Consider the following 285079-nt stretch of genomic DNA (forward strand, 5'->3'; position numbering starts at 1 on the left):
TCAACTTGCCCCAGAGAGGTGTTAATCATCATGAAGATCTCTCCCACCATGGAATGTAAATTGCAAGGATCCAATTTACAGATGAATATTGGAACTGTACTTCAAACTTTTAGCCTATCTGATATAAACCATACCAGGCAAAATTTAAGTTTATGTTTTGCTGAGAATTGTATCCCTGTCACTGACCACTTCCAGATGGGAAAAATGTTACTGATCTTTTGCAAGTGGTATAAACTCAGACTCTGTGACATATACTGTAGGAAGGTGAAGTGCTGCAACAATCGGGATGAAAAAGGGAGCAGAGCAAATATCTGGGGAGGAAGGGAAAAGGGGTGGAATAACCAGCCACAGAAACACCCTGTGTGGTTAAGCTAAAATTGAACTATCCTCAAAGATCTTTACTTGGTTCTGAAATGAGGATAACTCAACCCGAATCTGTTCTATTACAACAATGTAAATAATTACTTTGGAGACTTGTAGTGATATAAGGTGGAAGTAATTAAAAGGAGAATTGAACCTGCTTGATGGGTAATGAAGAGCCCCAAAGTTTCAAAGGAACAGGTAACAATACTTTGTATTTCCATGTCACTCTTCAATTGAAATTCTTGTGTGCTTACAAATAGTAATGAAACTTCAGAATAGCTCCTTTGCAGATTACCAGAATAAAGTGTAAGGAGATTAAACAATTTTTCTAGATTGACAGAGTGAGTGAAAGCAGAAGGAAAAGCAGGAAAATATCCTGCAGGAATGCAGTGACCAAAGTGCTGCCCAACACTGAAAATCCATTACTTTTTGAAGCAGCATCCCATGGGATTGACAGACTGTACTATTTCTGCATATATCTTATGCATTAAATTAGGTATAGATTTCATCTTCAAGGACTTTATTAAGATTGGCAAATAGGCCATCAGAGACTTGAAATGCTTGTACTGATAGACTCAGCTACTGCACATCCCAGCAGCTCTCAACAGAGCTCAGTGCTATCAGCTGGGTGACCTCAATTCATGTTTTATGGAGAGTAGGAAAAGAGTATTCTGAGAAGGGGGCCAAGCTACCACAGTTTTAGCTGCATAGCCCAGATGCTGCATAAATACCACTCACAGCTCATGCTTCATTAACTTCTTTTGTAGATGAATCCATGTTTGCATGGAATGCTTTAAACCTGTCCACACTGATCCCATGGATTCCCCACACACTGTGCAGCTGAGGACTGCATCATCCCACCCCATCAGCACTTCTGGGACCCCAGGATGGGAGCTGGCCAGCAGGTACATGCACATGGATGTGGAAAAGGCACAGACATGACTTCCCTGTTGCCTTATTCATGAGAGATCAGTTTCTGCAAAGTCATTGTAAATCACCATCATTCTGCTCTGGTTTGATATCCCACTTCATTCCTGCTGCCCTGAACACACTGACCTGGAGTGCTGCCACACCTAATTAAAGCTAGGTGGGTAAAAAAGGATTGGGCTTCAAGTGTAGCTAAACATCTTAAATGCATGCTGGGGCCAGATCTTGAGCTGCTGTATTTCAGCAAGGATGTTATTCTATATCTGCTGAAGACATAGCTTCTGGTTTCTGATTAGCCAGAAAATAGCTTCTAAAAAAGCCTGGGAATATAATATGCTGGGAATTTTTCACAGACTGTTTTTCCATTAGAACTGGCTGCCAGCCTGCTTAGGAGGCTGTCTGACATCAGGTATATCTTTCCTAGGAAGTCTCTATTATCTGATACTAGTATTATTTTTGTGCCAATTAAACTATTCTGTTCTTATTTCAAAATGAAACCATTCTAATATAAAAGCCCTGGATGGATAATATCCTTTAATTCAGCTGGCCCAAGACACTTCTTTTGTTTTAAGCACATTAACCTAAAATGGAAACAAAAGTTTTGACAGTCAAGAAAGCGTAGTCCAGAATAGCTCACAATTTACAGAGAGCTAATCGGGCAGATGTCTGAGACAGTGGAAGTAAATACTGATCTCACTCACACTGCTCTGAACTGAGAGCTACATGATGAAAGCCCTAGGAACCCCTTCGATCAGCTCCAGGCTGAGCTCGTGATCACCAGCTATGGAACAGCAGCATTTGGCTGCAAACTAAATCTCACATCTTCTCTGCAAGCAAGCACCCTGTCCAACTGCAGCAGGGACTTCAGCAGCAAGGAGTATGTGGGGATTGTTTTTTGTCACTGCCCAAAGCTGAGGGGAGACTGATGAGGTGTTAAGCTGAGACACCTCAAAGGAACTGATTTTTGGAAATCCTCAAATTATCAGGCTGTTCTCAGGGCTGGCTCATGTCAGGCACCCCAGAACAGGCATGCAAAATCACTAGCCCCTTTTAAAAACCAGCAGTCTTCATCTGCCTAGCAGGCAGGTTGGAAAATCAGGCCAATGTAGAAATATTAACTGTGAAAAGCCTTGAAAGTTCTACAAATCTGAAAAAAGAACTTATTAGTGCTTGTAAAATTTGTGTGTATAGTGCAGGATTTCTTCTTCCACCGAGCAGTAGAACATGCTGTCCTTAGCTCCCATGCCCATGAAACTGTTAATATGCTGTATTTATGAATAGCCATTAGAAAAAGCGAACTGTCTTTGCAGTTTTGGTGCTCAGCCAGCCTGCCCACTTGTCCTTATTCTCCTAGAACTGCTGCTGACTGTGCTGCATTGCTCTTGAGGATGAATTAAGGCAGAGAAGGAGATATTTCTGATAATGATGCAAACTGAAAAGGGCTTGGTTTGCTTTAGAACTCTAGTCTAGGTTGTTTGGGAACCAGCCCAAATGGGCTTGAGCCACTCACACGGATCAGTTTACACACTTTGCTCTCAGTGGCACCTCCTAACAGGCCTAATTAACATCAGAGAGATAATTTATTAGACATTTGACTTCACTTTGCAGTTAAAGACCATGTAAATAAGAGTTACCCTGGAAACATGTTAAGAATGACTGTGGCACGTTAATACAACCCCACTGTACTGTCAGATGGATTCTAGGAACGTGTAAAAAGGTGTTGGAAACTCCACTGCTGGAACTGAATACACTGTGATACATTTATTCAGAACTTGGATTTTGTTCATTTCAGGCTCTTTTACCTCCTCCCACTCGTTCTACCTGTGACTCTCATCCTGGCATTCTGGTGAGCACTGTAAAAATTCATATGTTGGCTTTGAAAAGCAAAATGATTCTACCCATCTGTGATGATATTAAACATCTCCTAAAAGCTAATGAAATGGGTGGCATTATGATGTCAGGAGGAGCAGAGCCAAAGGTGGTTTTCTGAACGGAGACTCTGCATGAATCTCCCCAGACTGCCCAGCAGTCAAGGAGATTATATTCTCAACTGTTAAAGCTGTTTACACATACCAACCAGCACTGACTGCCTCTTTGTGGCAAGTTGTTTACATGAATTTATTTTGGGAAAATTCCATTAGACGGGACCAAGATTTCTTCATAAATCATTGAATTTAGCTTGTGTACTGATAAAATCTGGTTAGTCATTTATTCTTCTGAGCAGCGTTTAGTTAGGAGTGTTCATTATTTGTAAGGAGCAGCTTACATGGGTAATATAAAAATAATGGATTGCCTATGGCTGTTTTCACTGGTGGATATTTTACTCTGCTAGGAAAGATGTATTAGAAAATCACCCTCCTTACCAATTCAGCTAATAAAACAAAGGACTCATTAACTGGAGTCACAGACCTAATGTATGCTCTGAATTTTGCAAATTTAGCCAGCAAAAATCTCCCAGTGAGACACTGAAACTGCTTTGAAAGTGGTCCTGCAGACCTGTTTGCTGTAGTTTGTGGCTGTGTCCTCTGGAGCAGTGGGGATCTGGCTGGGATAGAGCTGCTGCTGCTGCTGCAGTGCTTTGGGTCAGAGGAGTCAATGCTGTTGCACGGGGCTGCAGCACCCCAGTTTCATGCACCAGCACAGTTTTCACAAAGTACCATTTACCACATTGCAGGCATATACAGTGTTTGGGACGACACAAAATTCATTCCTTAGTTTTGAACAGAAACTTACTCTTGCTCTGAAATTTCAGGTGAATCCACAAAATGTCTGGAAAAACAACTCCCTCAAAATTCTGTAATTTATAAAGCATCTTTTCTGCTGATTTAAAACTTCTTTACTGGCATTTGCTGCTTATATAGCCATAGATCATTGCTATGCATTTTTAAAAGGCCCAAAAAGCAAAGCCAGGATCTAGACATCACTTTTCATAAAAACTTCTGGCAGGACCTGCCAGGATTCTGATTTCTTCATTTCAAGCAAAGGGACCAAGGTCAGATTCTTTGTCAGTACAACTGGAATAACTTCTTTATAACTGTCTGCATCAGTTTACACTAACGTGGAATTTGACAAATTGCCATCAAGTGGAAGGTGACTTTTCATCCTCTAAATTCACACAGACATATTAATCCAACACTGAGGTTTGGCATAATCTTTAATTTTATATAGCACATTTCTTCTCCAAGTGCCTGACAAATATCACCCAAACACAGCCATGTCTGGTAGGGAAGTTAGAAACATTCCTCACTGCTCACCAAAGAAGGCAACTTAACGCCTCCTTTTATTAAAAATAACATTAATTCAGAGAACCACAGTTTCAATTGTGTTGGAAATATTCAGTCACTCAGACTGAACGGCATGAAGCTCAGTTAATGAGGTGTTTAGCTGCTCCTTCCAGAGCAGCTCCTTCTTTACCTTCACTTCAGGCAGTCTCTGTGTCTCTTGGATAATTCTAGATTTTACCTTGAGTTAATAATTTGCAGGTCATCTCCAGAAGTTTGCCTGTTGTACTGTCCAGTTTCCATAAAGACAAATGGATTACACCTCCAGCAAACAAGGCTGTTGCCACTAAATGATAGTAAACTGTTGGCAGTAATGCTCAAGGGCAAGCAATATTTTGTTATGGAAGAAATATTTCTGGTGAATATTAGATATTGTCTATCTCATCCAGTGAATGTCTTCTTCCACAAGTTTGTATCTTCACCTTCACCAGGAAACCTAATAGGCAAGTTATTGTGTCTGCTTGAATGTCTGAGTCCTAAAGCAGGACCTCTGAGATCTTTTTGTGTGCAAATAACTCTGATGGAGATTAAAGTCATCCTCCTGAGACAAAGGAATAAACACAAAATCTTGCTTTCTAGACAAAAGGAAAAGGTTAGGGCAACACAGGTTGTTGCCCTATAAACCTATAAACACTGGTTTATAAGTTAGTCTTCGGATTACTGCAGTCAAATAAGGGGATTTAAGACAGACTAGCAGAACTGGAGTCTCACTGTGTAGGTGAGGGGAAAATGCATGAACAACCCTTGAGTTCCCATAAGCTCCTTCCTCACATGTTAGGCTGTGGATGCTGATTTCAGGGCTGCACTTTACCTCTGCAGAGGCAGTGGCATCAGTGGATATTAGGAAATGGAACATGAGTTCCCCAGGTGCAGGTCCAAGTGGAGACATTCCCCTTGCTGGACTGCAAGCTGCTGATGTCCAGAAGGACTTCCCTTTGCAAACAACAGCTTTATTTACCAGCTTGGGGGCTTGAAGGACTCTCTTAGCAACCTTTCCCTGAGAAATACACAGGACCAGCATATCTCCCAGCCAGCTCAGCCCTAAACTCTGCTTGTTTGGCCCAACCAACTTTTGGAGCTTACCAGCCACACATTGGAGCATCCCTGGAAAAACATATGTGGCTGAGGCTGAGCTTGGGTGTGAATTGGACTCCAAAAGAGAAACTTCTCACTTAGCACAGTGTGGGAAGTCCTTGAGCAGCAACAAGTTTCAGGCCAAGCAGTTATTTAATTTTTCTTAATTCCCCTTATTGATTCTTTGCTTTTAAAAAAAGATTCTCAGACCCAGTCCTCCTGAAAGCACTGGAGGGATCCAGGGCAGTGTGGGCAGGATTTACAGGAGAGGAGTGCCTCCTCAGAGCTTTGCCAATGCACTTTTGTCCTGGCCAATGCCTTCTCTTCCAAGCCTTGGCCTCTCCAAGGCAGACACTACCAAGTCAGAAGGAACTGAGACCTATTATTAGGTGGTTTGGAGCTGTGGATCCTTCCCTGCAAAAATGCTGTGCTTGCCTTCTCCCTGACCTGAGGCAGCACTTCCTGCTGGGCTTCCAAGGCAGAGAGTGGAGCGAGGCTGAGTGTGACTAACAGGGAAAGGAAATGGTGAAGAAGGGCCCTGTTCACACCCTCCCCAAAATCCACCCTGTGGCAAGGATCCTGCCTGCACTTCCAAGGGATGTTCTGCTTTCTGCAGTGTAAGGAAATTATGTGGCTTCAGCCTGTCCTGGGGATAAGGATTCCCCTTGCTCTCTGAATGTGGGGACATGTGTCTTTATTTCAGTGGCTGTGCTGTCCTCCACAGTGCCCAAACCCGTCCCAAAGAGCAAGGAGGAGCACTGTGACCTTCCCTAGGGCTGGGAGGTCCTGGCTGTTCTCCCCCTGATGGGAATGTGTGCAGGGGCCTGCTCTCTCCAGGTGCTGGGCAGGGACTCAGAGGCAGCATGTCCAGTGACCCCAAGTACAGAGAACTCTGGGTTCTGCCTGATTTTCTGTATGACTTTGGGAAAACTCCTTGCCATGTTCACTTCTCTTCACCTTTTTTGTCTTTTACACAACCCTTAGGGATATAATTGCTTCTTCTAGAGAGGGGCTACAGTGTTAGGAATGCTGAGGCATTAAGGGTCATGTTCTTCAAGCTGGAAAATCTCACACAGAAATGAGTAAATGCAGAAACTGGCACAGTTTGATGTTTCACCCACTAGATCACTTTTAACTGACTAAAATTACAAGATTAGGGAAAACAGATTAGGGAAAACTTCAGCTTCCTGTAAAACAACCAGAGTAAAGATAAGTAACTAGAGAAAGGCCATCTTAAAAAAAAAAAAAAACAAACAAAAAACCAAACAAACCAGAACTCACAGAAAACAGTTTCCCCTATGGCTGAAGGTACAAGCTATAAAATAGAATTTTTTTTTCCCCTTCACAAATCATTTAAACATAAGTAAGAAATCAGTAGCTCCCTCTTCAGAGGCACCCTAAGGAATAAAAGTGCAGTGAATCATGGGTATTTTATTACTAGTCTGTGTGTCTATCTGATGGCAAGCATCAATGGCTTCCCTTACACAGGGTGCCCAGGGGGATAGAAGAATGCAGGGAATAGCTTACTAGTTTCTGTGTCTGTCTGGTGGCAGAAATCCATGTTTTCTTATAGAAGACACTGTGGTAATGCACGGGCAGCCTTTCAGTGTGTGGGTGTGTGTGTGCCTGACTTGCTGGTGGCCAGGCACAAAGTGGGATTGAAATGTTGCCACTCAGTCATAGCTGCTGTGCCAGCAAGGCACGATTTTGGGTTCAGCCCCTCACAGCAGAGGCAGAAATATTTGCCAGGCAGATCAGTAAGGGGAGCCAAGGACAAGCATTAGGAGAAAGCTGGGGTGAATATCCAGAGTTCAATAATAGAAACAGATAATGGTACAGGAGTTTGTTCTGAGGTGTGGGATGGGAATACAGGTAGAAAGAATCTTCTCAGGCACTGGTGGATGCTCTGGGTTTGAGTGGCAGTGCAATAAAGCACCAAACACCAGTGTTAGTGCAGCTCACTGGTTTTTAAGCTGCTTCTGAGTGAATGTTGTCAGCATTGCAAACCAGCAGGTCCCAATATTTGACTCCCCATGTAGCCTGAACCTCACAGAGAAGAACAGGGGGTCAGAGAGGGTCAGAGCCAGCCAGTCTCAGAGGAAGAAATTTTTATCCATAATGCTGAGTGATCTGTTAAAGGTTTCATCTCAGAAAATGGGTTTATTTTACCTGAACACGCTTTCAAGAGGGGCTGTCTGGCAGGACATGAGCATCATCCAGGGATCTCTCCATAAATTCTATATGAGCTTTAATACTTTGTACAGAAAGTTAACCATGTTATAGCTACACTGAGGTGTAGATACACACTCCTGAGTATCTACACAGGGAAGAGTAAAGATACACAGGGTAATTTTAAATAGCTGGGGGGGGGTAGAGATCAGTCCAGCTTCACTCAGCATGAGATCATCTGCCCAACCAACACTACTCTGCCTTTTTCCTGCTGGACTCCTGTTGCTCTGTGAGCTCAGTGATTTCCAAAGGGGGCTCCTGTCTCTGCTTTACATCTCAGTGCAACACCCAGACATGCACCAAGTCTTGATTTAAAGACTGTAGCAACAGGAATCTTGTTCAATCCTAGATAAGATACCAGAGTGATGAACTGCCCTCCTTGTTAAATTTGTGCCTGTTATTTCTTGGTAAGGACACTGTCCCTAATGTTGACATTCTGATCTTAAAGGGAAGGGGTTTCTAAAGACCATGGCTGGTGCTCTTAAACCTCTTGCCTGCTCTGCCAAAGACTGATGATTTTTTCTGATAATAGCAGCACTCCAAGGCAAGAATAGCTTTTCTTCTCCTTCCTTTGGTGCATGCTTTATTCATCATTTCCTTATAATTAAAAAAACAAGCCATATACAATTTTGTTCCTCTAGTGATTTATTTTATTTTCATGGTGTCTGGAGACATGATGCACTCCCATCCTCTCAGAGGGGTTATTAGCATCTGGCCTGGCTATTTCTTATGGAAAATTCTAAAAATTGTTTGGTAAGCAAAAGAGAGATGCTAAGTGCTTTGGTGGTCTGATCAGGGAGGGCAATTAGGGAAACTGCATATTTGGTTTTGAATGAAATTACTGAGCTGTAGCCTTTTCTGGTGGCAGAGACACACAAACTGCAGCAGAGTTTTGTATTTTTCTTTTCAATCATTCTTTTCACTTATAACGTCTGAATGTTTTGCATGAAACTCCTCACTGGAATGTTTTCAGTTTTAAACAGCTTGTGGTGTTTTGGTGAAGGGTAAATAAGCATCCTGACAAGGCAACCATTGGAGCATCCTAGGGCAGCTGAAATTTCATAAGAGTTGGAGGGTGAATAATTTCCAGTATCACAGAAGATCAGGAGACATGGATAGTGGGTCTGAGTCAAAGGACTGGAAATCCACCTCAGCAGGCTCTGGATCAGGCAATTAACAGAAGAACTGGCCAGCTGGGAGAGGACAGCTTTCCAGAGGACGTTGTAGTGCTTCACACGTAATTTCTTGGGCAAAAAACAGCTGTAATCAAACCTATTAGTCCTTTTTTCCCAGTGTAATAATAAACATTGAGCTTATAGGGAATTAGAGGTACCACTTCAGTGAAAACATTCTTCATTAATTCAGTTTTAACAAGAAAACCACATTTTTCTCATTTTTTCAGTGTTTTTTTGTCTATGCAATTTTTGAAAGAAAGCTCAGAATTTTCATGAATGCATTAGAATTAGTAAATGGGAAAAAACAAACCCAAGAAGTTACCACTGAAATTATACTAATGTAAGACAAGTGAAGCCTAAAGTATTCAGTTGCTCAGTATCAAACCAACATCTACAAATTTAAACCCAGAAATTATGACAGGTTATTAGAAAAGCTAAATCATTGCATTGAACCTGAAGATGAACTATACAAATTCTAATAAAACATTTAAGAAAATGGCAAAAAATAATGCTCACTGTAAACTCTCTGGGACATGATTACTTTCATGGTTGTGTATGGAGAGGAGTTTTATAAATAGCCATAAATCACTTGTGGAGCAGACACGGAATTACTATCACCAGCACTGGAACTGGTGTTGTTATTGCAGTGACCTAAAATAACATAATGCTGCTCTTAGACACCCTGCAAGAGACCTTGGATCTCAACATACCCTGATTTATTCTGCTTCTATAATTTCTGGAACCATATTGGCTGAAGAGTTCAATTCTTCCCTTGGGCCTTGAACTGCAGGCTTTCAGCTGCTTCAGGGTAGCACTGGCCCACAATTTTGCAACTCTTTCCATAGGTCTGTGCAGGGAATTGCTAAGGGAAGATGAAATTCCATGGTGGAGGCTCAGACCTTCCTGTATCTGCCAGCTGTAGCCCAGAGAGAAGATAGCTTAGGCAGAGTACAAATCTTGCAACACACAGTCAATATTTTGTGCATCTTCTGTGTCAGACAATATTTTGTCCATATTCTGTATTTGTCCATATTCTGTATCAGTCAATGTTCCACATCAACCATTTCCTTCTGCAGTCCCCATTTTCTATCTATAACTAATGTATATGCATACACATGCATGTTTTGATTTGCCACTTCATTTAACTCCTCTGTGCTAAGAGAAACACTAATATTTATTTCAGAGCACTGCAAAGCTTTTTTTTCCTACAGTGTCTGCTCTCTGATTCCAGGAGAACACTGTCATGTGAAAGAACCTATTCAAAATCCATTGCATTCCCGTCCTTTTAATTTATGCAGTCAGATTTATACTCTGACTTCACATATCAGTTCTTGTCTGCTCTTGAGTTCATTTGCTTTCACAGCAGACAGAGCTGCTAAAGTAGCTGCACACATACCAGCCTTCTTACACTGGAATGATATTGTCCCTAGGTGGGTTTCCCTATAATTGCCAGAGATCGTCCCAGAAATTCTGGCAGAGCACATCACAAGTTCAGCAAATGTGAAAGGATTGGATGATAAAAGCCTGCTTGTGCTGCTCTTAACTCAGTAGAAGTAAAAGCTGATTCTTCGTGTGCCCAAAATGAAATTAAGGGGGCTACTCAAAGAGGTCGTGGTTGCACGGTCACTTTAATCTGGCATAAATCTGGCTGCTGCTGAAAGGGGCTGTTCCAGCCCTCTCCCCCTTCCTCTGCACCCAGTCACTTCTTTCACCCACTCCTGTCTGGCACCAGTGTCTGCCTGGCTGGGCAATGTGTTGGACCACTGGATCCAGCTGAGTTCAATTCAATTACTTGAATACTTTTTAAAAAAGTTTCCTGGGGTAGTAGAGGCACATGAATGCTTGTATGAGTGTGCAGAGATGGGTGTGGGGGGGAACAGGGAATGGAAGAACAGCTTCTCCAGTTGATGCCTCAGGTTTAGCTCTTATGTTTTTCAGATTCTGTGCTGCTTTAGTGTGTGGGTCTGGGCTTTCTATTAGGGGATGGTGAGGTCTCTTCACAGAGACAATTCCTTCTCTAGCTGGGGACCAAGGACAAATGATCCAGATCTCAGGCCCAAGAGCATAAACAACATGGACTGCTGAGAGAAAAACAAGAAGGATAGGACTTCATGGGCTAAAGCTGTAATTGGACATTTAACTCCAATATGCAAATGGAGCAGAACTTACCAAAGTGTGAGACCTCATGACAGGTTGTCCATTTCGTGGCCATTTTGGGTTGTGCTGCCCAAGGTGGATCCATTGAGGCCTCCTAATAAATCCCAACTTTATTCTTTAGCTCCATCTAGCCTCTGCTCTAGGTCAGCCTTCACAAGGCATCACAGTAGCAGCCCAAAAGGCCATTGAATGATGGCCTGATTAGACCAGCAGCATCCAACCCACAAAAATGAAACTATCCAGGCAAGGCTGTGAACTCACATTTCTTGGCAACTCCTCTTCTCTTTTCTCATAAGCACCTTCCCATTTCTCAGTAGCCACTGGGCACTGAGGTTTGAAAGCAATTTTTGTCCTAGGAATCTCTTTAGCAGTAAACACAGTTATCTGTGTTGCCTTCTTTTTTCCATTTGTAATGTCTACTATCCCCCACCAGCACTACTCCCAGCATGTCAAATTAATTCAAATTTCTTGTTGTTCTCTTTTTTATTTTCGTTTTACCACAATGTGCATGCCATCCTAAACTTTTCCAGAGACCAGTCAACCAAAGAAAAACAAGGTATTTTTCCAAATTATCCAAACAATGAGCATTTCATTTCTGAGACACATCCCAAAGTCCATTTCCCAGTTCAGTGAAATACTGTCCTAGTTCTGTTGGGCTCAGGAGCAGCACACAGTTGAGTTGTCCCAAGAGCAAAGCAGTGCTTTGGTTGTGGCTCCTGGGTTTCCTCCTTTCCAAGAGCAGCAATCCATGTTGGCATTGTGCTTGTTCCCCTCCTGGCTGCCTCCCGTGCGAGGGGAGCCAAACCAAAATTCCTCAGCTCCCCTTCCCAGCCCACCCCGCCCCACCCGGCTGTGGGGGAACAGGGAGGCCACTGCTGGGACCTGCCACACCAGCAGCCAAGGTAGGAGAAGAAAGGGGAAATTCCCACTGCCAAACTCAGCCACAAGAGAGAAATTCCTGTATGCACTGCTGGGGCTGGGCAGGTTCAACCCCACAGCAATGGGAACCTTTGTAGCATCTGTGGCTTTTTCTTTACTGATGGAAAAGGGCCCTGTGTGCAGCACTTCTGCACAAGACTTGACACCAGAATGTGCTGGAAAATGGAAGCATAAAACCTAGTAACAGAACAAGAAAAAATCTAGGATCATTCTGGAAAGAGAGCAATCTTCCAGGTCAGTATTTGCATTTCTCCATCCTCGTTTCAGTTTTATTGCAAAGCTGGTGGTAATTAGTGCTGGTTGCACCTTCTGAATCAAGTTGTCTGGTGCAAAAACACCCTAAACTCCACAAGCTTCACCCTGTGCCTGTTTCAATTGTACTGGGGAGAGTCTGGGCTTGTATCCCACAAACTCTGCCCATTCCAAAGAGTAGCAGGATTTGGGGGTTAATTGTTACACGGGTGTGTCACAGTTTTTCCCCTGCCACAGTGCAGGGGTGCCATGTGGTGATGTCCATGGAGTCAGTGATCTGTCCAGCTTACAACAAATGAGGGTCTGCCCGTTAAAATCCCTTGTTGGAGGAAAAAACTATGCTGAAACAAGGTTTTATTTTTAAGTGGATCCTCCAAAGTCAGCTTGCCATGAGGAGTTCTGCCATTCTGCTACTAGTTTGAAATACTTGCACTCTGAGGATAAAACTGAAAATGACAATAAAGCTTAAAGCTTCATGTAATTATCCTCTGAGATGAATTATACACAATTTAACAAGAGGTTCTATGAAACAAACTGGAGTTTTCTGCAGAGAATTGTCTTTGTGGTTTCAGTCAAAACACAGGGGAAATGTTCTTAGCTTCTTTTTTATTTTACAAATTTTTCGAAGAAATGTTCTCTTTCTTGCCCTTTTTTTCTTTGTTTTTTCCTTTTTTTTTTTTTTTTTGGTAGCTTGCTTGAAATTATTTCTTATTTTTTGAATTGCTCTGCTCTGCTGCTTTTCCTCCCTGCTCTTGGAGCTAATTTCTCTTTCTTTGTCTTAAAAACTGATTGCATTTGTATCATCTCCAGACAGGTCACAGGAGGTACACTGAATGCACACTGGATATGTTGCACATCTGGTTTATATCCTCCTCCCCTGAGCCACTTCCCATCCCACAATGCAGTAATTCTGTATCATTGCCATATATCAAAGCACAAAGGACACACAGACAGTGGAGCTAAGTGGACACAGTACATGAAACACAACTAAAATCTCTATTAGTTTAAAATAGCCACTTTTCTTTAAAGTACAGTTCCCAGTTTGTGCAGTAGACCAGTACCAAATTAAGACCTTCCAATACAATGTAGATTTCCACAAGGCAAAACTGGCCAACAAACTCAATGTTCTAGGTTTCCTTTGCAACAGCCTTCTGGCATTTGTATGTAATCCTGAGAGACTCATTTTAGGGACAGAAAAAAGAAGTTTCTATTTAGACAGAACTTGCATTGGTCTCTTAATTTTCATGATATGGACTAAAGCAGGGGTTGCTACATTACCTGATATTTGTAGGTCATTTCCCAGGGACCCTTGAACCTGGCACTTCAGCACAGAGGCAACTTGTCCTGTAGGTGACAGAGGCCATGGAGGTGCCTTCAGATCAACATCCACTGCCCCTTCTCTGTCAGCTCATCTGCTCTCCTCTTGGGAGTTGGGAGAATCTTTCTTGGTCAGCACAGGACAATAGCTCTGGATCAGAGTGAAAGGACTGAGCCAACAATCATCCCTGAGACACCACCACTACAGGCCAGGAGATGCTCAGAGCAAGGGAGAAAGAAGCATTTTAGGTTGCCTTGGGCTCCTCTGGCTCTGGCAGAGTCTCACTGCAGAAAGTGTTTGCCCCATGGGCAGGTTTGGTTTGGCTGACAGCAGCAGCAGCTTTCTAGGGGTTCATCTGCAAGTTTGAACAGATCTGCTCAGCCCTGCTTGGTGTTTCAGACTCCTGCAGCAGCACAAGCCAGGCACGGCTGCAGCCACGGCCAGGTGAGATGAGCTGACACATTTCTGGGGCAGGCAGGCAATGCTGGGGGACTGACAGACTGACTGACAGCCTGAGGGATGGGCTGCCTGGCTGACAGCCCAGCAGACAGGGGTGCTGGGCAGCTCCACAGCAAGCAGCTTCCTGAGGGACTGGAGTGTGCAGCCCCTTGTGAGTCTGCAACCTCACAAGGCAATCTGGCAGCCCAAAGATCAGCTCTCATAACTGAAATCTCTGCTTCTATAAACTCTTGGGCTTAGGGGAAGGAAAAAAAAAAATAAAATAAAAGGCCCTCTGAGTGTCAGACCTGGGCCCTGGAAAGGGGTGATAGGAATGGGAGCTCATCTAAGTACTGCAGGGATGGTACATGCTGGGAAGGGCAGCACCAACTGCCCTTTGTCTCCATCCTTCCATCCCTCCATCCCCCAAAGCTACGTGCACACCTGCACCTCCAAACACCCAGGGGCTCTGATCTGCCCCTGGATTGAATTAAGCTGAAGGATCAAAGAGCAAAGCTGGGACAGTTTCCACACAGGGCATAGACTGGGGCTCCCTGCTCTGGGAGACCAGTCCTATGTTTGTCCCTGCTGGCCTCACCTGATTCAATCAAAACACAGCCCAAGGTCTGCTGTCCCAGCCCCAGAGCCCTCCCATCATACCCCCCATTAGCTTTACTCCCACTCAGACTTCTTCCAGCTTTGCCCAATAAGCTCTAAAATGCCAGGAAGTTCAATTTTTTTTTTTTTCCCCCCTCTGGAATTGGCATTAAACATGGAAGGAAAGACATTTCTGTCTGGTCAGAGAGAGGGAATATCTGTTCCAAATGCTTTTAAAATAGGCACATCAAACTTTATGATACTGCCTTTAAAACAGTGGATTCTATTTTCCTTAAATAAAATTTGGAGCAATTTTCCATGCCCACATCCATGCAGCCTGTCTTATTCCTGGGTTTGGGGAGGCTGGGTCTCCATTAACCAAGCAATGCACAGTTTCTTAAGGTAAACTTGTATTTTTGCAGCCATTAAATCTTCAATTTTAGAGTGAGCTTCTATTGAAAGTGTGGCTCTTAGGAGATAATAATACACAGTTACAGAGTTAAATGCAAACTCTTAAGCAGAACTAAACTACTTTAAAGATTTCCTGAGAGCATACAGTCCATTATTCCACCCTAAAAATTGTAGGACAGTCAAGGTGATGAATTTATTGTTCTTAAGTGTCCCACCCTAATACCAATCAATTTGGGCAATGGCTGCATTGTCCATGGGAGCAGGACCAGGAGGTGAAGTTTGCAGGCAGTAAACTCTGCTCATGAGGCAAATGAAGTGAACAATGTCTGAGTGATAACATTATGCTAAATGCTGATCTCCCTGATTTTCTGTAACCACTACAGCTCCTTTCAACATCAATCAGTTTGGCACCACAGGGTGGACACAGCCATTGCAGCCCAACCTTAGTGAGTTTGTCTACATAATCCCCACAACAATGTATGGGGAGGTGTTTGCACTCTGTGTGCCATGGGAGTTGAGTTTTGACAAGGAACACTAGGGACTTCTGTAACTGGTTTCCAAAAATAAAAGGAAGCTACCAAAAAGTGCATAGGCTAATAAAAACTTGACATCTTTTGTAGTTCTTCTTCACTGACAATGCCTGAATCCATCTCCTGCAGGATGGAGATACCAGATGAGCACAGCTGAATACAAATGAGACTCATGTATGGGAATAGACAGGGGCAACAGTTAAGGAAAAAGTGACCTTGCTGTCATTTCATATATTTTCTTGTCTTGTTTAATTTAAGGAATTATGTTCTAAAAAAGCACATTTTGGTGTTTCTGTTGTCCCTGAGCTTCTCTCTGTGTGCTAGTGATTTACTGTGTGCAGCCCAGAGCTGGAATCCACTTTTCCCTCTGCTCAGGCAAATCCTTCTGGGAACACATGTGTCTGTCAGACCTGCTTGTGTGGGAGTGTGGCTCGTGATTCAGCAGCAAAGATGTTGATGCACATGGAGCAGAATTTAAAGTTTGGGAATAACTCAGCTAGGTGGCTTGAACATTTGTCATCCCTGGTAATCAGGAAATAGATGGGCAAGTGAATTGATGGAAGTAGCATCCTCCTAGCCCTTGGCAGCCATGAATTTCAGACTGTGCAGGATGATTCCTTTCCTAAGCAGAGCTGAAGATGTTTCAGCAGTCTCAGGGTGTAAATAATGCTGCAGACCTCAGTTAGCCCAGTCAGTTCATCCATGCTCCTGGGGATGGATCCCAGCCAGAGTTACAGCAATGCCCTCTGTTCTGGGTACTCTGGTGCCTCTGGTTTGAGGGAAATTCTTTGTTTCCTGGGTGGATGAGCTGCCATGAGCTCCTCTGGGGTGAGTCAGCCCTAGGTACTGCTGGAATGATGAATTTAGAGGCTGGTCAGGGGCAGAGCTAAATGAGACAGCCAAATACTCACCCTCAGACACAGCAGTAGCAGTGGTTAAGAAAGCTTTAACCTCCCTGGGCTGTTTGGGAACAGCTGCTGAGGAGGCTGTTCAGATGATAAAAGCAACCTAAACTGCACAGAATTATCCTCAGTTCACCAAAGCTGGTGAGGAGAAGACCAGAGCAGGTCCAATTCCCACTGAAAGCCTGGGGTGAGAAAAGGAAGACTTGTGACTCCAGAGGTCATGGTCTCTCACATCCATGAGCAATTATTTCCTGAGTCAGGGCTGGAAAGCTGTAGCTGGTGCAATCACACAGATGAGTTCTGTAAGCACACACCAATAAATAAATAAACTGGATTCTTATCAGCTGGAGGGATTTTGGTCTTTGACTCTATTTTTGTGATTGTTCACTTGGCTGAAACTCATTGCATGCAAGTGTCTCTTAAGAGAAGCTTTTAGCCCCAAAGTCATATTAATATTTAAACTGTTGTTCTCGAGCAGTGCAACAGCTGTGTGATGTGAAATAAAGACATTTTTCTGTCTTTCCCTGAGCAGCTCCAAAGTATCAAATGGTAAATGAAGAAGAAGGGGTTGTTTTTTTTCTGCAATGACTATTATATAAAATAGCAAATACTAACAACTCACTCCCAACCCTCCTCTGGTGCTATAGATTTGATCTTAGCAAAACTCTGGGTATCATTGAAATGCACTCAGATATTAAGGACTTAAAAATAAATTACTCTGGGCAGAAAATATTCCTGAAAACCTTAATTTCTGCAGTTGGAATGCTGAAATGCAGTTCAGATCCATCCACTGTTGAAACCTAAGCTACATTTCTGTAATTTAGAGCACATTAAAATATTCATAAATATATATGCACGTAAAAATAAATATAGACACAGATCCACTTCATTTATTTGTTTTGCTTTTGGGTATAAATGAGCCTAAAATCATGGCTTTCACAACTGGGAAATGAATAAATTTATTTGCAGAGTTGGCAGGGCTGAATGAAGGCACAGCTGTGGCTCTACCATGAGGGTCCTGCTCAGACTTTGAACCTGGCCCACCTGAGAATGGCCAGTAAATGTCAGAATTAGAAAGAACAAGATGTCACATGCCTTGAAACTGCTCCCTCCCTAAAGACATAGAATCTGCTGTACACAATTTGTATTCCAAGTTTTTCTTCACACCCAGTGGAGTAGAACCACATTTTCTAAGTGAAATATGAAATTTTGGTTCCTTCAGGGGTCTCTAGGAGGTGACCAGTAGCAGTTCAGCCTTGATCCATCCCTGCTTCCAGGAAGAATTTGTTCTGTGAACATAACATTTGAAAAATATGTCTTTTATCTCTTTTAAGTCATTGTAGTTGCATTTTTAGCTAGGTGAGGAATCAACACACCCTGCTCTGAGTAGGACTCTGACAGGTTGGGATGGTCCATGAATGGTGACTACATCTGCAGCCTCAGAGTAGATGTCCAGCAGCAGGCAGCTAAGAAATGAAGGAGTAAATTTTACACAGGTTGGCCTCAGATGCATTGTCATTTCCCAGTAAATTAAAGAGTCTTCCACTGGACCTTTAAATTTATTGTCCCAGTATTATTCTATGATTGCAGAAACAGCCTGACCCTGTTTTGCTGGAGTGTTCCATTCCCCACAGGAAGAGCCCAGTGCTGCTGCTGTGTAGAACATGGCACCAATAAATTGAGCACAAACCCCTTTCTGTGGCTTTTCCTGGGGCTGCCACTTAGTGTTTCTCTTTCTTTTTCACTGTTTTGTTTTTTTTTTTTTTTCCCAGAACCTTAATCAAAGTATTTGCCAGGGAGAAAAAAAAAAAAAAAAAAAAGTGCTCTGCTAATTACTTGTGTGCTTATAAACCATATTTTGGTAATAGAAGCACAGGAGTTTATCACTGATGCTGGAACTAATCCTATACAGGGCATGGGAAGTAAACAGAAGTATATCCTGCACTGATGGAATATTGAGCTCTGTTGATATCTGGACAGGAGAAGTGCTGTGAATCAGATATTCCAGTCCATTTTGAGGACTGGTCTCAGTTTTATGGACACTACAGGCACATATTCAGAGTGACAACCAAAGGTTCTTAGCTAATCTCCAAGCCAGGTACATTCTGAACATGTGAAGCATTTTGCTGAATTCATTTCTTGAAATCATTCAGTAGTTGCTGTTTATTCTGACAAATACAAAATACAAAATGAAGAAATGTTCTGCCTCACTTTGGTCTAAGATCTCCTGTGTTTAACGTTGGCTTACTCAATTTAATAAATTTATGTGCATGATGCTTGTGTTATATAAAGAGATGCCCAAATGGATCTTTAGATCCAAGTCTCCCCAAATGTGGAAAAAAAGAAATGCACTTCAACTGATCATCTCTTACTGAAAAAAAAAATGAAGATGAGCTTGAGATTTGGAATAACATTAGTGCTCCAAACTTTTGGTTGCAGGTAGAGCTGACACTGGGCCTGCTGCTTTGATAGAATAAGGAGAATTTTATTAACTCAGAGTTCATTAAACATTTTCTGCTTTTTACTGTTTTTCATTTTAGTGCACATCTCTACCCCCAGACCTGAAAAAGGATTAAAATGCCAGATAGGAGACAGATCACTCAGCATTTCTAATCACACATCAGAAATCTCAAGATACATAGTTCTCACAAGATTTTCTACTCTTTGTAGACCATAAAAGGCTCAGATAACCTTCTAAAATCCACTTTGATCTCTTTAGTCTTTAAAAAATAAGTTCTCACTGAGAATCTAAAGTAGGCTCCTACTCCAGTGATCACATTCAATCAATCCAATTTCACTCCACTGCTTCAGAAATTATTTATGCATTCATTCACTGGGAGCTACAGAAGTCTTCATTCAAAACAATATTCTGACAATTGAAACAGGGCTGGAATTATTGAACAAGGGAAGGGGAAAAAAAAAAAGCCCTGGAGTACTGCAAGGAAACATTTCCATACACATTATATCATAATTTCAGATGGTTATAGGCATTTTCTTTGTAACTCTTTTTCATATTCATGTTTCAGTAATGTTCCAGAGCAGCTGTCCTGTCATTGTGAGTGGAAGAATGTGCTCACCTGCTCAGCCTCCCTGAGAAGCAGACAAAGACTGAATAATCTAAACTGCAAACTGGTAGTTTAGTTTTGCATTTTCCATTACCTTCATCACTGTGAAAGTGAATTTCAAATAAAGCAAGTGACTGACTTGCTTTCAGAGAGCTTTCTGGAAATTCCAGTCTTGGTAAATAAGAACTTCTGGTGCATGTTTTCCTGCAAGGTAAGTCTGGTAGAAAGAGCCAAGTAGTTGAACTGCCAAAATGCTTAGTGGCATTAGTGTAACTACTTCATGTCCTATTTATCTGTCTGTGATAAAATCTTTTGGCCTTGCTGAAAAAGCTGATGCTTTCAGAAATCCCAGCCTTTGCCTTTTTTCAACGAATTTTTGTGTATTTAAAATTACAGCAGATGTTATGTATCTGCTCTTTATAGAGACACTGCCTTTCTGGCCCTGGGCACTGTCTGCCTTTTCAGTACACTTTGTACAGCACCTAACACACAGTTCCCTGTGCTGCTAAAGATAATAAATGTAGGAAGATAATGGCATGCCTTGAAGAGTGATGCTTTTACCAATTGATCAGTCTGCAGCTTAATTTGGGGAAAGTGAACATGGATGAAATTATCTACTCTGAGAGGGAACAGCTTCTGCAAACACACAGAATCTTCTGCTAGCATCTGTGTGGATGGCAGGCAGTAAAAAGCCACAAACCACTACAATGTGCTTGTAGGAACTTTCAACCATTTCTTTTTGTGGCATCATGAAGCAGAACCACACCTACACCCACACTCAGAGCAGTCTGCAGGCCATAGGGGGAAAATCAACCATGTGCTGAAGGTCTTTATTTTATGGGATAGAGGTGACTTTTGATTTTGATCAATTGAGCTGAACATTTTAAGAAAAGCAGTGAAAAAACAAGCAGCAGGATGAGGGATGTGGTGCTTTCAGTCCTTGTGGGTTGGGTCCTGGTTGAATGCAGAAACAGTGGCATCTAGTGGGCAGCTGCTCAGCTCGGGAAAGGCACTGGATGTAAAACAGGTCAATGACTGGAGCTTATGATCATGTTTATCATGGATGGAAAGTTTTCCCAGGTCTGTTTTAATCCTTCTCTTTAAAAGCATTTGGAAAACAACTATTTTTCCAGCTTTCCCACCTTCAGTATTCAACTTTCAGAATGCTTGTTCTTCTGGTTTGCAGGCATGTAGGAAAGTCCAGCAATTTTCCCCAAGATTTTAGACATGGAAAAAAACAAACCTGCAACTAATCCTTGAACACACTCGGTCTAGTTCAACTATAGAGGAATTCAAGCACAGGAGAGCTTTGAAGGAAAGATCTGTGCAAAGGAAGAGAATAGAAAATACCTGAAGGACTCTGAAAAAGAGTTTAATAACATAATTCTGTAGCGAAGTAAAAATTTATGCAGTGTTTACTTTTTATGCTAATTATCTACAAGTTTTTTCACTGCTGAGTCACAATAAATGCTTGAGCTAATTTATTTATACTTGATCCTAAGATCCTGTTCTCTTGTTAGTTCACTGGTTTCTGTGTAAAACACTGTGTGTATTTTCTGGACATACAGAAATACACAATGAGCAGAATGAGGGGTTACTGCATCCATGGCAATAGTCTAAAGAAGTCACATGCCTTCACTCTCTCTTCAACTTTCAGTGTTTGCCAGAGATGAGCAAACTTAGGAAAGTCTGCTGTGCTGGCCTCCTCTTCTCTGGCTGCCTCTCCCATAGGCTGGAGGGTGTTTCTGTGTTTACTTGCAAAGTTAATTTGGATGAAGGGATGACTTGGCTTCTTAAATCTGGCAGAAGAGCTGAATGTCTTAAAAAGCAATAACTTGGCTATGTTCTTCATGATCACAGGATTCCTGAGGCACTCATAGGCTTTAGTCTAGGTTTCTTTTATTTTTTTTAACTTCAACATTTTTAGTTAATTCTCCTTTCCTTCATTTTTTTTCCCTCCCTTTATTCCCTGTGTTTCAAACTTTCCTATACGGTGTCTGCTGCTTTTCTTGCCTTGAGGGACCAGGAAGTCCTTCAGGGGTCAGTTCTAGCCCAGAACAGAGGTGTAGATACTTGTAAGAGAGCTGGGTTTGGTTTGAACATGAGTGCAAATATGAGTTGGCTCCTTTGCCCATCAGCCTGACACCAATGTGGGCTGAAGGCTCTTAGCACTACACCATAATTCCTTCCCTTGTGAAGTGGGAGAGAATGTGGATCAATGATCAGAAAGTACTTCACTTTTCTATGTTTCTAGTTTTCTCCTTGTTAATTAGACTTCATAATACTTAACTTTTGGTTGGAGATACCACATGAGATCCTTTGGCCCTCATGTGGAAAAGCAAACTGCAAAGCAGTGAACAATATTCCATGTTTGCCTTAGGATCAGCTCAGTGTTACTGAGAAGAACTGAGCAGAACCTTCTGCTTAACCTTCCTGGTTACCTTCAAAATGACTGAGTATAACTAGGTGGGAGTTCTTTAATTTCCAAGAAGTACTTGAAAAATGACTTTCACAGGGTGACAGTTGACATAATTGTCATTAAATGAATTTTTCACTGTGCAAATAAAAACAGAGCCAGGATTTCAGCTAGTGACTTTAACTCAAAGAGATATGCAAATTTAGATCTCTGTTTTGAGAGAGTTATGAATAAAGCACACAATAGCAGCCTGATTAAACTTTTTCACACTCCCAGATTTAATCTGTGATTTATCTTGGCAGTAGGGGAAAGCAAGCCTTTGATGCTTTGAGATTTAAATTATTTCCTTGGAGTCATCTAGGAGAGCTGTTTTACTGGAAGAAAAGTATACCAGAAAAACTGTTGATCTAGTCCAGCCTGTCAAGATCTATATAGCACTAATTACCTCATAGATATTCATAAAATTGTGGGTTTATTTTGCTCCCAGTCCTCAGGCTTCAAGTGTGACTGCAGTGAGGAGCTCTGAAAGTTACTCTGCTCCATTCATAACCAATTGTTTTGCCATTACAGATCACAGCAGTCATTTAAGAGCCATCAAGCAATTTCTAATGTTGTTTTGCAGGTATCATATGTTTCCCATCTGACTGTACAAGATATTATTTTCCAAGGTATAAGTTAAAAAGGCACACAGGTAGGAAAGGGCTGGCTGGATTCATTTGCCCCTCCTGGAAGAATTACAAGGGAAAGGGATAATTGTGCAGAGAAACTACACAATTATTAGTCAGCACCATAGGGCTTTCCAACTGCTGGTCCTAGAAAGTCCTCTGATGTTGCCTTAGTACTTCACAAAACAGACCCTCACTTCCAGTGAGTTTTGTCAGAATATAGTATGGGAGACTAAGAGAACAAAATCATCTGCAAATGAAATTGAGTCAAGCTTTTATTATGAAACAATACATGAAATACTCATCAGGCAGTAAGACACGGTATTACATAAATGTTGTATCTTCGTGAAATATTGTTATTTAACCTAGAAAACTGTAATTTAGGATTCCTCCAAAGCCCAGAAAGCTGCCCTTCTCTTCATGTTGCTATTCTGCAATTTTCTATTGACTTCTTCCTCCAAGTTCCTTTTGCTTGAGACAGTCTAAACCTGTGCCCTTGAAAGGATACTCTAGGACTAATAAGTTGCCCATACCTCAGAAACTGTGGAAACCCTCAATTCAGTTATTCATGCATGCAATCATTACTGGTAGAAAATACATGGTGGTCTAGAACTCATCAAGCCACTTGGAGCTGGAAGTTCTGCTGTACCATGAAGATGGCAGAGAGGTTCTGCTCTACAGTGAGCACGTAGCCAATGCAGGAATAATCTTGTTCTCCTTAACACAATCATGTATAAATCCATGTGGAGATCTGCAGAAAAAAGAACCCAGAATATCAAAATCCATGCTGACATTGGCCATACTAATGACATCTTAAGGGCTTCAAATCATTTAAACACTTTTCTAACATTAATTCTTCACAGTGGCCTGGGAGCAGCTGTTGGGAAGAATTCCTGTAGCTAAGGGAGCCAGCTTTCAACTGTGTCTCAGCTGGAAGATTTTTTTGAAAATTGCCAACTTACCTCCTAAGGCTGAAGTTTGGGAATGTTTTTGTTTTTTAAATGAGTTTCAGACCTTTTTTTTACTGAGGATTAACAGAGCCCCACTGAAGTCTATCACAATGTACCAATTTTTAAAGGTATTCAGAGATGTACAAATAGATAAAAGAATGTTGAGCAGATGAAGTTTCTGTCTTTTAAAACAGATCAGCTGTGACAGATACCATCTCTGTATTCTGCTGCTTAAAACTTTTGAAGATATGAAGCTAAATCTGCAACTTTTATATTAAAAAGTTAACTGGGAGTGATATAGCTTCATTTTTATGGTGATTATTCAAACTTATCTCAGTTAACAAATTTCATGTCTGTTTAAAAAACTTCCTTGCAGGTCAGACTGCATCCTGAATATCTCCAGGATGACAACTGAGTTTAATCCTGCCCCAGTCCCACTGAGAGTTAAGTGAACAAGTACAAGGCTTAAACAGAACAGTTGCAAAAAGAACAGGAAGGAAGCAGGAACAATCTGAAGCCACATTAATAAGAATGTTCTGCAGTCACCAGCTCACACCCACACAGCAGAGAAATGCATAACCAGAGTTTTATTAACGTGAACAGAGCAGAGTGACAGAGTTGATGCCTGGGACACTTCCATTCCCTGCCCCTGCTCAGCTGCCCAACACCTTTCAGCACAAGGTGCTTCCCCCAGCCTTTGGTTATTCTCTTATTCCCTTCTCTCCCAGGGCGTGGCTCTGCCTTTCATTATGGAGACAAAAAAGATGCACGGTAGAAGATATACACACTCATTTATATGTATATATACCAGCTGCAGGCTAGGCAAACCCTTTTAGATTGGATGCACCAGGTCCCTGTTGCAGTGTGGGAGGCAATGAGGATTCAGCCAATGTTCAAGGAATTGCTCTTCTGATCTCTGCTCCAAGAGCTGGAGGTGAAGCATATATTCCTATTTAAAGAAAAGCAAAAGTACTTTAATTGTGTAATCACTCAATTCTAATGTCAGACCAGGATAATTTCACAGTTGATGGAAGAGCCAGTAATTTATCCCTTAAAATAATCAGATATAGTGAAAGGGCATTGCTGGTCAGCTTGCCCCAGCCTAGCAATATTTAGTGAATGACTTCATCTCCAGACCAGCAAAGGTGTTGAGCAAGAATTATACAACAATATTCATAAATTAGGAATTCTGTATACACATTTCTTATTTGCATATCAACACAGAAGCCTTTGTTGGGTCTGAGGGTACAAAGGATTCTCACAAACAGATTTGTTATAGCTCCTTTTGAAAACTGGTTCCTGCTGCTTAAAGAACATTAACCCTTTGCAGGATCATGTGGCAGGACTGAAGGATTCTAGTAGGTAACACACACTATCTACACATTTCCCCAGCCACAGGCTATTCTAGTGCTGCAGCCACTTTATTTCCATTACTCTAAAAATTTATAAATCTAAAAATACTTGCAGCAATCAAATTTAAGCTCTTATCTATGCCAAATCTATATCTTATAAAATGACAATGGCTTTATCAAGCCCCATTTGTAATTCTTCAACAAAATCATTCTGGTTTTATTTTAAGCATAGGTTTTTTGAATTTTCAATACCTTTTATGCTAATAATATCAAAATAAGTTAAAACATTTATATTTATTTTATTTATCACCAATGCTGACTGGTGATAAAATAATGTGAATTTCCTACACCAATTTATAGAGAGAGGCTTTAGTCTCAGCAAAAAATTATTGAAATAAAGCAGGCTATGTACCAAAAACTTGACCTCCATCAGGGACAAAATTTACTTTTAAAAAGTCCCAGTCCTAGTGGGCTCATAAGCTTTGTGAACACCAGATACATTCATTCAAAATAATCCCCCCTTGCTTTGCAGAGTGGGCACTGCTGGAATGGAAGCTGTAGCCTAAACCCTTTGCACTGGCCAAGTATTCCAGCATCAGGATCCTGCCTTTCAATGGGCTTCCTCTGCTCACAGCACCAGGAGACTTGGCACAGATCTCTGGGGAGAGACTGCCTGAGGAACTGGCAGGGAACAGAACTGTGTGACTGAGAGGATGCCACATCATCAAAAGCAGGATCTCAGTCAAATTAAGTTTAAAACGTGCTGATAACATAAATTACATTTGCTTTTAATAATCAAATGGGGCTGGTCTTTCTGTCTGTAACTGAACAGGTTTCTGACTCAAGCAGCACTGTGGAAGTCAAAGAGTGTCACAAAGAATTGCAAATTACATTCCCCAGCTCAGTATGATCTGGCCCAGTAAAAACAGCTTTTGCTTAAACCAGATGAACAGAGGTGGGTTCATCCCAGCATTCATTTCATTCTGCTACAAAGCATCCATACAAAATCAGTTTTTCTCCTTGAGTCCATGTGCACAAGCTGTGCACAGGGATGCAGCAGCCATGCACCTTCATTCACATGGAAAATCTCCAAGTTCCACAGGGCAATGAGGGTTGTTTCTTTTATCAGAAGATGTTTCCTTTTCTACCAAAAACCTTGACATTTAGAAAGCAAAACAAATACTCATGTTTGGATTTTCTTACAGAGGGCCAGCTTTGCTTTCTAGATAAAAAACAAAAGAAAATAAATCAAAGAAGGTTGGAATTTCTCAAACAGTGGTAGGGCAGAAAGTGTCAGGGATGGAGAAGCAGAGTCAGAAATCCATTTCTTGAATGGTCATGAAAAACATTTCTTTAGCTCTGAATCCCTCCTCTCCCCACACAGAGTCATAGAATTCATAAGGATCACCATGTCCAACTCCCTGCTCCCCACAAGACCAGCTAAAACTAAACTATAGATTAAATGTGGCATGCATGCATGTAGCTTCTTGCCATACAGGAATTACCTCAATCCAACTGTTCTGCTACTTCATTTATTCTGTATTCAATATTTGTTATATTTACCAAATAACCTTAATTGTGGTTATCCAGCAGATGGGAACTGTATTCCTGCTCATTTGCAAAAGCTACAAGGCTTATTTAACAACTTAGAAACCAACCCAGTCCTGAGTGTTGTGGGCAGCAGTGCAGCCTTCTGGTTTTTGGCTGTGTTGTGCAACTTTCAGTGTACAAGGCTGTCAACAAGCATGGAGCAATATCTGGGACAGCTTTGGTTTGTTGTGTGTTTACCCAGTGTTGGGCAGGTGGATTCTTTTTGGCTGGTGTACATTACCCACTGGAAAGGGAAAATCAGAAGCTGTTTCTGCAGTCCTGCAAGGCACGTAGTGCTCTTCATGCCCTATGGAGTCCAGAAGTGTTCAGCACCTTGCTAAACTGAGCCCCCTGTGCTCCTCATGTGCACAATCCCTTGTGTGCTCCTGGCTTCTGTGGCTTTGCCTCTTCAGGACCATGTGATTTTAGCTCAGTTTATTTACTTTGGAAAGAAATAGGCAGCAGTTTTAAAATACCTTAAGTACCCTTGATGAGTGCAGGATTATGTGTTAGGTCTTGTCAAAGCAAGGAAAACAGAAGGCTCTTTAATTCTTTTACTTTTTCTTTTGTTGTAATAGGGTTTGGAAATAAATAAATGTAGATATTGCATGCAAACCCAAAACAGCTGCATTAAGCCAGCAACTAAAACTCTTACAATATCATAAAAAACCATCCTATCTGTAGCATCCATAAATAAGTCAATGAAAGAAAGTGATTTTTAATGCTGGTTGAGAACTACCACAGCCTCCACACTGACCACTGACACCTCCATCTCATCTCTGCCTGCAGTGCAGAATGTACTTTCTTCTCAATAATTTGATTGGTATTTTTGAACCATGAGAAATAATCTTCTCATTCTGCAAGTGGACATTTCCTGAGCAATACTCAGCACTTAAAAAATGTTTTTAACAGTAATTGAAAGAATTTTAAGGCTTTTTTTAATATTTCATGGAACAACTCAGCTGCTTTAAATGGGGATGTTCATAACGTATTGCCTGGAAGCAACAGAAATTTAATACTAAGCACAAACGTTTTGGAGGATTTGGTGTTGGGTTTTTTCAGTTAATGTAATTTAATAGTAAATGTGATAAATCACCCTCATTGGTTCATCAGGGAAACCAGCTTTTCTTGGTCTGTCTTCACGACGAGTCCTCAGCATCTGTTTGGCATCTTTTTCAGACAAAATTGGTGAAGTGTCTAAAGACAGAACAGCAAAATTTAATTCTGAAATTATCAAAAAGTTAGTATTTTATCTATCAGTTGTGAAATGAAATGTCTCCAAACCTGATTTTTTCTCTATAAACAAAGTGTTCTTTCATTACAGTCCCTTCCCAGGGGATATTGCATTCCAAGAGATAGGAGTGAAATTTTAAACCATTTTTATACTTGTGTTTTCTCTTGTCCTACTAGTATGAAGCAAAGGCCACATATTCATGGTACTATAAAATGAGCAAATACCACAGCACCCTCAAACCACTGGCATTAGTTGCTCTTCCAACTCTTTGTTCTTTTCCATGCTGCTTTATAGGATTCTTTTCAAAGTAATGAGTTAGATACATTGCAAAGAAGAGACTGCTTTGAGCATTCCACTTGCAGGACCTTGGTAAAATAGTATTAAAATAGTAAGCAAGTAACACTAAAATTTTGGGGTTTACAACAAATTATTACAGTGTGGTAATGCAGAGAGTTAAATATCAAATCCAACATCATGATTGTTAAAAATCAAGTCATGGAAAGCCTGCAATATAAAAATAGTTGAGTCTTAAAAGTTAAATATTTTAAAATATATGAAAAATTAATACTAAAATAGAAGGTTGACAAGCTAATACTACTTATATGCTTTGCAGCTCTACACATATTCAGGTTTGTTGATATAAATTCTTACCTGTAACAGTGGTCAGCAGGACCAAAAAGGAGACAAACACAAGAAACTTCTTCATTTTGATTCTGCTTTCTCTCAGGCTGTTCCAAAATGAGCAACCCTGACCAAGGCATGGGCCTATTTGAAGGAGCTACGTCAGTCCCAAATGTTTGTTTATGCTTTAATTTGGGTGATAGTATGATTCTGAAGACATCTGGTCTGAAGGTTTGAATTAGTCTATTATCTGCTCACACATTCTCTGCATAACTCTTTTCCTGAGGGAAAGAAAATAGAAGGCTTTTTTTCCACCTCAGGCTTCAGAGCTACACTGGGCATTTAAAACTTGTTAAAATAAAGCCTATCCCCTTATATTTAGCATGGCAAGCAAAGGTTTTTGGTGCCCAAGGTAAACTATTGTTTTTTAAAAGAAACAACTGCCCGATACTGTTAATCTCAGAGGCAGCTGCAAAGGGGCCCCTTTTTCAAAAATTGTCTCTAACTTTGCTCCAGCAAAGAAGTACTTACTAATGGGGTTTAACTCTAGCAAAGCCAAATTATGACTGCTGAGAAACACAACAAATTCTATCACATTAATAGAACCAATAGAAATGAAAACCCACATAATTCTCCTCCTTTCAGGACTAATTAGTAGAAAACAGGATTATAAAGCATATTAAGCATAGTGTTAAGTAAGGATGTAGGTTAGCAAATGTCACTGCAAACAGGTAATTTTGAGAAATGTCTAGAGTTCTTCTGGGCAGTGCCATGCTGAACACATGGTACCAGAATCACCAATTTGTAGGGCATGAAATGCATCCCTTCATCTGTGAGATATAAAATAGGTAGTTGGAGTTCTGGCTCATACATGAGGGAAGTGAGGAATTTCCTTGGAAATCTGAGTGTTGCCCAGCTGTGGAGTATGTGCATTTTTCAGTGTTTTTTTAAAGATACCAAGACCCTAGAATCCAATCAATTTTGTATATGCTGTTTGAATTTACATCATTGCTCACGATACTGTTTTGAAAGTGCAAAAATGGCAGCCACTATTTTTAGAACTGCCCCAGGAGAACAATTGAAGATGCAATGACAGAACGAAATTATGAGAGGAAAGCATTTATGGTTGGGCAATAAAGCACTACCATGGGGAGGACAAATAGAGCACAAAGGCAGACTTTGGGGGATCTCACTGCTGAACCTGAAATGTTGTACTGAGGTGGGGATCGGGCTTTTCTGCTGGGCCGGCAGAGGACCTGGGGAAATGGCCTCAGGCTGAAACGGGGGAGATTCAGATTGAAGATTGTCATCGTTTGGTGTGGCCAGGCTTTGGGAAGGGCTGCCCAGGGAGGCGGTGGAGTCCCGATCGCTGGAGCTGCTCAAGAGGATCTGGACCTGGCGTGGGTGCTGTGGTTTAGTGTTAAAGAGACAGTGCCGGTCGGACCGAGTGATCGTAAAAGCCTCTTCCAACTCTGATGACTCCATCATTCTAGGGCAGAACGAAATTACGGGAGAAAACATTTATGGTTGGGCAATAAAGGCACAAACACGGAGGTCACTCGGCCCCAAGCCAGCGCGGCCTTCGCCTCGGGTCTGGGCCCGGCGGAGCTGGAGCTGGAGCTGGAGCTGGAGCTGGAGCCGGAGCGGAGCCACTCCGCCAGGCACTGTCGCGACCGCTGGCGACATCGCCGTTGTCGCGACAGACGGGGGGCGGGCGGCGCCCGTGTCCTGGCAACGGCCCCGGGCCGCTTCCGCTTCCGCCGCCCCGCGCACCCGCGGCGCCGCTCCGAGCCCGCCGAGCGCCCCGGCCCCGGCTCCGCCGGCAGCTCCCGGGCGGGCCGAGGGCCGGAGCTCGCTGTCCGCTCCGCCCCGTGTGCCCCGCGGAGGGGCCCGGGCCAGCGGCGAGGGGCAGCCGGGGCCGTGCGGCCGCGCCCTCCCGGCGCCGGGGACAGCGGCAGGAGGAGCCCGGGGACGGCCGGCGCTGCGCAAGGCCCGGGCGGGCGGCGGAGAAGCCCCAGCCGGAGCCCTGCCTCGGCCCGATGCGGCGCAGGTCGGTGCCGAGCCCTGAGGAGGGATTAGAAGATGGTGCGTGAAGCTGCGCCTTGGCTCCCTGAGCGAAGGGGCCGCTCCGGGGCTCGGCCCGCCGCCTGCCCGAGAGGTGCGAGGGGTTAGGCCGGGGAGGCGAAGGGATGGAGGGCTCGGGCGATGCCTCCCGCGCCGGGGCCGACTGGCGCCTGGTCCTGTGGACCCTGTGCTCCGTGCTGCTGCCCGTGCTCATCACGGCGTGGTGCAGCTTCCAGCGGTCGCGGCGGCAGCTGCTGATCCGGGACATCTTCCGCAAGAGCAAACACGACTGGCACTACACGGACCTCTTCGGGTCGCCCTCGTACTGCTGCGTGTGCGCCCAGCACATCCTCCGCGGCGCCTTCTGCAGCTGCTGCGGGCTGCGCGTCTGCGAGGCCTGCCTGAAGAAGGCGGACCGGCGCTTCCTCTGCAAGGAGATCATGATGAGGGGCACCGCGGGAGCCCCCGGCTCCATGCCACACCACTGGATCAGGGGCAATGTCCCTCTCTGCAGCTGCTGCATGGTCTGCAAACAACAGTGCGGCACGCAGCCCAAGCTCTGCGACTACAGGTACTGCAAGGCAGTCTGGCTGTAGGAGCACTACAGTGCCATGCCAGTGTTGTGTTTTCCGCAGGATTGTTGGGAGACCACACCCCAAAAGAGATCCTGCAGAAGTCAGATAAGATACTGTTAAAAAAAAAACAGCTTCAAAGAACCTAAAATTAAAATGGATGCTTGTGAGTCATAGATTAAGAGTGTGGCATTGCATCTCACGTCCACTCGTTCTCTTAATTGCATCACTCCAGCATGATGTGCAGGCTGCTGTGTAATTACATACTAGGACTCTCAGTGTCCAAGGGAGTTTGTATTTTAGGGGATGATTAGGAAGTTTCTAATAAATTTTTTGGTTGTACAGTGGATAGCCTGAGCAGTTTGACTGGCACAGCTCACAGTTCAGAGAACCAAAGTGTTGCATCCCAAAATTGGCATCTGCTCAGTGTAAATAGTGCAAACAATGTTCTGTAGAGGTTTCAGGTTCATTTTTAAGGATGCTCAAAAAAGCTAAAGGAAAGTATTATAAGCTACTGCACTATAGTGATAAAGATTATGTTAAGAGTGCTTTAAAAATATGATGAACCATTAAATGGACTTGCACTGTCATTAGTAAGGTTGCTTGCAAAGTTGTCAGTGCCAAAATGCAATGACAGGTGCCCCCGTGTGTTACTTCAGTCTACTCAGAGGATCTTTTCAGCCTAGATTCTGCCAGCTTTTGCTTTGCTTCTATGTGATACTGTCAAACTGCTTGGTACGTAAGCAGAATTACAGAGAAAAAGAGCACATTGTCAGAAACAAAACCTCAAGAGTGTGTGTAGGAGAGGGAAGGGAAGGAGTTAGGAGGCAAAGGGAAAGGAAGGAAGAAGAGGAAAAGAGAGTCAGAGTATAGGCTAAGTGTCATTGATACTCTAGTTGTGTGTTGGATTAGTCAGGAGGACTCCAAAAATAGCTTTCCCAGCTGCTTAAATCAAGGCTTTGGATGTAGTAAATGAGGATTAACATTCTGCAGAGGCTGGAGGTGGATATTACAGTATTTTCTCTTGTTCTAGTCTTGTTTTCCAGGACAGCTTTTAGAATAGGTCATAAATCAGTTTTGCATAACTAAATCCCATCAGCCTTGTTCAGTTCTGTGTAACCTTTTAGGTTTCAGGCTTGAAGGGGTATTACCAGTCTTAGGGAATGCATTAATTCATTACTTGTCTCACTGTATTGAATTGAGCTCCAGTATTTTATCTGTGCTCTCTAAGGATGGACAGGGATTCAGGTTCTTTTACAGGCTCTCAGTGTAACTGTTAATAGTCCAAATAGAAGCATATTTATAGCACCTATTTTTTTTTTTAATTAGAAAGAACTTAATTAATTTAAAACTGTTGGATTTTTTTCCCAGCAGAATTCAAATGCTTTCCTAGACCTGCAAGCACATGACCAATTTATGTAATTTTCTATAGCCAATACATAAGCTTCCAGGGAATGAAAATATTACTTAAAATGGTGCATGTGAACATAAATATTTTGACAAAAGTCTAAAGTAAATGAGCAAAATCACCGTGCCTGTTTGAAGATTGTTTTCATGTGTTTTGGTCTTTTTTCAGGTGTGTGTGGTGTCAGTACACTGTGCATGATGAATGCATGGTGGATTGTTTGAGGACTGAGGATTGTACGTTTGGAGAATTCAAAGATTTAATTATTCCACCTTACTATTTGTCTGCAATCAACCAGATGCGTAAAGAGAAAAGAACCAACTATGAAAAGGTAATGGCCTGCTGCTTCTTGGGTTTAGAATACACCAAAAAAACAATCACATAAACCCACAGATAGACCTTGAAATTTGAACTCAATGCATTGTGACGGTAGCAACTGTCAGGTAAATGTTTCAGGATCTATTAAGTACTTGATGTGTTAATTCAGAGGTGTTTGTCATTTTACTAACATGGCTGTTGAAATATAAGCAGATGTAGATTTTTTTTATTCCGAAATACTGAGATTTGTCTACCTTACTTCCTTGAATTTTTGTGAGTTTTTTACTGTTTTGTTTATAGCTTTATAGTATTCATTGTCCTGAGCACTGCAGACTCTTCGGCCTTGATGTGTCAGAGGTATTTGTGTTTTGTCTACTTCAGACTAACTGGTGACTTGCTCATTTCAGCCCTTGCAGGGGATGGGGCTTGGAGCAAGGCTGTAAGCATTCTCAAACATGCAGTATTTGTGTGACTGACTGGTTTTTACCTTTTGCAGGTGGTCCCTTACTGCAGGAAACACTGGATGCCAGTAATGGTGCTGGCCAATACTCGCAGTGGAAACAACATGGGGGAAATTTTTCTAGGAGAATTTAAAATGCTGCTGAACCCTGTTCAGGTATTTGCAGTGCAAGGCCACCATAATAAAACCAAGGTTTAGACCAGAATAGATATCATCTTGCTTACACAATGGCAGTAGGGTCTTGTGAAAGATCAGTAAAGGAAACAAATTCTTGCAGTTTGTTCTTTTAGCAAGGAACAGCTTCACAGAGAGCAACAAAATGTGCAGAGACTTCTCCCAGCCCCAAGTTTGTTAGGATTCTAATACCAGTCCATTTTTCTTTTACTTATGGTAATATATGCAGTAATTTGGTCAGAAGTGTCTGACTTTTGAAACAGTGTACACTTTTTAGAAAATGAACCATTTAAATCTTCTTTATAGGAGACCTCTATTTGAATCCTCACTTTATTTGTGGAAATGTCAGCCTTGACAGTTTTGCTTTGTGTAGTTGCTTTCCCTTTAAAATCCACTGGGATGGCTCAGGATGTTACGTAAGGCAGGCAGTTCTTGGATTTCCTGGCTGCACCTTAGTACTCTTCCTTTGAAGTTCAAAACCCAGCTGTAAAATACAGCCCAAGAGAAATCACTGTGTTTTTGTTTCAAATGCATCCCAATGAGGCTTTAAAGAATAAACCTCTTTGTGTGCTGAGTATTTTAAAATTACTTTTATCTGAAATCTTTCATCTTTACAGAATTCATCATCATGCTTCTAGATACTGACTTTTCCAAGGGTTCTGTCAGCTCAGTTTATCAATGCCATTTAATCCTAGGGAGGCAGCTGGTGCTCTGTTGTGAATTTGGGAAACAAATCCTGCTCATGAAAGTCAAGACAACTCATTTGCTAATGTGATATTGCAAATGGAGAATCTTTGTTTTGCATTAGAGTTAACTTTGTGAAGTTGTTTATCTGTGAGCCAAATCCTGAGTCCTGTTCTGTGAACTTACAGAATTCCTTATTTTCCTTTTTTTAGGTTTTTGATCTCAGCAAAATTGCACCAGCTAAAGCTCTTCAGCTCTGCACTTGGCTGCCTTGCAATGCTGTCAGGGTTCTGGTCTGTGGTGGAGATGGTACAGTTGGCTGGGTCCTGGATGCAATCGATGAAATGAAGATAAAGGTATTGTGTTTTAAATTAAAAGGTGAAATGAGTTTTGATGTTGCCAAAGTTCTGCCTCTCATCTCTTACCTGCATTTATTGCCTTCATCATCCTGAATAGGCTTACAGAGGAATATTTGCATAATTGTTTATTCATATTGGGAAAGGGTGTGGGGAAATGCATCTTATTATTCCTTGTAGTTCAGGGAAAATATGAACACTTCAGATTCTAAATTATATTGATAGTAGTTCTTTTCTGCAAAACAAGGAGAGAACAAGCTGCTGGATATTCTCTGCATTGTTATTTCCTCTTTGTCTGAACAGATTTATATTGTCATAAATGGTATTGCTAATACTGGCTGGTGTGCTCTGACTGTTCCCTTCTCCCAGCACACTCAATCTTTTATAATAACCTCATAATTTTGCCTGCTGTTCTGGTTTTGTTGCCAGTGCATGAGTGAGTGCAGTCATTTGCTCCTGCCCCTGTCATATGTTCTGAAGAGTCTGCCTGTCTGCAGCCTTGCCTATTAGCTGCAAGCAGAGGAATAAAAAAACAAACTGTTTACTGTGGATTTGAAATGGAAGATACTCTCGTTTATGGGATGCTCCTAAGAACTCCTGAGAAAATTAAGAATGGAAAATAATTTTAATAAGCTTTAGTGCTTTACCTAATAAACTTTCTCTAGTGCTGAAAGAAAAAAGTTTTTATATCAAAGTTTTTTACTGCAGCTTTCTTGTTAATACATAAAATGTTGTAGCTGAAGGCCATTGTTACAACTTCATGCATAGTCCAGCAACCTCTTTGAGAATTATTGTGTGCTGATAAAGTAGAAATAAAGTAACTATTAAGGTTAATGAATATGAGTATATGGTTGTTGAATATGAGTATATGGTTGTGTGGTCCTGGGCACTTGATATATTGTCCCTCATTGCTGATATAGTTGATGAAATCTGGGTTTTTCTTTGTCCTGTTCAAATTGAGTAATTGCTATAAGGTAAACTGTAGAGATTTATCAGCAAAACCTTTTTCTTATCAGCAGTAGGTTATTTGCTCCCTTCATTTATCTTGACTCTCAAATGCAGGTTGATACCTAGCTGATAACCTTTCAGGATAAAACAGTAACCAAAGTGCCAGTTTGCCACAAGGGCTTTTCACAGCTGAATTGGAAAGACCATAGTACGGCTGAAATAATTGCTCACCCTTCTGTGGTCAGGAGAGCCAAGGCCTTTGCTAAGGTGGCTGCTCTGAACAGCTCCTGTCACAGTGCTCTGCAGAGCTGATCTTCACCTGCTCCATCTGGGGGTGACAGTCTGAAACTGAGACACTGACTTTGCTCCTGGAGTGTCTGTGTTTCCCTGTGCGGTTGAGCACCGGTACTCTGTGCATCTGTTGTTTAGACCCAACCTCGCTCAGTCTTGTGACCTAGTGAGGTTAGGTCTAAACAACAGATGCACAGAGTACCAGTGCATCACATTTTGGTGTCTTGGTGCAGTTCACAGCCACGTGTTAACATCTCTGAGTGTTCATGTCACTTCCCAGATCCTAAGCATCATTCCTGGAAAGGAATACTCTACTCAGTATTCATAATGTGTTGTTCCCATATTGTGTTTGTATTCTCTTTCCTTCTCACAATGGTTCAACATTTCCTTCCTTTACCTTATGTCTGGGTGAGTAGCTCAATGTGCCACCTGCTCTGCCAGCCCCAGAGCTCTGCTTTGTGTAACAGGCTGCTGGGAAGGTGAATTGATCTAATCTGAGCATTGGGGAGGGAAGGGAGACAATGAGTGCTGAAGCAGGAGCTAATATGCAGTGGTTTTGTATCCTAGGGGCAAGAACGATCTATTCCACAAGTTGCAATTTTACCTCTGGGAACAGGGAATGACCTGTCTAATACACTGGGCTGGGGTGCAGGTTATGCTGGAGAAGTCCCTGTAGAGCAGATCTTACGAAATGTCATGGAGGCAGATGGAATCAAACTAGACAGGTAAGGAACAGTGAAAAGATAAAATGTACAGAACCAAACACTGCTGTAGCTCATTGCAGCAGTTTCTTTACATAAACACAAGTCTTGCCAGAAGGAACTACAACCTAACTGAGGTCTGAATTTAGTCTTTTCGTTGTTCTACAGGGCTTAACTCTGTCATAATTTAACTAAATTTGAGTATTTTGCCTTAATCCCAGTATAGATAAGAGATTCCTAACTACAGCTTTGATACTGAGGATTGTCTGTCTCAAGTCTAAGTACCAACTGTTGTTTTTCAGATGGAAGGTTCAAGTAACAAACAAAGGATACTACAACTTAAGGAAACCAAAGGTATTGTTTGCAAGTATAATACGAATTCTATGGAATACCTGTATGTTTGTCATTTTTTTGTTATTTTGTTTTTTGTTGTTACCAACCTCCCATTAAACACTCTGAATTTTAAACAATAATAATGATTTTTAATAAGGCATAATTGGAAGTTCTGTCTTACAGGTATTCACAATGAACAACTACTTCTCTGTAGGACCTGATGCTCTTATGGCTTTGAATTTCCATGCCCATCGTCAGAAAACTCCCTCTCTGTTTTCCAGCAGAATCATCAATAAGGTGTGTTTGCTAAAGGGACATTTCCTCCTTGGAGTTACTGATTTGACTTCAGACTATTTTTAGGTTCTCATTCCTTTACTGCTACTTCCTTCTTGCCATTTTAAGAGTTTGGAATTAACTTTACCCATGGAATTCCCTTCCCTAAGAAAAACATGTTGGCAAACCCACTCATGAATGTTCTGCCTTGCCTCTGCTTGCTTACAAAATTTGCTGGTTGCTCAGTTTTTGCTCAGAATTTCTCATTTGCTTTGAAACTTCGTGAGTTAAGTGCTTATTTCCTTTTCAAGTGGACATCTGGTTTCTTATGCAAGTTGTAGCTCATCTGATGAGGAAGGTTTAGTTCAAGGATGTGCAAATATATTATGTGTATGTTTTAGATAAGGTTTGCACAGCCATAACTATACATAAATATTTCAAATAGTATTCCTATGTATTATCTTTTTCTAACAATATTTTCTTTTCTCCCTGTTTTGTTTGGTTTGTGGTTTTTTTTGTTTGTTTGTTTTTGGTTTTGTTTTGTTTTTTTTTTGTAGGCTGTTTATTTTTTTTATGGAACCAAAGATTGCTTAGTACAAGAATGTAAAGATCTTAACAAAAAGGTTGAGGTAAGTTTTTTAACTTGCTTATTCTCTGGACAGTCAGTGAAGTGTAAAAACTTACCTTGTGAAAGAAAAGGAGCTTTGCTCTTCACCATATTTGCACTTAATGATAGTTCTGTGAGGGTAGCTATGGCCTTGGAGTATTTTTGTGTTCCTTTTGCTGTCTGCAGCTTACTTCATGGAATTCATGTCTTTGGGCTTACTGCAAATTCCTGATTTTTTTTCTGGCCTTGACTCAGTTCTATGAGTGCGAGCACTAATATTCAGCTGTAATTTGCCATAGCACTAGAGGCTTACATAAGTGAGAGTTCCTTTTTTCTTTTCTCTACTAGAAGAAATTTACTATCTGATTTCTTGTGAAATCAGAAGGATTTTTTTAAAATATGGAAAGAAAACACATTTTCTTGGTGCAGGGCCAATTTTTCTTTAAGTGGAAGCCTATTGAATGCATAAAGTGAATAAGTTCTATTGAAGTACTGAATTTGATCCACAGTAATTAACTTCTGCTTGTCTTTTAAAGCTAGAGTTGGATGGTGAGAGGATTGAGTTGCCCAATTTGGAAGGCATCATTGTGCTGAATATTGGATACTGGGGAGGTGGCTGCAGGCTCTGGGAAGGAATGGGGGATGAGCCTTATCCTTTGGCAAGGTACAGAGGGCATTTTTTGCTTTGTTTTTGTCTTTAACAGTTCTTGCAGTGTAAAGAATTCCCTCAGCAGACTGTGCTTATGTAGCCAGGCTTGTCTGCAGGCTGGAAGGGTTCCTTGGGACTGGCTGTCTCCCATTTTATTTTCCTTGAACTGGAGACTTGGAATAAAGGCATCCTATACATCAAAGGGGTTTTAAGACTATCTCAAAATGTCTGGCATGACAGACAGCAGAAGCATTGGAGAGGCTATTAACAATAAAGTGAGCCTTCAAAAAGTAGAAGATAGAGCCATTTCAGAATCTAAAATACCACATCTCATTAGAAGTTAAAATGGAAAGTAAAAACAAAACATGTAAAAAATTTTGACTCCCATGTTGGGAGCAATACCAAAGAGAAAAAGAATTTCAAACATTAATTATTCCCTGTTGTGACTTCCTTCTTCAGAAGGCATCTATATAAATATATACCCATAGTTTTGTTACAAGGCTTACAATCCTGAATTTCTAAAAAATCCTTGGGCAAGGTCCTTTATCCAGATCTAAAAAATTAAGCCATTTAAAGATTTTTCTTTTGATGAATATCTGAGTAAAAAGACAGAAAATTGTACAAGTTTATGGAAGAGAAATCCACTGTGAGCCTTAAATGTGCACAGTGAGCCTTGGAAAGTCATACATCCATGATTTCCAGAGGCCAGCTCGGGTGTGCTCGCTGGTGAATTGCTCCATAGCTGTTTGATGGCTTTCTTTGCTGCTCAGTGGGATTTGTTCTCCAGCACAAAAACAAAAATGTATTGGTAGCACAGCATTTGTCTTCTCTCTGGGAATAGCAGTAAGAGGACATAATATTTGGGCATATGTGCTGGAGCTCATCAGCTCACTGAAAAAAGTGTTGTTTTTCATTTCATAGGCATGACGATGGACTTCTGGAAGTTGTTGGTGTTCATGGTTCTTTCCACTGTGCCCAGATCCAGGTGAAACTGGCAAATCCTGTTCGCCTAGGGCAGGCACACACAGTGAGGGTAAGTGCTGCTTAGGCACCTGTTCTCCTGAATCTTTTTTAATACATCATACAGAATCTCGAGCACTCAACTGCTTGACTCAGATCTAAAGTTGCAGTTTGCCATTGAGATGGGTATTTCTCTTGCTTAGTAAAAATTTATTATGTCATAATGCCCAGACCTGTGTTGCTGTGGTTGGTGGCCTGCGAGTGCCACTCACAGTTTCTCCCTGGCCAGGCTGTGAATGTGTATTGCAGTTGTAAAAGGTTATTTCAGCCCCTTTGAACTGCTGTGGTTGTGTTGCTGTGTTTGGTAGCAGCTGTTTTGATTGCTGTGGTTGTGTTGTTGTGTTTGGTACCAGCTGATCCTGAAGAGCTCCAAGATGCCGATGCAGGTGGATGGGGAGCCCTGGGCACAGGGGCCCTGCACTGTCACCATCACTCACAAGACCCACGCTCTGATGTTGTACCACTCTGGGGAGCAGACAGATGATGATGATGCCTCCAGCCTGTCAGAGTGACACCAAGGCAGGGAGCAGGTGGATCAAGACCTGGAGATTTTGTGGAATTGGAATTGCATGTGCAGCAGCGAGGAACTTCAGCTCGTTAAAACACCAATGTCTGATCTGGACTGAGGTTTATGAACTAAGGTTCATACTTGTGAATGAACTAGAGCTGAGGAAAAAGCCATGCTTCTGCACTCATGGAAACTTTCACTGCTGAATTACCACAACTGGTTTGCTTTTAGGTTGGTGGGGATGCCCTCCAGCCTTTCTAGCTGGAGTGTGTTCCTCTCACGGCCGAAAAGGGATGGATGCTGCAACCCTTGCTTGCTGTGCAATCAGGTCTTCTGCACATACACAGCACAGTGTTTCAGAGATGTGTTTCATACCCTTGGAAAGGGGAACAGCTGGGGGTTTGACTGCTTCCACCTGCCCCAGAGCAGTTCCTGAGCAGAAAACCAGACCAAGCAGAATATGGGTTGATGTTCTGACAGCAGCCTGCTCCTGGCTGCCATCTCTGCTTGGGAGCAGGAGCAGTACATTTCTAGTGCAGTGCAGTGCATTTCTAGTAAGCTTCACTGGGAGAGTAGAGGATCTGGGAGCTCTGGAGAAGGTACTCAGCAAGAAAATTGCTTTTGGACCAAAGGTTTCTGGAAATGTTATTTAGGAAATTATCTTTTTCAGTGGCTTTGTAAGCCAAAGAGTACCCTGAGGTCTTGAGTCCCCAACATACAATTCAAAATACTTGTACCATGACTTGCACTGAATGATCCCGTGACTTGACTTTGCTTCAGTTCAGTGAGAGACTAATTCTAGTTTTTGTAAATAGCAACATCATAGTTTTTGGGCAGGCTTTTTGGAGGAAAACTTGGACAAAGGAGGATCTTTTTAGCTGTTGAGAGAGGAGGGTTTTAAAGAAATTATGATGATTGGCAAATATGGAGTATTTTTTAAAAGCTTGTTGAAGAACGTGGCTCGTAATTACCTGAGAATGATCAGTAGTAAGTCAGTCTGTTAACTTTCAGTTGTAAGTGTGGAGGTTGAGAGCTGAGTTTGCAGAGGTGACATTCATGTGTATGATTTGATTGTGTAAAAAAAGCATGGAAGCACTTGTTTTCTGACTGGCTCTTAGGTGGTAAGAGGTACCTTGTTGGTTACCCTCATTTCTTTTATGGATATAAAGTGGGGAAAAAGGTGAGTGGTTGATCCTGGTAGTGGAGGTTCAGAACACCTACAACAGTACCCAGGGACTGTCAGCTTGGCATGTCTGAAGCTTCTCAGGTTAAAACCTTCTCAGGTGAAAACATCTTCATGGTTAACAAAAGTAGAAGATCTTATTCCTGTTCTTTTTGTTGTAAGCATTTTAAGCCTGCAGCAGGTGAGAGCTGAGTTGAGGTTTAAAATATCTCACTGAGTAAATTCAGTTTAGTTACTGAAGGTGCTCTTCCAAGTAGGAAGAGAATTTATCCATTGTAAGCCAAGATTATAAGAAGGTGAGAGCTTTGGTCTGAACTTTGAATGTTGCTGCTTTTGTCATGATCCCCCAGTTTTTAATTTTTTTTTTTCTTTACACTGACTGAAAATGAGACCATTGGGTAAAGTAGGCTGTGTTTCTAGGATTTTTAAAATGAAACCATTTTTCAAAAACTTGTAAAATTATGTTTGCATTAACAGTGAACGATCTATTTATATTTTAAAATAATTTATTGAAACTTGGCAAAGTCAGTATTTTTGAAACCTTCAACTGTAATCCTCTTTGGAAAGCATTTTTAACTTGATGGTATTCCTTGTAGAAAGTGTATGTACTAGAACTTCAATACTACTGATTCTCAGTGAATTTATAGCAGTCTGAAAATGTGATTAGAGTGTAATGAACTGTAAAGCAGAAGCCATTTGTAAATTCCATATTCATTAGCCTTATATGCATAACTTTATTGTATGTAAATATAGATGAAAAATAAGGGTAAAATATATGTAAAAAGTGTTTAAAATATCCTAAGTATGCTATGCTAGATGAATCCACTACCTTTTTTTTTAAGTTATGAGCTTCAATTTGTATCAGCTTCAAAAATCTTACCAGTTAAGTTATTATTTTTTTAATGACTTGTAACCATCAGCACCCTAAAAGTATTTAAGTTCTATGCTGTAGTTCTTATGTAACTGTTGTTTACAAACAAATGAGGAATCTCTGAAAAAGCAGGGTATGTGCTCTGAAAAGCAGTATTTGAAATGACACCACTGGCTACTTTAAACTATTCAAAATGCAGTTTAGACTTCCCTAAAGTTGATCAGATGGTTATTCAAATTGGTTTATAGCCCAAGAACCTTTAACTCTTGAAAAACTTCACTATTTTGACTCCTGACATCTAGAAAAGAAATAATTGATGCCAAGGTTGGAAGTCTCCCTGTGTTCCCACAGGTGAATGGGCTTCTCCACCTGTGCCCCAGTGGGGGCTGTTTGTGCTCCCTCCCACTGCAGCTTGCCATGAGACCTGTCCAACATGTGTGAAATCCTCTGGGAAAGGTAAATCCATCATTCCTGCTGGAGAAGCAAATTGAAAGTAGCATCTAACTGGGTGTTTGTTTGGGAAAACCCCTGCTAAATGGTCTTGGTTTTGGAGAAGTTGGTGTGTCACCAATGGACTGTAAGGGATGGCAGCAAATGTGGCTGTGGGGAAGCCTCTTGTGAAATTGTCCTTATGGTTTAGAGAACATTCTGTAAGGCTGAAGTGTCCATTGTGACTCTGTAGCTGTCAAATATTTGTGTGGCAGAAAAAGGTCTTGTAAAACCTAGTTAGCCCTGGAGTCTGTGGGAAGTCTTGCTGTTTCCAGCTGTTCTCTGGTTTCAATGTTTCCTCCTTTCTGGTGTGCTGCAAATTGGGTTAAAGGCTGTTTGGAATGACTTTGATGGAGCTGTTTCCAGTTTTAGCCCCAGCTTGGCGTCAGCAGTGGGCTCCCAGATTGTCTGGCAGCAGGAATGGACTTGGCTGATTTGTACCAGAGCTGGAGCTGCCCAGTGCTGTGGTGTGCATTGGGAATGTAAACTGCTCTGTGCTTTCAAATGTTGTAGGTGCATAGAGCATCATTTCAAACAGCTCCTCCATCCAAGGAGTTACTCCTTGTAGGTTGGAACCCTGGAAATCCCCACAGTATATTCTCTGTCTGGGAGAGGGGACTCTGCAGCTGGAGCTTCTGTCCTGCACTGAGGAGTTTTCCCTTATCCTGTTAATCATAAACATCGGGAAAATTGAGAAAACAATATTTCAAAAAGCCAAATAACAAACTGTTTCCTCTGCCAGTCTATATATTATAGCTTTGAGTAAAATGTACAGGGTAAACAGTAACACTGATTGTCAAGCACTTCAAAGTGAGTTCATGAAGTTTATTTTTAAGTTGTATTGCTGCATCCAGTAGCAAGTTTGGTCAGTTTCTGATCACTTTCTTTAATGTAGGTTCTCAGTCCTGTGGCAGGCAATACAAAAAGCATAAATCTGCATGGAGAGCCTCTCTGTGGGTCAGCTCCTTGCCTGGCTCACATTGCACTTGTTCACTCACGTTGAGAGGATGTGCTGGGTATTTTTATATGCACAGAACCTCCTGTCAAAGGCTTTGTCAGACAAGAAAATTGGTGTGGCTTCACACAGCTGTCCTTGGCCCAGTGACCTACCTGCTTGGCTTTGGTGTCACCATCACCACCAGCACTCCAAAGGCTCCCCAGTATTCCTGGCCTGTATTGAAAGTACAATCTCTGTTCTCATTGCTGCTGGGGAGGAACATCCCATTTCTCCACAGGTTCTGAGAACTGATCCTTGAAGGGTTTGATTTCAGCCTGGCCAATTCCTTTTGGTTCTGTCCTACGTTGCACTGAAGCTTTTACAGTTTGTGCTACTGTATCTCACTGGTTAAATAAAAAGCTCTGCACCTTTGGGTGATCAGCACAATGGCATCAGTGTTAGAGTAGTTACTGGTTTTTACTTGGCAACAAATGCTTTTGGTAGAGCAGCACTGTAACCCAGTTAGTCTCTGGGGAAGAGCAGGACACTTAAAAATCTGCATGTGTTCTAACCACTGATTACTAGCAGTTTTATTCCTTTTGGAAAATAAAAAAATTAAGTCTTCAGTTGGAATTAAATTAGACTGTCTTCAAAGATACTAGGATGTAACTGATTCTTTTGAATGTCAACCACTTAATTAAAAATGCTGGTTTCTTCTGAGAAATGAGAGGTGCTTCTTGAACACAGGGTGAGGTAGCAGAGACCACTTCTTCCTGTAGTAATTAAGTAAATGGAGAGAATTTACACATTCTTTATTTCAACAGTGTTGAGGGCACAGTTGTAAAGCACGACATGATCACAATTTTATCATCTAAGAGTGCTGAATACCCAAATCAGGCTTTGGGCATCTCAGGGAGATACTTCAAGCTGGAACAAAGCCACATGCCTTGACTAAACCTAGCTGTGTTGTGCAGGCTGACCTTAGCTGAGGAACTGGCCCTTAACTGTTCAAAATATGAATGTGCTCAAAATTGTACTTTTTAATGCTGCCCTGTGTCCTGTGCTGTGTCCCCCTACTGCTGTATGTAATTATTTCTTTGCATTGCTTAATTTGCAACTTGTTTGTAGATTTCAGCATAAAAATAGCTTTCTTTTTAAGATTATGTAGGCACTTACATTGTATGTGAGTTTATTGCATTCTGTACCTTCAAGGTTTACATCCCTCAAAAGCCATTTTATTTGCTACAAACTGCTGTAATCTTTTGAATACCTCCAGCCATCTTCTCTTTCTAGGATTTTTGTAGTTAAACAGAATGGATTTTTATTTTTGTAGCTTGTAATTCAGTATGTATAGTAGTTGTTTAGTAAGTAGTGATCAGAATACTGTATAATGTTGCTTTTAAAAGCTGTAACTTTTAATTAGTAATTACTACTTACAAGAAAATGTCAGCATGTTAACAGTTTAAAAAATATATTCTTTAACTTCACATGCTGTGATGCTGCCATGTGGGATTTATATTAAATGTGTTTGTCTATATGTTCTAAAGTGGCACTAAACAAGGAAAATATGAGCCTCAAGTGCAAGAAATAGCTCAAAAAATGGAATTTATAACATTTTAGGCAGTTTTCAATTGAGAAAGGTAACATTTGGGATTCAGTATTTTTTTATTTCCCACAGAGCAGTAAGGAGTGATCAGTGGACTCTTGGCACATCAGTTGTTTCCTTATGGTGTGGTTTGAGATCTGTATTTAGTGCCCAAATGTGGGCAGACACTGTCTGCACCATTCCTGCCCCTCAGAGAGCAAAACCCCAGAGCAACCCCACAGGTCACAGCTGTACAGTATGTGAGGTCTTGCTTGCCATGAAAAAACCACTTAGCATGATCTTGGACCTCCAGAATAAATGTTTAAATCAAAATCTGCAAATTTTTCCTTGCCACCAAGCCATGTTTTCAAACCTCAAACTGGTTTTCCTCTGGTTTTGAAGAGAGGGCAGGCTGAAATGGAGATACAGAGATAATCCTGTAAAAGTCATTGTTAGAAAAGCAGAGATGTCTGGTTTTATTTGCTGCAGAGGCAAATAAATTTGGCTCATACAAATTTGTGATGCTTGGTGCAGTGGTTACATGGGCACAATGTGTGATTTGGGCCAGGTTCTGCCTGAGAAGCTGCAGCTTCAGTGGAGCCACAGAGCTGCCCCCTCTGTGGTTACTGCACATTAACACGGGGAAAGGGGAAACTTCAATTGGTTGTACCATGGCCTCTCTCTGTGACTTACACTCCATAAAATTCTCTATGCAGAAACATCTGCTCCATATTCTAAAAAAAAATTTGTAAATACAGATTTTTCACAGCACTGGCTGTTACTGAATTTCCCAATGCATCTGTTTGTCTTGTTATTTGTGCTGTATTTCTCTGTAGATTTCAGGGCGTGGATTAAAGTATTTAAACTCAGCTTTTCCTTTTCCTTGCTATGCATAAAAACTAATGTGAGTCTGCAACAACCCCAGCTTGAGGATGACTGCCTGGCTTTGGGAGGGCTGCAGCTGGATGAGCTTAGGCATTTTGAGAACAAAGTTGTATTTTGTTGAATTCTGTGGCCGTGCTACTGCCTGAAATTCCTGCTGCAAAATTTGAGCATCTCAAACCTCAATACATGGGAAAAATTCTAGACAGCATAGTAATGTCACCTGGAGGTAAAACTCACACTAGTAACCTGCAAAGATCTCTCAGCAGCTGTTTGCCTGCTCCTGGTTCATTCTTCTCCGTCTCAGGGAGGAGCTGAGGTTGTGTGGATTTTCAGTAGGTCTGGTTGAAATGGTTTGAATTCCCAGGCTTCAACAGTAATGTGAAATGTCCCTATTTTTATTTCTCACCTCTGGTGCCACTGATTTGGGGATCTTGAAACAGCTTCTGATACTGCACATTATTTACTCGAAGAGAGGAAGGAGCCCTGCAAATGCCTTACCTGCAATGAGCAGTTTTAAGTAAGAGGTTTAACAGGAGATGTTTTGGTGTCAGTAGAAACTGCAGATGGGGCAGGAGGTGAGAACAGATCAGCAAAACTCCCACGGGGGTTTCCCCAGCGAGGGGAAACGCTGCTGCCGGGAGACGTTCAGGGATCAAGTGGCTCAGTGCCTTCCCCTGATGGCAGCAGATGGGTTCGTTTGGGTCTTTGGAAGTGAATAAATCCTCCCGTGGGGCCACTTTATCACAGTGTCAGTTCCCTCCCCAAGTCCTCTCCTCTGTTCCCTGGTCTCATTTGCACAAGAGAGAAGGGCTCTGGCCTCTCAGCTCCTGTATTATGCCACAGTCAAACCTTTTAGACTGGGTGTTGTTTTCCATTCAGGATGGGGTCAGAGCATTCAGCAGGTTTTTTCATAGATGAGTAAGACAATAGTTTCACAGAGCTTTCAGGATCACTGGCACTAATGCTGATAACCATCCAGGTTTAATGCATCTTTAAATGTTTTTAGAATTGCTGGAGTGAGCCGTGCAGAGCACCCACTTGAGCCAAACTTTAGCCAAAAGTTGCACAAGGAGTCGCAGTGCAGGTATGTGTGGGGGAGAGCACCGGACATTAGCAAAGTGCAAGTCAAGGCTGAGATTCTCTTTATTTTTTTGATAATAACAGTAAAAATACAAAGTTTTTGTGAATGAACAGTAGTGGGTCAAAATAAAATTCAAGGAGTCTGGTACCAGACACTTGAGGACTAAAGCTCTGGTTTCAGGGTGTCTCCTCTTACAAATTTATTTTCCTCTTGGGGAAAATCCCTCCTTGCAGAAGGGCTGCAGGCAGCCTCTGCCTGTGCATCTGTGGGCAATGTGAGAACCCGCTGGTAACCGCAAGGTAACAGATGGCCGGAGGGTCCCGGTGACCGCGGGCGCTGAGTGCGAGCAATGCCCTGCGGATCCTGGCATGTGCCACCCAACCGTGCCGAGGGCCATTGTCCCCGCCCGGCCGCGAAATCCCGATTCCACGCTTAAGAGCTGCAGAAAAGAGCCTCGCTCTCCCAGACCTGCAAAAGAGCATCTCCCCATGTCGTTCATTGAAAATATGGAAAGGGCAATGCATATAGAAATCTAATTATTGGCAGGCACAGCCCGGCTTTTAGCATGATAATCGTGGGCCCCGGAGCCTTCTTGTGCACGGACCCCTGAAAGACAATCATGAAAGCAGAAGTTAAAACTATTGAATTTCCATCATTCATTCAAAATTCGCTTTGATTATGTTGACACGATTCTTGTTTGTTCCTACACCGCGATGAGAAACTGTTATTAATCACTTCTAAATATTTCAGAGACAAAAGGAGCCTGCCCGGCCCGGGCGATAGGGACAGCGGTGCAAAGAGAGAAAGGGTGACAGCGGGGTGTCCCTGCTGTCCCCAGTGCTGGGAGGCTCTCCCCGCGGGGCGGGAGAAGGGAGAAGGGGGAAGGGGGAAGGGGGAAGGGGTCGGTGCCAGGCGCGGCCACCGCCCCCGGACCCCCAGCCCACCTCTTGCCCTCAAAGCTCGCCCGCGCCCGGCCGAGCCGCCGGCCCATGGCCACGGTGCGGGGCTCGCCCGGGCTGCTGGCCCTGCTGCTGCCGCTGCTAATGCCTGCAGGGGGATCCCGCTCGGGCAGCGCCGACCGCTGCAGCTGGAGGGGCAGGTGGGTGCGCACGGCCGGGCCCGGGGGCTGCGGAACCGGGAACCCCCCCCCCCCCCGGGAACCAGGGATCGCGGGGAGGGACTGAAGTAAACCCGGTGCCCGGTGCTGCCGGGTTTACTTCAGTCACCGGCAGGAAAATAGGCCACAAATGTTCTCGATATTCTCACATATTACATCCTTTCCCACTGTCTTTTGCTGCCTTTTTACTTTTAACTAATTATGCTGGCAGGGATTTGACTTTCATAAGTGACCTCAGCAAAAGTAACTGTTCTGAAAGCAGTGGAGTTACACAGGCTTGAACGAGAGCTCGGGAGCAGGGCCAGCACCACCCTTTTTATCAAAAACATTGTCTTGTTGAGTTTGGAAATATTAAAAGTAATTTTATAAAGTAGATCTTTAAACCAAATTTTTCAGGCATAACATCGCTGTGCAGCTCCTGCTGCAAGTCAGTGGTGCTCACCCCCATCCGTGCACTTGCAGGTGGGATTTTCTGGACAGCTGAGCAGTGGCCAGTTGTACCACAAGGAAGAGTTTTGAGCTGTTTAGCAGTGAGAAATTGCTCTCTGACATTCCTCTGGGTGCTGCAGACATTCAAGCATGGATTTGGTGAAAGGGACTGAGGCTCCTTCCCGCGCACCCAGCTGTGAGCATTCCCTGTCCTCTGTGGCTCCTGCGTGGTGCTGCAGTTCAGATCCGCGGGGCGGGAGGGAAGGAACCCAGTCCTGCCGGAGGAAGCCAATTTAAGGGTCATTAGGAGAGTTAGGAATAAGATCTGTATGTCCAGATGGTGCGGGGTGCAGTGGCCTTCCCTTCCCCTTCCCCTTCCCTTCCCTTCCCTTCCCTCCCCCATTCCTGACATTTCCGTGCTGTTTTCCCGCAGTGGTCCGAGCCGGGAGCCCCGTTCCCGTGCCGTGGAGCAGGTCCGCCTGCGCTGCCCCGAGGGCTCCCTGGAGTGGATGTACCCAGCCCGAGCCCTGCGCGGTGCTGGAGCCCAACGTGGCCAGTGTCCTGCACACCACGCTCTGCATCAAACCCGCCCGCGACTTCCAGGGCGCCAGCATCTACGTGGAACGTGCTGGGCAGCTGCACCTGGTGGTGAGCGAGGCAGAGGGGGCTCGGCCCCGGCACGTGTCCTGCTTCAGTGCCCACACCCCACCGCGAGTGGCCCTGTTCCTGCAGGCCAGCCCGCAGAGGGACATCAGCCGCCGCACCGCCACCTTCCAGTACGAGCTGCTGAGCCAGCAGAGCACGGCCGGCCCCGACTTCAAAGAGATGGCCCTGGTTGAAGGTAAGAACAGGGGTTCCACTTCTGGGCAGATCTAAGGTGGCAGCTGATCCCCACTGAGCTGGTGCATCCCTGGAGACAGAGGCTGGTTTGGCGTTGCAAAGGAGGCCCTTCTGCCTGGCAGTGCCCTCACTGAGAGCATCCTCTGTGCTAATTTCTTTGCTGTGCTGTATTTGCATAACAAGAATTTTGGGTTGCATCTGATCACAGTGCTCTTCCAGCTGGTTGTTCTGTCCAATTTCCCCTCTGAATTCACCAGTCCTTTTGCAATGGGATGTACTAGAGTGTTGTAAGTAACTGCTCTGTTTCTTGTAGCCATGTGCCGTCCTTGTGACAACATGGAACTCCTTATGGCCATCTGCAGCAGTGATTTTGGTAAGCTGACTAAAGGAGTCATTCTGCCTTTAATTTATATTGATTATTTGGATTTATTTGCTGTTTTTCTTAAAATAATAGCATGACTGTGCTTTCTGATCTGGGAAAGAAACTGTGGAAAAGAGTCTGAATGGGGGGGGGGGGGGTGCAGAGTGAAACCCAGAAGGGAGAGAGAAGGGAGAAGCTTTTCTGCCAAGGTCCTAATTTCCTGCAGGCAGAAATGTTATGAACTAAAACTGAGGTGTGAGTAATGCTCACAGGTGTGCTGCTGGCTCGCAGGTGTAGCTGAGTCACGTGTGTAGATGTACACTCAGGTTGAACGTACTTGGTGTGGTCATTTTTATTCCCTTTGTTTGTATGTTTTTTTATCCCAGTTATGAATTTGTCTTCTCTCTCCCCTCAGTTTGACACTCCCCAGTTTTTTATAGTAGAGGCAGTGAGTTGTTTGCAACTTAGCTAAAGATTTCATGTGATTTAGACTTTCCTCCAGTGACATCCTGGTTAGGTTTCATCCCTGATGAGGGATCAGCACAGTTATTAGTCCATAAGAAAAGAAATAATAAGATATAGTCATCCAATAATACATTTTTTCCATTTTTCTTACTAATGCAATATTTTTTTAATTTAAATTGTAATTTGTTAATTTTATTGCTACATTTTTTTCCACATTCACATTTGTACCTCTTTGGTTAGCTCAAATAGCTAAAGCTGTAGAGTTGCCTCTCCACATAGCCACAATTCCATTGCTGTAAATGTACCTACATAAAGAATAAAACTACAAACTCCATATTCAACATTTAAAAACCTCACCAAATCGCTGCTTTCCCTCCAGGGCTTGCCATACTTTAAGGCTTTTAAAATCAGACACCAGCATTATGGTGCAAATACAAAGCCAGTGCGGAGCATGCTTCCTTAAGAGTGCTCCACAGCTGGTAATTTTTATTCTTCTTCTGGACTAACTGGTGCCATCCAGCCCATCCTCTGTCCTGGAGGAAGGACTGGTAATTTTAATTCTTCTGGACTAACTGGTGCCATCCAGCCTGTTGTCTGTCCTGCAGGAAGGTGTGGTTCCCAAGCCGGCGCTGTCCCCACCGAGACTGACAGATGTGGGGGCGCAGGCACACAAAGGGGACACTCACAGCAGCCCCAGCCCAGAAGGAACAGCCCTTTGAACTGACGCTATTTATGGCCTGACTTCCTTGCCCCGCTCTGAAATCGCTCTCATCAGCTGTTTTGATTAGAGAAAATAGCTGCTAATGAAAGTGTAAATGACACTGGCAGTGAATGGGGGCTTTGTGGTTGTCCTGAGCATGGGGGTCTGCAGCCACTGCACCCCACGCAGTGCAGGAGCAACCTGGAGCACCAGGAACAAGGGCATTATAGCTTGTCAATAGACTTGACTGCATGTGATTAAAAATGGTCACACTAAGAGGGAGACAGAGAACAGAGACATCTGTTACACAAAATTCTGGATTCCCTTGGAAATCTAAATAATTGAGGAAGTTCTTGAGAACTTCTGAGATAAAGTTTTTCTGCATCTTGGGTTGTTGAGTTTTCTGTAAAAGAGTGAAAGAGTTTAGTGGCAGGAGGGTGGTTTGTAACCTCTCACTTGCTGAAGAGCTCTTTCTCAAATGGTGAATGTTTCTGAGCCTCCTATGGATGTGGGATTGAAATTAATTAAATTAGTAGAAGAAAAATTGATTGCTGTGGAAAATGGGGCAGTGACAATGATAAAGGTGGCTGCAGGACAACAAACACCTGTCAGATGGGATGCTTCATTCTCCATATGATGGATGCAAAGAATGCTTTCAAAGAGAGACAATGGCTTCTTATGCTTTCCTTCCAGCTAGGATCCTTCTGGGAGAAGAAGGTACATGAATGCAAAGTGATTTATAATAAGGCTTCAATTCAAGTCACTTTAAGAGTTTTAGTGTTGTTTATCATCTCCCAAAATGTCTTTGGTGGATGGATGACATTGTCTTTTGAGAAGGAAAAAAAACCCACTAAATGTTTAAATGAAAAACATTTAGCAAGCTCTCATTTTTTTCTGGCCAAATAATATTCTGATTCTTCTTGCATCAGCCTCTGTTAGTGCTGTGAAAGGAAAAGCTCCAGAGTCCCCTGGAGTCAGGCAGGAGGCATCTGTGGTAGTCGTAATCTTGGAACACAGACTGAAAAAAATGAATCCCTTAGCTGACCTCTTGTCATGTGCTTTTTATCCTCCACTACTTTGCATTAACAAGCTTTTTCCCCTGGTGTAGCTGGTCTGAGAGCTTGCATGGGGATCCCCTGGGCAAAGGATGCAGTGTAAACTCAGGAATGTGTCCATGTGCAGGTGGTAGGTGTCAAAGCTGCACAGCAAAGCTGCTCTCAGTTCTTTCATTCTGTGAGCTCGTAGTACCTGCACTGTCCCCTTCTGCTCCATAACCACCTCCTGTCTCCTTCACATCCAGTGGTGAAAGGATCCATCCAAAGTGTCTCCCACGACTCAGAGAACCACATGTCCCAGGTTGATGTCAGACTCCAGAAGGTCTACAGGCAGAAAAAAACAGATTTTCCAGCAGGAGGAAGGTAGTGGGGAATGGCGAGGCCCCATCCGAACCCTTCTGCAGTGCCAGGTGAAGAAGGGAGGGGGAGATTTCCTCTTCACTGGGAGTGAACACTTTGGGGAAGCCTGGCTGGGCTGTGCCCCTCGCTTTAAGGATTTCATGCTGGTTTACCAGGCTGCCAGAGAAAGGGGAGCCAACCCCTGTGAGTTTGAGCTCAACTGACATGAGAGACACTGCTGCTGAGAGTTGAAAAATTTCAGCCCAGTCTTTGGATACTGAATCTGGAGCAGAGTTAAAAGGACTAAAGTTACAATTCCACCTAAACTGGGACCTGGAGGATTTCCTGGAAGATAATGGCTCTGTGAGCCCTGTGAACTGACTTTTAACTCACATTAATTTCTCTTTCATCACATTTTCTCTGCCTCACAAAATAACTTTGGATTTTGGAAAGAGAGTCTTTTGGGGAAGGTTAGGAAACAGCCTGTGCTCAGTACTAGAAAAGTCTCTCGAACATCTCTTGCTCTGTGTAAATGTTACGTGCTTTTTCTCTAGACATTTTTCTCCCCTCCCCAATCTCTGCCTGATTTCTCTTCCTTTAAAGGTAAATGTGAAAACTCTCTCTAACTTGGGAGGAAAAAACTACCTCTAAAGAAAAAAAAGCCCTTTCTTCACCAAGAATTACTTGATTTTTAAAATGGAATGTAGATGCTGTAAAAAGTACATGCTCTTTTCTGACACTGAAAAAACATTAAGGAGTTTAATACAAGCACAAACAAAATGCAGCTAAGTCGCCTCCTTAAAGTTCTGTTGAACTAATTTAGGATCAAGAATTGCTCATGATGGTATTTTCACCTAAATTATCTGCCTCTTTGCAATTAGCTTTTATTATTTGATTGGTGGCTCCTCCCACCCTCCCTTAGTGCTTTAGCCAGACTCACACAATTGCCTGTATTTTATGTAAATGGAATTGCTACACCGTAAAATGATATACAAATGTGTCTACCACACAGAAGCCAAGAAATGGTGTGAATAAACCCATTATTTCCCATGCAATGGCATCTGATTGCAGCCTGGGCAGCACGGGGCTGACAGATGTGAGCCCATGACGGGCCACGGAGAAAACTGAGTGAGGAAAACTCTGACAGGCCACAATTAATTGACTTCTGGAATGACTCCTCTTTTCCACAGTTCTACTTGGCTGAGCAAGATTCACAAATTGCTGTCTTGAACTTTTTTATGGGACAAAATAGCTGCCAGTGAAAGTCTAAATGACATAAGCTCTGAATAGAAGTCATACAATGACCACACTGTGACATGTTTTTAACTGACATTGATTATTTGAGAAGTAGCAGCCTTTTAATTGGGAGGGAATTAGGAAGGGGGGAAGAAATGGGAGGGAGTCAGAGGCCTGGGTACAGAAATACATTGTTAAACACTAACCAACACAATTTTACTAAAATAGGGAATGTCTTGATAAACATTTTTACATATATTTACAGAGAGTATGAGCTGGAGTCTAAGTTGGTTGTTCTTTTTGCTGTGAAAAAGTGTTCACAAAGCTAAATCAACAGGAAATGCCATTAGCAAGGAAGAAAACAGACCTTGCATGAATATGATCATGCTGACTTCCCTGGGGCCTCAGTACCTGCTCAGGCCTCTGGCTGTAGCACAGTCAAGCTTACACAGGCTTAAGATAACTCTTTGTCTGTCTTTGGAAACTGAGGCAAAGCTCTGGTGGACCTAATTGACCTCCTGATCCCAGGGACAGCATGGGACAAGGAATGAAGATGAGGATTTCCCCCCCGCCTTGGTTTCTGTAGTACCTATCACACTGTTCAAGCAACACTGTGTCAGTCTGCAAACTCTTCAGAGATTTCCTTCCCCAAAACCTTCCTCAGCCCAACTCACTTGGAGAACTTGAGGTGGAAATGTTTAACTGGTTCCATGGATGCTTTGTTTGGGCAGATTTTTAAATCTGTTGAGGCACCAGAGCAGCTCCCTGCTGAATTGCTCTCCACTGGCAGCAGCTTGCAATTTCACTGGGTGAAATCATCAAGAATCATCACCTGTTGCTGCTTCCAGGTGTAACTTGGGCTTGCAGATGCTGGACCTCACCTAAGGCTTTTTAGAGCAATCCCACACTGTGTCTTCTTTAATTGTCCATCTTCCTCCAGCTGATTGGTTGTGCTTACCCAAAAATGTCTCCAGTTTTGTGTCCTGGGAAGGATTATCTCATCCCCAGTAAGGAGGCAGCATCACTGACAATGGCTCAGGGGAAGGAGGCAGTTCAGGACCAGTCCAGAGAACAGCAAAGCTCTGCCTGCCCCTTCCCCAGCTCCCCACAGCCCAGTGAGTGATGCCCTAGAAGAGCTGGCCTTTGCTCTGACTTCACTTCTGCTTCCCTCCCCACTTCCACCCTGAGCAGAGAACAAAACACTCAGAGTTAGGGTTTACTGTGAGTTTTTATTGAATTCAAACCATCACCAGTCACCAGCCAGCCCCTGGCGTGGGCACAGGCCCAGGGACCAGGTGGCACCAAATCCATGGTGGTGGCCCTGCCTGTGCGTGGCTGGCACAGCTACAAACAGTAACACAGACTGAAGTACAGGGCTGATACATCAGCATAACCAACAGGCTGATAACTGCATAAGCATATCTTCTTCTTAATACACTGCTTTACTGATGTCTTTAATTCAAGAAAAGATTAAACATTCATTTACTTTCATTCAGCAACTGTTTTTTTTAATTTACTCTCATTTGTATATTAAAATGCAAATCAATGCATGCTCTCATGGTGTTAACACCAGAATTAGTTCTTTTTCTAGACTAAGTTACTTTCTTTGTAATACTAAAAAGAGAATGACAAAATATATGCTCCAATATATGTCTTGTTTAAAACCAGTGCAGCTCTTACAGGTAGTGCCCAAGTAAAATCACTTTAGTTGTGTTGAAAAGGCTTTAAAATGATCATTTATCATGCAGTAACTAGTATTTCTCCTAAACACACTAATATTTATTATTAGTTATAAAAGTTATATCACACTAATGTTCCAAAATATGCAAGATACCTGAAGCTAACCAAAAGATTTCTCAGATGCCCAGAGATTGTTGCTAGTAATGCCAAGGTCCCCAATCCCATCCCCATATGGATCATTCACTCAAGATCTGGTCTCAGTGATCCTTGTGAGTCCCTTCCAACTCAGAATATTCTGTGATTCTGTGAATTCCAAAGTAACAGAACTTCACTCTATGACTTCTAGTCATTCATAGCACAAAGGAAAACAGAACAGAGGTTCAGGGGCCCAGCAGAAGGCTTGTTTCACTGCCTGGAAATGCAGGACACCTCATGTGTTCCACATGCTTGGTCCTACACCAGTGTCCAATGTCAAGAATCCCACTTTGTCCAATGAGGCAGAATAAAGCTGCTCTTTACTTTGTTTGGGTGTCCTTCCAGATCATGGCCACAGAAAGCCATAGACTCAGAGGCCAGTACTGACACCTCTTTAAAGTCAAGAAGCAAGGAATAGAGGATGGAGACTTTCTCCTCTGCACAGACTGCTGGAGCACATTTTTGCCCACAGCCAAGGGGACAGAGTACTCCTGCAGCACCCTGCTGAGTTCATCTACAGCCCTGTGGCACAGCCAAGGAGAAAAGGATTTCTCAGAGGGAACTGCTCTTATCTTTCACTGCTGAAAAACCCAGTTTGTCACCCATTGCTGGTTCCCAGCAGGACACTGCCTCCTTCTGCACCTTCTGCAGCATTCTGCTCAGGCTGGGAGTTTTAGTGCTGACTGTGCTTTGGAAAGTGGAGACCCTCAGAGAGTAGAACTGCTCCAAAGACAGCCGTGGCACTTTCAGGTCCACCATCCATTCCATATCCTATTCTGACCAAAAAATTGGAAGAAATGAGACTTGTGCTATCCTTGACAAAGTAGTAAGAGTTTACAAACCAAGTAAAAATAGACACCAAGCCTGAATTCCTGAAAGCCTCTCTCCAAAGCACTTTGGCTAATCTGGAGTGTAGTCACAGAGGTTCTTTTAAACATTCTAACAATTCTCTGCCAAACTGCCAGCAGTGGCTTTGTGTTCTATTTCACCAAGTCCTGTAAGGGCAGTTTTAGAAATCCAAGTCCAGGAAGGCTCTCATGTGAGCTTCCCATGGGCTACAGAAATCAAAGCTAGTACAGTAAATCCAGAGGCACCAACAAGGTACAGGCCCTATAACTATGAGATCCAAACACCTTGATTGCCTACAGATTGTTTTAAAGTTGTAAGGAAGAAGGACAGATTTCTCTGTACCTGGTGAGAACTTCTGAAGACATACCACAACCCAAAGAACACCAGGAGAATTAAAAATCCATCCCAAAAAGAATGGATGTATATTCATTCTCCTTTATGCTAATTCTCTGTATGTCAAAAGACTCACCCCATCTGCCCACAGGTTTCATGCAGAGAGGAACCAGCATTTCCCAAGTACTTGCACTCTGTCTTGAGACTCCTCAAACTGTAGTCCCAAAAAGATGCAAGAAATCCAGTTTCTACCACCTGAACAACAACAGGTACACCAGGAGATAATATCCCACCTCATAAAGAGGAAAAACTTTATGACAGGAGACCCTGCTTTAAGCTAAAGATAACCAGCAGAGAATATCCCACCTCCTAAAGAGGAAAACCATTAAAACAGGAGAACCTGTGAGCAGGAATGCACCCCCTGAACTCCTCAGCACACACAAAAACACCTAGCACTGAAGAGCCTTCAGTGTGAAGATGTGAAGCATGTTCTGGGTCAGAAGATGACACAGAATGCTTCATCCCACAATCTTCATCACAGGATGCATACCACTGCTCTGCAGGATGCCTTCCTGACAGCTCTCTGCTGTATCCCCAGTGTCTGGGCTGATATGATTTGTTTCCTGGTGATTCTAATACCATTTATTTCCCATCAATTCTAGAAGTCTCTGCAGTTCCATTCTGATGAGAATTGTCATAGTGGCTTTTATAAATGACAGCCATAAGACCTGAATTTAGGGATTTCAACAGCTTTCTGTAGCATCTGGCGGAGTCCTACACTGAGAACACCTGTAGGGATAACAGTGTGCACAGGCCAAAAGGCAACAGTGAGACCACCCTCAGAGCCGGAATTTGTCAAGGAATTCTTCCCGTTTCTTTCTCAAAGGGGTCATTGTTACCCATGAACACATTAATGCTGTTGCTCCTTTACAGGAAACCACAGAAGCCACAGGCGCCACTGAAGACATTTAACAAGGATTTGCATCATAACTTTGATTTCAGGGCAATCAAGACCTTTGCAAACCCTTGTAGTTTGTACCATCACCAACATTTTGCTAAATCACTGTCTAAAGGCTTTAGCAATTCAGACCAAAGAACTGGCAGATTTCCTAAACTGCTTAAAAGAGATGATAATTTTTGTATCAAATAATCAATCTTTGAGACAGATTTTCTGTGCTGTAATTGAACTACACTGAGTTACAAGACCTTACTCTTTCATGTGACAGAGAGAGAGAACAGCATCACTGGAAAACAGCCAGAAGGCTGGGTACAAGGCTTCAGTGAACTGAGCTTTGAATTTATAGATCAGGTTATTCTTCTCCCCCACCGCCATGAAATTCACAAAGCCCCCCTCGCAGTGGAGCAGCACCCCAATCTTGGTAGCCTTTGTGTTGGGCAGGCACTTTTCCACGTCGTTGTGCCAGCATGATAACTTGGAGTTGAGCCACTCGATGCACCAGGACTTGCTGTTCCTGCCCAGGCGGCTCTCGGGGCCCTGGCGCTCCATGCTGCCGTAGCAGACGCCGAGGCCGCAGAAGCTGCCCTGCTGCAGCTCCACCTCCCAGTAGTGCACCCCTCTCTTGAAGCACTGGAAGCCCAGCACCTGGCGGTAATCGGTGAAGCGCTGGGGGTGGTACCTGTGACCTGGGAAGGTGTCTGAGATGGACATCCTGGTGTAGTTCTCAGCCAGAACCACGGTGTTGTGGGCCGTGTTGTAGTCCAGGGTGATGTTGGCAGCATCTGCAATGACACGAGTCACTCCAAGGGGCTGAAGAACAAAGCACTTTGGTTTATCCTGTCCTGCCTCAGCACTTGCTGCCATGTTTATCTGCCAGCTCTGCTCTCCTCCTCAGTGCAGCCAGCTCTTAGGGCCACAGTACAAGCTGCTGGGTTCAACTGCAGCTCTGTGTTGCACAACAGCCAAACGGAGGGGGAGTTTTCTTCCTTCCTGCAGCCTCACAGGATCCCTTTATAACCCAAATACCCCAAAAGAAGGCAATGGCTGATCTGGCAGCGAAGGTATGCCGTGTTGTATAGCATCTCAACAAGCCATCACAGGCTCAGATAAAAGCTTGCATTTCATTTAAAAATAATCCAGTGCATTACAGCGTGTTTCTAGGCTACTCTAATGCTGTCTTTTTTGGGGAAACCAAAATCCTTACCTAAAAAACTTAATTTATCTTCATAAAGATTCACAGATGCTGAAGATTGATTTGATTCATCCAGCAAAAGAACCACTTAGAAACCTTCTGCCCCCCTTTTCTCCAGAAATTTCCTTCATCTGTAACAACCTATTGAGCTAACAAAACCCCCTCAGATGTATTTTTGCCAGGTCACTACAGAGGACACGCAGCACTAGTACAACAAGAGCAAGGCTCATCTTTAAGGAGTGTAATGTTGGGTGTCTTACACTGCAAGAGCTCCTCTCTGGGTTTCTTCAGGAAGCTGTCCAGCAGCTCTTTAGCAGCAGCAGCAGCTGTGGCAGTTGGTGTGGTGGTTGGTGCTGTGTCAACAGAAGAACAGAGAGTTTGGCCAGCTGGGAAGAGACCTCACATGTTTAACACCCCATCAGACACACCCAGGCTGGAGCTGATCTGGTTTAGCCTCCTGCTGTTAACTTCAACATTAGCTCAGGCTGTTCACTGTCATGACAAGTTTTGAAAATCCCACTCTCTGGACAGCTTCTCTCAGTGTTTGATTGCTCCCACAGTGGCCAGCAAGAGCTGAACTTTTGTTCAATACACCAACACTAAAGACCATCTTATCATTTTAAGAGCAGTCAATGAAAATTAGAATACTCAAAATGAAAGTTTGGACTCACCAACTTTAGCAGCTTTCTTTTTCTCTTCTGAAGGGGGGAAAAGAAAAAAGTAAACTGTGAGTTCTACTGGGAGGCAAAAGCCACTGGTAAGACTGTGTCAGCTGCAGTACCATCACCATGGCTCTTCTGAAACTGCAGCAGTACAGAGCTGACAGTCCAGCAGGCTGAAGCCATGTACAAATACCCTCACAGTGGAAACACATCAAGCAAAACCTTCCATTTGCTTCCTATTTCACAGGGTCATAAGCCTGGAAGGAGCTTGATCTCCCCTCCAGGAGCAGTGTGTTCAGGCACGTAGAATGCTCCTGTTCTCGTGAGGAACACTGACTATTCCTTTCCTCTTTACAACAGAGCTTTTAGTGAGCAACAGGAGCTGCAGCTCCATTCCAGTCCTGCTTCCCCAGCACACCCCCTGACTGCTCCACACCAGCACTTGGACCATGTGTCAAGAGCTCCCTGGAAGTAACAGAAGCTGTTTCCTAACACTAACATTTACTTCAAAAAGAAAACAAGGAAGATCATCCAGACAGGCTACAGTGCCCATTAATTCTGGTATCTGGACAAAATAGAACTGAAAGGCCCCAGTACAACCTGCCACAAAGACCATCACCCCGGCCCTAGACTGGAGGCAGCAAAATGTTTGAGTAAGGCTCCTTTAATCACCACTTACTGGTGGCATCAGTGTTCCCCTGTGAAGTCATCTGAGCCTGGGGAACAGTTTTCTCTTTGTGGGACTGGTCTGTGAGGGAGGAAGAAAATAAACAGGATATGAACAGATCCTAAGCAGAGCTCAATACATACAAATCTATCAAACAAACCAAAAGGTGTTTGGCACAAATTAAAGAAACCTGCACCAACAAGAGGGTGGGGAGGCTCTGCTTTGTTTTACAGCCCACACTGACACCACTACAGGCTGATGCACCCGAGTACCTGTGCAGTTCTCCTGTCCAGCTCACAAGGCACCCTCCCTTCCCTGTGCCAAGGTGCTCACTGCAGGTCATCACTGCATCACCACCACAGCAAACAGCTCTGGGGTAACTGCCTCAACTCTTATTTAACAGTAAAGCCATAGTTAGGATGGGATTGTGTTCTGTGGTACTTACGTGGTCCGTGAGGCTTTTTTCCAACAGAGGGTTTGTTTGGAAGAGCTGCTGGAGGGGCCTTCGTTTTCACAGGTTTGGCTGCAATGGTGATAATTCACATTATGGTTTGTATGGTCAGGAACAATCATGCCTTAGTGAGGACATTTTCCCATCTTATCCATCTTTCCTGCCTTATGGCAGGTGGAGTCCTGCCACTCGAAAGCCTTTCCAATCTCCCCTCAAATCCACATCCTAACCACATGGAACCCTGCTACATAGTTATACCATAAATTACTCCAAGGAAGAAAGACTGAACTGTGCCAGAAGGGTGTAATATCATGATACTCATCAGCTTATCCAAGTATAGATAACAGTGAAGAAACACTGGCACATTTTATCTCCCAGTTTAGCCCAGACTGTAATGTTTTTGTGTGGAAATGGAGCACTGCAGAGATTGGAAGACACAATTTATATTAACCAACTGTATTTGTTGCACTTTAAAAAAAAAAATTGTATTTGGATTGGAGAGGAAAGATCCCTCATTTTAGCTCAAAGCCAAAGTAGAAAATGCCAATTTCCTCAGTGATACAGTACCTTCTTCTTTTTTCTCCCGACTCTGAATTACTGAAAGTTTCACTACGTCTTTGAGGGTAATGGCAGACTGGTAAGTGGAATGCATCACATTTTGGTCCATTTCAACTACGGGAACAAAAGCCTCTTTTGTTGATGTTCGTTGCAGTGCTGTTGCTCTCTGAAACAACAAATGAGAGACCACCTTGTGTAGCACACAGAGAAAAATGCAACCAACTTACTTTAAATGGGATGCAGTTTGTGCATTCATCTCAAATTCAAGGGAACAAAGGCCACAGTCAGACACAGGCTCCTGGCAAAATTCCAGCAGCAGCTCAGACACCTTAATTCCCACTGGTAACCAATGACCAGCCAGGTCACAGCACAGAGCTGCCACACCTCACAGAGGTGACTCCTGTCCAGTGACCCCTCTGCCTGTGGCAGAGGCAGTGGCTGAATTGGGAGAGTTACCAGACACCCCTTCAGCATTCTCTCACTGATATTTGTGGACTTTTCAGGACATCCTTTGATAGCAGGTTCTTGCACACCACTGCATTTCCATTTGACTGGAAGTCTCTGGAGAGCAGGACCACAGAAGGTTTTTGTCATTCTGCATTCTAGAATGAAGAGTTGGATTCACACTTAAATGACACATTACCTTCAAAAATAGAATATCATCACTTTCAGTCAGTGCCATCTCAATCTGATCTTTGAGAGACTGAATTTCGTTCTTCTTATTTCCCAGAACACTGTAAATATAATCAAACTTATTCCAAACTCTCTTTTCTTCCTCTGTAATCGCTTTCATGATCTCATTTTCTCGTTCTTCAATTATAGCTTTAACTTCTGAAAACTCATTTCTGATCAATTCTTTCTTTCTTGAAGCTGTCTCCTGGGGAAGACAAAAGCACTTAGGCACTGATTTCAACGGTAAACAAAATACTCAAGTGCTACTGAATGAAAGCTTCTGAGGAACATGTGGGCTTCTCTTCCTTGAAACAAGCAAGAGAAGAGCTGTCTATTTCGATGTTGTTTGGAAAGAAAATTCCTTCACTCACAAGAAATGGAGCCCATTCTCAGTGTCACCCTCATGTGAGGGTATAAAACCTTGCACAGTGCCAGGTTTACTCCCATCTCCCACAGAGCCTGGCTCTGCCAAGACTCCTCTTTTCTGTTCCTTGCAATTAACACCTCTCCTGCCAATGCAGCCTCAGCACCACTGTGCTTGTCACAGGGGTACAATCACCAACACCATGCATTGGCCAGCGGGTGCCAGGCAACCTGAGAGCACTCTGAGCAGTTCCCCACTTACAGCAGATTGGTTCTGTTTTGTTTTCACCGTGCTCATTGCCCGGGCAGTTCTTTCACTCTGTTTATGCAGCTCCTCAAGTTTTTTCTTCAGCAGCGACTGCAACAGGAGAGACCAGAAAGTACTTCAGAGAGGCAGTTGTCATGTCTGCTCTCAGTTTTAAATACTCTTGTAAGCATTTATTACTCTCAGTTTAAAACCTACCTTCCTTGAACCTTAGGGGCTGTAAAAGTACCGTCCTGCACATGTGTGGTTTGTGGCACCCACACCCTCCCCACCTCTCCCAAGAGCAAGATGCCATTGCTGACACTCTCTTCACAAAGGACCCGGTGCTTTCATCAGCACAGCAGTTCCCATGCTAGGAATAAATGTTACATTAGCTGTCAGGCTGAACTTCCAGCACAAAGTTGATGCTACTGTTCACCCCACTCCTTTTGAGAACTTTCTCCCTCAGATGTGATTTACGTGTTCCTTTAGTTCAAGATTCTGCTAAGCTCAACAGGGCTAAATTCTGCAGCTAAGCTGTGTACACACCCACTGAACAGATGGGAGTTGGACCACCTAAACCTTTTCAGCATACTTTACTCATCCACACTGATTTTAAGCTGTGCTGGAAAATATAGAGGCCAGGTTTCCCTCCCTTCCTTCTACTCCATGAACCTCCTTATGTCTTTCATTCACACACTTGAGATCTAGGATACCTTTATAATTCTTCTTAAGAACATCTGCAGGGGACTGTCAGCCCCTCGGGCAGTGACAAATCCTGGCAGTGAGAAGAGCAGCAGAGGAGGCTCAGGGTTCTGGGTGACGCCACAGAATATGGAAGGCCTCACTGGTGAGCCCAGCCCAGCCCAGGACAGCCCAGCCCTGTCAATCCAGCTCCCTGACAGCGCCTTCCTAGACCCCTGCTCGTGAGCAACATCTTGGAGGGACGAGGAAAACGCGAGGAATGGCTCTGGGGACGTGCCTGAGCACATGATGGAGGGCAGATAACAGTTCATCAATGACAGACACCAGATTTACAGCCGACGGCTCGTTCCGGCCTCCTCCCCGCACTCCAGAGCGGCTCCCCCAAGGGAGCCGAGGGGCGCTCCGGGGTGCCCCTGGGAGGGTGTTCCGGCCCCGGGGCCACCGGCCACCCCCGCCCAGCCCGGCTGCTCACCTGGGCAGAGGCTTTTGCCTGCTCCAAGGGGCTGGTGGGGCACAACTTGTGCCCGAGCAGGCAGAGGGAGCAGATGCAGACGCCGTGCTTGCTGCAGAAGAACTCGAAGAGCCTGTTGTGCTGGGGGCACTTGCGCAGCTGCAGGTCGCGCACGGTCGGGCAGAGCTGGTGGTCGCGGAAGGCTGGGCTGTCGCGGTGCGGCCGCAGGTGCTCGGCGCAGAAGGACGCGGTGCAGGTCAGGCAGGTCTGCACGGCCGGCGCCTCCTGGCAGCTGTCGCAAAACACAGGGGGCTCCGCCGCCCAGCATCCCCCCGACTCCCCCTCGCCATCCCCATCCTCATTCTCCTCCTCTTCCTCGCCCTTGGCCCCGGAGTGGCCCTGGAGCTGCTCCACCACCCGGCACAGCACCGTGTTCTTCTGCAGCTGCGGGCGGCCCGCGAAGGTGGCCCGGCACTGCGGGCAGCTGAAGCCCCCCGAGAGGCCGGCCCAGGTGAGTTCCAGGCAGGAGGCGCAGAAGTTGTGCCCGCAGGGCACCGTCACGGGACTGCTGAAGAGGCAGAGGCAGATGGAGCAGGTGAGCTCCTCTTCCAGCCCCGACAGGCCCGACTCTGACTCCAGCGCCGCCATCGCCCCGTCCACAGCTGCCCCAAGAACCCAAAACAAACCTGGGCTCGGAGAAACGAAACTAGGGCCAGGGCTTTCCGGAAAACTACGTGTCCGATCCCCGCCCCGACGGGAGGGGCGGGAGCCGGGGGACGAACCCTGAGGCGCCCGCCCATGTGGGGGCAGCTCCGGGATGCGGGGGGCTCTGCCCTGCGGAACGGGCCCCGGGGCGAGGACGGGACCCCGGGCCGGGGAGGGGACTCCGCGTCGGGGACGCGACGCCCGCGGGGCTGCGGCCGGGCCGGGCCGGGGGCTCCGAGCCGGGGTCGGGGCAGCATCACCCGGAGGTGCCCGGAGGCCTCGGGGTCGGATCCGAACCGCAGCAGGGCGTTTGGGGTGCGGTGCCCACCCGCGCTGCCCGCCCCGCTCCCGGCCGGCCCCCCGCTCAAGGGAACTCGGGACAGCCCAGCGCTGTCCGGCCGCTGCCGCGACCACCGCGCCCGCCGGCTCCGCCCGGGGCTCAGGGAGGGTGTGAACCCCAAATCCTCCCGAGCACCGCCCCAGCTGCTCCGAACTGTGGGTAACCTGGATGCTGGAGATCCATAGGTTCATAGGACTCATAGGTTTGGGTTGGAAAGGACCTTAAAAATAATCTGTTTGCAACAGCTGATGTCAGTGCAATGTTTTTAAAGCACACGGATTACTGCTTTGTGATTGTGGAAACCATATCAACGGAAGATGCTTTCTCAAATTTCTTTTTCTCGGTCTAACTGTTCAATAATCACTGTTTCTAACAGGAACATTGATGCTGAATAGCAACATGGCAAGTACTCCTGTCTTAACTAACTTGACTGCAAATTGTTCCACTGATCTCTTCCGCTTCTGCCCTGTCTGCTGGTGTCCCAGGGACTTCCTTGGCGCCCTCTGTATTTCTCCACCCATGCTGGCAGCAGGGAAAAAAGGAGCAGCCTGGCACAAAGTCTGTGACCCCCCAATAATTTAAACAGAATTTGATGGGCTGCAGCAGAAGGAGCCGTGTGCTCTCAACTCTTATCCAGTGGGCAAAGAACACTTTGTGTGGAGAACTGCTGAGGTTCCCTTTAATGTCATTTAAAAGTATTAGCAGGCAATCTTGTTGGTGTTAGTCCTTGGGACTTCCAAGAATGTTCAGGAGTTACACAGCATCACAGAATGAACTAGGTTGAAAAAGACCTTTAAGATCATCCAGTCCAACCTATGACCTAAACTAACATCTCCTCATCAACTAAACCATGGCACTGACTGCCACATCCAGTCTGCTTTTTAAACTACAGAGATAGCGATTCCACCACCTCCCTGGGCAGAGGATTCCAGTGCCCAACCACTCTTTCAGTGAAGAATTTCTTTCTAACATCTAACCAAAACTTGCCTTGGCACAGCTAGGGATTGTGTCCTCTCATTCTGTCAGTTGCTGCCTGGGAGACCAACCCCACCTGGCCACAGCCACCTTTCAGGGAGTTGTAGAGAGTGATAAGGTCTCCCCTGAATCTTCTTTTCTCCAGGTTAAACACCCCCAGCTCCCTCAGGGGTTCCTCTCAGGGTTTGTGTTCCCAGCCCCTCTCCAACCCCGTTGCCCCCTCTGGACGCGCTCGAGCGTCTCAAGGTCCTCCCCAAACTGAGAGACCAGAACTGGACACAGCACTCGAGGTGTGCCCTCACCAGTACAGGGGAAAATGACTTCCCTGGTCCTGCTGGCCACTGTTCCTGATCCAGGCCAGGGGCTGTTGGCCTTTTTGGCCATCTGGGCACACTGCTAGCTCATGTTCATGCTCACTGTATAAAGCACTCAAAAGAAGCAATGTTGGGTGGTCTGTTACAAGTGAAATCTGCTCCTAGCCAGTTCTTTTGGACTATTAAATTAAATCTGGAGGATCATTGTAAAGCTGTGTTGCACAGATAACATGAACTTGTACCTACATCAGTTATCCCTCCAGCCTTTTAACACTCCTTCAGGATAAGCTGCAGAGGGGTGTCTGTCACAGGGCTCTGAGTCACTGCTCAGTAACAGGTGCAGGTACAGGTGCAGAAAGGACAACGGAGGCATTTGGGGCTGCAGGGCTTTGACAGGAGCAAAAGTTCAGGGATCAGCTCTGTCATGTGCTCGAGGGTGGAGGAGTTTCTAGGAGATGGGCACGGTGCCCAGGTTTACAGCGTGGTTGGGATGTGCTGACCAGGACTTTGTAACTGCTGTCAGAGGAAATGCAAACACCTGACAGGGGGTGTGACAGTGACTGCAAAGGAACGCTCTTAGAGAGCTGTGCTGTGCATGAGATGGGACAAAAGAGCAGCTCTTAATGTTTGCAATTTTTATTTTTCCATAGGTGAATGAACACCCTGGGCTTATCCACACTAAGCCTCTGCCATCTTTCAAAGGCTCTGCACCTTCACTTTATTTTCTGTGGCACTCAAGTGGTATTAATTGATATAGACAAAGGTATGCAAATAAAAAGGGCAAATATAAACCCCCAGAATTGTAGCTTCTGCTTCTGGAGCACAGCACAGGATGTTTAGAACTCAGATGAGCAATTTAAGTTCTACATTGTCAAAGAGGGCTTGAAATTCTGGTTTGGAGGAAGCCCAACCACTCCTGTTGTCTATGAGACAATAAAGATTTAACATAAAAAAATTACTGCTACCATTTAAATAGCTACCTAAATTATTTCTCGCTTTTGCTTGCAAATACTTGAGAACTTCCTGTGATTCTGCACTAAATCTAACCCTTTGCCTAGACACTGCACATTCAAAGAGCCCAACAGAACCCAAGCAGGGCTTGGAAGCACAGTGGGATAAATTGTACCTCACATTCCTGCCCCCAGCAAAGCGGCTGGTGAGAGATGGGAGAGCCCCAGGGGACAGGAAGGCAGCAGCGAGGGTTTGTTCAGCATTTCACCACCTCCTTGTGGGATTCATGTGCACATTGTCCCAGCCCAGATTCCTCAGAGCAGGACGTGGATGAGACAGGGAGGGCTCTTGGCAGTTCCCTCGGGCTGCCTGCCCTTGGTCTGATTTGAATTGAGCGGTGAAGCAGTAGCTTCATGCAAACTTGGTAACAATGGGTAAATAAAACAAGATTTTACCTTAAAAACACCCTCTCTAAGGGGTGTATTTGTTTTCAAGCATCACCTGTTTGGCACAGGCAGAGTGACTCTGCATCCATTTAATTCATGCCAAAAATGCACAGTAAGCAATGGAAGAGGTACTGTGAAACACTTGCATTTAGCTTTTGCAACTTCCTAAGAATTAACAAGTAACAATTTCCCTTAGGAAAACAATCATTCCATTAATCCCCACTGTCTGAGCATGACTGTGCTCGTGTCTGGCATCTTCTTTTCATCCAGTCTGCAAGAACAGCCACACAAATTTTACTGAACTTTTCTCTAAAAAAACAAATCCTAGCATGAAATAATGGTATCTGAAGTGAACCACAAAACACTCATTCCTTTTCCTTGTATAAAAACTATTCCTTCACAAACAAGACGTTTTACTAGGGCTGATGCAGAAATGCACAGTACTTTAATGGATTCATGCACTAGGCCAGAGTACATGACAGCTAAACCATAATGTACAATTTTTCAGGTGTTTGTATCTAGGGTCTGTTTTCTCCCACGTCTTCGCTGTAGGAGTCAACTACCTAGCACAGGGATTATCTGGAAGTGTAAGACTTGCCAAGGCTCCAGAGGTACAAGGTGCCCCTTCAATCTAATAATTACTAGAGCTGTCAGTGCAGTGCCTTGCCAGCACCTGTTGACCCATTCTGCTGCTGGAAAGGGAAGAAGAAAGGCAGCACAGAAACTTCAGCACTTAAAGGGCAAGAGGGTTTGCTCTGAAATCAACAATAAAGACTTTCAGAGCCTACATGTATTAACACAGTGGGACACAACTGTGCCAGGGGTTCATGTCACATTCCACTGGTTCTAAGCAAAGTTGACAGTTACCAGTGCTATTTATCTGCCTCAAAATTACAGAAGCTTGAAATCCACAGGTCTTCTGGATATGTTTAGGTGAACTCTTTTAAGTAACTGCAAAGTCACAGCATTTGTATCCTGTGGCAGCAGCAGAGGGACAGTTCTGCACATCAACAATATTTGTAACAAATTTTTAAATGAAAGTGACCTCTGGCAGTTATACAGCTCTAGCCAAACCCAGACATTTAAACAGTTACTCACAATACAGGGTTGTGTTTTATCTTTTAATCAAACCATTCCAGTTCTGCAGCTTGCTACAGTAGGATATAAATATTCAAACCCAACAGATCTATATTAGACTTCCTATAATAAAGAAAGTTTTCATGTATTACATAAAAACATACCCTAAGGGAAAAAACTGTTTTTCTTTTGGCCTACTTCTTTTTAAGACAGTAACATCCACCAGTGCACCTGCCACCCTCAGAACCAGAAGGCAGCATTTCACAGAACAGATCTGTACAATTGTTCACATCTTTTCACATCCTAGACGTTCCATTTTCAACACTGGATCCGTTAACTGGAGGCTCCACAATCAGTCTTGGCTCTATCAGCGCATCCCAGCTTTCAGTTATCTGAAAACAAACCACAAGCAGTACTTGGCAGCTGCCAGCAGCACCAGCAGATGCAATTTCTGTGCTATTATGCTTTTGCCTAGACCTGAGCAACAGCACCACTGAACCGAGATTACAGCTCCTCCTGTGAGTCACTGATCCCACTGGTGAACCTCAATCTGCCTGATGTCCTGGGTAAGGAAAGGTGCTGGTAAGAACAACAGTGATGAAAGGAAAAGCTGGTAAGAAAGGATCTCTATGAGACATGATGTTGTTTAGTAGCCAAAACAAGAGCCTTGATGAGTGGCTGTAATGCCAGTTAATTGAGTACCACACAAGAATTGATTATTATGATGTAAACATGCATGTTCTTGCTAGAAAGAAACAACTGGTTTTGCTTCCACTGATTCAAATCAGATGCATGATTACAAAGGGAATGTCCCTGAGGTGAAGAGAGGCAGGAAGCAGGGCAGGTGGCAGCCCTGCAAAGCTGGTGGCAGGACTCAGAGCAGGCCCCACGTACCTTGGTGTCCTGAGGCACCGCGTACTCGATCAGCTCCACTCCGTCCGCAGACTGGTACACCAGGTCGAACTTCCCTGGCTCCTTAGCAACTGCAAAACCAAACCAACAGCTCAACCAGCTACTAACCAAAGAAACTTTAAATGTTTACCACAAAAGCTGACCAAAATCAGTTTGGTTTTGGGGTTTGTTTTGGTTTTTTGTGCTTAGTGTCTGGGTTCGCAATTGTAACCAAAAATCTCGAGGAAAAATTGAGTACTACACACCAAAATTAAGGTAATTATCTGACTACTCACATGGGAAAGTGAACAGTATGTTGCTGAAATTTGACAAAAATGCTCATATGACAATTCATTAATTCTGGCTTACATGGCAACTGCAAGATACAGAGTTTGAGAAACATTCATCATTTCAGGTCTCAGGAACTGCACCTTGTCATTGCAGGGACTCATTCCACACCCACTCTGAAGACACACCATTATGATGTCACATTTTCGCTCTAAAATAATAACATATTTTCTTCCTTTCTGAAATAATTTCTTTCAGAAAATGAAACCATAGTAGAGGTGAGTTACTGACCACTCAAACTGATTGAAAAAAATATTTTGTAAATACCCATGAGCATCTTTCAGCTCAGCTAGCAAGGGATAGAACTTCTCAATGTAAACAGACGTTTTGGGGAAGGAACGAGGAGGGGAGGGGTGTGTTGAGAATGATCCCAAGGAAACTGGGAATACTCCTGAAAGATGAAGTGTTCCATGGACTTCTGATTTTCCAGGTGATAGCACATGACAACAAGCCGTTGGTGTCCCCAGGTACGTACATTGTCCTGCTGATGTTGAAAGGATCTCAAGTTCAATCTGCTTTTTTTCATCATTCCAACTGATTATTTTTGCCTCCTTCACAAAGCAACACGAAAAGAATCAGGTAAGACACACTTCAGCACTGGTTAAGTATTCAATATTTACAACCTGTGCACTACTTGATTGCTGCCAGAGGAAATAAGTATATTTGGCTATCACATTTTCCAGTCTCCATGTATAAAATCTGTAAAGAAATAATGCTCAGCAATCTGTAACTACTGGCATCAATAAACCAAAGTAACTCATTGTCACTAACTTTGCAGTTTAAATCAGTACTTACCCAGAAACCAAGTTATTTGAAGTAGCAACAAAATTTTACTTGCACCAGTTTTAAGAACTTGCCCTAACTTCAAATAGCAGTAGACTCAAATACAGCTACATTTTTCTACTTGAGGGTCTGTATTTTTTGTAATCTCTAAAATATTACTGAGTATTAATAATCCTTGTAGTTGGTGGTTTGTTGGTTTTGGTTTTTTTTAATAACAGCTACACCTTTCAAGTTTTCAATTAGTTTTGGCTTCTAGAGTTTTGATTTTTACTACTGCACCAAAAATAGCCTGTGGAGTCAACTGGATGCAAGGAAAAACACTGCACACCATCAAAATATTTAAGCCATACATCACCTATCATAGTTCTGTGAGTGAATAAAGGGAGGAAAGAAAACCAGTACCTTATAGTCTGAAATTTCAGGACTGTAATTTTCAGTTAGTTCCAGGCGCTGTTGAAAGAAATACAAATAACAAATTGTAACTTTTCACAATCTTTGATGATTCCAACTACATCCAGACACAGTTTCCTCAGCTGCAGAAAAGTGCAAGTGCCAATTCTCCTGGAACCCAATGGCAATCATGGTGCCAGGTATACTTCCAGGACTTGCTGCTCCACAGGATTTACGCTCAGGTCAAGCTGTGTGAGGAGATCAGGGAGACGGATCCCAGTCTCCTCAACTGCAGGGATTTAATTTTCATCTTCTTTTTTATTTTGCAGTGCAGGGTAATTATTAGATGGTAGACTTGCAATAACATTTACATGGAAAAATAACATTGTAATGACAACAGAGATGGCATTTCTTGTGTTCTACTAATACAGAAAGCCTAAAGAAATGCACTTAACTTCTGTATTTGCTCCAAACTTTGTAAAAAATCAAAGCCAGGCTTTACAACAAATGAATTTTTTAGAGAAACTGTTAGGTCAGAAACTTAGGAGTGGCCCAAATGAAGCAATTTTAACCTACTAACATTCAGCAATCCCAGAGTTTACCTTAAAGGCAATTCTTTCTCCCACTTGGGGTGGAGCAGCTAGAAGAGGTAACACACTATAGTCTCTCTTGGGAATCTCCATGGAATTCTGTGAAACAAAGAGTAACCCACTGATTTAATTACTGTATCAGTGAAAACAGAAGACAATGTTCACGGATTGCAAGAATCACTGAGAAGAGCAAGGTACATGCTTTGTTTTTAGATACAGAATACAATTACTTTATTGTTGCTTCACAAACACGTCCTCAGGCTGACAAATGGAATTACAGTAAATAAAAGATGAGCCTTTATCCCACTAATCTATTTCTGCTGTTATGAATTACTCTCATCCTGTAGGTTCTTTGTACAGTTCAAGCTGCCAGGGAAAGGTGACCTCTGCCTGTGTCAGTCACTCACCTGGACAAGGACAGAAGTGTTTGTCGCAGCTTCATTTAACTGCCTCTGTTTCTGGCCTTCACTGCTGTAGTTATAGAAGAAGCCAGGATTTGCTCCTCTCCCATGGCCCCTCATCATCCCACGAAACCCACGGCCCCTAGGGCCTCTCCAGAAGTTATCCTCTCCTGTTCCACGCCCCCTTCCACGGCTCGGGCTGGCAAATGATCCTTGGACACTGGCTGGCAACTGTTTAGTGCAGTTCCTTACTATGGAAATACCCAGTCCAGCACCTGCTGCAGATTTTTTAATGACCAGTGTTTCTGAATCTGAACTATCAGTGTCTGAAGAGGAGCTCTGTGCTTTGGGAGCCGTGGTGCTGGCTTTTACAGCCACCACATGGTTTGGCACTGATTTTTCCTCTGCAGTGCTGTCTTGTGCTGGTGTCACCTTCTCATCCTCTGTACTCGAGTCAGAATCTGAACTAGAAGACTGGGGTTTTTTAGCATTTTTACTAATTGCAGTCTTAGTCTTTTCAGTGTTAGACTTTACAGTCACTTTATTAGTTTTCACATCAGAATCTGAAGCAGCTTGGGATTTGTCTTTGGGAAGTGTCACCACTACAGGTTTATGGGAGGATTTATTTTCTTTCACCTTTAATTCACTGCTGTCACTGTCAGACGATGTGCTGGAGGAATGTGAAGCTCCCACCCTCTTTTTCCTGGACTGTGTTGTGATCTTTTTGGTGCTATTTTTACCAGAATTTAGAGAAAAGCTCTCATCTGCCCGTTCTAAGGCCATCTTTGCTGCAGCAACCTTTGTCTGCTTTTCATCCTTCTTTTTTGTTGCCAACTGCTTCTCCCTCTCTGTTTTTTTCATCTTTTTAGAATGGGAAGTAGAGCTCTCTTCCTTACCTTCTGCGAGTCTATTTCTTCCCCTAACTTCTTCCTTTCTTTTTCTTTTTGTGTACCTTTTCTGAGAGTCCCAAGTATCTACAGAGGTCTCTTCCCTACAAGAGGAATACTCAAGGTTATGCTTCTCCTTTTTCCTTTTATGCTTGCCTTCATTCCTAGACAATTCTTCCTCATCCTCCTTGTGTCTGTGCCTTTTTTTGTCTTCTTTTGTTGTGTAAATAAAGCCATCATCTATTTCTTCATAATCATCTGCAACTATCTCTTCCAATTTTACTCTGTTAAAAAAACACAAACAAAAGCCACCGTTCAGCATAATGGAGAATTTTCCCCACATGTGAGCAGCTTAGGCAAGTTCCCCTAGAGTGAAGATGCTCCAGCTCTTCCCTGGACAGTCCAGAACCCTTCCCTGCAGGCACAGGCTCCCCTTCCATCTTCGGGAACATTTCCTTTCCAACTGCTTGGCTCCCTTTACCCTTTTGGACAAGCTGGGGTGTCTCAGGTGCTGGGAGTCAGTGCCCGTGGGCACCCGGCTCCCACTCCACTGCCCAGGGAAGGAGGAGCTCAGACCCCCGGGGAAGCCCCATCCCTGTCCCACCAAAACCACGTGGAGATTCACAGAATCCCGGAATGGGTCAGGCTGGAAGGGACCACAGTGGGGTCATCTGGTCCCACCTCCCTGCCTAGGCAGGGTCATCCCAGAGCACAGGGTTGTGTACAGAGGGCTCTGCAACATTCCCAGTGAGGGAAACTCCACATCCTCTCTGTCCCAGCGGGCGGGCCCTGCACCTCACGGTCAGGTGGAACTTCCTGGGCATCAGTTCCTGCCCGCTGCCTTTTGTCCCACGGCTCGGCAGCACCGGGCAGAACCGGCCCGGCCCTGGCACCGCCCTTAGACACTGACAGACACTGATGAGGCGCGTGTGTGGGACTGACCCCCGATCCCGCTGTCCCGGTCCGGATCCCGCTTTCTCTGTCCGATCCCGCTGTCTCGGTCCCTATCCCACTGTCCCTATACCGGTCCCTGTCCCGCTGTCCCGCTCCCGCTGTCCCTGTTCCCATCCCGCTGTCCCGGTCTGGTCCCTACCGCAGCGAGTCGTTGTCCCGCACGAGGCGCGCGCTCTCGGCGGGCGGCAGCAGCGCCCCCTCGAGGAAGAGGCTGAGGCGGGCGCGGCGGCTGAAGCCGAAGCGATGGCGGATGAGGCTGAGCAGGTCGGTGACGAGCCGCGCCTGGCCCGGCTCCAGCAGCAGCCAGCACAGCGCGCAGCCCGGGCTGGCCGGCGGAGGGTGGTCGAACACCAGCCGCAGCCGCACCGGACTGGCACCGCTGCCGCCGGCCGCCATCATGGCGGTGGAAGAGGAGGAGGAGGAAGAGGAGGAGGAGGCGGGCGCGGGGGGCGGTGCCTCAGGGCGGGCCGGGCCGGCCGGTCCTGTGACCACGGGAGCTGAGGGAGCGATGGGGCTGCTCCGGGCTGTGACCGCGCTGTCCGTGCTGCTGCTGGCGGCAGGTACTGGCCGGGCCGGGCGGGACGGGAGCGGGACCTCCGGACACGGGCCTCCAGGCAAAGCGCTCCTGTGTCCCTCAGCCGCTGCCGGGCAGGGCCCGGGCTGAGCAGCGCGAAATTCCGCTTGCTGGGGTGGCGGTCGGGCGGGACGGAGACAGTAGCGGCAGTCCCGGCGGGAGCAGCAAAGCCTGGCCACCGTGGCTTAGAAAAGCCTTACTGCTCCTGCTCCAGTGCGCTGTTGCCTTCTGCCCTGATCCCTGAGATTAAAGGATGCAGTGTCAAAGGTCTGTTCCGTGTCCGAGATGGACAGTAGACTGACTGCGATAGGTAACCAGACTTTACTGACTTAAATTATATTTTGGATTCCTTTAGAAGTGACTCTCTGTCTGCATCTGCTCTCCTTGGGGACAGTGCAGCGGAGCGGTCCCTGCAGACGCCCAGCTCACAGTGCTGGGATAAGTTCAGGTCTCGGGTCATGGTGCCGATAACTCTGGCTTTGGGGGTTCGATCCCCGCCCGGTTGGACTCGGTCTTTTTAGGTCCACTTCTGTTCAGAATATTCTGTGATCCTTGTCGAAATTTCAGCTGGTTATGGCAGTTATTTCACTGGGGCTGTGCCTTCAGCCCAGGCCTTGAAAACACTTCAAGAACAAATTATAACAGCGTTTGGGCTGTTATTCCGGCGGCAGTTCTAACGCCAGGCTCTGATAAGGCAGCATTTATAATTACACACTTCTTTCATTGATGGTAACTCAGCTGTGGGTGGGGGTGTAAGTATAGGCAGGTTTCTTATAGGAATTACTTTTCATACTAGTAGCACTTCTAATTATCACTCCCAGGATTGAAATGTAATGTTTTGGAGCAATTCTGGTGGAAAGTTCAAAGCTGAGCCTTTTATCTAGCTGATTGTTATTGTTATTCCCCTCAAGGTGTAGTTCTGAGGCAGCCCCAAGAGCCCAAAGAGGTGTGGGGATATGTGGAGGTTCGGAGCAAGGCCCACATGTTCTGGTGGCTCTACTATGCAAATAACCCAACCAAAGACTTCACAGAGTTACCTCTTGTCTTGTGGCTTCAGGTAAGGTTTGGTGAGAGACACCTAAGCAATAATTCTTTCCATCTGTGCCTGGTTTAGTCTGATATCTGATATTGTGCAGTTCTATAGAAACAGAATTCAAAACTGCCTGGTTCTAAATACCTCACCTTGTGAATGAGGTGTTGGGGCTGGGAAAACATAACAGTGATTTCATTCTGCAGTTTTGGGGTGTCCTCAAGTGCCCACCTTCCATCAAGTTCGATTGCAATAACAGAGGTTGTTCTTTCATATAATAGTAGTGATTTTTGTGCATTGTAATTTCACAGCTCCTTTCCTGAGGAGTTTGAAGTCTAAATAATATTCAGAGAGAGAGTAAGTAAAATAATCAGAGATTGAGGGTGATTTCTAAATGGAAACAATCCCAGTTTGATAAAAGTGATGGCGTGTTCTCCACAGTACATTTCAGAAGTTAACGCTTAATAGAATCACTTGAGGACTTGTTCTTATTCTTTCTGGGTTATTTAATCAGTGTGAAACCCACAAGCTGTACATGCTGATTAAGTTAATGACTTGCAAAGCCCCAGTTAGCAGATAGTTAACTTTTGCACTCCATATTTGGGGAGTAAGGTTTTCAAACTGTGCTCACATTGCAGGCACCTCACCAGAAGCTCTCACAAGTGGATCACTGCTTCTCTGTGGAATTCTTGCTTTCAGAAATGAAATGTGTGTGCATAGCCCAAGACCATGAGAAACAGAACCTGCTCTGCAAATTAACGTGTAGTGCAAAAACCATTTCTAAAAATTTACAATCTGTCATTCTACTTACTGGCTGGCTCGTATTTTTCTTCCATCTGTCATATCTATGCCATGCTGCCTTTTAACATCTGTGTCATTTGATATTTCTCTGCAGGGAGGTCCAGGATCTTCAGGCTGTGGATATGGGAACTTTGAAGAAATTGGTCCATTAGACAAGGAAATGAAACCAAGAAATACAACCTGGGTACAGTAGAGTTCACCTTCTAACTACTAATTACAAATGTTTGTTTGCTTACCTAAGCAGATGATCACTACACAGAAAAACACAGTACAATTTTTCATTAAAAGTTCGGTAGAAATAAAATATTTCGAGTTAAAATATTGTGGTTATTAAATTAGCTTATAGGAATAGCCTTGTTTAGATCTGAGGGGTAGACATTAATTAATTCAAAGAAGTATGTATATTCCATGGAACTGTGAAATGCAGATGTCTGGGAAATAGAGAGGAGGGAAATTGTAGAAAGAGTTCTTTCAATTCACAGCTTCATTGTGTGCAGTCACAGAGCTTTTTCTGGGTGGCTGGCAGTGTAAAACCTATGGCTTATAATTACAGGTCCAGTATGGCCTTCAAGGGAAAACAAATTACAGCTGCTTATGAAGGTGGAAGTTTAATTAGAGCAATATATTTGTGCTTTGTACCAACAGTCTGAAGTACTCCAGAGTTCCCCTAGGTGACCTGCCTCTGGATCACTGGGAGTTTTGGGGTGTATTTCTAGTTACAGATTGGGGAAATTGAAGGTCTTTATCTTGCACCTAATTTTTCTGCAAGTTTTTTCAGGTTCAGGGATTTACTGACTCAGTTAATCATTTGTGCCATGTTTTTTTGCTGGTGCTGAACTGAGGTTTTATACAAACCTTTCTGCCTCTACAGTTACAGGCAGCCAGTATCTTGTTTGTGGATAATCCTGTGGGCACTGGATTCAGTTATGTGGATGATTGTAGCTTGTTTGCCCAAAACCTTACCACAGTAGTTTCTGATATGATGGTTTTTCTTGGAGAATTCTTCAAGTGTAGAACAGAATTCCAGGTAAGTGAATTGAATTATTGTTTATTGTTGTATTTTTCCTCTTCTTTTCAATAGAATTCAAAAAGAATTAGGGAACAGACTTCCAGGTGAGCAGTGTTTTGCTGTTAGCTAGTGTGTGGTGAAGCTATAACCACTGTCTCTTATTTTCCACATTTCAAAAGTTGTATCTTGATTTTGGGGTTAGTTAGATAAGCATTGGGATGGATTGCTGTCTGTTGGGTCATCCAAGCAGCTGCTTAGAGTTCCAAAATACTTCAGAACCAACCCCAGCAAATCACCAGGATGTTATGGAAATCTAATGTACAGCTTAAAACAAGAAAAACATTAAATGTTTGATGATAAGAGGTGAATAGCCAGTGCCTGGGTCCTGTGGGATGTGGGAGATGGTTGGAGGCATCTTCTGCCCTCCACACAACGAGTTCCTTGTGTGCTTTTTCTCTCCCCAGACCATCCCATTCTACATATTTTCTGAATCTTATGGAGGTAAAATGGCTGCTGGGGTTGCTTTAGAGCTGCACAAAGTAAGTACTTGGAGGATACAGTTCACTTTTCACTTCAAAACAGGGGGTTCTCTTTTCTGGAATACACTGTCCCTGTTTTTACAGTACTACTTACTTTTTTCACTTAATGAAAACTGATTCTAGAGTCATGAATAGCTAAAATTTAATTCTTGGTGTTTTGTTTTGGTTTGGTTTTCCTCTTGTTCATGAAGGCTGTTCAAAAAGGGACCATAAAGTGCAATTTTATGGGGACTGCTCTTGGAGACTCGTGGATTTCTCCTTTGGGTATGTTTTAACTCCTCAGACTGTGGATGATTTGTTGTTGTTATTTTGTTTTGTTGGGTGTTCTAATCATTCCATGCCTGATGTCAAAAAGGCCATGCCTGCCTTAAGTGAATTAACTGTCTAGTGAATCTGGTAAATCAAAAATACTGCAGCCTTGCAAGTCTTCTTGTGACTGAAGAATCTCTCCTTAGAATGTATCTAGATTAGGAAAAGTCAGAGAGCAAGGTCAGCAGGGAGCACACTTGCATCTGAAGTGGAGGGATGGTAAAATGCCCCTACACATCTCCACAGCCTCTGAGGTGTTTTGTGTGTCCTGTGCTGAAATGTGACCACCAAGTGATTCACAAGGCTGCAAGTGAGATTTGTGCCTGGTGGAGGATAAAAAGCAAATTAAAGGGCTCGTGGTCCTTCAGTGGTATTGGCAGGGGCAGGCTTTACAGATTCTCTGCAGCACAGAACAATACCAAGCAAACTCTTATCTGTCTGCCATCAGCTGATCCTTGAGAATTTACAAAGTTGTTATAAAACAGATGTGGTTTTTAACTCAGTTTTTCCCTGTGACTTTTCAAACAGATCAGTTTAGATAATTCCCATCCTCTTGTTAGACCTCTGGCAATGTGCTGCAGTGCTGGGGGGAGAATATTTTGGTAGAAATGTGTTGATTGCTTTAAATAAATTTCACTGGTTAACTCATAGGGGATTAATGATGTTGCAGGATTTGTAAAGAACCTGCTCTGTGGTACATAACCTTAGGGTTAAACAAAGCTTACTGATTAATTTTTACTGAATAATTAATCTCCATTTATTTTTCTCATAAAAATTGTTGCCCCAGTAAAGGAGAAGTTAGTTAAATCTTTTATCAATGATTGATTGTCAGTTTGATGCTTGAAATCTGTTCTGTTTGTTTAGACTCTGTGCTGTCCTGGGGGCCCTACCTTTACAGCATTGTAAGTACCTTCTTAAACTCTTGGTCCTCACCTGATCCCTTGTGCTGCCATACAGTACAAATGGATGTTGAGTTTTAAGATTACCTCTTGGCCTGAATAAAACCTCGAAAACATGGAGGCTGTTAGCAATAAATGGATGTGGAATTGTAATTGAAGCTCTCCTTCTTTGTGTTTGTCTTCCAGTCTCTCCTTGATGATAATGGTCTAGCAGAGGTGACTGCTATTGCCAAAGAAATAATGGATGCAATAAATAAAAATCAATATGGGCTGGCTACTGAGCTCTGGGGCAAGGCTGAAGGTGTCATTGAAGAGGTGAGATCTTTGACTAACATTAAGAACTAACTGCTGCCTGGGGAGGCACATGATTTCAAGTTATCCTTTCTATGAGTTCTGAGCTGGTATGAATTCTTCAACCCTCTGCCCAGTCATTTTTGCCAGGATTTGTTGTATCCCAGTGCTGATATAAAGGAGTGTTTGTTATGCCCTGCTGGAAGAGTTAGAGAGAAAGTGGGCAGGACAGCCCTTGAGGTCTTCCAGAATTGCACTGAGGTTTCAGCATACAACTGCTCCTCTTGATTCCACAGTTTCAATTTAAATAAACTATATCTCCTGGAAAACTTTGAATATTGAAAACTGTATCCACCAAGACACAAACTTGAAGTTAAGCACACATCTCTATTTGAAGAACTACAGTAGGTGGACGGGATGGAAAGGATCCTCAGGTTATGGTCTGTTACTGTGGGTCACTGCATCTCTTTACTTAGAAAGTTCCAGCATAAAAGACTGGTAAAGTTTTGCTTTGGTTTCTCCTTAAAAGAGGTTGCTCCAAAATCTGATTCTTTGTTACATCTCAGTCTCTTCTACATGTAAGGCTCTGGCTTCCTTGGACAGGCTAATCTGGAACCACTTCCTTTTTTCTTTTTTTGTTCTTTTTTTTTGGAGCTTTTTGGTTTGTTTTTTTTTTTTTTTCTTTTCTGTGATTCATAACTGACAGTGCCTTGCACATAGTTGGTTTCACTTCTTGCTGTTCAGAAGGAATTTTTGGTTCCTGTTTTACTTTTCAAATCTACTGGGCTTCCCCTCTCAGTTGTGATGGTGCTGGCAGGTGAAGGCACTGCAGTTCTTGTGCAGTTACTGTTGTGAGCTGATTTCTGACCTAAGCATCAGAACATTAAAAACTCAAAAATCAAGTAAAGCAGGGCTTTGAGAATCTGGAGTAACTTCTCTAATTACAACACTGCTCACATTTGTCCTTGGGTGCAGGCAGCCTCTGTCAGCTGCATCAGAGCTGCCAATCTCCAGTGCCTGGGCACATCCAGCTGTTAGCAGCTCTGGAAGATGGGTGGCTCATACCCAGCACCACGTTTTCAAGGAAGCATTTTAGATTTTGGAGGATTGTAGGTTGGAAGGATGTTGAGCAAGAGCAGTACCACACCAGACCTGGCAGAAGGGACTGTCTAAAAGCATCACCTGGCACAGCAGCTCTGTGCCATGAGTAATGCAGGGTAAGACTTCCTGTAGCTTCACATCTGCTTCAGAGGAGTAAATAGCATCTCTGGCACAACCCATGTGTGAACAATACAGGCTTGAGGAATCTCCTTCCTGCTTCTCAAAGCAAATGTAGAACTGAAGTTTTTCCACAAGTATCTTCCTGGCATGCAGGTAAAGTGACAGGTCACAGGGTCCATTATTTAGGATTTACTTTTTTTTTTTCCCTTTTCAGGAACAGCTGTTCTTTGTCTCTGAGAAATGTTTTTATTAGTGTTACTAAAATTATCTTGTGTTTTCAGAACACAGACAATGTGAACTTTTATAACATCTTGACTAAGGAGGTTCCAGAAGTGAAATCAGATGAACAAGAAAATCTCCATCTCAGTAAGTTGTATTTGAACTTGAACTTCTGAAGCCTTGAATTTCCATTCACATGCGTTCCACTCTGACAGTGGAAAGAGTCTCAGTGTAGCACATCCTTAAAATGGATGTTGATATTCTGTCAGAGCAGAACTTGTTTGCTGTTGCATAAGTAGGGACAGATAGGAATGTGGAACAACCCTATAGATGACACCTCCACCTATACATCCTGCACAAATTACAGCGAGGAAGCAGTCAGTATAATTGCAACATGGTTTCATGACCTTTTAAGTTACTTCCTCTTACTGTCTTTCATTTCTGTCTTTAAGACAGGACACCAAAGTGTCTCATCAGTGGAAACAGTCTGATTAAATTCTTGCTCCGTGATTTTTGTGCATCAATGCAAAAAACACACGTGTAGAACTTTTCAAACTCTTTTTCTGTTGGCTTCATAAGGGAAGGTGAAATGAACTCCTGAAAGTAAAACATTGCAGCTCAAAGATAACTGGTCTATTGAGAAGAGCCAAGTGGTTAAAGCAGAAGCTGATGCCCAGAAAAACTGCAGTGTTAGCTAAAAGTCGGAATGGATGGCATCTTCCTGTCCTACATAAGGGTTGGCTTCAGTGGTTTCTGGTAAAAGTAAGCAAATCTCTCTCTGTGGTGCTGCATTTTCATTAGAAAAGGGTTTGTTGGCCATGATTGACACTGAAGATTATCTGTGCAGGATGGTGTCTTAAGTGTGCCAGTGATCAAGGCGGGTTCGCTGTTTTTCAGTGCGGCTTTTCCAGCGCCATGTCAGAAAAATGCATCAGAACAGCCTCGATGAGCTGATGAATGGGCCCATCAGAAAGAAGCTGATGATCATTCCTGACTGTGTGAAGTGGGGAGGTACTTTCCTGTCTGCTAGTGTGCACCTGATGAGTTCATTATCACTGTTTTAGAGTATTGCATCCTGTAGGAAAATACTCTGGCAACTGCTCTCATTCAGTTGTCAGTTGTCCGTGGGGCTAAGGAGGGGATTTGTTCTCAGAAATGAAGATGTTGTGGGGCAGGCCTGTGGGAGCAAGTGTGGTTCTGATTCTGATTCTGCTGCTCGTATCTATATTTAGCCAAGTAACTAAAAATACAGGGGGAGGGAGGAAGATCCTCTGTATTTCAGGAACTGGTTTCTGTCTCTCATGCAGTCTTGCTGAAACTCCTGTCAGTTTTTCTGTGCCAGAAGTCTGGTATCATGTAATGATGCACCTTATGGAGAAGGGGGTAAAACAGGCTTAAAGGGCTGATGTCAGCACTCTGTGTGTGTAAATAGGAGCCAGAAACTACAGCACTGTCCATGAGCTCCAGTGGGAGCACAGCTGCTGTCTGCTCCTCCTGTTCCTCAGACTGACAAATCACTGCCACTTTTGGCTAGAATTGTTTTTTGTGCAGCTGTGAACTCCATTTTAAAGCCTTTAGCCCATGCTTCTGTCCCAACTTGGGGATACATCCTTCATCACTTAAAATTTGTCTTTCTGGTTCCAACCAGGTCAGTCCAGACAGGTCTTTGAGAACATGGCTGAGGACTTCATGAAACCTGTCATCGATATTGTTGATCAGCTTTTGGCAGCCAATATCAGTGTTACAGTCTATAATGGGCAGCTGGACCTCATTGTTGACACCATGGGTGAGGAACTTCTTCACTGGGGGTGGAAACAGAACATGTGATGAGTAGAATGTGGAGCTGTCCGTATATTGGTACCCAGATTTCTCCAATCTCCAAACCTCTTATCTAACTAGCAGTGCTGAAATACTACAGTCATGAATGAGCAGCACTTAGGATGTTTTGCTTATATCCCTTTGAGAGAGGCAAATCCTTTACCTTCATTATACTGTTGAGAAATGGATCTGCAACATCAGTAATTGCTTGATTCAGTGAAGCTAATAATTCACTTAATCCTCCTGGATAAGCACATAGATGTGTATGTGTGTATGCTCATTCATAGGCAAAGAATGCTGGTAATTAATGAGGGAGGGTGCAGTGGAAGAGTGATCACACCTGCTCTCAATGTAGGCTCCTGCACACCTTGGGCTTTGTTTGCTGCTTGCAAGATGCTGGTTTGGTCCAGGGGCAGTTTGGGAGCCAGGCCAAGTGCTGCTGAAATGCCTCACAAGGCTGCTGTGCTCCCTTCTGCTGGTCTTTTCTCACTGAGTTAAAGAATCTGCAGTCACAGAGACTCCACAAACACCTTCCTATGCTGTGAAAGGCTTTATTCCTTGTATGTCTCTGTCCACTTAGGTTTTCAGATGCCCTTCATGAACAACACAGCAATCAATAAATCCAGGAAGCGTGGTATTTAGGCTGTCAAAACAGATTAGCAGTTAGTGATGCTCCAGTTTATCACATTTTCATCTAAAATTGAGCTGTAGTTAACATGTAAATTCTTCCAGCAGTTCACAGGTAGGCTAAAGCTTTGTTCCTCTTGGAGTCCTAGATTGATCTTGTTGCTGTCTTGACCTCCACCTTCTCTAGCAGCACCTGGAAACAGAAAGCCTTTTCAGTCTCCTCTCAATGAGTGTCCAACAAACAGAAAAACAGTGCCTCTTCTGATTTCCAGGAGGGGGACTTGGTATGGCTGATGCCTCTCCATGGCAGGACATTCAAGGTGTTTGAGGTGCAAAGTGAAATATGTTGGAATTTCTAGGACTGCAGAGCCTCCAAGAAGCACATATTCAACTTGTACAAATCCTAAATCCATTTCATACACAGCTTCACTGTTTACTTATTCCCTTCTCCCCTCCATTGGTTTGTTTCAGTTTGTCCTGAATTTTCCAAGGCATAAGAAAATTGGTTTTAGGATCTGAACACACAGGCTGTGCTAACTCTGCTGTACTGGTATCCAGTTCAGGGGGTGTCCAGCTGAACTGGACTCCCAAGCTGCTGTGGAACCAAGTATTGGTAATTTCCAAGTATTGGTAATGAATGCTGTCTCTTATTTCCAACAGGCCAGGAGGCATGGATCAGGAAACTGAAGTGGCCTGATTTGGAGCAGTTCAGCCAGAAAAGGTGGAAGGCGCTGTATGTGTCTCCAGAATCCACCGAGACAGCTGCTTTCCACAAGGCCTATAAGAACTTTGCTTTCTTCTGGATTCTCAAGGCTGGGCACATGGTAAATTATTAATAAAGTCATTGGGGTGGAATCAGCAAGAAGACTGAAGATGTGTGTCTACTTCCTTATAGCAGCTGCTTATCCCGTGCTTTTCTCCATGCTAGGTACCAGCTGACCAAGGAGAGATGGCACTCAAAATGCTCAGGATGGTGACTCAGCAGCAGCACTAGGGAGGGGAGGTCATCTGGTCTGGCTTCCTGTCCCATAGCAGGGCTCTGGAGGATTGTGAATCTGGATCCGAAGCCAAAGGAGGCCCAGTGGCTGTTTGGGCACACAGCCTCCCTCATCTTGCTGATACTGTGCACAAGTGCTTGTGGAAAGGTGTTTTTTTCCTTGAATGAGTTATTGCTTTTGAATTTTTAAGCTGTGATTTGCTGCCTTAACACTGTTCATAAATGACTCTTCCAGAGGGAAGTCGCGTGTCATAAAGAACAAGCCCTGAACCTTTGCCTTGGAAGGATTTTGTGCTCTTGCCCTTCCCTGAATGCTCCCTTGTCTGTTTGCACACCAAGAGTAAAACTGATTTGACTTGATTTGCTTTGTGTTCCTCTGGGAGAGCTGACCTGCTTCATGAGGCTGTGGAATGTTCCTTTGTCCTCAGGCTTGAGTCACCTGGCTGGATTCAAGATGAAGCCATGGAAACGCCAGGACGGAGGACCTGCCCTAGAGGAATCACAGTCTGTCTCATCTTGCTGAGGTGCCTGAATTACGATCCAGGATTCTTCAGATTTTCTGTGCTCTGGAGAGAGAAAAACATCCCGCAGAGGAGTATTTGTCCCTTTTCATCTGACCATTTGTTTCTTGTTTCCATTCTTCGTAATGCCCACTACTCAAACTCTGCCTTTATCCTCAACACCTAAAGCACATCCAGCAGGAATTCCTGCTTTTCTGTATCCTGAAGCAGAAGGCCTGTGAATACCCTCTTGTACCAAAGAGTCCCAACAGATAGAAGCTTCTTAAAACCTTCTGGGTTTAGCCAGAAGGAAAGGAGCATTATTTGAGCAATAACAGCATAGTTCTGAAATATTATAGGAATGTTTAAAAGAAGGATATACAAAGTCTTGATCCATATCTTTTGGAGATTTTTTGAAGTCTTGCAGAGACCTATTATTCTGAAACTTTTTTTTTTTTTTAAATACACAGTCAAGAAGAAACTGGTCATCATTTGACTTTTGCTATGGAGTATGAAGTAGTTGTTTTTTATTGGTGTCTGATAGGAGGCACAACAGCTCCTTCCAGCTGTCAGAAACTCACTCCAGCCACTGAAACTGTCATGAAATACCTGATAGCATTGTCTTAGCAAGAACTGAGGCACTGTCCTGGTTTAGGGCAAATTTGTGAGGAAACTCCAATAGGGGTCCCTCTAGAAAGCAGATTCAAGCCATTCCCACTACTGGTTTGGGAAGAGATTTCCTTAAGAAGAGGGGGGGAAAAAACTGTTTAACAAGCAAAGTATTCACAAGCATAAAAAATGAGTAATATTAAACAATAAACCTCTCTCTGTTCTGAAGAGATAGCAAATTCAGGAAGTCCTTGTGGTGGGGTATAGCTTGGCTTCCTCAGTCTCTTACCAGTGCCTCTGGTGCTGGAAAAGGCTGTGGCTCAGGCAGGCCACAGGTGTGAGCTCCCACACCTGTGCGAGAGGATTTTCTGGGTTTTCAGTCCAGAGCAGGTTTGAACAGTTCCAAGAAAAAAAAATAACATACAGTCCAGGGGACTTCAGAGCCTCAGGTGGCTAAAAAACTAAAAGGCAAAGGAGAGCTGTCTTCTGCTCTCTGTGCTGCAGACAGCACAGTTCAGGAGAGAAAAATGCTGAAGCTCTTTGTCTCTATGTTTTGAAAACAAGCACCTCAGACATTTCACTGCTTCTCCTTCTCCCCCCCAGTTCACTCTCAGATCTAGTTTAAAAGGTGCAAAACATTTCTGGGCTGAGTAGACAAATGGGAATACAATCAGTATCATAAATTAACCCTAGGACAGGCACAAGGCTGTGTGAGCACCTGTGCAGTCACCCAGCAGCTGCACTATTGGTACCTAATCATTGCTTTCCTTTTTCATGTTCCCTTCTTGTGTTCTTGAGAACTTAAGCAATGCAGATCCAGATTTGTTTTTTGAAATACTTTTTTCAATAAATAGGTCTAATTCATTTCAGCATCACATTGATTTCACTGCTTGAAAAGGGTATTATTTCCTGGTTTGGCTTTTAGGTGAACAAGAGGAGGTTGCTACCAGTGTGTAAATTTTCTTTGAATATTTTAAAATAATTTCCCTAGCAAATCAGTATGTTTTTGCCTGGGTAATGTGCTGGTTTGGGCTGGGGTAGAGTTAGTTTTCTTCCTAGTAGATAGTACAGGCTATGTTTTGGATTTGTGCTAGAGATTGTTGATAACATAGTTGTGTTCTAGTTGTGGCTGAGCAGTTCTGACAAGGCTTTTTCTGCCCTCACCAGACCCCACCAGTGAGGGGCCTTTTGCACAAGGAGTTGGAGGGGACACAGCCAGGACAGCTGACCCTAACTGACCCAAGGGATGTCCCAGGCCAGGTGGTGTCAGGCTCAGCTGGTGGAGAAGAAGGAAGGGAGGACACTGGGGGTGATGCTGTTTGTCTTCCCAAGTAACTGCTGCATGTGATAGCACCCTCCTTCCTTGGAGACAGCTGCACACCTGCCTGCCCTTGGGAAGTGGTGAATGAACTCCTTCTTTTGATTTGCTTGTTGCCTATTAAACTGTCCTTATTTCAACACGTGAGTTTTCTCACTTTTACCCTTCAGTCTCTTCCCCCATGTGTCTCAGGGGGAAAGTAAGTGGGCAGCTCTGTGGTGTTTGTTTGCTGGCTGGGGTTAGACCATGACAGCAGTTTGAGTTGGCTGGTCCTCAGTCCTGTTATATACAACATTCTGCATTAATCCTAAATTAATACTATAGGGCCTGAGGGAGGAAAAATAATTGAGAAGGTGATCTCTTCAGAAAGCAGCATTTAGTGTTGTTTTCACCTCTCTTTATCAAATGGGACATTGATTCAATTGCCATGGGCTGGTGCTCAGTCACAGGCTTGAGGCATCTGTTCCTTTTCCTGCTTTGTTTTAGCTTCAGCTGGTTTTTCTGTTGGCAGAGACAGCTTGTGAGGAAAAAAGATGGTGTCGAGAAGGCTGATGGTAATGATTTGTTGGTTTTACAGGCTATGCCAAATCTAAATGGAGACAGGCTTTTAACTAGGGTTCATTTAAATGCAAACAGCAAAGCAGCAATCTATTAGCCTCAAGGAAGGTTCATTTTACTCCAGAAAAGGCTTTGTCACAGCTGTGTCACAGTTCTAGATCACCACAAAGATAGGTCACCTGTCCAGCAGATGCTGTCAGAAATCAGTTGCTTTCAAAGGAGTTCAGGTCCTGCTGTGTATCTGATTGGCAGTGACATCATTTGTCCACTTTGATTTCATGCACTGTGCTTTTTCCAGATAAGGGCAGTCACTTGGAAAATCTATGAGAGTGATTAATTCTAAATATTAATAAGATATTTTACAGATGCTGGATCAGTCAGAAGAAAACAGCCCAGTGTTTGTATTTCATCCTCTGTAGCTGCAGGGTCTGATTGCATAGGTAGCCTGACAGCCACTGACTTACTTTGCTCACCATCAGTTTAAGGTAATTTTCACAGAAACAGATCTCTGTTAAAAATCAGTTATTCAGCATGCTGCTTCAGCATGAACAGTTTTGACTTTCTATAACAATCTACCTTCTCCAAACCAGAGAAAGAAACCTAGAAGTTTCTTTCAAAGCCACAACAAAAGAAGAATGTCTGTGCACTGAAGCAAGATGGAAATCTTGGAGCACTTCTTCATTGTCATGTTGTGTTTATTATCCTATAAATATTCTTATGTATGGCAGCACAATTTTTATATGTCACTTCTGAAATCTGAGACCTATTCATGATTTCCCAGAAGGGATTCAGGAATGGAGTAGCAATTTATCTGGCCATAAACTGATGCAGAAACAGTAAGAACTTCAATACAGCAGAGTTCACCCTCACAAAGTTTCTCTGAACTTGGTTTTAGCATTTTTTTATGATAGGTTTGATAGTTAAGGAGTAGTTACAGGTCTTGTGGAGGAACAAATGAACCATTTGGTCATGGCTTGGAGAGGATTTTTTTCCTTTGTGGTGGGTGAGTGGGGTAGGAGAGAACTGTGTTGGAGGAGAAAGGGGTGTGTTAGCAGCATGAACAGCCTAATGCAGCAGTTTTCAACCAGTCACCTAAAACATTACCAAGGAAAACAAAGCATCCTTACATATTTTATATATTGACCATTACTTTTCACTGTGTTTAGGTAATTCAGTGCCAAGCATTAGCAGAATTGATTATTGAATTAACTGTTGCAATGGTCTAAACCAGTTGGGAATACTGCTAAGCCATGTCCCACCCATAAGGGACTTCAGAACTTCCAGCATTGCTCTGAAATGCTCCTGAAGTGGTAATCTTCAGGATGTGCTTTTTTTTATTCCCTCCTCCTAACCTGTTGGAGGCTGGAAAATAAGGCACTATAAGGGCACAGCCCTGTGTCTCAGAAGACCAAAACCATACAGATTCCAACTAATGTGTCAGCTCTGCTGTTCAGTACTTCCATCTCATTATTTCACAATTCTGGATGCAAAGTACACTTGTGGTAAGGCAAGGTTTAGGATGTAGGACTTGTCCAAATTTCACTTGGATGTCACGTAGGCAAACACAAGTACAGATTCACAGGAGACTTGAAAAAACAAGGCCAGAGAGGCAAACATCACACTTTTACAGAAGCTGGTTCAAATCCAAGAGCTCATTTCTCTTCTCCCCTAGCTCTTATCCTCCAGTTTCAACACCAACATTTATAGAGAGATACTGTTCTGAATAGGGCTGTGCCAGTTTTTAAATGCTGTGAATCCTCTAAGAGACAGCTGGAATCATGCCATCTGCAAGCTATAGTGCCTAGACTTGACAATGCCTACCAGTCATTTCTGCAGGCAGCTATAAAGGTATAAAGTTCATCTATAAAGGTGCTAGAACCAGCCTGGTTAAGCTGCTTTTCTATTTCTTTTCTGGTCCTGAAGTGTCCTTTTTAGGGCTATTTCCCTATAAGGTGGTTGCAGTGTCTTTGAACCAGACTCAGCTCACCAGCATTAGCCCCACATGGCCTGTGGATGGTCACAGCAATAATGATGCTGCACCTACATTCTCCTGTATAAATACTTTTGTGCTGTCCTTTATCTCCCATCATCAGCCAGCTTGGACTCATCTCCCTCCATCTGTTGGGAGACAACACAAGTGATGACTGACATTAGTATCAGTATGGTATACCATGTTCTAATTTTATTATTCTCTCCCATTTCTCCTTGCTGAATACAGCAATATCTGGGAATAAAATTCCTATAGTCAGCTCTACTAAAACTGCAGATGGAATGCATGTATTCAGATGTTGTGTAGTCCATCTTGGATAGGACAAAATAAACAAAATTGTAGAAACTTAATTTGAAGCAGTAAAAGATGACTTTCAACTGATTATATGTTGTGTTATGGGTGAGTTAGGCTAAAAAAAATACACTGGCTGGTGCATCCTCAGTCTGTTACAGCTGCTAGATGATTTTCTAAATTATTTATTTATTTTTTAACAAATTGAGGGAAGGAAAAGAGGGAAAAAAAGTCTTTAGGAATCTGGGGCTTAGGTCTATTAATATGATTTCCTTGTCAGAGCCAGAGAGGAATGTCTGTATGTCACCTAACAGCCCAATTTGGGGTAAAAGTTGAAAAGAGCATGACTGCTGCTACTACACTAGTCTGCTTTTCATATAGTTTTCCTGGAGCTTTAAACGTTTTATTGCTTTTAAGAGGTTGCCAGATGCAATTGTATGTTATAATCTGAGGGAAATGTAAGCCTGCCCAATTACTTGGAGCTGGTCAGAGAAAAGTGGGCAGGTGCTGTCCTTTCCCTGAGGCAGCAGGGAGGTTTCTGGAATGTACCAAGAAGAGAGGCTTGGCCCCAGGGCATCTGGAAGAATGTGGGATGTGGAGGAGGGAGAAATCTTGTCCATTTACCTCGGCTTTAGTATATTATTCTTCCTGGCAGCCTCGGCAGGTGGATGCCTTGGGTTGGTGACAGACATGCAGTGGAGTGACCGGCCACTCGGTGGAGTCAGGAAACCTCGGAATGCCAGGGGACACGCTGGCCTTGGCATCTGCAGCCCTACTGCTGTCCCGGGGAACACCAGGGAATATTCGTTTGATCCTGTGAATTCCCAGTGGAATCGGCTTTATGGGAACCTCGACAGAGGATTGTTTATTGTAGCTGTAACTGCGGGAGAACAGGTCGTTTGGTCTTTGTGTAGTACGTGTGCTGTAAGAAGAAACAAATAAGGCATTAATGTGTGTTAGAAATGATCAATTCTGCAGCCAAGTTTATAAAAAATATTTTATAAATATATTAGATCGACAACCAAAAAAACAGAATATTATAAAACCGCCACAGCCAAGACAGCGTCAACCCCGGACTTTGACGCTGGGTGAACTTGGGTCAGACCGAGGTAGTGTCAGCGTCTCCCCAGAGTGTCACCCCAACTGCTCCAGGTAGCCAGCTTATATTCAGTTTATTCTGCCTGGAGCAGAAATAACCTAAGATTTCTGGAAGTTCCTACGTATGTATAACGGGAACTATACAAATTCAGTCCAGCACAAAAGTCAGTCCATAGGTCTGGATGGCTGTCTGGGCTCCTCGAAATGGTCTTCCTTTCAGCTGTAGCCAGGACATCCCGCGTTTTCGATGTAATCTCTCTCTCACCTCTCTCAAGGTGTTGTTCGGTGAATGTTCTGGACATTCGTGGGAAATGGTCGCTGATTGCCCAGGAAAGGCTCATTCACTCGTTAATGGTCATGATTTTATCTGGGCGAGTCCGGGAAAATGAAAATGAAAAGCCCTGCTTCTGGCCATGGGGGTCAGAGGCATGGTTGGATCTTTATAATTTTTATACAATTTCCAAAGCATGAATTATCTACATCATATACTACAATGTGTTTGAATTTAGTGCAGTTGCTCTCTAGCTAGGCTCATCTGACAGAGTTTTGCTCATGCTTAATTGATAATCTGGTAAGAATGCTGTTGAAATAAGCAAGAGTATTCATACTGTGTAAAATTAAACCAGTAAAACTTTTACAAGGTGAGGTCCTATAGCATTAAGAAAATTTCAAAGGAAGATCCCTGCTTGTAGAAACATTTCTCCAATTTTTTTTAACTTTTATTCTTGCTGTTTAACTTTTTATAATAAAAAATAGATTAGAGGAAAGGCAGTAAAAAAATCAAGTATCTTGCTTCTGTTCCAAACTTAATTAAGCTAGTCTGAGAAAATTTTATTACCTCTTCAAGTAATATTTTTCAGTTCTCAGGGGCAAGGGTGTTAATAAGCTGATTATTTCTGCCTGCTACCTGTTGTTTGTGACATTTAAAGAGAATGTCCAGTTGGTAAAGTACATCTGTTTTCTGTGGTTAACCAGAGTAGTCAGTGGGAAACAGGATTTGATTCAAAATACAGTAAGACTATGAGAAGCCAAATATTCAAGGAGGGCTATATTGTGTATGCTATAAAGAGAAATTGTACTGTGAAGCTGTTCTTAGGGGCTGGGTTTCTGGATGTGGCTGGAACACAACCAGAATTGTAGACAGGGCCATCAGCCCTGGGGAGTGCCCTCCTTGGTGTTTCTGACACCAGATTACAATTTGCAATGTGAGTGGAACTGACATTGATGGAAAAGCAGCTGATTGTAAAGAAATCTTGCAAATGGCAGCCATGGCCTGTGGTATGCAATGAAATATTTCCTCTTGAACTATTTATTCTTAGCATGCAAATATGGTAGCATCACCACTCGTCATATTTCAAGTTCTAGAAGGAAACTAGAGTGGCAGTATGTAAATATTTATTTCATATTGTTCATGAGTCAAACTGAGAAGTTGTCAATTATCTCTGATTAAACAGGTAGTTAGATATACCAGTAAGGGAAAATAGCCCACTGGTACATGTCCTGTCTAGAAGTGGAGAAGCAGGGATGAGCAAGGAACAATGCCAGCTCCACCACTCGAAATAAAAAACAACCTCCTGGATACAGCCCTAAAAACTTCACCTTGGCAGAGCAGCTGCCCAGCAAATGGGTGGCAATTGTTTGGTTCACTGTCCTGATTTTAGTCCCCATGGGACACCCCCAGCTTTAAGATCACAGACCCTTAAAGAAGCATCTCTCATCCCAATTCTCCTGTTTTCAGTGCTATCAAATCATCTCCCAGCTGTCAGATATTTGTTCCACATATTCAGCTGTCTGCAATGACAGCTTCTACAACCTTTCCAGCTCTCTTATCAGCTTCATTTCAGTGCTTGCTGGCACTCAGGCTGTCTGTGGCAGTCCTTGGACTTCAGCACTAATTCCCCAAACCATAGTGTCTAAACCCAAATCTTCTTCCCCTGAATCCACCCATTCCAAGTTAGTGCAAGATTGACACAGATTTTAATGATGACAGTTTTGATCTAAATCCCTGTTGCCCCTTACTTGGATATCTAGACCAAGTTCCTTCATCTTCCAGCAGAAGATAAAGGAGAGTCAGTGGAAATTAACTGGATTTCAAGAAATTGAGCACAACCCCTCTGAGGTGTGGGAACTCTTCCTCGGGTCATGACAAATAGGAATATTCCTTTTTAAAATTTTTTTCTACCACAATATTTATTGTGACTCCACTTCCCAGTATGGGCCTGCACAGCTGCCCACCTGCACAGAGAGAGGGGAGTCAGAAAAGGAGTCACTGAGACAAGCTCAGCAAACGAGGAGGGACAGTGACACAGATGTGCTCTGAGCCTTTGAACAGGTTGAACTGACTTCAGAGCAGTTAGACTAACAGGAGCTGATTCCTGGTGTCTTCCCACAACTCCAAGGGCTACCAGCTCACAGATTTTGAATAGGTGTCCCCAAGGGGTGTGCTGAGCTCAATCCCCATATAACCTGAAGAGTTCAAGGGTCTCAAGATAAAAGCTAAACATCCCCACATCTCAAGAATCCTGCTTTAACTAGACAGCTTCAGAGGAGATTGCTGATCAAATATTCTGCTTCCCTTTTTCCTTTCACATCTCCTCATACCTCTTCAGAAATTCTTTGCTTCCCAAGGTTCATATCTGATCTCTGAACTTTGATTTTTTTTTCCCAGACTGGAAAGACCATTTAGTACATCAGTGAGGGAAAGGAGAGCTCTTCTGTGATTTTTTTTTTTGGTAAAAAATAAAGGAAGATCAAAGTGGCAGAGGCTCTGGAACCAGCTCCTTATCTCTCTGAGGGTGGAAATGTGGGGAATTGTATTGCTATCACTGTGTTGTTGATTGACAACTGATTTGTAGGCTACAGGGCTGTCAAGCCAGCCTCTTTCCAAACCCTGAATTTGCACATAAAAGTGAAGAGAGACTCGTGCTTAAAGAAATAAAACTTCCTGAGAACACACCGGTTTCTACAAAAGAGATAAATTTGAGCAGATTGCTCTAATCATGGAATTTTCAGGGTTGTTAAGGGCCATATGGACCTTTCCTACTGCAAGAAGCAAATGAATGGATACTGTCTCGATTCAAAACCTGCTGCACTTACATGGTCATTTTAGTTGGACAGCTTTATCAATCACCTACAGGACGTCACTCAGTGATTGATGGTCACCTGCACTCAGCATCTACCGCAGGAAAGGAGTGCTGGCAGAGGCAGTGAGTACCTGAGCCTGACTCAGCCAGAGCTCCTTCCTCACCAAGAGCTGGACTCATCATGCCTGGTCTGAGTGCAGAAACCAGAACCATCCCCAGTCTCCCCTCTGGCAGCTCACAGCTGTGGGCTTCAAAGGCAGTCCAAAACACTCTTGAAAGAAAGAAAAGGGGCAGAGCAGAGAGATCAAATTAAAACCCAGCCATGGAGCACAACAGTTGCAGGCGGCTTTAATGAGGAATCCTGCAAAGGCAGAGACCTCCTTTCGTTACCCGCTCTGTCTGATTAAAGCGGGGGTGGGCAGTATCAGTGCCCAGCCGAGCGGGGATCCTTCCCACGGCTCTGCCTGCTCGCTTGAGCGCAACGCAGCTGCGCTTGTCCTTCTTTGCCTTAATTGCCCCTTAACTCTCTACACTCGGGTTTCCCCCTCTATCCTGGAACTATTCAGACCAGGCTTTTTCTAAGAAAAAATATTGCAGTGTGACTGGTGTTTTATTTGGGGCATCGGACTGAGGTATGGAGCAGGGTCCGTGCGCTGCCGCAGAGCCCAGGGATGCCAGGCCAGCTGCGTCCCGAGCTGCTGCTGCCGCTGCCCTGCTGTGCACCCTGCCTCTCTCCCCGCCCGTTCCTCGCTCCTTGGGCGGCTTCCCTGCCATCGCCGCTGTCCCCAGTCCCCCTATCCCCGGTCCCGCTGTTCCCACGCTCTCTGTGTCCCCGGTCCCGCTGTCCCCTCGGTCCCTGTGTCCCCGGTCCCGCTGTCCCCTCGGTCCCTGTGTCCCCGGTCCCGCTGTCCCCAGTCCCCCTATTCCTGGTCCTGCTCTCCCCCCGCTCTCCGTGTCCCCGGCCCCGCTATCCCGCCGGTCCCGCTGTCCCCCCGGTCCTGGTGTCCTCCCGGTCCCCGTGTCCCCGTCCCGCCCGGCCCCGCCGGGGCCTCCCTGCTGCCCGCGGCGCCCCCTGGCGGCCGCTGCGCCTCCCTCAGCGCCATCCTCCAGCTCTGCCCTATTGTTCTCCCGCCGGTTGCTCCCTCCCTCCCTCCGCCGGGGCTCGCGTCCTCCCTCCGCTCTCCTCCATCCCTCCCTCCATCCCTCCCTCCTCCTTCTCGCCGTCGCTCCCGCCCCGCTCCCCGGAGCTGATGTCACGCACCCGCTGAAGGCGCGGGCGATCATGGCTGCTGCGGCCGCGGCCGTGCCGCCGGCCTCCAGCTAATGCCCGCGATGGAGCCGGCCAGCCTGCTGCGGTTCCTGCGGAAGCTCAAGGAGGTTTTCGATGTGTGCGATGAGGATGCGGACGGGTTCATCCGAGTGGAGCACTTCGTCGCCCTGGGGCTGCAGTTCGGCCAGGGGGATGAGGTGAGTGCGGCGACTCCCGGCCCCCGCGCAACTTTCACCTGCTGTGTTTGGCCAGACCCCGCCCGGGCCGCCCGTCACCCACCTGTCCTCACCGCGGTTCCCGTCCCTTCGGGAGCCCCAGGTTCGTACCTCAGAGCAGCCCGGTCCCGCTCCTTTCGGGGTGGCTCGGGCTCACTCCGTTCCTCGGGGGGTGCCAGAGCCCTCCCCTTGGCGGCCTGGAGCCCCCTGCCCTCAGGGCCATCGGCCGCCTTCCCCCTTTCCCGTGCAGCTCTCCCCAAAGACAGCCCGTCTGTCTCTTTCCCCAGGGGGTCGCGGAGCATTCCCCATCCCTCGGGGCAGCCTAGACGCCTCGGGTACAGGGACCGGTCGCGGTTCTTTTCGAGGGCTGTTTTTATTCCGGGTTTTGTTCGCCCTGGCTGAGCTGAGCTCGGTGGGGCACCGGGAGCGGAGCCGGTGCGGTGCCGGCCGTGTCTGGATAGTCAGGGACGCACCTGTGCAGGAACCCCAAAACCGCCCGGGGATGGGCTGGGAACGAGGGCTCCATTCATCCCTGCCTCCCTCAGCCCTTCCGTGACACAGCGTAAATCTGGAGTCGCGCCACCTGTCTCGGCAGAGCCTTGCGTCAGTGGGACCGGTGTAAATCGTGACATCAGTGGAGATGGGAGTGGGATTCGGGCCAGAGGCAATGAGGGCAACGCCGTGCGCTGGTTGGAAACAGTTCTCTTCAGTGATTCAATCAAGGGCTGCAGGTCCAGCGAAATGAACCAGCAAGAAACGCTTTCCTAGGAGAGCTCTTGGGATGTTGCACTTTACTGTTCAATGCTTCACGATGCGCCCCAGCAACTTCGGGTGCCCGGGAGAGGAGTGAAGTTGGGACTATGATGAGGTTCAGAAAACCAGTGTCAAACAACCTTTTAGAGTACAATAAAACAAATTAATGTGAGGAGTTAATAAAACAGTGGTTTATAGAGGCATGCCAAAGAGGAAGCAAAGCCAGAGTGAATTCAAGTAATTGTTGGAGCAAATAGCTTATTTCTAGCTTGCCACTTGTAACAAAACACAGCTTGTGAATTAAATCAGGAAATCAGGAGACAGAAGGCTTATTACATACAGATAGTCACAGGTCTTAAACATTTTCTTAATGAGAAGCTGCAGCTTGTGGTTTTACCAAGCAAAATAAGGAAAAATAAGTAATTGTAACAAGTAATTGTTACAATTGTAATAAGTAATTTTTTTATTGATTTGGGGTTTATTTGTCTCTTGTATAATTTTATATAAACTAGTAGAAGTATTTTAAAATCCTTACTACCAGATAAACTGCATCCAAATTGCTTTTTGCACTACTGTGTTTATTTGGAGGCAGATCAGGGACTTTCTTGTGCAGCACTGAGGAAGACTGACAAAATTGCACTGGCTGTTCTGTAGCAGGATGACACTGATGGTCATAACAATTCTTTTTGGTTTTAGAAATCTTTCAGGTTTCTGAAACCTGAAAGAACCACCAGGAGTGGGTGTTCTGTAAGATGTGACAAAGAGTTCAGCTGATGATCTCATAAGCTTAGAGTGAATTGGAGTATATTAGCAGAAAAATATTTAAATTGTGAGAAAGAGAAAACTGGAAATCCCAGTAAAGACAGGGCTAGAAGTACCAGTTGTCAGTGATTGCTTCAGGACGGGCTGCCTTGCTGGCCAGGCACAGGAGAGAGTGCCAGTGCTGAGAAATGCTTGCTTTGTATTTCTTTCAGTTGTAACTGGCAGTGTTTGATAAGATATTTGTAAAACTGGGACAGAGAAGTCTTATCTATATATCCTATTTCTTCATCTATCAGTGTTACATTATAACTTGTTCTAGTTTACTTCCCCCTGCCTGGTGTAGTTGGTGTTGGAAGTCCCTTGACTTTAAAGGAGCAGAGTAAATGGGATTTGTAAATCACCCAAAGAGGTTTGCTAGTGAAATACAGAGTCAATTTTCCAAGTGCAGATTTACTCCAGAGCAACTACTGTAGGTGAACAACTCTAGTTTAAAGGCTTGTTAAAAGTGGACTTTTTGTGTGATGAATCACAGTTGATGTTTGGGGATGGTGAGAATCTACTCTCCCAAGGAACACAGTGCTTTCTACCTTGCATCTGCAGGAACACGAGAGATGCATTTCCACGTTCTGTGTGGAAATGCATCTCATGAAATTAAACTGAGGAGACACTGTTAGGGAGCAGTTCCCTTTAACACATTAGAACATATTTATTGTCAATGAAAATTAATTATATTTTTGATTATGCTAAACTGCTTGGGCCTCATCCATCTGGGCTCCCTTTCCATTCAAAGATATCTTTCCATGAGCATCAGTGAAAGATTGATTTGCCCTCATGTGCAATGGAATATAAACAGAATATTATTCTGTTTATAGAGTTCATATGGCCACAGGAAGGGTCCTATTTTGTAACACTGTACTGAGTAATTCTCATACTTACCAACAGTAGCCTGGGGTCATGTCTATGAAATGAGAGAGTATCTATGGAGGGCACACAGATTTCCATCTCTTCTCTACTTCCTCAGAGCCACCACCATCCAAAGTTTGGAGTCTACAAATTCTTAATACTAACTTAAGTAGGGTTTGTAGGGAACTTAGCCTTTTGTGAGTTTTTCCTTCTTCTTTCTGTTTTCTTTTTCTTTCTTGTGTATAGTCAACATGCTGGATTTTATTATTCCTGAAAGATAACAACACTCTGAAAAGTGCCCCAAGGCAAAATCGTTGCAGCAAGGCAGCAGCTTTCCCTTCAAGCAAAGCACTCCTTACCTGCACAGTCAAAATAATAAGCTGTAATCTTTCTGGTTAACTTTTTTTCTATTTTATTTTAATGGGCTTTTGAAACCTCTGCTTCTAATAGGTTCTAGCAAGTTTGCTTGCAAGCTTTTGCTTTGCCCTGTGGTTCAACTAGAGGAAAAAAGGATTTGGTTGTATTGATTTGGCAGAGCCAGGAACAGAACCAGGTCTCTAAATTCCTGAATTTAGAGCAGACCTGACTGGCTGTCAAGCACTGCTTGCATTTACACACAGTTGTGGAACTTGTACTTTTAGGCAGTTGGGCATTCTGGCCTCTGCTCATCCCATCTCACTATGGGCATTTAACTGAGTCGTCTCCATCAATCTTTCTCTGTGGACATTGATGAACAGTTGAACACTCAGAGGCTGTAACAGGACCAAAGGATGAAATAAATCCCTCAGAGATGCTTCTTTGTCTCCAGGACAACAGAAACTCCTAGCTGAGACTTTTGGTTCCATGCTTGGGTCTGACTTTTCTCGTGAATGGGGTGTTTACCGTTTGTGTAGAAATCTGAAGAAAGACACCAAGGGCTGTTTCCAAAGCAACTTGACTGGATGGCATGTGCTCACTAGCTAAAGAAACACTTCACATAACACTGAGAAATGCCAAGAGTCGCTCACCATCTGGTTCCCTTTCACTGGGAAAAGAGTTTCAGTACAGCCAAGTGTCTGGGAGCATCGTGAGTGACACGTTCAGCAAGCCCCAGTTCTGGCAGCGGGTTGTGTGAATGTGTATTTCAGGGTAGTGCCAGTTGATGTTTCATTATGCCAGATTCTACTTAAACTCCACACTCAGCTTTCAGCAACAAGAGGAGTAAGCTGAGCGTGTTGACAACTTCTTTCTAAGGCAGGTAAACACCTTTTGGAGGCACTAACCATGAAGGTGCTCACACAGTCATCTTTGTCATGGTGAGATCTGCTCATCGACTTGAAGCAGTGTCACAATTGAAAGGGAGCTTCAGCAGCTGATAAAATGTATAGGCCAATATCAATTATTCACCTGAGTGGACAGTAATTCATTCAAAGCCAATGTTTTACTAGTGGTGTAGAACAGAAATGGATAAAAATTAGTTCACATATTTCTCATGAAGAGATGAAAATTTCTGGCCAAAAAAAAACTGTTATAGGGACATGTTTGTTGCTAATTTCAGTCATCAGTCCCATTCAGGACTGAAGTTAAAGGCATCAACCTCAAGTGCTGCCCCAGCAGTGGATTATGGCTGTGGCTGAGTTTAATGGCACTCATGGTGCTTCCTTTTGACTTGTTATCAGATATCTCCCAGGAGCTGAGGTTGTCGTACTCCAGAGACTGTTGTACAGCATTACTGCTATAACCCCTCCAGAAGTAGCTGCTTCTGTAATTTCAGGACTGTGATTTCATTGCCTGACAATCCAGAGTCTTTCTGAGGAGTCTGGGTGAATTTCAGTAGTGAACTCACTACTCCTGGCTGTAGTGTTGCAGCTCAGAGTTGCACCCAGAAATTAAAGGAACCAAAATTCCTGTCTGTGCACAATGACAGAATAGCTCATACCTTCTTGGTAACATGAGTCTGCAGCCATGAGAAAAAGACACTTTGGCACTGAACATGGAAACAAAAGGGTGTCATCAAGTGATACTGCCATTCTTATAAGGGCATACTTCTTCTTTGCTTTTCCTGGAAATAAGTATTGAAAGAAAAAATAAAATATTTGCCTAGACAGTATCAAGGATACAAAGAGCAGTCCCACGTGACAGTGTTTTCTAGGCAGCAGCAAGGCTGCTATGCATTCAGATTCCTTAAAACTCTATTTGCTAATGACCCAGATGTTTAATGTAATTTACAATGAGTGGAAAAAATAGAGTTCTGAAGTAGAACAGTGGGGTACTCAGTTTATGGATTAGTAAAGGTACAGCCACTGTAGCCTCCCTAATTCAATACGAACTAGCAGTGAATATGTTTAAAATAGCCTTTTGAAAAATGCTGAAACTAAGCATGTATTTCTAAACAGCTGACATAAAGCAAGCTGGGTACTTAGTGTTTATGAAACGTTTGCCAAAGCACTGTGGTGGGGAGAGGAGCTGTAGGTTTGCTGTGCCTCATGAGTTTAATTCGTTATGTAATGTTTGCTTTTCAAAGGTGAGAGCTCTGAGGGGTACAGCTAGGAATTGATTATTGCTGTGTTTTGCAATACAAGTCAGTGATCTGAAACAGTAAATTCTTAATGCCTGAAGGAAAGGTAATCAATTTTGATAGCAATTCTTGATATTTAAATGACTGTATTTTATCACTACCTCAGTGTTTGCATTTAGCACAGGTACAGTGATATTGTGTTGACGTATCATTAAATGCAAAAATTAAAAAATGCATGAATGAAGCATAGAAGACAGTACAGTATAGAAAGTAGCATATGTAAGTGGTGTGTTAAAACATTTAGCTGCCAGGCGGGGCCAGATATTTTCTATGCAAATTTTTCTCCCTCCATCCTGATTCAGTCCATGCTGTTAAGTTGTAAAATTGGTGTTCTTTGTCTGTGATATGCCTGCGTGTTCTCCAGAAATTTGCTCTTGCAAATCCTACAGAGGTTTCGGATTTCTCACATGTATTGATTTTATTCCTCTAATATGATTAAGCTCTGAAAAGCAAATTAAACAAAATTGCTGGAAGGGAGGGTAAGTCTTGGAGGGAGAAGAAGCCACTGCTGTCTAGTATTGGTAGGGGTGATCCCCAACACAGGAATTTTTTTTTGGCTTCTAAATTGCATTTTTACCTGCAATTTAGCACAATTGACTCATACTCAGCAGCAGTGCTTTTGTAGCAATGAAGTAGAAGTAAATAAAAGGCCTTAAAATGTTTAATGTTTTTATTCTCTGTGCAGTTGACAGTATAGTTTTCTATTAATTTTATCTGATTTTAATGCTGATATTCACAAACATTTTAAAATCCTTGATCTGATTTTTGCATCAGACTGTCTGCTCAGGAGTTCTAGCAGTTCTCAAAATATGCAGTATTTGTGAGCACCCGTGATCTCAGACCTAGATCCTGGCACAGGCTGCTGAGTAAACACCCATCCCTGAATGTGGTTAACTCAGTGTAGGGTGTGATTAAGCATATGAATGATAAAAGAGTGTCAGACACAATCACTACTACTCCAACAAATGCTTTTACAGCAGCAGTGTGAGTGTAAACCAAGCACTGTACAATGCCCTTTTACTCAAGATACAGTTGAAAGGCCTCACTTGGAGAGAATGCAGGTGTTTCTGTAGTTATGTGTGCTGGTTTCACCTTTTGTGTGCAGTTAAAAGTCATGAATAGCAGGGCTCCTTCCTAAGCCTTGAATCCGTTTCAGTTCTGAAGGATGTTCAGCCCCAGAATGAGAGACAGGACTGAACTTGGGGTCAAAATACAGCAAGGGAAACGGGGTCAATGCACAGGGCACAAAATGCAGGCACTGGAAGAATTGCAGTCTACTCCTTGGATTTTAAAGCTGCTTTGACAGTTTAGTTTGAGTGAAGCATTATGGTTTTAGGGGGTCAAGAGAAAAGCTTAGAAACAGGTTAACTTTTCTCTGTTAGGATTCCTGAAATTAGGAGGAAGGATACTGGAATGGTGTGCTCTGGAATACGGAGGATATTGGCCTGGTGAAATGAGGATGTTTTAGAATGACCTACATTCAGTACTTACAGATGTGTTTTTTCATGTATTCCATAACATCACATATACATCTGCATTGTCAAACTTGGTTTTTTCTCCTTTGGGGGACATTCTGGTGGTGTTCCATCACCTCCAGATGAGCTGACTCTCCCTGATGGGATCCAGATGGCTTCTGGAACATGGGATATTATTTTCCAGTGGCACTTCTGTTGTTATGGTAAAATATCCAAGCAAACATGCAAACAGCTTTGTCCATGTGTTTGCACGGTATTAACAGATTTGAGAAACTGTCCTAAAATACTGGTGACTGCTAGTTTAGTAGTAAGTGACTATATGGGCAGTTTTAAGCCTAATATATAGGATGTGTATATTGGGATATGTTGCTAAGGCCACTTTTCTCAGTGTTGTAACCTTCTGGGAACAGGAGAAGCCTGTAGGAGAATTTTGCTTCACACTTTATGCAGATCCTTTAACAATTGCTTTATGAGTCTGGCACATTATTTTTGCCTTAAAGAGGTAGGAATGTAATTAACTTCACCTTTTGGGGTTTCTTATAAGTATGATATCTTCATGGATTTCATTTGAAGCCAGCTTTTTATTGACAAAATTTAAATCAGAATATTTGGCAAACAACAAGTGAAAATGCTCCAAAACATAAAATTTTGCTCAACACAAAGCATTTTTCTGTTTTCTCCTGAGAAACATGAAAAATAATAAATGGGTTTGGTTTCCTTTACTTGGTAAGAAAGCTGAAAAATCAATTTTTTTTACCAAGTTATGTATTGAGCAAGTGCAGAGACTTTCTGGATGTTGGAGGAAGGGAAAATATGTTGTTCAGTTCTGTGCCTAACGGAGTTGTGTTCAGGTTGCAGTTATCCAGAGCTGTGGGGAAAATAAAGCAACAGGTAAAGCAAAACCATGAATAATGCCAAACCATGTAAGAGACTAGACAATGTAATCTGCATGAAAAGAAAATCAGTGAGTTTGTGCAGGAAGTAGGAACAACCTTAAAGTGTGGTACAAGAGAATTTAGGATTATGGTCCATGAGTATTTTTTGGCTATGATTCATTTTTTGCAGCCAGATATGGGGGAAACTTGTGAATTTTAGCCTCCAGCCTGAAGAGTGAATTGTGTCTTTCATTCCTCAGTTCTCTCTGGGATTGCTTGAAAATAAAGAATTGAGAAGTGCTTTGGGACACATCTTCAAAGGAGCTTTGATAATGTCAGTTTTGCTTTTCCTACTGAGCAATTACAAGGCCTGGAAGTTTCCACTGAGGAAAACTGCATCTTGCCTCCTCACCTGGGAATTGAGTGCTCTTTGCCAAACACAAACTGCTCTGCACTGGAGGCTGCATTTCACTGGGAAGTGCTGTGATATTTGCTTCCAATCAGACAGTCAAATGTGGCTTGTTTAGAGAGAGAATGAAATTGGTTTGAGCACTCTGCTGTTGACAGCTGTCATTTGGGAAGGTCTAAATTTGAAGGTCAATGCATCTGTAACTGCCAGTGTAACTTTGGGGGTGGCAGGTTATGATCTTTATCAGTAATCTACCACCTCTCTTGTGTCCTGTAGTCACCTTGACTGGTGACTCTGCTGGTACTGGAGAGGATTTCTGGACATCTTTGAGCAGGATTGGAAGCTTTGGCTCTAACCAAGCTCTCAATGTCTTTCCAATGGGTGAAAAGACAATTTGCTATGTACAGGGAATTTGGCAGAGGTCAAGTTACTGTTGAAGTGCAAATGCTGGCAGATGCAGATCATTTGTTTCTTGATTTAGACAGTCACCCAGATAACCTCTGGAAAAGGTCAAATATTCACAAATTACTTGCATTTTGCCAAAGGTTGTGGCACAGATTGCTTTTTTCTGTGTGTGTAAGCCCATGTGATTTCTCTTACTGTATTTTTCTTGTACTCTTGGCCTCACTACTGCCAACTGCATATTTTCCAAGAAATAATTTTTTTTCCCCCTGTGGCATTCTAAATATGTTTTCAGAAGCCTGACAACCCTGGTGTGTGGAAGCATCCTCATGGTCTTGTCCTCATGTCTTGTTCTCCCTGAGTGGGTGGTGGAGGTTGGTGATGCTCTGTGTCAGCTGTTTCTTTGGGGTGGGCACTGAATATTCGGTGCATTGGCACGGGCAGGGCCAAATTGCTGCTCTCAGTCTGCTGCCTGGGGCCACAGAATGGTTTGAGGGGGAGGAGGGCACCAGGCAGCAGGGATATTTAATGCAGGAGGATTGATGGTGCCTCAAGGGAGGCATCATGAACAGACTGCAATCCCCACTGTCACTCTACAGCATCACAGCTCTGCCCGGGCACTGCTTTTGCTGGAGACTCTCTAAAGTAATGTGTGATGTTATTCTCACTGTGTTATTCTCTGGATTTATTCCTTCCATCTTCAGGGACAGCTTCAGTTCTGGACTCACCATGACTTGTGCTTTTTGGTGGGTGCTCCTGTTTAAGTGAGGGTGATTGTTAAGCTCTGGTAGTGTTAAAAGAAAATAGCACCTCTTTGGAAGGGAAGGGAGCTTTGGAGGGATTGGTCTAAGTGGTCATAAACACAAATGATTTACACAACATTTCAGGTGAAAAGCTTGCTTGATTGAGTTGGTAGCATAATGTGGCTATAAATTACCTTTGGGTTTATTGCAGTTGGCTGCTGCAGCAGGTCTTTAGCAATACATTCTGTATGGTGGCACTGCTCCTAATTCAGTGCCTGACACTGCTTGCATTTTGTAGATTTTGCACTATTCTATAGAGCTGCTTCCCTGGATTTGTGGTGCAGGTGAAGAGAGTAGGAGGGTAGACTCCTCCCATAGCAGGAGATTGCTGATGTCTCTATTTTGGGGAAGAAGTGTAAAGAGGCACATTTCAAATACCTTTTTACAGGGGGAAGGGTTGCCCTGGATAGCAGTTGTGAAACATTAGCATCACATCACAGCTGCCACGCCCTGTGCCTTGTTTGACTTTGTTCTGGAAGGACCATGAGCATCAGGTTCGTCTTCCATACTTCTGGAGGGCAGAGGATGGCTGAAGAGACTGGCAGTTACTCTTGCTGGCTTCCAGAGATGTTTCGTGAGCCCACACAGGGACACCAGGCTGAGCACCCTCTGCAGAGCAAAGCTGCAGAGCTGGCCTTTTGGGAGCGCTGATTTTGGATAAAGAGGCGTGTTCTCAGTCCTTTGAAGTGCCAGTGAAGTGGAACCTCACTGAGCTGGTACCTCCCTTCCCTTTTCACACTGTGTAACTGCTTTACAGCTCACAGTGCCTTAGAAGGTTCATTCATTGAATAACACGTGTGCCAGTCACAGAAGGTACTTCTTTAATTAACCAAATACTATTTCGACTGTAATTTCTCTTCTTTTTCCCCTGTGTTCTCTCCCACTCTTGCTGCTGATAGAAACATTCCCATTTTACAGTCAGTCTGTTAGTCGTCACTCCTGCTTAACTGGTGAGCCTGCTGTCAGTGGCACTGCACCACCATCAGCTCCAGCCTGTGGTTTCCCTAAATCAGTTGGGCAGAAGGATCTCGTTGGGAAGGGGGAGGAAGGATGTTCCCTTCTAAAGGATTACAAACATATGGACAGCAGTGAATGAATGCAAAGGAAATAACTGGTGAAGTGCACCCTATGAAACAGGGTGTCATTGTTTGAGGGAGTACCTGTGTGTATCTTAATACCCACAAGCAAGAATTGATTTCTAGGAGTAAACTGCCAGCCTGCAATAGAAATGGATTTTAAGACCCAAAGCTTGTGCTCAGTGCACACTGTAATTAGATTGTGATTGCAATTTCAGCACAGTCCTGAACTTCAACCTCTTAAAAACTCCATCTTTCTTCAGAAGCTCTGGGGTTATTTATGATATCAGTGATGGACTCAAGGACTATCACACCTATCAAATGGGGAGGAAAGGAGAGGCTGTCAAAAGATTAAAATTTGACAGTACTTTAAATGTTACCCCCAACACCACTGTATTTAATGATTCTCTAGTTCTTCGAAAAATCAGTGGCTCCAGTCATTTTTGAAAATGTGATTTCATTTCCCCAAGTGACTTAGTAAAATTTTGCTTTGGCCCTAGGAAAAGACTCAGGAGGTGCTAGACAATAATGCATTGCTCTCCACAGAGCAATTTTCCCCTCTGTCAGAACTGGCTGTTGTGCTTTCTGTTATTAATGAGGGAGTTATAGTTCTCTTTAGGAGAGGTTTCCATGTTATCTGCTGCTTGGCACTTCAGAGACTCTTACTAAAGAGCTGATGTGATTCCCATGAAGATTTTGTGCACTCTCTGTTAAATGGGTCACTCCATGCCAGATAATGCCTGCACCACTTCTTGGGACCAGCAAGGAAAGCAGGCTCAGTACAGGCTGTGTGTCAGCACTGCTTGAAAGGAAAACCCCACACAATTTTAAAATATTCATCTTCGCTCAGCTAGTATGACCAAAATAAAATAATAAAATAAACTGGGGTTTTTTGGTGCCAGATTAATAGATTTAGGTCACAGACTGTAAATGAGTGTGACTCAGCTGTGTGAATAAATCAGTTCACTTGATTGTGGGATGAATTTACACTTTCAAAGCTTTTAATAGGTAATGAATATGCAGGGTCTACCACATGGTAGGAGATCTGAAAAAAAGGCTTAGAGTCCAGCAGGCCTGGCTCTCAGTCAGCAAGTGTTACAAAAAGAGTGTCTTGGAGTGGTAGAGAGCAGTGCTGCTCTCATCCCTGCTTTTTTTCCTCTTTGCTGTTGCCGATAGGAATGCGACAGTGTGACACACCAAACGTGCAACTGGTGGCTTTAGAAGACAGGTTTTACCATGCTGTATTGATGCTCAGAGCTTGTTGTCCTGTTATCACCATTTGTGGACATCAGAGGAGTTAGATGGGGATTTGAGATCTCCCAGTAGCCTGCAGAGCAGTCTGGGAGCAGTTGCTCACCCCAGCCCTGTAGGCAGGTGGGCAGCACCAGGCTCTGTTTTGATTTAGGGTAAAAGGCTCAAATCTGAGCAGTAATAGGAAGTGTTTGATGGAGCACTTACCAATTAAGTTCATGCTGAAGAAGGTGGCTCCCCGTGGTTCTTCTGAACGGACACAAGGTTTGAGGTGGTAAAACCTTGTTTCAGTGAGAGTCATGATGTGGATTTGCACTGCAGAGCCCATGCTCATGCAGGAACAGACAAGAAATGCATGACTTTCCGGGGCCCTCTTGAGAAACTCAGCATCCTGTAATAATTCCTATTTTCTTTGTTTTTCCATACTATTCACAAGAGTGATGGGGAAGGGAAATACAGCTGCTGGTGCAAAGTTACCCAAGTTAAGAATAGCCTACAACATGACTCTGAAGTGTTTTATGTTCGATATTTTTGCTTGAAGTAGAGATTTCTTGCCAGAGCTCTCCATAGAATTAGTTAGAAAATCTGAGTTTGAGGTAGCTGGATAAGAAAAAAGGATTTGGCAGTTCTGTGAAAATCTTTACTCAAAAAGGGTCTACACAGCACCTCAGCAAAGTTCTCCTGGGCACAGCCTTTCACTGCTTTGCATGTGCCAAGACTGAATCACAGTTGATGAAGCGGGAGAGGTGACAGTGCTGATCTGGAACGTGTCTGGTGTAGGTGTGGTGTGTATTAACCTGCACAGGAACTTGGTGTATGGATAGCCCTGGGGGTGGTCAACACTTCCTGGAGGGGGGAAAAACGAGGAACACGTTTTTTACGAAAGCTGAGCTTATGATCCATGTGCAACCAGGACCTTCTGGTGTTCCACTGAAATTACAGCATGCAGTTCCAGAGTTTGTGATGCTGACAAGCTTGATAAACTTCCTTACTTTTGCTGAAAATTGATCAACTCAAAGACAACCAAACATAACAAAATAAAAGGTGTCAGGTTTCTGAAAGGCAGGGGAAGATCTTAAAAACAGCATTGTTGCAAGGAAGTCTGGTATAACCTGCACAGCTTCTCCTCTGCCTGAGTGTAGCCAGGCACTGATGGATAGTCTGAAACATGTGACAGAGTTTATACCATTGGTAAAGACAATGAAGGAGAGGGAAAACCTGGGCTCAGCTATGCCAAGCACTGAGATGGGTGCTCCTAGAGATGTTAGTAGGGTTTGGGTGTCTTATGATAAAAGCATTGGTGGTTTCTGTTGTATAGGAGTGGGGTTGAGTAAAAGGTTCAAATTGAATACATATAGCTGTGATTTGTTAAACTTAAACCATATTTCTTTCTCCTCCAAAAGTCCTGTATGATTTGGGGCATCTGTTTTAACAGGATTGACTGGAAATTAATCTGAAAGCATGAGGGGTGTAAAAATTGAGTTTTCTGGGTTTTAACCATATATAGAATTCTACAGCAAAAGTACATTTCATTGTAAACTTCTACAAGCAGAGTAAAAATCTGCCATTTCCATTCACTACCACAGGTTTTCTTTAATAGGCTGGTTAATTTATTGTTTGGTTCTGTTATCTGTAAGAGCTAAGCAGTGGAAGAAGCTACTGAGACTAGGTGTGAAATGTTTAAGATATTTGAGTGGAATGCCTGGGTATTATTGAATCAGTCCTCCCAAGCTATAACATAATATTCCTGATGACACAAGGGCCACAGCTCTTGAGAGAGACAGCACTAAGGGCATAGCAAACAGAAAATAGAAAACCAGGAAGTTTTTTTGACAGACGGAGGGTTTGAACCTGCAGAATTCTGAACTGGCAGTTCAGCTTTGTGGTTGTGCTGAATTGGGGCTAAAGTGCTCAGCATTCTTGCAAGGTGGGAGTCTGAATAGCAGAGCAGGGCTGGGAAGGAAAAGAGCTTGCTGATCAAGATGTTCTTGCATCTTCAAGACAGGTCTGAGTCAACACTTTGAGATAATGCTGTCAGACTAGGTGATAACACAAAATATTCTGACAACCTACTTGGTCTGGAAGCAAACACTGTCTGTTCCTTTGCAGTGATTTCTTATTAAACTGGGGACTCTGGTTGCCAACAGCCTGTGCTAGCCACTGTGATTCAAACCATTGACTCCTGTTTGGTATAAAATATTCCAATGTTTAAATAAAATAATGTGAATTATAAGAATCATCTTTTTATTTGGAAAATGAAACTGCTCTAACACTTTATTAAGGCTCTCTGAGCTCTACCTGAGGCCCAGACAGCAGTGAGAAAGCTCACATACACATTCCACAAAATAAAATGCTCGAGAGAAGTTTTTTGATGTAGGTGCCTTCTGTCTATATTTTGCAATTGTATCTGACCTTTTAAAATAACCCAGGTGCAGAAAACATACTAGAATATATCACACCTAAGGTGATCTTCAAATACACTTCCTGATTTCCAGAGAGCCCTGCTGTTTGCAGTGAAGAGCAATCATGTTATTCAGAATAACTGAGAAACAGGAAATGATCTGCAGGAAATTCTCCAGGTGTACAGACTGTATGCACTACCTATGTAGTAAAGTCAGCATCTTGGGTAATCTGTGCATTGGGAACAAAAGGATTTGTGCAAGTCCATGAAGCTGATTTACAGTAGGAGGATTAAAAATAAATAAACAGGTTGCTCTTCACTAGGGAAGCTCTGTGTACACATTGTGACAGTTTGGTGCATTAGTCAGCACAGCAGACATCATGTGAAAGTGTCACATCTGTCAGGAAATTGGCCAAATTACTCATAATTCTCAGGACTCTTATTGTCTCTAAATGGCTTTTTCCTTATGTGAATTTTCCTCATCCCATCTTCTTCCTAAATCAAAGGTGGGGTGTTGTCAGAAGCTACCACCTGAAATGTGGAATCTTACTTTCTCCTGGTGTAAAAAGACTGAATGTGCATTGATGAAGTTGACATAAGTTGCTTTTCCATTTTATTCTCTTCCATGAGTGTTCATGACCAAAGCTTGACCAACTGCCTGGAAACCAATCTGTAGAGAAAGATGCTGTGGTCATCTGCCACAGGCTTTGTGGAGCTCCTCTGACTTCAGGAGGGTTCCCTGTGTCCACAGAGGATGGCCAGAGCAGAGATGAATCTATTTGTCACAAATATCTTGAAGAGAATGGGAAGAGGATCAGCTGTGTATTTAGAAGAGCATCCTTTACCAAAGACCATGGTGGTTAGGACAGAGCTAAAAATAGGTGCAAAGAAAATTAAAAAGTGTCAGAATCATTGAGACAGAGTGGAAGAGAATAAGGTACCTCTCCTGGTGCCTGTTCAGTATGTTTAAATTGTGCTTGGATTTTTAAATTACGGGACAGACTCAGTAAACAATTGGTCCTGGCACTTTCAAATCAACTAAAGGGCACTTAGCAGAAATGTTAATGGGTGAGCTGCAGTGAATGCAGAAGGGAGAAGGATGGAAATATTCCTAAAGGGTATCAGCAGATTTCTCTGCTTTGCTAAATGCAAAAAGCTAAAGAGCAGTGGCTGAACACTGTGACCACTGCACTCACTGTACATCCTTCTGCAGTGTTTACTTTTTCTTACAAGTGACAGCTGTGATCTGGAACCTCTACTGACTGCTTAAAGACAGATCTTTTTCTTGCTCAGGAGGAACAAAAACTTACACCTAGCTCAAGTCTGCATCTTTAGAGACAGGGTTGCTGTGTCTGTGGCAGTGAAGGAAGGTACAGTTCTCATTGTTTGCAAGATTCATTATTTTGCCTGAACTAGGCTTAGCCAAACCTGGACCTTTGAATTAAAAGTTTTCAATGCAAGCAGAGCACTTGTTTAAGTGGTTTCCTTGTCTTTGTCCTTGTAGAAAGATTGATCTTTTCAAAGAAAAACAAAGGTGTTTCATCTTAGACTATCTTTGGTCTTTGCTGCTGGAAACCCCAGAAGTCTCATACTCTGTTTTTTAGTGGCATGAAAGTGATATGAAGAGGGAGAACCTATGTGTCCTCTGCCACTCTTAAAAACACTGGAACACGAACAAAAGAAAACTGAGGCTTTAGGGACCTAGTGGAAAACCCCTTGAAAAAAATAGTAATTTCTTCTTTCCTGTTAATAGATGAGTGAATTCTCTTTAGGAATCTTATTCCTTTGATTGAAGGACATTTCAAGGGTCTAACTCTGTTCCCCATTACTTCAGCATTGGTGTAACTGAGCTGATTGATGGAACAGACCTGTAATGGTTCTCCTATAGAAACAGCAGCTCTTCCAGTCTATACTTTAAACTCAGGAGCCCAATTCCCAAAGCAGTTAAGTAGCATTTATACAGAAGAAACAAGGAAGTGATTAATAAATGCAATTTTAAGTATTTACAGGTCTCTTTGTCTTACTTCTTAAAGATGTGGTATGAACAGCTGTTGTGGAAAAACTGCCCAATCTCTCTGCCTGACCAGGATTTTCCCTCTTTTTGTGCACAGGATGCAGTCACAGGGTGACAGCAGTGCTGTGCAGGAGTCCTTAACCATCCAGCCCTAGCTCCACAGCCCTGCACAGGGGAAAGCTGTGTCTGTGTCAGTCATCCTTTGGAAACCTGCAGTGATCCCTATTGTCTTGGTCACATTCTGGCCTGCCTCCTGGGAGGTAAAGCTCCCTGGGAGCTTTACTTCACTCACACTCTCGGTTTTGTGGCTGCACATGAAAACAGCAGCTCCTGGGAATTTCTTCCCAGGTATGTTCAGAGTGGTTCCTGCCATTGTTTGTGATCTCCACCTCTTGCTACTACCAAGGGCTTAGGGCTCCATGCCAGGGGTGGGAGGCTGATGGACTCCCATTCTAGCATCACTTCTGACAGACCTTTTCCATGCACATTGCAGCTCCCTGGATGCTCACAGGCTTCTAGACTTGAATATTATGGTATGCTTCTCAGCGCTGCAGTGGAGAGTGGGGATGCTGGTGGGATCAGCTCTTCTGGAGCATGAGCAGGAGCAGAAATGTCTCAATAAAGGACAGTGGCAGGCAGGTGTTCAGTGCTCTCTCAGTATTCAGACTGCATCAGCAATCCACTGCTTTAGAAATATACAGCACTTTCAAAGCTCTATTTGTAATATTTTTCCACTTCTGAGAGTAAATACTTTAGATTAGTTCCATGATTTCCCTGTTTGTGATTGACTTCAGCAGCTCATCCTTAAAGAGTTTTCCCACATTCCATATCTTTATGGGTGAGTTATTTGCACAGGGTTTGCTGCTGCCTTTTTTCTGCTGTTGGAATTTGAGCTCACTGTCTGTGTGCTGGATGGTGATTTCTTTGGCATATTTCCTTTTTTCTTTTGGCAGGTCCTAAGTTTATTCCATTATCTTTATGAAGTGAAAAACGCCAAGCAGAATTTCCAGTGACTTTCACTTTTATTTAATTAGTGCTTTATCTTGACATTGTCTAGTGTGTAAATCTTGCCCTTTTGAGGACGAGGAGCAGTTGATGTATGGTGGTTTTGGCCCTGGCTGCAGATACCTCTCTGCTCAGCAACTGGTGTGTGACACAAGCTTATTTCTGGGCTGGGCAGGTGGAACCACTGTTGCAGTTTACTGAGAGTATCTGATAAAGTGTTCTGTTCAATAGTAATGGAGAATGTGGTGTTTTATTGCTGCCACAGGACAGCATGTGCATATTCACACACATTCGGCACTCTGAATCCTCCATTCTCCTCGGTTGCTTACACTGCACCCCTCATTACTTGCTCTAAACAGGCCATGAGTTTGCAATATCCTGTCCCTCTGCTTCCCCCTCTTAATTCCAAAAGCTGTAAAGGACAAAATCCACATATATGGGCTCAGTGCTGAGCCCATATTCAGGGCTTGCACTGGGCAGTCCAGACACTGCCTATGGATGTTGGTCTAATGTTTTGGATAAGTATGGAACATTAATCTGCCATGCAGTGTGATACTCTGGAGAGCACTAAGTGACATCTAAGCCCAAGGGGACTTTTTAGGAGCCCATGAAATGACAGCATGGATCTGATCAGCTGCAGCAGCAGAGATTGTGTTTGTTATATCAAATAAGCCAAATTATGCTCACTGTACGCCGTAGTGTTCAGTGCTCACTGTATGCTTGAAAGTGTTTCTTCTTGTGAATGGGGTGCTGCAAATCTGTGAGTCTGACTGGACCATGCACATGTTGGTTATGGGAGAAGCAGTTTACCTGCAAGGCTTGGGCTGAAGTGTGTGCAAATGGCATCCACGGAGCAGGACACAGCTGCAGCACTAACCACAGTCTGAGGCTGTAGGATAACAACTGGTTTTCCATCCAAATCAATGACAGTGCAGTGAAGGACTGAGACTAATACTGAGGTAAAAATGGTTGGAGCCATTCCCAGGCTTGAACAGAGAGCAGAGTTTTGTCATGTGTTTGCTGGGAGAAAAAGGAGCCTCCGAGCCCTCTCACTGATGCAGTGCCCTTGCTAGAGCAGAACAAGTTAATTGTACATCTGACGCAGCAGGAGCTTACTGGGTGTCTTTCAGATGAGTTGACAGCTAGTAATTATATGAGAACTACAGGCTGTTTGTCCTCTCTTACTTTCAGTAGGGGAAAGCAGCACAAGGAATGTGAGAAAACCTTTGATTATAGGGAAGGAAGTAGGATTTGTTCTTGTTGTTTCTTGCTCTTATCATCTCCAGCCAATCTTACAGCTGACATAGTTGCACAGGGTTGGGCGTGTTGCTGTTGTGTTTCAGATTTTACTCTAGTGGGTGGCTGGGGAAGATCTGCACATCTAGGCAGACTTCTGTCTCTGGTTTTAGCTCTCAGGACACACTTCCAGTTTGCAAGAGCAGAATTTGGGATGCAGCACATCTGTGTCATCTTTAGTGGGATCTCATGCCTAATCTCCTGCTCTCACCCTATCTGCCCATCTCTCAGCAGTAACCCAAAGTCAATGTCACTGAAAAAATGAAAGTTGTTGAAAGTGTTAGATGAAATCTGGGTTTTATGTCTCCTTGCAAATTGTTCCCAGGTACTGTATAAGCTTAGCTCTGTGACTGAATGAAATGGGCTGTATGTGCTGGGACATTAACCTGAATAAACAATTACAGCATTTTCACTACTCTTCCCAGCACCAGTTATGCAGCATCAGTTGTGCAAGAATTGGAACATGCTGTGGTCAAATGAGAATGGGATTGGGAAGTGGGGAAGAACATTATTTCTTCCAGCTTGCCATAAACTTGTGACAGGATGCTGTGACTCAAATCTGAGCCCTGGAATAGTCCAGCAGAGGAGGAAATCTTGCATACAAGAACATGATTTTGGATTGGCTTGATGGTCTGTTCTGGGGAACCAGAGGATTTCTGGGGTTTAATTGTTCCAATTTCACAGTTTATAGAAGAGAGCTCAAACCACCCAGGCTGGGGATTAAATCCCTGATACTGAATTAGAGCTCTGTGTGTTTGACTTAGCATTAGGGTGATGTCCTACATCAGTTCACTGACAACTAAATTTTGTCTTATATCAGAGCTCTCTCTTTTGGCTGATTTGAGAATTTGACAATTTCTGTCTTGTCCTCAGACTTAAAAAATCCCTTCTTGCATGTCTTATGTATGTATTTGGGCCATGTTTAGATTCCAGAAATGGTGTGCCACTTGCATATTTTCGAGTGCAGGGGTGCTCACAGAGCAGACTGGAACCAGGTGTTCCTTGGGCACTGGGAGCTGCTGCCCAATCTGTCAGCCAGGCCAAAGAAACATTTTCCTCCTCATGCTTCTGTCCCTCTCCCTGCACTGGTTATTTTTAGAATCTGTCCACCTCTGCATGTCACTTGTGGAGCTATGTTGCAGTAGATGAAAGCAGAGGCCAAGTAGGTTCAAACCAGCCAGGCTTGGTGTTTCTAGTGGTTTTTATATAACACTGCTTATATACATGGTTTTTATATTGATGTTTGCTTCTTTTCATATGTCCATGCTATATGCCAGCTCCCCACTGTAGCTTGTTCTAGTGCCTGAGGTGAAATAACATTTTATATTTCAGTAATGAGATTTCTTCACATAGGACTTATTTCAAGAAGAAATCTATGGCTAGAGAAGCATTCACTTGGCCTCTTAGAGTTCTTGGAGTGTTGTAATTGCCAGAAGTACTTGCTTTAATGTATACAAAGCTATTTATGCACACAGGTTTGGGGTCATTGCTGTGTGTCTGAGTGTCTCAGTATGTACTTAGTGTCACTGTTCTGGGGTTTGGGAGTGGACACAAAAAGAAACTGATGACTTGTCCATGTCCAAAACACTGAATCTGTGGCTGAGTTGGTAATTTAACCCAGGTCTGCTCAAAGCTGAGCAGAGCAGAGCTCTTTCAAGAGCTGAGACTTATTTTGTATGGAAGGTGGTGCTGGGGTGAGTTTTGCATACCATCCAGACCATTTCAGCAGAGAATTAGCCTTACTAATTACTTGCCCTCCTTCCTTAATTGAGTATTTACTTAATATCTGACCTCTCTTAACATACTCAAACAGTCTGAAATGGCTTTCCCAAGGAGTTGTCTTCAGCTCTTTATTCAGGCAGAATTATTTATATACCAGTTATGCTCACTCTGGAGCAGGGCCAGCAGCTCCTGCCCAGGCTAAACATGGCCTTTCAGACAAGGCACAGTTTTTTCCCATACTTGCCATTAGATGCTTTAAAAGCACCTGGAGAGTTTTGCTTTCAGTGAGGACAAGAGCAGAATCCAGGAAAAAGATACAAAATCTGTTTCTGTAAAAGATGGAGGTTTGTTGTAAGTTCAGCAGGGACTAGAGAAAACCAGGTAAAAACTGTGTAGAAAACACTTGTTGTCTGGAGATATTTTTCCAGTGTCACAGACTGAATAATCTTGGAGCACTCTGCTGCATGGACACTTGCTTGGTGCAGAGTACAGATGAGATCTGACTGCATTTTGTGTCACTGTGTCTTTTAGAACAGGAAATCCCTCTCCTCTTCCCACTTTTATTTGCCATCCCTTTGCTCTTAAAGCTTAAGAGTCTCACCTTCTCTCCAGAGGCAGCTTTGTGGCATTATGGGCTTGAGTCATGCTTCTTGTCTCTGATGTGAGAAGGTGATGGTGTTGGAATGATAAAGGAAGACCCTGGGGCAGTAAATGCTTCAGCTGTGTTTGCAAACTTCCACAGGTGAGCAGTCAGTGGATGCAGCTTAAAGTACCATGGAAGTACGACAGAAAAAGAGTGATTTTTTTGAGAATAGCATTGTATTACATTCTTCTTTGAGCAGATAATTTATTCAAGTGGTGACAGATTGTCTTGTCTGTCTGAGGCACTAGCCTGCAACCCAGATTTAGCTGTGGTTTCCACAGATTCCCTTTGCTGTCAATATGCAGGGTATCCAAGCATAAAATGAGCCATCAGACCACAGCTCAGGTTCTGTCTTAAGTTTGAATGTCCAGGGTGGAAAATCTTGAAAAGCTGTTGCTGCACCTGATTCACAGGTCCTCTTAAAGGCTTTGGTCTGCAAGGCTTTAATTCAGCTCTCTGTATTAGCACTGAATTTATATCTTTATTAAGTGTTCAGCAGGATATTAATAGCCTGCATAGCAAGTGTTTTCTGGAGCAAGTGGAGGGCTTCCTGTTTGAATCAGCCAAGAAATTGATCCTGGAGTACAAGCACAGGAAAATGCTTCAGAATCAGGTGAGAAAGGCTAGAGATAATTCTGAAAGGTCAAGAATGAAAAACTTACTTGGAGATGTAGTGCAGAAAGAAAATGTCCTAGAAAAAGAGTATCCCGTGTTATATGGAAAGTTTTTTCCACTGCCAAGAGAAGCAACAGAAAATGGTGAACAGAGAAAAGATTTTCCAGGAGTCTGACACTTGCAATTTGTAGCTTTTCCCTGCATACACTTCTGGCAGAGCTCCAAAAAGCTGCTGATCTCTGTCAAATCCCATGCTAAGTCTCACTTCTCCTGCAGAGTGCTGCTGCTTGGGAGAAGTTTGACCAGGGGTGAGAAGGACTTGCAGTAGTTGTCTTCTCCTCGCTGCCAGTCCTCCACTCTGACCAGGAAGTGTTTGGGTCAGTGGAAAGGATCCTGTGCACTTCTCTGAGCTTTGGCCCCACACCACAGTTGGCTCAGGGTAACACTTGTGTTACAGTGACTCTCCCGGCTGTTGGCCTCTCATAATGTCTCAGGGTTTTCCCTGAAACAAGCCCTGTCTACTGTAGAACCCCTCAGCAAGATGGTCAAGGCTCGGTGGGGATCTCAGCCCACAGGAGGTTTGGCCACCTGACACCAAAACACTGGTGAGGTGGGCAGCACCTGCCTTCTTTCATCCAATGCCAACCTCCCCAGTGAGCTCTTGTGCAGCTTTGGGCTGAGGTCTGTTGCTGGAAGGCTGTCAGAGTAAAACTCTGCAGCTTCCCCTGAGCTCAGCACTTGCCGTTCATCTTCCTGAGTCCTTTGTACACCCACATTCCATAAAACTGACAGCAACAAGGACAGAAACATCACCCCTGATATTTCATCCCTTTGTTTGAGTGTTGCCTTCTGTTTCCTTGGCAGACTGACCTCTGCCTGGAGCTGATGCTGCCATTCCCTCGTGCACCATTCAATGGGCACTATGCTCTTAGATTCTTTTGTTTAATTATTATTATTTATTCATTTTCATCCCAGACAAAGCATGTGCAGCCTTTATAAGGCCTTGCCATTGTTATCTGCAAGTGCAGCAGTAATTAATTTATTGTACCTTTCCCTAATTCTCACCAGTGCAGCAGCTTAAATACACAGCAAGCAGAGAGACACATGGTGAGAGCCAGAAGCAATTTAGCCACAAGAGTTTATCATCAAGAGGCAGAGCACCCTGGAGCAGGGAAATTGCCTCCTTTGCCAGCTCATGGCCTGACTGTTGGCCAAATACATGATGCCCTTTTTTTTTTCACTGACAAAATATTCCTTTTTGTGGAGCCTTGGTGCTTTCCCTGATCTCACTGTTGGATGCAAACTACATGAAAGAGCTGTTTTGTGCTGTTCAAAGAGACATGGAGCCTCCCCGTAGGCTTCATTCAATAAGAGGCCAAGGATGTCTTCACAGAGCTCTCTTGGGCAAGCTCTGGTTTGGTTGCAGTGTCTTGAGAGGCATTTGCAAGGCTGGTGATCTTGAAAGGGACCACCTCTTCCTATTTCCTATTACAGTGAAGAGAAAACCCTTTTGTAAACTCTGGGCAAGAAGTAATGTATTCTGTTCTGTGGCTCTTCACCACATCAAAGTCTGCAAAGCAATGGAAGTGATGAATTCCTGTGATGAATTCTCCACGTGAGACGTGTGGAAAGTTATCCTTTGTATGCAGGTTTGGAACAAGAGTCTGTACCAGCATTTCTGAACTATATCATGAGAGCCCAAACCCAAGAGTGTGCTGGCAAAAAACCCACAGCTGCTGAGACCAGCAGGTATGTAGGTTCAAAACTCTTCTTGTTTGTAATCCTCAACACTTCACATTTGCACTGATCTGGCCTAATGAGGCTTTTACAGACCTGGCTATGAAGAGATTTGTTCTGGACCAGTGAAGGTGGAGGATGTGCTGGAGTCCTGACTGCTGGACCATTTCTGAGTTATGGTGGCTGCTGGAAAGTGACATCCACCTGGATAAAGTCAAAGTCTTGGTCTGAGACAAATCTGATATAAGTCCACATCATAATGATGCCTTCCAGCATCTCTCAAATAAGGGGGCAAGTGTTGTTTGCCAAGGTTTAGAAATTTATTGCAAAAGTACCTTTTAGAGTTAAAAATCTCCCAGTGGTTTTGGTGATTTACACCAAAAACCACTGGGATTTTATGGCCATTAAGTTCTTTTAGCATGACTTTTATTGTATATTACAGTACAAGTAGTTCCTGCATCAGGTTCTTGCTTCTGACTTTGCTCAAGGTCAGGTTTAGAATGGTGCTAAGGGACTTGTTTCCCCCTCCTGTCTATTCCCCTCCTTTCTGAGTCCTGTCCTGTGAGCTTTTGATGATGTGATGGTTCTTTGGCCGCCTTGATACTCACCTCACTGCTTCTCTGTCTGGCAGGGCTTGGTCATTTAATAAAAGTGCATCAGCCTTTATTTATGAGAAATGTGAATGCACGCCTGGAAGGAGCAGCAAGGACGAGCTGCCATCAAGTGTAACATTTCACTGTAACTCAGCTTAGGTGTGTGTATTGGAATGGCAAGTGCCCTGTTCCAGGTCACATTCATCCAGGTGGCTCCCAGAGCGTGACAAAGCATCTTCAGGACCTCTTCCACCTTCTCCATTCTTGGCAGGCTGTGCAGCTCCAGCCCACTGCAGTCACACAGGGACCTGCAGAGAGCTGTCCAGCTGAGGGGGACATGGTGCCATCCAGCTAGGACATTGTATTTGTCTCTGGTCCATCCCAGAGCCGCTGTTGGCAGGGTGCCCATCTCCATAATAGCTGTAACCTTGCCCACGAGGTTGTTATTCCTAATTGTACAGGAAGTGCATGGATCCTGTCCAAATCAGGACGATTGAGAGATATGGGAGCTGCTGGCTCTTGAGGATGAGCAGGGTGTGGTTTGCAGTGGGGAAGGAGCATCTCTCCTGCTGCTGAGGCACCTGCATTTTGTTTGGCACCAGCTCATTTTTCCTCAGCATTTCCCCCTATGCACTTACCGAGCTGCAGCCCTGAGGTTCACCTCCTCCTGCAGGCAGACTCTTCATAGAGAGATTTGTAAAACACATGGACAAATAGGCACCTGGTCCATGAACACATTAGGCAGGCTCAGTCCATCAGCCCTCTCTGTGGGGAGCCCTCCAGGCTGAGACCGCAGTCAGCAGTGGCAGAGAGACAGATGTAAAAATGTCTGTTCAACTGAAGATGGTTACAAACCATGAAACTGCTTTAGTCCATGGTGAGGAAACCTCACCATGCCCAGTGGGAATTCCTTTGTCGAACTGGTCCAGTGAAAGGTGCTCTCAGAAGGCTCCTTCTGTTGTATCAGGCTCTCAGCATTCCACCTCATGTTTCATACATGTGCCTTTGCTACAGAGCTTTGCTGAGCCTTGTCACTGAAGGGTAAATTACATCCTTGTTACTGTACCAGGCATGTTCTGAGCAGGTAACACACAGACTGGAGCAGCACAAAAACCTGTGGGTTTTGGGGGGCTGGTACATGTTCAGCTATTAGCAGTGAGCTGGCTACCCCAGTCTGGCACTGCAGTGAAATGCGGCTGGGTGAGGGCCTTGCAGCATAAATCTACTGTGATTTCTGCATGCTCTCACCTCTTGATTGTAACTCCTACAAGGCACCTTTATGTTGGAGCAAAATAGATGCAAGCACAGTTTTGGCAGGCAGGGAGAAGGCAGCAGCAGCAGCAGAAGCTCTGAGTATTTGAGAGAAGTTGCACTGTGGAAGGTCTGGCAAACTCACAGTAATCAGTTTTTACCTATTTAGGGATTTCACAGACAATCAATAAATTGTCAAGGGTGTTTAAACTGGTAAGTGAAGTGAAGAAGAGCCTGTGAACTGAAAGAACAAGACTGGGGTCAAAGTTCCTTCTCTGACTTTTAAAGGGACTCAGCTAGTATAGAAATAGTATTTTACTCTATATGTTGTACCTGGAATTGGGGTGAGGTACAATGGGAAGGATAAAACAGTGCACTCACCTCTTGTCTAGATGCTCCAAGAGCAGAGCTGCACATAATCTGATTGGCATTTGTAGGGGATGTTCTTCACCAGAGATAATAATTTGAGGTCCAGCGACCATTTCTTACCTTATTTCTAGGGTCCATCTAGGAGAAGCTCTCCTGATTCCCTTAAACAGCCTGTTTGTTTTTACACTGAAAGATTGGTTGGTTTTGCTTTCCAGGCAATTCATTTTTACTCTCTGTGACCCCCTGGTGACGTGTCATAATAACTACGGGGAACTTATATTCACTGGAAAAATCAAAATGACAATTTTTTTGGTCAGGCTGTTTGGTTTGATTTTAATGTGGGAAAAAATGAATTCACATACTGATACACAAAGCATCAACAGATATCAAAAATAAATTAGCATATACCACTGGGAGATGATAAATATACACATGTTGACAGAGAAGGCAACCTACATCCCTACTAAAAGGCAGTTGGAAAAGGCCGCTGTGGAAATGAGCAAGATCAAAACCGTAACTTCTTAAAAGGCTTTAGAAGGAAACAATTTCACGGAACAGGAACAGTCCTGTGGTCCTCTGTGCTGTACATACAGGCATGAACAGTCCGGTCCCACACATCTGGACAGAAATGCCTCTCAAGTGACTATTATCCTGAGTGACAGCTGGACTGGGAACAGTGACCTGCTTACCTGAGCCTGAGAGATATGATTTTCCAGCTGATGGAAGTCACCACATCATTACCTAAATCTCTTTTTCAAAATCTGCGTTTTCCTACTTAGTCCCCAGGCCCAGCACACTTTGCAGTCCATCTGTTCCTGGATAAGAAGAGAAGGTGAAATCACATGTCAGTTGAGAAAATTACCTTTGTGTCAGACACTATCTTTCCAGTAGTGTGTGCAGTGTTCCAAGAATGCTGGGTCCAGTCCCTCACGAAGCTTCTTAAAACACCAGGACTAATTGATAGCAGATTCATTGGGCACACTGCTGAAACACAAAAGTACAATCCCATTGTAGCTGTTCACCTTCATCTCTTTTGGGGATTTTTCTATTGCATTTTGGATCTTTCTTCCATTCAGCCTTGTAACCATTTAGAAGTACTAATGTTGACCAGGCTGTGATGGCTAATGAGGATGCACAGTGCAGGCAGTCCCGTAACATGAAGCACCCTTGTACAGCTTCTGGGGCTGTAAAGAGCATTCCTTTTCTGTGCATTCAGGCTTTGTATTTCTGACCCTTTCCACACAAAAATGCTGGCTGATTATCATTCTGTCTAATGGCTTTCCCCCGGTGTAGATCAAAGAGCAGTGTGGATTTCTATGTGTGATTTTATACAAAGTTTCCTCCACTGCAGTTTGAATGACACATTTCTCTACAGGGGGATTGCTCATGGCATGGGAACGTGCGGTCTGCACTGGCTTCTGGGCTGTTGCATTGCCTGGAGCTGGCAGCTGCAGCAAGGCACAGGAGGGAATTAGAAAAGATTACCACGGTGTGAGCGCTCTGGTCAGGAACCTGGCTGCTTGTGCGATCTGGGCAGGAAGGGCTCCCTGCTTCCCTCAGCCTCGGGTAGTTTTGTTGTTGGTTGGGGGGCGCTTACCCTCTCTCAGCACTGACAGCCCGGACTCATGATCATCCCCGGCTGTCACAGCCTGCTTATCCTGCTTCGCTAGTGTTAACGTCAGAGGAGTCAGCTGCTGCTCAAACCTGTCACCCTCATTCCAGACTTGGTAATTATCCCACTGTAATGAGCGGCACTTACTGCTCATTTCCTTCTCTGGTCCTCGGGGAAGGACAGAAAGGACGTTATCTCCCAGCCACACTTTTCTAAAGGTTAAGATCTTTCCCTTCAGCTAAGTGGAATCTTGTTCCTTTAATCATACCTTTCTGCCTGATGTTTGTCATCTTAACTAATGTGTGTCTCCCTGAGCAGGATTCATCCCATCCTCATTCCTCCCATACTCATTTTTGTGTCAAAGCATTAATTTGCCATGAAATTTCTTTCAGTTTAATTCAGTTTAATTTCAGGACTGCTGCTCAGGCTTTTTCATTTGAGATCAGATCTCAAGGCCTACATTTCATGCTCTATATCTGTGAGCATGCCAAACACCAGCCAGATTGCCTTTAAACATTAAAAACTGATTTCAGGAGACCAGGCTGAGAGACTTGAGGATGCCCAAATTATGCTGCTCTGGGTGGGCCTCTGGCTGGCTCTCAGACCGAAACCTAAATTCTTTCTGAAAGTAGATATGTGTTAAGCATAGCACTGTGTCCTGGTTGCATACTGTTGGGTTAGCTTTGTGTGTTAAGGAGAGAATATAACTATAAAGCACACAGTCAGGAGAAGTGGCTGTCTGAAGTGTAACACTTGCTTTGTAACTTTGAGGCTAGAAATCCAGCCTTGTGAGGATTTGCTGACAAAACTGGGTGATACAATATCTTGTGAGTGTTGTTGCACTTAGCTGCGTTCTTGACCTGGGAATCAGAGATGAGCAAGTGAAGTGCCATGGCAGGGCTGGCACAAAAGTGCCTTGTTTTGATTTTGTGTCAGCCGTGCAGTCTGGAGCCACTGCCTGGATTTCAGCACTGGCGTTTGGCTCTGGTTTGATGAATTTCTGAAGCTCCTGTTCGGCTCTGAGTGCCGTGTATCCCTGGAGACCCCCCGATGTCTGAACTGCTCCCTGTAACCAACCTACCTGACTTGCTCTGCTCTCCCCACCCTCTCCAGCTCCTTCCTGCTGGCCTTTGCTATTTCGTTTGTTCTTTGGAAACCGTAACACCTCAATTAAAATGCAGATGTGTCAGCAAGGAAGGCACTAAGAAAGTGTTTTCTGGCACTATGGGCCCCATCTGTCTCCCCAGTTTTACTACAAAACACGATAATTATTCTGAGAGTAGATCCTGCTTGGCTGATGTCTCGCAGCTGAAAGCCATGAAAACCATTATTCTGTGTAAGTTCCCTTTATGTACTGATGAGAGCGATCACACGCACTACAAGCTGCAGAGAGGAAGAATATTTTCACTGAAAATCAATCCATGCTGCAGTACTTGTAGATAAGCCCTGATGTTATGCAAACATTTTCCTGCTCCTTGTTTAAAGGAAAATATGCTGCACCCACATGACCAATTGCCTCATGTGTCTCTTGTGATCTGACTATTTTCTGCTGTATTTGACTTATGCTAATGGGTACGATAATGTCTGTGCCTCGTTTCAGCTTGTCACAGCTTTTGCTAGCAGCCTTGTTTTCCCAGGCAGCCTTGGCTGCAATTCTGATAGCTGTGGAGGAGAAGGTGTTAATGTAGCTCTGCTTGTTTTAGCAAGTGAGTGAATCAGTGGTTTTAGGAAAACAGTTCATCACATTAACCCTTTGTATCCAGAACAACACAAAAAAAAATCACTGTAGAGTGAACAGATGGCTCGGCATATTTTTAGCCTTGCTCTCTGTTCCCATGGTATTCCAGACTGTGTGGGATTCCCCATAGACTGTTGTAAGATTGGTGGGCCCAGCCAAATGTCTTGTTTTGCAACACAGCATCAGAAGGAAGGAGGGAAATGGAATCCTGTTTAAATCAGCTGTTTAAATAACTAAATGAAAGATTCTCAGTTCTCACATATCCATAGATTGTGGGGGAGACTGGAGAGAGAGGTTGGTCTTATGATTCTGGCACTTGTTCATTGTCAGCTGCTGCATTGCATTAAGAGGGACAAAATAAATGTAAATTACTTTTCTAAGGCTGTTGTGTGTATAAACAATTGATATATCCAAAGGTGTAGATTGGCAGAGGAAAAGCTCAACAAGATTTTGCTGGTTTCCGGCTTGAAGATAAAATGGGGGAAGGTAGTTTTTGTAGCTGTGAACTGTCTCTTTGGGATGTGTACTCTGAGGAAGTTCTGAAACTTCTTAATTCCAGGCAATGATCCTTTCTCGAGTGAGGTCAGATTCAGAGCTATTCACATGCTCTCCCTTTCAAACCTCATTGGTGATTCTTTGTTATAAAACGCTTTGTTGTATAAATGGAGAGGTTAACCAGGATGGTGTATGGTGTGAGAGAAGGGGTTCCTTAAGAGTAATGACTTTTGGATCTCAACTATGGTTAGACATTCTAACTGTAAGGATGATACCTAGAAAACTGGGCTATGTATGGCAAGAATTGTATTTGTTGTTATCCCAAATTAGGTTTGTGTCATCATGTGCTAAAGACTGCTGGTGATTTCTCAATGTGGAACAGAAATCATAGCATCAATTTTCCTAACACTACCTGTATTTCTGTTATACAACAAACACTTATTGAGGTTCATGGAGTATTATGTTCTCTTAATAGCTCATTTGCATATTAAAATGTTTTGAACAAGTCCATCCCTGATGTGTTCTCTCAGCAGTACTGCGTGGCTCAGTATTTTCCCATCAGAAGATAATAAAATGCTATTAACATAATAAAATGCTGAAGATAAGATGATGAAAAGGTCTGCCCAGTGGGGCAGTTTTCATTGCAGCAGAGCACAGTTTAGAAATACCTGTGTATTGTGCCAGATCACCAGCATGCCTGGTGTTCCATTGTCCAGTCCAGCAGATGTACTCAGAGATGACAGACACCAGCCCGTGAGCAAGTGAGACAGGGTAAGAATCCCCACAAGCTACAGCATGGCCCAGCTCCAGGCAGCTTCCATTGCTGTCTGCAGCATCACTGCCTTTATGGTGCACTCTGAGTGTGGGGTCAGTATTGCCATCGCCATTTTAAAGAAGGGGAAGCCAAGGCAGATGAAATACTTTGCTGGTAACATCATGCTGCTGGAAGACTTGCTGCTCTGCCCCGGTGCCACAGCCCCATGACCACTGGATGCCATGTCCTTCCCCTGCAGCAGGGATCTCCCAGTCAAGATGAACCCTCCTGCCCTGGGGGCTGTGCTGTGGATCCTACAGCTCCTGCCCTCCTCCCTCCAGAAGGTGAGAGGAGGCAGTTCCTGCCCTGCTCTGCTCCTTGTCCCCGTGTGCAGTGCTCCCCCGCCCAGCTGAGCCGGTTGGAGCTGTGTGTCCCTGCCTGGGGAAGGGCAGCAGCTGCCCTGCCGTGTGTGCTGCAGCTCTGCAGCCACTCCTGCCTCAGCAGCTCTGCTGCACTCACTGTCTGTCACCCACCTGAGCCCAGGTGGTGCTGGCACAGAGCATTCGTAACACATCAGCACTGGAAGCTTCCTTTTGCCTCTGAATGCGCTCAGCCACCTGCAGTGCTTCTGGAGCCACCTCTTTCCTTCTGTGCCTTTGTGATTCACTGATACGTTTCACGTCCTCCACATGGTGCATGTTTTCTCCAGCTGGATAACTGGGGGATATTTTTCTCCCCTTGGACCGAGGCCCCATGGACTCAGGTCATATTTGAAAGAAGATGGAATTCTATGTGCTATGCTAAACCCAGGGAAGACAAGTGAATGGACTCCTTTGGATTTGATTAGACTTTTCGCATTGCAGCCATTAGTAAATGATGGATTTGACAGATTAAGGAATTTGCTCCAAGTTGAGGCCAAGATTACTCAACAGGTTTGCTTCTGTTGTTTAGGACACAGTCCCAAGATCTGCCTTCTAGCTGGTAAATTGGGTGTGCACAGTTAAAGCAGAAACTGAAACAATCCTTTCTGTTTACAGACAGCTCACAGAGAAGCCAACTTTCAGGCTTGAAGCCCACAGATAAAGGGGCAATGAGTGATGCTTGAAATCAAAATTCAAAGCAAATTCAAAGCCATTGTTTCCAGCAATGATGTATGTCCCTGCATGCTTTGGGATCAGACAGCAGCTGATGGAAATTCATGATGCTATTTGCAGTGGTATGAATTATTTACGATGCACAGTCTGCCAGGACTGAGTGGGCTGGCAGTTTGTTGGACTCATGACTCTGAAATGCTGGCCCTCCACTCCTCACATGTGTGACTGGGAACATGGTCCTGTGTAGGGTCAGGTTCAGGGAGAGCATCAGGACATCTCATGTGACATCCTGAAATGGTGACAGCTCAGATTGTAACCCACTTATTCTAGCCTAGGTAAATTTTCTAGGTGTGTCTCACCTTCTCAAAAGGCCTCATATGAGGCCTTTAGAGTTCCAGACCCTTCCTAATTTATGGTTCTGGTGGGTAAACAATGGTGCTGACAAAACAATTGTGCTTTGCTTTTAATTGGAGTCTGTTCAGTTTTATTTTGCAGATAATGCTTCTTTATGTCTTGCCTCTGCTACAATCTTTTTGAACCTGTAATTCCCTGCTTGCAGAAGTCTTTATACCTAGTAATCAACATTTGATCTCCCTTTTGCCAAATTAAACAGAAGAAAACTCTCTGTTTTTGGTTGCATAAGATGTTTTAATTGTATGTCAGTTCTCTGCAACACATGTGTGTTTTCAGCATCTCTTATGACAGTGGGTACCACAATTGTGTGAGTGCTAGTTTCTCCAATGCAATGTAAAATTCTTCCCCTCTTCTTGTGTTGCTTCCCTGAAATGCCACAATATCAGAGAGAAATCTCATTTCTTTTCCCTCCATCTATAAATCCCAGCTCAACTATGATTCTGACTTTTGACTGAAGAGCTCCAACATCTGGGACTACATCAGTACCAAGATCACCTGAACCCAAGGGCTGGTGAAAATGACAGGGGTGGCTCTCACACACATGGTGGTCTCATTGCCCAGCCCTGCAGCCAGAGCAGCATTTCCAGCTGTCCAGGTGTAAACTTACACCCTTTCCAAATGTGGGAAAAAACCAGTCTGTTGAAACCAGGGCAAGAGGCAAGTGGAGTCTGCTGCTCCTTTTATAAATCGTGTGGGAAGCTCTCTAATTCCACCCTGCGGCATTTACATGTTTAATCTCCTTTTGCTGGGTTTTTTTTTTGAGGTTTCTCACAAATGCTTCTGCCTCAGGAGATGCTGCCCAAATGTCACTGCCACAGCACAGCCTGACCTTTTCCCACAAGTGCTTGTGTTGCCTTTGTCACAGCTCCCAGGTGCTCCCTGCTCGCACTTCAGGGTGAGACGTGCTCACAGACTCCTGCAGTATGAAGGCATATTACTGAGACAAGTTGTTTATTTCAAATGGCATCTTCTGGCTGCGATTTGGATCCTGCTGCAAGATTTCAGTGGACAGAGCTGGTGTAGGGTCCCTCTGAACTCAATTACTATTAAATCTTACAAATGTTTTTTGTGTTAACAAAAACTCTTCCTTTTTGAAGAAAATTAAGTGAGGTCAATAGAGGTCTGAGTTTCTTCTTGCCTGGAAATGGAAGCAGGATTCAGTTCCAGACAGAAAATCTTTGCTGAAAAAAGTACTGATGCTGTCTTGGCAGCTTCAGTACAAGAGCTGGCCAGGGGTCTGGAGAGGGTTCCTTGACTATTCAGCACAGGTGCCCCTGTATTGAACTCACTTGCAAGAAAAGATCAGTTTCAATAAATATCTTCTGATGTCTGTCTGTAATTTGTTCTCTTTTCTCCCCTTCCTCCACTCTTTCTGCTACAAACCTCCTTTCCATTCTGCTTTTTCATGTGTTCCCAGCCGCTTCTTGTGTGTCAGAAAGCAGCAAGGGGCAAACACCCCTTGGCAGGGCAGTCAGGATGGCTGGGAAACCCAAGGGACAGGAGGCAACACCTTGTTTGAAGTGAGCAGTTATTACAGTGGAGATACATGTTTGCATTGAAAGGTAATCACCCATTCATCCAGGCGAGTTAATAGGGACAGAGGTTTGGTTTTCTCCAGTTGTTTCCCAAAGAAAAATGATTTATTTCTTCTATCTCAGATTTATGTCTTCTCTCTGACTACTGCATGTCTACTGAAGAGTTCATTAGAGATACCCTTGCAACTGCCAAAAGAATCAGCTGGATTATTGAGCCCAAAGCTCATTTTTTCTGCCTTTGTTCACTTCCTACAGTGAAGAACTAGTTTGCAATCCTTGTTTGTGCTGTCTATCCCACATGGTAGGGGACTGCTCTGTGCAGAGAGTCTGTTTCCATCCCAAAACACTGCCCCTACTCATTGTGATGACTTGTGATGTTAAACTCTGGAGCACACCATGCTCCCTGTGCTGCCTGTAGGTCCCACAAAAATCACATACTCGTTTCACACTGAATTTTGGCAGCAGTTGGTTTTGTGGTCCTGTGTCCCTTGCCAGGGGATCAGCAGAGCCCAGCAGAGCCCAGAGATGTGGGGCCCAGGAGTCTGAGTATGCCCAGGACTGGCCCATCCTGCGTGTCCCACACGTGCAGACCTGGGCTGTGCCACCTGTTCCGTTATCAAGGACAGAGCTGCTGTCCCTCATTCCCTGCCAGGGGCTGTGGACTCCCCCAGTCCCAGGGAGTTGTTGATTGCAAAAAAGGTTTCAATGTCACCCAGCCTGCCAGGTAGGCTGACATATCCATTCAGTTCCCAAGGCAATGAATAAAACAACATTAATAAAACAACTTTTGATTCACTGTGGAGAGCCAGCCCTTTCTGAGAAGGAGGGGGAGAGGACTTTATTTCTTTACAAAGTGAAGCAGAAGGGTGGTTTATAGAGTGTGGACCCCAGAGAAGATTTAGGGGTAGCTGTAGTTTATTTGGCCACAGATTGAAATTTAACTTAAAGCAATGCCTTCAGTCTGGAATTACAAGGAAGAGCTTCTTGCCTTATTCCAGAAAGCTATTGTTAAAATGCATGATCAAGTGCACTGCAGGCTCTTGAAAACTGTGTGCAAATCTGCAGGGATTAATGTACCAAATACGTGTGCATGTTAATGCTCAAACCCTATGCAAGCATCCACCCAAATGCAGTCCCTAGTGATCAAAATCCTCTTATCCCCTGACCTGCCATGGGAGCTGTGTTTATTCCTAGCTGAAGATGTGAGCACTGCTGGCATCAATTCCATCAGACTGTTCTGTAAATTCTTCATCATCTCCTGCACTGATGTCAGTTATTTGCATCGTAATATCCAACTGAGAACCTGCAAATTAGATTTAGGGAAAACTGGACACTGAAGCACTTTGCTCAGGTGATGTCTTTGTTTAAGACATTGCTTAGATCTAAATGTGAACATATCCTCTGTACTTCCATAATACACACTCCCAGGCACATAACATCTAATTTAATTTAATTTTAAAAGTGTAATTTTAAATGTCTGAGCAGCTGCTGGACAAAAATTATTGGATCAACTTTGAGAAATAAACTTAAAGTGCCAGATTCACTGTGACACCACTGTGTTATAGCACAATATTAAATAGACTAGAGGCTTCCCAACTGGCTGCAGGAATCTGTGCATTAAAATTTAAAACACTGTTGTTGTTTGTGAAGGTGACAGGGATAGCACCAACCTGGATTTTCCGTATCAAGCATGTCTCTACTTAATTGGTTTCAGTCAGGATTTTCAGCTAGTCTGGTGTGCATTAACCACACACTGTGGTTTCTGGTGAAGCAGCTTTTTTTTTTTTTTTTTGGAAACACAGATGTGTGTTCTGATGCTGTATATTAGTAGGGTTACAGTAATTCCTTGTGATGCCAGGGTGGAAATTTGATCATGAGTCACACCATAGTTGACATCTGGGCTCTGTAATCTGGGCTCTGTAGCCCCTACTGGAGTTGTGGAAGCCTTCTGCAATATGAAAGTTTTAAGAAAATGTCTAACTTGTCATGGGCTCTGAACTCATCATATAGCTCCTTACTTGCCCTGCCTATACAAGCTGATTTTTTATTTTCCATAAGAAAATGAGAGGGGAAAGGATTCAATTTAAGGATCAAATAGTGCCTTTCTAATTCAAAATAGAATTTTGCAAATGAGTACAGTTTTTCTCATTTTTTTAATCCAGATTTGCATGTCCTAAACAAGCCCTTTGGCTTATGATGGCAGTTGTTGGTACAGAGGGAATTTATAGGCACTGAGAAGTGCCTGTAAAAAGAAATGTCATGCACACACACGAGTGCATTATCTGCAGGGCTTTGGGAAACTGCTGGGCTTTTGCTAGCACGTGGGAAAAAGCCACACCAGAAAATTGAGAAACTAGGTCATCTGGATTCATTTGCTGCGTCTTTGCAGCTGGGCTTTTGTTGCTGCTCGGAGTGACATATCTGAGCTCACACAGATTATGCTGCAGCAGGATTCTCCATGCCTGCTGTCCCTGCATTCAGCTTGTTCAAACTCCTGTGTGTCTGGAGGGCCCAGCCAAGGGCAGGGTTGTGTGGAGCTGGCTGTGAGCTCTTAGGAGCAGTAAGAGGCTGCCTCTGCCTCAGTGAGGGTCCCTGCAGGGTGCTGCAGGGAAGGCACTGGCACACAAGGGGATGTACACAAGCTCCAGCAGAGTGGTTGTCAGAAAGAACAGCCAGCTGTGGGTCCAGGTGTGCACTCACCTCCCTGGACTGGTCTGCTTCTCACTTTATTCTTCTTTGGCTACTTGTTCCTCCATTCCTTTTTTTTTTCTAGACAGCACAAGAGCTTCTCCAGGCTAGACTGCTTTTCTTCCTCTATCCCGAAACCTTCCTGAAAAATGTGCCAGACCGTTTCTGGGGCAAGTACTAATTTGGTGACTGTGTTTAAATTCAGTATATTCTCATTCTATTGGTGAATAATGATCAGAAAGACTAAACTGTGAAGCTGAGATTATAAGGAGTAAGTACATTGTTTGTTTGTACAGTGTACTAGACACAACCATTCTCTCACCACATGAATATATATTTGTACTGTTAATTTTCCTGTACAAAAATTTTATTCTCTGCTGTGTCAAGGAAGTTTGGTTTCATTCCAAGTGCCCAGTGGGTACTGGAATTTCCTAAATCATCCAGATTATTTAGGAAATGAGACTGCTATGGGCTGCGCAGATCTTGGTCTGTCCTTTCTCCTTCCCTGAGAACTTGTGATAAGAGGGGTGGAGAACCACTAAGGTTTTAAGTTCCTCTGAGCTGAATGCATGGCAAGAGCTCCCAGAGACGAGATTCTGTTAGCACCCTGCTCTATGGTGAGAGGATAAGTCACAAATTCTGCCCTTATTAAGCTCTTGAGATCCCCATAGCACAGGATTAACGTCCCAGCTGAAGAAGTTTTGGTCAGAGCACATGCCTTGGTCAGCACCAAGGTCATACAAGACATGATTTCTCCTTGCAGAACAATTTATTGGCTGGTTCAAGTGAACGGTGTGAGTATTCTTCAACTTGTAGTCTTCTGTAGAAGATACAGACTGTATCAGAGCAACAGACGATACACCAAGCTCAACACATATGATATCATCTTCTATTTTAGGTGGAAAAACTGGCAAAGTACTTGGACCCGAATGATTTGGGAAGAATCAATTTTAAGGACTTCTGTCACGGAGTTTTTGCTATCAAAGGTATGTGCATATTTCTTAAAAGTAATCCTGTTCAGTTCCACTAATGTTTCTCTGGTTGCAGAAAATGTAACAATCAAAGACATCCTCTCTTTTAACTCTGATTATTTGTAGTGACAGCAGAGCAGCTCTGGGAACAGAGCCAGGATATTTTTCCTTTTTGTGCATCTCATGTATTAATGGTGAGCAATGTTAGAGTTCCTGCATCCATAGGTGCTTGGACATTGGTTTACTGCTAATTTTTATCAGAATAAATGTGTTGTGGTTTTAAGACAAATGCAGCTGAAGAAAGAGTAGCTTTGTGATTAACAAACAGGGCCCAGGTTTGATACTTCCAGATTCTGATCTGGTTCTGCTGCTGATTTACCTCAGGGAGTTAGGGAGCCCTTGGGCTTTCAGTTCTCTACTAGGAAATTTAGGACTATTAAATTCCTCTTGAGGTTTCTGCAAGGTATAATTAATTCATGTTGATAGGGTACTTGGGGTCATGTATTGGAAGGAAATAAGTTAATTACAGGTTGGCAGTGCAAACCCTGAAGACTGAGATCAGGTGGATCCAACCACCTCCTTTTCAAGGAAACAGTCCTTGACATTGTTATGCTTTAGAGCTTAGCCTAAAGGCAACAAAAAAACAGTGAGGAGGGACTTCAGCTGATTTGCTGCTGATTGCTTTTCTAACTTCCCATAGTGAAATAATCCATCTTTTCTGGACACGTGGTGTGTCCTTTCTAAAATGTTGGAGTGATGTCATAGCCCAGAGGCTTCACTTCAGGGACAGGGTGCATGTCCCAGTGATGGTGGTGTGGTTCCAGAAGAAGCCTCTGGAGAGTCTGCTATGATGAGATTATTATGAAGCTATAATGATGCAAAAACATAAAACCACAGCACTTTTAATAAAGTGTATTGCAGCCAAAGACAGTGTATAATTAGGTTAAATTCCAATGAGAAGCTGCTCTCATCAATGTTTTTGGAGACACCATCCAAGGTGACACTGATTTGTTTGAAGAGAAGGCAAGAGAAAGCCCAGGAGGAAAGTTATTACATTTGTGCACAGACCCTAAAGTCTTTGCTTGGGGTTTTCCTTGAGCAGAAAATGCTGTAGCAAACTGAGTTCTAGTTCAAGTAAGACACAAGCTCTGTAAATCATCTGGTGTCTTCTGTAATTCACAGTCTAAAGATTGCACAAATGCACAAAATATGATCAGGAAGGGAAAGAAATTACCCAGAATATCTCTTCTGTGGTAACTGTGCCCTTGTCCAGGTACCCTCAGTGGTGGAGTGGGCAGCTGCATCTCCTTTACTGTGGGGACAGTGTGAGGATACTGAGTTATCAGGCATGAGGCCTTGGGGGTTTTCATCCTTGCTCACCTTGTGGGAACTAATTCTTGTGTTCATATCCTAAGGTTTAATCCTGCAAAGATGTGACCAAGACCAACTGGTGTACCTTGCACTCCAAGTTTATGAGTAGCTTAAAGCCCAGGTGTGGAGCATAGGGTCCAGATTTTTTTTGTGTGATGGTTGTTAGGATATAGCTGTGAACAGATGCAGAGAAGTCACCCAGTTCTGCAGCATCGCCTAGAGCTCCCTTAGCACATCATTAGCATTTCAACACTTTCACAGACTCAGTGCTAAGTGTTTATCATCCAAGCAGCAGCAGTTGTATCTATTTCTGATAAGACACTGTGCTGCATGTTTTCACAGCATCTCTTTAGAAAAACTGCTTGTATTGCTTACCTCACAGCATGGAAATTTTATTCAGGTTTGGGTACTTGCCATATTTTCCTTAAAAATGAAATTGGTTATGTTAAAGTTCAGAAAGGGCATGTCTGCCTTTCAGAATGGAAAGCCTCCACCATGTTGTTTTAGTGCAGGCACATCCCAAGGGGAGTAGCAGCCTTATTATCAAACAAAAGCAATTTGTCTTGGCAGCAACAGATTATAAATATGATTCTTTGACATCTCAGCCTATTACAATTGCTTGGGGCAGTCAGATTAATGGAGCAAAATGAGATGCTACTATAAATCCACTGGGGTTTTCAGTAATAGAGTATGAAGTTATGCTATTCTTAGAAATGGAAGCCAAATGTTTAAATTCAAGCTTTACAATCCCAATGCCTTACTGTATTATTTATGAGATTTCAAATTAATTTGTCTTAAAGATGCTTGCCTTTATAGTATGGTGATGAAATTGTTTGCTGCACAGAGGTGATATAGTGTCGAGGTTTTTTGGTGGTTCAGTGCCTTGAATTTATTTAAATCATAAGGTTTCAGACATCTAAGAGCGATAGATTCAAATCAGAGTTGACCTCTGATGATGTTGGTTTGAGCATTTCATATCCAGGATTTGATTTCTGTGAAAAGCTAAATACTGGAACTTGAAAAAATCCCAAACATCAAAGTGTTTAATGCTCTGTAACTGATTGATAGAGAAACCTCTAGCCCTGGATCTAAAATGTGCAGCTTGGCCTCTCTCCTTCATAAACCAGGGCATTATTTACTCTTGCATTACACATGAGAAGTGTTGTGTTCCTTTACAAATGGACATCAAGCCTTGTTTCCTCCTGGAGCTGCATAAACCTCCTGACATATGGGTCATGTACCTCTGCAGCAGCTGCTGGGCCTGGAGAACAGTTCATTTCCTTCAGCTGCTGAGTAGCAGGAGCTGTGGGTGAGGATGAGCAATCTCACTGACAGTAGGACCTTGGGAAGTGGTGGAGAAGATTTGTTCAAGTGGAGGTGAGTATGCTAGAGGGCAGAAGGTTTGAAGGATCTCCTTCCCACTTTGTCTCTGGGGTGGAATCCTGGACAAGTATGGTGCCTGCTATTTATGGAAAGCTTTGCTTCTTTTGCTGGTCTTTTGTGGATTAAAGGACTTTGCCTCAGCATCTGTGCTGAGTCCTTGCTGTCCAGGCTGCTTTCCCCATGCAATTAGGCTCTGCCAGAGCCAGGGATAGGCTTGCCATCAAATCTAAAGCTTTGCAGCTATTTCATTGGAATGCCAGAATATGAAGGTTTTACTTGTGCTCAAGCTGCCCTCTCTATCTGCTGCCTGCAGGGCTTTAATAGTTGTCTGCCTGTAGGGCAATTGCCATGAAATAACACCTGTAGCCTCTTACCTAAGTGCTTTGTGGCACTGCTCAGAGACACTGAGAGCAGCCAGAATATCACTCAAAGGCTGAATTCCCATTAATTTCAGCAGGGTCAGCATGGGAACCATTACTGTTTGCTCAGCAGAGCCAATGACTGTTTTTGCTGTTCTGAATTTATATTGCACTGATCCAGTAAATATTTTCTGCCACTTGTAATACTCAAAGGCTTGAGTGCAGCTGTTAATTCCTTGTGCTCTGCAGGCTGGTGGGTTCTACAGTCAGGTATGTTTGCAGGACCAGGCTCTAATTGAGTCTGACCTGTGCCTTGTATTCTAAGATTTCTATTGTCTTTCCAATAGTCTCTTTATTTTGATATTCTGCTTAAAAGTACCCAAACCCTGACAAATAAAGGGGGAGCTCCCCCTACTGCCCTCGGTGTTACAGCTCACAGTGATAAGAAGGTACTGTATGAACACAGATTAATACAGAATTAAAATACAAAGGCAGATGTATTCTGACTTTTTAGCTTATTTTAGCCATGAAGACTGTGCTGACTGCTGTGCAGTGTTTGGAGGGCCATGGCTTTTATAACAGGAGAGACTGAGCCACGTCAGCACAGAGCATTTCTGCATTTATGAATCTGTGTGGTTTAGCAGAATCACTGTTTTTTCAGATTAAATCATGCAGCTTGTTGTTCTCCTGGAGCAAAGGAGTCTTTCCCTCCTGTTGTAGAAGTTTTAAGGACATTTTAGTTATGGAGAGTTGTAGGAGCTCCTTCTATTCATTCTATTAATTATTCTATTCTTCTGTGGAAGAAGCACAGCTGGGAATTTATACACTTCCCCACCTGCAGCAATAGCAACCTTTGAATCTTCAAAATAGTAACACAGACCATTATGTTCCTTCAGAAATCCATCTCTGTGCCTCTGTAGATCTTGAGGCATCTAATTACTGCAGTTGCTTGGAAAGCTTCTAGAAGCAAGCTAACATATAAGCACCTAAAAGTTAAAAAGTAGATACGTTTCTCTGTGAGTTCCTAGCACTTTTTAATGAAAATTCCAAGAATACAAATTTACCCAATGTTTCAAAGAAATGTTCTAAAAGGGATGTTGGCTGTTCTGCTAGCTCAGACTATGACAGGTTATTTGGACTGTGAAATAATACAAAAATAATAGAGTATGAAAATTGATGGGGTTTTTTTTGGAAAACAAAGTTTTCTAAAGCAGAGTATTTGTGGCCTTCTGTTTCACTGGAGATTATTTTTTTCTTAATAGCTTTTATAGTTTCATTCAGATGCTGCAAGCAAACATACTTCTCACAAAACCAGTGCCAAGTCCTGGCCATCTCCTTCAACTAATTATAAAATCTAATTTGCAGCTCCATAGCTGAGAAAAGTGTTGTGCCAGCTGTGCCCTGAAGATCCAGCATGGACTAAGAGATGGGTATGCAGTCATGTAAAAGGGAGTTTATTTGCCTATAATATCTAGGAGCAGGACAGCTGTACCAGCATGGGGATTCCAGTAAAGCATATCAGAAAACCCCAAAGTCTACATAAACCATTTAGGTTTGTAGCTGTAGACCTCAGACTTCAATGAGGCTGTAACTGGAGATGATCTGATGGATCTATCTGTTCTGGTAAGAATATCTTACTGACAGGGGTGGTGCTTGGGATGGCTCCAGGGACAAGGACTGAATGTGAAGAGCTGAGCTCTCCTGGAATTAATTACTTACAGCTGCTCAACGAACTGAAATTGGCTACTCCTGAAAGTACTTGAGAGTTTTCTAAGACTTCACTAAATTTCCCTAAATACACTCTGAAACCATAAATGAGTCTAATACACCACTAAAGATCCAAGGGCAGATAAAGTAAAAAGCTCTTGCTGTTAGGAAAAATGCCAGAAACCAACTACATTCAATTAGGTAGCCAGATTTGATTTCCTATAGTATTAAAATGGCTTAATTGCCTGTGAAAATTGTCTGATGTGTTATGGGTTAAATCTCCTTCTTGGAGCATTTGCAGAAAATAGCTTTGCTAAAATTGAGTTTATTTGTGGCCAGAATGTCTGTTTGCAAATTGGATTTTTGTTAGGGTGGGAAAAGCATTTTTAAATAAAACTGATTGTTAATTCTTAAATCTATCTCAAGTGATATCATGTCTAGCACCCGAGTGAACTGAGAAAGTTAAAGGTTGGTGTCTTCCCCTTCAGTGACTTGTAAATTACTTTCATCCTCTTTGCTTAGGACTGAAGATGATCCTGTTCAGGCCAAATGAATTATGTTTGCTTTTGCATTTGTAATATTAGGATAAATATTTTTAACTCAGATAATTTTGACAGACCAGGCTAGAGAGTGACTCAGTGTTTCCTTAAACTAGAACTCGTACACATCCACGTTTCAAAGACTCTCTTGAGTGGACAGAGAAGCTGCTTCTGTGCTGGCTCATCATGTGTTTTTAGCCAGGAAAGAAATTTCAGCAGCTTCTGGCCACTCTCATTTTGTGATCTGATTGTTTAGTCCTTTCTCCAGATACAAGCTTGCTGCCAGTCTGTGTCACAGGGATTTACTCTAAGCACAGCCTTTCACACTGTTTCTCCATAAAGGGCAGCCTGCAGAGGAGCTGCAGCCATGGCTGCACAAGGACTTGGAGCTATTCCTGGCTTACTCTTTCCTCTCTCTGCTTCCTCACTGTTATTGCAGTGCTGCCCAGAAATGTAGATGAAATTTTCCCAACTGCAGCAAAGGAGAGAGAACATTGAGCACATTAATATCTTATGATACAGGTAGACATCCAAATGAAATATCTCTAATCAGCCATGTAAGTGGCTTTCAGTTCTACCTTTTCCAGGAAAATGAATTTATAGCAATAATAGGACATCTCTAGTGCAAGAGGCCCTTAAAGTAGCCAGGAATTATTCCTTTATTTCATTGCAATGGGCTATTTTTGGACAGATTCTAGCCTTGGGTGCACACTGCTGCACAGCTTGAAATATCCACCACGACAGTTCTGCAGACCTCAGTGCACAGGGCTCTGCTCAGGAGTGGTTCTGCTAGCAAAGAACAAATCTTTGTCCAGTACCTTCCTATTTCCATATTGAGATTTGCCAGAGTAAACCTTGATTTGTTGTTGTTTTCTGTGTGGACTGTGACACACTAATTTAACTCACTGCACTTCCCAGGCTGCAAGCCAGGATGTGTTCTAATGAGAACATGTCCTAGGTAATAAGAGCACACATGGCACAGCACTGGAGACACTCCAGTGTTGTCTCTTTATGTTACACCATTGTGTAACCCTCCTGGAGTACCTGAAAATTTTAAATTGTATTTAGATGAGGGGAGCAAAAGGGGAGATTGTATTGGCACTGTTGCAGAAAAACACTGACTAAGAAAGCTGATTCATCACCTGACTGTGCATCACTTTCCTGGTGATAAGGGATGAAAGAAGGACCAAGGAAAAAACCAGCATCAGTCCTCCAGAGTGAAGAGATTCCAATTTGTGTCCCCAAAGAGAAGAAGAGAATGGAGAACTTATTCTTAAAATTCAGTTTTTAACAGGGATAAAAAAAGGGCAAAATTTTGAGATTCTTGAAGCCAATGGCCTTTTTTTCATTGATTTGCTGGATGTTGGAACAGGTTCAGATGTCTGCAAGGTAGTGGTGATGTGGATTAGTAATCTCAGAGGAAAATGGTCTCTCAGCATTTCCTTCCCTTTTTAATGGAGTATAATCACTAGCAGATTTTCCCAGGAGGATGAAGAGAGCCAGGCTGTCATGCCAGCTTGCATGACTGCCTGCTGCACACCCAGACATCTCCCCACTAAAAACTCACCTTGGCAGAAGGAGACTGGCTCAGATGAACTTATGCCCTGAATCTGCCAGCACCAATGGAAACTTGGCCTGTGACTACAGTAAAAGCAAGATTTGGCTTTGTTTGCCATTTTAAGCTATGCAGTTAGGTAATCAAATGGGATCAAATGGCTGCTGATGTTCTGGAAATGGATTTGGTGCTTGGCCAGGTTCTGGATCAGGCTGTAAAACCCTGGGTCAGGTGGCTCTGGTGAAGAAATGGTGAGGGCTGCACTGAGTCAGATGGATGCAAAGGAGGCATTGCTTTTCTCCCTGGTGTTTTTACTGAATAAAAGACAGGCCAAGAGCTATCATGAAGTGCTTCTCCCTAATGGACAAGGGAAATGAAAGAATGTGATCAGGAGTAATCTTAGATAAGAAATGAACAGCAAAGGGGGGACACAGAAGACTCTACATTTCAAACCCTGGAGATCCGGGAGCTATTTGTGACTCTAGCTCTAACAGAACAGTCTGGCTGTCCCTTTGAAAGGAGGCAAGCTAAAACATTTCTCACACCCTTGTTTTGGGCAGTTGAATCCTTATTTGAAGACCCACAACTTTTATGACTTTTCTCCAGTAAAAAAAAGAAAATTGGGAGAGCACTGTTGTTAGCACAACTGTATTAGGAAAGTAAAGCTTGGAATTATGGTGTAAACCATTGTTGTTGAGAAATTTTAGAACACTGTAAACATGCCTCCCAACCTGCATCCATTACTGTGTAGCACTTGGTATTTATTTCCCTTTTCTGCTGGAGGTAATTCACTTTAAGGAGTAGTTGCTCCATCTCATGCAGAGACCTTTTAGCAAAGCAGTTCATACATGTGATGAGTCTCACAGTGGGTGCTGGCACAAGGCAGTCTGATGAACAATAAGCTTTAGTTGTTAATGTTGAAAGGTAGAAACAATAAATTGCATATTCCTCTGTGAGAGGACTAGCAAATAACCTTAGGCAAGCACAGAGCATTTAAGCTAAAACCAAGAGGAGGAAAAGGATTATGGCTGCGTGGGAACTGTGACAGTTACAGGTAGGGCAAGTTATGTAGAAAGATGCTTTCTCCAGGCAAACAAGTTGAACATCTTTCCTCTGTCAGTCAGTTGATTGTTAATCCCAGATAAACTCCTCTTTGGGAAGTGACCCCACCACGCATTCTTGGCCATTACCTTCTCCAGCAGAGTGGGCATTTAACAGCTTCTTTTATCCTCATTTATCTGCTCAGCACAACCTGAGGCTCTCACTTTAATGCAGGTGAAAAAGGAAAAAAAGTCTTGCTGTCTTTGTCCATGGGACATTTCTGGAGTCTTAATGATGTCTCCATCCAGCAGGTGGTGCCTCAACATGTGTGTGACAGTCAGGGACAGCACAGTGATCCCCCCTATTAGGCTTTTCCATCTGGTCATTTTTTCTGGTTTCTAAAGTACTCCTTTCCTTTGCAAGGGACTCCTCTCCATAACCACAAACCACAACGTGTCTTCATCCCTACAGATGTTATTCCTACATGTAAAACCAGGAGAGAAGGTCAGCTAATGGTGTAAACCTGTTCAGTTCATACTTCCTTCCATGCCTGTGTTTCCTCTGGTTCACCTGCTTTGGGAGTGGTATCCATGTGTAATGTCACAGCCAAATATATTGCATTAGTGCTGGGATGGAAGGGAGGAATAACTGCTGGGCAATTGCAGCTTCCAAGCAGGATAGGGCACAACACATGCTGAGAAGGTTTCACACAGTCTGGGCCCAAGGCTGTGAGCTGGGTGCTCTAAAATAACCTGGTCTGACATTACTGCCTTCTGCAGCTCACCCTGCCAAGTGGAGTCACTGGTAATTAATGAGGAACGAGGTGTCTGGTGATTTCAGTGTTTCTATATTTGTCTCAGGTTTTCAGATGAGGGAAGAACCGAGGGAAACACAGACATTGATTTTTCCAGCTCTTAATGTGGTTGTTAACAAAGGCAAACACACAAGCTTCAAATCTCTGGTTGCAGTGCATAGATATTTGCTTGTGAAACACTCTGTGACAGCTTTTTTTTTAAGGGGGATTTGTGACACTTAGGCATTGCCCTTTTGTCATTTTGACCAGAGAAAATTAGAAGCAGCTCCACCTGACACTGATGTGCAGTAGTTGGTAGCTCATGCCAAGCCTGTGTTCAGTGTTTGATTCCAGAGCCTGGGTTTGGTTAGAGGTGGGTTGGTAGCCCACAGGGTAGTTTACCAAGCCAAGCAATGCTCAGCTTTCAGTTTCATTGCAGGCTAGTGTATCCATGCTGAGATAATTGCACTTTTCAAGTTCCACATGTTGAATGTGTGCTGGGCAGAACTCTGAAGGCAGAGTTGTGTTACGTCTATTTAAATAAATCCCAAAGCTGCCTTCCAAAGTTTTGTGCATACAGATTGGCTAGAAACCAGTGTTTCTTCCTCCATTGTCCATGTAATGGAAGATCAGCTCTTGGCCTGACCATCTGCTCTTGTTTCTCTTTGCAAGGCTGTGAAGAGTTACTAAAAGATGTCCTGTCTCCTGAAAACTCTGAGCCCCAGCACTACCAGCCACAATATGTGGATTACTATTACCAGGTAAGAGAAGCACTGTTTCTGTCTCATGTCAGTGGGCTGAGGAAGGCTCTGGAGTGATGTGTAGTTGGATCATTGAAAATGTTGTTGTTTTACTTGGCCTATTGACTCTTCCTTCCTAGGTTCACGGCTCTTAGCAAGCCATCCATACTGTTTGAGCTGCATTTAATACGGGTTAACTGATGGGAAAGTATTGAGCATTTAGGTAATGTTCCTCTTAGAAGCCTGGGTGTTCACCTGGCTGTGAAGGGAGATCCCTGTACAAGCTCGCTGGCATCTCACAAGTGGAAAAAACTGGTTTGTATCTAATTAAATCAGTCAAACTTTGTAGGTGAACAAGTCCTTAGGGACTTTCTGCAGATAATAAACAGGGCCTCAACAGAAACAATACAAACTATACAAAAGTTGGAAACCTTTGCTAGTATTTTGGCTGGTGGGTGTAGCATATTTTTAAACCATTAAAGGTCCTCCTTTGTATCCTTAATTTGTCAGTGTCTGTGCAGTCTAAGAAGTAGAGCACTGCTAAGTTTTCTGTTTAGCATCTCTTTGTCCCTTCTTTACTTTACTTTGGTTTTAATCACCTCCACCCATGTAAAGATTAAAGGTGCAGTTAGCATAGTGCATTCAGAAAAGTGTGTCAGTGGTGCTACAGACTGCAAATGATACAGAAATCAACAGGGAAAGCATTTTATCTTCACAGCTAGTGAAGTGTGAGGACAATTCTCATGTGTTGAGGAAATATGTGATAAGTGTGCTAGTGAGCTGCAGTTACACAGAAGGTTTCACTGTCCATACGAAAAGTACAGAGACATTTCCTGCACCGCAGTGTCCATCACCACTCTGCTTGTTTCTAAACCCGTTTTTTTGTAACTGATGACACAGATACCCACCATGCTGTTGCTTGGCTACCTTAATAGATGCCATAAACCAAACTCCTTGGTTTGCAGTAGCTGATAGAGGCTATAAAGTGCAAACAGGCTCTGCACACAGTCGATGTTCCCCTGTTGCTATGCAGAAGTGTCAGGCTGGTTCTGACACTCTTAGAATGCAGGTGACAGTTGGGTTTGTATTCCTTGGAGATTTCACATCTGCTGTCATGCAAAGATGTGCTGGGAAGGGCTCTAGAAGACAAACTGCAAAACTCTGCAGACTGCACCTCTTATGTTATCCGTCCTCCAGGAGAGTCTGAGGGTTGGAATTGCAGTTGCTAATCCTGGTAACAGCTGCTGAGTTTCCCATTTGACTGCTGGTTTTTTGCCTCTGGGAGAGGGAGGGGGCAGAGGGTGATCCTCCCTGTTCAGAAAGAGCTGATCTGACCTTACTGGGCTGGAAGCCTTGCTGGTCACTCCTGATGTCCACCAGCCCCCTGGATGGTCCCTGCAGGGGCTGGCACCACTGCAGTGGGGTCCTGCAGCAGTGTTTGTCACTTTAATAGAGCCAGTGGGGGATTTGTGCAGCCTGGGAGCAGAACCAGGTCCCTCCACACCTGCCCAGACCAGGTGAGCTGTCGTGGTGGCGAGAGAACAGGGAATGGTGTGCACTGTTGTACATCCCAAGCTTATCCCACAGCTCTTCTGCACCCTTGCTCTCCGGAGGGGCTGGTTCCATCTCCCATCTCCAGGTCCTCCAGGTGCAGTTTGGAAACTGCTCGCTAGATGTCAGCTAAAGACTGACAAAAGGCGTGAGCAGCCTCTGCTCCGTCTCCAGGATCCTCTGCTGTGGCAGGAAGATGAAATTTTCTAGCTGATGAAGCAGAGAACTGAGGGTCAGTGGATTTGAGGCTGTCGCCGTTCATGGCGTTTTTTTCCCCGTTCCCAAAGAAGAGCATATGGCAAACATATACGCTGTCCTTGCATCCCCCAGACCTTAACGAGTGTGAATTCCTGATGCTGTAATCAAGTTTCTGGGCAGCTCCCATTGGCACAAGTGGTAGTTGCCTGTCTAATCTGATTTTCAGCCCAGTATGCCCTTTGCATGTCTCTCTAATTCTCAGGGGCCCTCAAATTCCCAGGCAGAAGGACACAACTGCTATGATGGTACAAATAGATACTTCAAAAGGGAATGCATCTTTTTTATTCCACCCAAGGGGCTGGAATAAAAAGGCAGGTAGTTACAAAAAAGCAGGTACTGAGCTGGTTCATTGTTATGCTGTCTCTGCATTGATGACTTGAAAGGATGTTTCTGTCCTCTGCTTTCACTTTTGCTTCCCCTCCCAAGAGCCCCCTCCCTGTATTGCAGCTTTCTGAAGCCCAGAGGCAGCAAACTGAAAAGGTAAAGGTAATTCGAAGAGGTGGGATGAAGTGGCAGGAGCCACTGTGAAGTGCTGAACTGCTCCAGCTGTTTGCATATGTTGAGTCAAAGGGGGAAGAAGAAACTGCCAAAGCTCCAGCCCTTAATTAAAATCAACTGAGTGCAATTAATTTAAAGGGGTATATAAAACCCCCTGATTCCATGAGCTTGGGGCATTTCATTTGACATTTTTTAAATGGTCTGGTTTTACTTTTTGATTTTCTTCAGTGTAAACAAAGAGCAAAAGCCAACGAGCTTTTAATGTCTGAAAACTTTGTTAAAAAAAAAAAAAGTCAGGAAAAAAATCCTACTGTATATTCAATTCAAAATGTAAGGGCCATTCCATGGTTCCTAATGGCCTGTATTGAGAGGCTGTGTGAGTGATACCACAGGCAAACAGAGAGCTCTGCCTTTGAGCTCAAGGCTGTTAAGGTGTGATATGCAGAACACAAAGTGTGTAACCTTTATGTTACTACAGGACATCCCACTGACTTCCATCAGCATTGATTCAGGCTGCAGAGTGTGTTTTCTCTTTGGACCAGAGACACCTGGTCCAAAGAAACTTAGGAGGATGGGATTGCAGTTAGGAGATAGCAGTTCTAGAGCTCTTCAGCTTTGGGTCATAGAAATAAACCTTTTCTCTCTGTCTGTGAGTTGAGTCTGTTGATTTGGTTAAAGTCTGAATTGTGCTCCATTTGAGGCACTGCTTCAGTCAAGTGCTGTTCATTAGTATAATTTCTGTCTCTCACAGCCTTTAGAGAGGTAATAGAAATACTCAGAATTGCCAGAAGCCAATTTGTCAATCCCAAATTCCTTTCCCAGTGTTTGCTGCTATGGCCTCAACTCTTGTTTTGGCTTCTGTTTGAAGGGAGACAAAAGTCTCCCTAGTCCAGTTTGCTTTGTGGCAGGCATCTAGTAGCACTTCAGAGCCCTTGGATAGCCTTTGGAGATGGTAACCAACACAAAGTCCACAGCTGAAGTTTGTGTGTGAAAAGCCAGGCCCAGATTGAGCTAGCTCAAACAAAGCAGAGTGCCTGTGTCTCGAATTTCCAAATGGCTGGCTCTGAGCCTTCCCAGGCACCCAGCCAGCTGGGAGCACTGGCCACAGGACTCACAGGGAATTAGGCTGGCTGCATCTGCAGCTCTCTGGCCAAGATTTGCATTGCAGGCCCTGAGAAGCAGTGGTGTGGGCTAGGTGCTCTTCTGTCTGAGCACCTAAGTTTAGGGAAATGGGAATCAGAACAGGAGCTCCTTTGTCAGCTCTTCACCTGGTGTATTTTGGCTGTTCAAATTTGAAGGGAGCCTGAATCTAAACCACCCCCACAGGTGACAGAAGAGGGGGTTGAGTGACAGATCTCAGAGCCTCTCACCATCAGCTAGCAGGGCACTTCTGAGTGTTCCTTGTGAAGGGACAGGCTGTTTTCCCATGTGAGTTGTTGCCTTTTCATCTGGAATTGATGGCCAAAAGCTATATGTGCAAACCCAGTGGAAGAGCATTATTATAAGGAACAATAATGGCAGGGTCCTTGTTTCAATCAAAGCTGTTTCTTAATAATTGTTCCTGTCTTGAGTTGCCACATACTTTTTTTTTTTCCTGTTCCCATCTGTAAATAAGAGTGAATCTGTCTCTTCCCAAAGTACAGGACGATCACTGCATATCAAAGAATGAGTTGTCTTTTCAGTCCTCTGTGTGTTCCCTTGCCTGCCAAGTGATTAATTACACTGTATGAACAGCAGAAAAATTGTTGAAACATGACAAATAAATTGTGTTTGCCTCTGGGATGGAGCTGGGACTGCTGGCTGATTTGCTGCTTTGAAAATATTTTCAGTAGCAATTAGGAGCCCCTCACCACCTTCTGAAAAAAGTTTTTTTCCCCACTAGCTTCTTGAGGATATCTCCAGACACCTGTGTCAGAGCAGAGGGGACCTTCTGCACTATGAAGACACTGTGATACAAATGGGTTTTTCACTAGGCTGTGGAAGAAGGTAGCAGAATAGCGTGTAACCAGAATATTTTAAATTTTAATCTCATATATTCTGGACTCCACCATTGGAGAGAATAACTGACCCCATTTGTTAGAGGTTTTTCTTGATAGTGTTTTTCCTAACATCAAATACAGATGTTTCCAATTGTAATGTGAAATCCATCTTTCCTTCCACCTTCTGTGGCAGCAATAGTGGAGACACTCCTATCTTAACAAAAAAGCACACAAGTGGTTAAGGTGGAAATACCTTTTCAACCAATGGCCAAGAGAAGAAGCCAGTCAGTGTGGTAAGGACAAGCAATATTAAATGCATCAAACTGAAGCTTTTTTTCCCCTGTTTCTTATCATCCTCCAGTTTTCTGTACCACCCACAAGCTCCCAATCACTGTTGGCTCCCAACAGAAAACACTGTTGTGTTTTAGCCCTGCAGAGGCTCAGTGTGAAGATTCCCCTCCCTGTGCTTGGGACCTGGGGTGTTTCTGCCCCCCTGGGATCACACAGTGCATGTTTGCAAGTTGCTCCCCTTGCCAAGCTGCTGGGGGGCTCCTGTGTCCTGCTGCCACCATGGGACCTTTTACATCCAGAGGTCTGTGTTAGATCTAGTGCTCCTAAATCTGCCAGGTTCTCCTTCCCCTCAGCTTCTGCTGCATCCCCTGAGAAATATATATGTTCAGCATCTCCAGAGATGGCCTTTTGGGAGGCCCAGCCTCAGGATTGATCCCAGCCCCTGCTGAAATTGGTAGAAACACTTCTTAGCCCCTGGCAGGTGTTAGATCAACATCTGGGGTTGTTCCCAAGGTCATTGTCTGAATCCTTGCTGGAGGGGTAAGGTGGTAGAAAAGCTTGGTAAAGTACAGCCATGCAGTTACAGAGAGGAAAAAGTGCCTGTTCCTAGGCAGGATTTTGCACAGGCAGTGTGCACTGTCTGCACCAGTGAGAAGTTTATTGTAACCTTTACAGGCAGTACTCTCAGCAATTCATTTTTCCTATTTTTTTCCGAGCATCAAAAAGCAACATTAACTACAACTGCTGAGAAACCTCCAGTGAGCAATTACCAAGAGCAGTGAAGAGCATGGTGTGCCACCATTTGGAATTCATTTACATGGAAATTGCCTGCTCTCACCTGGTGATATTCTGAATTTTATTTTTTAGGTTTGTGCATACATGCAAAAATAACTGTCCTTGGTCAAAACACCTGCATTAAAATTACCTGCCTCTCTGGCTGCTCAAGCTGACTCTGAAATGTTGCCCTGAAGAACTGCTGGACTGACAATGAGCAGTTCTGCACTTGGGGCAAGGCAGGCTACCTTTCAACCAAATAAATGCCAACTCCTCCAAACACAACCATAAAAGAGATCGAAGATTATTTTCTTTTTTAAAACCAGCTTGCATTTTTGATTTGGTAGAACACCACACACTGACATTTTTAAAGGGGAAATTACTTTGCCCCGACTCATTTTTGCTCAGTTGTGATATAAAACACACATAAAATAACTCCAAAGAAATAACACACTCTGGCCTGGTCAAAAATGATTCTTCTCTTTCTCAAAATGTGTTTTGGGTTTTCTTTAGAGAGAAATCTGAGTTTTTGGCTTTCTCATCCTGGGCTGGATCAACAAAATACTCAGATCTTAGAGCTTGTAGGCTGGAGAAATCTTTTCCTGCGCAGTTCTTGGCCCAACACCCCAAATGCAACCCCAGTGTCTGAGGCCAGCAGGGCTGGGGGGTGACCTGGCAGAGAAGGCACAGCCCTCAGAATGGAATGTCTCAGTGCAAAGTGTTGATTCAGGTAGGGCCCTGTGAGAATCCAGCTTCTGGGCTGAATTTGTGACAGTGTTTCTGTACAAATCCTGCCAGTTAGCTGGTTTAAATTTGTATAGAATAGTGCAATACTTAGGTAAATTGTCTTGCCCATTGTAGAAATTTATTTAAGTACCTGCTCTTGCAGGTGAACCACTGGTCTCCTGTAATAGAAGCATAAATCAGTGAGGGGCCAGAGATTGTTTTCTTCCCCTCAGGGTTGCGTCTGAATTAAAATTTACTCTTTCTTAGGGCTAAATTTGGCTGGGTGGTTTGAGACATGGGGAAGTGTGACTGCCTGGTTCAGACGTCACAGCTGTGACTCGGCAGCACAGATGAAGCTCCAACTGGAGCATCCTTCCAGGCACCCATAGCAAAGTCATTTTGTACACTTATTGTTACCTATATATCTCTTTTTTTCTGAGTATTTATTTTCTGTGGCCCAGAATTTTTGTATAGCATTCAGAGCTTTACCATTTTGAAGCCTGTCATCCCTCTCTTTGGCAGAACCACTTAATAGACATTTTCCGTCTCAACCTGAATTTTCTTTCTGAGTCATTATCTTCAACCTTTTAATCTGCTGATTTTCTGACAGAGCACAGTTTTGGGGGTGTTTTTTTCTGAAATTGTCAGTTGCCATGGCAAAATATTCTTCCCATCCTTGGATAAACCAATTTAGGCTGTGGCATCGTCTTTAGGTAGAAGCTGTGAAATGACTGAAAGCTAAAAGTTGTCTCTTTTATTGAGGAGGTCTCATCCCTATTGATTTAGTCCTTCAGGTAAGTATGGCTTTGTGGTTTAGTGCCTTTTGCCTTTTGTTTAATGTACTGAAAATCTGTCCACTTAAATTTGTGGTTTGTACTGAGTACAGCATTCTTAGCAACAAAAGCAAAGAAATATTATGGCAGCACTCACCTTGCTTTGTGTTCCTGTGAAAGAAATGCAACTGCTCAGTGAGGAGGTGGTGAGCAAGTCCTGAGTGATACACAAATACCAAAATATCTGTAATAAAAGTAGCTCTATGAGGGCAGGGCACACAGCATTCACTGGCTTTCTTGACAAGGAAACCTTTGTCTTCTGGTTCATAAATTGACACTGCTTCTTTCTTTCTGGTTCATAAATTGACACTGCTTCTTTCTTACTTGTTTGTTGTTTTGTTGTTTTTTTTTTTTTTTTAATTCTTATTCTACTTTGTATCATTTCTCCTTGCTGCTTGGGGAAATTTTTGCTTCATTTATGGAAGACTGTGGGACAATGCACAATTGTCTTTCTTCTTGGAATATCTACAGTGACAAGACTGTGAAATAGAAGTATAGGGGGTTTTTTTTGTTACATTGGTTTAAATTGGTTGGTGTATTTTTTTGTTGTTGTTTGTGGGTTTCGTTGCTGGTTTTTTTCAGAAGAAGAAATTTCTATGTAAATGTGTAAATGCTGGTTGATAAAACCAAGATTCCAGGTTACTATGAAACTGTAAAGAGAAAGTCAACTACAGAGGGATGTTCTAGCTCATAAAACCAGGAAAATCCCTCATTGCACAAGGAAACAAAAAGGATCTGACTGCTTCTTTTCTGCCTTTTAACTTCTCTGATGAACCTGAGAGCTGTGTCATTTTTCAAAACAACAGCTGCACATACTGCTAGAAACTTTCCCACTAAAATAAAAACATTCTTCTGTAGGTGAAATCTTACAGGAGTCATTTCTGTCACACAGCTGTTGCTGTGCTGACACAGTATTGCAGGATTCAAATACATTATTTCAGTAGTCTCAAGAATTGCTACCAAAGTGACCCAGACAGTTCATGAAATTGCCCAATTCTTTTCCCACTTAGGAAAGCTCCAAGACACCTTTCCCATGTCCTTTGTCTCTCACATCAGTCCCAGCTCTTGCCACATCCAAAGTCCCCACAAAAGCATGTGGTGTCTGTCCTGCTCTCTCAGGTGTCCCCCCAGGTTCTCCTGGCATGGCTGTGACCTGGTCCTGCTGTGGGACTCTGCCCCAGCAAAGTGTCACACAAGTGCCACAGGGGGACCATGGCAATGTCCTACATCAGAGGCAACAGAACTGTTTAAAATTAAACCAGTACTCAGCTGGGCTGAGAGAGCTAAAATGAGATCTTGATTATCCTGCCTGTTTTTAGAAACTGGAGAAGAATCAAAAGGTGATTTTTTAATTTTTTCTTTTTTTTTTTTTACATGCTGCAGTGTAGAATGCCTTTGTCTGGGTGGAGGCAGGCTTTGCCAGCACTGTCACACATCTGGGCTCAGAGAAGCAATTTGTAACTGAACAGGAAGAAAAAGTAGGCCAGCCTACAAGAGAGTATCTAGGAATTACTCCTGAGAGATTTGTGCTACACTGCCTCCAGCAGCTGAAATAACAGCATGAAATTGCGATTAAAAATTAAGAAGAGATATGGGCTATTTGACCTTCTTTCAGTCAGGGACACAGAGGCCCTGCTAGGATGGGGATGCACAGAAATGCAGCTTCTGTTGAGCAATTACGTGCCAGCAAGAGGCTGCTGAGGTTCACCCTAAGCTCCATGGAACAGGGAGATAATTTCTTTCCTTGCAGAACCTAAACCAGTTTCAGCACTGGTTAAAGTGGAGAGAAACTGTCCTTGCTCCAACAGCTACAGATGAGAAATAGGAAAGAAACTGTCAATTGTTACATTTTCTAAGTTTATGGAAATCTAGGCAGGATTAATTAGGACCCTGAGAGGCCGTGTTAATTAGGGTTTAATTTGCCAAACTTGCTATTTGGCTCACCTTTTTACCCAGGCTGTTAGTGTAAATGCCCAGCTGACTCCAGCATCAGCTGGGGAACAGGCCATGAGACAGGGCAGCCTGTTTGGGTGGATGTGTGCCCTGATCCCTGGCTTGTTTTGGAACTCGGTTATGATAAGCTGCTGGGAAGTGTAAGTTGGAATAATAACAATAATATAACCATGGCAGTGTTGACACAGCTGACGCAAATGCTGACGAGCATTTTGGGCTGACAGTGTGAATCTGGTGGCTCAGTCTGACCAGGGCTAGGAAAGGTTTGGAAAGGGAATGCACAAAGTAGAAATGGCATATCAAAAAGGGTGATTTCTTGGAGTTTGTGCCAGCCTGTCTAAATAAGCCTGTGATAGCAAAGTGTTTGACTTTGCAAGAGCTTTTGATTTGTCCTGAGCCGTGGAACCTGAGAGTCAGTGAGGAGACAACCCTGGTGTGAATCCTGCCTGCTTGTTACCTTTGGGCATCAGCCTCTGGTCACTCCACATATTGTTTGGGGAAGAGCCTTTCTCAGTGTGTGTTTGTGCAACGCCACTAGAGCCAAGCAGGGTAATGACTGGAGGAGAGAAAGTTTGCAGGCTCTGCACCCTTTGATAGGTACAGCCAATACATAAATGTGGTATAAATAAATCGAGTTTTAGCTACCCATTTGTATAGAATAGTGTAATACTTAGGTACATTGGCTCGCCCACGGTAGAAATTTATTTGTAGCACTCTTAACAAAGCCTGACCTCATTTAAAATGGGGTTAACTTCTCAAATGACTTGACTGTGCTGCCACCTTCTTCAACTGACAGAGAGGATGTTTGTCTTGTTTTGGTGACAGAGCAACAGACAGAACCTTGTGTATTTTTGTATTTTTCCACAAGAAGTTTCCTATATCTGTGACTGTTCTGCATTTATTGTTGCCATATGCATGTTGAAAAAATTATTGGTGTTTATTGCTTCAGTGAGTTCTTACTTATTGTGTCCTTGAAGGCTAATGCCATTGGGGAAGATTTCTGTGGGTAGCTGGGGCATGTGTCTTTCACGAGAAGATGGACCATATGGTTACAATGCCCTAAGGCACAATCATGGAAGGGTCTAGTGCATGCAAGGTGGGTGTCACAGTTTGAGCCTGGTGCAATGCCAGTGCCCCCATGAGAATACCTCTTTCCCTGGTATCTACTGTGAGATGTGATCAGAGACAGAGCAGAGCAGGCTCCAACTTAAGATTGAAGGAAAAAAACTTTATTAACCTAAAACTACAGGGAAAAACACACAGAACACAGGATGAAAACCTTCCAAATTTCCTCCTCCTCCCCCCACCAAATTTCTATTTCCGTTACCACCCTTTAGATCACTCGCTCTCAGTCCATCACCACCCTTTAGATAATCAATTCTCAATTCCTCAAGAAAAGAGGAGTCCCTCTTGCACCACAGACTTCACCCAGGAAACAGTTGAAACTTCTCGTGTTTCCATGTCACGTGTGGCACCGCCCGGAGAACATTTTGCCATCGTGACCTCTTCCTTCCATGCCCAGTGCTCTCACCACTGCACATGGACCAGAGCTGCTTCTAGGGTTTTTTCCCTTTAAGGATGCTTTGTCCAGTTCCAAAAAAGAGCACAGTCCCTCTCCTTTTGGGACACCTGTCCCCCCCATGTTTCACCCCCTGGAGCTGAGGGGTCTCTTGAACAGAGATCATCTGCCTCTTCTTCTTCTTCGAAGACGGAGGGCACCACCACCACCCTCCTCACCTGTCATCTCTGTTCACACACCTTCACATCACTGCACTCTCCTGGCTCTGAGCCATTGCCTCCCCCTAGAATGCAGTCTCTGTGTCACAGGAACTCAAGGGTTCTGTCATGGCTATTCAAGAAAAAAGTCCAGCCAAAAGCCACTCCATCATCTCCTCCCACCTAGAATTCTTCTCAACTTCTCTCAATGTCTTTCACTTGCCCATTTTCTTGCTATCTCGCTCTATCTCCTCAGCTTCAGGAGGAATCAGCATTTGCAAGGTTTCCATCATCCCAAGAAGGGTTAAAAGTCCCAGGCTCTGCCGGTTCGGTTCATGAACTCCCACGGCTGGCTGCCCTGCTGGGCACCCCCCCCTTCTCCTTCACACCAGCCGCCCTATCGCAGGCACAGGCTGCTCTCCTCTCTCTCCCTCCGGGGTGGGAGGAAATGGGGGATGGCTGCCCGAAGCCCTCACAGTGCTCTTCTCCACCCTTCGGCCCAGACCTGGCCTACCTCCCTCCGGCCACATGGCTCCCCTCCCCTCCCCCCTGCCCAGCTCGGAGCAGAGCAGGGGAAGGTCTGCTCTCTTCCAAGACCAGAACCCAAAGAGAGTCTCCCCTGGGCGTTCACAGCTTTCAATCCCTCAGAGGCGTATCCATGCCCTCAGTGGACAAATCAGGTGCTAATATTAAAATCTGAACAGCGATTGGCGTGACCACACCATCCCAAAAAAAATTATTTTCCTCTCAAACCACGACAGTGGGGAACCTGTCCAGAATGCAGAGGGGTATTGAAGAACCACGAAGAACTGTTTGCCAGATTCTTAGATTCTAAAGATCAATTTAAAAACATAAGAGAAACAAACTTGTGTTCCTGCTGAGCTGGTTGGGAGTTTTTTTCCCACCTTGTAATCTTTTGAGACTGTTACAGTAGGAGCTTTACCCATATTTATCCCTCCTTCCAACTCTTACAGCTTCACCTTTGACAGGGTTCTCTTTGGGTTTTCAGAGTTTCAGAATTTAAAATGGCTTGTCACTCGTCAGAATATTTCACAGACTAGTTATTATTGTGAAAAAGTGAGGACACCTGAATAATGAATGAAGTCAGCATTTCACTGCACCTCTGAGATCTGATTTTTATGGAAATCAGTAATGCAGAGTATTTTATGAGACTAATAGATAAATATTGCCTTTCCCAGATATTTGTTTTCCTCTGAACTGTTCAGCACGAGGATCAACAACCATCCCACTATGAATCACACTTTGCAAGGTTATCTGCCTGTGGGAGCTGCCACAGGTTTGTCACCTGGGAAGCTGTTAGTCAAGTGGCAGAGTAAATCATCAGCTTTCTCGTTCAATGGTGTTTTGAAACTGCACTTAAACGTTTCTGTTTGTCTCACTGCCAAGCAATGGTGAGATATTATGGGGAATTATAAAAGGGAGTTTTGTGCAGTAAATTCAGAGTTCAACTGTTCTCTAGTACAATTCCTTGCCTATAAAGAAACTCTGAGGAAGCCTTCTCAGATTACTGCACCCTGACAAAACACTGCCATCAGGAGACATCCTGTGTCATGTCATGGTTCTCATATCAAAGGGGAAGGAGTTTGTGCTCAGATATTGCAGAAGGTGCCCTGCCAAGAGTGACTGATACCCTGCTGGTTTACAAAGAAAAGTTTTAGCAGTGAAGTGTACTGAATTACACTGCCCAATGTGCTTGTGAGGCAAGGTCCTAGGGCTGGGAAATGTCCTGGAGCACTTTCTCTGTAGTTTTTGAAGGTCACTAATTTTCCCCCATAAACAAAATCATCAGATGCTTCCTGACTTAGAGCTTGCTGTCTTTTGAGGGACAAGCTTTTCTTCTAGCTTGTGTCTAGTCTTACTAGATTAAAAACCTTCACAGGAAGAGACAGACTCTCTTGATTATATTTTTATAGTGCCTGTCTTGTGTTCCTTTTCCTCTCTCCTGGGAGGACAGGATCACTTCATTTTAGAAGAAAGACATTGGAAAGGGAAGAAAGCAGCACTAGGAGTATTTCGAGATTTACTGAGTGAAGTGGTCATATTTAGTTTGACTTAGATACTTGCATTGTGCATGGACTCACCTTCCTATGCAATGTCTTCTTTCCTGTGGGGGAACTGATCCCCAAGAGAGGAAGGATTCTCCTGAATAAGGTCCCAGGAGTTCAGACTGGGTTAGGACATCCTCTCTCACCTCTGTTAGCATGGCTCCCTGGGGCTGGCATGTGCAGGTCTGCCTGGGGAGGCACCACATCCCACTGCCCAGGAGGCTGGGGCTGCCCTGGCGCTCCTGGTGCTTCCATGAGAGCCCCTGGGTAACAAGAACCACGTGGACCACACACCTTCCTGCTTCCTGAGGCATTTCACATCTGTAACTGCTTCTTGGATGACTCAGGGCCTCTCAAAGTTTCCCCTGTGCTGACAGCTCACAGTTTCTATTCTCATGGCATCTGAACACTTCCATACTGAACATGATTAATTAGAAGGGAGAGGTGAGTGTCAAGGGCAGGGATCGGTGTTTAAGAGTAGCTCAGTGTTTTAATTTGAGCAGATTATGGAAATAGAATGTGAAAGATAACTAGAGGTATTTTACTCCCTGCTGAGATGGTAAAGAAAGGTCATATTTAGCACAGGGAGGGCCCTTTCCATGACCTGTTCTTTACAGAACTTGAGGCACTGCAGGCCCTTGGCTGGACTCAGCCCACAGTCATGGGGTGTCTTGGTTTTCAGTGGATGTTTCCAGTCTGCACTGTACGTCTTGGTGCAGATGCTGGGTGGGAATCTTCTTCATTAGCTTCATTTCCCTCTCATATTGTATATTCAGAAGTATCTGTGCAGCATTAGGCCATTGACAATGCTGCTGATTACTTCACATCACTATTTAATTAGGATGAAAGACACGGAATGAGCAAGTGGAGATTTTACACTTGGGAAAGAAATTGATTTTTGGAACAATCAGACTGTTAGCTCCAGCAGGCTTTTCTTTAAAAAGTCACTTTGGAGTTGATTTAAATCAGGGAGTTTGTACAAAATTATTCTTCTCAGCCTGTGATTGCAGAGAGCTAACAATGGGGCAGAAGTGGATCTTCTGCTGCATTCTGTACTGTACCTCAGGAGTGAGGAGCTCAAGCCTGGACTTAGCAATGCCTCAGTGGGACCCCATTGAAAGGCCTTGCCTGGGCCATACCTGTTCAGTCACAGAGCTCTGCTCTTGCTATAGCAAAGAATTTCTGTCCTTTGGTCAGTGTAGAATCACCTGGGAATTAAAACTGATCTAATCTAAAGGCAGCTGGGGGATGCACCTAGGTGCTGCCCTTCCTCATGCCTTGTATAAATGCAAATATCACCCAAAAGGTACAAGTCAGTCTGAAAGGTCTGGATGGTGCTAATATTGTCACAGCCTTGCCCACACTCATGAGCTTTGTTGGGCAGCTGTATATTTCTGCTGAAGCTGGGAGTTTTCCCTGAGGAATCCTGAAATAAACATTGTATGAATTGAAGGTGTCTTGCCTCCTACAGCAAATCTGCACCTGCTGTTCCCTGCTCCAGGCTCAGCCCAGCAGCATCCAGTCTGGCATCATCACACCCTGCTCTTGCCAGGCTGCCAAGAGCCCATGTGAAGGCCTTGCTGTCTGACACCAAGTGTCTCCCAGTTCCTGTTCAGAGTGAGGCTGAACCAGAGGTTTTGTTTTTCCTGGTACATCTGTGTTTGTCAGGGAGACTTTGCTCTGCTGGTATTTATAGTCTTAGTGCCTGTGAGGGGACCATAATAGGAACAAAAGGTTGCTTTCTGTCCTTCTCTCAGGCTGCTGCAGAACTTGTTGCCCCAGAGTTCCTGTGGGGAACTGTAGGTTTGGCTGTGCTATAGCTGAGTTGCTTTTTCTTCCAATTTCTGTAGCTAGAAAGGGGAGTATTTCTGTGACCAGGATAGAGAAGCTGATACAGATACTTGGCTAATGAACATTTGTCAGCCAAGAAAAATGAATTCTACCTTCACTGTTAATGAAAGGTGTATTTGGAGAGACTCTAATGCTAAACTCAGGACCAGGAGAGAAAACAGCTGAATTCATTTTCCTATTGCTACAAACCTCCCGTGATTTTTAGGAAGGGCAGCTGAACCATGCCCTCCATATACCATGCTGTCCTCCCTGTCAGTAAAATAAGGATACAACTATAAGTTCTGACTGTCTGGATGGCACGCTGGCTGGCAGGGCACATGCACCTGACTGTAGTTGCCAGCTCTACTGAGCAGAGTAGCCCCTCCTCTTATCTCTTGTCCAGCTCCAGAAAACTGTCATGGAATTAACATGTGCTGCCCCAAATCTGAGAACAGCAGCCACATCCCTCAGCAAACAACTCCAAAGGGGCTTGACAGTTAAATAATTGCCCCTGCTGCCTGGCTTTTAAGAAAATAAATGAAACTTAAATGGGAATTCTGCAAAGTTTGATAGTCCTTCCACTCAGGTGCCATCATTCATGGTGGGTGTTCAAGCTTCCAGCCTAATGGGGATTTGTGAGGAGGCATCAACTCAGAAAAAGTGTCAACAGCACCACAGGTCAGACAAGGACATATTATTATGCACCTTTGAAAACACAGCCAGACTTCACATCTCAGCCCAGCATGCAGCAATCATTAGTCACCCTGCATAATCCCCTTGACCTATTTTTTTTTTCTTTCACAGTGGTCACATTTGAAAATGTTGTCTAGAGTTGGTTGGGCCCACACAAGGCTGTTAATTGGGAGCTGTCTAGCTGAGGGGTGACACAGAGGCCAAGTTCAGCACAGTGTGCTCAGCACCCTGGTGGTGATGCTGAGGGCTCCCAGGGAGGTGGTGGCTGGGAGGCCTTGTGTCACCAGTGTGCACAGGGACTTTATTCCTGATGCTGCTGAAGGGGCTGGTTCTGAAGCACCTTGGTGCTTTGGTTTATCTGGAATTAAGAATTTGCCAGGAGCTGCCCCAGTAGGAGAGTTGGAATGTGAGAAGTGCTAATGACATTTACTCACAGGAGTGGGAAGACCTCAGCTGGAACAATGGACCAGCCAGGAAAAGCTGCCCACACACCTCCATCCCAGAGAGCTGGGTGGGCATGGCCTTAGTCATTAGGGGATTTTAAAGGAGTTGCAGTCCTTCTTGTTTTCCCTGAAGGCTGGTGCCAAAGCTGAGGGAAGCAGCACAATTCCCAGTGCACTTGGGCTATCACTCATTATCATCTCACAGCAGCTGCTTTCCCTTATCCTGCAGAGACAACTGTGGGGTGGAGAGATGTGGAAATGATCTGCAAGCTTGGTACAGAGGCTTGTAACTTCAGAGAGATTTATTCCACATCCCATATATCAGTTAAATTCCTGGAGGCTGAGGCCAGAGTTATGTAGATGAAGGAATTAGCATAAAAACTATTTACAATACTTATTCCATTATTATACTATCAAAGTGCTTCACAGGCTCTAATGAATTCCTGTTGCAGCTTCTCTGGGAGCTAGAAAATTGTTATTCATCCAAGTCTGAAGATAAATTGAGCTGTTCAGGCATAAGGCCCAGGTTGGTGGCAGAGTCAGATTGGTTTCCAGATAAGCCAGGTGCCTGCACACCACTGAGGTCACAGAAGATGTCCAGCATTGAGTGAGAACAGGTACCTGGGTCTCAGCTGGTGTCCTGTCTGCTGGGCCGGCTTTTCTATCTGAGCATCTCTAACAGCAGTACTTCTGTGCATGTAGGTAGAATTTGATACTGAATTTCAAAGGCTAATAATTTTATAGAGTGCTTTTCCTTGTTCCTCTGTCTGCAGAGCCTGCCCAAATGAAAGGCAGAGCAAAGCAGGGCTCCTTTGCCTCAGCCAGGGAAAGGATCAAAGCTCTGGATGGTTCTGAAGGCACATGCCTGTCTTGCTTACCTGCACTAATTTATGAAGCTGCTGCTCCAGGGAGATTGGTAGGTGTCAAATCTACTCTACAAAACTGCACAAGGGTGGCATTATAACTTTGCTGCACCCTTGTACAAAAGGCATGTTCAATTGATTAGGTTAGGCTGTGTTTTGCTAGAAGCAGCCAGTTTTGGGAATCTTGCTTCTCCCTATCACATCAGCCTTCCTGCCTTTCCCTGGTGTCTCAGGAGCCACAGGTGAATGTGCTGTTTATCCTCCAGTCCCTAAAGGCATGTTTAAAATTTACAAGGCTGAAAAAAATTTGCAATGCTAAAATTTGGAGCTGATGGTCTTGAAGCGTGGTGCCCACGCTGCCAAACAGAGGTGGTCAGAAATGGCTTCTCTCCTGCTGGAAGGCTGCACACTCAGTGCCAGGAGTGGTGCACTGAGTGCATTTGAGGTTTGGTGCAGGTGTCTTTGTGAAGCTGTTTCCTTGTCTGTTTTGACCTACCATGAGAAGACAGAGCTGTCTGTGTCAGTCTGTCCTGCATATTCCTGCCTTCATGAAAGCCCTGGGTACTGATTGCTACTGCCTGTGCTCTTGTGCTGTTCATTCTGGGATTTAGGGCAGAGGTGCTTTATGTTGCCATCATCATCTTGTAAGGAGCAAAGAAGAAATGCACTGCATTCCCTAGATCCAGGATAATCATATCTGACAGCATACTAATTAATCATCTCACAATCAGGTAATTCTTTCCCATGTAGCTGTCTAATTACTGTTTAGTAGCCCAGACTTCATTGTGCAAATAGCTCATATTTTCAAGCAGGGGTTTCAAGAAGAAGAGCACAGTGGGCCATGACTCCTGCTGTAACTCCTCCACCTCCTTTGAATTACTCCTGGGATAAATTTGGTCTGTCAAATCTTTTAGTCTGCTGAACCACAGAGCAGCCCTAATTATTACCATATTGGCCACAAGGAAAGAGGGTTCCCAGCTCCACTGCTCAGTGCAATGGGCTGAGCTGCTGATAATGTGCTCACAGTACATCCATATGTTGGCTCCCCAGGAACTCTTCCTAAGCTAGCAGATTATAAGATAATGAGCTTGAGCCATACTTTGGGGATCAATATACAGGATGCTCTTAAAAGATGGGGTTGTATATTACAGTGTGCTGAATGTCACCAAGGTAGAAATTTACTTGTAAACCAGGGAAGACAGCAAAGATAAAAATTACAATTGCTTAACATGTATAGCTTGAAATTGCTTTTTGTCTTTGCTTCCAGCTCATTCCCTTCTGGTTTAGTTGGGTTCCCAGTGTTTGTGATGTGTCCTGACTCTGTGTGAGCATGCATGAATCCAAATTCTATCCAGCCAAAAATTTAGACTCATTCAAAAATTTTAACCACACTTGGAAGAGCAGCAGAAACTTTATATTATTAATCTTTTGTGTGTCATAAAAAGAGGCTTTTTATGGGTTTCATTAAAGCAAGACAAACCTTCATCCGTGGGACTTTACCAGTGCAAAAATGATTTCATACTTCAGCACTATTCCCATATGTGAAAGAAATCAGTGAAAGCTGATACAAGGCAGTTTTCCACTTGCAGAGCTGCCTCTTGGGCTGGAAACATTACGTAGGTGCGTGTGATTTGGGATGTTGGTAGCTGTATCCCATAATATCTGTATCAACACTATAAAACTAATCCCTAAGACATCAGTGTCCAGCTCAAACAGCAAATGTACACCCACCTTGATGCTGGTTGTGGACCCACTGATAATTTAATATCTCCCATTTTTTCAAAGCTCTGTGACCCTAACAAAGAGGTGACTTCATGTCCTGGTGTCAGGTTTACCCCAGACATATTGCAGCAATTTTATCATGTTTTTTATTGCTCAGTTGTACACAACTGCCTCTGTATTTGCTGCACGATTACACCTTCAGTGTCCAGATCATCAGACCTTTGCCCAAACCAGCCTGAGAATGGCCTTGCAAACATTCTGAGGAGCTGGAGTGTGTTTGACTTTCCTTGGCTTATTTGCTTTCCATTATCGGTCTTCATGGTGATAAAAACTGCTGCTGCCAACCTCAGGAGTGCTCCAGCTCTCCTGTGTGGAACATACAAAAGGAGGAATGATGTGCGGGCTGTGCTCCCAAAAACTGCTTCGTGGAGCTTCTCCCCAGAGGAGCCAAGAGGAGGGAAATGTCGACCACATAAATAGCAGGGGCTCTCCAAGAACGTGTGCTGAAATAAAAGCAGCTAAAAATAGTCTCTAGGACTAAATGTGAATCATCTGGAGAGCAACTCACAACATTTTCTGCAGGAAAATCCTGAAAGGACGAAGCCATGCTTTCAGAAGCAATCATGCGAGCTGGAAACAAAAAAAGTCTTCGTATGAAAAACTGCAACTTCCAACATGTGCTCTTGGAGAGAGCTCACACCCTGCTCTGGGCCTGCCTTCTCCAGTTGTGCTCGGGCTCAGTCTCATTCTTACTGGTGCAGTTTTGGCTAAGATTCCCATGGGCTGGGAATTTTTTTTTCCCCAGATTTTGATCCTAAAGAACTGGAACTCCAGTGAGTGGAATCAAGCTTTGTTACAACAGCCAGTCCACAGAATGTCTCTCTCCTCCAGGCAGTTTGCAGGTGCCAGAAGCATGGGAAGGTGGTAAAACTTTTTAAAAAATAGTGGGTTTGGTTGCACCCCTTCTTCCAGAGCAAATGCTTATCCCCACTGACTTCCCTCAGCCATTCATTTGTCCCTCTTTGCCAGTTGCAATCTGCTGCTGGGGCTTACCAGAGCTATTTCCAATGCAACCCGTTTAATCTGAAATTGAAAAGTCTTTGTGCGCTGGGGCCTCGGTGTCATGTGGTGAATATCTTAGATGCAGAGAGGGATCGAGGTGGCTTCTTAGTTACCAGTGGTTAACACAACCCATTGTGGTTGATTTACTTGCCATTTATCCGTGTCTTTGTGTGCCCTGCTCGGAAGGAGAGCGAGCTGGAAATAAGGCAGCGGATGAATGGCCGCGGTTCGCTGCGGCACCGGGCGAAAGCTCCGCTCTAGAGCAGCGCTGGTGTGCTCTGAGGAGCACTGAAGCCTTTCTGCCAGACAGTGCTGGGCCACAAAAGCAGCATTAGGGCCAGCAGCCCCGGCCAGGCGGGAGCAGCTCATTGCAGAGGGATCCCCAGCAGAGCACCTGGGACAGGGCAGCGGTGCCACGGCCGCGCTGCTGTGCCAGGAGCGGGCACTGGGCTGGCACGGGGCAGTGGAGGAGCCCTGGATACACAGACACTGCACCCGTTAAAAACGAGAGCAGGCTCCCGGTACTAAAGTCATTTTAGCATTTATTATAACAATAGAAAGGCCTAAAGCAGGGGCCCCAGGCCGAGCAGGAGCGTTTCCCGTCGAGGATGGAGCAGCGCCGGCGCTCGGGCTGCTCTGCAGCGATGGCCCCGGTGGAGCGGCAGGGATTCAGGGGGTCAGGAGCCCCTTTTATCCTGTGTTTTGTCCCTCTGGATTGGTATCTGTTTGGATCCTTCATTTGCATGCAGGTTTAAGGCACTTGATTCGCCCATGACAGTTCTGTCCAGGCTGGCTCGTTTCGCTTGGGGGGTGATGCACTTTACTGAGGTGTATTATGGTACCGTATTTCTCACAACTACCCTTTTAACCCCTTTTACAATATAATAACCAAACTAACAGTACATGCTTAACGATCTGTCAACTGCTTTATTACAGTTTCTAACCTGTTGTTAACACACCCGCACCCCTGCTCCTCCAGCTGCGTGTGTTTCTTTGTGTGCCTTGCAACTTCTCTTTTTGCATTGGCATTTCTGGCTGAGATGCTGGATGTGCCAAATTCAATGGTAAAGCTGTGTCCTCTCAGAGTTGAAATGTCCATAAAATGCTGATTTTGACAACATTTTGGCTTGGGAAAAGGGAAATTATTTGTGAATTTCAGAGTTTCTCATTTTGATGTCTTTCAAGAGTAGAAGCTTCAGTTTTTCATTTTGACTTGATTTTGATTTGTTTAATCCTTAAGAACACTTCAGGAAACTGGTTGGCACTAGTCTTTACAAAATTCTTCTAGTGAGAACTTTCACATTTTCCTTTAATTCTTTTCAAGAGTATCAAAATTTCTCTTTCAGAATCCATATTTTCATCCTGAGGCTTGTGAAAGACAGAACAGCTACCCAGCAAAGCAATCTAGGAATATAATGGGAACGATATTTCATGAGAAATTGTTCTTTTCCATTCAGGAGAAGAATGACTAATGTGTAGTGCTTTTCTACTAGCTGTTAACAATGCATTTCGTTTTTCCTGACGTGTTTAGAAGAATGGGACAAGAGCCCCGAGGCATCTTCTAACAAAGAAACATATCACTTGGCGTTTTTACAGCGAGCTGAGGCTTTTCTGGGTTACACACGTCAGAGTGAAGTGGTGGGTGCACCTTCCATTACCCATCAGAAAGGAAACAGCGGGAAACAGTCTGATAAAGCCATAGTTTTATTAAGCAAATATTCCTATGTAAGGTCAAGACATTGCTGCCTGCTGAATTTATTCCAGGCTTCAGGCCTGCTTTTTAAAAAGTTTTAAGTGTGAACAGATAAGGAGTTAATTTACCTTTTGTGAATTAGACCTTCTTAGACCTTCTGAAAAATTCATGGAAATTGTGAACGGGAGAGATACATTTTTAAACATGCTTGGTTTATTTAAGTGTAATATTTGCCAGTCTTTGCTGTGATGTGTGGAGCCCTTCTCTCTCAGTTCATATCCCAGGATATCCTAACTCTGCTGGAAAACTGTCCTGACCACAGTCTGCCCTGAACCCTTGGCTCTACATTCCTAAATTTTACGGACATCAGGCCCAACTATGCAGTGGTTTGACCTAGAAAAGAGCCTTGCCTGCTTGAGAGTGATGTGCCTTCAGCATCTGTGTGCAAAGAGCATGAGCTGTCTCAGGTGCCTCGCTCCCTGGGGTGTCAAGAAGCAGCTCCATTAACAGATGATCATCCTTTTGGCAGAACTATTCACGCTTAATCTCTTTCGGGCTGAGTGATGAAGCTGGTTGGAGGCAGAACACTCCAGGGCTCAGTGTAAATGCAGTGCCAGGAGCTGGTAGAAGAGCAGTTTATTCTTCTTCCAGAATGTGTCTGGGAGTACAGAGAAGTGTAAAAACTCAGATGCAAAACCAGTTACCTTCCCGTGGTGCTTTCTTGACCTCATTGTCTCCTTTTGCTTCCCACTCTCCTTTACAACCCTGTTATTTGAAGTCAGGAACTGAGGCCCTTCTGGGGGGAGGGGACATTTAACCGGTTTACTCCAGCCATACTACACGTGGTCTTGTACAAGGAGTTCATTTTAAGTTACTTAGACACCCATAGTGGTAACTGTAGGAGGAAAGAGGATTAAAGTATATCCCCCCTGAAAATTTAAATATTGGGAATGTTTGATCCTTTCCACGTTGAGCAACCCCTATCAGCAAAATTCAGCATTCAAAAATTTCCATTGGTGCAGAAATCTGAATTTTAGAAGTTGGTCTAGTTTATTATTAAATTATAGAAAAGGGCAAGAAGTGTGTTTTCTACTATTAAAATTTGAAAGATACTGAAAAATGTTCCCTAACTCAAGAAGTAATTTTCAGACCTGTTTGTGAGCAATAGGGAAAAAAGGAAAAAAAACCCATATCAGATCAGTCATACTGATAATTTTAAATGCTTTGATCTGACTTCCATAATGTAAACATTATTATTGTAGTCGACTTACCTGTAGAAACACATATCAATGTTGAACAAGGATGCTGGAGTGCATTAGGATCAGCTGTAACACTGGAAAATGAGATTTTTAAATGTCTGTTCACCTCTTCTGGTTTTGCACAGGCTTCCATGAGCTCTGTGAACCTTTTCCATCTCAGCCACCACTAAGATACGGAATAGCCATTAACACAAGTAACACGTTATGAAGGGACTACAAAATCAAAAGGGTGAGAGCCCAAAACACTCCTGTAATATTCTGGGTATTACAGACCACCTGTAGAACTGATTTGAGAGGTAGCAGAGAGGTCATATATTTTTCAGATAGATGAGTTTGGCTTCTGCTGCACTTGAGACTTCCGTCTTCCTCTTATCTGACTATTTCTTGCTCTCTGAAACTTCACACATCTTGTATTTTGGACTGTGATATCTTTGAGAAAAACCTTGACACCACGAGAGCTGAGTGTCCAGGACCTGTGGCCATAATGCAAAAGTTTAATTACTGCAGTAGTTGATTTTATGAATTCCGTGTTTCCATCAAGAATCATTTACCTGCAGATCATGACATTTTGGCATAGCAGATTTTTACAGTTGTTCAGAAATAGCTGATTCAACTGCAGATTTTAGCATCAAACCTGGGGGCAGACTTCAGTCCTGCCATTGTTTCTGAGATCTCGGAGCAGCTCAAAGCAGGGGGGTGAGGCAGAAAGTTTATTTATTTAAAAGAAAAATTAACATAGTTTTAACATCGGTTACAATTCCAGATAGAAAATGTTTCGCTAATAAGCAATATTTCAAACTGATGAGAGCACTTAATGGAAGTTTATCATTACCTGAATCAAAGAAAACGCTGCTGTTCCCAGCCCTGTGTGATGCCCGTGGCCGTGCTGAAAGGAGCATTTGATTAGGAATGCCTCGGCCAGGGCGAATCTGGGAGCTTTGGAGTCTGCCCTGGGAGCCTTGGCAACCATACACAGGAGAGCCCGCAGCAGCAGAGCACAGAGCGTCCCGGCTCTGGCTTCACATCCCGCTTGTGCAAGGCAAGAGACAAAACTTTGCTGCTGCCGAGACGGGCTTCAGAGACTGCAGTTCCCGTAGAGACTTTCACAGTCACTCTCAGTAAGTACAATTTTAAATTAAGGAATATTTTCTTCCCTCTGAAGTCCTTTTTGCTAAGCGTGCTGTAGTTCAGGGATAAAACTCACAGTTAAAATATACAGCAGCCTGCTTTTAGTTAGTGTGAAGCTGCTTTAACGAGCCATTCACTGCGTGGTGTGGGACTGAAGGAGTCGAAAACCTTAGAAAACCTTAGAGACTGGGAAAGCCTGGAGAGCCTGACCCTTTCCCCTTTGTCAGCCTGTTGTTTTCAGGGTGAGCCCGTGGCATTGTGTGTGCAGTGGTACCTACAGCAGAGCAGGGACAGCCCCCGGACTCCACTCATCTCCCCCTGCGGCTGATGCAACAGGAGCCCTGCAGTGCACAGGGAGCCGTTCCCACTCCTTGGGCACTGGAGGCAGACACTGATGAAGCAGGCTTGAAGAGAAAAACTGAGCTGAGCTGTTCCCTGTTTTCTAAGGTGGCTATTTTCTTAGGCAGAACTGGAATGTACTGTGAGATTTTGTTCTCACCAAGCTTTTCTGCTTTTTGAAATGTTTGTGTTTGCTTTTAGTGGAGTAGGAAGTGATTGTGGAAAACCTGGAGATTGATCCCAAATCAGAGGAGAGGATATGATTGTGGTTGTATGGCTGGTTTAGGATAGGGGTGTCTGCATCCATCTCTAGCTTCTGTCACAGCCTCAGTGTGGCCTCAGGGAAGGAGCTGATCTCCCTGAGCACTGAGAGCGAGCCCACACAGAGCCTTTCTCCCTGGCATGTGATGTCCCTGCGTGGGCTGCACTGGCGTGGGTGGGCATGACTGGCTGCTGGTGCTCATGGCAACCTCTCCCTGTGCCTGTGATGCAAACAGCAGTGGCTGCAGGGATGTCTGCACTCCTGGTTGAAGCGTTTTGGGGCACAGCTGTGGCACACCTGTGGAGCTGCACGTTCCTGTGAGGAACATGTCAGGTAGAGCTGTGGGACTCACAGCACAGGGCTGGGTTGGGCTGGCCCAGCTCCCTGCAGTGGTACCTGTACTGCTCATGGGAAAAGCCAGGGCAGTGGCACAGCTCCTCATGTGCAGTTCTCTCACAGCTCAGCTGCCTAAAGCTGGATCCTGAGGAACACAGCTCCCATCAGTGCTGGGTGGTAACTCAGGCTGCTGCCAGGAGCTGAGTGTGTCTGCTTGTCCTTCAGCCAGGGACAGGGACCCTCTGTGCCACCCAGCCCGAAGGAGCAGCACTTTGCAGCAGCTCCTGGTGTGGGGAGGAAGCAGATTATTCACAGAATACAGTGAGTGAAGGACTCAGACCTGATCCTTTGGGAATAGTGAAATCTGCAGTGAGAGGAAGGGGAGTCACGACTCGATTTATCGATGCTTTTTGATCAGGCAGTTGTACAAATGCTTTCTGTGGGGCGACTGTGAGTTTAAAGGAGCTTAGTTCAAAGACTTCACACATCTGATGCTCAGGCCAAATCCCTGCAGCTTTGATTCCCTGTTGGAATGAGTGTGTAGTTCAAGTGCAGGCTGTCATACTTGACTGGCAGCCAGACGAGGCTGCTGCACCTCATCAGCTCTCCTTGGCCCAGAACTGCTCACAGCAGTGTCTGTGGGAAGCCAGCTGTGACAGAGCCAGGGACCTCTTGGGCTGAGAGGTGACAAGGATTTGGCTGGCCCTGCTCTCCTCCACTTGCAGTATCACATGGGAGATACCAGAACCTTGCCATTTAAACCAGCAGAGCTCACTGAAGTCAGCACTGGGACTGTGCACCCTAATTAAGAGTCTGGCCTGTCATTTTCTCAGAAAGAGTCTGACAGCCCTGCTGAATGAGAGCTGTATTCTGTGCTCCTTTGGGCAGGTGGTGGTTGGGGTGGTATGTGGTGAACTCCTTGGGTGTAGTCTGCTGTTGATTAGATGGTTTGGGATTTCCTCTTGCCTGGGAAAAGGCCATGCACTCCACAGCAGTATCCATATGGATATGCATATATCCAGTATCCATCTATCTCATTACTCCCCTGCAGCCTCGTGTGATGGCCTCAAGGGTTTAGTGTAGCTTTGGCATTGCTGAGCCTGTTCCTGCAGAGAACTCCTTTGTGTCACCCAAGTAACCTGTGCTCATGAACTGTGCTCTGTCTGGCTCAGAGATGCCAGTTTGCCTCTGAACTGTGCTTCTGCCATGGCTAAGGGGAATTATTGTGGGAAGGATGCAGAATAGATCACATCCTTACCATGTTGTGGCCCAGTTCACTGTAATACTTGTTCCCTACAAGGCTGCTTAGGGATTCCTAACCCATTTTTTCCCCTTGGAGAAAAATGTACTATTTTCATAGCAGAAACCAGCATGGATATTAGTTAATTCCAGATCCCAACACATTGTGGTGTTTCCTGTCTGTTTCCCTCATTCATCTCAATGTATAAAATGTGCTGCATGAGGAGACCTTCCATGGGAGCAAGTCTCTTTCATCTGTGCCTCCCTCCTCCCTCATGGAGTGTTTGTGTGTGTTAAATAAAGCGTCAGGCTTGGTCAACTCCAGCTTGGACTCATCTCCTGAGTATTAAGGACTCTCTGTCTCTCTCACTTTAATCTTCCCCCTGCTTTCTTTCTGTTCCTTCCTCTATTTTTCAGCAACAGTGCCACCTAATTAGGTCATGGATTGTTTCCTACTCAGAACCTTTCAGGAGGTTTTCCAGTGGCTGTGAGTTTTGTTATTCAAGGCACTGGTTCTGCTTGCCCAGCTTTCCTGCTTTGTGCCTCTATTAGCTGCTCCTAACACTGAAATATTTCTCATTCACATGGCTGCAGCAGTAAAAGCCTTGTTAGTTCCATAACAAGCTGCTACTGACTCCTCAGGGAACTCCCAAAGAAACATTTTACTCTGAGATCAGTCTGCTTTTCCGCATTCCCTACTGTTTTATTAATAAGGATATTTTCCTGAGAAGGAGATTCTCACATGAAGTCGCCTGCAGCTTCAGTGGCTGCTCCTCCCTGGAGCCCAGATATAATGCTTCCTGCTTGCTCAAGATGTCAGGATCCCCATCTGGGTAACAACACACACGTGGCTGCTTTCAGGGCGAGCAGGGGTCAGCAGCAGGTTGAGACATACCTGGGAGTGTGGCCTTTAGCTCCTGTGGAACAGACCTAATCCAAGGTGTGCTTGGCCCCAAATTTTGTTGCATCCAGATTCAAGGACTCATTTACCATGAGATGTTATTTTTTCCCACAAAGTTCAGTTAAGCCTTAAGGAGTAATTCCAAAGGATGTGCTGGTCAGTATAATCAAGAGTGGCAGAAATGGATTTTTTATATCTGGAACCAAAATCTAGGAAACACTCAATACATCCAAATCAATCTGCAGCCAGAAGTCTGTGGCAGAATGAGCTGGGACTACATACAGCCCCTATAAATGGTATTTGTAGCAGATTGCTACCTCCTTCCTCAAAACAAAATACCATTTTTCTCCTGTTCTCTAATCCTAGCTTTTAAAGCTTTTTTTATGGTACTAAATTATGGTTGTGAATTATGATATCCCCAAATATTCTTAATAGCTGCATTAATACACACAAAACAAACAAACAAACAAACAAACAACCCAACCCAAACAGATTAAAGAAGGGCTGATAATTCAGAAGGATTGAAAATATTTCTACTTTTCTTCTGAGTTAATTGAGAGCAAAGGCTGTTGCCCCTTTACTGCACAAATTTCAATTAGGCTGACAGCTGAGCTGGTCACAGAAGGCTGAATCTGGCCTGTAACAATTTGTCAAGGAAAATCTTTCCTGTTTCAATCATTGAACCTTATTAAATCAATTTCATACAATGTTTTAGTCATTGTATTTCATTCATGCCCGACTAAAGGTTTTTTATAGCAAGCAGTGACAGCAAAGTTTGCATGCTAGCAATACCAAGACTGACTTTGCCTGGTCACCTGTGGCATAAGAGACTGTCCAGAAATTTTCATCCTCTTGTCAGCTGGGTAAAAAGAGGGGTAGGAGGTGCTTCCAGCTCCTTCCCCAAGCAAGGTACCAGTGCATCCAGGTGAGATGGGGGTGTCCAAGTTTTTAGCCTGAGTAAGTATTTCACTCAGGATGTTTTGTAACACTTTTCAAAGTGAAGATCACATATGGCTGTGGAGGGACCACCTTAGCTGGCTTTTTTCCTGTGACATTTTTTGACATTGCTTGCTAAATGTAGCTTAGCAAAAGAGTGGAGAGTGATGAAAGATGGGAGTTGGACAAGAAAACTACATATAAAGTAAAGGAAGTAAGAATTGGAGGGCAGCTTTTGGGTCAGTTAAGATCTGAGCACCACCCCTGTCTCCAGAAATCTCATAAGGCAGGTTATTCAGTAAACTTTCTGGACTAGTAGATAACATCTCCTTTGCAGTGCATTTCTGGTCAAATTTGTATACACTGCTTGTTGTGTCAGCTCTGTTTTCTTTTGAGATTCACTTCTCATTCCTTAATCACATCAAGCACTTAAACCCAGTGGGAATTTGGAGTAAGTCAAGAGTTTTGAGCTGAGCCTCTCCTGCTGTCTGAAGCTGAAAAGAGCCAGCCTCAAGAGCTCCTTGAGATATTCTTTTTGAGCAGGATGTCCTGTCAGGTTTACATCGAAATTACAACTGCCTTGATTTTTTTTTTTTTAATTCTTCATCTCCATGTCGCAACACGTGAGAAATCAGGGATGCAGGCTGACCTCCTGGAAGAAAAGGCATGCTGCCAGGGAAGTAGATCTCAGGTCTTTATAGAAGGAAGTGTCACATTACCAGCTGATTAAAGCCGTCTGGCAGAGCCTAAAGCACAAAGCATTGAGCCAGGAGCAGTAATCCAATAACTGTCTTGAGAGGAGCCTGTGCAGCCTTTGGGGTGTTCCCAGGTGAGTCCCTGTAGTGTCTGCAGCCTCAAAGGACAATCCCCTGGGTCTTGTGCATTCCTCTGAGTTTGGGGTGGAGAAAGGCATTTGCACTTTGCAGAAGGGGCTGAGGGGAGGATGGCTCACACAGCTCAGGGCTGCTCAGGTGATAGAAAGGCTGATGGCTCTGGCTGGAGTATCTTTAGCTCCAGCCACACAGGCAGCCTAAGAAGCCCAGCAAACTGCAGCTGGGTAGTGAATTGGTGTTCACATCTCAACACATGAGATGAGGAGCCAGGCCCCCATGGAGGCTGTGGCCCTTCTCACCCTCTCTCCTGGGTGCCTGTGCCTACCTTTGTGGTGTGGGCTCCTGGAGGGGCTGTGTCACATCCATGTGAATGCCTTGAATACCTTGAGGTTTTGGAGTGGCATTAAATGTCTGTATTCAGGGAGCTGAAGGCAATCTTCAGTCACGCTGGACACCAGGTAGGAGTGACTGATGGTGCTGATCCATCCCTGGGCTGTCAGTGCTAACTCTGCCTGCCTGGGGCTGAGCCAGCAGGAAGGAAACAGGGAGTAGACACTCCCCATCAGGGATAACTGACAGCATGGGGCCTGTGCAGACACTGCAATTATTTCCTTCATTTGCCTTTTTCCTAGTTTTAAGATGTGTGATTGCCATAGGGGGGACCACCTACTGTTATACTGTGATTTGAGAAAGCATTTGAACTTGTTTCTCTTGGGCTTTGGTCAGCCAGATGTAAAACAGAAGCAGTTAAAACATGGGAGAAGTGAAGAGACCTGGAAGATGGATATGGAAGTCTGGTCAGAGCCAGCTCTGCAAAGGGGGTGGAAGAGAAGGAAGGCAGGTTTATCTCTGGGCTGAAGGGCAGTTTTCCCCCAAGACTTGCAAGAAGCCTTAAACCACACCTGCAGCATCCATGCTGTTTCCAGGCAGAGTTGTGTCTGCAGGACAGGTACAAATGCAGACTCTCCTGGCAGAGCTGCTCAGCCAGGTATCTGAAGCATTTACTTCATATCAGTTGCTACTTACAAGGGCATGAAAGTGCCAAAATACAGAATTTATTGTCTGCAAGCCTGGGAGATAGAACTTATTCCTGGCAAGGAGGGGCCAGCAGCATTTGGGAAGGTGTAGGAGCAGAGCAGTCTGGTAGGACACACTTCCTGTCCTGTCCCCCTTTAAACTTGGTGGATGAAGGGCACCAGAAGTTTCCAACTTGTCTCGTGGCCCTGGGAAGCCTTGGCCTGCCTGGAGGCACTCATAGGATCAACACTGTCCCTAGGCAGGGCACAACAGCACCTAACAGGGAGATTAAAGCAACAGAGATGTTCATGAAATGTAGCTGGGACCCAACACGAGTGAGTGTAACTGAATGGGGGCTTTGAGGGCTAATGCCAAATGTATCTCTGTTGAAATAAAGGTTTGCTACTGATGTCAGTAGCTTTCAGACCAGTCTTGGGCAAAAGTGCTGGTGCTCACTGAGTCATTGTGGGCTGCCTTTATCTGGTGGTCATCTTCTTTTAGCATAGTTGGATGTCAAAAAAACCATATTTTCCCAGGAGCACCAGCTGGAATATTGGTTTCAGCTGGGGAGCTCTGTGATGGACTGTATTCAGGGCTTGGGGAGACTTCCAGTCTTGATATTAATAGTGATTTAATGATAAAATGGCATCATGACTTGGGAAGGAGAGACAATTGATCCAGTGAGTCAGCCTCACAAATAGCTGTGTCCATTCTGCTGGGGAGCCAGAGCACTGCTGTTGCTCCAGGCTGCTGCCCAGGGCTCAGCCATTTTTCTGGGCACCACTTAACAAAAGCACAGATGAAGAAGGAAATGCATCCTCTCTTCAACGGCAGAAAATTAATTGTGAAATACTCTCACCCCACCCTTGCCCATTACTCAGGGAGGAGGGAAGGAGTGGAGCCAAATATTTGAGGAAAATGTTTCCAGGATGAGGGTAATTCCAGACCTGTGCAGCATCCATCCTAGCAGGGTACTGCCCTGAGTCTTGGGGGTGGCATTGCAAGAATGGGAAAAGAAGCATCCAACTCCTGACTTTATCACTTTTCTTGTCTGAGTTTGGAGAAGTCACTTGAAAGTCGTTTTAGGGCTAGAGACCACCTAGGCTGTATTCTGCTGTTCAGCAAAGCCTGTATTTCTTTGAGCTTTTATCACATAAATCTGGAAGAGAAGCAATTAAAGGGTGGGAAGTAGGTGTCTGACCAATCTTAAAGCCACAGCCTCTCTCTGTCAGATTTCTTTGCAGTGAAATAGCAGTAGCCACTCTTTCTTTTCATGCAGGTGTTAGGAAATTACACTGATGGTATCCCAGCTGTGTTGCCTGGAACTTTCTTCCTTGTTCCATGTCTGCCCTGCAGCACACGACAGCACCTCCAAAAGGCCAGTGAGTGAGAAAAGCTTCACCTGGGCCATTTGGGAAATGAGTGCAGCTGTTTGTTCAGAAAACAGCAGCATTGCTGGTGAGCAGCATTGAGCCACCTCTGCAGGCTCCCTCTGCAATAACCCCAGGTCTCCTCATGTTCTTTCTGGTGCTATTTAAAAATGACCTTCTTTTGGAATTAACTTGTGACATGTAGAAACTATTGCAGTGATCCCAGAAGAAACCACAAACTCGAGATGTGAGTTTCTGACTGCTTCCAGTTAAACACACACAATGGGTCCATTCTGCGTCAGCTGGCATTTGTCAAACTTATCACAGTTTATGGTTACCACAGTGTTCTTTTGGGAACCATTAAGACTGTGTGTGTCACCCAGGGAAAAGGCCACAGGAATGCAGTTCAAAATATTTGCATTGCTTGCATCCAGGCTTCACAGCATGGCAGGGGTGGTTCACGGTGCTGGATTTTGGAGCTGTTGGTGTAGCTGTGCCCCAGGTATTGAGCTGGGAATTAAAGACACAGCAAGGGCAGAAGGTGACTGGGACCCTGTACATGTGCTGCTGAGGATAGATGGCTCACAGCCACCCCTTCCCTCCTCACTGCTGCCCAGTTCATATTCTGACAAATAACAACAAAAGAATTGACTTTATGAAAGACATTTGCATTTGTGATGTTTATAGTACAGAGCCTGTTCCTCCTACTTAACTGTATCATGAGTCAATCCATTCATTTTAGCTGCAAAGCCTGATGCTGAGTTGATTTACACTGGATAATTCCAGGTTAACCAAGCTACAGTCACTGAGCAATCCCAGTTAGAAGAACATTCTTGAGGGCTGGGAGAGAAATAAGACAAGATGGAAGCACAGGCACACCTGACAAGCAGTCAGAGCAGTGTGAGTGTTTACAGACCTTGCTGTGAAACAGGGAGGTGAGGCTGGAAAGAGCTTGTGATTGTGTGCCTGTGTATTCAGCCTTACAGGTGAGGTGTGTGTGAAAGAGGAAAGTTTGACGAAAAGTGCTGATGAAGACAAGGCCACTGTCCCAGTACAGACTAAAAATACATTGCATTTGTCATTGTGAACATTTGCACTTATTAATAGCCAATATTAAAAAAGCTTTCTGAGTCCATCTATTAAAATGTCTGGCTCAGGCAATGTATGTTCAGGGTAAGTCTTTGAAAATTCCTGCCTTGGGAAAGATTTTTTGCTGACTTTAAAATGTTAGCAGCATTTTTCTGAAACTTGATAAAAACGTTTTACTTACTCAGGTTTATAAATCATGATCAAATTCTCACTGTAGCACCACTGTATTGAGCAGTGGCTGAGGAGTATTGAGGTCAGAACTGGATATGAGTGATCCAGCCTTACATTGGCATGGTCAGGACTGTAGCCACCCCTTATCAGTACATCAAGGACTTGGATAAAATAGAGAGATCATGCACCAGGTGAATGATTAATGATGGTGGTTTTGGATAGCCACTTAAGGCAGGATAGCACATGGAGAAAAAAGGCCCTTACCTTTTCCAGCCTGATCACAGGACATCACCATTGTGGGATATAAATCTAGAAGATATAAACAATTATCTCATGTGAGTGCTGGCTCAGTGTGGAAATGAAGGGGCTGAACAATTCCACTCTGAGCCAATCCCATGGTGTGACAGAGCCGAAGGGAATCTCTTCATGTGACCCCTCCAGTCCCTTGCAGTGGAGGGACAGGACACCTCCTGCTGCTTTGGCCTGGAGGAGCCTCTTGTGGTGCTAAAGCTGCCATCCCTTGTGTTGTTCCAGGCAGCAAGAGCATTTCAGGGTGAGCATCCCTTATCAGTGGTTCCCATGCTAGTGACTGGTTTGTCCTGGTGACTGACAGCTGTGATAATGAGGTTATTGTGAGGAGGCAATCAGTGCACAGAAATGTTTTTATGTCTTATGGTCTGGGATCTTGGGGGTTTTGTGCCCTGAGAGGCTCCAGCTGCCTGGGCCAGAGCAAAAGGCAGAACACGGAATGACTGTACAAGAAAAATCCCTGTTGCTTTCTCACCTGCATTAGGGGTTAGTTTGTCAAAGTCATTGTAGGACTGTTTGCTGTAGTATCAAGACAGTTTTCTAAGCATTGTTATGTACCTTTGAAGTAAAACTGCCTGGGGAGCAAGGCAAGTCCATTAGTCCCTATAAACAACTGGTGATTCACAGATGCTCCATTTCTAGGTAAATCCCCTCTGTTGCTCCTCTCTCAATGCTCATTGAACTCTGTTGACTTAACTCCAGGTTTTTACACAGCTGGCTTATCTCTGTACAGTGCTGTGCCCCTGGGAGCCTCAGAACTGGATCTTGGCTTAGACCAGAACAAAATACTGAGGGATCTGACTGGATCTGTCTGGGCAAGGGTGGCATGGGGGAAGAGGGTGTTATTCTAGTTGCAAGGTTTGATAAAAATTTACCTTTTCTCTTTTATTCTGTGTTTTTGTCTCACTGGAGTTGTGGAAGCTTTTGCCAAAGCACCACTTTCACCATGCAAAAATCTTGTTTCCTTTCTCTCTCCCCACTAAACTTCTGCCTATTATATATCTGTGAGGTATAAAAAAGAGCCTCAAACCAGCAGTGGCCACAGCAGCTCCTGTCTCTCAGAGACAAGATTAGAATCCACCAAAATGAGATGTCATGGAAAGCATTGAGTTGCCATTCTCTGATGCCACAGAAAATTGACTTCCTGTCTCTTGCTGCTGCAGTACAGAGCCCACAGAAGTACCTGGCTTGCTGGATGTCAGTATGAATGGAGGTCGGTGAGGAATAGGAGCCACAAATCACAGAGGTAAAGGAATGTGCTAGGGATGGCCCAGGTTGGAAATTGGATGATTTTGATGTCTGTACTGAGTCATTAAGGCTAGAATTCATGTTCCAGATGATAAGACTGTCCCTGTGTAACTTTTAAATTAGAATCTGTAAGTTTCTTACTGAGATTGGACTTCCCTTGGTAATATCCAACCATGCCTCTGCAATGCTTTGTAGGCAATACTTATAGGAAGTAGTGGGGGGTTTTCCATCTGTACCTTAATATTTGAGTGGTTGCTATTTTTTAGCCATATCCAAGAATGAGAATTCTGTTTGTGGATAGAACTGGTGATTGAGCCCATTCCTGACATTCTGCATGATCCAAGATCCTAAACCCAAAAGTAATCCTGAACCAGGCATGTACAAATTTGCTGCAGCTGCAACTTGGACTGAAATGATTTTATGAACATTACTTACTGAAACAGGTTTAGCCTGACAGTCCAGCTCCCTGCTCACAACTGTGGCAGTGTCTCTCCTTCACAGGGAACTGGAAACATCTGGTTCCTCATTTGGTGAAGCAAAGAGCCAAAAGTGAAAGAAAAGGGGTGCGGCAGCCGTGTGCCACAATGTCACTGAAGTGCAGAGCCCCAGGAACCAGAGCAGTTCATGTCTCTCTTGTATCCATGGAGACCCCGGGCCTGCAGGGGCTGGGGGCTGTCACACTGCTGGCACCGGTGGCCACAGGTGACAGGAAGATGAAGCTCAGCTGGCAGGGAGGGCCCTGCAGGGGTCAGTGCTGGCACTGCCAGACGTCACAGGTCACTGTGAGACAGCAGAGCCCAGGCAGAGCTGCACCATGACCTGGTGGAAATGGCAAACACAGCAAAGAGTTCAGCTCCTGCACTTTGCAACCTTCTCATCCCTCTGACAAACAACTCTCCACTCAGCCTGGATGGAGAGGCCACAGCTGTCAGTGCCAGGGGCTGAGCCAAGGCCACCTCGTGCCCATGAGTGGTTTTTTTCCCTGGTGACACTGGTGTACTGGTAGCACTGGGATAGATGACCAGCTGCTTCAGGAGTCCCATTACTAGGTACGTGCTACATGAAGATGGGACTGGATTGATAAGACAGAAAAGATTATTTGTCTCAGATGCAATTTTCCAAACAAATAAAATTTTGATCTGCAATGTAATTTAGATTATCTAAATCTGACACAGTCTAGGGTCTGAGATGTAGCAGGATTCTCAACTGAAAAGCATTTCCTGTGGCACAGTTTGGTGTCTTTCTGGCATAGCAAATGAAAAACATTCTCTTTTAACTTCCATGTCCCTCTTCTCCCCAGGTTTTGTTGTCTTTCCTAACCTTATTCATCTGCTAAAATACAGAGCTGGAGACAGGAGCTTGTATTGGGCAGACCTGTGAGCACTTGTGAGGCCTTCTGTGAAAGAGATCATGAGGTGAAGGAGAAACTAATGTCTGTGTTGCATTAAAAGTCAACATTTTGACAGAGAAGTTTTCTTCTGAGATAGAAAACTGTCCATTTGAGGGCAGAAAAGGAAGGATCAAACATCCTGCAAGCTGTGATCTATCATCATATGGTGCATGGTCAAGTTATCAGCCTAAACACTGTCCTGGTTTGCAAATCTCCATAAGCACAGATGTGCTTTGGGCACAGTGGGCTCATTGTCCCAAGAAAAATTGAAGGGAGCTCTTGAATGATGTCTTATTATAGAGATGTTGCTGCTAAAAGCAAATTCTCCCAGACAGTAAGTGCAGATTGTTTCCGTTGTTGATTGCCACGGTCTCTGCTTCATTGAGACCACATGGCCCACTTTATTTTTGTAGCTGTCTTTTATTAAAACTGACAAAGAGGTATCAGCATTTAAAAAGATGAGTCTTGAGAGTCCCTGGGGCGGCATTTTCATGCTGTAAAGTGATACTGGCACATTTGATCCACAGATGCTTTTAACACAGTGATAAAACAAAACCTTTCCTTCCCAGGGTGGTCTTCTACACTACAAAGCTTTCTGGTTTTTCCATGCTCAATGGGCCAAGAAGTGGAGAGAACCTGCAATTCCTCCTACCTTAAACTGTGCTCTCAGGATCTGGTCCTGTGTTCTGAGCTGATGAGGACATGCCTATGGGTTTAGTTTTTTAAGGTATACTCTGCTGCTTCATCAAAGGCTCATAATGCATTTTACATTCACATGGGTTGTCTGTACTGGTTTTCAGTGTTCCTGAGACTGGTGGTCAGAAAGTTTTCATCCTTCTTCCTGGTAACCAACATTTACAGTCCCTAATCCTCTCCTGTTCTTGTACCTGACTTTCTAAGAAGTTAGAGTTTTATTTGAACACATAAACCTTGTTCGTTTGTTTTTATTCTTTTGGCATTATATTTGAAGGTATCTAAAAAAATTTAGATCTGAGACATTTCATACTAGGACCTATCATGAGTGGAAATGTTTGACCTCAATCTGTCTGTGCAGCAGCTCCTGATCTGTAAAATGGGAATACCATCTTCTCTCATTTTGAAGAGACTTTATGAAGATAAATTAATCGTTGCAGAGCACTCAGATGTCAGAGTGATGAACACCACAGAAAAGCTTAGGGGGAAATAAATAGTTCTGTCTGCAGAGCAGGCTGTTAGTAGTAGCCATAAATAAGACATGAAGCTGCACTTTGATCAAGAGACTAAAGCAGATATTGAATAGTTGCTGATAAGCCAAGCACCAGCCAGCCAGGGTCCTGAGCACATCCAGACCAGTGGGAAGTAGTGTGTAATTGTGTGATTAAAGAGATGTGGTAATGCAAATGAGCAATAGGACCAAAGTGAAGTTGCACTCATGAGCTCAGTGCAGGTTTGTTCTTGCTTTTGGATGTTCTGTTCTGCAGCCTTGCTGTGTGCCATGAGAGAAATACTAGCCCCTGGTGAGCATGAATTATTCTTATCCCGGCCAACTGATTCTTTTTCTTTTCCTTTCCTCTACTAACCAGTTGTGTTACAGAGAGAAGGGACTAAAAGCTTAAAAACATGTCGTGAGCCAAAACTCCCAAAAAGTTCTTCTGGCAGCAGCCTGTCTTCTACAGAGCATGCAAAGCATAATCCAGCAGATTAATGTGTGAGAAGGGCTGTCAGAACCCCCTGCTCCATCTGCAGCTCCAGGCTCACCTGAGCCCTGGCCAGTTGCTTCCTTGGCTAGGAAAAAAGCACTGAAGCCTCCTCTCCCTTCAGCCACAGTGGAGACAGGTGAGTAAATGTGATTCCATCTCTCTGGTGCAATATGGAGCCACTTGCCTTCACCTTGGTTTAAGCTCTGAAGTGGCTGAGGAATGCTCACACTTCCCTTTCCTTTCTCTGCTCTTGTCAGCAAAGTGAATGTGTCCATGCCCTTCCAGAGTCCTCCCAGCCCATTTCTAAGGACAGGCTATGTATTTTTCACTTGAATTTGCCCAGGTAGCCTGCTTTGTTTTATTTTTTTATTACTGATCATTTTAACAAAGGTTAAATAGAGTAGATTTTGTGTCTGGCATATTTCTGTAATGCTTCTGACAAAGGTGCTTTAATCATGGATTCACAGCTACTATTCTGAGATGCCTTCAGAGCTTGACATGAAAAACCTAATGGTACAGTTGCAGTGATGAGGGGGGTGTGTATCCTGTGCCATCATCTGGCCTTTGCACTCACAGCTCTTAATTACTTGTCCCTCATGAGGGGTTTTGGAGAGGAACACAGAAGATCCCTCCGAACACCTCATTAAGCAGCCAAAGTATAACCTACTGATGGCAGAGAGGTTACAAGTAGCTCATCTCTGGAGAGAGCAGTGGGTGAGTCTCCTGAAATGTCTTCATGCTGTAATTGCATGTCACAGAGCCGGGCCCAAGTTCATTACAGGCCCAAGGAATGGATGCTCGTGGCCCTCAGCCAGCCCTGACCTGCCTTTGGTGCTCTCATCTTGCACAGACCTTCCCCGGCGCGCCCCGTGCGCGGCCGGAGCTGTTTGATGTGCCTGGCTCTTGCTGGGGGGAGGACATGAGCAAGCTCTCTGCTCTGACAGTCATGGGGAGAGCAGACCCCTGTGGTGTAGAGTCTAAATTGCTGCTTCCTTAATTACTAAAATAAGCCTCTCTGCAGGCACTTGGGGTTTTGTTTTTTGGGAGTGGGAGCAGGCGTTGAGCTATGCCTGCTGCACCCACAGCAGTGTTCCCCTGCAGTTGTAGTTTGGAGCTGACCTCCTTACCCTGTTCAGGGATGAAGGGATGGGAGGGCAGGGAAGAAACTGCAGAACATTCTGGAAGGGCTCTGCCAGCTGTAAATGCAGCCTGTTTCTGCCCCTCTGCAGTCTTCAGCTCCCCTGCTCTGCACTTGTCCTGTGTGCATCCTATCTCAGCCTCCTCCTGACTTCCCCTTAAATCATGGGAACAAGTTGTAGTTGGGAGCAAGTTCATTCTGTCCTCTTTTCCCTACTTAAAAGTGTCTTTGCCTGTTGTGATTGCAAGGTCTTTGGGGCAGGGACTGTATGCTCCCTGTGTTTTGGCAGAAACTGCCTTAATTAGGGATTGTTCTTGGTTTGTTCTGTCATAATAAAAGGGATTCATAATAATACTGCAGTAACTCATGCCAGTCTTACTGCATTTCCTTCAAAGGAAGCACTCCAAAATAAGATGAGAGTAGATGAGATGAAGATCAGACCAGCTGTAATTACAAGTCTGAGATATCTCATTTTGGAGCAGAGCAGTTACACACAGTAGTAACTTGGCCAGCTCTTATTGTAGGGGAAAAACCTACATAAAAGGTATTTTTACATAAGTCTCTGTAAAATAGCCACCAATATTCATCAGAGAGAGCATGATTAAAGGTTTTTGAAGCATGATTGGAGTTGCCAGTTTTCATGAGATAATTAAGATGCAGGTTTGGTGTATATATATTCTGGTGATCTCATTACCTTCATTATTAATTAGTCTCTGTTCTTCACATTTCAGCTCCAGTTTCTTGTCATTAGGGTGACTTGCCTGTGAGCGATGCCTTAGTGAGATGCAGAGGAAGGATTCTGCCTCTGTAACAGCAGAGGAGGTGCCAGCCTTTGTTCAGAACTGCTCCAGAGAAACTGCAGTGCTTTGTGCCAGATCAGCAGGTTTCTCTGCCATCAACCCTTTCAATCATGTGCCCTGCTGGGTGTTTCCTGGCCAGGAGCCCCTGGTTTCACCAGGCACTCTGGGTGCTACTGGAAATCACAGAATCATAGAATGGTTTGGGTTGGAAGGGACCTTAAAGATCATCTCATTCCAGCTCTCTGCCATGCCTCTCCACCCGCAAAGGGAAGGGGACAGCAGTGATTTTGATTTAGGCACTCAGTGATATATTCAGCAATCTTCTTCTAATCACCCAAATAATGAATATTTTCCCCAGATTTTCTCTGGCATGCTTCTGCAAGCACCTTTTTCAGGATGCATAGTGTTGGTTTGGGAGTTCTGTGGAATCTGGCAGTGCCAAGCATCCTTTTACCAATATACCCATCTCTTTTCTTTCCTGTGGTAATGAGGATAAAATTTACTCTCTGTTGACAGCTCCTTGTCACCGTGCTCAAACCCTGGACAGGACTCAGCACAGGTACTTTGCAGGTACACTTAATACAAGTGGCATATGGAGGGTGGGACTTAGGAAAAAACAAGATGAATTAAGGTGGAACGTGAATATGAAGGGGCACTCTGCCGTTTCCAGGGCCCAGCAGTTATGGCACTGGATGAGTGTGGGCATTGAAGGGCTTTCCTCTGGAAGGCAGCAAGTCTGCTGCTGATGGGTCACAAATACTGTGCTCAGGAGGATCTCAGTGTGCAGAGCCTGCTCTGCAACACACACAAAGCCTGGAGCCTATTTCAGGGTCTGTGGTCATCTGAGCAGTCACTAACCTGCACAAATTCCTCAGCTGCCTGAAATTGTGACAGGAGAATAGGCTTCAGTCTCAGATGGGGAAAATGTCTCACGCAAGCTCTCCTCCAGTGGTGCTGACTCAGTTGAGCTGCAGCTGCAGCAGGCGGAAGCTGCTGTCCCAGCAGACATGCAGACACCCTTCCTCTGCACCCTTGCTGCTCTTAGGCATGAAGCACTTAAAGGCCTGTGTCACTCCCAAAATTAATCCTCATTCCTTCAAGAGAAGCCAGTGATGGTCACCTGCCCAACCTCAGCCATGACAGTGTGCTCTGCTTTTTCCTTTGTAGGAAACAAATCTTAAATCATATTAAACAGAAAATTATCACTTTACCATGAAATGTGTAAAAATAAGGTTTTTGTCTCAATGGAGATCAAAGGCAGCTTATAATAATCTCTACTTAATCAGGCTTAGCTTTAATGAAGTGAGAAATGAACCTGTATTATAGCTAGGGTTATTACTTAATAAAGATTTTATACAGTCGCTCCTTAATGAGGAGTGATTGTCTAAAGTCCATACATTTTCTAGGACCTTTATGAGAAATGCATCTATCAATGAGAGATTTGTGCCTTCTCAATCATTACTATGTAATAAATATCAAAGCCCTGGGTAGCAAACTGAGTAGGGTGTTCAGCAGGTGTACCACACAGTTGTGCATATGTTCTTAACAGTTCTATTATAATATTCATTTTAACTATTGCTGCTTTATCTGTTAAATGCTTATTTTATGTTTTTCTCATCACAAGCTGTTGAAAGTAGATCTGTGTTGGGTAATGGTTCTGTAATTGTCAGGTTTCATAATGTCCATAGAAGTGCCTGATCTGTGTAACAATACAAACACTTCCAACTTGCATCTTTCAGGAAACAATTACAAAATGTACCATGCAGGTAATTATTTCATGTGTAAAAGTTGTTTATTGTGCAGTGAGCCCCTCACTCTCTCAAATTGAATACTGAAAGGAAAAGCAGACTTTAGAAGTGTCCTATTTAAAAAGCAGTGAAGTTGTCTATCCCTAAATCTGTCTTGTTGAAATTGCTTTGCCATTCATTTAAATCAGTGAATAGGAGGATGTTGGGGAGGGGGTTTTGATTCCTGTTGCACCGTTCATTATCAGCTTCTCAGCTTCCCGGGAGAGCCCCCGAACAGGAAGGGTCTGGAGCCCCACTGCCACCTCAGGGTCTGCAGGGTCCCCTTGTGCTGAGCTGTGCGCTGCCGAGTCCCAGTGACCTCCTTGCACACGTGGGGACGGCAGTCTGTGCTGGCTGAAGCTGTGCTTGGCTTTCATCTGTTGCTGTTACACCTTGTTACACTAAACCTCAGGCATCCCCCGCCCTTCCAAAATTTCTCTGCTCAGCAGAGATGGAATTCTTTTCATTTTCTTTCAATGAACTGCAAAAAGGGTCAAGTTCAGTGAATTGCTTTAAGCATTGCATATATATAAGAATTGGGGCTGATTAATTTTCTTCTCTTCTTTTGCTTTCTGAATAGCAATGTTTTACACTTAGGAGTTGCTGGCTGTGATGAAAATGAGGGTAGGTTCAGGGAATACATGGGAGATGAGATGTTAGCTGGTAGATGGGCTTGTATCTGCCTGCTTCGCTCTGTTTTCTGAGAATTTCCTTATCCTTTGCTTCAAGTAACTTTTGGGCCTCTCTGGAAAACGCCCTGTCTTTGGACACAATAAAGTCCAGAATATTTTAGAAGTATAAAGTACTTAAGTGATCTTTCAGGGATTTACATTTACAGCATCTTTGTAACTCTGTGTATAAGCACTGTTCCAAAAGTACACCCCAAAGAGCTTTGCCCCTTCTGAAATACCTGGAGGTGACATTAAAGACAGGCTTTGGAATATGGCCAGGTCAAATGGCAGGGTAAGGGCTGGGGATTCTTTCCTTTTCCAAGACTTTCAGTGCCATTACAGTTGGGAGGGAGGTGTTTGTTTGCTGGCTGAATCTGCAGGATGGTGTTTCCTTCCATGTGTGATGCAGCAACTCTGACAGTCAATAAGGGCAGGGTTTGGCTCCCCGATAGAAATTTTATGGAAAAATGTTTTTTTTGTATTCCCCTTCCTGTCTTGTTGTCTAATGCTGCAAAGCCTCTGAAACAGATTTTTTTTCCTCCTTCCTTTTCTCTTTCTTTCTTTCTTTTTCTCTTTCTTTCTTTCTTTCTTTCTTTCTTTCTTTCTTTCTTTCTTTCTTTCTTTCTTTCTTTCTTTCTTTCTTTTTTCTTTCTTTCTCTCTCTCTCTCTCTTTCTCTCTTTCTCTCTTTCTTTCTTTTCTTTCTTTTCTTTCTTTTTCTCTTTTTTTTCCTTTATTAGCACAGACAGCACAGCTCTTATGAGGTGTTGCAAAAAAGGAAATTACACAACTTCCAAGAAGTAAAGTGAATATAAAATAACAAAGTCAGTGTGACTGTTCTCAGCCTTTTTGTTTTGCTTCTCATTATCTTGTAACTAAAGGGATTAAAATCAAGGACAAAACAGACATCACTTCCTAACAGGATCTGTTTTCTTTTGGGCACACTGAGGATGCTTTAGCCTGTCACCATGCAGGGAGGCTGTACATGTGTTCGGTTGTGACTCTCTTGTAGGAATGGGGGTACACCAGGCAGGTGAGGCTGTCCCCTGTGAACCCTGATGCCCCCAAGAGATTGTCCCTGCCTGGGGACCTGACAGCCCTCAGTGCCTGCTACTGCAACCATTTCACCTATGAAGTATCAGAAATCCAAAATCAGTCTGTGAAAATTATTCTGTTCCATCTCAGATGTGTTCCTGCACACCCACCACCTGCAGGAAGATTGTCCATAACCCTGGGGTGGGGAGGCCCTGTCCACCCTGGCCTTGAACACTAGTGGGTAGGGCTTCCACAGGTTCTCTGGGCAAGCTGTGCCATTTACACACTTATGATTATATAAAAACATATAAATTACATATAAACATGCATATATATAACTAATAAACATATCATTAGATCAATTTTTTTTCTATATAATACAAAGTTATATAATATATCATTATATAATATAGAGATAATTAATCGGCTTTTAATCAGGTTTTAAGCCACATTTCATTCCTCAGGAACCCTAGGCATCTTCCCCTCTCACCAGCAATTGCGCATAATTTTAATTACAGATAATTTTGAGCAATACCGCATTATTTTTGAGCAAAACCGAGTGACTACGACTAAACCCAGGAGCGGGGTCGGGCGCGCGTCACTGCCACCCACAGGAGCACAACACCGAACCGCACACAGCCCGTGCTGCGGGGACCTTCCCGCCGCTGTCCGCCCACCGCCCGGACCCCGCGCTGGCGGTGGCGGCTCCCGGGTACCCGAGGCTGGCCCCGGCCCCTCCGCGTCGCCCGGCAACGGCGGGGCGGGGATGCTCCAACTGTTGCCCGCCCCGCGGGGCCGCGCTCCGCCCGCCCTCCATGCGGGGCGGGGACGGGGCGTGGGACGGCGCCGACCTCCCGGCGCCGAGCCAGGTACGGGCAGCCCGGCAGGAGGAGGAGGAGGAGGAGGCGGGAACCGGCCGGTGTCTCCTGCGGGGTGAGGAGGAAGTTTGCGGCGGGGTTTTGGGGGTTTTCCACGCCGCAGCTCCGGCGCGGGCTCTCGCTCTGCCCCTGGGGGGAACCCGCGCCGGGGCTGCAGCGTGAGGAGAGGGGGATCCGTGATGGAAGGGGGATCCTTGAGGCCGCTCTGCTCTGGGGATCCAGGAGCGAGCGGGGAAAGCATCGCTGGGGTTTTTGGTGCGGTATCGGCGTTTTCGTGAAATGCATCAAATTGCAGGTAGAGCGAAATCTGCTGGGTTTTTTTCTTGTTTGCTGAAGGAGGGGATTTTCGCTCCAGAGTTGTGTGTGCTAGAAGGTTGGGCTCGCTATGGAAGTGAGCGGGTCCTGGGGATGTTGTTATACGGGAAAATCTAAAAGCGTATGTGTCTGTCAGCAGCTGTGTGGGGTGCAGTGGGAGTGTAGGGGAAGAGGCAGATGTCTTCCTGCATAGCTGAGCCTCTTACGGCTCTCAGCTCTGGAACCTGGAGGTGCCCAAATACCTGGGGTTTAAACCTTTAAAAGGGGAAGAAGAGGAAAAACGAGTACTTTTTAGGATGATTGCAAGCAGGGGGCTTGCTCTGTAATTATTTTCTGTGGTGCTGGCAATGTGTTTGGATTGCCATTACTTATTGTTGAATGTTTTCAATACCCAAATGTGGTTCTGAATGCATTTGCTGGCTCCGGGATGCTAGTGACATAGGCATAAAAAAATGATTTGTGGTTCGTATGTGGCTGTCACGACAGCCTGTGCTGGAGCTCCAGATGCTGCCTGTAGCCCTCGTGTGGGACCAGCATTGCCCTGGTGCGGCGGGTGAAGTGGTTGTGCCCCCGATGGGCCTGAGCGAGATGTGTTTGGCAGCGTATGAAAGCAGCTCACAGCAAGATCTTGTAGATGTGAGCAGTTCCTGGCCTGGAGTTGGTCGTGTCCCTGAAATGGAGAAGGGCAATTGTGCTTTTCTGTTAGGCAGAAGTGACATGTGGTTAGAGATCCCAGGACAGGCAGGCGCCCTCACTGCTGTGTGCTGCGCTGATTTTGAGGTGGAATTTTAATGTTGCTGCTTTGGTAGTAGCAATATTTTCATTGCTTGTGGCAGATTTTTAAGGTTGGTGGCTTTAAGGGGAGAGAGAATTATTTATTCTCATGGTATTCGGCTGATTTATCTACTGTGGGTAAGGAGGAGGCACAGATGGGAGAAAATTTCTGAAATGGGTTCAGAATGGACTCCCTAAATGTGAACTCTGTGGTACTTGTATCCAGTATATTATATTATTACTTATATACTAGTATAATTTGTGATTATTTTGATCCTTGTTGTTATGTTATCATAACTACTTCTGTTGAAAATAGTTTTATTCCATTCAGATGACATGTGAATGGGGGGATTGCTTCAGTGATGGGACTGGATTCCCCTTTCCCAACATAAGTTATTTTTCTGCCTGTGATCCCTCTGATTTTTGGGGGAGGTAGGGAATGACTTGGTGTCACCACCAAATCTGTGCAGTAGTGTGGAGTATTGTTCTTACAACTAGGCACAGAAGGAGGGTGAAACTTCTATTGGCTGTTTGGCAGCATCTGCCCAAACTGAGAGGAGTGTGATCTGTACCCAACACAAGATGTGGCAGCCTCCAAGCAGTTTCAAAATCATTTGTAATGGGTTTCTTTCAAGTTTGTTATTTGAAGAATTACTGCACACAGCAGCAAGTCTCCCAGAAGCCACCTGATGTGCAGATGTTTCTCAGCTGTGGTTGTCTTGACAGGGCTCTTACCACCAGGGTAGTTGGGGAATCTTTGCCATATGCAAAACAAAACACTTCCCATGCCAGAATAGCAGGGGTAATGGAATTGCTTTGCTCCAGTTATTGATTAACCAGCGCTGTTACGTCTGTCGAGCATAGCTTGATCTTAACTTTTTATTTTAAATAGTGTCTTAGTGAAACACTTGAAGTGGTTATTAAACTAATCATAGGTTGTTTCTGAATTAACCATTATCCAGATATTAATATCTTCAAATGCTCACCATGTTTATGTAGCTGACCTCTTAAAATTCTGAAATGCAGCATAATAATGCCACTCCTTTTGTACTTTCTTTAGTCATTTAGGTTGATTGCTGCACCAAACACAGGACAGGCTCTGTAAGTGCTTCCTGACAGCACAGAACAGTGCTTTGGGCACTGTGTTGCACCTAATAATGAATACTGCTGGTTAGTAGTAGGGGGTCTCTGCATATGATTCTGCTTTGAATTGTGTTTTCAGTTTGCAGCCTAATCTTAGAAATCCTTGGTTCCCATCTGCTTTGTCTGTGCAGGTTCAAAGGTATCTCCTGCCTTTGTGTATTTGCTGTGTAAATCAAAAAAACCCCAGCTTATTGACCAAGCCAGGGTCTATGATCGGTGGGTTCTTAGTTTGTGTTTGTCATGTGTGGAGCTCGATGATGTGCATGGCAGCCTTTCTGCAATTAAATGCTTTAACTTCACCGTAGAAACTGAAAAAAAGGGGGAAAGCCTGAAAAAAAGCATTTTTTCACTGAAAAAAAGAGCAGGTATGTGAGAGACTTTGTTTAAAAATAAATAAAATGTCTTTTATAAATAGATGGAGAGACTACATTTTTTTAAAATTCAGCACTTGCAGCCTTTGCTGGGTAAAGGCTGCAATTCCAGTTATTCCTGCAGCAGAAATGCCTTAACCTGTGATTTGCCCAGCCACCAGCTGAAGAGCAGCCAAGGTCCTGCAGCTCCTTTCTTCTCCTAATGAGGAGCTCTTCAGAGCTACTTCAGTATTTCTTAAACATGAAGTAAATTACCTTTTAGGCTTGTCTGCATTCAGAGTGGCCAATGAGCTCTGGGAAGTGTTTCTGTATAAACTACAGCAAAGCCACATCCTTAATGCTTTCCCTCTGCTTGCCAACGTAAACTACTCCTCATCAGGCATGGCTGGACTTCTTACTGTGTTGGAGAAACTCGAGATGTTTCTCTACCTCTTGGGGTCTGAAATTGCTCCCATTCCCCAAGCATCCCTCCCTGCTGGAGACTGCAGTGTAATCTAACCCGGGTGGTGGCAAGACAAAAGTATGAGTTGTGAGGCAAAAACTTTTTTTTTTTTTTGTTTTTCTTTAAATGGCTTTATTTCCTTGTGTTTGCTGGAGACCAGACTTGCAGTAGTATAGAAAATAAGTGCAAAAATTAGAGTTTCCAAATTCCTTGGGGGAAGGGAGTTTGACCAGTGTTCCTGTGAATAATTAGCTAAGACACAGGCAGAACTGTTCCTGCCTGGGACAGCTTCTTCCTGTTCTTCACGCTGTTTGTGCCTAATGGTGCAGTGGAGGTGCCAGGAGGTGCTTCCTCCCCCTCCTCCTCCTCTCCCAGGGGCTGGGGCAGCTCTAAGTCAGCTCAGGGAGCTCTTCTCCGGTGTGCCTGCAGCGCCCGGGGCAAGTGTGATGCAAGGGTTTTGTTATTTATTGAGGCCCCGCAGGGTGACCTTGTGGCTGGTTAAGGAAAACATGTTGGGTGTGAGCTCGACTGTCCCCTGAGCAGCAACCACCACTGGCAGGGAGCATCTTGTAACTTCGAGCTGGTTAATGATGGGTCTGGACTGAGAAGTGAGTGCTGAACTGTGCCTTAGGCATTAGGACATTTTTTTGAAGGCAGCCTCCAGCTCTTTGTCAGCATAGGTGTTCACTTGAACCATTGCTTCAAAGTAACATAGTCTGTGACCCCTGGTTTTAGGACTGGTCTGTACTGGGAGGTCTTTGGGTGCCTTTGACCATGAGCTGCAGATCTGTGATTGCTGTGTGAGGAATGCTGTGACATCTGCCCGGGGCACCCCGGACACTACCCTGGGCACAGTTTTGCCCCCAAGGGTTGCTGCCAAAGGAATGGTGAATGCTGCTGCCCCCAGTGTGCCAGAGCTGCCCTCGTGGCCCTGCTGGCAGGTTCAGCAGGGGCTCAGCCACAGACCCAGGCAGCAAACCCTGCTGAGAGTTTGACATTTTCTGTCCTCCCTCCCTGTTACTGCCGTTCTGACTTTAAAAATAGAATGAGATTGTCTCATCTCAAGGCAAAGGCTTCTCAAGAGGGTTCATTATGTCACATGTATTATCTGCTCTGCAGATCTTTTTAGGCAAGTATGAGTATTTTTTAAAGTTGTATACCAGCTTTTATAAACCAAGCTCTGCAGCACTCCCACACGCAGCACGAAGGTGATGCTGAGTTGCCCACAGCTCATTTGAACATACAGCTCCCTGTCCAGGAGGAGGGGGTGGCAGGGGGTACCTGCTGTGGGCTGTCCCAGCAGCTCACTCTGTGGGAAGGGCCGTGTTACCACTCTGAGGAGGCCTGGCAGCTTGCACAGTCACAAGCATTTCACTCTAGAAATGTTACCAGAGACTTTTCGGGTAGTTAGATCTCGTTTCTTCTCCTACTGGAGTGGACAGAAGTAGGGAGTTTCCTGAGTGATGTTTGTGACATATTTGTGGTGTGTCATCACGGTGCCACTTCACACCACTTTTTTTAGATATGTGAAAAAAAAGGAAACTGTCTTGCAGTTCAGAGGTAAAAGTGCCTTAAGCAATGCTGCAGCAAAGTGCCAAACGATGTGGTGGGTTTAAATCTGAACTCTGGTTGATGTGCTTGCCCCATCCATGCTGAAGGTAAGGCACTTTTATTCCTAACACTGCAAATTAGGATGTTTTTTCATCTGCAAAGGGATTCTCCTTGCTTTGATGACCCTCCAGTGATGGCTGATGAGTGTATCATAGTCCAGTAGTGGGGAGCAGCCCAGGGAGTGATGGGACACAACTTTAAAGTAAAAGGAAGAACTTTTAATTTTTTTACTTTCTTCAGCGGATCAAATTAGCAGTCTGCTAAAGCCTTTTAATGCTAAAACTTCCAGAGCATAAACAATGACCTGTGAAAAGGAGTGCTTGGATCTGGACCCTGCATATGATGAGGTCTGGCATCTCCATTATGGCCAATTAAAGTGACAGCAGAGTGTAAACACTCCTGACTCCTGTGTTCCCTGGCTGGCTCCTGGCTGCACATGGCCTTTCTCCTCTGCCTTGGAAAAGGCACGATGTCACTTTGAACTTCCCAGCCAGAGCACAGAGCAGCCTTTGAGAACCTCTGTGCCCTCTCCTCAGCAGGAACAGCCCAGAAGCTGAAGCTTGGTCTTCCAGTCGAAACCTGTTGTCGTTGAATTGCACAATTGTAGAGAGACAGATGTTATCCTGCAGAGGGGGGGAGGCTGGCAGTGCACTGCAGCACGGGCTTGCCCTCTTCTCTGGGGACTCCTCAGTGCCTTTCTAGGATGCTGTCCAGCACTCAATCCAAGATCTGGATTTTAGGAATAATCTTGCCCCTAGAAGTTCCTTCCAATACCCACAACAATGTGTGAAGCTTTGCCTTAAACTGAGCTTCAAGTATTAGATTTGAGTAACTAAACAATCACAGGAAGCTGTTGCGTTGACCAAACTAACTTTTGGCCCTAAATAAGTTCATATTTGAACAGTTTAGTAGAATATTCGTGCTCTGCATGCTGGTCTTGAACTTGGAGAGATTTTATATTCCCAGTTACACTGGGAGACAGGGTGTTCTTCCGTGTTGCGCAGCAGGAGATGGAAGTGGTTTGTGTGACTTCCTCCCTCCCCCATCAGCCTGCCTGTGAGCAGCCTGCTCTCCCCTGTGCACAGGCACAGCAGCCTGGGTGAGAGAGAGAAAGATGTGGGCAAGAGCCAGATGTGGGCAGGAGGGATCCTGCCGTGGGTGGGAGCTCTCTCACGTCATGGGCACGGAGGCACATGTTGTGGTCTCAGTGCTCCTATATTTTCCTCTTCTGGCTCTTCCTCATCTCTCCTGTTCCCGTCAAATCAAAGGGTAGATCAGCACCTCCCCACCTCTGCCTGACAACTGAAAAGGAAAGGAAATAGGCTGGGGAAAACCTGTGCTTTAAAACATGTAGCCCACTTGGTGTAAATATGCAAATGTTTGTAGAGGAGTGGCTGTTTCTAAAACACGTTAGGGAGAAATGCTTCACACCCTTCTTTGTCAGTCGGTAATTAAGAGAATACTTGCCTTCCAATGCAGTGGCTGCTTAAATAAAGATGAGAGAGCCTGGATTTTCTCTTACGATAGAGTGCAACAGTCAGTAACTTTCATCTGAGACCAAGCCTGGCACACCTCCACATGGCACCTCTTGCAGTTGTGGTGAGGTGACTTTTCCTGTGCTTTGGCTGGGAAGAAAGTGGCTGGGGAAGGTGCAGGGACTCAGGCTTCTATCTGTCCCACATCAGATTCAGCTTGTCAGAGGGGTCAGAGGCATGATCCTGGTGAAGGAAGGGCCGTGGCTGGTCTGCATGTGGCATTTCTTGTTTCTGGTCGTGTGTGATGGGTCCAGCTCTTACTAATCAGATTGCAGAGTGGTGGGATACTTGGATCCTCTTTTCTTCCCTGTCTCCTCTGGCATACTGTGAGGCTGTCTAAATGTCAGGGGTGTTGGTGATTTGGCTGTGATGGGAGTGAATTTTAACAAGGCTTGCTCTTCAGCATGAAAGTATTGATGTAGGCATGTCATGTAGCCTGTCTGTCAGCCAAGTTTCTAGCTTTCAGCTGCTTTATATGCCTATTTCGGAGATTGCTTCCAACCTGGGAAAGCCCAGTCGGGTCAGTGCAGGGCAAGGCAGAGCTGTGTTCCCATACCCACCTAATGCTGACACTGCTTTCCTGCCCCACAAGGATCAGAAGGAATCCATGGGAATCGCTGTCTTCTGGCTCCTGCTTCTGTTTGGGGTGGCTGTTGGAAAGGCAGGCTGGGCTTACTCATCTGCCTTCAATGCAGTCACACAAAGCCTCTTTCCAGGAAGGGAATTCATTAGTTTCTGTGAAGTGGCCTTGGATCTGTGGGCAGCAGGTGCTTCTATAGAGCAAACTGTTGCTGAATATTCAACAGTTGCTATACAAGTGTCTGGCGGCTGCCTGTGAAGCACTTGGAGTTATCTTGAGCATCCGATTGGATAAAGTGCAAACCACTTAGGGCTTTAAAGATACCCGCAGCTATGTTGTATTGGTGGTGTTTTAACGTTCAGCGTTGGGTTTTCTTTTTATGAGACTCTTCCAAGATCATAAGCAGCAGCTTTATCTCTTTTGACTCAGCCAACAAAGAAGGGAGCTGCCTAGGAGAATGACAGCCCCAGTGATTCATATTCAAGTCGTCAGAACCTCATTCTCTTGGCTGGTTTCTGCTAATGACATGTGCACTGGAAACAAATGACTCAGGCTAGAAGTGTCTATTCATCTTTAAACTTCTTAAACTCTCCTTAATCTCAAGTTAGCTCTCTTGAGGCTACCTGAATAACACTTGTTCTTGCCAACCTCTAATTTGGTACATGAAATACTGTATATATCTAAACTATGAAGGAATAATTTGAGAGGCTAATGTGTACAATCAGCCCCCCCCCCCTTTTTTTTTCACTTTAATTTCCTTAGGTGTGGTTTATAAGCAGCTTGTGCTAGATGTCATCATTGGAAGTACAGTTCTGCGAGAAACCATGATCACTGAACAATTACAGCTTCAAATAACTTATAGCTTTACTCAGTAAGGTGTGGATGCCTGTATATTGTTTACCAGCAACACAGCCTGATTCTATTGTCTTGTAATAGCTTACTTAAACCTGTATTAGTTGTTTTAAAGATGCTTTGTCTCTTTGTCTGTGTTCTTCTACTGATTATTTAGGCCACAGAAGGAAAAGTTTTAATTCAATGTGTGATTGTGACAGTTGTACTGGAGGCTGGTTTCACCCAGGGAGCTGAGGAGACACCACAGTGGTGTTCCCTGAGTTCCGTGCTTTACAGGATCTGCTCGAGAGGTCCCCGTGTGCCAGGAGTATTGTATTTTCAGGGGGCAGGGATTCCACATCCCTAAGCTTTTAAAGCTCAGTGGTACATCGTGTAGTTCTGCCCACAAGGAACAGGCTGGAGCACAGTGGCTGTCGCTGATCCTGGCTGCTGTGCATTGCCTGAAATTGTTAGCACCAATTGGAGATGGACCATGAGCACTTTAAAGTGGGAATTGACAGTGACTGGAGCTGAGCCCTCCTGCTCCTGGCAGGGTCATTCGAGGTGCTGCTGGCTTTGAAAGGGCTGGGGTCTTCAGTGTGTCATTTGCAGGGAGCTCAGGGAGCAGCTGAGATTGTGCTTCCTAAACATCCACTTCGTTTGCATCAGGCACTGGGGTTGGGCCAAGTTTGCGAAGAGGGGCCTTGGCAACCTGGGATGTGGCATCTGCTCTCCCTCTGTGAGGGAGCAGCTGAGGGGAACCTCCTCCAAGGAGCTGGGCTGGGCTCTGTTCTCCATTTATCCAGTCCCCATCAGTCCCTGAGCTCCCCCTGCTCGAGGGTGGGATCAGCAGAAGGGAGGACCTGCTTCCAGGAGGGGTTCCAAGTCTGGCAGTCTTCTGAGTCATTTCAGAAACTGTAAAGCAGATGTTGAGGCTTGTGATGGACCATCACCTTCAAAAACTAATTTCTTTTATTCTTCCTTTTTTTTTCCCCTCTTTTTTTTTTTTTTTCCTTAGAGGGCTTTAAAGTGCAGGAATAGAGGAATTACACTTTGGAAAAGAATCTCTGGCACTGAGCAGGCTGGGGACAGTGGAGTCTGTGCTGTGGTGTCACTCAGCTCTCCCATACAAGTAAATGTGTGAAGGTTGCTAGAAAGGGACAGAGAGGAGAAGCCCATAGAGATGACACTGCACATTTAATTGTTAGTGGACTCTTCAGAGAGCACCTCAGTTGCTATTATTAGAACAAGCAAATGTGTGGTGTTACCTACAGGGAGCAAAAAGGGGAGTCTTTCGTGATCTTCTTGACCTTTACTTCCTTGTGTTAATTTGTTAAATACCGGAGAGATTTTCCTGCTGTAAAAACTTGCTTAAGCAGAGACTTCTCCAAGATCTCTGAAAAACACATGCTTATTGGGAGCTTCAGGGTTCCACTGTGTACTGCTTGCCCCTCTCTTTCCCTCCTGGATCAGACTTTTACCAGCTGGTGCAATTCCATAATAGCAATCAGGCTTTATTGCATTAAACTTGTTAAGAAAATAATGTCTGTGCCTGTGGGGCTCAGAGTGGGGGAGGAAACTTCGGGAAAATGTTAGATAAATAAACACTTCTGGGCACTTCTGAAACATTGTCATTGCTCTTTGCAATCTTTGCTTTTTCAACACCCTACTAAAAAGGACTTTCTGCTTGTACTATTTGTAGCTCCCAAGGTAATTTGCAAAGAGCAGCAGTGGTGTTGTCCCTGCTGGCTTTGGGAGGGTGCGGGTCAGGTGTGCTGAAGAACCCGGGGCTGAGGCAGGGCAGGTTCCAGGGCTGCTGTCTGACCTGCCAGACCTGGACCCCCTGGGGGTGAGGGGCTGGAGCTCAGAGCTGTGAATTTGATTGCACGAGGCAGTGTGGCTTCAATAAGTACTGTGTGATATAGACCAAGGATAAATCCTTTGGGACACGTCTTGAAGCAATACCTCAGGAAAGTTTTAGGCATAATAAAGCTGACACAGAAAAGTGGGAAAGGGCTTTTTGAATAGTGCCAGGTGTTTCACTGACATTGCTTGTTAATCTGGAAGGCTTGTTGAAAGCTCAGCTAGAAGAGCATCCAGGTGTCCGCTCTGAGTGTGTACCTGGAGTTTCAAAAACAGCAGGCAGTTCTGTCCTTTTCCCTGCTGGGGTATATATTAGTTAATGAGATTTGAGCAGGTGGGGTTGTTTGGAATTTCTTCAACCTCCATATGCTGAAGAGATTTCAGAGTTAAATAAATTGGTATTTCAGGAAAAAGCTGGATGGTGAGACCTGCATTTCTAACAGGAGTTTCTGCAAATCTTGAAAAGCTGCAGCTTCTGCCTCTTTTCCTGTTGAAGCTGAAAAGACAGTTGGTGTCATCAGCACAGAACATCACTGGTTCTGCAAAAGTGGGTTTGCGCCTCCCTGGCTCCCGCAGAAGAGTGTCCAGAGGCTGAGGGGATGGACTTGGAGCTGAGTGGTGCCACTGGTGAGCATGTTTGTCCCAGCAAACATGCTCACCAGCAGGGCAGGGAGTGCTGCTGATAGTGCCTCTGCCTTGGGATTCCTGGGTGGGATGGCAGTTGTGCCTGAACATGAGGTATATCCCTGAATGAAATGCTTCATTCCTTGTGCCAGTAAACTCAGCTTTAAAAGCTTCACTTGCTAGCAGTAGCTCAGTGCTCAGGCTGCCTGTGGAGCTTCCAGATGAGCTTTGGAGTAGAGCTCTGAGTCAGGACTTGCTCTGCAGCTCTGAGTTATTTGTGTCATGCTGGATGGGAATTGTCAAAGCTGCATTGTGTGGCTGCTTATCAAAGGATAGAGTAAAATCTTAGCCTTTATTTTTTCAATTAATAAATTTTTTTTGTGTCTCAGGGACAAGCAAATAGAACCCAGCTTGTCTTGGCTATTCTTAGTATTTGTGGGGCAGGAGGGGGAGGGAGAGGGCAAACAGCAAGAGCAAGGAGTTGCAGTAATGAGAATGATGTCTTATTTTAGTTGATACTTAATCAAGACGTGGCTCCAGGAAGAGATGATTTTTGCCCTTTTTTTCCTGCTCTCATATATTTTTGATTGTCACCAAGACTTACCCTGAACAATTTAATGCCTGCCAATTCTTTTTTCATCTTACAAATTTTTGTCCATCCTCAAAGACAGGGTAAACTGTTGGGCTTATCCGGTTTGCTTTTGTTTAATCTCTAATATTAATCAGAGAACTAACTCTTGGTGACTAATATATTACAATCTCTCAAAAGATGTCTAATTTCGTTATAAAACTTTGAGGATATTTATTACTTCAAGTACATTTTGTTAGTGAATTAGGGTAAAACTGACTGCATTTTATAGCTGGGTGTTGTGTCCTTCTCCCCTGTGAAGTCGGAGGCAGTACATGAGTCCCTCTGGAAGGTACAGGCTGATATAGTGGCTTGAAGGAGCTGGCTTTGTAAAGCAGGTCAGCTTTTTGTTTCATGGCTTTTATTCAGTGTCACTCTTGCTTACCAGGGCATCCAGAGAGTGTCTTGTTGCTTCTCCTGTGTCTGCTGAGCTGCCTTCAGGGTTGATCTGAACTGACTCCCAATTTTCCTTGTGCCAGGGCGGTGAAATCCAGGACTGTGCCTACTTGGACAGCGAAAGCACCTACAGCGAGTTGGAGCTGTTTCCTGATGAGGAGGCGATGACTCTGGCCCAGCAGGAGGTTCACCATGAGTCTGACATGGACAGTGCCATCGAGAGCGCCCAGAGCTCCGAGGCCTCGGACGTGTGTCGGAGCGAGGACAAGGACGGCGTGCTCGGTGGCCTCTTCCTGCCTGGTGACAAGTGAGTAGTGCCAGGGAGGAAGGAGCCTTTATGTGGCTAATCCCTCCTGGGTGAGGCTGAGGACGGATGATGGATTTAGGAACTTAACATCCATTTACAACATAAGGGGGATGGATGTCCAGGTCCTCTAAGTGGCTTAGATAGCCTCGGTCCTGGCTCCTTCTGGCACGTTCTGTGAGCGCTCACAGGACTTGCACATTCTGTGTTGAAGTGAAAGCATTGGGTCTCTCCAGAACACATCACTGCAATAGCATCTCCCAAAACCTAGGTTCTTCTCTGTTGCCATAAGCTTTATATGCTGGAATTAAAACAATACTTCCTGCAAAGCAGTTCAGTATGGGGAATACTGCTGCAGTCTTTTGTTCATCTAATTGTGTACCCGGTATTGTGGGCTCTGCTGACTTGCTTTGCAACTTCACGTACCAAGTTAATTCTTTGTGTTTCTAATTTTCCATTACCTATATTGTGCAACAGTAAATGGTGTTTAACACGAGGTGTCCTGGCATGTGTGTGTGTAACCATAGTTTGCTGTTAACACCAGTGTCTCTGTAACCCTAACTTGATTCTTCCCAGGTGTGTACCTGGGAGTGCTGGTTAAAGATGGTTGTGGGGGAAAAGAACCTAATTTGGCTTAATCCTGCTTTGAACTGAATTAAGTAGTTACCACCAGACAGAGCTCAGCTGGGCTTGCTTTGTAAGCCTCTGCCTTGTCTTCCCTATTTTTGGCCTGTCATCTTGATTTGTGCCTCTTGAGCTTTGTTCGTTGCTAAGGCAGCCTTTCTTCTCTCTCCTGGGCCTCCTTGGATGCTCCCTGTGCTGCCTCATTCCTGCCCTCCTCCTGAATTTCTCAGCTAGCTGAGTTTTGGCCTTCTCCCATCTGCCCAAGCAACCTCAGAGACTTTATCAAGATAATTACAGTTTCCGTGAGCTCTTTATCAAGATTGTCTCCCTCCTTTGCTTGCCATTCCCAGTTCTCCAAAGCTCCATCCTTGTGGTGACTTCCCATGCTGTGTTTGAGATGTTTTTCCTCGCAGCTGTGCCAGTTAGGCTCTTGTGAAGGGGGTGGGCAAGGCAGTGTGCCTCCTGTACCCTCCTTCTGGGGCAGGCAGGAGCTATCAAGAGCTACTGTGCTCTGCTAGACTTTGATTTATCCTCTGAGACCTCCTCAGCCTTGGTAAATCTGCGGGGTGGAAAGCATGAGAAGCTTCAGGCTTTTGTGTTAAAAGAGGCAATAGAGCTATTTACTTTGGGCAATAGAGAGATTTACTTTGCTGCTTGCTGAAGAAGCAGGTGGGGTGTGTATCAGGTGTATCAGCCCTCTGAAATCTTGCTCTGAAGAACAGGAGATTACCTTTGAAAACAAACCAAAAAAACCCCAAACAAACGAAAAAGCACCAAACACTTGAAAGTTCCCTTCAGAAAGTGTTAGAATGAGGAAAATCAGTCACTTTTAGCAACTCCTTTGCAAATGACTGTGTGATTCCTAGGCCTCTAATCTTGGTGGAAGTGTTACAAGGAGCTTCTTCCCAAACTCACTTGGTGTAACTGCAGTTGAGATGCAAACAGCAGTAGGATTGTAGGATCTCCCAAAACCTACCAATACACAGTATGTTCGTGGCACAGCAGCACTTTATGAATAAATGTTAGTGTGATATGTTGAGCTTCTCACTAATCCCTCAGCCAAGGAGCCTTGTTAGATAAGTTTCATCTATTTCTTGTATGAGTATTCCTATCTTTATCTTTCAATAGTGTGCCTGGCTTGACTTGCCCTAATTTCTGTTAATGTGAATTAGATAAATGAGTTGCAGGTTATAAATGGATCTCATCAAAACAGGGGAAACAAAAGAGCATACATCTGAAATGTTGGCAGGCTTCCTCTTCTACTAATTGCCTTTGGAGGGAAGGGATATGCAAATGATGCTTGCACCATCCGCCAAAGGAACACTGGTGCATCTCTTGTTTACAGCTCACAAGTGGAGTATTACAGGAAGAGGACTCTCCCTGTAGAGAGGTTGAGAGGCGCAAGGTAGACTCAGAAGAAGTTTAGTAGGAAATATTGTTGTGCTGCTGGAGAACAATGTCACCTGGGAGCTACTGTCCCATGGCTCAGCTGGTGGAGCTGGAGATACAAGCACTGTGCACTGAAGCAGAGGGAGAGAAAAACGTGACCTGATCTGCATAAAGTGCCAGCAAATTCCATTAGTGCTCGGTCTGTACTGCAGAGGCCTTGGATTCTGCTGTGGGGGGAACAGCTGGGCAGTGCCAGGGCCTCACAATTGAAGCATCTATTTCAGGTTTTCCAGGTGTGTTTTCTGTAGGGAGAAGTTTGTTTGTAAGAACTTTTTTGTAAATTTACTGGCTTGTCTGTTTGACTGCCTCACCAAGGTAGGAGCTGAGTAAACCTGTGTAAAACACCTACACTCTGCAGGTCCACTGCACAGGGCAGTCTGGAGTCTGGGCAGGGGAACCCTGTGCACCCTCTGCAGCCATCTTGCTCTGTTTTATTAGATTTGATGTGCTCAAAACTGCTCTGCCAGCTGCTTTCCTGTGGTGCCTGACTCTGCTGATCTGTGTACCTGTGTACCCTCTTTCTCTGAAGTCACAGGGTCCTGCCACTCCCTACCCATTTAACATCATTTTAGGTACTTTTCTGGTAGTTAGACAGCCTTTTCTTGTGGTCCATATATCCTTTGTAAGACAGAATTTGTCCTGATGGGAGGAGGGGCAGGAACCCAGCCTCCATTAGTCACATCAGTAGCTTTAGTGACTCTCTGGTAAGTGGTGAGCAGAGGTTTCTTTCTGACCACACAGAGGAGAGTGGCTGGAATTCCTGGGGTGTGGGAGAGGGTGTATCTGGATTACTGGGAAACTCTCTGATTGTGGAATAGAGTGACAGCCTCTGTCTTATACATGTTCCTCTCACTATCCCATGCATTTCAGAGCTGTCTGCATGGTTCCTGCATTCAGAGCAGAAATCCCCATGTGGTCTTCACATGGAAGTGGTGGCTGAGAATCATGAAAGTGTGCTCTTTAAAGCAAAATGGTTTGTGTTGATCCAAACTTGTCACACAGGTACCTTGTTAGTAGATTCTCATGCTCTTGTCTCTCAAGGCACTCTGTCAGCTGCACATCAGGTACATTTAGCACTTCAGGGCTTTAGCACAAAGGTGGGTTACAGCTTTAAAGAGGGGACAGCCTGTGAAGGTGGAAGGTTCCATATGAGGTGAGGTGCTATCAAAGTCGGCCTTCGAGATGTTTTGACCTCTTGTTTCAGGTCAAGTCCTCACAACCCTTCTGCAGCATCTGACCTCTCCACTTATTCTACCGCCTCCCTGATCAGTAATGAAGAACAGTTTGAAGACTATGGGGAAGGAGATGATGTGGATTTTACTCCCAGTAGCCCATGTCCTGATGATGAGACCAGAACCAACGCCTACTCTGACCTTGGCTCATCTGTATCTTCCAGGTTGCTCCTTATTCATTAACAAACAATTTTCCATTTTTATTCTTCTCTGACCGTAGCAGAGTTTACACTGGTTAGGTAGACTTACCTTAAAAGCAAAATATTATGAGTTCATTTCCTGCCTTCTAATTGACAGACTGCATGTAATAATAAGAGCTATAGCAAATATATTGTTTCTGATTACCTTGGTTGGGTTCTGTTGAAATAACTGGGCTATTTCACTTGTCGAGATTTCTTTCTATTGCAGACAGTAATTCCACAGTTCAGGGCTAGTATTGGAAGGGATTTGCTGCAAAGGAAACCAACTTCACATTATGTACCCACCCTAGTGTAGGGAAGACTTACAAGAGAGCTGTTTCTGTTTAGCATTCTGATACTACGAATCCTTAGCACTAATCTGTGAGGGGAACTGCTGCAATATGTTCAGGGGGTTATTTGAAACAAGCATCCTATTGACTTGGAATGTCTTGGGAAACATGAGCAAGTAGCTGCTGTCTGTTAGGAGCTACAGATCCACAGCAGTGCCCTTGCCTCCTGCATGTATTCTCGGTCTCTGCAGCTCTTACATCTTGTGGCCGAGGCAGGTCCAGATTGTACAGTCCTTCCTTTGGGCAAGGGAATGGGTGAGCAGGGCTGGGAAGAGCTGAGCATGAAGATTCTCTGGGATTAGTCTGCTTGGATCAATAGCACACAGAGGTCTTGTCTTCATTGCTAACGCAGGACGAGCTCCCTGCATCCTTCTGTTCCGCATGCGGCCCCCATGTTCTCCCCGTGTTTCCAGCATTTCTGCAATCCTGCCTGGCCACGTCTCTCATGCATGCAGAGCCAGACCCCTCACCACTGCCCATTCATGATGATGGCTCCTGTCTTTCATCCCCTCTTCCCTCAGGTTTATGCAGCACTTTCCATTCTCATTCCTGGGGCTCAGTGCACATCATGCCATGATTGCTGTCTTTTATTTGAGTTTATTTTCTCTTTATCATGCCAAGAGGTACTGTTATCTCCTCTACAGACCTGTGTCCACTTCTCCCTTCCTCCTCATTCCAGGGTTCCTATCATCCTGCCATCTGAGAGGGTTCATGTGACTTCCTATCAGACCACTCTCTTCTTCATATTCCTGCCTTTCTCTTGAAGAAAAGACTCTTCAGGTTGCATGCCAGGCTCTAGTGGGAAGATGGGCAAGATGAGAGGGGGACATTGCTGAGGTTGAATATACTCATGTAGCTGCCTTTGCTATGTGCATCACAGTGGACCACATGTACCTTTTGTTGTTCTTTTGGTCACCCAAACTGATTCTTTCCACTGCCACCCAGAAATGTCCACATCCTCTGGAAGGTCTCAGCTCAGACAGGTGGACTTGCCCTAAGAGTAGCACTGGCCATCATCAGCTCTGACATGGACGAGCTGTGGTTAGAGATAGTTCTTCAAGTCCCTCATCTGTGACTCTGACACACAGTCACGAGGAAAATCTGTTGTGGGTTGGTTACTACAGCCAGTAACATCTCTCCTTTCCTGCAAACAGTGCTGGCCAAACCCCACGAAAAATGAGACATGTTTATAACAGCGAGTTACTGGATGTTTACTGCTCACAGTGCTGCAAAAAAATAAATCTCCTCAACGATTTGGAAGCCAGGCTGAAAAACTTGAAAGCAAACAGGTAAGCAGCCTATTGCACTGCTTTTGACAATGCCCCCTTGACATGGGACTGGCTAATAGCAGGAGGAGAAAGAGAGCAAGCCCTCTCCCTTCTGTATCCCATTCCATCTTACACATGTGTTGTTCTTCCAAAACAGTAAGAAATTTAGACTTGGATATGTAGCCCAAACCAATATGCTGTTCTTCATCAGCTCTTAAATATTTTTTCTGATTTAAGGTGCAGACATCGTTGCTAAACTCAAATATTTTAACCAGTGAGCTCTTTGATTGCAGCTTGAGAGTGATATTTCAAGGAATTTTTCCCAGGAAGTGGGATCTGCTGTGCTGCTTAGTGCAGATCTACAGTTAGCTCCTGCTTTCTCCAGGTGGGAAGGAGGGATCTCCAGATCCTTGGCTAATGCACATAACCTTACATACACCTCTCCTAAAGCTACTGGTCAGCAGAGGTACTTGGCTTCTCTGGGATTTTTTTTTTGTGATGTCAACAGAACTTGGAAAAATGATAAATCCTATGGCAGAAGTTATTTTTGGAGTTCTTTGCAATTTCAGCCTTTTCCTTACGTTTCTCTGCCACTCGATCACTCCTAAGCTGTGCTGAGCACTTAAAAAGTGCTTCTAACAATCACCTAGAGTTTTTAAATGGAATTATTTGGTGGGATTTTAGCTCCCCCTAGAAACTGGATGTGAGTCCTGCCTGTCAGCGTAATCCTTGGGATGCAGCGCTGCCCTGCTGCTTCTCGTGATGCACAGCAGTGTGGAACTTGCCATGAGCAGTGCTCCTGCCCTAGCAAGGAGTCTGCCAGCATCCAGACCATGACCAGCCAGTGGGAATTTTCTGAGGGAGGCTGGATATGCCAGACCAAGAGCTGTGTCTGTGCACACAGAGATGTGACATCCTCTTACTGAGAGATGCAGCAGGATATTTTTGATGTGGTTCCAGTGCTGTCTGGAGCAAGGGGTCTTCATTTAGATAGCACCAGTCTCTGGCTGCACAAGGGAACTGTAACAATGGAAAGACCTCAGTTCCTGTGCTGAACTGGGAAGCATTATGGGGAAGGATAACTAACTGTTCATAAAATCATCTAAAAACTGGAAATCCAGAATAAATGTCCATCACTAACTTGGTGTCCCTTTGTGGTGTTTCTAATGTTAGTTTTGCTCTGATTTACACTGACAGATCTCTGCTACATGTAACAGTATCTGCAAATTGACTTATTAATGATCACAGTAATTTGTGGCTTCACTCATCTTTGTGTTCTTAGTAATTGCAGCTTTTGATTCCGTTGTTAAAGAATATTGTTCACAGAATCATCTTTTGAGTAGGCTAAAAAAGTCCATTATATTTCATTGTGCAATTGAAATTGAATCAAATCAGTGTTTAATTCCTGTATCATTCCTTCTATATCCATGTAGCCCTAACAGGAAAATATCAAGCACAGCTTTTGGAAGGTAAGAGTCTTCAAGTTTTGTATGAATATTTGTGGAATCAGCCATAACAATTCCATAAGTGGGAGTGGGAGATGAAAGCAGGAATAATTTTAGAAAAACAAAAATGTACCAAAATAAGTTTTTAAGGGAAGGGGCCTGTGTTTGGGTATGAATGTTGCCCCTGTTACTCTTGGAGCAGGCAGCTGAATTGGAAACATCTCTGTTAAAATTATAGATAGTTTTTGCTTCCTTGTCTGCCAAATGTATTCCTATGTACTGCTATTTCATCAGTCCAGCTGCTGCTTCTTTAACCCTCATAATGTGGGCCTTGCTGCTGTTGCCAAAATGTGAAGGAGGGCAAGAGCACCCCTTTAAAAAGGACATACAGAATTGTCATCTTCCTTTGACTGAATGAACCAGCCCTGGTCTGGGGAGGGCTGTAAGGTTCAAAGACATTTTAGATAATCTCCAGTGTTACATATTCTGACACTATTCTGCAGCGGGAACTGCTTGATAATTCTTTTTTTTAGTTTGGTTTTTTTTTAAGTTCTTACGGTATGAAATTTTCTAGCTTAACTGTACCAACCAATGTGCAGTGGTGACCTTATTTAAAATTTGTAATAAGGCAAATACAATTCAGTGCATAGTGTGAATAAGACTTAAGTATTTTTAAAACTATGTTAATGCTAGTGGCAGATCCTATCAAAAGCAACAAAGAACTCACTCCATAGAACTAATGTCATTGACTGTGCTCAGTATGATTTAATTTAGCTACCAGTCTCTTGTAAGACTTGGGCTTACACAGTTGTAATTGTAACTGAAATGATTGCACAGATTTTACCATGGATGTTCAAAGTCTGAAGCCAGACTCTTTGTCCTCCCTCCTCATCAAGCAAAGTAATGATCGTTCTGATCTTTCAGACAACTCTTCCACAACAGTAACTTCAGCAGCAGTAATGGCAGCACAGAAGACTTGTTCAGAGACAGTATAGACTCCTGTGATAATGATATCACTGAAAAGGTGAGAATCTCTGTGCCCTATGAGCAATGTACCCAACCAAATTCTGGTGGAGCCCAGCATCAGGGGATCAAGATCTTGCTCAGAAGTACCCATGATCTGAAATAGCTTATTTCAAAATGTCATTGATGTTCCATTACTATTACAACTTTTCAGGCTTAACTCAAGAACTGAGCAAGCACAGATTTAGGCATTGTGTTAGGACACTTTATGGTGTATTTGCAGTGATCACCTTCAAGGAACATGCAGGGTCTGAGGAACTCAGAATTGTGGAGCTTAATTTTGCTGCTGGCTTTGCAGAGAAATATGCCCCCTTTTAAAATGGTAGAGTAGCTAAATGCCAGTTCAGAACAGTGAAGGGGTGTTTGAAGAGAGACTCGAACTCAGTCTTTTTTGCTTGTCCTTCCAGGTCACATACCTAGAGAAGAAGGTGACAGAACTGGAGAATGATAGCCTGACAAATGGTGACCTGAAGAGCAAACTGAAACAAGAGAACACACAGCTGGTTCACAGGTAACAAAGCACAGAGCCAGGTCTCCTCACCAGTGCAGCTGTGGGGAAAAAATATTTGTCTCTAGAGTATGATCAAGTCTTCTTCCCTAATGCTGACAGATTAAATAAGGCTTCATCTGAGAAGTCCAGGTGGAATACGGCTGCCTTGCTGAATTTTCAGCAAGAAAAGGCCTGCAGACAAGTGTTTTTGACAGAGGTGCTACTGACTTGTACAGAGAAAACTCTTCTGCTGTAAGAGCGGTGTCCCCTGATGGTTGGGGTTTTCCTTGCTTGTAGCAAGAGCAGAATGCTGGGTGTTGGTCTTAGTCTCAGCTTTATGAGACTGAAAGCATACTAGATGAACTGATACTACTTAATTCTGTGTTTATTAGTAAATATGAGAGATATTGGGAGATGTTAAATGCCAAAATAGATAGTGAATTAGAGTGAAACAAAGGAGTAGGCAGGAAAGAGAGAGGCAATGAATTTCCTTCTGAAGCTGTTACTGAAATGAGGTCTGATTTCCTTAGAGTTCATGAACTAGAGGAATTATTGAAAGACCAAGAAACATCAGCAGAACAGACTCTGGAAGAAGAGATAAAGAGACACAGAGAAGCTTACAGCAAGTATGAAAAAGAAAAAGGCACCGAAATTGAACTGCTAAATACAAGGTAACAAACATCTTGGTGCCACCCTGAACAGGGCAAAAGGTCCTCTTTTCTTCATTTTTACTTTGCTTGTAAATGTAGGCTGTTCACCAGCAGACAGTGCACAGATGGTGGCAGGTTGGCAGCTCTGTGGAGTAGCTCTGCAGTCACATGTCTAATGCCCAAAAGCTTGGAGGATGCTTTACATTAATGCTTTAATCCACATGGCCCATGTAGGCAGCTTAACTGGATATTTGGCACAAATTCAAGGAGGGAATTGTGACCAGTTCTAGCAAATGTTTGTGCCTGTGTTTGTTTTTTCCAACTCGTGTTTTTTCAGCTGCCTGTTGTTAGAAGCACAAGAACCTGAGGGTCAGTGTAGCATTTTGGGCCTTAGAACCAAACAAGCAACAATGCATGTTAAAAAGTGCTATGATTAGAAAGATTTTCCCTATTTGGTCTTTCTATCAAGTGCAAGTGAGATGGCTTTTTAGAGCACACTATTGTGCATGTCTACATTCTTGAAGAGGTATTTGCTGTAAGATTTTTGTTATTAACACAGGGTTCAGCAACTGGAAGAAGAAAATGGTGATCTGAAAAGCACTGTCACACGGCTGAAATCCCAAACAGAGAGATTGGATGAGGTAACAAAACTCCTGAGTCCTTGAGCAATTTAACAGCAGTTTATAAGAGCAAACTCTTACAGTGCTTGGCCCAGCTTCTTAAATTTTCCTTCCCTAAACAAGGTTATTGATGGAATTGGAACATTGGTCCAATTGAACCTTTAGGGGCAGGAACATCCTGAGACACAAGGCAGTTTATGGCCAGCTGTGTCTCTAGGTTCCTGTTGTGAAGCTGAGCTGTGTCCTGCTCTTGCCAGCCTGTTCTGAAGTTCCCCCCTCGTTGGTTCCAGGAGAGGCAGCGCATGTCAGATAGGTTGGAGGACACGAGTCTGCGACTGAAGGATGAGATGGATTTGTACAAGAGGATGATGGACAAGCTGCGACAGAACAGGCTGGAATTCAACAAGGAGAGGGAGGCCACACAGGAGGTAAGACCAGGCAGTCTCATATCATCTGCATGGAAACCCCAGGGAGAAGGAATGGGCAGACATGATGAACACTGAGAGCACCATATCCAATGAAGCTATTGCTGGATTGTGTTTCCGTGGGAAGGTGCCCACAGAGCAATGAATGCTGCAAGAATACTTAAAAAGTGCCAATCCCTGACCCAAAGGGCTTACAGCTCTTAGAGAACTGTGTGTCCTAATGTTTCCCTCTGTTTCCAAAGGAAATTATGCTTCTTGTGCATGAAGCTTAGCAATCACACTCATTGCCAGCTCTGGGGCCTGTCGCAGTCCCTGGCTAGATGGTGACAGTGGGGGGGGAGACAGTCCCCCTTTTTTGGGGCTCTGCAGAATCCCAGCTACCAGGGGAGGAGCAGCACGGAACAAAAGGACAGCAGCAGCCCGGGCCTGGGTGGCACTGGGTTACTTTATTTGATGTTACACTCCCCAAGTCTCGGGGTCCCAGGCAAGGAGCTGGGGGCAAACAGCAGCTTATAAAGGGGGGCAGGTCTCAAGGGAGGATATAATGTAAGAACTGTGGGTGGAAAACAAGGCAGGTAATACAAGGGAGGAAAACTGCTTGGGACAGGAGGGGTTAACAACTGGATGTGGGAGGAAGGGCTTTGAAACTTGGCAGAAAAGTAGCTAAGTAGCAAAAAGATAAGACACCTGGCTCAATTGAATAACAAAGGCAGTCCTGTGTCCCTCTAGAATCAGGGGGAGAAAAACCCCAAAAGGACAAATCAAACAATAACCTTCAAAATAAAACCACAATGCAACAGGGGCCGTTTAGGGGACCTGTGCTTATAAAGGTAGGGGAAGAGGCTGTGTTGTAGGACTGCGGCCTCAGCCAGGCTCAGGGAGTGCTTTTGCTGGAGTACAGAGGGGGCTGTTGGCAGGGAGGGCTGCACAGACAGAGCCTCTTTGCTGCCCACAGCTCATTGAAGACCTGCGGAAGGAGCTGGAGCACCTGCAGCTGTACAAGCTGGAATGTGAACGTCCTGGACGTGGCAGGAGCTCTTCCTCCAGCCTGAGTGAATTCAATGCCAAAACCAGAGAGGTGGAAATGGAGCATGAAATAAAACGGCTGAAGCAGGTGAGAAAGGAAGGGCCTCTCAATCCACATCAAATGTACAGGAATACCTTGAAAAATGCAAGCCCAAGCACTCTGCCTTCAGATTTTGTCCCCCGCTTTCTCACACAAGCACAAGAGCCTCGTTGTATCTGTGCAGGACTTCTTTGCACTGGTGATGTAAATCATGCCCCAGGAAAACTCAGGCAGGGAGGCCTTGTCACTGGAAGTAAGAGTTGCTGTCAGCTTCAGCCTCACTGTATGTCATCCAAGCTACCTGTGATGTTAAAATATTTTTTTAATGAAACCTTTTAAGAAGAAGTTAAAAAATAATGTCTTTTCATCCTTAAATAGGAGAATCAGAAACTTCGTGACCAAAATGATGATCTTAATGGACAGATTCTAAGCCTCAGTCTTTATGAAGCCAAAAACCTCTTTGCAACACAAACAAAAGCCCAGTCACTGGCTGCTGAAATTGATTCTGCATCGAGAGATGAGGTAATGTGCTTTTCTAATCAGGTACTGCATCCAAGAATATGCAATTTTCAATGTAATTAACTGTCAAGGTTGAACTATCTGAAGTTGACAAATGAATGGCAGAAAATTCTGCTTTGCTAAGAGTTCAAGGGTGTTAGAAGATTGCCTTAAATCTAACACTATCTTGGTATCCTTATATTATAACTCTCCCATTTTTCTCTCAAAAAAATTTGAATTATTAGGACCTCAGTGAACTGTTTTGCAGTTCTAACAACTTCTATCTTGCAGAGTAATCTGAGAGTATGACATTAATTTCATACAAAAATGGCCATTGCTAGTTACTTTAATTTTTACTTTCTGTTCTAGATTTAGTTCTATATTACTTCAGTAACAAGCTCTCACTTATATATTTGAGCTACATATTCCCTGTAGCAGAGCTGAATTCTTGAAGAAAGTAACTTGTATGCAAATAATAACTTGGTAATGCTTTGAAAGATATTCTGGGGAACCTATTTGTATGTGGGCTGAGTCCAGCTGGTCTAGCTTCCTCTGAGCTCCAGGACAGATTGTGAGATCAGGCCAATGGATACAGGAGAGCTCCCAGAGAAGAAGACAGGTTACTGGTGAAGGAGATCAAAGGAATTGTTTGTCCTTGATGCTCGATCTCTTCCAGACAGAACTTCCCATTTCTTCATCAAGAAAAGTTGTGAGACAGAAAGGTCCTTTTTACCCAGTCTGTACTGGACTGCCCTGTCAGCCTTAGCTCCTGGGCAGGCCCTTGAAGTGAAGGCCCTTGAATTACATCCTTGTTAACTTAATTTCTTGTTCTACCAGAGCACTGTGAAGAAAGGCTGTTTACTTGTAGAGCTCTAATTAGGTAAAAGCAAACTGGCTTTTGCTATTGTCAAGAAGAATCTGACTTGGTCCCTTTCAATCTCGTGGCTCTGGCTCATGTGAGGACTATCCAGCATTCCCCCTTTAAAGGAGGAAAGTGCCTGAAAGCTGTGGCCCAGACTCAGCAAAACCTCACAGACCTGCATAAGCTGTTCCCATTGTGCCATTTTTCCTGTATGATCAGAACGAAGGTAACAATCTGCAGATTCAGGGTGGGACTTCTGTGAAGTCTTATGAAAATGGACAGGCAAATAATATGAGCTTTAGGAGGATCTGGGGCTCTGACATGCCTTGGCAGCCTTTTCAGTTTGGCATTAAACATTCAGAGATAAAGAGCAAAGCATCTTCACCTTTAGAGAGGCTGAGAGGCCTTTTACAGCCTAAAAATGTGGTGAAACACATGTATTTAATACAGAACATTGAGCAGCAAGTGGGTTGTTCTTGTAGAGTATGTAGTGGTTGTTTTGGGGATTTTTTTGGGAGAGAGTATGCGCATCTCTCAAAAAAATCCAGAGGAATTCCAGAGGAAGCACATATTTTTCCTGGTTCAAAACACTGAAATATTTGTTCTGTTCAGCAGCCTTTCATGCAAACACCTTTAGATTTCAGTAATAATGAAAAAAATTGAGTATCATGAAGTTCTTGCCCTGAGATGAAGCAGTTGAACCATGGTATGGATGCAGGATGGATTGGTATGTTAGATGGGGAACTTGTTTCAAATGACCTGCCAGAAGATCCCTGGAGATGACTGACTGTTCACCACTTTCTTTGATAGCAAAGATCTGTAGCATACAGAATTGTTTCTAGTACAGATACAGAGAGGAGCTGGAGTTTGAAAACCTGTCACAAAAGGAATTGGTGATCCTGAGCAGGCACTGGTCTCTCACCTGTCTCAATTTCAGGCTGTTACATAAACTACTGAGAATATTTCAGGAGTAACTTGGAAATGTTGTGTTTTAGCTCATGGAAGCCCTCAAAGAACAGGAAGAGATAAATTACAGATTGCGACAGTATATGGACAAGATAATTTTGGCAATCCTGGACCACAATCCATCTATCTTGGAAATAAAGAATTGAAGAGAATATGAGAGGAAAAGCAGCAACTGCCTGATATTTCTGCACATGCCACTGGATCTAAGCAGCACTCTGATACTGTAAATGAATCTATAAATTATATAATACACACTAGGTGTGAATGTGGGTGCGCGGGTGTGTTTATATGATGTTTGGTACACTGTTATTTGTCATTGAATTGGCTTGGGTAGACTTTTCCATGCACTTTCAATACCTGTGATGAGATGGATACTGTATATTAATGTAATAACAATATAACTGGATCATGCTGTTTTAGATACTGGACAAAATGACTCTACCTCTAGTTGTAAAGGTAAAAATAGATAATGGAAACATATGGATGTGGCCCTAACTTTAGGAGCAAGAACTTTTTTCTTTGTTCTTCCAGGAATTTGGGTACCACAAATCAATTGACATACCCAGGTTCAGTTCCTGACTGGTGCTGACTGTAATTTCCTATTTGATTTAATTTTAGTACTTAAACCACACACCAGATTAAAAAAAAAAAACCAAACAAAAAACAAAACAAAAAATAAACCACCAAAAACACAACAAAACCCCACAAAATTTGGGAAAAGACACAAAGTAAATGGGAAGGAAAGGAAGATACTGCAGAATTTTTGCTATTTATGAAAAATCACCATCTATTTGTTTGCCACTGTCAGCACAAAGTCTTTTTCATGTAAGATCACTTTGGAGCCTGCTTTCAGATGCTCTGAGCCTGCTCTCTAGTGTGTGTGCATGTGTGTTTTTTATGCCAGGGTCCCTGTAGCATTGAGGCAAAGAGGTTTCAAATCTGTTCCCCTATTTTCAGGGGTATATTATGGGCCATTAAAATGAATTCTGGGATTCTGTCCCTTCCCCTCACCCTGATTTTAAAGATTTCACTGAAGGAACACATTCCAGTTCTTACCAAAAAAAAAAAAAGAAAAAAAAACCAAAATGTAAGAACAAAATATTTGCATGAAATATCTCACCTTAGGGGGAGGAGGAGGACCAGCCCTCCACATGATGTGCTGAGTTGCTTTCCCACCCCAGACAGCTGCACTCCTTTGAGAATGGCATTTTCTGAGCAGGCTGTGCAGAGGAACAGCTGGTTCCTGGCACAGCAGTGGAGCACAGTCTGGTACGGAGTGGCTTCTACCTATAGGACAGGAAAAAGAAAAAGAGCTTCACCTGGCAGGAGTTGCCAGTCCAGACTGAGCACACACGTGCACATCTAAAGCTCTGAGTAGAGAGCACATCCCAATTTAGATGAGCAGTTGTGCAGGTGCTTAACTTCAGGTATGTGCTGCATCTGCTCATGGATGTCAGTGGGACAGAACATTAAGCTTTAAAGTTGAGCGTATGCTTAAATGCTGCCTTAAATAGGGATGATTTCAACATGTGCCTGTGTTCTCCAGAGCTGGATCTATGCTGTAGGGCTAGGATGTTTTTAATTAATAATGTAGCTTATATAAGGAGCTTATGGAATTGTTTGGGTAGTTGAGTGCTAAAAACTAATTTTATTCCATGCACTTTTTTAAAAAGTAAAAGTTTCACACTTTTGATTCACACCAACTGGCACAGAAAAATCAGCCAGAGTATTTGTCTTTCCCCAGTGCATAGAGATGTTTCCTCTATTGAATACACTCCCCAGAAGAATGTTACAGTAGCAATGACTGTGCTTTTCTGTGTATTTCTTGCTGTTGGCGGTGTCTTGCCCCTAGTATTCTCTTGATGTATCTTGGTGTGTATATGTGATGCATTTTTCCTGAATTTGAATACATAAACCTGTATTCAGTTAGGGATGTAAATATATATAAATTTTTTTCTGCAATCTCTGTGCTCTTGCCTTCAGTGATGTGTTACTGGAGTGATGGGAAGCAGGGGACGTACTGAATCAGGCTTTCTTGAAGGCAAGAAAAGAAAACCAGTTTGTTTCTATGTATCTGCATAGGCAGGTCTAAAGTAATGGAAAGAGAGAGGAACCAGAGGAATGACTGAGACACACAACACCCCAGTGCATGAAGGTCTGCAGTGCTCTGGGAGAAATGGGACAGTGGTTCAAACAGTCATGTCACAGGGCTGGATTCCTGAGGTTCTGAGTTAATCTGGAGGAAAGGATTTAAAGACCACTCCTTTGCCACCTGGGAATGGTGTAAGATGTAACACTGCAGCAGCTTCTGTTTGTTTAGAAGTAGGTGGAACCCCATGGAAACCCCACACATCCACCTTTCCCACCTGCTGCTTCTTCTGGATGTGCCACCCAGAAAGTGGGAGAGAAACAGTTCAGCCAGCTTGGTGCTTCCTGCCTGCAAGACTCCTCACTTGCACTTTAGTGATGGCATTTCCCTCTGCCTGGTGCTGTTTGTGGGTAGTGCCAGAGACTTCACTCTTTCTGTAGGCCACAGAGAACTCTTCCACACTGTCAGGGGGCTGTTGCAAACCTGCTGTGACCAGCAGGGCTGGGTGACCCAGCAGCCCTGCTTCTGGGGCTGACTGTCTTGCACTGCTGTGCTGCTCTCATGCAATGGATTTCAGTAAGAGAGAAGCTGTTGCAGCTTAGGCTGGTGGCTGAATGTTTCCCCCTAATTATTTTTAATTAAACTGGACTCGGCTTCAAAATTTCAATGATTTAAAGCCCATTCCCATTGGGGTGGAAGTATTGAGGACTGCTGCACTCAAAGGAAAGCCCATGGACTTGAACAGAAGACATTACTGTAGTGAGAGCCAAGTTTTTGTGCAGATTATTATATGTAGGAGGTGAACAGTCACTAGTAGTGACAAGTAGTCACCGAATCTGGCTGATATTCTAAAAGGAATGCTCTAGCCAAGGGTACTCAGCAGTGGAAATTTCTTAAAACTTGCAGGACTTCTTGTTCAGCTCTGTACCCAGCTGTGTAAGTATTTAGAAACTCTTCCTTGCTCCAATGTTTGCATTTGAAGAGATGCCTTACCACCATGTTGGTGGTGTTTGTAGCTGTGTTTTATGGTGTAAAGGAGGTATCCTTCTGCTCCTGTGGGGCCCTTGGTGTGGTACTGCCATCTGTTACTGTGGAAATCATATCCAGATACTTACTATGTTTGACAAATAATGGGAGTTGGAGGTGGGAGAGGTATTTCACTGGCAGATATATTTTCCTCTAAGGTATCCACCTCTAAAAATACTAATTAGCAATTGTATTTTTAGACTGAGTAACTACGGATATTAGAGCAACTCATCTTGCAACTCAAGCCCTGGAGAACCTTTTATCCCAGAAAAGAAGTCATTGTGTTTTATGACAGGCAGGTAATTTGGTAATAAAGGATGACTTGATGGCTCACTGGGGCAAGGAGAAGAGTAATCTGATACCAGTGTTGCAGAGTACATATTTTGATCAAGTGTCAGACAGACACTGGCAGAACAGTCAGGAGATGTTGCAAATGGGGAGACACTAACTTCGCTGTCTGTTCTCTGATAAATTTCTTACGTCTTTGCTTTGGACCTCCTTTGTATTCTCAGGCTGGCCAGGAAAGTACAGCCTGCCTGTGTCAGTGTTACTGTTGGTGGAACAAGGGCCTCCCTTCCCTGGGTAAATCACTTCAGACACAGAAATGTGGTATCATCTCCTTCTAGCAATATGCAGATGCAGTAAACACTCCTGTGTCAAACCCGTGGTTCTATTTGACCCTTGGGGGTGCAAACACAATCCCAGGTACTGTATCTTGGTCTGATCCTTGGTTCATTTGACCTTAGATTCTGAAAAGCTTAATGATTTTCTTGTCAAACCTGTTGCAAACCACTACAGGTATTTCTGGACAGTGGAAAAAAAAGACTGGCTTTCTGGCTTTTGGCTAGAAGCTGCCCTTGGTCAGGCTAATCCCACACAAGGTACTGCAGAAAAATTACCTCTTTCAAAACTTGCACTTAGAGTACCTGAAATGCAGTCTCTCAAGATTTTTCTGGTATTGGCTGCTTCCCTCCAGACTTCAATCTTCAGCTGCTGCCTAGTTCTGATTTCAGAATAATGCTGATTCAAAACTGCTTTGACATCAAAAGATTTTTTAGCTTTTTGAATAGCTTCTATTTAAGACTGAAGCTGTTAAAGAATTTTTCTTTAAGTGCAACATTGATGAACTGTAACTATCCCATCTATTTTAAAGGAATTTTAAATATGCAAATATGTAGGAAGTTTCAAAGAAACCCAGCATCCAATGAACTTTGCTTGCCAACTTTCCTTTCACGGTCTTTGGGAAAAATTCAGATATTTCTCAGCCAGCACTACAGGGAGTTGAACACAGCATTATTAATTCTCAAAGATCTGTATCAACAAATATTTTGGTGTCTGAGTGCAGCAATGCTCCATTTACCCTGGTAGAACTGCATTGCTCTCCAGAGAGGATCTAGGGCAGTATTTAGGCTTCTTAATCTGGTTTTTAAATGAGGGCTTGGAAGCTGATATATAAACACACATTGTGGGCTGCTACACGAGGCACTGCTCACTGGTCTGTGCATCATAGTGCCCATGACATGTGATGAGTCTAAGAACTGGAATTTACAAATGAAAGAATGCTTTTTTTACATTCTTTAATGGCAGTGAATATGCAGTGGTTTTCTCTTAAAACAAATACTGTATGGTGTGGTCTGAGTGATTTTTTTCCAAGGAAGGAAGGAAGTAGCAGCTGATCAAACACTTGCCAAATCAGTGGCTTGGCTTATACTGATTTAAGTGAAAACTTGACTCAGACTTTAACTGAGCAGCTCCTGGTGTAAGCAGCAATGCTCACATTCATGTCAAGTCATTTGTTACTCAAGAAACATTGTCAAGAAGTCATGACTGGTTGGTTTTAAAAGGACATAGTGCCACAGTTCTGACGTTTTGTTCCTTTGCATCTCAGTATATTTGATTTCAAAGTATTGATCCTAGGAGCAGTTTGCTGTTAAATCATGCATGGGTTTCTAGTTAATGAAACTGTGCAAGTAGCTTTAGAGTTAGATGAAAACTGCAGTCAGTGCTGGCTCTGAATCCTGTCATTCTGCACAACGCACTGGGAGTTGGTCTGATGTGCAAGAGAGTTGTTTCTTTCTGGGACTCTTCCTCAGCATTCTGTTGACAATTACATTCTTGGTCTTGTCCCCAGCCACCATCAGGTGTCTGTGTGCCTTGGGGCAGCACTTTGGGCAGATGGGAGGGACAAATTCAATATTCTTGGCTTTAGTGTGACTTTAGCTACCAAGGCAATGTTTTTATACCAGGCCAGTCCTGTCCTTGCCTTTTTTGTGGTTGTGGAAACTGGTTGTGTCCCATGTACATGACAAAACATTGTAGCTGGTTCTCGTGGTATACAAGCAGGTAGGGTGAGTAAAGCTGAAGGTGATCCAGGTGAGGGATCCCTGGGATGTGCCTCAGTTCTGTGTTGGTGTCCCACTGCACACTGCTGACACACTCTGGAGGCTCAGGCCTGCAGCTCAGCGTGGCCAGCACATCACAGAGGTCGCAGCAGCAGCCCCGAGGATCTGCAGGCAGGGCCGCGCTACCAGAGCTTGCCACAGTGTGGAGCCAGCTGGTAGGGCTCCTGCTGTTCTCTGCACCCCGGGCTTCTGCTTGCTGCCTTCAGTCGGGGGCTTTTGTTCAGCTGCAAAAGTAGTACCTGATCAAATATACTGTTAGAGAGATTGGTTTTTACTTAAACTTTAAACCTAATGAAAGCATTAACAAACTTGGGCTTCTGCAGTGTAATTTTGACACCTAGGCCTGGAATGGAGGTGCTGTGAGTGGAGCAGCTGTGACACCTGAGCTGTCAGCTTTGCTGTCACTGTTCTGAACACAGTGACACCCTGGAAACAAACCCCTCAGAGCTGCTGTGCCCCAGTGAAGGGTGGCAGGGGGACACATCTGTGCAGGGGTAAGGAGGCTGCAGACACTCCTCCTCCCAGTGATGAACTCATACTCCCCAGCATCAGCCCTGATTTATTTACTACCTTATCCATAGCTAAATTGTTGTGGCTTTGGAAAAAGGACATCAGAAGGAGAATCAAGAATTTAGTATCCTGTGAACACTTCAGTACACTACAGGGCAGTAAATGTTGCACTGATATATATTTAAATGCTGAGACATTTTCAGAATTACTGTAAAATCAGTTGTGAGAGCCATTTGTTTTTCTCTGTTGCACAGACTAGTCACTTTTTTTGCATGGTTACATATTTTAGTACTTGTGCCTTTTACTTTTCTGTTGTGAGGATACATTTTCACATTTTATCATCTGGTTTTGGACACTTTTTATATACACTTCTTTAATCATCTGGTTTCTTGTAATGTACATGTGTATATATAAAATAGATCAGATTTGTATTCATGTGCCTCTGAGATGTAAAAAATATTCATTTTGTACAGGTTTTTTTAGAAGCACTAGGTCATGGTCTAAATTACGTAGCAAATGAAATTTAACATAATTAGCAGTTCTTTGTCTTCTTTTAGGAATGTTGTGTCAGATGGTTGGTCTCTTGTAAGGCAATGTCACACCCACTCTGCAGATTTATTGTTTTAGTATTGTTTTGAGACCAATTCTATCCACTTGTTGGCTTAAGTTAATTCAAAATAATAAAACACTTAATTAAATGTTACAGTCCTGACTTGGTGATTATAGTTTTTATTTCCATTAAAGCAAATTTGCTTCCTTTTATACTTGAAATGGGCACCAGACCAAAACCTCATTTGAACACATTGCCCATTTCAGGTTAACTTCCATTCTGGGATTATTTTTGTGGGATCAGGCAAGTGATTTACTTTGACCATTGAAATGGAAAAAGAAATAGCATTACCAATTGATAGACTCTCCATCTTAGAGTGCCTAAAATGCATTAGTTACTCCTTGTCTTCCCTGCCTGGCTTCTGTGGCAGCATTTCCTAAGGACAGACCCTGGGTCTGCATTCCTCTTGCAGATGTGAGAGGTTGGGTGTCTTGCTCTTCCCATTTTGGCAGATGCTGAACAAACTCCTTCCCTTGGGGTTTGTAGCACAGCACTCTCCCACAGCATTTGGGAAGCTGTGTGGATGCATTGTGAGCCAGGACATCTGTAACTGGCAGCAAGGGCCCTGGTCCTAGAAGTGTCCTTCCCTCCCTCCAACCTATTCTCGAGCTGGTGGTTTCATTTCTGGAGTGTTGATCATGCTTGTCTGATGAGATCCTCAAATTGTTCCCTCTCTCACACCTTGTTGTTTATCAATACCCCACTCACCAGCCCCCCTGACAGTAAGATAATAAACTGTGGTAAGTCTCAAGGAAAAAAATCATCAATATCCCCTAAATCTTTCAGAAAATAATTTTTTTATCTATAAAATAATATGTTCCATTCTCACAGAGCAGAAATTTTTTGACTGAATTTGACACCGATTTCACAGCATATAAAGCTGCCTTAGAAGCAAGGAGGTGGTTTTATTTTTTTATTTCAAAGGCTGCTTGGTATGAAAATGAGCAAAGTTCACTTGCTCCATTGTTACTGATAAAAAGCAGCCAGCAAAAGTGGCATCTGACTATTTTTAATCTCATTCTGTAATTTATAACATCAGTGAAGTGATGTCAGTACTGCTGCAATGTGCCATTACACTATTTTCTCTGTATTTTCTTGAAATACTTTTTGGGGACAATAAAGCTGTCCTTGCTGATGTGGATCCTTCAGGTAGCTGTAATGTACAATCAGATATGTAAATAAATTATTTGCTTTCCCTGCATGACTAAAGCATTGTCTGTGGTGGGTGACTGATTCAATGTCCCTCCTTACCTTCCTCCCTGGTCCACCTCCATTTCTGTGCTTCATTTAAAGGATTGCCCAGTCCTGTTCTCACCTGCCCAAACACCACCTTCATTAACTTTGCACAAGTTACACAGATGGCACCAGGGAAGATGCTTGCTCAGTACATGCCTTACCTGACATCCACAGTTGCGTTAAATTTCCAAGGCCAAGCTTCACAGGACCAACCCATTAATGTCTCCACCGACAGCGCTGCCCTTCTCAATTGATGGGAATTCCAGCTGGGAGCTGTTTGTAGCTTTTTGGCTCCAGCTTTTTTATGTGACTTAAATACAATTATTTACTGACCAATGCAGCTAATGAGCACATGCTGTGGCTCCTTTCCTGAGGAGCTGTGAGCTGTTTGTGGGGAGGGCACAGCCTGGAGCTGTGTCCTGGGGGATCCGGTGCTGGGGCAGTCTGAGCTGGCATGGCCAGCAGTGACCACCCCAGGACACGTGCTGAGGGGACTTGCACACCTCAACCGAAGGCAGCAGCTTCCCTGGGAGAGTCCTGAGGGAAAACTCTGCCATGGGCAGCCCCTGGCGAGGCCGAGGCTCCCGGTGCACCTCGGAGGCCATCCTGGGAGCAGCGCCGCAGCCTTTGTCCTGAGGGACCAGGACAGTGCTGGGACACCTCTGGCTGTGACTGGGAGCCAGGACCTGTCACAGGTGCCAGGTGTGCAGACCAGGGGAGGCCCTCAGCCTGATGTGGGCTCAGGCCAGGGCTCATCACGTCCCGAGCTGGCGGAACAGGCTCTGCGTGAGGTGCGATGGTGGAGGACACACCCAGGGCCTGCTCGACGAACACTCTGAGGTAATTTTTTCTTTTAATCTCCAGTTTGAGCCACCAGACCTGCTGGCTTCTTCTCTGGGCTTTATTTTGACCGCTGGAGTCAAAGGAATAACAAGTGAGGAGCAGCTTAGGTTCCAGGCTGCTTTTTGCAAGATCTGTGTGGAGGGAGGGGCGTGCGCCATGGGCAGGTCCCTTTGGGCAGGGACACCTGCCCTGGTGTCTGTGGGCACATTGCCCAACAGAGGGGCCCAGGGCTCTGGGAAAATGCTGCTGACAGAGGGGCAGATGCTGTCAGCCCAGAAAAATGCTGGATGCTCCTTACTTGGGAAAAATGAAGCCTTTTTATTATGTGTTGAGGATACTCCAGGGTGAGGTGTCCCCTCAAGCAGCCCAGTGCCGTTCCTTGCTCTGTCCTAGCTGCCCAGCAGCATCTTGGATGGAACCACCAGGGCTGGCCTGAGAATGTCACCAAAGCTCACCCTGACATAGCCACGGGGTGCAGGTGGATCCGGGATGTGTTTTCACAGGGGGTTACATGGGTTTGAAGTTTGACTCCTGAGAAGCTGCTGCTCCCACCCCCAGCCTGCACCTCTAGTGTTACCTTGTGTCTTTGGGCTAACAAAATGTGACCATTTTGCACCTGTGTGAAAGATAGTGAAGGGAGCCAGGGAACCAAGCCGATGGCATATTATTTAAAATACAAAGCAGAGTTTGAGGTGGTAAGATCTCTGCCTCCAGCTGGGCTTGGAGCAAGGCAGAAGAGGAAAGGGAATTATGAAAAGACTTCACTAGTCAGTTCAAGCCTTGCAGGGCAATTTTTTTTCCTTTCAAAACATTTTGATGGTCTTCAAGTGATCATACTATACCAAACAGCTTTCATTTGACTGACAATAGTCTCTAAACCTGGTATATGTCTTTTAGAGTATCATCCCATGAGGCTGTGAGGTAGCTTTTCTCACAGTGGGTACAGATATTTGGGGGATATTTGGGGAATCAGGGCAAAGGTACTGCATGAATAATCCATGGAGCAACGTGTTATCTTCTCAGGCTCCCTGTTCCCAGATTCCTTCCAGCAATGAGATGTTGGATATTCAGATTTATAACAGCAGGCTCAAAGAAAACTGCCTACTGTGTATGCTAAACCACTTCACCAGAGAGACAGGGAGCAGTTTTGCCCAAAATCTCAGCTGCTCAGTCTAATGTGCTGTACTACTGACCTACTTGCACAGCAGTTACTTGCTAGTACATGAGAAAGACACAGTGGGAAAGCAAACCACGTGTTACTCTGGGGGCAGGAATCATCTCCACCACGTATCATGAAGTCTGTAATAGTTTCTAGCAAATTATGCTGTTCTCACTGGGCTGGCGAGACACAAGACCCTTTGGTCATTTTACAATCAGGTATTAAAGCTCAGAACTCCTGGGAGGTGATTGTTGCCTTGCTCTGATCATCGGGGTGGGGGTGGGAAAGTGGGTTTGGAGGCAGACAGAGGCTAACTGGGGTAGTAGCAGAGTAGGAAAGAGATTGCAAGAGAATTGGGGAGTGACAAGGAAGACTGTTACAAAGAGGAAATACATTTCATGGGAGCATGAAGGGAGTACATCAGCCAACTCCTGTAGTCTGGCAGCAGACTCTGATCTGCTCAGGTTGTCTTGGCTGGCACGTTTTCTTCAGCATAGCAGTCTCAAGGCCCTGACTTTGATGTTTTCCCTTGCTCTGTTCACTGTTTGTGATGGCCCATGTTTCTGTGTTGTCCTGAATCTCTGATGGCAGACTGGGATCTGGGATGTGTCATTCCACTCTAAATGCATTTTGACACATGCAGTGCAGCAGGGACTCTTGTAGCTTGCGTAACTCAAGGTGAAATTCATCCTTAGAGCCAACTGCTTTTTGGATGCATATGACCAGTAAATTGAAGACTGTTCCAGATGTAGAACTGTAACTATTTGTGTTAATGGTGATTTTTAAATGACTTTGCAATGATCATATGTCAGCATGTCCTCTGGCATGGTGCTTAAATCTGAATTTCCATCACACTGGAATCTTTGTGCCTTAGCAGATGAGGATGCAGTTTGTATTTTGATGTGATAGTGTGCAACAGGGGTTATGACTCCAGTACAAATTGTTGCTGAAAAGACAGAGGAGTTGGGCTTTGGCACCAACAGAGGTAATGGAACTCAGCTGCTGAAAGGCTGTGCTTGCTCTCTCCCTGCTGTACTGGAGAAAATTGCTGTCTGTGTCTTGTGAAGCACTGTCTCTCTTGGCCACCCTGTCACTTTTTTCAACATGCTCAGGCTTTTATTTGACACCTGAGCGGTCACTGGGCAGAGCTGCTCTGAGCCCTTTAGGAATCCTCTGCTCAGCCTGAGCACTTGTCCCACCTGACAGAGCAATAACCCTGTCCAAGCCTGTCCCTTAGCTCTGGCTATGCACAGCAGTGAATGGGGGGATGCCCTGAAGAAAAGCAGCAGCAGCAGAGGGGTTTGCTTTCATTCTTGGAAATACTGTGTAAATCTGGATTAAAGGTGCAGCCCTGAAGCCCCTTCTCAGTGGCCCCACTCCAGGGAGCAGCAGGGCTGTGCCATGGGCACAGCAGAGCTTCCCTGCAGCAGAATACAGCTGGGCTCTTCCCATCACTCTGCCAGAGCAGAGGAGGGTGAAGGAGCCTTGCCAAGGCTGTCCTGTGTTCAGGGATGTTTCACTGCCCTGAAATGCCAGGTCCAGGGCCAGAGGGTGCAGGATGTGGCTGAAAAACATCTGCAAGTTCTGTAACCCCAGCAGCTCTTGCCATCCTGCTGTTTTCAGGATCTGAATATCTCTGGGATCCTGACTTCCCAAATGACTGTAGCCTCAAAAAGTAAACCTTACTTTTTTGAATAGGCTTGTTGCAGTATTTATTTGAAGACCTAAAAATGGGACCCTTCAGGAAAGCAACTGTTTCTCATTGGAATGAGTTGATGAGGCCTCATGTGGTTGGTTTATTCGAGAAAGGAGCATACTGTGAATGCAGGATGCATCCCATAATAAAGGTTGTGTAACTCAGATCTGATTCAGCAGAAAGTGGGGCCTGGTTACAAATTCATAAAGTGAAAATAGTGATTCTACTATGTCAGATTGCTTCTAACTGTGCCTGGATTTTTTTGCTTTTTGTTTGTTTGGTTTGGCTTGTAGTTTTCAGGAGAAGTATGTAAGCCAAAAAAATACCAGACTACTTTCTGCCCAAGACTGGTTCAAAACTAGAAACCAGGATGAAAAATTTCAATGCAAAGCTAAAGAATAGTTCAAAACTACAACCTTCAAATTCTTCCCTCCTGCCCTACAGCTAGTGGTGATAAAAATGAGAGCTGATTCATTTCTTGGGTTTTAACCAAGTTTTAGCCATAAGACTAAATATTTGGTAGCTGGAAACCCAAAGGAGGAAATATTAATAATGCAGCATTGTATTTATGATTTATGCTATTATGATTTGACTATGTAAACAGAGCATAATGGGTTTGAAGTAAAACGTGAAAATTCAATTTGAATATCAGGAAACACAGACTGCCTGATACTGTCCCAAGGGAAGGGGTGGAAACGCCGCTGTTTGGCTCTCAGAGAGGCGGGCGGCAGTGCCGGAATGGAACTGCGCCGTGCCGGGACAGTCCCCGCCGTTCCCCGGTGTGCCGTGCCCGGGAGATGTGTCCCAGCGGGCCGGTGCCGCAGGGCTGGCTCCTGCCCCGGGGGACCCTCCCCGGCCCCAAAGCGGGAGCAGGTGCCGGAGCACTGCCGAGCGGCAGCGCCGGAGGTGTGTGTGAGCTTGGCAGGACTTCCCTCGTTCCGAACAGCTGCTGTTTGTTCCCCGAGGCAGCCCTGTGATTTCGTAGTGATGCTCCGCGTTTCTCTGCCGTGAGAAACACCGGGAGGAAGGAAAGCAAAGCTTCACCGAGGACTCCGCGGTGTCGGAGCAGCGGCGCCCGGGGACACCGCGGACACGGCGGGGGTGGCGGCAGCGGGAAGGGCTTTCCGAGGAGCGCCGCCGCAGCGACACGGGGCAGGGGATGCCGCGCTCTGCGGGCGGGGCAGGGCCCTCCCGCGCTCCCGTGCTCCCGTTCCCGGCGCTCCGCCCCGCGTCCGCACGTGCCCGCGTGAGCCCCGCAGGGCGCGGCAGCCCCGCCCCGATCCCACCGCCCCGGGCGGCCCTCCCGGCCCGGCCTCTCCCGTCCCGTCCCCTTTCGGCCCTCCCGGCCCGGCCTCTCCCGTCCCGTCCCCTTCCGGCCCGTCCCGGCCCGGCCCGCGCCGGTCGCTGCCTTCCACTGGCGGCGCGCGGGTGCAGCCAGCCCGTCGGGCGCGGTGGCCAAGTGGTAAGGCGTCGGTCTCGTAAACCGAAGATCGCGGGTTCGAACCCCGTCCGTGCCTGCCGAGGCAGCGCGGTGCGCTGGCAGCCCCGCCGCGGGGAGGCCGCGGACGCCGCCTCGTTTGCGGCTCATTTTTGCTGTCGGTGTCGGCAAAATTAAGACCTGGAGCCCCGCGAAGAAGCTGCGGATCACGGGGGAGGTTCTACCTTACGGCCGGCCGAGTGTCCCCGAGTCTCGCGTGTCTGTGCTGCAGAACGGGTTGGGAGGCGCGGGTGGTGCCGTGCAGCCCGTGGGTGAGCATTCCCCGGAGCCCCGGTGTCACCCCCAATACCCCAGGTCCTTGCAGACGACACTTCTCGGCGTTTTGCCTCAGGACCTGTGTCCTGAACTGGGTGAATCACAGCTAAAACAAAGCAAATGTTTGCGCTGTGATGCCGCAGGGCAAGTGTTGGGTTCGCTCGGTGTGAGGAATCCTCCTGCTTGTGCTCTGTACCTGCTGGGTTTGATGTACTTCTCACAGATAGACAAGCTGAATGCTGGAATAAGCAAGTACTTAGTGCAGTTAAAATCGTGTGATTGATAAGGTTGAACAAGCCCTGAAAGATCATCGAGTCCAACGATTAACCCAGCGCTGCCATATTCCTCCCTAAACCCTGTCAGCTGCCACATCCACATTTTTTAACCCTTTCAGAGATGGAGATTCCACCACTTCTCAGAGCAGGCTGTTCCAATACCTGACCACCCTTTCCGTGAGATTGTACCATTTATACCAGAATTTACCCTAATTGCTTGGTTCTTGATCTATCAGTCTGTGCAAAGCATGATGCATGTGTGAGGACATTTCTGCTGCCTCTGTATAACATCACTTTGGTTATTGCTGCTTTCAGAGAGCTTGAAATAAAGAGTAGAGTCATTGTATTGCAAAATCAGCAATAGCCAGATATCTGGGCAGAGCAGAGGAGCCTCTTCGAAACAACTTGATGCTTCCTTTGATGCTTAAGAAAAAGCTGGTTTTGCTGTTTCCCGTGCCACACTTAGCCTGGACCTGACCGGGCAGGAGGCTGTCTGCCTTTCTCAGCAGGGACTGGAAGTGTGTGTGCATGAGGTGTTTGGGGAGGTCTGTACAAAATGGTTGTGCAGGATGTTATTAGCAAGCCACAAAACAAGCTGTAGTATGTTTTGATATAAAAGCAGGAAATACAGTTTAGAACTTGTTTAGAAAAATGCAGACACTATTTTACTTGCAAAATAGAGTGCTGTCAAATCCCATCACCTTTGTTGGAGGCTTTTGAGGACTTAAGTTCCAGCTTTGAAACACCCTCTTTTGATTTATTTTTTTCCCCTACATCGTTTCACAGCGGCATGTCAAACCAAAATGTTTCTACTGGTTCAAAAGCCATCTTGCTGCTTTTGCAGAGATTTTCAGAATTCTGTGGGTTTGTTTCTGGTCGAAACCAGTTGTGAAACTGAGGTTCTCCCTGAAGCAGGTTTCCCATCCTATAAACTCGAGCAGTCAGGTCCTGCCCAAACGTGTGCCACGAACTCAGGACTGTGAACCAGGTATTTTAATAAAGCTCTGGCATCTCTGTTCTCTGTGGCCATAACACATCCAGGCAGCTCACCAGTTGCTTAACTTCAGTCTCTGCAGAACTGGAATATTCCCTTCTAGCTCCCAGGTGTCTGTGAGGAAGGTCCTTCACAGGCTCCTGCTGAATTCCCAGGGAGAGGCCCATGGGAAAGCCTTGGCCCAGGATTGCTGTTGTGCATCTTCCCTTCTGGAACAACACCACGACGGGATCCTTTCTGTTCAGGGACAGGCAGTTCTATGTGGGCCATCCTGCCCTTGTCGTTGTCTCCAGGGCAGGGTTGTGTTGGGCAGGTCACGTGTTTGCTCACCTCCCAAATTCCCACCCCCTCTTCTTGCTCACTCAGGCAATAAATTTGATTTTGTCTTTAATTAGTAGCTAAAGTCCTGAAGTGCCAGCCAATGAACTTTAATCAAGGCATTTATGATCTGATCATAGCTGTGCTGGAGATGGGTTTGGCTTGGGTTTTTTGGTGGGTTGAGGAAAGAGTTGTTTATTTTGGACACAAGTCCTGACTGAAAACATACATTTTTTTAGGTGGCCCTTTTAAGTTGCTATAAGATCTTTGATTTTTTTTTCCCCAGAAAATACTGAGCTGCCTTTCTCTGAATATAACACCTCTATGAAATGAGGAGCTATTGAATGAGGATTAAAACGAGGCCCCTGTTAATTACCCAATAAAACCATATTGCAATTAATGTACTTAAAAGATGTGTTACTGCTAGAAATCTTGGCCATATTTAAATACAGAGTTCCCTGTCCTCTCTTGCTTGACAAACCAGTTATTCAGAATCTAGACATTTTCCTGACTGCTTTAAAATAAGTGTAAAAAATAATCAATTTTAACAGTATTTCTTGTAAACTTTCAATTTTAGCAGTATTTCTGAGTTATGTGTTTTTAAGAGGCTGACAGAAAATGTTGCCTTTGAAAGGTAAGATGTGAATGGGCACTGAAAATAATGGGGTTTGTTTGGATTATATGAACATTTTCAGCTCTTTGCAACTCTCCTGAGTGTCTGTTGCATCCTCCCTTGGGTCAAACTTCAGCAACCAAAAAGCAGGGTGCTGGGAACACGGCAGGAGCTGTGTCTGGGTCAGAAATAGTACTGAGATCACTGGAAAGCCTTGCTTGGATGTTGTTGTGTGGAGCCAGGCAGGGGGATTGGCCCAAAAGCTGGGCAGACCTGTCTCTCCCATTAATAATGTGTCAGATTAATTTCCCACCTCTCTGCTTTTTGGGTTATCCTTCCATGGGAATGGGATGGCTGGCCCCTTAAAAAAAAAAATGGGAGGGGGGGGGGGGGCAGGGAGGAGAGAGAGGAAAAAACCCAGCCACACAAGCCCTGAAACCCTGACCTTGGAAAGGAAAGGCCTGTGCTGGGTTGTGCAAACAGAGTGTGATGTGCCAGGGGTGACCAGGCTGAGCCATCTGGGCCATGGGCCGGGCACAGTTGGCCTCCCATTGTGGGGAGCTGTCCCAGCAGCTCAGACCCCTCTTTGTAAGGTGAACAGCACAACCAGGGTGGGAGGATGCTCCATGTGCTCAGTCCAAAACCTCAACAACATTTCCTGCAGGTTGGACAGCTAAACATACAAAGGGTTTTATAGAGCTGCCAGTGCCAGTGAGACCACCCCAAAGGAAGCAGTGAGCTCAAATGAGGCACAGAACAGTATTTGCAGCATTGTCTGAGTCACAAATATATGGCAGAGTAAATAAACCCCAAACTGTGGAAATCTTCGCATGGCTACAGGGATGTGATTCCCATTTCTATTATGCCTGGAATTTAATGGACTGCTGAAGTTTGACCAAAAGGCATTTTTTGTGTCAAAATGAAAAATTACAGATCAAAAGGGTGACTTTGCAGACAAACATATCGATCTAAAGCCTGGGTGACACAGACTTCCTGGAAGAGAGCCCAGAAGCATGTCTGTGTTTAAAGTCAAATGGCTGTAGCCTTTTACCACTGATGAATAAAAAATGTTTTTGTCTGCATGCCGAAAGCTCCAGCAGAAACAGAAATTACTCAATTTGTTCTGCCAGAGGAGCAGGTACGTGTTTGTGAATGGTAATCCATTGAAGGCTCAGAATTCAGTAATTTTAAAAATGACGGTGAGATAGGAAATAAGAATTATTTTTTCCCTTTGAAAACTCTGTTTATGTCACTGTAGGAAAGACAGAGTGAGAATCCTTATTCTGTGTTCAAGGGACAGAGCTACCGGTGTCCCCTTCTCCAGAAGTGTGAGGGGAGCAGTTGGGAAGTTCCCCTGTGAGGAACCCAGTTGCATTTCTGTTTTACTACAGGAGTAGCAACTCTTACACAGGTCCGCAAGGTTGCTATTGTCATTTGTAATTAGATATCGATGGACAGGTCAGGGTGTTCTGACCAGGAAGGATGGATGGCCCAGCACAGCAATGCTGCTGCTCCTCTGAGAGCCGGGGGTACCAGTGGGAATGACAGCTGCAGGATTTTGTGAATGAGCTCTGAGGACACCCATGAGAGGGAATGGGAGTCCTCACTGCCATGCTGGTGTAGTGCAGAGCAGCACTCAGCTTCCCCAGAGAACCTGTGAAACAGAATTTAGATTAAGAAAGTGGTGCTGAATGGCAGCTACTGCTTCTGGGGAACCCAGAAAATGCCAGCTGACACTCCAGGCAGTGTGTCTCAAATGAGCTGCAATTATGCAGGGAAGGAGGAGCAAAATAGATGGATGGGGGATTACTAATCCCTTCTTCAAAGACTATTTAACCTCAGCAGCACAGGGCCTGCTGCTCATAGAAGCCCTGCTCGTCTCCCTGACTCCCTCTCAGTTACTTTCTTACGATCCTGGCTGTAAACTATATGAAAAAAAAAATTAGAAAGAGTATCAGAGCCTAGACCTGGAAGGTTTGTGTGCAGGGTTCTCTTTATCTGTGTATACTCTTGCCTTTACCACTGAATGAAGTCCACTGCAGTGAGCAAGCTGTTGCAGGATGAAGAACAGTAACATGAGTATAGCTTTTATTGTGATGATCTTTCTGTAAATTGGAAAAAAAATCTATTTGAGCTGATGAAATGATATGTTTGTAAATGCAGTGCCATGGGAGCAGAGTCAGGTGTTGGATTAATATAGCAATAGGACAAGAGGAAATGGCCTCAAGTTGCACCAGGGAGGGCTTAGGTTGGATAGTAGGAAAAATTTCTTCACCAAAAGGGTGCCAAGCCTTGGAAAGAGCTGCCCAGGGAAATGGTTGAGTCACCCTCCCTGAAGGGATTTAAAAGATGCGTTGCTTAGGGACATGGCTTAGTGGGGGACTTAACAGTGCTGGGTTAATGAGGGACTCTGAAAGGTCTTTTCCAACCTAAGGGATTCTCTGAATCTCATGGAGAGGAATTGCCTTTGCACTCTGCACAGTACAGCTGCACAGGCCTGGTGATTACCGTGACAAAGCCAGGCTCAGAGGCCAGCCTGAGATATCAGGTCAGTGCAAAAGCTTCAGCAACAAACAGGACAAGAGACAAAGGGCACACACTGAAGCACAGGAGGTTCCATTCAAACATAAGGAAAGAGTTTTCCAAGTGAGCAGGACTGATGTTGGAACAGGTAGTGCAGTCTCCATCCTTGGAGAAATTCAAAAGCCATCCAGACACAGCCCTGGGCAGCCTTCTTTATGTGACCCTGCTTGAGCAGGGGGTGGGACCAGGTGACCTCCAGACGTTCAGCCTCAGCTATTCTGTGAGACTCCTTTGCCTCTGAAGTTTTACTGTTTGCTGTGCCTGAAAGACATGGGGCCGAACCATCCCCTGCACTAAGAGCAGTGGCTGCCTCAGAGGGTGCTCTCTGGGGCTCTGCCTTGCCAGCTCACTTGTGGCAGCAGTGCTTCAAACTAGTGCTGAGTAGGTACAATCACCCAAGTTAAAGAATTTAAACTGTATATGAATTCAAGGCAAGGACAGCCTAATATAGAATGTAATGTTTACTGTCTTTGAAGAAGCTGTAATAAACTTGGATGGGAAGCTTAAGCAAGAGATGGAGCAATCAGCTGGCCTTGCAAAAATGTCAGAGGGTCCTTGGGAGCCTGAATCTTGTCTATGTTATTGCTGGGCATTGGGGCCATCCATTTAACCCAGCTGGTTACAAGAGTTCAATGGCGTGCAGTTTGCACTGTCGCAGCCTTATTGGGACTGTGAGGATTATGCATCTGCATTGGGGGAATCCCTGTTACTAATTTCACAGGGATTGTACCCAAGTTTGAGCACAGATTTCATCACAGGAAAAGGAAAGCAAGATGTGTGTGAGGCTCTACTGGTGAATCTGGGTTTAAAGCCTCATTTCATATGTCCAGAGCATAAATAGGAGGACTCATACTGTGGCAGCACCTTTATTTAATTTTAGGGAAGCATCTTGTAGAGTCCTGTGATCACTGTCTCCTCTCAGCAGTCACTGCAATGCCTCAGTGCCTGTGCAAGACCTGCCCAGTGAGAAATGAGCTCCAAGCCTGAGCCTGGTCCCTTTGAGACTTGCTTGGGCTGAATTCCTGACTCCTGTCCTTTCATCACTCTGGGCCCAACTGAAAGAGTACTTGTGAGCTACCAAATATAGAATGTGCACAGCCTATTTCACAACTGGAACTTGCAAATGCTGGAGTGGATTTCATGGACTGAAGCCCCCCAGGGAGGGAGCATTACAGTAAATAATGTTAGTGCATTTGTTTAATCCCTGGGGATTGTGGAACGTAGGATTAAAGTGGGCTAAGGGGATTTCCCCATTGACAGCTGCTCCACAGTGCACAAACACACACCCCCAATTTTTTTTCATGTAACTTGTTCAGGCCCAAAGAATTTAAACTGCATATGGTGCTGACCGTTATTTCCACATCTGGTTACACATATCTGTCTCCCCCAGTAATTGTCTTTAATAGACACAATTGGGGATGAGGTAGTTGTCCTAAGAAGAGACAGAGCTCTGTGCTTGAACAGGAAACCATTATTTCTGAGCTTAATCAGAGTTCATTAGTTCTGTGATTTTCTCCTTTCTCAGATATATGCACACATGCTTTAAATATGAAAGCCCAATTTTTGGTAGGGCATTCCTCTTGTATGGCTGATTTGCCAGAGGTTCTTTGGACATGCAGAGCCTTGACCAGTGAGCAGAGAACCAGAGCATCTCTGAGCAGTGACTGAAGGCTGCAGCTCACTGGTGTTACATGGGTGCTCTGAGGTGAAACACCAGGGTCTAGTAAGGATCTTAGAGGAGGGACTGCCGTTTCCTATGCATCCTTAATGAGCCTGGCTGCTTGGTGCTCCTGCACAGGTACATGGGATCAGGCCAGCTCCTTGCAGTACATCGTATTTGCACAGTTCTGAACTTTTAATCACAAACTTGCTATTTGTACTGTTCTGGTGTTCTGACTAAAAAAAAAAAAAAAAAAAAAAAAAATTAAAAAAAATTTTAAAAATGGAGAGAGAGAGAGAGAGAGAGAGAGAGAGTGAGAGAGAGAGAGAGAGAGTGAGTGAGATCTGACCCTTGTTTCTGGCCTGGATTCATATTCGTGGGTGAAGACCAGAATTTCATCCTGTGCCATCAGTGGATTTCAACTGTTTCTATCGTTACACTGTGCTCAAGTTTAACATCTTTGACAATTCACTCTCTTTCTCAACAAGGTCAGATGCTGAATTACCAAGCTGTTGGCTATAAGTCGTTCTTGCTCACATGCTGCTTACTACCACACACAGGAGTTAACAAATCAGTGGATCTACTGGCAGAGAAAGGTACTGCATAAGCACAGGCAGGATTGAGAAAGACAGATTAATGCATGTATTCATTACATATATATATTACTGGACCAAGCATTGTCCACAGGGTCCATGTCCCACTCAGCAGCAGGCAGGGCACTCTCCCACCCACAGAAGATCCCTCCTGACTTTGGAGGTTTCACACTTGGCTTCCACTTTGTGAACACCTTTAAAGAAGCTACTCCATCTGGTTTGTGGCTCTTGGGAAAATGTTTTCTTTTTTTCCAAAGAGGGCTATTTTCAGAAGTGACAGAATTTTTTGTTCCATAGTTACTGTTCTGGGCTATTGCTGGTCAAACGTTATTAATATATTAACCTTTTGCCTGCCAAACAGCCTGAAAGAAACTGGTTATGTTTATTTTTAGTATTGTGTAAGTTGTGATGCTTTACAACTCGATATGCTTGTGATTACATCTGAACTCTATGCGGACCTAATCCTCTTCCCAGCTCCCATCCAGGCGGGGGGTGTTCTCATGCATTCCCTGTGCATGGATTCTGCACACCATGAAGGACAGCCAGCAGGTATTTGTGAGAGGACATGAAGTCCTAAGACCTGACCTTCTCAGGTACGGAAGTACCTCCTGCCAAGTGAAGACTTGCCTGAAGTATGCCTTATCCTGTTACTACCACAGGGCTGCCAGGGGCATCAGTGGAAGTGGGAATGGGCTGCCAGCAGCTGGGCACGTCCCATGGGATCAGGCTCCCTGCAAAAGAGCTCCTGCTGGGCAAAAATGTTGTGTGAAAGTCTTGCTCTGCTCTCGTGAAAATTAAGTGGTGCTTCACATCAGTACTAGTGGGGGCCAGGTCAAGACAAGAGGCAACATGTTTTGAGGCCACTGAAAATAGCAAATTAAGCAGTTGGTCAGGACATCAGAGAAGCAATGTGCCATCAGCTCAATTAGGGAGGAACTCCATTCCCTGGCTCATGCTCTTCCTTCCATACATATAGGTACATTTTTTTGCTGTGAATTTGTTGTTCTCAGAATTATTCTGTGGTGTTTCAAGCAGCTACATGATTGAGACAGAGAAAAAAAAGTATTAAAAAAAATTTTAAAATGAGAGTGAAGTTGGCGGATGTAACTTGCATCCTGTAAGAGTAGCAGTCTCTTATTTCCTAAAAGCTGATGAGGCCTTTTCTTGTTCAACCCAAGTGATTTCTACAGCATCTATTCCCTTCACCAGAGAAAAGGTTAGTGTCTTTTACACCTTTTCAGGAAGTCTTAATTTTTACTGTACTCTCTAGGCATCATCTCTGCAGAACCCTTCCAGATGGTCAAGAAATTCTTTATTTTTCTAACTTCTGCCAGAATGTCTTATCTTCAAAAGGCTTATAGAGCTCTGTCCCTCTTCCAACCTTTTCGCCCATGGCCCATGATTCACTTTGCATTCTACTATCAGTTTTAAACAACATGTTCCTTGGCTCTACATATTCGTCAGGCCTCTAGCCAAGGAACAAGTTCTTCTGTGTAGAGGATGGCTTCACAGTGTTGATCGAGAGCAGTTCCGTGACAGAGCAGTTCAAGTTCTCTCTCTGGCATTCTATCCACACAGGCCAGGTAGAGTCACTTGCCACACCCATAACGATGCATACACAAGGCTGCCTTGTCTCCAGTATAGATACAGGAAAAAAATGTGGTGTAGATGACAAATAGGTGCATTGGGTGCTGAACCCAAAGATTTAAAAGATGAGGCCTCTGGCTATTAGCTTTGATTTTTTTTCATGCATGAACACACAATTATATAGTGCATGAACACAAAATTACCACATGCATGAAGACACAATAATGTCATGCATGAGCACACAATTACCTCATGCATGAACACACAATTTCCTCGTGCATGAGCACACAGTTATTTAATGCATGAACACAAAATTATTTAATGCATGAACACACAATTACCTCATCCATGAGCACATAATTGCGTCACACGTAAGTGCGCAAGTACGTCACACATGAGTACACAATTACATAATGCATGAGCACAAAAGTCACCCAAAAGAAGCCAAAACATTTTCAGGTCCTTGTGGCATTTTCTTAAAAGACATTTACAACTGAGTGTAGTGTAAAGAAACGACACAATTTATACAGTGTACAGGCTCTGCTTTGTGCCCAGATTTTCTCGGTCATAGACGTGTGCTCACCCAGCTGTTCTGGAGATGTAAATGAAGAGACTTGGCACACATGGAAGGGCAGAGTATGTCCTCTGACATACCTGTGATACACACAAGGTGTCTATGCCCACTTCAAGGTGTGCAGGGGAAGGCTGGACATATAGGGAGCAACGCAGGGAACAGTGCAGGGAGACGTGTGGGAAGATACCCATAGAGCAGTGCAGGGAGATGTACGGAGACATATGCAGGGAGCAGTGTAGGGTGATGCTGGCTGCGAGCAGCCTCGGTCCGTGCGGCGTGCGGAGTGGGTGTCGCAGCCGGGCGATGCCGGGGTGGCCGCACAGTTTGTCCACAAGGTCTATCCACAAGGTCTGTCCGCAGGGTTTGTCAACACGGTCTGTCCGCGGGGTTTGTCCCCCCGGGCCCGGCTCGACCCTCGCTCCGCTCCGCGCAGCGCCGGGAGCGGCCGGCAGGGGGCGCGCCGCCCCCTCGGTGCGCGGGGCCGCGGGGCTGCCCCGGCGGGAGGAGCGCGGGGAAGGGCGGGAGCGGCCGGGGCTGCGCGGGGCGCGGCGGCCGCTCCGGACCGCGGACCCAGCGCCTGCCCCGTGCGGGGCCGGCCGTGCCGGCGCGGCGTCGCGGAGGGCAGCGGGTGGGGAGGGCAGCCCGCGAGAGCTGCTGAAGCCGCCGGGCCGGGCTGCGGCGGTAGCTGCCCGGCGCAGGGGTGGGGACTGGCCGCTTCCTTAAACGGCGCGGGAGCAGCGGAGCGAGCCCGCACCGCCCCGGTGCGCCGGGCCGCGCCGACCCTCCCGGGACGCGGCCGCAACACGTGGAGCGAACTTTTGAGGGACGCGTGTCTGCGCCGGACGGGAGCCTCGCCGCCCGGGACCGCAACGCTGCACGGAGCAGCTCGTCTCTCTCCGGTTTGATGGCTCTGGGTGTTGGATTTTGGCTTTTTTTTTTTTTTTCTTCTTCTGCTTTTGGGTGGTTTTGGCATTTTTCCCCTCTTTCCCCTACTTCTCTGGTGTTCTTGTGTCGGGACGCTTCAGTCTCGCTGGGGCAAACGCCGCGTTTGAAAAGCCGGGAGAAATGTTGCAACGTCCCTTGTGGCAAGGCATTTTATTTATTTATTTTTATATTTTGCCTTTTGCAAGTGCAAAGATGAAGGGTAGGAGAAAACCCGCCGTAATCAATACCGGCTAAAATACCCATCTGCGAGCCCCTGGGCTGCGGGAGGCAGGAGAGGGGAGCGCGGCCGCCCGCCCGCCGGCCGCCGCTCCCCGCTCGGCTGTAGCTCAGCCCGAGCCCTTCCCGTGCGGATTCCCGAGGACCTGCGGCTCTGGGCGGGGAGGCGGTGGCGGGGGCTCACGAGCCCCTTTCCCGTGCTCCCCCCCCCACTCAGAGCAGGTAACGGAGGGGGCTCGGGATTTTCTGTCCGTTTGGTGTTTTCGCTCTCCCCTCTCCGCGCACGAAGTTCCCGCAGGAGCGGGAGCGGGATCAGCGGTGCCGAGTCACGATGGGCGTCGGGGCCCGGCCCGAGGTGCAGGACCGGCTCCGGGAGCCGGCACCGGGACAGCTCTCAAGTTCGGGGAGGGGGCGGCGCGGATCGCTGCCTTCCTCGGCCCGGTGGAATGATCCCGCTCCGGCGGGGTCCCCGATGGCTTCGGGGCGGGGGCTCTGCGCTGGCGGTGAGCACCGGCCAGAAAAAGGGGTTCAGTTAAAGATAGCGGTGAGTAGTGGTCGCCTGCGCCTGATGGGCGAGCTGAGGGCTGGGTCTTTGCGGGCGAGATGAGAGGTTCGTGTCTTCAACTGGCCTACAAAGTCCCAGTTCTCGGCTCCCGGGACCTGCCGGGCGCGCAACGGGCGAAGACGGAGCGCGGCGGCGCCGCTGGCGCTGCCCGGGGCCGCTCGGGGGGGACGCGGGGCCCGGGACGGGCGGGTCGGGTCCGGGGACACGGCGGGCGGTGCTCGGGCGGCCCTCCGGGACCGCGGCTTGCCCGGCGCTGGGGTCGGCGGGTGCCCAGCTCGCCGCGGCGAGAGGACGGAGCTGGTTCTCCGCGAACCGTAAGTGCATTTTGTATTCTTCTGCCTCGGAAAGGGCCTTAAACGTACACGTCCTACCGGTGTTGGCGGCCATCCCCGCGGCTTCGCGGCGGTCCGGACCGGCTGTGCCCGGCCCTGCCTGCGCTCGGTTTCGCTCCCGCAGGACCATGTGCATCCTTCCCTCCGCTTTCACTTTCTGAAAACACATCTGTTTTCTTTTTTTTTTTTTTTTTTTTTTTTTTTTTTTTTTTTTTTTTTAGTAAATCTAGTCACATCCATACGGAGCAGCCGGGCTACCGGAAATTCTCTTACTCACCTAAGCGTTTTTACCACCCAGCATTCCGGAGTTCCTTATTATTTGTCGGATTTCGATTCGGCACACTGCACGTCTGCAGCCACTGGCTTGTGCTCCTTCTTTGGGCACGGTGTATATACAACTCCGGGTGTGTATATTACTCTTGGCTTGTATAGCGTCGTATTTATAACTTCTGTGCCCTTCTGTGTTATGTTACATTACATTTTAAGTTCTTAGAACTATTTTGAGGGTCCTCATAATTTTTTGATTTATGTAGAGATGTTTTTACTTCTCTCTTGTAAAAAGTCAATGATATTGACCTCCAGTAAAGAAAAAGGCCAAGTGGCAACAGTATTTTCAGGGATAAGGTCTATAAAAGCAAATGAAAAATTAAAATCTTCCTGTGTGTTTTTTTGAGCCACTTAGAATTTAATTTTCTCTCTGATGTAGCATTGTAGGAGTCTACATTCTGTATATGTGTACACAGACTCACACAACTTTTATGCTCTGTTCCCATGAAATTTTTATGAACAAACTCGGTTTTCAGCACAATTTTTTGTAGCCATTGCCCAAGAAAAATAAGTGTTATTTCTTTCCCAGTTAGGAGAAATTTAGAAATGCTGTTACAGACCTCTGCATATTTTTTTCTCCTTCAGCCCTTTATATCCAAACACTTGCGTGCAGCACACTAACGTGTATTAATAGCTATTGCTCTGACACAGGTCCTGACACAGGTCAGGACATACAGACCTTGACAGATCAGAATTATCTCCTATATGTGGTCCCTCAGGTGCTTCCTTTGACTTGGGGGACACTGGATGCTCTCAGGTGTTACTTGGGCCTGTTCACTTCATGAACCTGTTCTGGTTGAGATCTTTCTTTGAAACCAAAATTTCAGGGAAAACTTTTTGCACGTTTCTTTTCCCTATATGCTTGTTTTTCCAAAGAACCCAGTCTAGTGGCCGCAAAACGGAAAACTACCTGAAAGTAAGGAGTAAATGCAAAGGTACTGTTACCCATTTAGGAGAGAGCCCTTTGGAGCCCACTCCGCCAGCCTGTTTGTAGCCATATTCCCCCTGCAGATCCGTAGCCCTTAACAAAATGAATCTGCAGTGAAATCACAGAAATCTGATTCTAATCATCCGCCCTGGAACAAGTCGGCGCTACAAGAAGACGAGCATAGTGTAAAAATACTTCAGGCCCGCGGAGCCGTATCATTAACATTAAAACCTGATGGTGTGAAAGGGGGACGGGGAGCAGATTCCTGTGCCTCCTCAGCCCACTCCTTCCAACTTGTGCAGCTTGTTAGGCATCTCTGACAAGCAGCGATTTTTGTGGAGGTTGGTTGTGTTGCTAGTCGGGCTCCTGGACTTGCTGGTGGGCTAAAGTGAAGTTTTCCCTTTCATATCAGACTTTCTTAACTGTGCTGTTCTTTGTTAAGCTGGGTAAACAGCTGAGTTTAGCTTTTGTCAGGTTTAACATAATTTGGATTCTTTTTTTTTCCCCAGAAACATTTAGTTTCTTCCTGCCTTTAAGTAGCTCTGGCAAGTTTTGTACCTCTGAAACCTATTTTGGAGCACTATACAGCACAATTTGAGTTACTACCTTTTCATTTGAGTGTACCAGTCAAGATTTAGTGGAAGCCTGGCTTCTGTAGAAAGTGAGTGCTCAGCATTTTACGGTCACCAAGGCTTGTTAAATGTGTACCTTTGAGCTTCCAACTCCCAGGTCACTTTTAGAGGGTTTTTTTCCCATAATGGCATTTGCCAAGGTGAAAGGACACATTTTTGAAGCAATATTCATGTGTTTGCACTAGTGTGGATATAGTTGTCTATAGCTGTGAGAACTCTGTTGACAGACTGGTTGGTACTAGGAATGTGGGTTTTTCTCCATTCATCTACATTATTAGGATTATTTAGATCATAGCCACACACACTGCATTGACAGGCACTTTCCAACTTCTGTCTGTGCCCCAAAGAACATACAGTACAATGCAGATGTACTTCTCAGCATCTGGTTTACACTGTGGAGTTTAAACATTCTCTCTGAATTAATGTTCAGGCTGGAAGGGAACATTCCCTCATGCCCCAAGTGACTTTTTGTGGGTCAAATTACCAAGTAAAAATATTTTATTTTTAAATAATATTGCTCTGAAGGCTGGATTGGGGGTAGACCATGGTTTAGCACTTTCCAAATGCTAAAGAAGATGGTTCAAGCTTCTGCTGCAAGTTGTGGACAAGCTCTTAAATTATTGTTTTAGCTCCGAGGCTTTCATAATGTTCTTTGCTCTCTGGGATGCAGATTCAATTATTCCCCCCTCCCCGGTTAATAATGGGGCTTTGTTTTATTTTCACTTATAAACTTTATGCCTCTCTTGCTAATCTTTCTGTGTGTACAAATATGTTTCCTTTGTCAGTCAGACTTGGCAATACTTAGGCCACACTAAACTAGTTCTGGGCAGTACAGCAAGGCTTTCTATTTATCAGGGCCTTTCCGGGGAAGTTTATTACACTGTAGGGGTGACATTTTCAGCCTTCTGAAAGAGTTGGTAAATATTTGGCAGGTTTTACTCCTCCAGCAAAAAAAAAAAAAAAAAAAAAAAAAAAAAAAAAAAAAAAAAAAAAAAAAAAAAAAAAGTCATATTTTATCTGTGATAAGGCCTGAAAGAAAACTATCTAGGCATTAAGGTCTGAGTTGTCGGACAGAAGGGTGGGGTTCGTGCAGGATATTCTTTGAATTGCCCTGAGTGAAGTCAAATGTTTGCCTGCAATTTAAGAACCACTGTTCCTCTATGTTTGCAAATAGAGACCTTCAAGCCAGGGCTGTATTTTAAGTTGCAGGAGGGCACAGAACAGAACAAGCCTGTGATGTCTAGGTTGCAGGGACAGGTTGGAGTCAGATCATGCCTGGGATCTGCTTTGCTGTTCAGTACAGACCTTTCACAGAATGCTGGACACACTTGTTTTAGAGCCTTGCACCCGTGGAGAGGGCTGAGCCCCACAGGGCTGGAGCAGTGAGTGTGTGCCCAGCTCGCAGGCACTTTTCCCTCCGCTCTTGGCTCCATCTGCAGATGGCAAATGCCAAGCTCGGGCTGTGCTCCATGCCAGCTCCTGCTCCAGGCCAGCTCTTCAGCACTCAGAGGCAACCAGATGGGGAGGGGAATGTGCTTCTCCTTCCCACTGCTGGCCTACTTGAGAAGAATCCTTCCAGCTCCTGCTGATTTCATCACTTCCCTTCCTGAGGACCCGAAAAAGGGCCAGGTCCCAGAGGGGAGGGGAGGAGGGGAGGAGAGCCTGGAAGAGGCTGCAGTGTGGCTGGTGCTGGCCCACAGGTGGGGACACACCTCTGAGGCTTTGGCTCCTTGCCATAGTCCAAGTGACAACCCCGTCAAAGGTAAATTGGTGGCACCTGCATGACTTTCCCAAAGCACTTTGCTGTCTCCTTTTGCCAGTGTGATCCTTGCTTGGTCGAGGGGTTTCTCTTGGGCTTGATTGCTCTGGGGGAGTGAGTGAGAAGAAGGACAGTCTATGTGATGCTACTGCCAGGAGGGTTACAGCTGCTCAGATCCCAAAGAGGGGAGTGTCTGATGGCGGGGGTAGGGAAACCCTTCCTTGCTGAAGGCAGAATACCTCTGTCAGGTCCCATTGCCAGCCTGGGCATTTGTGTGAACCTTGGTGTGAGCCAGCAGCAGTGTGGAAAAGAAATCATGTGGCTGCAGACTGAAGAAAATGAGCCAGGGTGGTGCTGGTCTGGGAACAGCTTCCCCTTCCCAACTCATGGGCTTTGGATTCATGGCATATTTTTTAGCACTGAAGAATCAAAATATTTCCAAGACACTGCTCAGTAGATTTGATTTTGGATAAACTTCCTGAATTTTATTTGGATCTCAGTGGCCTGTCAGTTTATGAGGCTTAGGCTGTTGGGTTTTCCCTTCTATGGCAGCAGGCAATAGGCCTTTGTTCTTTGTGTCCTTTGAGAGAAAGTTCTTCATGGTGTCCCTGATGTCCGCGTGGGTGGATGTTGTGCCCACATTTGCAGGATTTCAGTATTTTCCCAATACAGATTTGTTAGTGACACCATTTATGGGTCCAGGGCTGGAGTTGTGATTCCTAGATCATGCCTGATAGAGCTGTCATTCATTATTATTATTATTATTATTATTATTATTATTATTATTATTATTATTATTATTATTATATTTATTTTAAATGCAAAGCATCCCACTGACCAGGGCTTTGGAGTCCTGCTCAGGCAGTTACTGTGCAGGACTTGGCCAGTGGTGGGTGGATGTCAGCCCATGGGGCAATGCCCACTGCTCCGGGTGGGATTCTGAGGAGCAAACATCACCCCAACTGCCCAGTCTGCTGAATGGGTCAGTCCTGGATGGCTGGAGGCAGGGCAGGATCTTTTCCCATCCTTTTGCTGGTGAAATCCAATGAAAGAAAATAGTGGCATTGCAGTTCTTGCAACTGGTTTGAATCTCTATAAATGCACGTCACTTTTTTTTTTTCTTTTCCCATTCCAAGTATGGAATTTCCTCAAACTATAAAATTTGAAAGCAGATTTGATTCAACAAAATCTCTCTGCATGATAACTTTTGAAGTATGGTGAGGAACTCAATTTAAAACACTTTAATTCAATCAGCAGGCTGTAGGAACTAATTTACAGTGGCCCAAAGGCCTGCTAAAATTAGTCACGGTTTTATGTTTTCAGAAAAAAACTCTTGAGGGGTGGCTCTGTTGTTACAAAGAACAGGACTTTTGAGTATATGACTGTTGGTAAGGTTAAATTCAAATATGCAAGTGCAGTAGTTTGAGGAATAAATTCCAGAAGCTGTTCAAGGTTCAGCTGCATTACAGAGCAATGATCAGGTTGGGTTAGGCAGAACTGCCGTGGACTGAAACATCTGGAACAATATCACATTTCCCCAAAGTGGAATTTTCTTTAGGAGCAGCAGCAATTGCTGATATTTGAGAGGGTGGAGCCAGCAGTAACCTACAAATGGCTGGAAAATTAATTAAGAATTTATAGAGTGAAATATTGAGACTTTGTCAGGAATCATTATTTTGATTATGATCTCTTGTTTAAAGCATCAGCTAATTCTGAGAACTGGGGCTTTCCAGGCTGTGGGGATTGGTTGGGCAGTTTCTGCCGCAGCCAGAACTTGGCTCTTTAGCACTTGGCTTTTTAGTCTTTTGATGAATTCCAGTGAAACAAGTTGTGGCAAACTGTTTTGGAGCTTTGGAGCCAGAATATGCATGAAAAATCTTGTATGAAATGAGAGATTGTTTCCTAAAGAATTTGAATGTAGTTCAGTTAAAATATGCTTGATTTAAAACTGTAAATGCTATTTTGATTTTTTTAAAGAAAGACAAAGATTTCCTCAATTCCTGCATTATGGGTGTATTTTACTCTTGAAGGATACTATAAAAGACTTGAAGTCTCAGTTGCATATTAAAGTACTTTTTATTAAAAAATCTGCTTTGACTACAGAGATATTTTGTTTGATTGTGACTTCATCTGTTAGTTTTGAAGGAAATATTTCTGGAGAAGAAAAACATTTCCATGCAAATAAGAGTTGTACAGAACAAGAAACAGAAAGGTGCTTAATCACAAGTGAGTTCACCCATTTAATTTACCTTGGACCATAGCACCAAAATAAAAAAAAAAGGTCATTTGGAAAAAAAACCCTAATCAGATATTTACAGTATCCATTTTTTCCATCTTGTGGATTATTCAGCACTGCAGTTAATGGTTTACATCAAGCTTTCAGTACATTAAGAATGTGTGCTGCTGTACACACCCCAAAACCAGCCTGAATCCACATTTTAGAAACAACCTAAGTGAAGGGGGAAGTTTTAAACAATTTCACTGAGCAATAAAATTCAACTGAGTAACTTAAGCCGAATTTCTTAAATCTGAGTCAGTAAAGAGCTCCCAAAATGTCACGCACAATAGATTGTAACAAAGGAGGAGAACTTCCCCGAGTCTTTGCACAGTGTTTGTTACTGCAACTCAAAGTGCTACTTTGAGATTAGAATTACTTTACTCCAAGTCCCAGCCTAAATTTAGCTCCAGGATTCACATACTGCACTCACTTCATTGGACGAGTTTGGTTTTCTTGCAGCATATTTGAGCTAGTTTTGCATCTCCTTGGGGAATAAATTACAGCCTGAATGAGAACATTCACACGTATTTATGGCATTAATGCTCTGTGCAGTCGGAGGGGCTGTGTGCAGGCAGCCTTTAAAACTAATGCTACCTCTAGCCCCCATTCCAGGGCTTCATTTAATTTTTGTATCAATGAGCATCAAGGGCAGTGAGAAACAATGAAACATTTTTTCTTCTGACAGTGTTCTCTTTGCAAACACAGCAATAAGTTTCTCACTTTAGAATTTCTATCAGAGTGAACTCTTTCCCCCCCCCAGCCCATCCCCACTTAACTGCACTTCATATAGCGAGTTGTTTCACATGCCCCAAATAAAAATGCAATAAATCCAGAGTAAGAAAAATGCTTATGAGCCAGTTTAAGGTGTTATGTAATACTAGTTACATAAAGTTTTGCATGTCTTTTTACTTTTATGGTATTATTGCCTTTAAAAAGAACACAAACTGCAATTTAATTTAAAAAACATTTGATAGTAGTTTTGTCTTAAAATACATAAATTTGGCTTGTAGATGTGGCTACATCACGGAATGAATTTACAGCTCTCCAAAGAAACAGCAGGTGTGCCCAGTGCTAAATAAAACATCTCCTGTAAGCCGGCAGAGATCTCCTGATCTGCACCAGCCCAGGATTTATCCCGTGCTCTAATTTTGGTGACGGGTAATGTTTTCAGACAAACAGTCACGAGCACACTATCATTTTATAGCACTATGCTCAGAACTGTTGGGAAATTCTGATACTTTCAAACCTTCTATAACTTTGAAGTGTGTTTTCCAAACAGAACTATTTTCCAGCTGGTCAGCTATCAGTATTACATCAATGCCAAATTACAGTCAGTTGTTTGCAGGCAGCAATCAGGGTTTCAGTGCTTAAAAATACATCTAAAGAGGCTGTTGCAAAGCACAGTATGAGCTGTGCTGTAGGGTGGTGGGGATGGGATTATAATCAATGAAGCTCTGACCTGGTGGGCTGCAAATTTCTTTAGAAGCTGTGGTCAGGATCTTGTGTTACCTGTGCCCCTCCTGCCTGTGGCCTGTGCAGTACACAGGAGGTGAATGGAATCAGTCACCAGGCTGAGCTCTTCCTCTCCTGTCTCCTGTCCTGGCTGAGTGAATTCGCACCCGGAAGGAAACACTTTAGTGAAAGAAATGTAGTACATCCCAGAACAGCCTCCAGAAATACTCTCCCACCTGAATGATTTCCACAGCAACCAAAGATTTTACTTTTAATGAAATTTGCTATTACTTCACTATTCCAGGCACAGCTTTGAACGTAAGCAGCGCTGCTGAGCTATTACCACCTGACAGCCAGAAGCCTCTTGTTCATTAAAAGTATTTTTAAAGGGATAGAATTTCCCCTTTTGCCAAGCATTTCTTGTGCCCTCTGCAGTACTGAAGGGCAGTCATGAACCTGGACACTCACAGAGCATTAACTGGTAACATCTCATTCTCACTGAAGTATTTCATTAGAAGTATCTGGGAAAATGATTCCTCATTCACCCAATATGGAGTTCAGTTAACTTCATCAGTCTAAACAGTGGGTCCTGGGTCTGGACTTCACCTCAAGGCAGAGGAGAGGGGGAGATGGCTCCAGGGTCAGGGTATCTCACTGAGTTAATACTTGAGGCTGGGAGAGCGCTCTTACCTCACTAATCAGGAAATTTGTACAATCAGTTTTGAGTCACAGATCTGAAGGCTCCCCAGCCACTCATGCAAATGGAAAGGTTTTTACCACATATTTCAGTTAACTCTTAGATTTGCTTGATGGATTTGGTATGAGAGATCTAAAACTTGTAGATGAGAAGCTCCTCCTGTAACAGGGGACTGGTGGTTGGGCACTGAACACCCACAGGCACCAGCAACAGGGTGTGCCGCAGCCCCCAGCTGTTCTCAATGTTGCTGTGACTTTCTTTCAATCTCCATGGCAAGTGATTTGGGTTTCTTTGACCTATTCTTAATGGCTCTCAACTAATAGCAATTTTAAGGATACCTAGCTCAGCTTCATGTTGCCAAATCTGGCCTAGTTTAATTAATGTCATTCAGCAAATGAGGGGGGTTGTCCTGTGACTTGCTGCTGTAAGGAGCTTCTGTATATATAGAATTGGACCCCAAAACCAGTGGGCATTCTCCACAGTAACCAGTGTAACCACAGTAACCAGTGCCATGTACTTGGCAATCTGCTCCCTTTGAAAAAAACATTTCAGGGTTGCTCATAAGAAGTAATGCTGAAATGAGAGGGAAAAGCCATGTAAATTTTCCCACACATGCAGCACTAAGTCTGGGATCCCTAGTAATGTAAACTTCATTTTCTGTGCAAGATTTTACTGCATTTAGTACAAAAAAAAAAAAAAAAAAGCTTAAGCTAACAACAAAAACCAACATCCTAAGGAGAGAGCAATATAGTTTAAAAGCTCGAGGTCAATGTATTAGTGCTTCAAGAAGAGTGAGTGCACCTGGGCTAGGCCAGCTGTCTCTCTGGGAGCTGTGAGGTTTTTTCTCTTCTCTGTTGTGCCCCAGTATCCAAAATAGACACTTTTCATGAATGTGCTGGCAAGGAACAGCATGTGATGGGATTAGTGATGAGGCGAAGCCAAAACACTTATCAATTATTGTATCTGTTTACTTCCTCAAAGAAGGCTCCCTTCAGAGGCACGTGCCTCCTCGCTTGTAACCAAACCCTCTGTGCTCCCCCTCACTTGTTGAAAATTGATTTGCACATGCTTTGCTCCAGTGGAAGTCTCTTGGCTTGTCCCTGTGAAATGTCACTGCTGGTGGGTGTAGCTGGGCGTGGGTGTTCCCTGCCCTTGGGATGCTGGCACTGCGCACAGGTCACACGCCTGCCTCGAGGAGTGGCTCCGTCCAGTCCATCAAGGCTCCCCAAGTGCCACAAAAAGGGCAGTTGTGTCTTTAAAAAAAAAGTGGAGCTTTCAGGTCCCAGTCTTCTCTACTTGCTCCTCCCCAGGGAATGGACACAATTTGACCTTCCTATATTATTTTGAACTAGGAATAAGCCTTTGCTGGAAAGGTGGAAAAGCGCAGTGAAAAAAATTCCCAGGATCATGTAAGCTGTCGCTAATGAAATGTGGATTTACGTGACCACCCATAGCTGATGCACATTTTATGCTTGACTTCTTCCATGTGATGAGTCCATTGCTAGCAGGGGCAATCGTTTCAATTATATGCTCCATATTTTTTTTTAGGGCTTTGTACACTGCCCAGACATAAGGGAACTAATCCACAAAGTGTGCAAATGAAATGAATCTAAGTTCTTACCTGAAGCAGTACCCAGGCAAAGTAAAAAACTAAACCAAATGCTTTTTAAAAGCTTGAAAATGACAATAATTAGCTCATGTTTTAATGCTAATACATTCTGACCATATATATAGTATTGTAATGCTCATAATCAGTATTGGTGTAAAAATGGGGAGAATAAGTCCAAATTTGTAATTTTTAAAAAAGTCAGAAACTGGACTTTGTGTGAATTCTTTGGAGTGTATGAGCACAGGAGTATTCTTACATTCTTTCCACTTATTTGACCTCAAAGAACTGGTAAATGGAGAGCACCAGAACACCTGATAGATGTACTTAAAGCTCCAGGTCAGTAGCATGCTTAAGCACATGCTTAACTTAAAGCATACAATCAATCACATCCCTTGTCCACAGAGTAATTAAACTTGTGCTTATGTACTTTGTACAGGACAGTACCTGCCTGCAGGCGTTCTCTGAATAATACTATGCCTGAGAAAGTGGTGAATCAGAAAGTGATTTTTGGCTGGAGTTTGAAAATGAGCTTAAAAGAGTGAGTTAGGCACTCAGAACTTGTTAGATTTGAATAGCTATGAAAAAGCTGGTCTTGACAGCAAAGCCGAGTAAGTAGCAAGGTGTGGCCATTTACTTTATGGTAATGCCTCAGTTTTGTTTAAAGTGAAATTATTTTAAAAACCCTTTGCTTGGTAATTCCCTACTGCTCTGCTATAACTCTTTGCTTCCCTCAGTGCTGGGCAGACCAGCAGAACCCAGGCGGGGCAGCCTCTTGCTGGCAGCTTCTCTCTTAACTCACTGCTCAGAGTTTAGGTGGGTTGAGTAGCAGGGGCCAGCACTGGCAGGTCAAGGCCAGCAGCATGGCTGCTTTTCCTGTCATTGATCAGTCTGGGCAGGGCTCTGTGGGAACACACTCCTCTGGAGCCAGCAGGCATATGGGCACTGCTGGTCATTATCCATGCCCCCATAGCCCACTCCAGCTGCTCCAGCACTGCTGGAGCCAGAGCCTTGGGTTACAGCTGCACTACTGAACCCACCAGCCAGTGGTACTGAGTGTGGTCCTGGGCAGAACTGTGACCCGGGACTCCTCCAGCCAGTCCTGGACATTGTCTGAAACTCAGCATGAGCAATGGACCATTAGCAAGAGGCTGTTCCAAACTGTCCCCTTTCCCCCCCTTCTTTTGGAGACTTAAACAAGACAGCAGTGGCCAGACTGGGCTGGCTGGTCATGCCCTGGTTAATTTGCTAGGAATCGTGGAGCCTCTTCCAGCCACAGCTCCTCCCCTGGCGTTTTTCCCCTACTGCTCCCCTGTTCTCCCCTCCTGTCCCTGTCCTGGTGCCAGACAGTTTGATGTGTCAGCCATCACACCAGCCATCACACCTGAGCTGCTCTGGGTGGGTGATTTGAGCAGGCAGCACTGCCATCTTCTTTGCCAGCCTCAGCCAGGTCATGGTCTCTTGCCCCTTGAGTGTAATGTGGCAGCCTCTAGTAGCTTGTTGATGACTAATTGTTTTATTTTATATACTTAAAGTCAACTGCTTTAATCTGCTTGTTCTCCAAGGCTCTGTGTATAAATGCTAGTGAGGTCACCATGCTGAGGCAAACCAGGGCAGCATCAAAAGCTCCTCTTTGAAATATTGGTTCCTGGGTATCTGAATGGTGGGAGGCTTGTTTGCAAAGCAGCCTCTATGGAAAGTCTGCGTAATGTGTTTGATTATCCAACCTTGCCATTTTCAAAGAGACCCAGTCAAAATTACCAGAGCCTAGATGTACCATCTCCTAAAAATAACTTTGGCTTTCCAGCTCCTCTGCTGATGTTGGGAGTGGGAGAAAAAAAAGTGATGCTCCAAAATGGGGATTGTAAAGAGAGGAGATGTCAAATGCATGTGGTCAAACCCACCTCTTGTCGGTCCTGGATGAGCACCCTGGAGGATGGGAGCTCTTCCAGTAGTGCTCCAGTGTTCCTGCCCTTTCGGGTCCCAGGCAGCTTCCCCCGGGCACTGGCTCTCCCAGCCAAGAGCTCAGCTGGGCAGCTCTGCTGGAGACACTGACAATGGGGACATGGTCTGTTCCTTGGCAAAGTGAGACACTTCCTGAATTCTCCTAATGTGTGCCTTTAAAATTTTTTGTGGGTGAGGGACAGGGGCAGAACTGGCCAGGAGAGATCAAAGTTCTCACTATGCATTCCTTTTGTGCTGTACTGTTAATGCTTTCTTGGGGACTGCTCCTGTAATTTTCAAGATGGTGATCAGCCTCATCTTTCATCTTGGTTTTGAGAGAAAAATCAGAGCCACCCCTTGTTTCAGAAAGCAAACCCCACATGTAATAGCTTCTGGAAGTTTTGCCAGCATTTCTCCAAAGCAGCTCAATAATTTCAGGGCCATGCTGATCTGGACTGCTCACTTGGTGTCGTGTCCACTGGCTCATGCACTTCGAGTCAGCTCCAGGTTTGGGAAGTGTACAGTCCCAGAGTCTTCAGAGCCTTGGTGTACTTTCAGCTGCTCTGAAGGCAGCCCTTCCTCGTTTCCAAGCTACATAGATCCAGCACTGCTGCCATCTAAACCCGGAGGCTGAAGCTCTCGTCCGGGCACAGCAGGATCGGCAGCTGCTGGTTAAAAGGCTCAGATCTCTCCTGTGAGTGGGTGTTACTCACTTGGTAATACCAGTCCATTCCAGCTGAGGATCTGTCCCTTTGTTTTGTGTATGGGACAATTTGTTTTCAATTTTTGTTTCTGAAAGGAAACTGTCAAGACAAAATTCACACTTAAAAAAATTAAGGGAAACAGCCTTTTGTCCGTTTCTAACAATCCCCTTCCATGACTAAAGCTGGAAGAATTCTAGAAACTGCAATAATTTTCTACCTTCACTTTGGTTTTGTTCTGCTCTTGTATTTTCTAAGTTTCAGATACAGCACAACAAAAATAATTTGAGTTAACATCAGTGTAACCTAGAGATGTGTGCTTTGATCATCAGAATCTGATTGTGCTTTATCTGGAAGTGGGACAGGGGCAGCAGGGAGCTTAGGCAATATTCACTCTTCTTGTAGTGCACAGCCTTGTGCTGGCTTTGCAATCCAAGAGGGAACATGCAAAACCTCTGTGGAGGGTGTTCCCCTTCAGCACATATCCATCCTCACTCAATTCTGCCAATGACCCAATGCCAGTAAATAAAACTGGGGATGAGACACCCTGCCCAGGCTGCAACAACTCCAGTTACTGCATTCCTGTGCCCTGGGTCTGCTCTGCCTGCTCGTGGTGGGGTCCTGGCTGCTGCAGAGGTTGTGCTCTCCCTGGGGCAGGGGCTCATCAGATTTTCTTCTGTAGTGGTACAGCAGCCAGTGCTGCACAGACCTGGTCCTGCCTGGGGCTCCCCTCAGCTAGAAAGAATTGTTTATTGTCAATCCAAGGAGAAGAAAATAAAAACAAAAAACTTTTGAAAATAATAACAACATGCATCTCATTTTCATTTTAGTCCTAAAAACTACTTGATGCTCATTCCAAAAGAATTGATTCCTTAAATGAATGAAGCAGCCAGGAGTACTGCTTTCAGTGTAGGACTGCTGATGCTCTGACTCATGCTCTGCTTCTCATGGGCTCTGGCTTTTATGCTTCATTTAGGACACCAACATCATTAGCATTTTGAGGGCTGCTGCCTTTTTTTATTATTATTATTGTTACACTGCTGTTGTAACTTTCTCAAAGATGCAAATAATATTTGGATCCAATCATGGCTCATGTTTCATTACCAAATCAGGGCATAGGGTTTGCTTTCAGTTGACTTACAGAAGAAATTGTAAATGAAAATAAGGTGTGGTTCTGTGTAGTTTTGAGAGAGTCTCTGGAGTTTTTGGATGCCAGGTTGTCTGTTACCATGGAGTGTCACCCCATGTGGGATGGGTGAGGATATTTTTCTTGTGTTGCACAGGGCTGGGACCTTTTTGACTCCCCGAGCATCCCTGGTCACACCAGCTGCGAGATGGCTTGTGTGAATGGCAGCACCTGCACACGTGATGCTGGCAAAGGGTCCCTTGCTGAGGCACCCATGTGATGCTTTTTCTACAAGGGCAAGGGAAAGAAGAAAAGCCCTGAGAGTGCTGAAGGGTTCCCTGCTTTGACACAAACTCTTCTGGAAATCCTTGTCACAAAGTCCTTCTCAAGGGCAACAGCTTGCACAGATGCTTGCAAGCCCATCCCAGCTCTCTACAGGCAGAATTCATGGGACAACAATAGAGCAGAATTGTGGGAATCTGCCTGTAGTTGCTGCTGAGTCCACTGCCATCAAAATACTGATCAATTGAAATGAAAATGTTACTCCTTGCCCTAAGAACATGCAGGGATGGGCTGGGATTTCCAGGAGGACTTGTGAATGCGGGTTGAAAATTCCCAGCCAAATACTTAGCCTCTTTTCAGTTGAAAATGTAGATAGATCTTCTTCAGATATTACTTTAGCTGAAAGTTATTAAGAAATCAGAAGTAATTCCCTAAAATTCTCAGCTTTTTTAACAAATTGAAGGCAACTGCTGCTGCAGATGGATGTGAACTTTCCTGCTGGGATCTGAGTGCTACAAGTCCCCAGGGGAGCTCCAAGTGCCCCAGGGGTTGCAGGGTATGACCCAGTGTGGGATGTGTGGGGCCAGTCAGCCTTGGGGTCCCCACTTTCCCTGGCCAAAGACCACTGCTCACATGGGTGCCAGAACAAGGAGTACCTCCAGGGCTGCCTGCAGTGAGCTGAGCCAGGCTCTGTTTGGTGGCATCCTTGCGAGTGACAGACGAGCCATCTGGCATTCCGCTGAAACTCAGCACGGCGTTCACTTAGGAGGAGCCCACAGGGATGGCAAAGCAGTTGCACACCTTCCCCTGCCATGTGGGCTGGGGCTGGGGCACTTCTGGGCACATCAGCAGAGGCGTGTGTGCCACGCTGGAGAGAAGGGACCCTGCCAGACCCTGCCCTCCTGGGGACCGACTGAACGGCAGCAAGAAAAATGAGGGACTTTCAGGGGCAGCTGTGTTTTACTAACCCAGTCATAATGCCCCTAAAAATCCTTATTGTTCTTGCAATAGTCAACTGTGGCACAGGGAGGCCTGGAAGGAGAGCTCGAGGGGGAAGGAGGGCTGGCAGGTTGAAGCAGGTGTCAGGCTGGGGACGGTGCTTCTGTTGGAGCAGAACTACAAGGACTTGGAGTTGTGACCTGTGGTATGGAGCATGTGCTTCTCACAATGCTCAGGGCATGAGAACTGGAGCACAAAGATGGAGAAATTAAACAAGCTGAGCGCCTTCCCTCCCTATTGTGTCTGTCTGACATTTCCCTCCCACCAGAAATAAATACAACTAGAGAGATGCACCCCAAGCCCACAGAAAGAGCCCTTACCCAAACCACTCCACCCCTCCCAAGTCTGTTTTACTCTTCTTTGAGCAAACTCGTTGCAGGTCTCTGGTCATCCACCGCATCCTTCTCTGAGCTTTATTCCTGCTCTCATATTTCAGATCAGACCATGATGAAGTAATAGCATGCAAAGAAGCAATTTGTTAAACAGAACCATAATATTCAATTATTTGCCATCTTTATGCATTCTAATACTTTATTTGCATTTCTGAGAGCTTCTGTATGCTGAGTAAAAGTTTTTATTTTTATTGAACTCTGCAGCAATGTTCAAAGCTTTTATCCTTTAATAACTCCAGGGGTATGGATACACAAAATAATGGCTCCCTGGCCCCACAGCAGCAGCAGTCCTTTCATATTGTCCGTGTGGATTACCTATTCATTACCTTTCTGAAAAGGCTTTGTTTATGGCTTTTAGCATTTTTATCAATTAATTGATATGATTATCAATTAATTCTGCTTTATATGCCCATGCCAATAGATTAGGAGTGCATGCTTTTTTTTTTTTTTTTAACTGGGTTTTATGGCTCTGGAGCAAGATTTACTCATTTGTTATTTGTCATTCTCAGGAGCATTTCAACTGCTTTTCTTAAAGCTGAATTCTTTATAAAGGAGAAGTGACTAGAAACCCTGAGCTGAGTCCCAGGTCTGGCTTAACTTTGTAAGGCACAGTGGCACACTGAGGCTGCTCCACTTAAGGTATGGTATGAACCAGGAGCTGATCCCGTGGCTGTGGAATGAGTGTTCACATGGAGTCATCCTGCTGTAGCTATTGCAGCTGCTGTGTATGCAAGTCCTAAAGGACAATCCTTGTCCCAGTGACAGTGTGACAGGTAAGACAGACACTGGGCACAAGGAAGGCACCGCTGTCAATGAAGGATGGATTCTGTTCAACCCGCAGGGAACAAAGAAACTTGGGCTGCTCAAGGCCCCACAGAACTGTCCAGGAGTGTCCTTTGTGCCAGCTGATTCCAGGAATGTGACACTTTTGGAACTGTTCGTGTCAGGACTTCCTGCTTTGACACCTGTGATTTCAGAGACTGCCTCATCATAGGAAACCCCAGATCTGCTGCTCCTCTCCACAAGGACTTCTGTATCCAGCAACTCTTGTGTCTTCTTTGGATACTGAAACGAGATGAAAGGGCTTGAGTATTTCCTTGGCAAGATGGGTGGATGGAATTTATTTAGTCTGTTCTGATTCTGACACCTACAAGTCAACTGACCCAATCACCTCTTCTGCTAACAGGCTGCAAAACAACACTCTACAACTGTGGAATATTCTTTGTGATGAAAACAGGAGGATTGGGAATGGGGGTTTGTAACTTTTTTGAATGAGTTTCTGTTACAATTTTTATCTTTAATATCAATACTTTAAATAAGGATATTTATATGTTAAAAACCACATTTTTAAAACACGTTTTTTGCTCTGACATACTGGAATACGCCTCCCCAGCCTCTTCCTACCTCAGCTCTGCCACTGTGAAGAGAAGCCACCCATGGATTTTAAGGTCAGAAGGAAAAGTCAGAACTTCTAACAGAGGATGTGCACAGAACAACTCCTGCAGTTCATCCTGCAGCCCAGACCCTGATGAATGGATCTTTTTCTTATGTGCTGTGGGAACTCTGCCTATAGAAATGTCTGAGAAGCTGTTCCAGGGCTTTATAACCTTGTATCTTGTTCCTTGTGGCAAGCTGCAAGTTGCCTGCTTATTCTGGCCTCTGTGGACAAAACCCTCCATGTGTGTGACTGCATGTGGGAAATAGGAGAGCACTGTGATTTGCTGCTGGTTTTGTCAGATCTTTTCCAAAGCAGCTCCCCCAGGTGCCACACTGCTTGTCAGAGAGGAGGGCTGGTGCAGCAGAGGTCTGTAGGGTCACTTGGTATGTGGCCAGGGGCTCACATGAGGATCCCTAGTGCACATCCTGCAGTGGGATCCAGCCTCCTGCAGTGGGATCCAGACTCCTGCAGTGGGATCCAGCCTCCTGCAGTGGGATCTAGCCCTTCTGGTCCCTCTTTAGCACTTGAGGACATTGTCAGCAGACCAAAGTGCATTTCTTAGTACCCACACTAAGTCACTAAGACTTCAACAAATCTGACTAGACTGAATTTTCTTTCTTTTTAAAGTTCAGTGCCACTTAACACCTCCAATTTAGCTTGGGAAAAAAGCAGAAATACCTAAAATAAAGGTGTTTTGAAAAGTACTTACAGGCAATTATGGGTTTTTTTCAGACTCAGTTTCAGGTGATACCCTCAGCTTCTACTGCTGTTAAGCACTGCCCCAGACTTCCTTCAAGTTGCCATCCTTAGTCTGTGCCAAGCATCATGAACATGAAAATAGATCCTGTTGAAATAAAACACTCTGGTCCTCACATGCACACATTTTTCCCTCTGAAAACCAGGTAATAGGAGATGAACTAAGCCTGAGCCTGATGCTGCTTTGCACACCCTTGGAAGGTGCAGAGCATCTGGATTGGTGACTGCCCACAAAGAACTGACCCGAGGCAGCACAGAGCAAAGGGTGCAGGGTGAGATCCCAACAGAGGAAAGGGGAAAAAAGAAAGAAATTTCTCTTCAAGTACAGGTAATTCTATTAATGTCTGCAAGGAGTCTCTCACTGCAGGGGATGTTTGCTGAAATGCCTTGCACTGTTATCAGCTGCTCTCAGTGCACAGCTCCTATCCAGAACAGTTTAATGTGGTACATTAAATCAAACAGAAATTGTATGTCAGACATGTACATGGAGTAAAATCAGAGCAGGAAATACATTTTGCAGGCAAATTTATTGATTTCTTTCATTGAAGCCCTGTGGTACTTTGCTGTAGTTTCTGATGAATAAATAGCTGCTTCACAGAGGAAATACATTTATTTAGGCAAACTTTTGTCATCGTTTAAACATTTGATTTTCAGCAAGACTGAATAAATCCAAGCTTTGAAGGAACCTTTAGCTTTAGCAGGTGGTTATTGGGCTTTGTCTTTTTAATTGTACCAGAATTGGCCACATTTCATCAAGAGAACATTTGCTGGAATTGGTGGGAAAGAAACTACAACTTCTCCAATGAGATGGCTAAGCCAACCTTCACATGAGCTGAACCCTGTTCTGGTGCCCAGTTTGTATCGCCTGGGGTTCAAAGGCTGATACTTGTTACTTTTTAAAGAGAAAAGCCAAAACAATACCCCAGCAAAGTGAGCTGACATCCCTGGGTCCCAATTTCAGAACACAAAGTTATCAGCTGATCTAGAACAGCATGACTGTGCCTTTCTCTGCTACATCAAGTTTGAAAAATTGGTTTTGTCATTGGAACAGGATTTGTCTTCTTAACCTGGAAGCCCAACAGACAGAAAGTCCTCTTGTTACTGAGCTTCATGCTGCTTTATATGCAGCTTAAAAAAAAAAAAAAAAGAAAGAAAGAAAAAAGAAAAAGTATGTGCTGTTTCCTTAATACTAAGGATACAAGAAGAACAGCTGGGGGGTCCCAGGTAGAGAATTGCTGGGTCTAATGATTTAAATCCCACATTATAATTGTGAGGAGTCCTCTTGGCTATTTGTTCTGGTGTCATGGGCCCATGACCTGGCTCAGTGTGACAAACACTGAAGGGGTCCCTGATGATTAGTGTACCTACAAAATATTCCTTATATTTTTAAGTTGATATTCCTGTACTTCACTTCTTCTTTCTGTCTGTAAACTCAGACTGGTTCTTTAAGCTCATTACCAGCACCCTCATAGACAAGAAATGCAGAGAAATTCAGAGCACCCCAGTTTGTAAACTAGGGTGCCAGTAAGTCCGTGGAGCTGGGCAGGATGCATTTAGTCTGCACTCAAAGGAAGGCACCCCCAGACTCCTCAGGCTGCTCATCTGCCTCATGAGAGAAGCTGAGCAGTACAAGGACTCTCTACTGCTCTTTTGAACCTGTGGAAGAACAATTTGTTTGCTCAAAAATTTGCTCATTTTTAAAGAAAATTTAAAGACTTACTGGTTTCTACAGCCTACCCTTTACAAATATACTTCCAGTTCATCCACTTCTGATGATTCATTCACTTCTCTGACAACAGACTGACATCCTGAGTAGTGCCTGCATATACAAGAAGCATTTTCAATCATTACAGAATAAAGTGGAACAGGGAAGGACTGATGATCCAGTAGGACCCAATGACATTTCCAGTGTGCCTTTGCACAGGACAGGTTGGTACCACACTCAGCCCCACCACAGCCCCATTACAGTTTATTCTGATATTTATGTCTGGTGCCATGGGTCTATGCTATGCGTACTATCAAGTGATTTGGATCCATAGATTTGCTTCTCAACTGTCATGGATTTTTGCTCCATGACAGGTGAGAAGCAAATTGATGGATTCCAGTGTGTGGATTTATAAGTAGTTACAGCTTGCACTTAATTGGGGGAAAGGAAGCCAAAGGAAATCATGTGCATTGGAATCAAATACCATTTTTAGGAGTGTGCATTTCAACAGTGATTAAAATAGCCAGGGACCAAAGCACGCTCATGATTAATGGTCTCTGTGAGCTGAGGGCATGTCCCACAGCCCAGGCTCTCCTGAGAGACACCCATGAGGAGCAGGAACTGCTTGGTTAGGCTTTATCTTCCTTCATTGTGTGGATCAGCTTTATCATGTGGCTTGAATTACTCTCTCCTGTTTCTGGAGCCTGTGCTGTGTGTGAGCAGCTCCAGCCCAGCCTGAAGCAGAGGCACATCCCTGCATCCCATTCCCATGGGGCCAGCATGGAAGGCACTTCCTGAGCTCTGCCTGGCACGCTGAGCTGGTGCTACACTTTGAACAAGGCTAACCAAATGATTATTTTAAAGTCACTCATTTTTTCTGACTCTGTTTTCGTTCACATTTTGTGACCTTGCTATTTCCTGAACCCCTGCATGTCCCTCTGGCCAGTTGTAGCTAAACCACTGAGCAGTGACTTCCCCAGCAGGTATAGACAATTTCATGATGGACGAACCACATGTGAGACACATGAAGGTGAGCCTGGAGGCCCTCACTGTACCCTGTCCCTGTTACAGGGCACAGCTGGGTACCTCAGGACTGCAGAGCCCTGCTCAGTGAGGCTCCCTGGCCAGTCTCAGTGGGATATGGCAGCAGGGCTGGCACTCTCCAGTTCTCTGATTATTTGATGCCAGATGAGAAGCTCCCTCTCAGATCTCCTGGAGCAGCTGTGAGTCTCTCTGAGGGTGCTGGGGAGGGTTGAAATGCACACAGGAGATGAGCTGGGGGCTGCTCCACTCTCCACCCTCACTCCCTGTGTGGCAAAAAGCACAGGCTTAACCTCTGCGTACCTCCCACCCCGGCTGAACCAGAGACAGGGAACTCTCCCTGTCTCAGTGGGTTTCTGCAGCACTTAATTGATTTGTGCTGCTAAACAGCCCTGCAGTAAATGAGTACAAGGTGTTAAAGAAGGATGTGTTAGTGGGAAAGATCCAGCTGAAACAAAACTTAGATAGAAACCATGTGTGTGCTGCGAGAGCGCTCTCACCCCGTTCCCAGTGCCCGGCCCTGGACAGGGTGATTAATGCTTTACAGAAACCCTGGCTTGTTTTTAGGCCTCTGGCTTGTCCTGCAGCATCCCTACAGCCCAACTGTCCAGTGGGCATTGCTGCTTCAGAGCCCAACCAAGCAGCCAAGGAATGCAGCTGCCCTGTTCCAGCAGCATGCAGACACCACTGGTTTGCCCATTAAGGATGTCTTTTCCTGCACAGAGACAACAATACAAGGCAGTGCTGTAAGAAAACTTGAAAAAGACACAAGTGAGGAACTTCTGGGAATTCCTCAGGTTTTTTTACCAGCTGCAGAGGAGGGTGAAAACTTTTGGCTACAAAAATATTATTGTTTATGCTGTTAAACAAATCATCATTTGTCAACAGGTAGCTGAATTATGTCCAAGTCCGCTGGCAGAGGCAGAACTGATTTTGTTCCCAATGCTATTGTATAGTTAACAGCTGGCAGCAAACTGGCAGTGAGGGCTGTGCTGGGCTGATAAATAACCCAACCAGCCTCACAGAAGTGTCTCATGGAGCGACTGCAGCTCTGGCTGGAATGTGTGGAGTAAAAGCTTGCTAACAATCTATGCACAGGCAGAGAACTGCCTCATGAAAAGGTACTAGAAAAATGTTATTTAAATGTGACACAGATTTCCTAGGGTTATCAAAAGAACAAACCAGGGTTTAGGTCTAAGAATACCAAACCACAGCAGCAAACCAGCAAATGTTAGCATTTCTCACTGACTGAAACCAAGTCTGGTAATAATGAGTGAAATGTCCCAACCAGTTCTAAGATACGAAAGGCAAGCCAGAAAACCAACAGAGAGAAATATTTCTGTATTTGTTTCACAGCCCCCAAATTCTGCTGGAGAATTTTCCACTTCCAGATGTTTTTTGAGGGAGGGAGAGAGAGAGATGTTCTGATTTCAGATGCTGTGTTGCTTCTAAGCCAATGAGACCACTCTGTACCACCTGGGAGAAGGCAAGGTGACAAGTGACAATGCCCCATGAGGCTCATACAGTGATGTATCACTGCCCTGTGTTCTGCACTTAACACTGCTCTGGTTTTGTCTTTGCTTTGCAGGCATTTTATTTTTATCATGGGTAAGACCAGGAATGTGTGTCTCTGAGAGAGAATGAGCATGGGGCTACATGCTTCATCTGAGTGCAAATAATTTTGGCAGGAAATCTGCAGGAGATTAAATTAGGGGCCTAATGACTGAATATTAAACATTTCAAATTTTGAGTTCCTTTAAATGAGCAGCTATAGAAAAAGGAGAAGTCTGACAAAATTAGCAGCTCCAAAAGCACTAGAGGAATCCACTAAGGGTGACTTGGTTTTTTGGTGCAAATTTAAAAAGACTTTTTATTATTATTTTTATTAGTAGCTGTATATGTCAACATGCTATTTCCTCAATGCGTTTTGTGTCCAGATTAGCAAAAGTTTTAGGTATTGGCAGACTTGCTACAATGGAAGGGAAATGCCAATGGAATAACTTTAAACATGATCCAATCCCTGATGATTCATTGGATGTGTTAAAATTTCCTTTGAGACCATGTAAGTAATGCAGGGACTGGAGTGCAGAGTGCCTGTGACTCAGCGCTCTGAGGCAGCGGGAGGATGTCAGAATTACTCACTGGGACAGGAGGAATCTCATTTATCTATTTATAGGCAAGGCTGAGATGAGTTTGAACCATTAAAGAGCTGAGTTTGCCAGTTCCCATAGGGGAGGAGGAGGGAAGGACCTCACTTTAGCTGTTGAAATCAAAGCTTCCTTTTTTCCCCCATTTCCAAAGCTGGTGACTGGCCAGTTATGCTTTCTCCTGCTCGCAAAGGCAGCACAGGGCTCCTCCTCCTTGTTAGAGGCCAGTGCCCACTTTGCCAAAATCCTGTCTGCTGCACGTTTCTAGGAACACAGGGCTCAGCATTACTGAGCCAGTCTCCCACTATCACAATCAATTACATCATATCATGCTTTTTGGCAGGCTATTCCAACACTTCATCTTAAATTTCCAGCCCTAATATCATTTGTTCTTGTGCCAGCATCATAATTTAGTTTAAACATTCTCTTTTTTTCTCTGATCTTTACCTATCAGATATATTTACCAAAAACAATCCTATCTGCTCTAGTCTTTGTTTTGAGAAACTAAACAAATGAAGCTCTTCTAGTCTCCTCTTGTTCTAAACCCTCTGATCATCCTTAATGCCCTTCTCTGTACCTGCTAATCTTCCTTGAACATGAGTGAACCTGCATCTTCTAGGACTGTGTTTGCCTTTCCATATCAGATTGGTGGCTCACAGTTATCCCTCAGAGCAAGTAATTCTCTCTGTGTGTTTTTTTTTAACCACCCTGCTTTTGTCCTTTTCAAGTGAGTAATGTGATAGTCTAGTGATTAATTTTTAACTGCCTGTCTTTATACTTTGTCTATTCTATCTCAAATTCTATCATTAAATTATTGCTGATTGATGTTCTGATCCTTCCCTGTATTAGCAAAGCCTGTGTCCTCAGCAAATTTCTTATGACATGCCTACAGCTGTGCCAGGTCATTAACAAAATAAGTAGGACTGGCTCAAGACTGACCCTTGAGGAGTTCCACTCTCTGTCCAGCATTTCGCCTTCCCACAGAGCTCCCTGTCCTTGGCTTTAGCAGTTCTGCATTTGCCATCCACACTAATCCCCATCCTCTCAACTTCAACTAGTAATCTCCCATGTGGTGTAATATCAGATTCTTGACTCATGTCTGGATAGAGTATATCATCTGTATTTCATTTGTCTTGGAAAAAAAATCAGTAATCAAAGAGAAATATGAGGTTACACTGAGCTCCTTCATGTGCCAGTTCTTTCCAAATCCTGAGGTGGAAATCTGCCAGGGCACCTTGATCTGAGCACCTGGAATTTTTTAGGCTTTTCCTTCCATCTTACATGTGATAATTTTCATTCCCTTAAGTATGTCCCTACTAGAAATCCCATCTTTGCCCCACTGTCCAACATGATCATCTCTACTGAAAACATAGGTAAAGTGGTTTTAGACCATATGTAGACTAGTCTAATCTCAATCCCATTCTCACTATATAATGACCATGTTTTTCCTCTTTTCCTCTTCTGTATTTATCTAACTGAAACCTACCATCTGCTTCATTTCCTTTTCAAAATCTGATGCACAACATTACTTTTGACATTTTTCATTCTACCCTTATATTTTCTGACCTCAGCAAATTAAAACAGGAAGACTGAGGCAAATGGTTCCTCCAGTCTTGCCCCAACAGTCTTCTCTGATGCCACACTCCTGGGAAATATGACAGAGTAGCTCATAAAGCAAGTCCAGAACTGCTGGACTGAACATGCCCTTGGCACAGGGGCTCAGCCCTGTGCAGGGTGATGGGCTCCAAAGGCAGGTAGTCATTCCCTGCAGTGGTTCCCCTACAGACCTCTGATTTCAGTCCCTGGCTGCACCTGAACCAAACACTCCGTTGCTGCTCAGATCTTCTACCCATCTCTTGTCTGCTCTCACCAAACTCCTGCATGTGTTTGGGGCTGGTTTTGGAGTCTTTCCCTTCAGGGTTTGTCCTCTTGCATGTTCCAGCTAGTTTTGGAATCCAGTTCCCACCACATTCAACTCCTCAGGTCTTCAGTGCAGTTGATTCCACTCCTTTGTTCCCTTAATTTCTCAACGTTTGTCCTTTGAGAGATGAATACTTTGGTGTGTAACTACAGACAGTGCTGGAGATTCAGCCCTAATGAGGTACCCTTAAAAACTCTTAACCAGAGTCTTCACAGGCTCTGGATGACTCAGAGCTCAGCGCTGAAAGAACTTCACTTGCCTTTCTTGTGTGTGAGATACTGTAACCCTTCTCAGGATGAACTAGCATTTTCATTTTATAGACAACTGAGACATAAAGATTGCACTTCAGAACATACTGCACTCTATGAGGAATTAGTTAAGTACCTGAGGTGAAGTACAAAGCCTCCTAACCCCACTGAGATTGCTGCAACAGCCAGACCTTGCTCACCTGAAAATGAGGTGCCTGTGCCAAGCTATTCACTTTGAATTCTGTCTGGTTCTTGAAGAAAGCAAAGCTCACCCAGACCCTGGATTGACCTGTTCCAGACATGCAGTCAGGACAAGCAACAGAGGCTTAGCTTAAACTGGCTGTACAGGGCCTATTCTAGAAAAGAGGAAACCAACACTCAAAATGCATCATAAAAATGTACTGGTCATCCAAACCCCTTTAAAAATCACTGTCATGTATCTGCATGGGTATCTCTACTCAAGTGGGATTTGAATCCCACTTGATGGATCCCATTTGATGGGGGTCATCCACCCACTCACTGACTTTCCCCACTGCCATGAGAATCAGGATCCTCCCTGTGACATGTCCTTGCTTTCCCTGTTTTCTGAGTTGCAGAATGGCAGCAGCACAGCCCTTGCTTCCCAAAAGAGCTTGAGAGAGCTACCACAGCACTAAAGCCATGCTGCTGTCCCAAAAAGATGGAAGATGGATGGAAGCTCATCCACTGGCAAACTGATGCAGGTTCCATCCCTGTAGAAGAGATGAAATGGCAGAGCAAAGCAAATTTCTCTCCTCTCCATTAATATATTCTAAATCCTGTGGAGGGGGAGAAAAGCTGTGCCCCACTCCCAGAGCATGTCTGCCTCGAATTCACAGTGCTCTGCTGGGCACCTACTGACCTTGGCAGTGTCACAGGACTGTGTCTAAAAAAGTAACCTCCTTGTGAACAGGCTCTTTGCTTTGGGAAACAAAAAGCAGTCTTGTCTTCCAAGTGTCCAAGCCTTCTTTTCATGTCTGTTTAGTCCTTCAGTAGCATTTATTTTTGGTCTTGAGAGAAAAACACAACTCCACATTAAAGGGATGGTGTCCAGTTAAACCCACAGGCTGCACCACCCTCTGCTCCCCCCTTGCAGGGAAAGGCAGTGGAGGAGACTAACAAAAAAGAGAAATGTCTATTGCCTGTTGGACACAAAACTGCTTTTGCTTTCTAGTGAAAAGGAGCAGAGCATCCTCAGCAGCACAGAGCAACTGGCCAAACAGGCCAGATCCTGGATGCCTGAGGCTTTTGAGTAACAGTAATAACAAGTCCAGAGGCTACATTTCCATTTGTCATCATTTCCAAAATCCTTTCCAGCTGAGATAGCTCAGAGCAGGGAGACAGCAACGCTCCACATTGTTGTCTTGAGTTTGTGGTGGGTCTAACTCTGGCAATGCCAGAGTTCAGCACATCACCTATAAATGATACCACATCAGAAACACACCCTTTCAATCTGCCCCCTCAGTGCCCACAGCCCTTCCAACCCCTCAAGACAAGGCTGCTGATGCTGTCTGAGGAGCTGAGAAAGGGGCTGCAGGTCACCACTGCCTCCTGAGCCAGCTGCAGGGACATGTTCACCCTGTTCCAGGTAAGTGCTAAGCCAAAGTGCTCAGGCTTCCAGTGGATTATACTCACCTGTTTAACTCCATACAGGAGAGGTATTCCCAGACCCAGTCCCAGCTTTGACTCCAGCAGAGTCTCATGACTGTGTGTGGCCTGAGGCAGCTGCAGAAGGGCTATCTAAGGGCTCACAAAGCTGAAGCCTGAGGCACAAAGTTCAAGGCAGAGGTTCTGTATGGACAGTGTGTGTGGTCAGGACCTGCATTCCTTGGGGGAGAGGCAGAGAGGAGAGCAGGACTGCCTTAGGAGCTCTCCTGATGGGATCTGCAAGAGGAAATAAGCTCATTTTGGCCACAAACTATGTTTTGGGCCACCCATCATCATTCAGCATCTCAGGTCAGGGAGCTGTGCTCCCTGCCTGTGCCCCTAGGACAGTCACTAGAGCACTCAGCTCTCAAGCTCCACAGGACAGCGACCCCAGCCCTGCTCCCTGAAATCAAGGGAACTTTGGCCACAGTCCTGATTCCTCTCCCTCCTGCATCAATACCTTATCTTTTACATCCACAGACTTCAGTGACTGGAGCTGTCAGGCCATGGATGTCCATGAGGGCATGGCTGGGCCCAAAGAAATGGAGGACAGAAGCTGCAATCCGTGTCTGCCTCACACTTAGAGAGTTAGGGGAATATTAACAACGCATCACTTGGAGTAAGTGCTCCTGGCTGACCTTGGCAAGGGGCACTTTGTGAAGGATAAAACTGCATTTTCATTCCTGAGAATCCTCCTCCAGTAATAAGATGTCCCCCATGGGATGCTGGTAGCACATTGGTATTGTCTGCAGATAAGCTGCGGGCTCAGGGCTGACATTGCTAAACCGTACACACGAATTACCATTGAATGTCTTCAGTCCAGACCCAAGATTTACAAACACACAGCCAGTCACAGGTAGGCTGTCCTCCAATTAGTCTGGGAATCTCAAAAAAAGAAAACAAACCCAACCCAAACTCCTCAGTAATTTTCTATTCTTTCCTTTGCATATGAAACGTCATTAAAATAATTAATAAAACAGATGCATTGTATCAGTAACTGACAAATTAAGAATTCAGTCATGGTTGTTCAGAAACCCACTGCCTCCTTGCAGTACCGATAATGATTATTTATAGCCTGCTCTGCAAGGAAAGCAATCCAGAAAAACAGAATGATTATAATGTAATGCATTCATCCCCAGGGAGAAGTGTGGTGCAAGTTGCAGCTGACATCTCACACCATTTTCTTGTCTTGAATTTTAAACTTTATTGTAAGTACTGTTTGTGTATTTTGCAGAGAATGTCTCAGTTCCTCTATAACAAGTACCCATTTTATTCCTGCTGAATTTCATTGAACTTATTCCTGTTATAAAAGGCAGATCCATATTACTGCTTTATAGAGCAATCTCTTAGCTGCCTATTCACAAGAATGTGCAGCCTGGCAAAAGAATGAGCTGAGGGAATGAGCTGGGTGGCAGATGAGCTATTACTCTCGATATCACCATAGCATCTGGAGCAGTTACACGCAGCACTAACACAGGCTATGAGAAATTCTCTGCTCTCAAAAAGAGCTAACAAAGAAAACACACAGAGGGTGGGAGGTATGGAAGAGACACAGAAAAGAGAAGGAGCTGAACAATGTCACATTGCCAGCAACTGAGAAAAGTAGGAGCAAAGTCCCCATCTCAGCCCCCTCCAGCTTCATGCTGCCTTTGCTCATTTTTGGTTCTGCATTTGGATATGATGCATCTTTACTGGAAGTTCAATTCAGAAAAAGAAAAGTAATTTTTTTTCTTATTTGCTAAGAAAACTGCCTTTCTTCTGGTTGTGCAAACAAATTCTTTCCCATGATTAATACCTGTCTCCTGTGCTGAAGACATCACTCTCTGCATGGATCAAATCTTAATGAAGCAAAGCTCTCTTCTCAGAAAAGAACATTTCCCATTTTTTTTCCAACAAGCATTCCTCCTCACAATTTCCCTTGTTTAGCCCTATGATAATTTTATGATGCACTCCCAACATAACTCACAGTACTTCTCATTATTGTGTGCCACAAGTGTTTACAGAGCCATTTTTGTGGCAGATACCAGCCTTTAGACATTCCACATTTCCTGTTTCACTGGAGCCAGTCACTCACTGTTCACTACTGAGATGCAAGTCCCTAATTAATTTATACACAACAAAGCACTTCAGTCATTGCAATGAAAGTGAAATGGAGAGCAGATCATTAGCAAAAATTGGCTATCAAGCATGGAGAAATTATTTTCTTTTCTTGTTTTCATCAATATTAAGATTGATTAATCCTCTTGCAAAAAACCCCTCCCCCAATACCAAACTGCCTTTACACTTTTCCACCAATGCTGGATGGGATACCTGTGCCAGTTTTGTTTTCATTCACATCAAGGAAACCTCTCTGATATGCTGAGAAGGACTGGGGACTTCACAGGGGACTTCACAACTGGTTCAACCCTACTCATATTCTCTTTATAGAATCAGAACATAATAGCCTTGTTTTAACAAAAAAAAATCAAGATTAAATTCAATATATTCTGAAGGAGTGAAAATTCCTAGCAACAGCTGAAAGAGAAGTGGAATCTATAAATGCTTCTTTCATCTTTATCAAATTACTATTCAGTGCAGTTACATTTATTAATAACAACATCTCTTAAACCACATTGTGAAAATCCATTAGCAAGAAATGCTTTAAAATGTCCAACAGGCTGTAACAGATGATTTACCAAAAGCTAAAACAATTAAATACTATGAGCAGAGTGGGCATTTTCATGGGCTATGGAGCTTGGCAGGGGGACATTCTGGTATGATCAGAAATGGACAGTTTGCATAGCATAACTTTTTAATTTTATCACCTCCATTAGGAAGGGGATAGGCAAGCTAAGAGTGTTTTCTGACTTTTCCTTCATCTTGCTTCCATATGTACTCACCACTGAAATTGCTGATGGGCGTTTCAAAGTCGTCACCTGTGGCATTTGCTACACACTGAGGTACAGACTGCTCTGAATCAGGTTTGGAGGGAACCTGTGAGAGCAAATCACTGCTCCCCGAGGAAACATCCTCTGACTGTCCCAAGCCCTGACAAGAAGTGCCCTCTAAGAAGTTTAATTGTCCCCATGAGGGTCTGACCAGGGAGGCAATCACTGCATTGTTTTCTCCTTCAGCACACCCTACACTGGCCCTGGAAATTCTACTCTCCTCCTGTATTTCTTGTGCTTTTAAACACAATTGAAATGTCAATCACTGCTGAGCAATCACTGTGAAAGAACTGGATATTGACTCTAAATTCAGGTGGAGGATTCTGTCCTTATTTTCCTGCAAAAAAATTCCCATTCCTGGATTTGGTGCACACCCCACAACACAGAAGGTTCACTCGGGTCCTGGGGCATGATTCCAGAGGGACAAACTGAGAGTCCTTCTCTTGCTGCTTCCAGCTTGGAGCAGAGAACAATAATGGCACAGAGAGGTCTGCTGGTTCCCAGCCGTGACTGCGGCCATCGCAGCCTCCTGCTGCACCAGCGGCAGGAGTTTGTGATGACATCTCCTTTGTTGCTGCAGAAGGCAAAGCCTGAGTCAGGGATTACAGGGAAAGGTGAGGGGGAAGGGGCAGGAGATGCAACCACAGCTGTGGAGGGAGTGAAACAGCAGCTCTGGGGTCTCCATGCACGTTCTGAGCTTCACAGGGGGTTGCTGTGGGCTGCATTAGGTTTTGGCTGACCTGCTGATAGATCAGGTTCCCCTTCCACATTTGATCATTCCCTAAATCCATAAAGAGATGCCTGAGGCATCTCAGATTGTTTCTGAGGCAGATACACACAGTGCAGCCCAGTTCCCCCCAGAGTGAAAAGCTCTTTGCACATCTAAGCTGTAGGTTTAATGCACCCTAGCCAACAGACAGACCTGAGTCACACACCAGCCACCCTCGTGTTCATCTGTTCCCCTGGGGTCTTCCACTTAGGAGCACAAAGCAGGGGCAGAACAAATTTGTGGCAGAATGTATCTTCTGTAATCATTCACTAGCCAACTTGTTAGATCATTTTCTGTCCCAGCTGAAATTGCAGCTCCGTGATTGCTTGTGATTGAGCAGAACTAAAAAACACATAATTACACAGGCCAAGGCACAGACATGGGCAGCTACAGATGCTGGTGCTTAGCTGGGAAAGTGCAGCACGTGGTGGGGAAAAGTTGGAAATGATGTGTACATTCCACCTCATCCCCACTGCAGAGCTTTTGGCCTTCAACTTGTGCAGAGCAAAAGGCTGTTATTTCTCAGGTGTAATGACATTCTGTGGCACAAAACGTCAGAAACTGTGTCAGTGCTTGAGCTGGTGGGTTCAGCTCGCCCAGCCAGATGAAAGCAGTCTGGACTAAGGCTGGTAAGACAATACTTGGCATCTCCCAGGCACATCATTCTTGGCTGTAACATCCCCCTCCTGGTTCATGTTCTGCTTTCTCTGTTGTTGACCTCCAGTGATGGAAGAAAGGGGTTGGACAGGGAGATGAAAAGGAGAAGGCAGTGGATGGCTCTGGGAACAGAAGAGAGGCCTAAAGGAATGGGAAAGAGAAGGAACAGCTGTGGGGTTGGGAGGGAAATGGAGACAGGGAATGAAACAGATATGCTTCCCCTTTGGGATGGTGGGCTGAGCCAGTGTGAACAAACCAGGGCTGATTTGAAAGAGAGGAAACCAGAGAAGAGAAAAAAGATGGAACAAGGGAGATCACAGAGAACAACAGGAAACAGCACTAAGAGGACAGAGATGAAGGCTGAGACATGCTGGGGAAAAGCAAACAGTGAAAAGAACTTCAGGAATATTATGCAAAAGATAGAGAGAAATAGAAAAAAGTCCTATGAAAATGCCAGCAACCCAGCTGCTGAAACTCCTGTACACTTATGTCAACATCACACCACAGATCAGCACCAGTGGAGGAAGCTGATTTTTACTTTCATGGAAAGGCTTTCAGTGATGCAGAACATGAACTTCAGCTCCCACTGAAGTCAGAGTGGTTCAGAGGTGCTTACAGCCACAAGAACACAAGACCCAGCAGGATAAAGCCCAGGAAGCTACATGACAACCTTGAGAACAACCAGCCTTTACCTTGTCCAACTCCCACCTCCAAGACCCAGGGTGATAAGGACCAGCACATGCAGGCAGGGAGCCCAGGGCAGGAACACTGCCCAACCCTGCCATGCACCACAGCAGCCATTTGCCCCCTTGTCCCCGATGAGCAGTGAGGTCCTTCATTTACATGTCTAAGCTTCAGGAGGGGTAAGAGGCATCCTCTTTGCTGGCTGAAGTGAAATGTTTGGCTTATTGGCACAGCTTGTTTAATTTGGCTGTTAGTGCTTGGTCAGTGTTATTAGAGAAAGCAATAAAAACATATTAAATACAAGGAGCTACATTAAAACAACATGGAGTTTGCAATGCAAACCAAAAAAAGCAGGAGGGCTGAGTATGGAGACAGCCATTCCCTCCTTCAATCATCCTCTTCTTCTCCCTAAATATGGAGAGTGTTATGGTGGAGGGGTGGAGGGCCCAGGGGTCACCATTCATCTGGGAAATGTCAGATCTGTATCCAAGTCTGGCTCCTTCCCCCAGTGCCACGGTGGCTGCTGAGGTCACAAGTGGGGCAGATATTTCACTCTGGTGCAAGATGAGAATTCAAAAGCACTGAGGTCCCAAAACTGTAGCCTCTACCAGAGTTTTGCTTCAATGCAATCTCCCCAGAGGCAACTGGTGTTCATCCTCAGCCATATCTCCACATCATTAAAGTGCACTTTAGTGTTCTTCCTCTCCACACATCACTGCTGAGCTGCTTCCATACTCAGTTCTTACACTTGCCATGTTTTTCCATTGTTTTCTTGTGACCATATAATAAGGGGCAGGTCCCCCCACCAGAGAGAGGGACTGAGAGACATCAGAGTGACACACATCACCTACCCTGGCTGGTGCTCACTGCTTGGGCCCAGCTTTTGCAGCTCCATCAGATTTCTTGGGTTCTGCTCCAGCCTTGAGATTTTTAATTGCATTTTATTAACTGATCTGAGCCACAGCTGTGTCCCCACATTTCTGCTGCATCATGAAAACCACAACTGCATGTTACAACTGGGACAATGGTGAGGTGATTGTTGTTAGGCCAGGGATTCCTAAGGAAACAAAGCATTCTCTCTCTCCCTCTCTGTCTGTGTGTGTGTGTGTGTCTGAGTAGTTCTAGAACAGCATCAGACAACTTCAACACAACAGAGGAGAGGATCTCTCAAAGCTCTGAAGCTCCCAGAGGTGATTGGAGAGGACAGCTGGAGGATACAGACACCATTAGTATTCCCTGAGGAAAAGGCCGTGGTGAGTGCTCCCTTCACAGCAGACAGTGGAGACAGCACAGGAGTGAAAGCTGCTCATTAGACCTGCTGATCAGGAAATTACTCCTTAATAACCTCAGTGTGCCTGAATATCTTTTCTTGCCACTCCTATGGGAGCTGGACCCTGCATAGCTGTTACATTCACAGCTGTCCCCACTCACCTGCCCTTCATCCTGAGGCCCAAATTCCAGGGGAAGGGGGTCCCTGTGTGCTACTGCAAAATAGCAACAGAGGCAGCAGTGAGAGGATCCAGGTGCAAAATGCTGGAAGTGCAGTGCTGCCCCTCTGCACATCCACTGTTCCAGCCCAGGGGCAGCTCTGAGAATGTGGTGGAAGTTACAGGAACTGGATCACTGGCTTGAGCAATGTCCCTTTGAGGGCATTCACTCCCCTATGCCATGAAATGACAAGTTATTATTTAACAGCAGACCTCACAGGGAGGAATGTTTTTCTGTATTCATGGCTTCTAACAAGCATAGCAATTGTTTTCTGTACTCTGAGCAACCCAACAGTAGCTCTAATGTAATAATTATAGACAATCCTTCCTAAAAATGTATTTCCAATGCATCAGCATAAATTCAGCTGGCAATGAACACATGAGTTCAGCCCAGCTTCAGAATCAGATCGTGCACTACATTTTGTGCAGCTGTGCAAGGACTTTGGTGTGGAGCTCTGGAGCCAATGCCTTGCACTGATGGAGGGAAGGACAAGAAGCATCATAGAAGCAGACAAAAGAGCCACAGGTTCTGTTCTCTGTGGTCAATGACAACAGAAAACACCAGGACAATTTTCAATCTGGGTAAGCTGAGGGTTTGGAAATCCTAACATCATTTTTTAATCTGGGTGCTGACTTGTTGGTCTCTGGTTTTAGAGGTTCAGTCTGAGTCCAGGCTGCACCAGCATTTTTCAAGGAGATGATTCATTATTATTATTTTATTTCATCCCAGACACTAGAATAGCACCTAGAAGACCCTGCAAGCTCTTTGGAGGATCCTTCCTTGTGCTCAATATTAGTGAACTCCAGCTCATGCTACTGTGCCTCAACTTCCTCACCTGCTAATAAGGCCAAGACAGAAAACCCTCAACCTAGGGGTCTGTTCAGGTTTTGAAAACAATTCTAGCACCTTAAAAGAAGGTTTCCCTAGAAGCTCAGTTTGCAGTTTATTGCTTCAATTAAAAAGTGTGTGTTTTACAATCCACAGTCTGTTTACACCTCTTAGGCTATCTCTCTAAAAAGAGCTGGGCTCTGGTAGCTCACAGATTTGGCACAGCTTGTCGAAGAAGCAGGCTCCCCAATCTGCCACGACACACAGCACTTCTGTGTAACTTTGCAGGCTGTGTTTGACTTGTCTGAACTTGAACAGTCACCACTGATTGATTGGCTTCTAAAAATACCCACCCGCCATGTTTCCAACTCTGGAGAGCTCTTGTTGATTTCGATGGAGACTTTCTTGCTGGTCAGAGGCTGAGACAGACATCTGACACCCGGGCTCTGCTCCTGCCTGCTGCCCTGGGAGGGAGCAGCAGAGACACCCAGGCCTGCTCCACACACTGACAGCTCTCAGCTCTGGGGCAGGATGAAAGCAGCCCTACACATCTCTTCTCTTCCTGCATCCCCATTTCCAGGCTCCTCCTGCAGCTATTTGTACTCAGTGGGATGATCTGCAGACACCAGGAGCTGGAAGTGTCCCCACAGTGAGGGGAGAGCTTCCACAGGCAGCCACTGCCAGCAAAGGCATGGCAGCACACCCTGGAGAGAGATGCAGACCTGGTCACTGTCACAACAGCCACTGGGAGAGAAGCCAGGCTGCCACCTCCAGTGGAGGCAGTGGATGTCCTGTTGGTCTGTAACCTGTCACTGAAGGCACTTTTGTCCCAGCTCCCAGATCCATCATCAAGCCAGCTCTAAGAAAGAGCTCCATCAGAGAATAAAAGCTACTCTGGGCTCTCTGGAAGACCGCAGCTAGACAGTTCCCTATGGAGTACCAGGCTGATAGAAGAAATTAATGTTATTCTGGGGCATGTGGGCTTGGAGATGACCACTGCAGCCAGACCCACTTTCACAGCTCCACATTCAATCCCTCTTGTGTACAGGTTACAAGATGGGATCTGGCTCCGCTGCCCCAATCCAAGGTCTTGCAGAACCCATTGTTCCAAGACCCAGAGACCTCCCTGTTTTCATCTTAAGTGTATTGCATGACAGTTTATAATTATTCTGTCAGCCAAAGATTTCCTTCCTTTTGTTTTATTTTTCTTCTGCAGCAGCTACAGAAAGCAGTGCCCTCACTCCAGCTCTCCTACACTGAACAACCCACACCCCTTTGGCTTTTCCTTGCGAGCACCAGTCATTGTCCCAGTCACCTCCTAAATTCCACTCTGCATTTATTCTTCCCAAAGATGGATGATGAGAATTGTCCATGGCTTTTCAGATGAAAGTTCAGCAGTTCCTTGTACAGTGGCAGGAGTGGTTCCTCATCTTTTCTGGAAACAGCTTGCCTGATAAACCCTATGATCTCATTTGGCTTTTGTGTTCAGTTTTAAAAGGGGTATAAAGCAGGCTCTCCACTATTTCACTTCATTTTATTTTAGTGTTTGTTATCTGGAAAGAAGAGGGTAGTTAAACTGCCTTTTTAATTAAATTCCTTTAAATCTTTGAAAACAATAAAGAAAGAAAGATAGCAAACAAAGTAAGACAGAAGAATTACCATGTGTATGACCCGTGGTATTTTTTCCCGTAACACATTTATATATAAATCTCTTTTCCAAAAACTTGCAACATTTCTCAGTTGCTCAGTCTGTCTCCTGGGTAACTTGACACCTCACAAGAGGAGCCTTTTTCCTCTGCTCTTTAGTGGGACATGAGTCTTAGGAACTCTGTTGAAATTCTCCTCTAAATAAAGAGTATTCCTAGTTTCTGGAAGGTGAGAAGAGCTTGGGGTATTGCATCCTTCTTCCTTTGCTTCTCTCCATCTTCACACAGCTAATGAAAAAGGCTCAGAGCAGCAGTAACTTCATTAAACCATGGTCCCTTTGAGCACACAGGGAAGGGGTGTAGGTTCTTTCTGTAGGTCTGGGAAAAGCTCCTAAGAATTTACATGAGCAAGGAGATAGTAAATAGGCTTAGGTTTGCTGCAAAAAGGTTCAAATCTGCAGTGTCAAGTGTTTTGAGCTCCATAAATTAAAAATAAAGTTGAAAAGCCATGGCTTAGCTGAAATAACTTGACAAAGGTCCTCTGTTGTCAGCTCAGCATCTACAGGATGAAATCTCACACTTGCACTGTGGAAGAAGGGGATCTATCAGAAGCTCAGACCCTCTCATTCAATCAAATCCCTGGTGCAGTAGTTCTGATTACAATGAAGACATCTGAGTGCAGAACTGCATCCTGCTGCATCCTGCTGCATCCTGCTGCATCCTGTGTCTCAGTGTGCTGGAACCATCAGTCCCAAGAGACCAGGGCAGTTGGAAGCACAAGTGTGACCAAGTTTCTCATCTGCCATTGCTCCAGCTGGCCACGAGTAGCACAGAGGGGATATAAAACACTGAAGGTCTGACTCGTAGGGCAGTCTGAAATCCCCTTATATTAAGACTGGAATGTGTTTTCCATTTTCACTGGAACTGGGGAATCAGGAAGGTGCTGATGTGCAGGTTGCGTTGTGGGGCAGTCTGTACTGCAGCACCACCTCAGAGCTCCCTGCAAAACCAGATCTTTGTCTCCAAAACCAGACCTTTGTGGCAGCTGCTGCTTTTAATGTACATTCAGCCCTTTTAAAGTACAGATTTCAGAAATGTAGGACTGGGTACTGAGGGCTACTTCACTATCTACCAAATGGCTCTCAAACATTGCTTGCTGCTTGCCCTTTAGTAATAGCTACTTTTAGCAACTTGTTTTATAACTTGCCTGATTTCTTTTTTATTAATTGCTGTTATATGTTTTTGGGGATTTTTCATAAGGAGAGAATGCTTTCTGTGTCTCCTTCCTCAGACACCACTGCTTTCCCAGGGACCTCTCAAACACCAAGGCCAGAAACCAAGTTCAGTTATTGTAGGTTGAAGTTAATCTAAAATTGGTGACTTGTCAATTTTAGTAGTTTTAGTTTCCCACTGTCTGCTTGCTTTACACATGCATAAAACTTTTAAATAATATGCCTTCTCTCTCTCCCCACATAGAAAACCACAGTGTTTCCCTGTCCTCCCCAGAGTATGTGACCTCTAGCTGCTCTCCTTGCTTATCAAGTCAAGGAATTCATTCAGCTCCTCAGCAGCTCCAACCACTGACTCTCCATTCACATCCTTCTAAAGGCCCCACCAGCTCCTTGATCAGTTTAGAGAGATTTATACTTGTGTGCCCCTTTGTATCCTTCCTCCTCAGGCTTTGATTTACCATTGTGGCTTCCTTATCACTCTATAGCACTTCCTACATGTTTGACTTTATAGCTCCTTGTTTTCCCTCTTAGAAATCACCCCTGAGTTGTGTTTCCTTAATGGCAGAGGGAAAAAATCATCTGTCAGAGAGGCCTTGGCAAGGAGCTGTGCAAACCTGAGCTCCTGAGGAATGCAAATGGCATTCTGCTCCTCACACTGGCCCTAAGCACAGGAAGAACTTTCAACCTATATCAAACTTCCTTGGGCAGTTCTCAGACCCTTGCCTGCTTTTACATTTCCTGTGCATTCTCTGGAGAAAAGCTTTGTGCCCTCCACAAGGCATGAGGAAATACGACCTTTTTCACCTGCTTTCTCAGTGCCCCCTCTCAAAGAGCCACTCCAGCCCAGCATCACTTTCTTAGCACAGACAGTTCCACAGCTGCACCATTTTGCTCTTCTTTTTATTTTCCCCCTTCCTGGGTTTTGTGATCTATTCATTACACAGTTTGTGTTACCCCATTAAAAAACCATGACTAATGGGAAAATGCAAGGTGCTGGAAAGGACAGTGCCTGGGGTGACCACCACCCCGAGGATCCCCATTAGGGCCTCTTGGGGTCCCAGGTGAACTGATCTGGATGAGAATGATGGATCAAAGGGAGCCACAGCCCCCTCAGTGCTCAGCTGCTCCTTGGGTGGACCCAAGGTTTGAGTTCCTAATCTTTTAACTCTGCCTTTGAAGTTACTTTCACATTCATTCTCCTGCTCCTAAACATTCCCCTCTGCAGGGATTAAAGCTGGTAGTAAATATCTCACAAATGTTTATGATCACTATTACACCTGTTCCTAGAAGAATTTCACAGTCAATTGAGTCACATTATTCTTTTCATATTGGCCTTTCCTGCCCTGGTATCCAGATTTCCCAATCACACAAACCAAGAGAGAGCCCTGGCAGGTTATGAATTCAGAGCATTCTTTAAAGTGTTTTAAACTCAAATCCTCACCAAATGCAGACATGCAAGCCAGGCAGATAATGAGATGTCTTCAACCAGCTGAACTGCAAAAAAAAAAAGAGGGAATGTTTCCTGTAAACATTGCCTCTAAAGCACTGGGATGTGTATGGCCAAGAACTCAAGCCAGCTGCTATAATTTCTAGATCAATTTTATCCAAATAAAGGCATTCCTACTCTACATTGCACAGCTTTGATCCTTTAGGGAGGAATTCCAGTTACCAGTGTGAGTTCATACTGATCTGGATACAGCCAATACTCTAGCATGCAAGAGGCTGGGCAGAAAAGCAGGAGAAAAATTTAAGCTTTCCTTGGCATTTATTCAACCTGAATTTCCCAATAGAAAAACAAAAGCTCAGCACTTATGGGTGAAATTCCCCTATGACAGAGTAAGGTTTGTCTTTCAAAGAGGAGCTAAGGCAGGCACAGTCAGGACATTTGGAATTAGACTCTACAAAGTCGAGCTAGAAGCAGGAATAGGAAATAGAGCCTTTGAGAGTCCCCTGCTCTCATCAAAATCACCTGGAAATCCCAGGTGCTGTAAGGAGAGGAGAGTCTCCATTTGTAAAATATTCCTGGCCAGAGTTCAAGTTTCACTGTGATCACTCATTGCCAATCAACTTTCAGCTCCTTTTCTCCTGTAACCTACTTCAGCTGTTAGCACCAAGCAGCAATAAAACCATATCCATGTTCACTCAGAAATCACATTGAAAGGCCTTCATGCAAAGGGAGAAGTTTCACATCCTACACATCAGATTTCATGTGGGAACAACTTTCAGACTTCCAGCATAGAATAATTTTTCCAATACAAAAAAATCAAGTCCTATAGTAAAGGCTGATCTAATAATTATATTCACAAGGAATATATTAATATATATATTTTTTTTTCAAGGAATATATTCACATCTCTGAATCTCCATGAAATTGTCACAGAGATACCACAGCTATACCCTCCTCTAGTTCTAAGGAAAATCTTATCTCATCCACTGAGATACAGTAACTTCCAGCAGAGTGTTCAATAGTTATACCTCTGTCCTAAAAGTCTAATTGCACAACACAGTAAAAATAGATGCAACACGAGCACTTACAAAAATGTACTGCAATGTCAAACAGCTCTGCCAAAAAAACACAATGGCAGGCCTTGGTCCTGCAAAGGCCCACATGCAGTCACGCTGCTTTTTCACACATTTGGAATAGCTTTTCTAAAATCCATGCAGCTAGCCATAACAGGCAAGGCCTTTTGCAGGACCAGGGGCCTGCTTTACTTGTTCTACTGATGGAAAATTAGATCTGTTCACTCCTATATAACCTCTTTCAAACAGTATTGAATTACCTACAAGTTACTAAAATTAGACTAACAAATAAATTACTTTGCAGCCGAGCTGATAAAATGTGACTGTTTACATATGATTTAATCCTAGAACTAAGATTAAAGACTACTTCAAACAGAGCCTTTATCCAGTATGTCACATAAAACTCTGTTTGGTTTCAGCAGAGCTGAGAATGACTTTAACAACCTTGTTAATCATAGATTAAGAATGGAAAAGGTCCCACTTGGCACCAGGTGTGCCATCAATAACAACTGGGATGCAGGGGAGCTGCAGGATGACCGAGCTCGAGTGCCAAGGAGGAGCTCCAGGGCTGGAGCTGTGCCACGCTCGGAGCACAGGCACGGCCAGGCACAGCAGCTCCAGAGCAGCCCATGGGGACAGGAGCTCCTGAGACCTCCCTTCTCACACCAGCTCTGCCTGAAGTCCTCTAAGCCTCTGGTGGATCCACTTGAAAAGTCAGCAACTATCCCTGGGAATCCAAAATTGCCTGAATCAGTGGTTTCTAGCCCTAATGAAGTCCCCTCCCCTTTTGTTGGTTTGTGTTTTGGATGAAACAAGGCACGAGGCTGATGTTCCTCACCTTTCCCTTGGCAAGGGCACCATAGGCATGTGTTTAAATACATGTTAGGGTCCTTGTCCATCTATGGGAAAGCCCGGCACTCCAGAGGCACAGGCAGAGGCTGAGCATAGCCTTTGTTGGCACAGCCAGTGGAGCTCCTGCCACCCTCCTCTCTGGAGCCCACAGGCACCTGGCACCAAGGCCAGGCTCAAGGACAGGCACCTGGGCATTTCTCATGGCAGCTGCCATCTGCCAGCACCTCACCTGGCCATGCTGCACTTCACCTGGCCATCCCTGTAGGCATGGTCCTGTGGAGCACCACAGAGGAGTCCCCTGGAGAAAGGGAGGGCAGAAGGCTGCCCTCCCTTTCTCCAGGGGACTCCTCTGTGGTGCTCCACAGGACAGGTACAGCCACCCTACACCCTCCAGCTCTCCCCTCCAAGAGCATCTTTCTGCTGGGATGGGCATCAGCCCCTCTCAGGTTAGAGTGTGGTCCATGGTTGACATGCAGGCACTATCATGGAACAGATGTGAGGAGGAAATGGGCTGGAGTAGGAAGAAGGTCCAGGCCTACAGGACCCCAAGCCTCAAGTGAAGCCCTGCAAGGTCCTTTCCGCTCATCCAAGGCAGAATTCCAGCACCACAGGCTCTCCCAACCCCACCAAACCACCCAGGGAGAAGAGAAAATCTGTTCCACATTAAAGATATCTAACAATTATTTTTAAGCACAACCACAAAGGCTTTGCATGAGCAGCCCTTCTCATATTTACCACCCATTCAGTCCCAAGGTCCCCCAAAATGAACCAGAGACTCTTTGCACATCAGAACAGTCTGGTTGTAACAGCTGCCCTGTGTATAAGCACTGGACAAGCTTTCCCCCAAAAACCCACTACAGAAATTTTGCAAGCCCATCTTTTAGGTTTTAGCTCTTGCTCTGCAAAATCCAGGTCTATATGGGCAACACACAGCACATTGGGATGGCACCCAAGGAGCCAGTGGGCATTGCCAGGCCCAGCTCACCTCCAGCACGTGAAGTCAGCACAGCCAGCCTGACTGACCAGCTACAGGTGAATTATCTCCCAGCTGTTTGTTGTAGTCAAGACAGAAAATAAAGGGGGGACAGACATTTTTTTCCCCAGGATAATTTTAGGTGTTTGTCATAAATCTCCCAAAGGTAAAAAGCAGAAGAAAAGATCTGGAATCCTCCCTTCTGCTGTGCAGTAGATAAGCTGTGATTGAGCAGGAAAGTCCTTCTGAGTTTTTCCTAGTTCCCATTACTGCAGTGCCCAAATATCCCATTGTGAAACAAAGTCTCCCCCAGCGAGGTGCAGTGCCAATGCACAAGAAACATCAGGGGGTTTACAAAAGAGAAGAGCGGCCCTGGCGCCTGATATTCTGAGAACGCTGTGCAGGCAACCTTTGGGAAGCAGTTCTGAAATCCCTCTCACCAAAACAGAGGCTCCTAAAATCACTTCTCATATTTTATAATGTTGGTCAGATCTCTGCCCTGACAGTTTAGCAGTGGAATTCAAGTTTATGATCTGTACTCCACAGCCTTTACTTGCTGCAATTTACTGCATGTTAAGGCCCAAGCAATTGCAGAGAGCACGCACAGAATTATCTTCCTGCTTATATTGCATGTGGTTTGCATTGTTTAGCTTTTATTGTGTGCTCCATGCTATTAATGCCTTGTGTTTCTATAGCATCTCCCAGGTGAAGGACTCAACAGTGTAGAAAGGTAAATGCAGCTGAAGAACACAGCCAAGTCTGGCAGAACCCCCCCACTCTGTGACCATTTTGACAATTTCAAGTTGTCTTGTAAAGTGCTGAGTGGTGCCTTTCTGCTCCTGCAAGAAGCCTGTGCTCCTCTGCAAACTGCTGCCAAGCTGGTGCAGGACCAGACTAGTTTATCCCTGCAGTTCCCCTGGGTAAGTGACTCTGAGCTCTCTGCCCTTTCCACAGTGCAGAGCCAGTGCCTGCACGTACCCATTTCCTTGGGAAGCTCTGAAAAAGGGCAAAGCTGAAAAATGCACTGCTGTGCAGCCAGCCCTGATCCAGCTCTTCCTCCCCTGCAAGTCCCGAGGGCTTTACTAGCATGCTACTGTCAGTACCAGGAAAAAAGGAAATTCTCCTGAAGGTGTTTGGGAGCCAGGACTAAGTGTTCTGACAATTATTTTCTTTGCACAGAGCTGCCATGTGTTCAGGTTCTCCTGGATAGTTCTTTTTTCCTCATACAAATCATGCATAGCAGAATTAGAAGACTTTATATATTTGCTGAAAAGGTGGAATTTTCAAAGGGAAATAGAGATAAGCAACTGCTTGTCTAGGATTTCTGGCTATCTAGCAGCCAGTTTGAGAGCAGCAGTTGCTGGACTTTTGGCATTCTTGGTTTTGTCACATATAGTAGGATCAGCTTTGCAACAGACACGTGGCTCTGAAGATCTGAGCTGCTCTGTGCTTCTACAACAACCCCAGTGTCTGAGATTACCCTGTGTGTGCAGATCAGCTGCACAGAACACACACACAGGATGCTTCCTGCTAATGCTGCATTCATTGTGCCAATAGACAGATTTCTGCAAGGAAATATTTACCTCCACTTGGCTTTTAGCAAGTCTTCCTGTACCTCAGCCTGTCAGTGGGATGCTGTCATCAATCCACAAATCCTGCAAACGCCCAGGACAGATATAATTTCAGTTGAATCAAAAAGGTCACCCAAGAGCAGCACAATAACACAACCAACTCAATCACACAGGGTATTTGTCAGACCTTGTTCCTGTGTGTTCTTCTCAAATCTGAGACTCTTTAGATTCTGACTGAGCCATCACACTTCTGACTGTGCCCCCAGTACTCAGACATATGTTCAGCTTTGGTAAAATTTGACTTCTTGTTGTGTTATGCAACTGAGTTTTACTCAGTGTTATCTTTTGATTGACTCCTCCACTATTCCCCTCCCAACGGATTTATCTGAGGCCAATGACAGCCAGCAAATACTTACTAGAACTCTTGTCTTTGGCAGCTCATGCTGGCACTAAGTGTTTTCAGGCAGTTTGAGAAGTGGGTGTCACTTACATTAGCTCACTCTAAAATCTTGACTCACCCTTCATGCACATAATCCCTCCTGCAAATTCTAGGCCATGGATTTTAATAGAGTTTCCAAAGTAGGTGTGAGGACCACTGGCTGTGCTAATTTAGTTCCTATTGATTTATCTTGTCTCCTTTCATGGCAGCAAATTGTAAATGCTTCCTTTGCTTCACTGGGTGTTTGCTCCCTGTGTGACAAGTCTCTAGCATTGATGGAATGTGTTAGTGAAAAGTGCCTTGATGTCTGTTTTCAATATCACAGAGACAGAGCCATCATCCAGTGACAGTCCCACTTTGGGAGAGCTGCCTGGTTCAGCCTCTACCCGTTTACCCAGAGAGGAAAGCTGGGCCCTGTGATGTGAGGACTCTGCAGTAAGACACAAATAAAACACCAGAAGACATTGAATACTCCTGTCTTTAGCATTGGAGGCCAGACTTGCTGTCAGTGCAGGGCAAAGAAGTGGAAGTCCAGGGTAGAGCACTGCAGTAGAGGAAAACTGATGCTTCATTAGTGTGAGCAAAGGCAGCTCCATCCATCCAGCCTTTCAGCAGGGTATGCCTGTTTAATTAGGGCTTGATCCAGGCCTGAGCCCTGAGAAAGGCCTGTGCTCCAGCTGCTTTTAGTTCTCACTCTTGATTTGAGTACTAATCACATGTTTTTTGCAAATATAGCATGAAGCATTCCCCCTAGGGAAAAGGACATTTAGATGGAGCCTACAAAGACCATAAATTTTCTCTTTGGTTATAATTATGTATTACATTAATGTTGTTTTTTAATGAACAAACAAGTGACATAATCTTTATAATTACACATTTGAAAAAAACAAGTGTGACAGATGCCTTTTGCAGTGTGTTTCCCCTGCCTCCTGCAGTGGGAATCCCAGCCTGTGCCTCTGAAGGAGATATGCTGGGACTGGCAGTTGCCAACTCAAATCCACAAACTTCTGGTTGTGCCAGTTTGTGAATTACAGACCTGCTGTCTGCAAATGACTGGTTTTTGAAGCAAAGGCAGCCATCATTTCAAAGGCTGAGAAAGAAATATATCATAAATCAGTGTATGTGGATTTTATTTATAAAGATCTAATTAAATTTTGTTCTGTAATTCCAATGTGCTGTTTACACACAGAGTGTATATTTTTTCTTCCTCTTTTTGGCCATGAACACAAGCAATATACCTTATAATTCTCTTCCTCCCTAATGTGCCTCTTTTTATGCTGTTAAAGTAACATCTTAGCCTATTGTAGCTTGTTACAGTGCACTGTAGAATTTTTATAGTATGTTACAGTCTGGTTTGGAGATCATCCAACCAAGAAATCTGCTTCCTTTTAAAAAATAACATAAAATACTGCATTTTTCATAATATGTATAAAGCCATGCAGAAATCCAAGCACGGAAAATAAACAGAGCATTGCCAACACCAAGCACTTAGCAGTCCCATCCGAGGCCACAAAATCACCAGTTTGCCTTACAAATCTTGAGATTTCAATGAAATATAATTTTGGGTTTCCTCTATTTGCCTTTCTTCCTTTTAAAACTTTTTGGTTGTTTTTAAGCTATTCTGTACGATCACAAAAGTTGTCAATTTACCTTCAGCTTTAAAAAATGCTGAAATTATCACATAATTACAGGATATGAAGAACCAGAGCTTTGAAAAATAACTGTAACAGAATCTATGGTAAAACTGCAAAAGTTGGAGCCACTGCAGGCTGAAATCCACTACCTGGCATAGAACTGACACACCCTCATCCCTTTTAAGCCTCTCTGGGATGCTCAGAGAGCTAAGCAGGAGCTAAGACTGCTTAAACACATGCAGCAGTTGCTTGTCTCTACTTCCTTTTGAAATTCAAAATTTTCAGCTTACTATTGGACAGGTTTTCTGCTACCAAACCAAACAGGATTCCAGGCTGGTAAGGGTATATTGAAAGAACTTGAAATGTTTAGTTAAACCTAAAATATAATTTCCTTTAGCAGAGTTTTGAAAACTTTTTTCCCCCAGGAAACGCTGAAAAGACAGCATTATTGATCAATCCACATCAGGCACTGCTTCCCCCCAGCTGTTCTGTGTAACTCTTAGAAGCTGCTGTTCTCTCTCTGCTCTTGTGCTGCTTCAGCTTCCATGGAGAGACATCCATGCCCTCCCTTAAGGACAGGAAAGTCTGGTGTCACTGAGAGCTTGACCAAACCCACCTGTGGCTGGGGCTCACCCAGGGATGCCCAAGGGGATCTAGTGCTGTTGTGGTTTTATCCACAAGAGTCACACAGAGTTCCCATACCTCTACAGGCACTTGTTAGTTACTGTGTTTGTTAAAGGGCAAAAGAAGCACCACACCTTGTGCAGGGGCACTGCAGAACGAGGCCTTGGGAAGGGCTGGGCTGCATTCCCATCCTCCACCTGCACCCAGATCCTTAAAGTTCACAAGATGTGCCTGCTCAGATTTCCCTGGTAAAACAAAAGCACTTCATTGTAGTCAGCAGGGCCAGACAAACAAGCATTAAATGACAGGTCATCTGTCTTCTGCAGCCCAGCCTCAGGCAGGACTCAGAGGGCCTTGCAGTAACAACCCAGGTGCCAAGCACCTCTCTTTGGCTCTGCCCTGTGCCTGGAGTCAGCAGCACATCCTGGGCAGAGCAGGGCCCATTGCTCAGCCCCAGGCTGTCCTGATTCCTGAGACACTCATGGATCTGCTCAGGAGTGGCCTTGGTGAGCCTTCACCAAAGCATCCAAAACCCAGATGCAGACTGGGGAGCTGGGAACTGATTTTACCATCCAGGGCCAAAAGCTCAAGGCCCAGTCATGGACATGATGTGCTCAAGGAGCCCTTCCTTACATGAGCAGCCCCACAGCTCAGGCAGGAGTGCCTGGCTCTACCACGGATCCATTTACAGATGATTTGTTCTGAAGCACATTAATTAGAGGGCATCTTTCACTGCAGAGCTGGTTGCCAGTAGAAGGATTGTGAGCTGCAGATCTGCTCTCAGTGTTGACATGTAAGGGTAGCATCGCTTCAGCAGTGATAGGAAGGTGTTGAAGGGATAAAACCCACCCTCCCAGTAACTTCAGCTCTGGAATCACAGCAGGCCATGAGCCAGGCAGGCACTGATTTGCTCTGTTCCACAGCCCCAGCATTGACACTGAGCAAGTGCCTGTGGGATTGCAAAAACCTCACTCTGTGCTCGGCATGCTCATAGGTAAAAGGCAAACTTATGGGAAAGCCAACAAACAAAAAGTAGTTGGGGAAAGATATAGGCTCAAATCCATTTTAGATGTCCAGTTCCTACTGACAAATCCCCTGGAGTTTGAAGGATACACAGTGAACTGCAAACTCAGGGCCTCAACGCTGCTGTGGAGTGGCTCACACTGACCTCCCCAAGATCACACAGGGGATGCACCAATGCAGGGAAAATCAGGCCTGCTCTGTCACCCTCTCCATTAAAGTACACAGGTGTGAGCCAGACAGCTTCACCTTGCTGAGACCCAGGCTGGGTTGGAGTGTAGCAGCATTAGTGGCCAAGCCCCATGTCCACAGCATCACAAGAGACCCCCTGGTCCTGTAGGACATTGTACCCTGTTCCCATCAGCCAACAAAGGCCTTTTGCTCTAGGAGGAAAAAAATAAATAAAAAAGTAGCATGGTTCTCTGTGCAATTCCATTGTTCCTGAAATGTCCCCTTACGTCTACCTCAGGCCATGCTGTGAGTCAGTCTGACATACACAAGGGCAGCCTAATGTGTGCCCAGATGTGATCAATCACCCAGAGCAAATAACCCTCTCCAAGAACTGCCCAGATCCAGCAAGGGCAAATGTCACTCCTGTGCCAGTGGCAAGTCCACAAACCTTCACACCCACACACGGCAGGGTCCTCACTGAACTTGTGAGAAAAGGGCCTCCTGAATGTCATCCTAATGCCACGTCCCCCATCAGTGAGGGTACTGTGAAAGAATGATTTCTGCCCTGAAAAATGAATCAAATTCTGCCCAATTATTAGGCCAAAGCAGCGCCCATGTCTATGGTGAGCTGTGAGGCTCCAGGAGTTGCCCTAACATCTAACTGTGCTTACAGGGCCCTCACAGAGTCATGACATTAATTTGTATGTGGCAGCTAAATAGCATGAGAAGGTTGTGGGTCTGCTGGCATAGCCTGAGCTGTCATATAGGATGGAGAGTGGATAAGAGAACAGACTGGGGTCAATATGAAGTGAAGAACTGTTCAGGAATGTCTTGCTGAAATAGCCCCTGAACTCTGTGAAGACTTTGCAAGCAGCACTGTAAACAGCTTTCTATTAGATTTTGGCCCTCAGATTGTAAGGGCAAACCCACAATTAAAACAGGCTGCAAAACCAGGGAAAATAGCAGCACAGAGTGCCACAAATCCCCTGAGAGGAGAAATTCTTCATCCAGTGTCCGGGCAAACACTCAGTGCAGATGTAATGGCAGAGGTTTGTGCAGCCTCTTCTGCAAGGTTTCCCCCTGGGTGTCCCAGCATAGGAGGGCAGCTCTCCATGGGAGCCAGCCACAGATGGGCTGGGGACAGCCTCCAGATCCACCCAGACAGGCAGACGGTGCCTTCCAGATCAACACTTGCTTCTACAAACTCCTCCTGTGCTGCATGAGCCATGCCCAGGTCCCCACCAAGGGTGGGTGTCTTCAGGCTAGGGCTCAGATCTGAATGGGTGGGTGAGACAAGATGTTCGACTTGTACCCTTGTAAACTCTGCTCTAAACAAAGGGGCAAAGCCATTAAGTAAGACAAAAGCAAATAAAAAATCTGGATGGTGAAAGAGCCTATGTGTGTGGAAAACACGGTATTGACCCAATAGGGCAGGGAGCAAAAACTGCAGCTAAGAATCACAGCCTAGGACAGCATGGTCTGAACCACAGCAACATATTTAGAGCTCTGTGTCACAAAATCTGCTTTTCTCAAAACAGCACCCAGCAATCTGGGCAGCAGGTTGTCCAGTGGCACTGGGTGTGAGGATGGCAGGAGCAAACCCTCCCTGTGGAGGAGCCAAATGCTCCAGGAGCACTTATCCATAGCAGAAAGTGAGCTATGGCACTCTCCACAAAGAGCTGTCTTGCTAATTGAGCAAGCCAAAGATTTTCTGGAAGGGGAAGCAAATATATTTGCAGACAGGCTAAAACAATAAAGGAAAATTTAAAAGGCTGAACAAAGGCACTGCAAAGTCAGTGACAGACGTTAAAATCCCAGTAGCAGCTGCCGGCAAGTGGGCAGAGGGGTCTCGCTGCCCTGCCGGTGCAGCACGAGGCTCCAGAAATCTAAAAGATGTTTCAGCACTAAATTATCAAAGCCAGAATCTGCATTCAGGAAAAAGGAGAAGTGCTGAAGCCGTGCAGTCTCCTTGGGGAGGAGCCAAACGCCACGGAAAGACGGAGGCGTCGGGGTCTGAGCCGGGAGGAGACGCTCGAGGGGCACCTGGGACACGAGGTGGCTGCGAAGGTCCCGGTGAGCACGGCAGGGAGCAGGGAGCCCTGTCCCTCCCTTGGGAAGCTGGAAAGATTACACAGCTTCATCACAGATCATTTCCAAACAGAAGACCTTTTATTCTTCCTATGGTTCAACTGTCTGAATCAGCTGTAAGGCTGCAGACCGACCGGGTGGGAATGTAAAATCCTGAATCCCTGGTGAGACTTTGTTGTCACCTTGAAGCAATGGCCGGTCACGGGAGCATTGAAGATGGACACTCACCAAGGAAATTCCCAGTGCTCCACTGTGCTTCCATACCCAAAGCTGCAGTGAAGGAATTAGTCATCAAGAATGTGGCACAGCAAAACACATTTTTCCAGAAGAGACCCATCTATAAGTGGCCATTTTCTCCAACACAAACCAAGAGCCTTTGGCAGATATTTAAGCATGATTATACTGAGAGAGGAAAATTAGGATGTGCCTCAATTCATTTAAATTTCCTACTTCTAAGCCTGACTGTAAAGATATGCTTCTATCCCTGTATTTCCTTTAATGCCACAAGAGAGAAATTTCCTCACTGCATTCACAGACAAAACTCTCCAAAGCACCATTAATGGAGCTGCTTTCCATGGCTGTGGAGAAGCTGGAGGGAGGTGGGTGTCTGGCCTCTGGGAGTGGAGTGAGCAGCCCCAGAACTGCTTGCCTCTGGAAGCAATTACTTAATGCAGGAATCCACCTAAATCCTGGTCTAACTGCTAAATTAGATGTTAATTATTGTGTTGATATTCTGTTCTCCCTGACTTTCAAAGTTAGTACTGCTGTCTGTTCCCTTGCTGCCTGTTCCATTGCTGCCTGTTCTGTTCCATGGCTGCAGCACTGCTTGAGATGCTTCAGCCAAGGCAGGGGTTGGTGTGATTAATCCAGGCCATCTCTTTTCACACACTGTGGGCCACATTTGTGGGGTAAAATCCAGAGTCATTCCTTTGACATGACATATTTCATAGTCATGACTGAAAACTAATGGCTAAATAGGAAATAAGGAATTCTGGATTTACAGCAATGTAAAACAAAAGTTAGAATTTGCCTGCCTTTGACAATTAATTGGGAGGAATACAACGTGTGAATTTAAAGCACTGTAGTTATGACTGAATTGTTCCTCAATGATACTCTTCATTCTGGAATAAAACAGTAGAATTTAGGAATAAGTGTTTCAGAGTAGTATTGTGCTATTTTGCAACTCTGGAGTAACAAATTTAGCAGTGAAGATTTAGCAAGATGGTCATTTTATGCTTTATCTTCTGGTCATGAGAGAAATTCCCTTCCACCTTATTTTTTTTCCAACCCAGTTGACTCCCTCTCCTGAAAAAGAGTTTCTGTGTATAAATGCAGTGGGAAATTCTACAGGGCTCACCTGCACCACTTCCTTTCAGCATTAGCTTTTATTGCTTTTATTTGAAGTGGAAAAAAAAAATCACACAGCAAAGAAAACCAAGCATTTGTAGGAGTATGGCAACGTTTTCCATACATGCTTTCCCCGTGAGTCAGGGTCCATCCTGTGCACTGACACATCCTGCAGACTTGCTCTGACTCGTGGGGCAAAGCCATGGGTGTGCACAGCACAGGGAGACACCCAGAGAAAACAGAGGGAAAGTTCTGGATCCAGGAGCTGCCATAGGAGACACAGCTCCCCAGTCATTTTCTCCCAGGATATCAGTGTGCTGGCTGCTCACTTTGCTCTGCACTGTGAAAACTGTGGAGGTGCTAGAAAGCAGCTCATGGGTGATGGGCTCAGGATGTTTGGAAGAGCTCTGAGAGGCTGCAGTCACAGAAAATACCCCTGTGCATCCCCCAGCTTCTGCTGAAACTGGGAAACTCAGGCTTGTCTAAGCCTGAGGAGTGATTCCAGCTGAGGTTATCCATACAGAGCACATGGCTGTTCCCACAAAACACCACACCTGGACACATTTATCCTGGAATAAAATGTGACTTGATACTACCCACTTTACTCCCTTGGAGAGTTCAGTTGCACTGGCTTTAAAAGTGGATTAGGGTAAGACAGAACAAGGCTCTATTTATTCCACAATGAGTTGTGCAGGAATACAGATGATGGAATGAGTCCATCCCTAAAATTAAACCTGGAAAAGCACACATTGAATTGCATATATTAATAACCAGTATGTATCATTTCAGTGCTCAGAGGACCAAATGGCCTCCTGATTTGGACAATTCAGGTGACTATCTGTCAGCAAGATTTCCTCTCCAAAACACTGTTATCTAATCTGAAAGCTAGGCAGACATTTCAGTGGCTTGGACTGTGATTTATAGCCCAGTGTAGGAATCCAAACCTCCTGAATGATCTTAATTAAACTCTGAGGGTGAAAAATTAATCACCATAGTTATTTTATTATGCATGAACAGTAAAAAAAAATACTTCAAATTTACATAATGTCTAACAGAAAATTATTTTATAGTCACATTGAGACTCAGATCATTATTAATAATTTAACTTGTCCTTTTATCATCGGGGAGGAACAGGCAACATTTTGGCACCAAGTTTCTGGACAGTAAAAGGAAAAGGGTTGCTTTGGTATTTCTGCCTTCTTCCACAGGTGGCCAGGCTCCATCCTGCTCCAGTCCACTGCCCAGTGCCTGCTCCTCTTCCCAGAAACACTTCTTTATCAGCACTCTGTCTCCAAAATTCCCAGCAATATATAACATCCACTGATTGCCACTAATAAATCTCCAAGCTGTCCCTGCATGGAAATGATTTGGTTTTGGTGCTGAGCAGGTTTCTATGTGCAGGTTTCTCAAACAGGCAGAACATGAGGGACAGGAGCTGCCCTGCAGATCCCTGCCCTGCAGGTGCTCCTGAACGAGCCCCACTTTGTGTCACCATCCCATGCCCAGGGCTCAGCTTTACCTTGGGATGTCTCTGACACAAACCCTGCATGGGACTGCCAGATGAATTTGTTTTCACCCCTTGGGTCTCTCCAAGGGCCCTGGGTGACAAACTGAGCCTCAAAGCAGCAGGCTGGTACCAGCCAAGCCCCTACCCTACTGCTGGGGTGAAACAAGCTCTCTCTACTCTCTGTGAGTTGTATTGACTACTCTCTGAAGGGAAGGTTACCCAGGACATCCTTGCAGCTCTCTATGACCTCCTCAGCCCCTTGCAGTATCTGAGTTACTGAAGAACCAGGCTCTTCCTCTGAGGAGATGAACAAACTCCTCCTTGAGGTCCTGTCTGCACTAAGAGGACTCAGGGAGAGACACAGCCATGATAGATCTCCTCAGAAACCTCCCCCAGTCCTTCCCCCACGCTCCATCTGCAGGTTTTTTCCCAAGACACTCCCTGGATGGCTGTGCCAGGAGCAGGACGTGCACTGGGATGGCCCCTGCACACGCTGGGGACCGTAAATCACAGAACCCCAGCGCGGGACGTGCCGTGGCACCCGCTGAGAACAGGGGAGCACACTGACAGGGCTGTCCACATATCAGTGCAGCAACCCAGAAGAGAGCCCCCAAGGTAAAGACAACAACCTGCTTTATCAAATTATCACCTTAATGAGCCAAGATTGCAAATAATAGACAATCATGTGGGCTAATGGCTTGGTATGGAACGAGGTAAAACAGAACATGGATTGGCATGAACTCTGCAAAACACAGTAGACTATTTATACTGATATTCCTTAAGAATACCTATAAGTAATGTTCAAATTGAGAAAGTATCCCAAAAATCAGCTTCAGAACGAAGTCAAGGAGCACCTGGCAAACTCCAACGTGCTGCATTGCATTTGCAAGCTAATCTGGAAAATTATTACACCACGGGAGTCCTTACTTTGAGTTTCATCATCAGTGAGAAATCATTGCCTCACGACAATGTCAGCAGAGATCAGCCTGGATGCTCCTCTGCAGCCCTGCTGAAGTGGCTCCCAGACCATGTGGGGTAACTCTTCACTCCCCACACTGAGGTGCCACAGGGCAGGACTGAGCTGCTGTGCTGCCCTGAGCTCCACTGACATACTCAGCAGGCACCAACAGCTCTCAGAAAAGGAAACTGAGGCAGAGACTGATTCACAAAAGAGGTCAGAGATCATGTACAGGACAGTAGCTTGGAGATTCCAGATTTTCTGGCCATCTACAACCTCACCAACAGGATCAGCACACAGAGGAGATTTCATTTACAAGTGCTGTTCCTGCTGGACTTTAAGTCACCAAGGTGACAGCATGTCCTGACACCGCCAGGGCCACCCTGCCAACCTCCCCTGCAGCAGGACAGGCAGCACTTCCAGGCTTTTCTAAGTAGAACAGGAAGTGGGAATGTAACACCATGGAGTAACTTGGACACAACTGAACCCCCTCGTTTGGTAGCCCCAAAAGCTGTGCCCCACCTCACAACATGCCACGTGCCTACGCCAAAGTGCCACTGGAACAGGACTCAGAGGATGCTAAGGCTGCACCGGACCTGTCCCAGAGGAGGGATGTTACTGCAGTATATATTTATACACCAGTCTTCAGAGAACAGCAATGCCCACTTGTCCTCAGATCTTTGTATGCCTGGGGAGAGGTTTCCAGTTACACAAATTTATTGCAGGGTGACACCCAGAGATCTGATTTCTTGAGAGAGATAATGAAGTC

General features: G+C 44.6%; 7 protein-coding genes, 1 long non-coding RNA gene and 1 other non-coding gene across 14 annotated transcripts; 6 read left to right on the forward strand and 3 right to left on the reverse strand.

Annotated features, from left to right (window-relative positions):
- Positions 1-22999: 22999 nt before the first annotated feature.
- On the reverse strand, positions 23000-28834 carry C20H17orf67 (chromosome 20 C17orf67 homolog). The gene is made up of 4 exons (XM_059864291.1): positions 28520-28834; positions 27731-27831; positions 24501-24641; positions 23000-23493 (listed from the first exon to the last, which is right to left on the reverse strand). Exons 1-3 carry the CDS (start codon positions 28572-28574, stop codon positions 24525-24527), a joined length of 273 nt encoding a protein of 90 aa, XP_059720274.1. The 5' UTR covers positions 28575-28834; the 3' UTR covers positions 23000-23493; positions 24501-24524.
- Positions 28835-30492: 1658 nt separating this feature from the next.
- Positions 30493-47686, forward strand: DGKE (diacylglycerol kinase epsilon). Of its 3 annotated transcripts, none has more exons than XM_059864750.1 (11): positions 30493-31124; positions 32702-32861; positions 33345-33464; positions 34379-34522; positions 36329-36486; positions 36765-36816; positions 36979-37092; positions 37626-37697; positions 38212-38339; positions 39246-39357; positions 42258-45786. In XM_059864750.1, exons 1-11 carry the CDS (start codon positions 30679-30681, stop codon positions 42345-42347), a joined length of 1596 nt encoding a protein of 531 aa, XP_059720733.1. In that variant the 5' UTR covers positions 30493-30678; the 3' UTR covers positions 42348-45786. The 3 variants fall into 3 exon arrangements, with proteins under 3 accessions (XP_059720733.1, XP_059720734.1, XP_059720732.1); XM_059864751.1 differs by lacking the exon at positions 42258-45786 and adding an exon at positions 46809-47686 and having other exon boundaries at positions 30494-31124; XM_059864749.1 differs by having other exon boundaries at positions 30501-31124; positions 39698-45786.
- A 156-nt stretch (positions 47687-47842) lies between these two features.
- On the forward strand, positions 47843-53364 carry LOC132336854 (meteorin-like protein). The gene is given in 6 exon segments (XM_059864752.1): positions 47843-47982; positions 48863-48961; positions 48963-49270; positions 49583-49642; positions 52096-52184; positions 52186-53364. Coding segments are annotated over 6 exon segments (894 nt in total). The 5' UTR covers positions 47843-47872; the 3' UTR covers positions 52414-53364.
- Positions 53365-54634: 1270 nt separating this feature from the next.
- TRIM25 (tripartite motif containing 25) lies at positions 54635-64145 on the reverse strand. The gene is made up of 9 exons (XM_059864746.1): positions 63427-64145; positions 62268-62363; positions 61614-61847; positions 60980-61136; positions 60407-60484; positions 59974-60042; positions 59304-59330; positions 58893-58985; positions 54635-58222 (listed from the first exon to the last, which is right to left on the reverse strand). The coding sequence occupies exons 1-9, from the start codon at positions 64051-64053 to the stop codon at positions 57690-57692; spliced, it is 1914 nt and encodes a 637-aa protein (XP_059720729.1). The 5' UTR covers positions 64054-64145; the 3' UTR covers positions 54635-57689.
- A 4098-nt stretch (positions 64146-68243) lies between these two features.
- COIL (coilin) lies at positions 68244-73867 on the reverse strand. Its single transcript, XM_059864748.1, has 7 exons — positions 73597-73867; positions 71623-72787; positions 71228-71314; positions 70638-70685; positions 69928-70003; positions 69108-69196; positions 68244-68605 (listed from the first exon to the last, which is right to left on the reverse strand). Exons 1-7 carry the CDS (start codon positions 73854-73856, stop codon positions 68510-68512), a joined length of 1821 nt encoding a protein of 606 aa, XP_059720731.1. The 5' UTR covers positions 73857-73867; the 3' UTR covers positions 68244-68509.
- Positions 73868-73880: 13 nt separating this feature from the next.
- On the forward strand, positions 73881-85764 carry SCPEP1 (serine carboxypeptidase 1). The gene is made up of 13 exons (XM_059864753.1): positions 73881-74017; positions 74943-75088; positions 75957-76046; positions 76734-76889; positions 77336-77410; positions 77602-77674; positions 78584-78621; positions 78805-78933; positions 80412-80496; positions 81247-81360; positions 81998-82135; positions 83455-83618; positions 83723-85764. The coding sequence occupies exons 1-13, from the start codon at positions 73966-73968 to the stop codon at positions 83786-83788; spliced, it is 1326 nt and encodes a 441-aa protein (XP_059720736.1). The 5' UTR covers positions 73881-73965; the 3' UTR covers positions 83789-85764.
- Positions 85765-94491: 8727 nt separating this feature from the next.
- Positions 94492-214482, forward strand: RAB11FIP4 (RAB11 family interacting protein 4). Of its 4 annotated transcripts, XM_059864497.1 has the most exons (15): positions 94492-94705; positions 130864-130951; positions 140357-140445; positions 194385-194608; positions 197883-198074; positions 199594-199728; positions 201141-201176; positions 202077-202176; positions 202583-202686; positions 203196-203336; positions 203875-203956; positions 204226-204363; positions 205316-205474; positions 205805-205948; positions 207782-214482. In XM_059864497.1, exons 1-15 carry the CDS (start codon positions 94562-94564, stop codon positions 207896-207898), a joined length of 1893 nt encoding a protein of 630 aa, XP_059720480.1. In that variant the 5' UTR covers positions 94492-94561; the 3' UTR covers positions 207899-214482. The 4 variants fall into 4 exon arrangements, with proteins under 4 accessions (XP_059720480.1, XP_059720481.1, XP_059720483.1 ...); XM_059864498.1 differs by lacking the exon at positions 197883-198074 and having other exon boundaries at positions 94504-94705; XM_059864500.1 differs by lacking the exons at positions 94492-94705; positions 130864-130951; positions 140357-140445 and adding an exon at positions 183116-183243.
- Positions 214483-220768: 6286 nt separating this feature from the next.
- Positions 220769-220840, forward strand: TRNAT-CGU (transfer RNA threonine (anticodon CGU)). Its single transcript has one exon. It is a non-coding gene; the product is annotated as a tRNA-Thr (tRNA).
- A 10063-nt stretch (positions 220841-230903) lies between these two features.
- LOC132336722 (uncharacterized) lies at positions 230904-249596 on the forward strand. The gene is made up of 2 exons (XR_009488938.1): positions 230904-231172; positions 247964-249596. It is a non-coding gene; the product is annotated as an uncharacterized LOC132336722 (long non-coding RNA).
- Positions 249597-285079: the final 35483 nt, after the last annotated feature.

This window comes from Haemorhous mexicanus, chromosome 20 (genome assembly GCF_027477595.1).
Source record: "Haemorhous mexicanus isolate bHaeMex1 chromosome 20, bHaeMex1.pri, whole genome shotgun sequence".
Taxonomy (NCBI): domain Eukaryota; kingdom Metazoa; phylum Chordata; class Aves; order Passeriformes; family Fringillidae; genus Haemorhous; species Haemorhous mexicanus.

Excerpts from the sequence above, each read along its gene's own strand:
- C20H17orf67 (XM_059864291.1), bottom strand. The coding sequence starts at position 28,574 with ATGAAGAAGTTTCTTGTGTTTGTCTCCTTTTTGGTCCTGCTGACCACT. Across the intron at positions 27,832-28,519 it reads CCTGCTGACCACTGTTACAG|ACACTTCACCAATTTTGTCT; the intron begins GTAAGAATTTAT and ends TTCTGTCTTTAG. Across the intron at positions 24,642-27,730 it reads TCCCTGATGAACCAATGAGG|GAATATATGCTTCACCTCCA; the intron begins GTGATTTATCAC and ends TTCTTTAAATAG.
- DGKE (XM_059864749.1), top strand. The coding sequence starts at position 30,679 with ATGGAGGGCTCGGGCGATGCCTCCCGCGCCGGGGCCGACTGGCGCCTG. Across the intron at positions 34,523-36,328 it reads TCGATGAAATGAAGATAAAG|GGGCAAGAACGATCTATTCC; the intron begins GTATTGTGTTTT and ends TTTGTATCCTAG. Across the intron at positions 36,487-36,764 it reads GATGGAATCAAACTAGACAG|ATGGAAGGTTCAAGTAACAA; the intron begins GTAAGGAACAGT and ends GTTGTTTTTCAG.
- TRIM25 (XM_059864746.1), bottom strand. The coding sequence starts at position 64,053 with ATGGCGGCGCTGGAGTCAGAGTCGGGCCTGTCGGGGCTGGAAGAGGAG. Across the intron at positions 61,137-61,613 it reads ATGATATTCTATTTTTGAAG|AGAGCAACAGCACTGCAACG; the intron begins GTAATGTGTCAT and ends TTGTTGTTTCAG. Across the intron at positions 60,485-60,979 it reads TCGGGAGAAAAAAGAAGAAG|CCAAACCTGTGAAAACGAAG; the intron begins GTACTGTATCAC and ends TCACCATTGCAG.
- COIL (XM_059864748.1), bottom strand. The coding sequence starts at position 73,856 with ATGATGGCGGCCGGCGGCAGCGGTGCCAGTCCGGTGCGGCTGCGGCTG. Across the intron at positions 71,315-71,622 it reads ACACTTCTGTCCTTGTCCAG|AATTCCATGGAGATTCCCAA; the intron begins GTGAGTGACTGA and ends TTTGTTTCACAG. Across the intron at positions 68,606-69,107 it reads CGGTGCCTCAGGACACCAAG|ATAACTGAAAGCTGGGATGC; the intron begins GTACGTGGGGCC and ends GTTTGTTTTCAG.
- SCPEP1 (XM_059864753.1), top strand. The coding sequence starts at position 73,966 with ATGGGGCTGCTCCGGGCTGTGACCGCGCTGTCCGTGCTGCTGCTGGCG. Across the intron at positions 78,622-78,804 it reads GGCCCTACCTTTACAGCATT|TCTCTCCTTGATGATAATGG; the intron begins GTAAGTACCTTC and ends TTTGTCTTCCAG. Across the intron at positions 81,361-81,997 it reads TGACTGTGTGAAGTGGGGAG|GTCAGTCCAGACAGGTCTTT; the intron begins GTACTTTCCTGT and ends GGTTCCAACCAG.
- RAB11FIP4 (XM_059864497.1), top strand. The coding sequence starts at position 94,562 with ATGCCCGCGATGGAGCCGGCCAGCCTGCTGCGGTTCCTGCGGAAGCTC. Across the intron at positions 194,609-197,882 it reads CTCTTCCTGCCTGGTGACAA|GTCAAGTCCTCACAACCCTT; the intron begins GTGAGTAGTGCC and ends CTCTTGTTTCAG. Across the intron at positions 198,075-199,593 it reads GGCTCATCTGTATCTTCCAG|TGCTGGCCAAACCCCACGAA; the intron begins GTTGCTCCTTAT and ends TCCTGCAAACAG.